Below are 288,358 nucleotides of genomic sequence, written 5' to 3' on the forward strand. Positions count from 1 at the left end.
GTGTCCCTGGTGTCCCTGCCTCCCTGGAGGTTACTGAGGTCTGGCTCCATGCCCTCAGTGTTCTCCTTACCATGTTCATCTTCAGACTCACCACTAGACTCATCATCCGTGGCCTGTGCAGCTGCATCAAGATCCACTTCCTCTAGTCGGTCCTCCCTAGCCAGTGTCAGATTGTGGAGAGCTCAGCATGCGACCACTATCAGTGACAGCCACTCTAGGGGGTACTGTAGTGCCTGCCTGAACGGTGCAGGCATCGGAAGTGCACCTTGAGAAGACCTATAGTCCTCTACCACCGGCCTTGTGGAGACATGGCTCTTGTCCTTGAGTGGCGGAGAGGCATCATGAACCACCTTTTCAACGGGTAACTCTTGTCACCCAGCCACCATCCATCCAGTTGGGCTGGAGCACTGAAGAGACTCAGCACCTGGGAGTGTCTCAGGATGTATGTGTCATGGGAGCTGCCAGGGTGCCTTGCACAGACTTGCTGAATCTGCATCCTGTGGTCACACACTATCTGCACGTTAATGGAGTGGCATCCCTTCCTATTGACAAAGGTGCCTGGCTGATCAGCTGGCACCCTGATGGCCACATGTGTGCAATCGATGGCATGGGGTGTCGACCCGCATAGTTGGAGCTGATCTCAGACCCAATCATCTGGCAAATGGAGGTCACTGTCTCCCTTGAGAAGTCGACCCTCCTTCAGCGTTGCACCTCGGACATATTAAGGTAGCTGCATCGCCATCCGTAGACCCTGGCAGTGGGATAGTGGTGTCTCCTGCGGCCCCTTCCGCCTTGGACTACCAGATGGCCCTGCACCCCTTCTGCCTAAACCTCTCCTCCCACAGGTCCCTCCCCTGGAAGCTGCATTGGGACACTTGGCCTCCTCTCGCTTCTGCCCCTCTCTTCCTCCTCAGAGGAGGTGCCTCCAGCGGAGACCACAGTTGGACACTCGCCCGACATCATCATGCACTACTTTGCTCTCGTTCAGATCGGGTGAGTGTTTGTCCAATGAAAAATTCTGCCCATGGAACATTTAATTCAAGGAAAAATTCTGCACAGGAGGAGAAATAAGGAGAGGGAAAGAAATATAGGATTAAGAGAGAAAAAGAAAGAAACAGAAAGAGGAAGTAAAAATAAAATTGCATGTTAATCTTTTAGATTTCCAACAATAATTAAAGTCTGAGGGAATGAGACTCTAAATCTGTAAACATTAATTTTCAGGACTAGAAAGGTTGTTTGGCAATAATGAAGACTTTGGGGGGGGATTTTCCCCTCGTCAGGCAGGCACGGCGGGTGGGCAGCCCGCGATTGGACCCTGACCGCGACTTCACGCTGGCTGGCCAATTTATCACGCACTGAAATGCTCAGCGCTGCCTGGGTGGGGAGGGAGGAGAAGGCTGAGCGCAGACATTTGCGCATGCGTTCAGGTGCGTTCACAGAGAGCTCCCTGAAGGCACAGAGCTGCCCCAGGGAGCTGTAGATTTTTCACATGAAAAAAAAGTTTAAAAAAAAGGAAGACCTGTCCCCTCATGTGACTCATGATCAGGGGCATGTTAGAAATGAGGTTTAAAAATTTCTATTTTATTTTTAATTAACATCCGAAACCTCATTTCCCGCCTGTGGATGAAGCTTCCTCAAAAATCCAAAGGCCGCTTGCCAAGCATAAGATTGGATGGGCATGGAAAAATTCAGTTCAATTAATTTATTAAAGGGCTTAACAGCCCTCTTAATTGTTGGCGGGCACGCAGCCGGCTTCCGTGCGCAGCCGCTGAACAAAATATCGCGGGAGAGGATGATGACATCAGGACGCTCGCCTGACATCATCATGCGTTATTTCACGCTCGTGGGCGTCGGGCGAGTGCAAGTGTCCACACACCAAGGTGAAAACTGGCCCTTTACCCATGCATCTAGTTCCTCTAAACTGCATGGACGCATGACTTTGCAGTATTTGAAGTGCAATACAATACCATGCAGTACAATAAACAGCCCATGCTTAACCAATGTCCCTTTCAGGATTGGTCCAAACATGGTCGAGCTGCAATCTTGAATGAACCATGCAGTGTAATAAATAGGCTAGCCAAGGAAAAGTAGTGGGTAAAATGCTTATCTTGGTGTTAAAAAATAACTTACACTTGAATGGACAAGCCCTAATTTTTTCCGATGTATTTAGTGGGTATCAGTCATATAAGTACAGTGACTCCATATCGTTCTACATATTTCAATGCGGAGTCTGTCAGTGAGATTTTGTTTTGGTGACACCTCTGGAGGAGCAGAGCAACTCAGACTACAACTTCCTGATTTTCACATTTAACTGCATCTGAGCACTTTGATTTAGTCCTTAATAACAATGAGTGCCAACAGCCTCATCATTATTTCTACAGTCAAATCCAAGCCATTAGTATCTTTTCATTCCGATGGCTGATAAGGATCCTGAATTAAATTAGTTTGGGCACTCTGAAAGCAGCGCCAAAAATTCAACTGCAACAGAAAATTCACCAGGCTTAATGCCAATAGGAAAACTCACTTATGATGAACAAAAAACTAGGCGGGGAATGGAATTTTCACAATAGAGAGGGTTCCTCTGAAGCGAGGGTTTGAAACATCTTGATTAATTTTCCCTGGGGGAGATTCAATGTCGATTGGGCAGGGTGGTCGTGACCTTAAAATGGGATCAGTAGATTTACTGCTCCACCCACAGCCATTTGAAAAAGGGTCTACCACTGGGAGTTGGCTTGAAACAGGCCTTGTTCCCATGCAAATCGAGACCCTACTGAGGTAATTAGGACCCCGATTGCCCACATTCACTGGTGTTCTGTTCATGAAATGGTCCAAATTTTTTAGGACAATTGTTCTTTATTGTGATGTCAGAAGGACATCCAACTGGCCCAACAAAAATGATGCAGGCTGTTGCTTCTGGGCCTTGATTCCCGCCCCAGCATCCCCCGCTACCACCACCACCCCACCCCACCGAGGACATGGCCTGGCAACATCTCTGAGGTAGCAGTTTGAATGAGGCCGAGCCTGGAAACCAAGGATGCATCTCTGCTGTCAGAACAGGCAACTGCTCAGCCACCCAAGAGAAAGGCGCTGCACATTGTACTGAATGAATGCCAAAGCAACAAGAAGCTTCAGGCCCAGCACAGATATCTGTCACCTTCTGAATAGATTTTCAAATTTAAATGAAGTGAAGGCAACAGTAAAAATTGAAATAAGCAGATTTCCAAATAATAACTTGGAATTCATTAAGATAACATTAAAAAACTTAGTGATAAAAACAAAAAAACTGCGGATGCTGGAAATCCAAAACAAAAACAGAATTACCTGGAAAAACTCAGCAGGTCTGGCAGCATCGGCGGAGAAGAAAAGAGTTGACGTTTCGAGTCCTCATGACCCTTCGACAGAACTTGAGTTCAAGTCCAAGAAAGAGTTGAAATATAAGCCGGTTTAAGGTGTGTGGAGGGGCGGAGAGAGAGAGAGAGAGAGAAGTGGAGGGGGTTGGTGTGGTTGTAGGGACAAACAAGCAGTGATAGAAGCAGCTCATCAAAAGATGTCACCAGAAATAGAACAAAAGAACACATAGGTGTTAAAGTTGGTGATATTATCTAAACGAATGTGCTAATTAAGAATGGATGGTATGGCACTCAAGGTATAGCTCTAGTGGGGGTGGGGAGAGCATAAAAGATTTTAAAATATTTAAAAATAATGGAAATAGGTGGGAAAAGAAAAATCTATATAATTTATTGGAAAAAAACAAAAGGAAGGGGGAAACAGAAAGGGGGTGGGGATGGGGGAGGGAGCTCAAGATCTAAAGTTGTTGAATTCAATATTCAGTCCGGAAGGCTGTAAAGTGCCTAGTCGGAAGATGAGGTGTTGTTCCTCCAGTTTGCGTTGGGCTTCACTGGAACAATGCAGCAAGCCAAGGACAGACATGTGGGCAAGAGAGCAGGGTGGAGTGTTAAAATGGCAAGCGACAGGGAGGTTTGGGTCATTCTTGCGGACAGACCGCAGGTGTTCTGCAAAGCGGTCGCCCAGTTTACGTTTGGTCTCTCCAATGTAGAGTAGACCACATTGGGAGCAACGAATGCAGTAGACTAAGTTGGGGGAAATGCAAGTGAAATGCTGCTTCACTTGAAAGGAGTGTTTGGGCCCTTGGACGGTGAGGAGAGAGGAAGTGAAGGGGCAGGTGTTGCATCTTTTGCGTGGGCATGGGGTGGTGCCATAGGAGGGGGTTGAGGAATAGGGGGTGATGGAGGAGTGGACCAGGGTGTCCCGGAGGGAGCGATCCCTACGGAATGCCGATGGGGGGGGTGAAGGGAAGATGTGTTTGGTGGTGGCATCATGCTGGAGTTGGCGGAAATGGCGGAGGATGATCCTTTGAATGCAGAGGCTGGTGGGGTGATAAGTGAGGACAAGGGGGACCCTATCATGTTTCTGGCAGGGAGGAGAAGGCGTGAGGGCGGATGCACGGGATGATGGGCTGGACACGGTTGAGGGCCCTGTCAACAACCGTGGGTGGAAAACCTCAGTTAAGGAAGAAGGAGGACATCAGAGGAACTGTTTTTATAGGTAGCATCATCGGAACAGATGCGACGGAGGCGAAGGAACTGAGAGAATGGGATGGAGTCCTTACAGGAAGCGGGATGTGAGGAGCTGTAGTCGGGGTAGCTGTGGGAGTCGGTGGGTTTGTAATGGATATTGGTGGACAGTCTATCACCAGAGATTGAGACAGAGAGGTCAAGGAAGGGAAGGGAAGTGACAGAGATGGACCACGTGAAAATGATGGAGGGGTGGAGATTGGAAGCAAAATTAATAAATTTTTCCATGTCCCGACGAGAGCATGAAGCAGCACCGAAGTAATCATCGATGTACCGGAGAAAGAGTTGTGGAAGGGGGCCGGAGTAGGACTGGAACAAAGAATGTTCCACATACCCCATAAAGAGACAGGCATAGCTGGGGCCCATGCGGGTACCCATAGCCACACCTTTTATTTGGAGGAAGTGAGAGGAGTTGAAGGAGAAATTGTTCAGCGTGAGAATAAGTTCTGCCAGACAGAGGAGAGTAGTGGTGGATGGGGATTATTCGGGCCTCTGTTCGAGGAAGAAGCTAAGGGCCCTCAGACCATCCTGGTGGGGGATGGAGGTGTAGAGGGATTGGACGTCCATGGTGAAGAGGAAGCGGTTGGGGCCAGGGAACTGGAAATTGTTGATGTGACGTAAGGTGTCAGAGGAATCACGGATGTAGGTGGGAAGGGACTGGACAAGGGGAGAGAGAAGGGAGTCAAGATAACGAGAAATGAGTTCTGTGGGGCAGGAGCAAGCTGAGACGAACGGTCTACCGGGGCAGTGCTGTTTGTGGATTTTGGGTAGGAGATAGAAGCGGGCCGTCCGAGGTTGGGCGACTATCAGGTTGGAAGCTGTGGGAGGAAGATCCCCAGAGGAGATGAGGTCAGTGACAGTCCTGGAAACAATGGCTAGATGTTCAGTGGTGGGGTCGTGGTCCAGGGAGAGGTAGGAGGAAGTGTCTGCAAGTTGACGCTCAGCCTCCGCGAGGTAGAGGTCAGTGCGCCAGACAACAACAGCACCACCCTTGTCAGCGGGTTTGATGACAATGTCAGGATTGGACCTGAGAGAATGGAGCGCAGTAAGTTCAGAGAGAGACAGGTTAGAATGGGTGAGAGGAGCAGAGAAATTGAGACAACTAATGTCGCGCCGACAGTTCTCAGTGAAAAGATCAAGAGAAGCTAAGAATCCAGAGGGAAGGGACCAGGTGGAGGGAGAATATTGGAGGTGGGTGAAAGGATCCGTTGAATGGGGAGAGGACTCCTGCCCAAAGAAGTGAGCCCGGAGACGAAGACGGCGGAAGAAGAGTTCAGCATCATGCCGAGCCCGAAATTCATTTAGGTGAGGGCGTAAGGGTATGAAACTAAGTCCTTTGCTGAGCACTGAATGTTCAGCATCAGAGAGGGGAAGGTCAGGGGGTATAGTGAATACACGGCTGGGGCTGGGATTGGAAGATGGGATGGGGACAGAGGGACAGGCAGGGGTGGAGGGTCCTAGATGGGTGTTGGTGTCGATGAGTTGTTGGAGCTTGCATTCCTTAGCACCTGAGAGAAAGAGAAAAAGTTTCTTGTTGAGGCGTTGGATGAGCCGAACAATAAACTCGAAACGTCAACTCTTTTCTTCTCCGCCGATGCTGTCAGACCTGCTGAGTTTTTCCAGGTAATTCTGTTATAAAACTTAGTTTTCAGTAAAACTATGTGACAGATTTCACTGTTGGGCGAGCTTTGATTGGAATTATCACTGCAAATGCCCTTCACTGGATTGCCTTAAGGGTTGGAGAGACATATCAGTCACAACACTGGAGGATGTTGTCATAACACTCCCATCAAAGTGGTTGTCAAAAAAACTCTATGAAGACCTGAATGTTGTCAACACCAGCAGGATTCACAGCTGGAATCTCAGGAGCATATCCATCATATTGACCGGAACTGGATGAGTGAGAAACAACGTGGGCCTATAACCAATCCTGGATATCCGCAGATCAGAAGTGCCAACTGCAAATATATGAGGGCTTGAGCTTGGTAACATACCCTGAAACACATGGAATAAATCATCATCATAAATAACCAGTGCTCACATGGTGAGTATATATCCGAGGGCAGTAGAGCCAGTGTAAACAAAAAATACTCTGACATGCATCAATGGGAATGTAAGAGGAAGATTTGCAAAACTCTTAGTCAGACGGAAAAATGTGGAGATTATGCCAAATATAAAATTATAGGGAAACAGGTCAAAAAAAGAGTTTGAGAATGACAGACTAGAAACAGGCAAAATTAGTTCTCCTGACCTCAATAATTGCAAAATTAATTGAATCCATTGTCAGAATTATCAATCCATCTTTCTGTAAAAAAAAAACAATAAATGGCAGCTGGCATATTCAGAAGAGATTGATCTTACATGATCAAACTTATCAAATTTTTCAGGACCGGATACCTGAATCTGATGGGGGCTGCCAGAGGAAGTATACTGAGAGCCTCAAAAGGCCCAAAATAAAGCACCACACAAGGCAATTCTTTACAAATTAAGTTTGCAGGTATAAAAACTATGACAAAGGCACAGATTAATAACGCACTAAAGGTAAGCAAGAAGCGAGTGGTTGTAGTGGTGGTCACGTTGAAATGGCTGGAGGTACAGCATGTTGGAAACAAAAATACCAGGGAGAGAATTTTCTCCCCGTCGGGCGGGCCGGTCGGGAGCTGGCGCAGTGCCAATCGCCTCCCACGATTGGCTGCATGCTGCCATTTTACATGGGCGGGCCAGTTAAGGCCTGCTCAATGTGACACGTACCCAGAAGCGCTTTGCACTACCTGTGCGGGTGGGGTGAGGAAGGAGAGTCAGGGCCTGCGCTCTTTCACGCATGCGCGTGAGAGAGCGCAGAAATCTCTCTGAGGCAGCTCCGTGCCTCAGGGAGATTTCTGTATTCTTTCACATGAGATTAATTTCATTATGTGTCACATGAGCTGGAACATGCTTATGAATTTTCATAGAAATTTATATTTAATTAATGAAACATTCATGAAACCTCATCCCGCCTGTAGATGAGGTTTCACAAAAAATGCGAAGGCCGCCTGGGCTCTTCGCCTACCCATCAACCTTAAGGTTGGGCGGACAGCTTTCTCAATAAACTTAATTATTTCATTAATGGCTTAAACAGGCTATTGACAGTTCGGCGGGTGCACAGCCGACTCCGCTGCGTGCCCACTGAACGGAAGATTGGAATGACACGTGGCATGCGGGGCTTGCCCTGGCCTGCCGAACAGAAGATTCTGGTCCAGGAGTATGGCTGACGTGGTTCTTGCTTTGGGAGGAATGTGAAATAGGCAAGAAGTTTTAGAAAGCTTGTTGCTTGTCTAAACAGCATATTGAATAAATAAAACAAGCTGTTAGGCCATATTCCCAAAAAACAGAGATCCAACTTGTTGTATATTTTAAACCATGGATCTATGCAGAGATGACATTAGTTTCTTTTCATGTAACAGGTTTTATCTACAGTGCTTTAAAATGTCTACTCCATGTTTCAGCTCTGGCTTCCCACTCTTCCTCCATTTTGGTTACTTTTCTCTGAGTCCACACCCAGGCTTAACCAATCAAACATGGCAAGCATCAATGGTAAATGCACATCAATAGTAGATTCATATAATCAAACACAGAACAATTGTACCACTACAAAGCTGAAGTTCTCATATATTTGGATCAGGCTAAACCTGGCGGACTGGATGCTATCACCATGTAAAGAGGTCATCCAAGTCCTTGAGATGGAATGAGAAGAGAAACGAGGCTGATCCTGGTATCAGAAGGGTGAGCTGTCAGGAATAACTTCATAAGATAAGGCTCTTCAACTTTGGAACTTTGCAGTTTTCCAGCTGGAATTCTGAAGAGATAGCAGGTAAGATTTTAACTCGCCTCAAAACCTACCCAGCTTGCATCAATTTAAAATCAGGCCCATGGTTTACTTGAGACCACAAAAATCAGGTCAAATTCCTGCACACGGAAGATGGTGAACAGCTGGAACAAATTGTCTGGAAGGATGGTTAAGACCAGGACACTGAACTCATTAAAGAAAGAGATAGTTAGATCCCATAATGGAAAGACAGGCGGGCTGATCTGAAAAGGTAAGAGTAAATAAGCTGCATGTCTGTCTGCATCTGGTCTTACCTTTTGAGCTGAGTGCCATGAAATTACAAAATACTTACCAATGTGCTCCTGTGCATATGTCACACAGCATCCACAAGTGCATTAGGCATCACATGTATGGGTCTAAATTTTACCTATTGCAATCACTGGGACAGTGTGCAGAGGTGAAAGGACCACAGCTAAATTGCAGCTGATGTACTCTTATTAACGTTGGCTGTGTGAAGCATTAAGAATGTCTCTCAGTGCATGATCAAATGTCCTAGGATCATTTCTACACCTGGATATCATTTGTACTGATCTAATTTATCCATATCCCACAATCTAACCAGGTTTCTCATATAAGATAGACACTCATCATCTCAGAATTTATTATGGTGGTCTGTTTTTCTGGCATTTGAAAAGTAAATGTGGAAGAATCATCTCTGGAAATAAAAAGCCAAGAGTTTGTCATTTAATACTGTGCTACCATTAGTTGAAGAGTTACACTACAATAAGCCTTGATTATCAGAGATAACCATGTTGAATTTAAACAAAAGTAAATGATTAGTCTAAAAATATATACAAATACTTCAGAAAGACTTGAATATATAATATAACACTGCACATTGTCCATTGTTTAATAATAATGGCTAAGATTGCAATCTATGAAGTAATAAAATATGTTTTGATATAATAATGTACTCCTCGACAAGATACTAGATTTAGAGGAGATATGGAGATTACCTAAGTTCAACAATGTTCCAGTCACATAAACAAGATTTCCCATTGTTACTTTGAATCTCTGGCACAGTTTTGATTAGAACTAGAACCAAAGGCCCTTCACTGATCTATATTTTTCTACAAAATGTAGACGTTGCAGACCTGTGAACTGTTATGCAAGTACTTTTAGAAGCACTGTACATTATTTTGGTCTCCATGCTAATTTTATGGATAGCATTTTCAGATCTTTAAAAACCAAAGTTGATAGAAATGTCGTTAAATAAGCCAAGTGGCCTTTTTACATGTCACAATTTGAAGAATAACAAAGGTTTTTCTGTCTCTTGGCCAACATTCTCCCCTTAATCAACATGACCAAAGAAAACAAACTTTCATCGCATTTGCTATTTGTTAGATATTGCAGTGTATGATATTGCTGTCAAGCTTACCTGTCTAATAACAGAGAATGTGCTTCAAAAATAAATCAATTGAATGTGAGACAATATGAGGCGTTCACTGAATTATTGTCTGTTTCATAGTTGAGGTGGCCACGAAAGATTCCACAATACCATTTGAAAAAGAGCAGGCCCACTCTCCTGGACAACATTTCTCCTTTAAACGATCTCACCAAAAACAGATTCATAGGAGAGGATTTTCTCCCCGTCGGGCAGGCTGAGGGCGCACAGCTGATTGCTGCCCGCAATCAGCTACATGCCGCCATTTTACGTGGGCGGGCCAATTAAGGCCCGTCCAGCGTGTGCACCCGGAAGCGCTCAGCGCTATCTGTGCGGGTGGGGGGAGGAGAGAGAGTCGGGGCCTGCGCTCTTTCGCACATATACACGAAAGAATGCAGAAATCTCCCTGAGGCACTTCTTAATCTGATTGTGAAAAATGGAAAAAAAGAGTAAAAATAATTATTCAGACATGACCCCTCATGTGGCAGTGTCACATGAGCAGGGACGTGTCTATGAATTTTAATAAAAAATTTTATTAAAGTTATAAACCCTTCATGAATCCTCATCCCGCCCATGAGGTTCCATGAAAAATGCAAAGGCCACCTGGGCTTTTTGCCTGCCCGCCAACCTTAAGGTACTTCAAGTAGTTGATTATTGGCCTTAATAGGCCTTTGACAGTTCGGTGGGTGCGCAGCCAACTCCGGTCCGTGCATGCCGAACTGAAGATGGAAAGACGGGTGGTGATGTTGGGACGCACACCCGACATCACCGTTTGTCATTTTACGCATCGGCGAGTGGGGCCTGCCCCCACACACTGACCAGAAGATTCTGCCCATTTATTTTTTGGTGTTTGTGGGATTTTGCTGTAATAAAATGGCTGCCACATTAGCCTAAGTGTCAGCAGTGCTGGACTACAAAATAAGCAACTATGTTGAAATAAAAACAGAAAATTGCTGGAAATACTCAGCAGGTATGGCAGCCTCTGTGCTGTACCTATTCATCGGAATTCAGGCCTTCGACCTGAAATGTTAACTCTGCTTCTCTCTCCTCCGATGCTGCCAGGCCTGCTGAGTATTTCAAGCATTTTTATGTTTTTATTTCAGGTTTTCCAGCATGCTTTTGGAATTGTAGGAAAAGCTATTTAAGGCATTTTCTAGAGACATGATAAGGTGTTGTCTAGATATAAGGTTTGCTTTGAAAAATTTGCATGACCACGCTATATAGGTTTACTGCAGAGGCCTAAATGGTACTGCCTAAAATTAAATGGCAATAACATTTTAAAATTTTTGGTTTTCTCATAGATTGAGATTCCCATGTCTCATCAAAGCAAAAGTATTTTGTGGTCATTTTCTCAAAAGTAAGAATGTAGTAGTTTAATTGCATTTTCAATAGATGTGTTTCATCAATTAATCAATAAAACCTAATCACTGACTGTTCCTGTCCCCTCTTTCCAGATGCCACAGATGCTGGTTAATGTAGACAAGGGTTCAGACTTTGGTTTTGTAAATGGACTAGAAAGCATGTTAAAATTCAACATTTATTTCTGAGTAAATGAAATTCAGAAAAACAAGAAGGAATTTTATCCCCAAGGACAGATAATTTGAATCCAGGTTATTTATCAATGTGAACATATGAAGGTGATCTTCAGGATAGTGTGTGTTTTTGTCAATGAGTTAAGATATCTATCAGTTCCTCTCTCCAAGTTATAATGGAGCTTCTGGAACAAGCAGGAGAACAAGAGACAGCTTTTACAGTGCTTAAAGCATCAGCAAAGAATGGCGAACATCTGCAAAATGCCCACATATGGAACGGAAGGGGGAGTTTAGATCTGAAGAAACAAATATTTGCCTGAAGGAAAAATATTAATTAGAATGCATCCCAACACAGGCAGACTGAAGGCTGCAAGACATGTGCAGCCGAAGGTCGAGAAACCAGTAAAGTGGAAATTATGTGTAAATTGACAGTGTTCAAAGCTGGCACAAGCCAAAGGATAAACAAGTCATTTGCCATGTAAAAACATATACAAAATAACAGCCTCTGTCAGAAGGCATCTGTGCATGTATCTATTTATTTTGACAAAAGTAAATGCTGCCTTGCATTGCTGTTCTCATTTAAGATCCCTTATAATTTTATAATTACTTGCTCATTAAAAATAAACGCAATGGAAAAACTGATTTGACCTGAAAATGCTCTGCTAATTTTATATTTTTTCTGGTTGGAAGTGAAAGAAACATAAAAAATGACACTATATTAAGTGCAGGCTTGAATGGCACAGTTGAAGAAGCGGGATACCCTTTGTTATTTTAAGGCATGAAGTGGGGCTCCAGATGGCATAAGGGGGAACCGAAGAAGATTATAGCAGGGTTATTGCCTGTGACCCTTTCTTTTAGTAAGAAAATAGAGCAGTTGTTCAAGCAAACGTCCCATCGTTAAATTCTTGGATATGCTGAAAAATGATCACCTCCTCTTCATAAATTTCTGACTGACTGTCTCTAATCAGTTTGAAAATTACAGCACTCTTCTTCTACATTCACTTCCTGTTGTAATTGAACACTCTTTTTGGCCTTAGTCATTTTACCATGTCATATCCAGAATAGAGCCCCCCTAACGTAATTTATAAATTTTTGACTGGCAAAATCTTGAAATGGTGTTAAAGGCTGGAAGTTACTTTTGGGGTGTTAACAGTCGACTGTGTGATTGTGGTGTTCAATTTTTCGGTGTTTGATTATGGGTGTCTGTTGACTGTTGACTGCTCACTATTTGATTCGTTAAGCCTGGGTGTGGTTACCTCGAGAAGGAAAGTAAACTGAGGCAAGCTGCTGTAAACATGAGAGAGGAGACATGTTAAAACATTGAATAAAACTCCTGTTACACACATAGGGCAGAATTTTGGGAAGTTGGTGGGCGGCAGCGCAGGCGCACTTCAGATTGGCGCCCCCGATCGGAGGAGCGGCGCCATTTTATGTGGGCAGGCCAATTAAGGCCCGCCCAGCTTGACGTCTGCAGGGAAGTGCTATGCACTCCCTGTGCAGGCGGGGGGGTTCCCAAAATCGAGAGTGCCTCTTTCACGCATGCACATGAAAGAGTGCACTCATCTCTCTGTGGCTAAGTGCAGCCTCAGGGAGATCGGCTTTACGTGCAAAAATATTAAAAATAGAAAAAAAAATTCCCCTACATCTCGTCTCATGTGTTAATGTTACATGAGTTGGGACATGTTCATAATTTCCAACAAAACTTTATTAAAATTTTTAGTACCCTACATGAAACCTCATCCCGCCTGTGGATGAGGTTTCAAGTTTTTTCCACTTCCCGCCAGGGCTCCTGGCCTGTCTGCCAACCTTAAGGTTGGACAGGCAGGTCCACTAATTACTTTAATTGATCTGTCAATGGCCTCAACTGGCCATTGACAGGTCAGCGGGTGCGCAGCTGATTTTGCTGCACCCCCGCCATCCTGAAAATTTAAATGGGGCCCCGCCCCCGCTCGCCAACGATAAAATCCTGCCCATAGAAGGTGGTGTGTCATCTCTGCATATCTCCAAAGCATAAAACACAACAATGATACGTTCATATAGTTCCTCATCCACTATCTTAAGTAAAGTATCAACACTTGTTCATTGTAATAGTGGGCAGGGGATTGCCATATACACATTCAATATTTTGTACACTAATTCCAACAGTAATTCCTTTAATTATGCCATTTTTTCACAAGTATATCCTTAAACCAAATTTGATGGTTATGTAGCTGCCTAATCAGTATAGCAGCACAATTTTAACTTTTAACTTAATAAAACATCCAAAGCTCTTAACACAATACCTTTTCAAGAAAGAACATATGGAAGACAATACAAAACTCTTACAAACTATTTAAAACTGCATTTTTTCCATTGTTAGAGAAAAATTGTATTCCTGTCAAGGAGGCTGTGAGAAGGTACATAGACAGGTTAAGTGAGTGGGAAAGAAAATGGCAGATAAAATAAACTGCGGAGAAATGTGAAGTTGTCCACTTTGGTAGGAAAAATAGAAAAGCAGAATATTTTTGAAATGGTGAGATACTAGCTAGTATTGGTATTCATAGGGATCGGTGTGTCTTTGTACACGAATAACAGAATTTTTCTGTGTGGGTATAGCAAACAATTAAGAAAACAAATGGTAGTTTAGTCTTCACAAAGGAATTGGAGAAGAGTAAATAAACCTTATTGCAATATATAGGGCCTCGATGAGACCACGCCTGGAGTACTGTGTACAATGTTGGTCTCCTTACTTGCTTTAGAGGGAGAACAGTGAAGGTTCACTAGATTAATTCCTAGGATCAAGGGTTTGGCCTATGAGAGATTGAGTAGATTAGGCCCATATTCCCTCAAATTTAGCAGAAGGAGAGTTCATATAATTGAAGAGTCTAAATTTTGTTACAGGCCTGACAGCATGGACACTGAGAAACTGCTTCCCCTGAGTGGGAAATCTAGAACATGGGCTCACAGTCTCAGAATAATTGGTGAGCTTTTAGGGCTGAGATGAGGAGAAATTTCTTCACTCAAAGGGTTGCGAATCTTTGGAATTCTCTACCCCAGAGCCATGTAGATGCTCAGTTATTGAGTATTTTCAAAACTACGATTGATAGATTTTTAGACACTAAGGGAATCAAGGGATGTGTGGATAGCGCATAATATGGAAGTTGAGGTAGCAGATTAGCCAAGATCTTGTTAAATGGCACGGCAGACTCTAAGGACCAAAGGGCCTACTCCAGTTCCTCTTCCTATGTTCTTGCACTCTAGCCCAGTGTTGGGCAACCTGCGGCCTATCAGGGTTCTGAGTGAGGCCCATGAGATATTTTGTTGACCGTTGCCCACACACAGGGTTGCCAAATTCCACTGGTTTCCATCTGTGTAGTTTTTTTTTTCCCACTGATATTACTTCAGTGATACTCATGCAAAGCAAGGGCCTGTGAAGTGAAGTGTGTGCTGATTGCACACAACATTGACTGTGAGAGCTGTGTGCTCCCTCTGCGTCCAATCAAAGCGCTGCTACGGTTCAATCGGCATGGCCCGCAAATTCTTATTCATGAGGTCACGGTTAGTGCACATGCCAAATTTCAATCTTGCGGCCCACTGAGATGAAGGAGGGCCAGTAATGCGGCCCACTCATTAGCCTAGGCTGCCCATTGCTGCTCCAGCCCTTCCTGTTCACATATTTTGGCTAAAGATGTGGAAATGCTAATCTTATCAATGTTCTAATGGTAAGGAAATTTTAACAAAAAGGACATTTTTGCTTCTCCGTGATCAAATTTCTTCTTTAAAAAAATGGCAAAAAAATTATTTGATTCTATTAAATGCAGTTTTCAAAGAAAAAGCTGATTGTTGTTTGTTTTTGCAAATTTTAGACAGATTATCGCCTTTTCTATAATGAACAAACAAATAGAAAAAAAAGTGGCTTCATTTTTATGCAAATATTGCCAGCTGTTTCTTTGAGTTTGCCTGGTATTGAGATGTGAGGATCTGCATGTAAATGGAAACAGGCAGGAGAAACTGGAGAAAGTGCTGACAATAAGATGCAAATAGAAATTGTTCACTGGCAAACACTATACATTTCCATCAAAAGAATAATCTGACAGAATTATACAAATAGCTAAAGCCACATTGTTCTCATTTAATAGTAAAGCTTCCTGTATCACAAGATAAAAAAAAAACTTGGAAAAAACCTGATTTAATTTTTTTTTAAAGCAAATCTACTTGAAATTTCAAAAGCGTTGGAGTTTATCACTGGAAGTCTGAGAACAGACCATTCAATCTGCTGATAAAATGATGTTTAAGCTGCACCTACATTTAAAGCTTTTAGGTTATAGTCCCGGAAATGGCTGTTGGTGATGTTAATGGACAAATGTGTTTCGTTGACAATCCACTGTGCATAGCTTCATCACAGGCTTTGAGCTGGTTACTTTAAGTGGGTTATTGCTTCGACTAATGTAACGACTAGAGGAATATCATCTGAACAATTGTCCACTAATACTCACAACATTGATTTCTAGGCTGCAAAGGTTCCTCTCTTTTGATGTCACTGGATGGCGGCTGCTAGTTTTTCAACATTTCGGTCTTATGGTGTTAATAAATAGCAGCAGGGTTTGCCAGAAGTACACTTTACAATTCAGGACTATGTTTTGATTGAAGTAAATAACACTGATATATAATGGCACACTGCTCTCATGTATTGTGTAACAGCTGCCAAGCCACCGAACACTTCTTATATTTATCTCTCATAATCGATAACTCTTTGTTTGTTAAATATCTAATGCATACATCATGCACAACACTTATATTTATGTATCTGATTTAAAATCTTGCATAGGGCACACATTTTACATCCACAAACATCACTTCCTGTTGTCACTTTTTTTAATTCAACAATAGCTATTCAATATTTGCTACGTCAACTGTCACAGTGTAATAGCAGGTTCTAGCCACTAGATGACTCTGTAGGGGAAGGTTTCAAAAATCGTCTCATAAAATGTCCTCTCCTCTAAATAAGGTATAATAATGGAAGCTAACCTGTATCTACTACATACAGCTGACATCACCTTGAATTGAATAATATGTCACTGCTGTCATACAATCATTGTGTGGGGGTGAACTAATGAATGAAACAGAACTAAAAGTGTGCCATATTTGTCACAATTCCATTAACAGATGATAGGATATTTTCAATCCCAAAAAGCAAAATGGGATGAAATTTTTATTTCATACCTAAAATAGATAGTAAGTTCGAGGGGCCAAATGGCCTACTCCTGCTCCTAATTTGTATGTTTGTAAATATGTTCTAAAACTCTATTGAAATTTTTATCATATTCAACACAACCATCAAAACACTCTTCATTGAGGATTGAAACTCACAGTTGCAATGATTTTCATCTTCTCTGTTCCAATATTTGTTAATCCAACACAACCGTGCATGACATCCAATAATTTCTCATGCCCCATTGCAGTCACTACTTTACAAATCATTTATTCTGATTAAATTATCACGGGTCTGGAATCAGAAAATATTAAGCACGAGTGGATGGGATAATTGCTGGCAAAGCCATGCATTTGCTGGAGATGGTGTTCCATGTAGCTCCATGTGCTTCTTCAAATGAAAGGCAATAAATTTAAATAGAAGCATATAAAATCCAGAAACTGGCCATTCAGCCCAACTGATCCAAACTAGTGTTTATGCTCCACATGAGCGTGTTGCCACCTTAGTTCATCTAACCTGATCAGCATAACTTTCTATTCCCTTCTCCCTCGCGTACTTATCTAGATTCCCCTGAATTGCACCAATGGTGTTCACCCCAACTAATCCTAGGGTAGTGAATTTAGGGACTTGCAGAATTTGACAAACATGGACAATCAAAATTGCAATGAGAGAAGAAAAGCTTTAAAGAATTTTTTAAAAAGAGACATTGGTAAAATAGAATTTGTTTGCAGTAAATCTGAATTAGGTTACTGTAAAGTCCAACATATCATGTAGAGCACAGCACTATCAAAATGACTGAACAGGACAATGTGTATGAAGAATTTTCTGTGCCTTTTACATTTGATATCTATTATCTATGAATCCAGAGCCTTTACTTATATCATCAGAACAGTGGGCAGCCATGCCCTTGACTGGAGGGCATGTCATTCCCTCCCTTTTCTACTCTGTGGAACGATCAGCCTGGCAGTGGTGACAGATGAACAGCTTACCATTAATTTCTCCACTTTTGTGCCTTCAGTCCAAATAGTGCGTGTTCTCCACAGGGAGGCATCAAGGTCTTCTCATTTTTTTTTCAAACTTGCAGCTTCAGAGTGACTTCTAAATCAAATGTCGGATTGGGAACGAGGGCAAATATCAATCTCATATTCTGCTCAAGTCTTGGTGCACTCTGCTGATTTTTAACTGGTAAAGCCACAGCCTTTTGATCCTGAATGATCCAAGGAACTCATGGTGGGAATAAAAGAGCCAGGGTGTTGGACAACTAACTAAGCCTATCTTACCTGTTTATTTTATATATACACATAGAAATACACATTTTAAAGAAATATAATGTGTGTATACATAAAGTAAACACACTTATACATATTTCTTATATAACTGCATACATATGTATAATACATATACATATCTGTACATTCACACAAACATTATATGTAAGTATATACTGATATATAAATCTGTCTGTTTATATATACACTTTTTATATATATATATATATATAAATCTTTATATGTATTAAAAATATATAAAATGTGTGTACTGTGCATAAAATGCATCTTTTTGGAAGGATTTCAATTACATTTCAAGTCACAAGTTTAGAGATTACTACTGATAATAGTGTCCCACAGACATTTACTGCACTCACATTAAGATCCTATGTTTGCTGCTCTAAATGACATAGTTAAGATTTTGGTTCATGCTTGTTAAATGTTCATTGCAGACAAAATGGGTGCAGGCTCTTCCCAAGGCATCTTTCTGATTGTCTTTGATAAAAAAAAACATAAATTGCATGGGTGGTGGAAACACAGACAAAAGTAACTTTCAAAAGAGAATTCCATTTACACTTGTAAAGGAAAATTTGTAAGGCTAAGGGGGAAGAAGAGGGAAGGGAACTGATTGGCTAGCTCTTCCAAAAAGTTAGCTAAGGTATGGGTCAAATGATCTCCTTCTGCACTTTAAGATTTTATGATTAATTTCAATGATCAATTCTATGGTTAGTGATTGGTGTGGTAGATTGAGTCATTGGGTATTAACCCCAAGGGTACAGGATCTTAGTTTAGGATTATTCACTGCTCAGAATGATTTCCTTGGCTGGATTGGGTTTCTTGCCCCTACGTTAGCTGGGCTGTCAGCTGCAAATCATCACAAAAATGAAATGTTTTAACTTATGGGGAAAAAAACAAGACATTACACACATCGCCTTATTTTGAATGCACCTCCTCCAAGATTGGAAGTCAGCCTTGCAGATGGCCTACAAGGTGGAGGATGGTGGAAGTATCCTTCAAGGAGGTTCCTTCCATTGAATGTCACATTGCTATCAATGCATGTGTGTTTGATGAAAATAATGGTATATACTAGATCCAGAGCAGTCTCACTTCCATTCGTTCACCCAGTTACCCACCAATATAACAGACTTCTAACCTGCTGGTGGTTATTAATCTCTGAAAGGCCTAGAGTCTTGGGGAGTTTTAGATTATTTATTTATAAACCTTAATTTCTCAACAATGAAAGTAACTTTGGGCGACAGCAATATTTCCATTCTCATACAACACAGAAATTGACTCATTGATGATTATTAAACACACATCATCTTGAAACAATGGGCAGAATTTTGTCGTTGGTGTGCGAGATTGGCAGGGGTGGACAGGGGCGATCGGGAAGCCGACTGCCACCCGCGATCAACAGCGCACCACGATTTCACACTGGCGGGCCAATTAAGGCCCATCCAGTGTGATACGTGAGCAGCAATGCTGAGCGCTGTCTGTGTGGACGGAAGGAGGGGGAGGAGGGCAAGCAGTCCTAGTGCACCTCGCGCATGTGAGCGAAAGAACGCTGAATAATCTACCTGAGGAACGGAGCTGCCTCAGGGAGGATGAAGAATATATTGAAAAAATTATTAAACAGCAGAAAAAATTAATAAAACATGTCCCCGCATGTGACTCTGTCACACGATGCAAGGACATGTTTTTAATTAAAAAATAAAGTTTTTATTTTATCTGTATTTGCTTTTGGAAACCTCATCCTGCCCATGGATGAGGTATCCAAAAAATGCCAAGACCGCTTGGCCTTTTCGCCTGCCTGACAACCGTTAGGTTGAACAAGCAGTGAAAAATTCAGGACAATTGATAACTTAATGGCCTTAATAGGCCTTTTAATTGTTGGTGGGCCACTGCTGGCTCCGGCACACACCCGCTGACCGACCTATCACGCAATTGCGCATTGACATTAGCACGCTCAGCTGGCCTCAACGCGCATCATTTCACATTCGGGTCAGGTGCGCGCTCGCCTGCCAAGCTAAAGATTCTACCCAATAAAATTCATTGAGGATTTGACAGAATTGATGCTGAAAGGCTGTTTCCCTGAATTGGAGCCTCTAAATCCAGGAATCACAGAGTGGGGTTTTCCAGGTTCATCTGGTCCCACCAGAAGTCAATGGACTTTTGGCTGGACCACCGAATCTCCCACGGCCGGAAACTCCTGGCCACAGTCTCAGGATAAGGGGCCAGCCATTTATGATTGAGGTGAAGAGAAATTTCTTCACTCAGGGGTTTGTGAATCTTTGGAATTCTCCAGCACAAAGGGCTGCAGATGCTCAGTCAATGGGTATAGCCAAGACTGAGATCAAAAGATTTTCAGACGCTAAAGGAATTAAGGGACATTTGGATGGGATAGCAGAGTTGATGTAGAAGTTCAGCCACCAATTTACTAAATGACAGAGCGGGTTTGAGTGGTTGTTTGACCCACTCCTGCTCCTGTCATTTATGTTCAGCTGATATATTATTGTCAATTATCCCTAGCATCCTTTGTTAAAATATTAGACAGAACCCTGTTGCTGGAATTGATAACATTTAGTAGTGGGAGTGTACATACACTTCATTTTGTTTGTTATACCCTGAACTAGACATTGTCCTTTGTTGCAAATTAAAGCTTTCTTCAAACAAGAAGAGAAAGAGTCCAGTGAGTTAATGCTGTGCGTTTTAAAATTAAAAGCATTTTTTGATCTGCACAGTTCCTTCACCAAATGTTGGCCCAATGCACTGTTTACTAAACAACAATTAGATATTATGGCCTCAAAAGGACATAGCTACATTTTAGTGGCAGAATAAACCTGCCCTGGTAAAACAATGGTTGAGAACTTGGATAGACACCCTAAAATGGGTGATAAATTAGTGGAGTGATTAAGAAATTCAACACCAGGCATTTAACCAGCAAGTTACAGCCTGAACCAACTGGGTGTCTAGAAGCAGCTCTCCAGTAACACTTTGAGATGGTTATAACACTGGCAGCAGTTCTGAAGTAGGTCTTGCAAGTGACATGGGAGCAAGCCCAGTTTAGCAGCCTTCTGCAATTGCTTTGTTCAGCCAGGAGGAGACCCCCTGCTTCATCTGAATCCAAACACTAACTTTGCTTTTGCACCTTCATTATAGTGGCCTCTGATGATTCCATTATGGGGTGTCGCTCAAGCCATTCCATATCCAGAAGAGCTAGTTACACCTTTTCTGTTGTCTAATTTTTCAGTGGCTGTCTACAATCAACAAAGGACCAGATTCACAAAACTAGATCAGCCTGATTCCAGTGCATGACTAAAAATTATCCAATCCAATTTCACATGAAGGGCACCTATGGGGACAATCTGGCATGCCAGGTCGAGATACAATTTTGCATCCGAGTTAGTCTATAACACTCCATAAAAATAGGTGAATCCAACTCCGATTTCTCCCCCCCCCCCACCCATTCCCCTCCAAAAATGTCATCTGAGTTGCTGTGAGTAAAGACATGGAGAGATCCTGCTGGTGTGTACAACTTAAGCAGGAAATTCAGCAGTTACCCATATGTGCTCTGAGATTTAATTAAAGTCTTACACATCTCAATCAATTATAATGTTACTTTGCCACATGAAAGGACCTTAGATAAATGGGATTTTGTAGTGCACAGTCCTCAACAGCAAAAAAGTCTGTGATTTATACGTTTTTCCATTTGATCTAAGAATCTCAATCTTGTAAGTGCCACCTTTATTTCAGCTGCCCCTGACAACAATCTGTATTTCAAACATAGAATATAAAAGGGGAAATGAACAGCCAGCTGTTCAATATGCCTACAAGACCCTTGCCATACTTTACATGCCATGAATGAAAACTGCCACACTTTATTATGGGATGTGCACTTGTATCCAATTTGCTCAAATTATAAAGATGCCACTTTAATGAGAAAGTTAACATTTCTATCCCCAGCACCAACATGTCATGAGATTGCAATGTTAGGTCACCCAGATATGCAGGCCTAGTTCAGGCCCACTTAATCATTTGAAATTTATCTTTCTGCTATTTTTTGGAGGAGCATTAAATTATTCCAAATAAACCAGTTAACGTCACAGCTTTCTTTCTTTCCTTTCCTATTATATTACAACAGTGACTACACTTCCAATGTACCTTATTGGTGGTTAATTGCTTTGGGATGTCCTGAGGTCAGGAAAGGTGCTATATAAATGCAAGCCTTCCTTTCTTTACTTTTTCGCTTCCTTTCCTTCTTTCTATCTCTCTTACAATGTAATAATGGATGTTATTTCCAAGACATGGGTTCTCTAGCAGCAAGAGACGTGAGTTTAAATCCCATAACAAGAGTTTGGATAGCTTTATCACTACTGTTCTGGCCAATTTTGACCAATCTATTTAACATTTCAGTTGAAAGGAACCGAAATGTAAAGTTCTATATGATATCTGGCTCTAACATAGATATTAAAGGTTAAATCATTTTGTACTGAAGTCACTTTGCATTATTCACAACGTAAATGCTTTTCATCCTTCCACAGTCTCGACTTATCCTAATTCCACCTCCAGCCCAGCATCCCAGCCCATATCATATGGTTCTCTGGCTCCTGACTAATCTACATTGTTCCTCCCATGTAACCGTCAGTGTTTTAAGCCTTCCTGGTCCCAGGAACTCTCTCCTTATCTTTAAAAACCATCACCTTCCATAAACTCTCTTCAATCCTCAATCCATCTCTGCCATAAATCCTCCATTTATCTCTCTCCTTAATCATCTCCTATTCAGCTTGCCTGAATCCTAAATTCTCCACTGCTCATTCTTGCACTCTGCTTAACATTCCACTCAGGCCTGTCTCCCTCTTAAATCCACTACTGTTCAGTCTATTTCCTTCCTAAATACTCACCTCTATCACCCTCCTAAATACATCCAATATCTCCCACTGCTCACTCTACTTCTTTCTTCCTCCTAAATGCTCCCACTAGTCACTCTAACTCCCATCTTAATCCTCCCTCATTCTGTCTGCCTCCTTTCTCAGTTCTTATTATGTGTTCTGTCTTTCCTAAATGCTCTGCTCAGACTATCTCTGATATAGGAACATGTTTTATTACATTAAAGGCGATGTACTGTAAAAATGAGGATTGCTATTGTTACCCAAAAAGGAGAGTTTAGTGGAATTCATGACAGATCAACAACATGGATGCAATATGATCGCTATATATTGGTGACACTCCAACCAATGGACAGGTTTCCACTGAGAAAAGAATGTTGAAAAGGTGCAAGTGAAAGAAAGCAACATAAAGAAAAGTCAGTGGGACAGAGTGATGGCGAGTGGTATTGTCAGTTGGACAAAGAAAGTTTGCAACATCTTAAGTACTTGAGTCCATGGACAACCCTCATTAACCAGAAATATAGGTCATTCCTGTCCATTACACAGTGCACTGAGGTAATATATAATGCCTCAGGACCAAACAGGCATTCGTACGGTTGAGAACTCAAGTTGGATCATCACATGACCTCCCACCTCCAACTGCTCCATCCAGTCAAACAACTTTCTTTCTCATTTCCAATGCTGCTATAATTATAAACAAAAGTGATCAAAGAAAATAGAAAATAAAACACAATTTTTGTTCAATGCTCCTGGGGAATTTCCTCCTGTGATGCCCAGGAGTTTAATCTTTAATTTCTGGAAAATCCCAGGTGATCCAAGCAGGTTGTCAGAGATTTAGAGTGAGAGTTTTTAACAAAGATTACCTTAAGTAAATTTCCATTAGTCACCATTATAAAGCCATCAGATACTCGTTCATTGTGTTCTACAGATGTTAACAAAACTGTGTTTTTATTTTTCCGCCAAGTTTTTAGTCTACATTTCAAATACTCGTGGCATTTCTATTGCATATTCTGTTAAGTCAATGTAGCTCCAAGTTAAGAAATAGGGAATGGATTCAAATTTATTTTGCTATTTTTTGATCCTGCACTATATTGTGCTACTTTCCATAGATTAAAAATACATTTATCCTAGTAAAATATGATGCATTCAATTGATATTCCATTCACTAAATTATAATTTCTATGAAAGTGCACTACATGGAACACGCCACTGCCATTTAATGTATATGTTTATTCCAGTGCCGAAAACAAAAGCGCATAGACTCCGTGACAGAACGCGCCCAAACTGCTTTAAGCTTTGTTGGTGTTTTGATTTACTGCAGGCTAGCCATTTCCAGGTGACACATCTAGGGGACATGGAGCTGCTTCCTAGCCATTTCCAAGCTTTTTCCCCCACCTCCCCCCTCCCACCTCCAGTAACCTCGGGCTCAATCTATAATACTTTAATGCTGAGAGCATACATTACTGCTGATGACAAACGTGCCAGCAGTGGTGGCACAAAATTAGGCTCGGGGCGGAATAATTATATATACAGCCTTTAGCACTGAGGGAGAGAGCCATCAATCAGTCTCCAATTATTCTCTGGTTAATCAGCTCTGCCCTTCCTTTATAGAAGGGTTACAGTGTAATTAAGTTGGCAGCATCCTTTTAATTCATCAAGCACTAAACACATGGTGGTGTTCGCTGCATCCGGCGGACAGCTTCTTGTGAACCTGACCCCCTCCTTTGGCGTGCCAAGTGGAGGGCTGGAATTTATGTGCTCTCAAAAACACAGCCTAAGAGAAGGAGAAAAAGTGTGAGAGAGATGGAGAGAGAAAAACTGCCAAGAACGGGTTAAAACGGCTAATAGGATCTCATCCATCACAAGAAAGCATTGAATTTTTTTTTCGCTCTCTCAGTTGTAGCTCAGGGTTTGAGCTGGCTTGATTGCGAGGAATGAATAGGACATGCAAATGGTTTCGCTTCACACCAAAGCACACACGGGAGCAACCTAATAATGCTCAAGGTCAAATACATGCAAGAGGTTGGGAGACTCGGGGCAATGAAAAAGCTGCTGTCAGTTACTAAAATCTCAGCGGAGTGCAAGGCTGCATTAAAAGTGAATATAAAATTATGCTCAGCCTTCCTGCCCAGAGTTGTGCATATTTTAACCAGCGATATGACTAATGTTTTTTCTCACTCTCCTGTTTTTGTGCACTTTGTTTTTTGCCTCTGGCTTGTAATGTAAATGTGAATATATAAAGTCCTTGCTTTTAGCCAATGCTTTTTTCTCCCCCTAAATGGTGCAAGGAACCATTTTATAGGCTCATTATAAATTCTCTCATCATATAATATGAAAACAAACACAGAACGCTGGTTAATACCAGCACAATGTAATAAATACAACATGTACAACATATTACCTATTGTATTAAAACACAGTAGCTGAATTTAATGTGTTATTCATTAAAAAATAAGAAATTGTAATGATACCTTTTGTTGACTATTATTCACAAAAGTGATAGAAATTTCAAGTGTAATTTGAATTATACACAATCTTTAACATGTGCAATGGCCTTCTTCAGCCGATAAGGTGTTTATAGTGGCTTTTCATATTATAAAGACTAACTACTACTGCAACCTGGAGTAATTAAACATTTTGTACAGATGATAATGTCATTCTGCTTTGACCTGAAGGGATGTTTACTGGAAATGGAGGTCTTGAATCATTTAGACCTTTGGTAAAGCTCCACTGAAATAGAATGCACTAACCTCCACTGCCACCCTTGCTGCTACTGGGAGAATTCGCAACTCAATAACAAGCAGGAAGCAACATTTTTAATGACAAAATAAATATGCACCAGTTGTGTGCATGTGCAGGTGTGTGGATGTGAAGATGTAGTTGTGTGGCTCTGTGGGTGTATGTGCATGGGTACATGGAGTTGCGTGAATGTGTGGGTTTGTGAGTTTGAGTCAGTGCGCATGTGTTGGGGGGGAGGTGTGAGCCTTTGGGCAGAATCTTGTGGAGACAATGGGGGTCTCAGACATTGACAGAGCTGGCAAAAGCCTGCAACACCTCATTCAGGAAGGCCGCCAAATCTTGTGCCACTCAGGTGCTTGACAGGCCTTCCCCTGGGATCAAGGACCCCAGGGGCGAAAGACCTGTCCACCAAGAACTGCAGGCCTATCAGAGGCTGACCAGTTTCAGTGCTCAGCAGCCCCACTGGGGAAGTGGTGGTTGCTGATGGTACTACATGCACCCAAAGCTTTGGATCAAGGAGGGACAGAGGCACAGATGAGTGATGGTGTGGGAAGGGGGCAGGAAGGGGTTGTGTGGTGCCAGTTGCAGGGGAGGGATGGAGAGAGGGGTTGGCAGCAAGGGAAGTAGAGTACTTTCAGTTGCCCCATACCTTCCTGATGTTGGGTCCTTTGATCTGGCACCAAGTGCCTTTGAATGGGGGACCTCCGTGCCCCCGGGAGCCCACAAGCAAACACACCAAGGTTTGCTTCTTGTGCTCGCTGCATGGTGAACCCTCACCCACTGCTGGGTTAATAGCAATGGCAGCAGGATGAGGCCCTTAAATGGGCATTAATTGCCCACTAATGGGCCTCAATTGGAGGTGGGGCGGGAAGGCTGTCAACTGGCCTTTCCTCTACGGGCTTAATCGAGGTGGAGGAGGGAAGGTGGTGGTCCCCACCCACCACCTTCCTGCCTGATTAAGTGCTCCGGCTGCCACCAAACTCGCCACATGTGTGAATGACCGTGAGGTTTGGTGGGGGGTGTGGGGTATTGATGCTTGTTTGTTTGTGTGTATGTTTGCGGGGGGGGCAGCTGTGAGTTTGTGGGAGGTGATGTGTGTGTATGTGTCTGTTGGGGGCTTGCTGTGAGTTTGTGGGGGGGTGGGTTCTGTGTGTATGTGTTTATGGTGGGGAGAGCTATGAGTTTGTGGGAGGTGGTGTGTTTGTATGTGTCTGTGGGGGTGCTGTGAGTTTGTGGGGAGTGGTGAGTGTGTGGTGTGTATGTGTGTATGTACACATGTGGGTGTGTGGATGTGGGTAAAGTCCTACAATTCTCTTGATGTCCAGATATCTCAAGACTTCGATAAACTGGGAAATTCTACAAAACTCTTCGATTTGTGTGGAAATATCAAATTGACACTGGTACAGAAAACAGATTTTCTCCAAGTAACATTGGCTATTTTAAAAATAATTGAACTGCTGCGGAAAAACTGAGATGTTGTTGCAAGACAAGATTAACATTATTTGCATTATATTAATTGGTTTCACATTTTAATTTCCTAGCTTATTAAACAGGCTCAAAATGTAACTAATATAACAAGAGATAAGCACTGACACCAAGTGGAAATTTTCATTGGTTGGAATTCAGGTTGCTCTGGCAAATTTAAATGATTCTCAATTCCTCTGTCTCCATTTCAGAATAAATTGATTTTCCACCACTTATTTTTGCTGAAATTTGAGACATTCGTAGCAAGTAATGAAACTAGTTACATGCAAGGTTAGAGATCTACTGATGCACCACTGTTAAAGTTCACTAATGCTGCATTCACAAACAGAGGGATTGCACCACACCTCACACCTGCCTTCCAACACCATCAAGTGGGGAACTGTTGCCTGCTGATGTGGGGTCCGGGGGGAGGTGGGGGGGGGGGGGTGGTGGTTTGGTGGCGGTGGGGGGTGCGGTGGGGCAGGGAGGTTTTGGAGAGGGTGATGGTGGTGGACAGGGGGAGACGTGATGGAATGTATGTTCATTGAAACTGGGGTAGGGTAAGTTTTCTTGTACCAAGGCTTTCAAGTGCTGCCCTCGTACACATACAGGAAATGCTGCTTGGGGCAATCTCAAAGGAGAGCGAGAGCATTTTTCAAAAACTGAAATTCTTTCCAGATTATGCTCTTGTTGATGAGATAAGCAAAAGTCGCTTATATGTTCCAGATTGGAAAGTAATGCTCGTTGGGGGAAAAAAAAATTAAATAATAATCAGCTAAATAATTTTGCATTCCTGAAGCCCCAAATGAAAACACAAATGGGTAAAGAGGGGCATGAAAATTAGCATTGTAAACTGTGTGTTTTCTGCCGAAACATTGAACCAAGGTCCCTTTCAGGTGGAGGCACTATTCAAAGAAGAGCAAGGGAGTTCAACCAATGTTCTGGCCAATATCTATCTCTCAACTAACATTACTGAAAACAGACCATCCAGCCAGTTATTTTATTGTATCTTGTGGGATCTTGCTCTGTGAGGATTGGCTGCAGATTTTGCCTACATCGTAACCTTGACGTTACGTCCAAAGTGCTTCATTCGGATAATGTGTGGTTATGAAAGATGTTCTATAAATTCAAACTCTTTCTTTTATTTTAGCATCACAATCATCATTACATTGAATTTAGTAACGTGCAGTCAACTTTGCATTTCTGCGACCAGCACAAAACACAAACATTTATGCCACGCAACAAGTGTTGCAGTCAATAAAGGAATTCTGGGCCTCAGGTAACCATCACTTATAATTTATATTTGCTGTATGGGAGCAGTTAGAATTCAAATCTCAATCTTTGTACAAATGCACTGAGCAGAAGAAACAAATTGCTGGTGAAAATTTAACATGGAGGAAATGACACAGTAGCTGTTCCTGAGACATGGCTGTAAGACATTCAAGACTGGGAACTAAACACACCAGGTTATAACGTCTACAAGAAAGGTGGGGAAAATGGTGAAGGGAGGAGTAATCAGGGTGAAACTACTTTGATGATGAGAGGAGGTGGTGAGGGTCCGCAGGCAATGGTTACATTATGGCCTGGATTTTTGATCCCAGGTCAGGAGTGCAGGCTCAGAACATTTCCCAGCTCCGTAAACCTCACCTGGGAGAAAGTGCACCAGAAACTAGGATTTTCATTCTGGGGTGGTAGGGCTCCCTGAGAATCTGGCCAGACAACCCCAGAACAAGTGCGAAGGATGCCAGCTGCAGAAGCAGGCTGGGCAGAAGGCTTGCATTGGTGCTCGGGCACAGTGTTGAAGTTTAAAAACAAACATAAAACAGTCCCTCACCCCCTTTATGTTACCCATGCCCCATCTATGCCAACCTATGCCCTCTTGGCCCCTTATACCCTCTCTCTGCCCACCAACCATGGCCCTTTATAGACCTTATTCCAACTCATGCCAATGCATTCCCCCCACACACCACACTTTGCTCTTACACCTAACATGCCAATTCACCCTGTCCTCCATGGGCAGACCTTAGGAGCCATGTTGAAATGAAATAATATAAAGTTCTAAGCCTCTATTGCACACTTTGGCTGGGATTTTCCGTGCCCGCTGGCATAGGGCGTGTTTGGTGGCATGAGCTGACAATATGGCAAGAACGCCAAAAATCAGTTTCACGATGTCGTGAAACCAGTTTGTGATCATCCGCTCTGCCTGCTGATGGCGGGCTATGTTTCCCACAATCGGATGTCAGGAACCTCACTGTAATACATCAGCATATCATTCTAAGCCCAACCAGCCAGACTCAACCCCCCAATCCCCCCGCCCGGCCTGCTCGATTGTCCGCCCCTGTCGGCGGTAAAACATGCTGACGTGTTTCACAACAGCATATAAGTGACATGCACCTGGCAGGCTGCACTTTGCTCGGGACTTCAAGGTTTGTTTGCCTAAATTGCTTCGGTCGGCACTCGCAGTCATCAGCACCATGCTTCACAGACAGCACCATATCACTTTTTGGGGGAGCTACCTACCAGGTCAGCCTTTCAATTGCTGCAGGGATAGGGCTTGCTTGGGGAAGGGGGAGAAGAGGCCTCAGGCAAGGGAAGAGGCTGCAAGATGTGGGCTGTACTGGGGGTGGGGGGTATCCAAGGGTGTGTCTGGGGACACATGTTGATCTGTGCAAGTGGTCTCAAGATGGTGAGGGCTGAGAAGGCAGTTTCCAGAGGAGATGAGGCCAGATGGAGATGCGAGAGTGTGTGTGAGAGAGTGAGTGGTGATGTCCCTTGAGCTGGCAGTGAGTGAGATGCAGTGAATGCGTGATGGGCTTGAGTGTGAGAGTTTAGAGTGATGAGGTGGTTACCATACTATGACTGCATGAATGAGATCATCCATCCTCTATCTACATTGGATGTCCAACCTCTTCTGTGCAGCATTGGCACTGACCACCACTGCCATTGACTGACATGCTGGATTGGTGATCCCGCTGCCCATCCTGTGACCAGAGCAGGGGTAGAGGACATCCTGAAGGGCCTCCATGGCTTTCAAAAGGCATTCCAGTGACTCTCATTAAACCTGGGTGCTGCAGTCTTTTTGCATCTCGTGGACATCTTCCCTGCAGTAGGCGTGGCTGGAAGCACTGAGATGTGTACGCACATGGCTGGATTTTAAATATGGTGCCCAGCATGATGAAGCAGTGAAGTGATGGCGGGCAGATGAAAGAAAGCCCACCCACCATAGAAATAGCATGATTCCAGAGATGACATAAATAATGAGACGCTTTTGGGATGATATGGTGTGAAAACTCACCATTGAGGCCGGCGGATAAAACATCAGGTTACCCGCCCACTATTGCATTTAGTGCAAATCTGGGACGATTCTGCCTTTTGCACTTTAAAAATATTCATTCATAAAAACCAGTTTATGATATATACATTCCTCCAACTACATAATCCCTTATAAGAGCAAACATTTAATTCAAGTACATAATCCCTTATAATAACAAGCATTGGAATTCATAGCCTCACTTCAAAGAGTCTGTAACCACTTGGAGTTGTCGACCAAACTATGAAAAGACAGGCACCTACTGTGATAATGGAAGGTTGTGAAATCAATCATGCAGTACTAATCCAGTAATGGAAGCCCTCGGGCATATATCAATAGAGAGAGTAAGATAGCAAGCAATAATTTTTTTAAAAAACACTCCAGACATATTTTTCATAGATTTAAAGAATAAGAGTTTTAAATGTCTTGACAGCTTTACAGTTGATTTTGACAGTTCAATTGGCCACTTTTGACAGTTATAATGAGCTTGACAGTTAGTGAATTTATGCACTATTTGTACACATTCATGCCTAATTTTAATAATCACAAGAGGCATCTGACCTCTCCCAAAGGGCACCTGACCTCCCCCAAAGGTATCCTGGGACCATATCCAAAGGGGTATCCTGCCTCTCCAAAGGACTCCATAAAGTTCAGGCATTCTCCTGTCAGGTGTAACCTGCTCATGTTTTGTACACCTGGGTCTTCAAAATTAGGTGAGTGGAGGCAACTGCTAATTTATATGAGCAGCTGCCTCCGCAAAACATGCATGCATGAAATGCTCCCATTCCCGCCCACGAAAAAAGATAGGTGATGAATTTGGGGATGAGACTTCTGATTTTTGGCCTCTACCACTATTTTTGAAATGACAGAGAGGCTCTCCTTCATTGCAAAAATCCAGGCTTATGGGTAGAACTAAGAAGTAGAAAACCATTTAAGACTGTCGTGGAAGTTGTGGTAAGCTCCCCTGGTAGCAGCTGCTAAGTGGTAGAATGTATAAATGCAGAGATTAGTCAAGCATGTAGCAAATGCAAAGTGGTTTTAAAATGGCATTATAATTTTCAAAAAGATTGGCATGAGCAAACTAGCCTATGTCAGAAAGGTAATTAATTTCTTGAGCTTGTCTGGAATAATTTTCAGGGACAATATTTCCTGGAACCAACAAAGGAGCAGGTCAAATTAAATTTAGTAATGAATAATAAGCCAACTTTAGTTAACAACCTATTGGCATATCAAAATTTATAAAATAGTAATCATAAAATTATTAGGTTTGACGTAGTGTTTGAAAGGGAGATGCATTAAATGGCAACTGAGATTTCAGATTTAAGTAAGGTTGACTTCAATGTGATGAGATTGAGACTGACTGCAGTAAACTGGCCAAATCTGTTAATTAGTCAAATGAAAGAAGTTCAGAGGGAGGTGATCAAAAAATACTTTAATGTTTATACCCTTAAGGGACAAGAGTTCTACTTGCCAAAAGAAAGCCACGAGCAACTAAAGAGGCCAGGAACACCATAAAACTAAAAGAAAATGTACAAAAAAAAAGAGCTTGACAACTGGAGAAAGTACAAAGAGCAGCAAAGGACAGATAGTAAGTTATGCAAGAAAAAGAGTATGACAAGAAATTTGCAAGGAATATCAAATGGCCATAATTTTATACAGCTACATTAAAAAAGAGAGCAATCAGGAGCAATGTGGGCCCTGACAAACTGATAATGATGATATTGTCAATGAAAATAAGGATGGTTGCTTTCTATCAGTGTTTACAGGAGTGGAGTGTGTCAGCATTCCAGGCATCCCAAGTATTATGTCACAGCCAATGGTAAAGGCTGAGTTGTTCAAAGCCTGAAGGGAAACTTGAAACAACTGTCATAACCTATTTTTGAAATTTGTATGACTCAAGATGCAGGCTTTGAATTCAGTAGGAATAAAACCACTAAGTCTCAAGAGGTTTTTATAAAACTATATTAAACATTTATTAATACAAGATTGTAAATACATACATAGGTCTACAAAATTACTACTATAATAACTACAAAAACCCCCTGCTTAATCTGACTCTCAGTTATATCACCGTTAAGGCAATAATAAATCTCATAGATTTAAACAGATGCCTAGCAAAGCACACATGGACAGTCACATTCAAAAGAGTTTCTTTCAGCTCTGGGTCCTTGCAGACTAAGCTTGAGGCTTAGAGGCTGGAGGCTTCTCACACTTGGATCTTAAAATGCCTCTACCTTACATACAATCTCCTTTCTCCTTTATACATATCTTTTTCTTTGAATGTGAATTTTCCATTGTAACACTGGACTTTTAACTTTAGCTTTTCTAACAATAACATCCTTTCATCCCACCTATTTTATTAGTAAGCTGAAAATAAACACATTGCTTGGTGTCTTCTAGCTAGGTGCAAGATTTCACCGCAGTCTTAAATGATTTATTTTAACAAATGCAAATTTACGCTTTACCTTCTACCCTCCTTATGTTTACCTAATTAACATCTCAAAACTACTACACATCAAAATATCCAGGCTAGCTGGCTTTAATCCAATTAAGACACACACAGACACATACAATGACACAGACCCCACTAGAGCTCTATTTGAAAAAAATAATTTCCAATAACATTATAGACCTTAATATCTCTTTATGACACTAAGGAAACTAATATTGAATCAGAATTAGGGACTCACCTAAATTAATGTAACCAGGAATACAATAATGAAGAAGACAATGTCAAAAAGAGTGACAGGTCCCCAGGACCAGAGAGTTGCTATGTCCAGTTTTAAAGGAAGTAGTTGACATCATTGAAGATGCCCTAATTATAACCTTCCAAAGTTCTCTCAATTTGCAAATTCTTCTTTTAGGTTTGGAAATTGCATGTCACTTTGCTATTTAAGAAAGATGAAAAAGGGAAACTAGGGAATTATAAACCAGTTAGCCTAACATTTATTATTGGGAAACACCAGAGTCTTATAATCAAAGACAATGTGACTGAACAGCTTGAAATCTTTCAGCTGATCAGGGACTGTCAGCAAGGATGTATAAAGGGTAGGTCATGTCTGACAGATATGGTTCAATGTTTTGAAGAGCTTTTGAAGAGTAAAGTAGTAGATAGAGGAATGTATATGTATATCATTTATATTGACTCCCAGAAGACATTTGATAACACCCCTTATAAGAGATTGTTAGCTAAAGTTGAAGCCCATGGAATTGAAGGCAAAGTATTGACCACTCAGCAAGTTGGCAGAACAGAAAGAGACAGAGTGTAGGATAATGGGCAGGTACTCTAATAGGCAGAACATTACTGGTGGTGTACCATAATGATCTGTGTTGGATTTCAACTATTCACCGTATTTATTAATCACTTAGATGATGGGAAAGAAAGTCACATATCCAAATTTGCCAATGGCATAAAGATAGGTGGCATTGTGAGCAGTGTGCTCACAATATTAATGCATAACATCACAGAGATATATATCTGATCAATCAAATGTATGGGCAAAACTGTGGCAATTGGATTTCAATGTAGGCAAATGATAGGTCATCCACTTTGAAGCTAAAAGTGAAAGAACAAGATACTTTCTAAATGGTGAAAAGCTAGAAACTGTGGCAGTCCAAGGAAACTTGGATTAAAATGATCTGAACAGGTACATAAAATAATCAAAAAGACTAATGGAATGCTGGCCTTTATATCTGAAGGAAGATAATACAAGGGAATAGAAATCATGCTTCATCTATCCAAAGCAACAGTTAGCCCACACATGGCGTATCATGAGCAGTGCTGGCACCATATCTTAGGAAGGGTACATTGGCATTGAAGGGAGTAGGGCTGCATCTTATGGCATGGGGGTGTGGGGGCTGGGATGACAGGTGTGTGGACGATTCACCTCACTGAAGTGAAGTCAGTTGCAGGCTGATGCACTTCATGCCGGAACTTCCCGCAGCGATAACATGCTGTGGAAGGGCAAAATTGCCTGCCAGTGGGACTCTTGCCCCGGGAACCACCCTCCAGCAGTCCCAACAGTGCCAAGAGCACATTCGTGGACACTGCCAAGGCTGCAAGCAGGCCCAAGAAGAAGGTGCAATGGAACCCAGAGCAATGTAAATTCAGGGTTTCGCGGTAGCTGGTTTGGTCAATTTAGGGAGGGGTGCAGGGGGCGCAGTGGGGGTGAAGGATTTTGGTGAGCAGGCGGGTAGGAAGAAAGCACGGATACTATCTTAGGGGGGCTGCCTCCCGATGCACAAAGGGCACCCCCTGAAGATAATAACTCCCCTTCCTTCTCAATCTTTTAAAAAGTTAAAATAAACGGCCTGCCCGCTCCCGCCTGATTGCCCACGCCAACCATATTATGCTGTAGGCAGCGTGTTATCACCGTCAAATGACTAATTAACAAGCTCAATTGAACCTTAATTAGTTATTTCAATATGGTTGGCGGGCGGCTGCTGATTTCAGCGCCAGCCCACCTATTGTGTTATGAAGGTCATGGTGTTGGCATCTGCCCTATTTTATGTGCCCATCACCCCAATGACCCCTCTCCCCTCCACACCCCCGTAGAAAACACAGCCAGTAGGGCATGAAAAATCCAACCCAACCAGAATGAAACCTGGACAAGAAAGGCTAAATGACAAGGAGAGATTGTACAAACTAGGGTTGTATTATCTGGAATTTAGATGGTTATGGGGTGATTTGATAGAGGTTTTCTAGAATTTAAGCAGTACAGATAGAATAGGTAGAGAAAAACTATTTCTGCAGGCTGGGGAGTTTAGAATTAGGGGCTATAGTCTAGAAATTAGAGCCAGACCTTCCAGAAGTGCTATTAGGAAGCACTTCTACACACAAGGGTGGCAAATGTTTATAGCTCTCTTCCGCAAATAGCAATTGACGTTAGGTATATTGTTAAATTTAAAACAAATTAATAGATTTTTGTGATCTAAAGGTATTTAGGGATATGGGCCAAAGGTTGGTATATGGAATTGGGTCACAGATCATCCATGATCTCACTGAATAGTGGAACAGACTCAAGGAGCTAAATGACCTTCCCTGTTTCTACTTTCCAAATGGGCTGGACTTCGGGGCTGCAGAAAAGCGACTGTTCTCATTCTGCTGGCCTCACAGGAAATGGCCTATAAACATTGAGTGATCTCTATAGCATGGTCTCCCTGTTCCTGATGGCAGTTTAAATCTGGCCAAGTCAAGGGAGTCACCAGGCATCCAGCAATAGTGATGTCACCAAACAGAGTTAACAGCCTGTCACAATGAAGTATTCTCACAGACAGCAAACCAGGAGGTAAAATACACTGACATCTTTCAGTTTTAATTTAAATTTTCAGTTAGCAAAATAAATGATTACAATTAGATGAAGATGAAAGCTAAAATAAAGATAAACTAATTTTGAAAAGGTATTGTTTTTAAAATATTAGAGTTATTTTATTATGGAGATATTTAATATTCCATGAATATAAAATTAACTTCTCAGTGCTGGAAATTATTGTGAAGTTAGTACACTGGTATAAACCCAATTACACCTCAATCAACAGGGTGCAATGTTTCAAAGGGTGTTTTTTTTTTTACAGATTAGAGTAGAAGTTCTTATCAATTCCATTGAATTTCCATTGACTGCAGTCTAAGGGTGCCTCAACATGTACCATCTGGAGAAAGAATATCATGTAGCAAATTCTGGATTTCCACATTATTCTGCACAGAGGCAGTCTCCAGAAGTTACTGTTAGTTTCAATGGGGTAATGACAGCAAATGCCATTCTGAATGCAAAGTTCTCATGGATAAATGTAAAGAATAGTGATGGTAATTAATAGTGATGGTAACTCATTTGTCGCACTTTCCATCTGGAGTTGACAGAATAGATTTAATGTTTAGTGCATTTCCAATCATCCTTTTAACACAGAGGAAGGAGTCCATTAGCTTGTGATCAGTAGTACACATGATAGACTGTATTACATCTACACAATAATATCAAGCTTCAAATTCTTTCTTCAGGGAGAAGTTCACTTGACTCTCTCTTGTCTGTTCCTCAATGCTGGACAAAATTAAGTTGTTGACCACAACAAATTCCTAGGGTAAATGGCAGGGACAAGCTTAAGGAGTGACCAAGAAAGCATGAAAAACAAAAATCTACCAACATTCTAATTCATCTACTTCCTGTCAGTGGCACATCTACTTCCTGTCATATTTTTCCCATCATGCTATTATCCAGTACACTTTTTTGAGCAACTCAAAGTACATGGCAGAAAATTAAATGGAAAAGGGAATGGGAAAATTGAAGCAAGATAGGTTAGAAACATCCAAGTGAGAAATAACTTAGGACTTATGATGGAACCTATTGCCGAAAGAATGATTAGGAGAATTTACCAACAAAAGGAGTAGGTGAACAATCAAATCAGTCACAACATCTGCTGGTAAGTAAGTTTTCTACTAATTCTTTCCTCAGTATCTGAAATGTTTAATGGCCAAAAAAAAAGGCTTCTAAAGTAAAGGGTATATGAGAGCATATTTTTAATTATTTGTTTGACTTTGTTTTCCCTTGAAGGATTCACATATTTTCAAAATGTAGGAATGAGATTTGATATTTGGTCCAGACCTGTGGTTCTATGAACTGATAGCAGAATCTTTAGTCTGGGCATATGTAGTGAGCACAGCTTCACCACATGCATGACTAGAGCTTAGCCTCTCTCAGCATTTCTTTGAATAAAAACGAGAAGTTAAATGACAAAAACTTTATTCTGCTGAAGTTTATTTTAGGCCTGAGTTTCAAAGAATCCCTGCTGATTCCAGCAGGGCCTGATGCCATTTCATGCTCTAATGAGCTTTGATTAGCATAAGGCGGGACTTCCGCCTGTCACTAGGAGGAAGTCCTGCCTTGGAGAGCTGTTGGCCAATCAGATTGGCCAGCAGCTCTCCAGTCCCTCCAGGAAAAAAGCTGCGGTTGCCAGAAGAGGCACTGCAGCGAGTTGCCTGGAATCAAGTGCCAGAAACCGGAGGACAGCAAGTGGCAGGGTGGGGAGGATAGGGAAGGCCGGGGGTGAGGGGGGGGGTCGTGAGAGGCTGGAGGGTGATCAGGGTCCCAGGGGATAGGCTGGTTGGGGTAGAGGGAGGTCCGGAGGTCACCAATCCTTAAGATGAGGGTGTCCACAGTCCGAGATTGAACTTTGTTTGCTTTCGGGTTTGCCCCCCAGATCTATCAACTGCCCACCAACTGAAAAATCGAGGCTGGGCAGGAAAAGGCCCTGAAGTGCCCATTAAGTCACCATTTAAGGACCTTAACTGAGGCAAGGATGAGCTTTGCGTCCACCTTTGCTGCCCACCCCAGCGTAAAATCGCGACCAACTCAGGGTGGGTGGGAACCTGGAGGGAATCCCATCCATGCAATTTCACACTCCCTGCCCATCTTAGAACCTGCTGGGAGAAGCGTAAAATTCTGACCTATGGGCAGAATCATCCCAGATTTGCACTAAATGTAGTTGTGAGCGAGAAAAAGGACATTTACCCTGCTAACGACTTTTCATGCTGTATCGTTGTAATCCTGCCTCATTAACAAGAGATAGGAACAGGAGTAGACCATTCGGCCCCTCGAGCCTGCTCCTCTGTTCAATAAGATCACGGCTGATCTTCTTGTGTTTCAAAATTCACATTACCACCTAACTCCAATAACCTTTGATTCCCTTGCCTAACAAGGATCTATCTACTTCTGCCTTAAAAATATTCAATGACCCCGCCTTCACCATCTTTTGAGGCAGAGAATTTCAAAGTCACACAGCCCTCTGAGAGAAAAAAATTCTCCTCACCTCTGTTCCAAAAGGGCAACCCTTAATTTTAAAACAATGCCTCCTTGTTCTGGACTCACCCACGAGAGGAAACATCCTTTCCACGTCCACCTTGTCAAGGCCGTTCAGGATCTTTTATACTTCAATCAAATCACCCCTCACTCTTCTAAACTCCAGTGGAAACAAGCCCAGCCTGTCCAACCTATCCTCATAAAACAGCCCACTCATTCCAGGTATCAATCTAGTAAACCTTCTTTGAACCGTCTCCAATGCATTTACATCCTTCCTTAAATAAGGACACCAAAACCGCACACAATATTCAAGGTGTGGTCTCACCAATGCCCTGTATAACTGAAGCATAACATCCTTACTTTTATGTTCAATCTCTCTTGTAATAAAATATAGCATTCCATTAGCCTTCTTAATTACTTGCTGTCCCTGCTTACTAATTTTTTGTGACTCGTACTAGAACACTTAGATCCCTCTGCACCTCAGAATTATGCAGCCATTCTTCATTTAAGTAACACTCTGCTTTTTTGTTCTTCCTGCCAAAGTGAACAACTTCACATTTCCCATGTTAAACTCCATTTGCCAGATCTTTGCCCCCTCACTCTGCCTATCTATATCCACCTGCAACCTCCTCATGTCCTCTTCACAACATACTTTCCTACCTATCTTTGTGTCATTTAGCTAGCATGTCTTCACTCCCCTCATCTAAGTCATTGATGTAAATCATAAAAAGTTGAGGCCCCAGCACATACCCCTATGGTACACCTCTCATCACATCCTGTCAATCAGAAAAATACCCATTTATGCATATTCTCTGCCTTCTGCCAGTCAGCCAATCTATCCATGCTAATATGTTACCCACTGCACCATACACTTTTACTTTCCATAATAATCTTTGATGTGGCATCTAATCAAATGCCTTCTGGAAATCCAAGTACAGTACGTCTACAAGCTCTGCTTTATCCACTGTGCGTGTTACTCCTTCAAAAAACTCCAAGAAATTGGTTAAACATGATTTTCCTTTCACAAAACCATGCTAACTCTTCCCTATTGCCTTGAGCTCTACTAAATGCCCAGCTATAACCTCCTTAATGATCGATTCTAATAACTTCCCCATGACAGACATCAAGCTAACTGGCCTATAGTTTCCTGTTTTCTGCCTCCCTCCCTTCTTGAATAGAGGGTTTATATTTGCTACTTTCCAATCTGATAGAAACTTTCCAGAATCTAGTGAATTTTGGAAAATTAACATCAGCACTTCGACTACGTCATCAGCTACTTCTTTTGAGACCATAGAATGTAGTCCATCGGGACTGGAGGCTTTCCAGCCCACAGCTCCATCAATTTGCTCAGTACCATTTTCCTAATGATTTCATGTGCCCCTCCTGATTTCCAGCTATTTCTGGAATGTTTTTTATATCCTCTATAGTGAACACAGAAGCAAAATATTTGTTCGTTTCTTCCGCCACTTCCTTATTATCTACTATTAACTCCCCATTGACACTCTCTAGAGGACCAACACTCACTTTACTTACTCTTTTCCTTTTTAAATACCTGTAGAAACTCTTGCTATCCATTCTTACATTTCTAGCTAGCTTCCTCATACTCTAATTTCTTTCATCTGATTAACCTCTTAGTCATTCTTTATATTCTGTCCAATCATCTGTCCTGCCACTCATCTTTGCAAAGTTGTACGCTTTTTCCTTAAGTTTGATGCTTCCCTTAACATCTCTAGTTAACCACGGATGGTGGGTCCTCCCCTTAGAATTTTTCTTTATAGTAGGAATGTCCTTATTCTGAATACTCTGAAATATCATTTGAAATATCTGCCATTGCTTCTCTATTGATCTAACTTCTAGCCTAGTTTCCCAGTTCACTTCATCTAGCTCAGCTTTCATCCCCACATAGCTGCCCTTATTTAAGTTTAAGATATTAGCCTTAGACCCACTCTTCTTCCTTTCAAATTGGATGTAAAATTCCATCACATGTGCTTGCTGCTACCTAGGGGTGCCTTTACTCTGAGGCCATTAATTAATCCTGTCACATTACACAATAACAAATCTAATATAAACTGCTCTCTGGTTGGTTTCAGAACATGCTGCTCTAAGAAACTATCTCGGAAGCATTCTAAAAACTCCTCATCCAGGCTTGTATTGCCAATCTGATTTTTCCAGTTTATGTGGAGATTAAAATTGCCCATGATTATCGCCGCCCCTTTATCACAAACACAATATTTCCTTTTGGATACTTTGTCCTAACTCTGGCTACTGTTAGGGAGCCTGTAGACCACTCCCACTAATGACTTTTTAGCCCTACTATTCCTCATCTGTGCTCTCGCCTGAATTCACGGTGCCTCAAACTTGAGGTCCAATAGGCGATCCTCGCGAGTGCTGCGCAATGTTACTGCGCACTCACCTCTGAGTTCCCCTCAAAGTGCAGCTCGCCAAGTGCATGCCTTATAAACATTGCAGGACAGCACTGCAGGAATTCTTCAGGGTAGTGTCCTCAGCCGAAACATCTTCTGCTGCTCCATCAATGGCCTCCCTTCCATCATAAGGTCAGAAGTGGGGATGCTTGCTGATGATTGCCCCATGTTCAGAACCATTTGTGACTCCTCAGATACTAAAGCAGTCCATGTCCAAACTTGGGCTGACAAGTGGCAACTAATATTTGCACCACACAAGTGTCAGGCAATGACCATCTCCAACAAGAGAGGATCCAATCATTGCCCCTTGATGTTCAATGGCATTACTATCACTGAATCCCCCACTATCAACATCCTGGGGGTTACCATTGACCAGGAACTGAACTGTACTAGCCAGATAAACACTGTGGCTTCAAGAGCTGGTCAGAGGCTAGGAATTGTGCGACAAGTAACTCATCTCTTGGCTCTCCAAAGCCTGTGCACCATCTACATGGCACAAGTCAGGAGTGTGATGGAATACTCCCCACATGCCTGGATGAGTGCAGCTCCTATAACACTCAAGAAGTTTGACACCATTCAAGGCAAAGCAGCTGCTTGATTGGCACCTCATCCACAAACATTCACTCCCTCCACCACCGACACACAATAGTAGCAGTGTGTACCATCTATAAGATGCACTGCAGGAATTCACCAAGGCTCCTTCAACAGCACCTTCCAAACCCACAACTACTACCATCTAGAATGACAAGGGCAGCAGGTAGTTGGGAAGATCACCACCTGAAATTTCCCCTCCAAGTCATTCATCATCTTGACTTGGAAATATATCTCTATTTCTTCACTATCGCTGGGTCAAAATCCTGGAACTCCCTCCCTAACAGCACTGCGGGTGTACCTACGCCACATGGACTGCAGCAGTTCAAGAAGGCGGCTCACCACCACCTTCCCCAGGGGATGGACAATAAATGCTGGCACAGCCATCAAAGCCCACATCCTATGAATGAATTAAAAAAAACTGGTTTCACGATGACTTGAAACCGATTTTCGGCCTTCCCACCACGTTGTCCACTCACGACGCCAATGGGCACAGAAAATTCAGCCCTTAATGTTTTTGCAAGTGAGGGAGACAGAGAAAAAAAATAAACACTGAGAACCATTTTAAACAAGATATGAATAAAAATTTAACATCTTCACCAGGAGTTATAAATACATTCTACAGCTGGATGATTTTCTTATGTTTGCATCATTTAAATTATTTTAGATTCTTCCTACCCCACGTCCAACCCCACCACCAGCCTTCACTGGCAATATGCAAGATTAGCTGCAACAATCTGTGATCTTTTACATTGTCTTTGGCTTCAGTCTTGCTAATAGAAAGAAAAAATACAATGTTTAAAACAGGAACACTTCAAGACTATGCAATCAATCAGATTGTATTGGCTCCTTAGCAACTGAAATTTTAAACAGCCACATCACTGTCCTTAAAAATGTGCTGTACCAGACACACTGGGTGGAATCATCCCAGATTTTGACAAAGTGCGGTAGCGTTTTACCCATCGGCCGCAACGGCAGGTTTTCGCGCCATATGGTCCCATTCCAGGCATGCCCCACCTCTTTAATAATGCATTCATGGGCAACAATGCAGATTGCTGGTGGGCAGACTCGGACTTGCTCGCCACGCCCTGGCCTCAGCACTTCCTCTCTTGAGTTACCATATTTAAAGCACACCAGAGCACAGCCTACTTCATGCCTTCAATCTAGGACTGCTTCAGGCGACATACGGCCCCAAAAGCAAAAAGGACGGCAGCCCCCAAATTTAGTGACACTTCTCTGGGGCCCCTGCTGGACACAGTGGAAGGCTGCCACAATATCCTCTACCCAGCTCTGGCCGCAGGAGGTCCACCAATCCAACCTGGGAGATGGTGGCAGGAGCAGTCAGTGCCACTGGAGCACAGAAGAGGTCAGCCATCCAATACCGGAATAGGATGAATGCTCTCACCCGTTCCACCTGGATAAGTCAACCAACTCATCATTCTCAGCTCACACGCTCACAAACCCATCACACATTCACAGAGATCTCACACCACAAGGGACAACACCACTAACTCTCACACACACCCTCACGTCTCCATCAGACTCAGTTTTTTTTATTCATCCATGGGATGTGGGCGCCTATGGCTAGACCAGCATTTATTGCCCATCCCTAATTGCCCTTGAGAAGGTGGTGGTGAGCTGCCTTCTTGAACTGTTGCAGTCCCTTTGGTGTAGCTACACCCACAGTGCTGTTAGGGAGGGAGTACCAGAGTTTTGACCCAGCGACAGGGAAGAAATAATGATATATTTCTAGGTTAGGGGAATTTCCAGCTAATGGTGTTCTCATGTTTCTTCTGCCTGTGACCTTCCTATCATCTGGGCCTTGTGTCCTCATTCCATCCATGGCTTTGCTCACCACACAAACATTCCATGCAATGTCATGTGTCTTGCTCACAGTCTCTCCATCTGTTTTCATGCAGGAGAAGCTGGCTCACACCAGCAGGGGTCCCAGACCACTGCATCCCCCCCCACTCGCCCCACTACTGGAGTGGCCCACATTAGGCCCATCACTCAATTTGAGGAGTGTGCCATTATACTAACTGGTAAGGACATGGGCTGTGCCTGCAGTGACAGTGAGGTCAGCAGTGAACACCTGCCTGAGGATCCTGCATCCCATCATCCCTCTCTCAATGCAAATGTGAGTGCTCTCTCTCTCCTGCTTTTGACTCTGCTGCCAAGCACTAATTATCTATACTTTGGTTCACAGGGAGCGCTGCCAAGCGACCGACACCCTCAGCCAATCAGTCCCTCACCTCCAGCCAAGAGGACACCTCCTCCATTGAAGAGCTGGAAATAAGCAGCTTAGAAGACCCGTTACAGCACTTACCCACAACCTGCACCAGTGCAGAGACACACACCTCGATGGGACCTAGATCTAGAGCAGGCTCAGGTTCACAATCTGATGGTCACCACATGGACACATCCGCAGCAGGAGGAGGCAGAGTGAACCAGGACAAGCTTCAGAGTAAATTGAGAGCAGGTGATGCCCATTGAAGTCTGTACTTAAGAGCTGGGTTTTTCCCCAATAAGGAGGTATTGCTTCTGGACAGGAAAAGGGTCCAGAAGGGAAGAGTGGAAACTGGTATTTGTACTGAACTATAGGTTAACAATAAAACAGTTGTGATTCACAGAATGTCTTGTGCTGCCTGATTCGGTAAATGGATATCCACCTATAGGAGAGAGGCAGGTTCAACCGAGCTCCCTCGCACTTGGAGGACTGCTGGGGAAGAGGCATCTGTAAGGTCTGAGTGAGATGACAAGCCTTTGGATTTGGCCTCCCAACTCATCATGGAGAGTCAGGAGAAGGCAGGGGAACAGCATGCAGAGCTGTTGCAAACCCTCAACAGAGTGGCATGTGAGTCAGAGGAGTACGACCCGCTGATGACGTAGTGCCCACATGTGTGCACATGGAGGTCTCCATGTGAAGGATGGTAGTTGCCATGGAAACTCTGATCTAGCAGAACGTGGAGATACATACAGACCAGCACTGCATTGTGGTAACCATGGGCGAGTTCCTGCAGTGGCAATGTGAGAGGGCAACAGGACACCTCGATGTCCCTCCAGTTGCTCCTTTCCCTTAAGGAGTCAGTGCGGGGCCCTCAGGCACCCAAAGGGAGGAGGAGCAGCAGCTGGACACCGCTGGGTCATTCACTCAGGAATCTCAGAGGCTGTCCTCTCCCTCCAAGTCTCCTATGCCTGTGACCCCCTCTCAATCCCAGACCCTGCAACCACAGAGGGAGCAGCTGGCTCACAGGAAGACAGCCAAAGCAAGCTGGGGCCCTCAAGGCCTCAGGTCTCCAGAGGTTGCACACCAAAGTCATTGGAGGCAACAGGGCCAACTGTTGCACAGGCTGTCTTCTCCACCCCTGCTGCGGATGTCAGGGCAGCGCCTAGAGGAAGAGGTAGGCCTAGAAAAGTTAAGAAATTCTGATTGCAAGTGGTTTCACATTTTGAACACATTTTGTCACTTTATAACCTGAAAACATATTCGCTTTCACTGAATAATGTGTAATGGTGTCTTTCAGCTTCATTTACAGGCTTAGCAAGTCCTCCCACTGCATCCCCCCACCCCCCTCCCCCCCCCCCCCCCCCCCCCCCCCCCCTCACCCCACTACTAGCAGTTCAGATGCATGCAGCTGGACCACGAGAGACTCTGGAGGGAGAAGTGTGTGTTTGTGTGGCAGGGCCTTTTGAGCCTTATGTGAGCGCTCTCCTACGCATGCAGAGCCTTCATCCATCACACTCCTCTTACTGTCCTGAGCATTTTCAGTGCTGCCTGTTGGGGTTCACTTTCAGTTGTCCATCTGAGCCGACCAGCATCTCCGCCCACACACTGATCGCATGTAGCACCTGTGCCCGTCCAACACGCGGCTCCGCTCACTTTCGATTTCAACAACAATCTTAGTCGTTAAATTTCTAATCTGCTTACCTGTCCTTTCCCCTCCCCCAATCACCCATGTCCTTTCCCCATCACTGTTGACCCTCCTGACATCACCTTCCACCTCCCCACTATCACTTACCAACCCAAAGCCTTGTCTTAGCAGGTTGTCCAGGAGAAGGTGCACATTTCCTACCTTCCTGAGAATCCCATCCCCATCCACACTGACCTCCCTGATCTCCTCCTTCCCACTCCCTGGATCCATGTCTGCCTCCGAGTCCCCACCAATCACTCTCGTTATCCCTTCTACCACTACCATTGTACCCTCATCCTTCCAGCTCACTCTACCACCTCTCATACTCACCATTTCCTCCTACCACACCCAGCCTCAGTTCGGTCCCTAGGAGGCAGTCATTGACTCCACAGACCCATCCCTTGCACGTTCACCCCCCTTACTGGCTCCACCCTTACACCCTCCTCCCCTCCAAAATCTTTCTTCCCCCTCCAAACTCCTTCCTCCCCCTCTAAAGTCTTTCCCTTACACCTATCTCCCCACCTGCCACATTCCACCTGTTGCACCCTTCGTCCAGCATACTCCCTCCTCCCCCTCCCAACCTCACCCCCTCTGACACCTTCATCTTTCAAGGGAAACCATAACTGCGTGCATAGCATTTGAGTATGTTTGTCCTTATTTGGTCAATGCATTTTACGACTGCTGTCACTTTCAGCAGAAAATCCTGGAATTGGACAAGTGTTGGGTGGGCAGATCCTGTGGAATTCTGTACTGCATTCCATTGGAGCTACACATGGTTCCTGGATGGTATTCCAGTGGAAGGTGTACATCTCATCTTTAGCTTCAATCAACTGCATCTTGTTGCGTATTTTCAGCTTTGAGGGAAAAAATGCAAGAGACAAAAATTAAGTTAATGTTTAAAGTAAATATATGAGTTAATGGATGTACAAATTATCATTGATTTAAACTGCTGAGAGAAAAATGGACAATTCCCAAAACACTTAAGCAAAATGCCAAAATATCATGTAATTAACAAAAACGCTTGGCATTCTTCAGTCAACTCAAATCAGTGGCATTGATTATACATTGTGTATTAGTGGCATAATATCCCATATATTATGACACTCAAGGCTTTGGGGTAGTTTCCTGTATAGTGTGTGAAACACAACATCAATAGTTACCGATGTCATATTGTATAGATGTACAGCAAGGTGAAAGGAAAAGCAAGAAAACAGTCACTTAATTCTGGAGCTAAACAGACAAACATTTTGCAGCTGAACAACAATTCAACTCTGAGTGAGTTTGGCCCAGATTTCCATCCTCAAAGTGAGCATCGTGAGTAAGGCCATTTCCTGTCTCCTGCCCAGCAGTTTCTGCCCATGCTATTTTAATGACAGATGGCAGACATAGGCTGGAGCTGGAGCCACTGCCTTCCGAAGCAAGCCCAAGGTGGGAACAGAGCCAGCTGGAAGCTGAGGCGGGCAGGTTAGAAGGCACACCTCTGTTCTCTGGGACATTGACCCAGTTATGTCCATGAGTGTTTGGCACCCTAACCCTCATCTGTTGCTTCACTTAACCCCCACCCACCATCCATTGCCCCTCATGACCACCTTTTATATTTTGAGTCTATGGGCAGGATTTTACCGTCAGCGAGTGTAAAATGATGCACGATGACATCGGGCGGAACTCCTCACATCACCGCGCCCCATTTAAATTTTCAGGAAGGCAGGTGCGCAGCAAAATCAGCTGCGCGCCCGCCGAACTGTCAATGGCTAATTAAGGCCATTTACAGATCAATTAAAGTAATTAGTGGACTTGCCTGTCCAACCTTAAGGTTGGCAGACAGGCCAGGAGCCCTGGTGGGAAGTGGAAAAAACATGAAACCTCATCCACAGGCGGGAGGAGGTTTCATGCAGTGTTTTAAAACTCTTAATAAAGTTTTTTTTGGAAATTATAAACTTGTCACATGAGGGGACAAGTAAGGGAATTTTTTTTTTCTATTTTTAATATTTCTGAAAGTAGAAGTGATCCCTAAGGCAGCACTTAGCCTTAGGGAGATGAGTGTGGTCTTTCATGCGCATGCGTGAAAGAGTGCACTCTCGATTTTGAGATTCCCCCTGCCCGCACAGGGTGCGCATAGCGCTTCCCTGTGGACATCATGCTGGGCAGGCCTTAATTGACACGCCCATGTAAAATGGCACCAAGCCCCCAAACAGGGGTGCCGATCGTAAGCACACCCACCCATCAACTCCCCCCCGCCCCCCTCCCCCCCCAGATGGGGTGAAAATTCTGCTCTATGCGTTGACTAGTCAGGTAAACTCGAATTGCACGCCTTCATGTACATCTGTTAGTTGATGCTCACTATAATGGAGAGAGACTGACATGAGAACAAACTCTGATTGTTCATTGTAACAGAAGGCAGAGCACTAAATCCTTGCATGTTCCCACAGCCACCCCCAGCTCTAGACTCACATTTAACCAGTAGCCCACGCTGTACATTGATTGGCCAATACTGTTGCATGGTTAGTCCACTTGCATAAAAAATACAGTTGACAAACTTAATAACATGTGAACTATTTACAGGTCAAGTCTCTCAGGGGACTTTCTCGGACGAGCTGAGCGTCACTGTTCAACAACCTCGGCTGGTTTTTCTGAGATCCCCTTTTCAGGGGACAGTTGTTCATTGGGTTCCTCAGTGGAAATTGGCAGGTTTGTCTCCCCGACCCACTTGGGTCTCACAGGCCCCAGTGGTACTTCCGAATCGTGTGACCTGTCCTCTACATGCAGCACAGATTCAAGCAAAGATGAAGACAGCATTTTTTCTTGGGGGATTGACGTTCTTTTGCGGAGATGATCCACGTGTCATCTAATTATTTGGCCGTTTATCAATACATCATAGGAGAGGGGTCCAGTTACTGCACTCACCTCACCTAGCAGCCAATTGGGCCCATCTCCAAAGTTCTTCACGAGGACCACATCTCCCACTGTGAAAGTAATTTCGCAACCATGATCATTATGCCAGGTCTTCTGTGCCTCTTGGCTTTTCTCCACCCTCCCCTCTACATTCAGCCAGATAAGGGTCAGGCATGTGCGGAGACATCTCTTCATTAATAGTTCTGCAGGGGCAATGCGGGCTGTTTTGTGTGGTGTGGCCCGGTACGCGAATAATAACCGGTACAATCTCGTGCCAATGGAATCCCCTTCCATCTTTTTCATCCCAGATCCCAGTCAGCCATGCCGTTCAATGTTGGGTGGTAGGGTGAGGTTTTGATATGGGTAATGCCGATAAGGGTCGTGGACCTATGGAACTCCCCACTAGTAAGTGGGGAGCTGTCCCGTTGCCGGGCAGGAGGACCTCCGGTAACCTATGCACTGAAAAATTCTGCCGCAAACAGTCTATGGTGGCAGCTGATGTGGGCGACCAGACTTCATTGACGTCCATCCATTTGGAGTGAGAGTCAATCAGTAAAAGAAATATTGTGCCCAAGAAGGGTCCCATATAATCGACATGGAGACACGCCCATAGCCGCCCTGGCCATTCGCATGGGTGCAATGGAGCTAAGGGGGGTGGGGGGGTAGATATTGCATCTACTGGCGTTGAGGACAGCTTTTAAGCAGGGTTTTAATATCCAAGTTCATGCCCGGCCATTGCAAATAGCTGTGTGCCAGGATCTTCGTTCTGCTAATGCCCTGGTGAGCGCTATGTAGCTCTGCTAATAACAGCCTTCACCCCTCGGGGGCACAATAACCCTTGCTCCCCAGAATAACACACTGTCCTGGCAGGAGAGTCCATAGTTGTGATCAAAACGGGGCTTCATCTCCTCGGATTTAGATCCACCTGACCAACCATTCAAGACTTGCTCCTGGACAATAGTAGGTCCTGGTTTGTCCACTCACGGATTTGTCTGGTCTGAACAGGGCAGGAATCCAGAAAATTTAGCACTAAGACCAGTTCCTGGGGAATCGGAGCCTCCCTGTGATTAGCTGGCAGGGGAAGGTGGCTTAGTGCGTCAGCATTTGTGATTTGACTACCAGAATGGTGAACAGAAGTGTATTCATAGGAGGCTAATATTAGTGCCCATCTTTGGATGCGAGCTGATGCAATAGGGGGTATCGCTTTATTTTCTCCAAGTAATCCCAATAGAGGCCTGTGGTCGGTTATAATATGGAAATGGTGACCATGGAGATACTGATGAAACTTCTGGATGCTGAACACAATAGATAAACCCTCTTTATCAATTTGGGAATATCGTCGCTCTGCAACACTGAGTGAGTGAGATGTATAACTAACTAATGGTCATTCGGAGCCATCCACCATCCGATGTGAAAGCTCAGCCCCTATTCCATAAGAGGACGCATCACATGTTAAAATTAATTGCTTCTTGGGGTCAAAGTGGACCAACAAGGCCAACGATCTTAACAATCGCTTCACTTTCAGGAAGGCATCCTGGTGTGGGGCTTGTCAACTCCATTTCTGGTTCTTCTTAAGCAGGCCGTACAACAGGGTCAGGATGGTTGAGAGGTTTTGGAGGAATCGGCTGTATAGTTTACCGTGCCTAAGAAGGCCTTAAGCGCTGTGGTATTTCTCGGGGCAGGTGCCTCGGGAATGGCCTGGACTTTTTCTTCCATAGGATGCAGGCCCTGCGCATCAACCTTGTGTCCCAAGTAAATTACCTCCTTAGCTTGGAACAGACACTTCTCTCATTTTAAATGTACACCCGCTTGAGCGGAGCATTTGAGCACCTCTTCAACATTTGCTAAGTGTTCATCATTGGTCAGTCCTGTGACCAAGTAAATGATTACATGGGACGATCCTTGGAGCAAATTTTCCATAATTCTTTGGAATTTAGCACACGCCGAGAAAACCCCAAAGGATAGACGTGTGTATTGATACAATCCTTGGTGTGTATTAATGGTGACCAATTCCCGAGAGTCCTTTTTCAATCCTACCTGCTAGTAGGCATGGCTCATGTCTAATTTAGAATATGTGGTGCCCCCTGCCAACTTCGAACAATTCCTCAATCTTGTGTATCGGGTGTTTATCATATTTGGTCACTTTATTGACTGTTAACTTACAGTCACTGCCCTACCAGATGGAGGCGCCATTTTGTGTATCTCTTATGGCTTCCGAATTTCTAATAGCACTCTCCATGGCTGTGGCTAATTTTAATGCCTTACTGAAGTCTAGATTAGCTTCGGCTAGCAAACGCCTTTGAACAATATCATCTCCAATCCTGCGTACCAGTCGCTCTCTCAACATATCACGAATGGATGCTCCGAATTCACAATGTTCAATTAATGCCTTTACAATGGCCACATAGTCAGTTATTGTCTCTTCTGGAAGCCTGTTCCTTGAATTGAACTTGAAGCACTGCAAAGTAACTGACGGCTTTGGTCTCAGGTGGCCCTGTACAATTTTTATTAACTCGTTGAAAGTCTTTGGGCTGAATTTTCCCCCCACTGGGGGGGATGTTGAATGGAGGGCATGCTGCCATTTTACATGGGTGGGCCAATTAAGACCCACCCAGCGTGACATCTGCACAGAAGCGCTATGTGCTCCCTGTGCAGGCAGGGTGGGGGGGAGTGTGGAATCCTAAAATCGAGAGTACGCTCTTTCGCGCATGCGCACAAAAGAGTGCACTTATCTCCCTGAGGCTAAATGCAGCCTCAGGGAGATCGGCTCGAAATGTAAAAAAGATAAAAATAGAAAAATAAAATTTCCCTAACATGTCCCCTCATGTGACATGAGTTGGGACATGTCCATAATTTTCAGAAAAACTTGATTAAAAATTTTTAAAAGTTACATGAAAACTCATCCCGCCTGTGAATGAGTTTTCATACTTTTTCCAATTCACGCCAGGACTCCTGGCCTGCCTGCCAACCTGAAGGTCCTTTAATTATTTAATAGCCTCTGTCAATGATCTCAATTGACCATTGACAGGTCTGCGGGCGCGCAGCTGATTTCACTGTACCCCCGCCTTCCTGAAAATTTAAATGGGGCACAGTGACGTCGGGAGCTCCCCCTGACATCACCGCGCATCATTTTACGCGCCGGCAAGCTGGCCCCACCCCTGCTCACTGATACATAAAATCCTGCCCTTTGAACCAGAGGTGTTAGGTGACATTTTGCTCCCCCACGTGGACAAAAGAATTGCCCTCTTCTTTTCTTCCCCCGTGATGTCGTTAGTGGTTAAAAAGAAATGCTAGGCCTTCGACATACTGAGACCAGTCATCTGAAATGGGGCCGAATAGATCAACACGCCTGAACTGCAGTATCGTGAATGTCTGCAAGGGGACTGCGCTTCTGATGGCTTCACAGTTAATGTTGAATTCAGGCGTATGGCTTACTGTGGTTTTCTTGACCGCTGTTGTTCGATTCATGTTTTGCCTTCCGCAGACTTGCCCTCTCTCTGGGGTCTCTTATAATTTTATGTCCATAGCCATTTTTCTTGCATATACCTCTTTAAATACATTGCCACTTTAAGAGCAGTCACCATTTCTTTTCAACTCCGTCTCTGTAGCTGTCGGCTTTTCTGTGCTGGGTTTCCTGCTTTTTGCACGTTTTGCTGTGATCCCCACGATCACGATTCTGCAGGGTTTTTTCTGGGTTTTTTTTCAAATTTAAAACTGCAGCCCTGTTTTCTGCTCTGATTGCCATCTATTTTATGACTAGGTGCAGATTCTCTTTCTAATGTTTTGCCCACCCGTTTTATGGATTCCCACTAAGGGGTCTTACAATTTGCTATATTCATCCTCGAGGCCAGTTTTATGACTTGAGTCTGATTTCACTAGGCAAGTAAACTCGAATTGCATGCCTTCATGTACATTTGTTAATTGATGCTTGTTATGAGTAACAGAGAGAAACCAAGATAAGAGCAAATTGTGACTGTTTATTGTAACAGAAGGCAGAGCACTAAATCCTTGCATGTTCCCACAACCACCTCCAGCTCTAGGCTTATAGTTAACCAGTAGCCCATGCTGTACAGTGATTGGTCAGTACTGTCACATGGTTAGTCCACTTACATTATTTTAAAGGTAATGGTACTCCACTTTACCACATCACCCATGCCCTCTCCATTCCCACTCATATTTAAATGCCCCCTCCATAACCCCCATGCAATTTCATATCCCCAAATGCCCCCTATCCTACATGTTGTCTCCATATGCCCCATGCCCACTCACCAAGCATGCAACATGGAGAGAACTCAGGAGCACTTTAAAGTGGGAAGCCTTTGAAGTGCTCATGAAACTTTCAAACAAGTAGCCATTCAAAAACCTCTTCAAAAAACCTAATCTTCTTAGGAGCTTATAAAACCAATCAAATACTATCATTCCAATTCCATTTGAAAAATAAACATAATCCTTTTGTGTTCGTAAAACTGTCACAATAAACAAATAGCCATTCAAAAACCTCTTCAAAAATGCAATACTATTAACTGCTCATAAAACTGTCAGTAAAAACCAAGCTCTCAGTCCCCTTTACAGCTTTGTCATTAACCCTGCTGAGCTAAATCCATTTGAGGACTTTGGAACTCAGCCAAACATTCAAAATGGGATTCCTTTGCACAGCTATGTCAACAATGCCTCCAGAGCTAGAAACATTAAAATGTTATTGCTTAAACAATAAAGATGTCAATCAAATAAAAGATAAATCTCATGGAAAAATTGACACATTAAAATCTGAATCTCAATACAACTGAATGCATAATAGCACTTAATTCACTGGATAAATTACTCAAATGCAGCTGAACACTTTCACAATGCTGGTCAATTTAATAGTCACTTCCCTTTCTTAAACAAAGCCCTATCTTCAATCACTGTATTAAAAAATATTTAACTTATCATACACAATTACACTATGGCATGTGAACTTAGCTGTCAAAAGGTTCCTAACTCCAGACTAGGTTCTCCTATGGTCTGCAACTCCTCTGCGATGCTGTGAGCCATGCCTCTTAACAAAATGGTCCTGATTCCATGAGAAAGACAAGGTATCTAAAATGCCCACCCAGCAATAGAGTAGGCAAAGATGTGATTTCTGTGTGTGGACTTGCAACCCGTACCCTTAAAAAAAAACCACATGACCAGAATGGAGGCAGGAATCCTGGAATCGAATTGCTATTAAAAATGGCACCCACCATTTTAAAAACCCTCTTTTCTCCTTTCCGACATTGGCAGAGGCATGACAAGCAATCCCTTTGTATTTATTAACAAGGAATTTTATTCTTGTTATAAAGGGGCAAAGATTCACCATAGTGTATTGTGCATCAATTGATATAACTCCAGCGCATCAAATTTACCATGAAGAAAAAGAGCTTAAGTTAGCAATACTTTCCATGATCTCTGGATATATCAAATGACCTCACAGTTAGTGAAATATTTTTGAAGTGTAGTCACTGTAACATGTAGGAAAGCAGCAGTTAATTTGTGCTCATCAAGGTCTCACAAACAGCAAGGCGAGAAATGACCAGGTAATCTAATTGGTGATAATGTTGGTTGAAGAATTAATGTTGGCCAAAACTCCCCTGCTCTTCTTCAAAATAGTCCCGTGTGATCTCACATGGTAGGTAGATGTGGCCTTGGCTTAATGGCTCATCTGAAAAATGGTTCCTCCAACAGTGCAACATTCCCTCAGTGCTGCATTAGTGTTAATGTTGATTGTGTGCTCCGATATGACCAGAACCCATGACTTCCCAAGTCAGAGATGCAATTGCTATCACTGAGCCAAAGCTGACACTTTCACCAATATCACAGGAGATCCACTAATTATGTATTTCTCATTAGAAGTCACACTAGTTTACAATCAAAAAACAGTTTTAGAATGCACAGTGCTTCAGATTAGCACATCTAATCTCCAGTCTGAAGCTTAAAATTACATTTGAAACTACAAAGATCCTTGACTAAAGTTAAACTTTGAATGCCCCAAGGCTTGTAATAACAATATGACTTTGTAGCATTAGAGGGACTCAGTTCCACATTTGCAGAACACTACCTTGTATTTTGCAGCATATAAGGCTCCTGACCTTATTCAGAGTTACTGTGTAACTTACCATAAGCGATGCTATGAGAGATCTGCTAGTAATAGATTAAGATTGGTACATCTAGAGTAGACAAATGTCACCCTCACAAAATGTCACTCTTTAATATGAAAGCAATAGAAAGGATATTGGGAAGTTCTATTTGGGCAGGCGATCTAATAGGTCAGTTTATTGTCCAGACAGCAAAGGTGAAAATTACCCTCAGGGTTTCTGAACTGCAGCCTAAAAGCAACATGGACATTGTATTCTTCAAACTTCCTTGGCTAACCATGAAATTGGCGTTAAAGTCAGCATGTGTCTATTTGTAGCAAATAGGCATTTTGGTCTTAAATCATGAGGCCTGACTAAACATGGTTCCCACTTAACAACAAAGCGACTGCACTGCAGAAACAAGAACTTGCATTTGTATAGAGCCTTTACCATGGTAGAATTTCCCAAGGCACTTCAAAGGAGCGTAATCAGGCACAATTTAAGTGCATAGTACAATAATCCTGTCATCATAAAACAGTGCATCATCCAAAAATACAATGAGGGATCTATTGGTATATATACTCAAGCCGTGCACTTCGTACACATCTGTTATACTCCAGACATCACACTTCATTAAACGTATGAAACAATCTTATGAAGAGAAGAAGTCAGTCACTCACACAAAGTCTAAAATGTGCAACTAGTTACAACTTTTGACTGATTAACCTTGGCAGTTTCTAAGTAGCCACATTTGTTTGAATTTCCCTATTTAGAGCAATGGCCTTAAGGCACAGGCCTGTTTAATAACTAAATATCACAACCGGCTTCAAATATCACCACCTGTGTGAGCAATGTTGTGGGACCTTGGCTGGAATCTTTGAGGTGAATTTAACAACCCCTCTGCGCCCCCCCCACCAACCCCACACCCCATCCATACCCCCACTAAAGGCTTGGATCAGCAGCAAGTTAAAACTTCAAACATTTTAAGCCCAAACTCAACCTATCCCCAACTTTTCTACTTCCAGTTTCAGCAGAGATGGAATGGGCAAGTTACTTAAATGAGATGGGTTGGTCAGTAAAAGCATTTAAAGAGGCTGCGTATGCCTCCATTTTAACAAGATTTCTATTTTCAACACACCTTGGCCAGATTTCCTGAGCCTTGTGAAACTCAGCAAGTAAAAGAAGGTGAGAAGGGCTGAATCTGTGAGGTAAGTGCAATTGCAGCACTGCTTGTGGGCCAGAGGACAGAAGCTTTTCCTCCAGGCCTAATAAACTAATCTGTAAATCCCATCATGATCTGTTCATTCACCACCCCAGCCCCCACTTCGATCCTGCCTCGCCTAACTACTATTTTACATGCCTCGAGACCACCATCTATCCTTCCATGACTGCTCCTTCCCAACCTCTCCACACTGCGCCCACCACACGTCGAACTCTCTCCCCATGACCTAAACACAGTTAAATTCTTGTATTTGCCAGCCTGGAATAGATACAGGTCAAACATCAAAAGACTAAATCCCAAGACATAAAATTCTGACAACGCACAGCAGGCCTGTCAGCTTGAATCCCTTCATCAGAACTGGGAAGGGAAGGTCAATAAGCTTGTGTTGGGTTTAAAAGCTGCTCTAATCACTCTGAATCCAACATGGTACTGTTATGCAACATATGCAGCTATGAACTCTGTCACATATACTCCATGCTATATTTGAGCACCCATTTTAGAAAAGAAAGACTTGTGTTTGTTTTGTGCATTTCGTGACCCCAGGACATCCCAAAGTGCTTTACAACCAAAGAAGAACCTTGGGAAATCTCAGGAATTGTCCAACCAGAAAGAACAATAGATGGGAGTGGATCACTCACCTCATGGTCCCAAAGACATGAAAACTGCGTGGCCAACAAACAAAGTCCCGTAAGACACCCATGACCTAAATATTAACTGGGATTGGTCACATAGGTGGGGTTGTTTTTGTTGGTGGGGGGGGATTTCTCAGGGAAAAAATACGGAAGTCTACATTTCCCCACAGGCCATTAACTCCACTGTCTGTGGATGGGATTTTCCTCTCTCAGTGGGATCATCTGGTCCTGCCGAAAGTCAATGGACTTCTGGCTGGGTCACCAAATCTCCTGCGGTGGGTCACACCCCGACAGGGCCAGAAAATCCCAGCCTTTGTCTTTTAGCCCTGGCAGGTTCCCCAGAAGTCAGCTTAATTGACAAACCTAGTTTCCATTCAGAGGGGGATAATTCTCTGGAGCAGAATACAGTGCTAGGTGGATCTGTGGACTTGATCCCCTACACTTGGGGAGGTGAGGATGGATGCCTGATTCATGATCTTGCGGGTCTTTGTATGCAGGGTCAAGGGGGAGGTGGTGTTTGATGGTGGGAGAGGTTTGTGGGGGGGGGGTGTGGGGGGTGCCAGGGAAAGCACTCCTGTTCCTTCTAGCATACATACTTTCTGCCTGAAACCTTCCTCGCCTCGCTTCAGCTGCTAGGTTTCTCATAGACCTTAGAAATGGGTCGTCTACTGTATAATCTGCAAAGCAGGTGAAATCAGAGGCTGCTTGCCTAATGAACATATTTAAAATACCATCCCGGCTTGTCTCACCTCTGTAAAACCTGGAAGTCGATAAACAGGAGCAGGCTTTCTAATGTGCTCAGAAGTTTTCCTGATTTATCTCCACCCCGATTTTCCCTAAATCTCACTGGTTCACCAATGTTAAAATTCCTCCGAGTGTGTCTCGGGGTGGGGAGAGTTGCGGCGGGTAGGACAGTTGGACTATCAGGCTTGTCCAGCCATTTATGGCTGATATGGAACTCAACTCTATTTTCCTGCCTTTGTTCCATGTCCTTTAGCCAACAACAACAACAACGTGCATTTATATAGCATCTTTAATATAGTAAAATATTCCAAGGTGCTTTTCAGGAGTGTTTTAAAGCAAAATTTTGACGGAGCCAGATAAGGAGATTTTAGAAGAGATGATCAAAAGCTTGGTCAGAGAGGGAAACCTTAAAAAGTATCTTAAAGGAAGAAACAGTGTTGGAAAAGTGGAGAGGTTTAGAGAGGGAATTTGAGATTTTAAGGCCTTGGCAGCGAAAGGCATGGCTGTATACAGTGGAGAGATTAAAATTAGGGATGCTCAAGAGGCCAGAATTGGAGGAGTGTAGGAATCTCAGAGGGGTGTGGGGCTCAGTCTTGAAATCTAAATGGTCCTAGCCTCCAGTGCCTTTTGAGAGACAGGTACCAGATTTTCACTACCGTTTGTGTGAAAAAGCACTTCTTGATTTGTCTCCTGAATGGCTTAGCTTTACTTTTCTCTTTAAGTCCCCGTGCTCCTTATTGACCAACCAGAGGAAATAATTTCTCTGTATCTACTCTAGAAAATCCTTTTAAACATTCTTAAATACTGTTCAGAATAACCTTCAACCTTATATATTCAAGGATATACAAGCCAATTTTATGCAATCTGACCTTATATATTCAGTAAGGGCTCTGCTAAGTAATACCTTCTCACTGGTACTAGTGGTGGGGGGGGAGTGGGGCCAGACTGGTTGTGTCTCTGCTGTCTTTCCACCAAAACCATCTAGGCTTGCAATTGTAATTAAATGCATTCCTGGAGGTTTTATCACATGACCTGCTCCCACTCCCCAGCCATTTGTCAGGCAACACATCCATCCTTGTGACACACTGCCTTCCTAGGCCAATTAGAAAGCAAAAAAACTCATTATCCAATTGGATGATACTTGACTGTCAGCCAAGCAGCCTTTCTTCCTCCATTTTCAATATTTTTATATCTGATAAAGAGAAACGTTCAAGGAAATATTTTTAAAAGCCAATCTTTTTGAATGTTCCTACGATTTTTCTCCTGATTGCACACAGCAGTGTCCTGGAGATTGATCTTCAATTACTGGAGGTTCTAGGTCAACCCTGGAGGGTTGGCAACCCTAAGGCCGTACCAGCTAAAACCTACATGTGGTGAGCCTGCTACACCTACTTGGGCAGATCTAGAGGGCAAACTTCTATTAAAACATTCTCTCCAAGTCCTCAATAGTGGAACATGGGAAGGTATAAGGCACATGAGCACATCCATGGCCATGAAGGCAGACGAAGGCTGCAGTGGGATTGACATTCTCCAGTCATCATAGCTTGCCATGCCATTGGGTAAAGATTGGCAGCAGCCTGCCAATATTGTGCGGCTGTCGACTGTGCACCCATTTCCTCATGTGGCCCCAACTTCACAGGCTGAGGAGGGTGCCACTGCCCCACAGCAGGACCCTGAAAGCGGGCCGGGGCCCTCCAGGTCTCGGCCCTGCAGAGGGCACCTGCCAAGGTCATCACAGACAGGGTGTCACAGTCAGCAGGCTGCCTCCACCTCCGCTGTGGATGTCAGGGGAGCACCAAGACATAGCGGCAGGGTTAGGAATGGTAAGAAGATGTAGTTGCATAACCTGGGCACGGGTATAAATCACTTGTACATAATATTCACGATTTTGAATAAACTCCCAAGAATGTCTCCCTGCCTATGGCTCCTTGAACCTGGTTCCCCTCGAAGTGCAGCCTGCCAAGTGCACACCTTATATATGCCGTTGTGATACATGTCGGCCTGATACTCAGATGATCCAGCGTGGGGGGATGATTCTGGCAAGCTGGTTTTAGAATGACATGCAGATGATTACAATGAGGCTTCTGAAGTCCGGAGGTAAGAGATGCAGCCCGCCATTAATGGGAAGAGCAGACGATTGATTGCAAACTGGTTTCACAACTTTGTGAAACCGATTTTTGACCTTCCCACCATATTGTCTGCTCACGCCACCAAACACGCCCAACACTGGTGGGCTGGAAAATTCTGGCCATTTTCCGAGCCCGGGATAGGAAGAATGTCCACATCACCCAAGCCATTCGTGGTGCAAACAACTTCTGGACAGAGCACAGACTTGTACATTCCAACATGAGCATACATCTGGCACCCAACACCGAAGATCCTCAAAGAAATACTTGACAAGATTTAACATCCACATTCTTGAGAGTATAAAAGGAATAATTCCAGGTGCAATTTTTTTCTTGTTTTGCTCTCATCGGCTCCAATGATGCCAGCGTGGAAATACTTTGGGAAATGACCGAGTCTGCAATTCACGAGACATGCACCAAAATCATTGGGTTTGAATCTCGCAGGCACCAAGACTGGTCTGACCAGAGTGATGAAGGAATATGGAAAATTCTCGCTGAGAAACACCAAGCTTTCGTTAAATGTCAAAACTGCCCTATATCACAACAGAAATGAGAAAAATATTTACTACTCAAATCCGAAGCACAGAAAATGAAATGCATCATCAAGAATAAGTGGAGGGTAGAGAAGGCCAATGAAATCCAGCCCTACACAGACGAACACACTATGTGCGACTTCTCCCAGGCCAAGGCCATCTGTGGACCAAAAACAAACAGTCCCTCCCCACCCCAGACTGAATATGACAATGCTCTTCTCAAAGGCAAAGCAGTCCTATGAGGCCATTGCAAGAGGTACTTTAGAAACCTTCTCAATCGGGGATCGGCAGTAGCAGGCTAAACCATCAACAGCTTGAGAGGTCATATTTGGGTATGCAGCCAACACTTGTTGAGATACAAAAGGCTATCAACTGATGAAGAATAACAAGACGTATGTTCCAGCAACATTCCTGCAGAGAACTATAAACTCTCACTCAAACTCTCAGACCTTTTTACAAAAATCTGGGATGAAGAAGTAGTACCTCCCAACTTCCACAACATCATCGTTTCACATTTCAAAAAGGGTGATATATCAAGCTGTGAGAACAATAGGCATATCCCTTCGGCAATCCCTTCCCTGTCGAAGTTTTTCATCTCGCACTCATCAGGACAGAATCGCAAGAATATTAAATCTCAAAGGGAACAACAATTTATACTGCATGAGAAGAGGGTGCTGATTGGTTGTCAAGTGGACTCTGATCGGTAGCGGTGTTGCCATGGAGAATGCACCAGGGAATAGCTTTCCCCCAAGCTTTTGTTTGGTTGCAAAAGGCACAATGCGTAGACAGGGTACAGCCATAGACCCAAGTTTATAGATGCTGCCTTTCATTCCTGCTGTTGACTGAGAACCAGTGTCGCTGAAGACTGCACATGTCCAGAGAACAGTTAACTGACAAGCTTTTATTTAAATTCAAGCCAGGCAAGTCGACTCTGATTGGTCAAGGCATTGCCATGGGGAATGAAGACTGCACATGTCCAGAGAACAGTTAACTGACAAGCTTTTATTAAAATTCAAGCCAGGCAAGTCAACTCTGATTGGTCAAGGCATTGCCATGGGGAATGAACTAGGGAATAGCTGTCCCCCAGCTTTTGTTCAGTTGAAAAATGCAAATGCATGGACATGTTCTTTTCTGTTTGCGAAGAACAGGGCCCTGTGTGTGAATACATGTAGCTTCTAGCACGTGTAAGTGAGCCACACTGCGAGCCTGACTGATAAAATTAAATTGGCAGTTAGTATAATTCTTAGCACGGTCGGGATTGTTTAGTAAATGTAGTTCAATCGCAGAATCACATTTAATGTGGGGTGCTATGCTCTGAGTTTTGCAAACACAGGCTTGTTCAGTACAGTCAGTACTTTGCCTGATGCAAACAGCATAAGGGATGTGCTATTTGATACAATCCACCAGTCATTGGGACATACAGCCAATATCCAGACAGAGATCAAGCAAGGCTGTGTGACTGCAGCAACTGTCTTCACCATCTACCTCAGCCTGGTCATGGAACTCATTTATGACCGACTTCCACAAGGGGTCATGATTGAGTTTTGACTCATCAGGAAGCTTTTTGACTTCAACAGGCTGTCAGCCAAGGCTAAGGCGACTCTTCAGCACATCTACCACTTATAATATGCTGACCACTGCACAGTTGCAGCCCACACTGGAAGTGACATTCAAATCACGCTCAACCTCCTCAACTCTGCATACAAAAGGATTAGTCTCTCACTAAACATTAGCAAGATCAAAATCCTCCACCAGCCCTCCCTCAGACAAACATCTACACTCCAGCCATTGTTCTTGAAGAGGAGATTTTAGAAATTGTTGAACACTACCCATATCTCAGCAGTTACCTTCCTCAAAAGGACACCATCGAAGTGGAGATCCACCACAGAACCAGTTGTGCCAGTGTAGCCTTCCAAAAATTGTGCAACAGAATATAAAGGCTTTAGTTTATAGCTCAGTTGTTTTCACCACCGTTCCATATGGCAGTGAGACTTGGGTCACTTAGCAAAAGCACCTTCAGGCACTGGAGGATTTCCACCAGTGGTGTCTCCATGGGATACTTAAAGTCAAGTGAAATAACAGATGAACAAACTCCGGTATCCTCATCAAAGCCAATTCCTTCAGCATTGCAACCTTGTTCATGTTATGGTCTGCACACTGCATCCGCATGCCAGATAATTGACTTCCAAAGCAGTTTCTCTTTTCCCAACTTCAGGATGGCACCTGATCTCAAAGAGGACAGAGAAAACATTTTGATGACACTCAAAAGGCCGATCTGAAAAGAGGATAAGTTGATGTTGGTGCATGGGAGGAACTTACTACCAACCAGTCATTTGGTGGCATCTCATCCAATAAACTGCAACTCAGTCAGAAACTGATCACATAAACTCTGCTGCGGAGAAGCAACAGAAGTGGTCAGAGAGAGAACAGAACCCAAGCTCGAGAATCCCCCTTCCTCAAGGCAACTCTTGCCCTCTCTGCCCTGTGAGACTTGTGGCTCCAGGATTGGCCCACTGAGTTACCTGAGGGCACACAATTCATGAAGCCTGACAGACGTCTTCCTTGTTTCCAGGGGCTGTCAGTGATGACTTTGTATTTTACTTCCAAACTGTGATTAGATTCATCATCATTCTGGTGAATTTAACCTGCACCCATTTCAAAAGTGTTAAAGTCCTGTGCTTGTTTTGTCACTTGCTCGAGATTTGCATACATTATAACAGTGACTACCATTCAAACATATTTCACTGGCTGTGTAACACTTTGGGATGTTAAGAGCTCATGAAAGGCTTTTCATAAATTCAAATCTTTCCTTCTGTCAGTGAACATTCTGCTTTAAGTATGATCAATCAATATTACTATACATTAGTGATTTATATAAAACGTCCTATCTTCTGTCCATGATATTTTAGTATAAAGATCAATGTTGGATCTACTATAAATGTTTTGAAGGGAAGTTACTAACATGCATTTGGCAAATCTTTTCATCGGATTAGAGTGGATAGGGCTTGATGGCCGGCATGGATACAATGGGCTGAAGGGCCTCTTTCCATGCTGTAAAACTCTATGACTCTATTAAGCTGAACACTAATATCACTGCTCAGCTATATCACTTCTCCTCAATTAAATGACAAGGTTTCGGTGACTATGAATGCTTCCATCATGTTGTGAGATTCACATGAAGTCTAATGTCTGATGGCCACTGTCACTGTGTTGCAATAAAGTTTGACCTTTAATCAACACTGTCTTTGCTAAAGGCTAATACAGCTTCAAGGGCAAGATTTTGTCTTTTGTATCGGAATCCTGACGTTGGGGTCAAGTAGGTGTCACGACTCCACGTTGAGTGGGAAACCATCACTTGGGAGTCATTTTCACTGAATTGGCCAATTAGGGATGGTGGGCACATGTTCAAAGCTGGAGGAACAACTACAGGCCCTCCAATTCAGAAGAAACAACAGCCTGCAGGTCAGGAAAGATAGAGAGAAAGGGAAAGGGTGCCACAAGATGGCGGTGCGTTCTCTGTATATTTTAAAACATTTAACTTAAAAAAACGCCTCATCAGCCCGATCACATTTATGGAGGGGGAACCTCAAAGCCTGTCCAGACTAGTGCCCCCTGACCAGTTTGCCAACAGGAGGCTGCCTCCAAGATCTGGCCTAATCCCCAGTGTCTCAGGAGCCTGCAGACTGACGGGTACCCTCCACAAACCAGCCTCCAGGAAAATGGTGCAGGGACAGGATGGTGCAGCCGCACCAGCCAGTGGCACAAATTCCTTTGGCTGCATGCCCGCCTCCCTACTCAACTCCATGTGGGGCTGAAAATCTTGTTCATGATTTTACCTGTGTCTATGACATGAAACTTGAATAATCTATTTGAGCAAACTAGCAGTTGACGTGCAACGCATACTAATTTAGTAGTCAAGGATCCATCCATATGCTGTAATGGCTGGTTCCATTATTTGTGTTTCCTACTGGAGTATTTGATTATCTTTTGATGTTGCTACATAGACTTCACCAGTATTCATAATCACCGCAATAGCTAAAATTAACGGGAGCCGTTGTAGGCCAAATCAATGTAACATGGTGCCTCATAGACAATGTAGGAAGTTGAAATCAATAACCCATTGCATACATCTCAAGGTGTAGATATAAACAGATCTGCTGTTGTATATGTAGAATATTTTGTTTCCACATATGAATTAGTGGCACTAAGAACAGGCCTTTTCAAACCTTACAGACCCGGGGAGATCTAATCAGGGTCTTAAAATTGATAAGGGAGTTCAATAATGTAGATATTGCTAAACTACTTGTTCTGATGGGGGAAGTCAGAACAAGAGAGCACAATCTTCAAATTAGAGCTGGGCCATTTTGAAGTGGAATTGGGAAGCACACAAATCAATGGGTGGCTGAAATCTGGAATACTCATCCCTAAAGGCTGTGGATGCTGAGACAAGTGGAGCTTTTAAGGCTGACAGTGATAGATTTTTATTAGAGATTTGAAGCAACAGCATGTAACTGGAGTCATGGTGCAGATGAGCTGTGATCTAATAAAATGGTGGTGCAGGTACAAGGGCTGAGTGGTCTCCCCCTGTTCCCTATGTTTCATGAAATTCAAACAGCACAAACCAGTGTGCATCAGTACATGAGTCAGTTAAGTCTTCTATTTCTCTCACAGGCCCTGATTTGGACAGCTCAGATTTAAATTCAGACTTGGCGTACCTGGGATACTGATTGTCAAGGAAAATTATTCGTGACAATAGGATTTGCTGCTGGATTGCAAAGGATTTGAAACTAATTGTTTTCATTAAACAGGTGTTCCAAGATGTTCCTCCAGTTGCAGATTGGGAATTTTCTAACAGGGATGAGGTCCAAATCAATTCAAAGACCGGCACTAGGCCAAAGCTGATACTAAAAAAAATATGAATTTTGATCTTATTCAGATTATTAAAAATTTAAATGGCCCATGTCTTTTCACAAGAATAATAGAACTCGTTTTTTGATTATTCCCCACATGTGCAATGGTTTATTGATGAGCTGTGTCTTTATTGAATATAATAGCCAGCATTGCCAACATTTGTTAATGTATTGTGCTGGCACTATCCCTTTAACGCACAGAGAGGGAGAAATTTTCCCTCTGTGTTTGGTTCCCTGATTCATTAAAACAATTGTGTACAAATCATTAAATCGTTAACAGGACCTCAAGTAATCATATTGTGCCACATTTGAGGGACAATGTGCCAAAGGTTATTGTGCTTTCAGATCTCACTGGCTGCTTCAAATGATAGCAATGTGCCAAAGGGTCATTTGCAAAACTCTCAATGATCACAATGTCATAGGTTCACAACTTTCTGTAGGGCTCCATTCATGATCCATCTAATCTAATTCGTCAGCATGAGAATCTGGAGACTACTTATCCAATTGATTTAAATGATAAATTCTAGGCATCTGATACATCAATTTTCCAGATGGTTTAAGGAAAGACCTCTCTGACCCATGTCTGGAGTGCATTGTGAATATTTTATTGTGTTTTGTAGTGTCAGGCATAAATTTGTAAAATCTCTAGTTAGGGATTTCAGAATTTAACTGAGTCCAAAATGTTCATTCCCTTTTTATTTCCATTCTTCATTTTTCTTTGACATTGTTTATGACTAATGTCAGATTTGACTTTACAAATTTTACTAAAGCATTACTTATTTTTAAATTGTCTTTGTTATCCTCAACAGAATGGCTCCCGTACCCCATATAAAATCACAAGCACCAGTCAGGACTAAAGGGGAAACAAACATTCAACTCATTCCAGTACAAATTTTAGGTTTACAAGTCATCAGCTTAATTCTTTTCTGTACTGTTCTCCCCCAAAGCTGTAAGGTTGATCCTCTTATTTCCGAAGTTCACCCTGAGCACTTAATAATGCTTGTGTTACATTCTGATGCCTGTTATTAGAGAAGGCAAAAGCTTCTTTTTAAAAAAAATACAGTCCCAACTGAATCAGGAGTCACGTCATTTCATTTCACTGTTTAAACCAAAAAAATGATACCACAGATGCTGGAACTCAGAAATAAAAAATGAAAGTGATGGAAAACACTCAGGATCGGGGGCATCTGCAGAGTGAAAAACAGTGTTAATATTTCAGTTTGATGACCCTTTATCAGAACTGGGAAATGTTAGAGATTTACAGTTTTGAAGCAAGTGGGGCTAGGGAAAATGGGAGAACAGGGCAGGCAGGCAAGCAAGAACAATTTTGTTTTTACTGAATATTACTTAGAATATATAACACAGAAACAGCCCAACTAATCCTTGGGAGTGTTTATGCTCCACTTGAGCCTCTTCCCATCCTTTGCCATATATTTCCATTAGCATAACTAGCTCTTCCTTTCTCCCTCATATGCTTATCTAGCTTTCTCTGACATGTATCTATACGATTCACCTCAGCTACTTCCAATATGAACATACGAACATGTGCATTAGGAGCAGCAGTAGGCCACTCGGCCTCTTGAGCCTGCTCCGCCATTCAATAAGATCATGGCTGATCTGATTGTAGCCTTCGAACTACCTCTGAAAACCTATCACTCCCTTGTTCATCAAGAATCTACCGAGCTCTGCCCTAAAAAAGAAAGAGTTGAAATATAAGCCAACTCCTTCTTGGACTCGAACTCAAGTTCTGTCGAAGGGTCATGAGGACTCGAAACGTCAACTCTTTTCTTCTCCGCCGATGCTGCCAGACCTGCTGAGTTTTTCCAGGTAATTCTGTTTTTGTTCCAGTGGATACAAGCCTAGTCTGTCCAACCTTTCCTCAAAAGACAAACCTGGCATTTGTCTAGTAAATCTTTTTTGAACTGCTTCTAACTCATTTACATCCTTCCTTAAATAAGGAGACCAATACTGTATACAGCACTCCAGATGTGGCACCACCAGTGTCCTGTACAACTGAAGCATACTCTCCATACTTTTGTATTCAATTCCCCTCACAATAAACAACAACATTCTATGAGCTTTCCTAATTAGTTGCTGTACCTGCACTCTAGTCTTTTGTGATTCTTGTGCTAGGAGACCCAGGTCCCTCTGAATCTCAGAGCTCTGCAATCTCTCAACCATTTAGATAATATGCTTTTTTATTCTTCCTGCCAAAATGGACAAATTCAAACCTTCTCACATTATACTCTATTTGTCACGTCTTTGCCCACTCACTTAACCTATCTATGTCAGTTTGTAGCCTCTTTATGTCCGCTTCACAACTTACTCTCCTACATATCTTTGTACCATCGGCAAATTTAACAACCATACCTTCAGTCCCATCATCCAAGTCATTTATATAAATTGTAAAAAGTTGAGATCTCAGCACTGATCCCAATGGCACACCACTCATTACATCCTGCCAACTAGAAAAAGACCAATTTATGCCTAGCTTCTGTTTCCTGTTAGCTAGCCAATCTTCTATCCATGTCAATGTGTTACCCCGTATACAATGAGCTTTTATTTTCTACAATAACCTTTGATGTGGCACCTTATCTAATGCCTCCTGGAAATCTAAGTATAGTACATCCACTGGTTCCCTTTATTCATATTTCATGTGACTCCTTCAAAGAACACCAACAAACTAACTAAACATGATTTGCCATTCACAAAACCATGTTGAATCTGTCTGAATCTGTCTGATTGCCTTGAATTTTCCTAAGTGCCCTACTACAGCATCTTTAATAATAGCTTCTAACATTTTCCCTACAACAGATGCTAAGCTAACTGGCCTTCCATTTCCTGATTTCTGTCTCCCTCACTTTTTGAACAAAGGAATTACATTTGCAATTTTCCAACCCAAACCTTCCCTGAATCAAAGGAATTTTGAAAATTTAATATCAACACATCAACAACCTCACTAACTACTTTTTAAGAGTCTCGGATCAAGTTCAACACAGCCTGGGGATTTGTTAGCCCACAGCTCCAACAATTTGATAAGTTGTATTCCCTGGTGATTGTAATTTTCCCGAGTTCCTCTCTCCCTTCGAATTCCTGATTTACAGCTATTTCTGAGATGTCACTTGTACCCTCTACAGTGAAGATCAATGCAAAATACCTGTTTAATTCATCTGCCATCTCCTTATTTTCCATTGATGTAGTTTATATGGATTTCAGCAAAGCCTTTGACAAGGTCGCACATGGGAGACTTATAAAGAAGGCAAATGCACATGGGATACAGGGTAATTTGATAAAGTGGATTCAAAATTGACTTAGTTGAAGGAGACAGAAGGATGCTTTAGTGACTGGAAGCCAGTGTCCAGTGACGTACCACAGGGATCGATGCTGGGTCCCCTATTATTTGCCATTTATATAAATGAATTAGATGACTATGAGGGGGGTAGGATTAGTAAGCTTGCAGATGACACAAAGATTGGCTGGGTGGTTAATTTTGAGGTTTAGTGGCTTGGGCTACAGGAAGATATAGACGGGATGGTCAAATGGACAGATAAGTGGCAGATGGAATTTAACGCTGAAAAGTGTGAGGTGATACTTTGGAAGGAATAATTTGATAAGGAAGTATTCAATGAGCGGCATGATACTAGGAAGTTCTGAGGAACAAAGGGACCTCGGCCTGTGTGTCCATTGATCTCTGAAGAAGGAGGGGCATGTTAGTGGGGTGGTGAAAAAGGCATATGCGATACTTGCCTTTATCAATCGAGGCATAGATTACAAAAGTAGGGATGTCATGTTGGAGATGTATAGAATCTTGTTGAGGCCACAGCTGGAGTACTGTGTGCAGTTCTGGTCGCCACATTATAGGAAGGATGTGATTGCACTGTAGGGGGTGCAAAGGAGATTCACCAGGATATTGCCTGGGATGAAACATTTAAGTTATGAAGAGAGGTTGGATAGACTTGGGTTGTTTTCACTGGGGCAGAGAAGACTGAGGGGCAACCTGATCAAGTGTACAAGATTATGAGGGGCATGGACAGGGTGGATAGGGAGCAGCTGTTCCCCTTAGTTGGAGGGTCAGTCACGAGGGGACATAAGTTCAAAGTGAGGGGCAGGAGGTTTAGTGGGGGGTGTGAGGAAAAACTTTTTTACCCAAAGGGTGGTGACGGTTTGGAATGCACTGCCTGGGAGGATGGTGGAGACAGGTTGCCTCACATCCTTAAAAAAGTACCAGGATGAGCACTTGGCACGTCATAACATTCAAGGCTATGGGCCAAGTGCTGGTAAATGGGATTAGGTAGGTAGATCAGGTGTTTCTCAAGTGTTGGTGCAGACTCGATGGAATGAAGGGCCTCTTCTGCATTCTGTGATTCTGTGATTTTTAAAAATTCATTCATGGAATGTGAGTGTCACTAGCTAGGCCAGCATTTATTGTCCATCCAGTATTTTTTTTTTAATTCACTCACGGGATGTGAGCTTCACTGGCTGGTCCAGCATTTATTGCCGATCCCTAGTTGCCATTGAGAAGGTGGTGGTGAGCTGCCTTCTTGAACCGCTGCAGTCCATGTGGTGCAGGTACACCCACAGTGTTGTTAGGGAGGGAGTTCCAGGATTTTGACCCAGCAACAATGAAGGAACAGCAATATAATTCGAAGTCAGGATAGCGAGTGACTTTGAGGGGAACTTCCAGGTGGTGGTATTCCCATCTATCTGCTGCCCTTATCCTTCTAGGTGGTAACTGTCGTGGGTTTGGAAGGTGCTGTTGAAGGAGCCTTGGTGAATTCCCACAGTGCATCTTGTAGATGGTAGACACTGCTGCTACTGTGCAACAGTGGTGGATAGAGTAAATGTTTGTGGATGGGGTGCCAATCAAGCGGGCTGCTTTGTCTTGTATGGTGTCAAGCTTCTTGAGTGTTGTTGGCAAGTGGGGAGTGTTCCATCACCCTCATGACTTGTGCCTTGTAAATGGTGGACAGGCTTTGGGGAGTCAGGGGGTGAGTTACTGATCACAGGAGCTGCTCTTGGAGCCACAGTATTTTTATGACTTGTCCAGTTCAGTGTCTGGTCATTGGTAACCCCCAGGATGTTGATACTGATTCAACAATTCCTGCCATTGAATGTCAAGAAGCGATGGTTACATTCTCTCTGGTTGGAGATGGTCATTGCCTGACACTTGTGTAGCGCGAATGTTACTTGCCACTTGTCAGCCCAAGCCTGGATATTGTCCAGTTCTTGCTGCATTTGGGCATCGACTACTTCAGTATTGAGGAATCACGAATATTCCTGAACATTGTGCAATCATCGGCGAACATCTCCACTTCTGACTATAAGATGGAAGGAAGGTCATTGATGAAGCAGCTGAAGATGGTTGGACCTAGCACAATACCCTGAGGAACTCCTGCACTGATGTCCTGGAACTGAGATGATTGACCTCCAACAACCACAACCATCTTCCTTTGTGATAGGTATGATTCCAACCAGTGGAGAGTTTTCCCTTCGATTCCCATTAACCCTGTTTTTGCTAAGGCTCCTTGATGCCACATTCAGTCAAATGCAGCCTTGATGCCACGGGCAGTCACTCACACCTCACCTCGGGAGTTCAGATCTTTTGTCCATGTGTGAACCAAGGCTGTAATGAGGTCAGGAGCTGAGTGGCTCTGGTGGAACCCAAACTGAGCATCAGTGAGCTGGTTATTGCTAAGCAAGTGCCACTTGATAACACTGTTGATGACCCCTTCTATCACTTGATCGCAAGTAGATTGAAGGGGCAGTAATTGTCCAGGATAGATTTGTCCTGCTTTTTTGTTTACAGGACACAGCTGGGCAACTTTCCACATAGCCGGTAGATGCCAGCATTGTAGCTGTATTGGAACAGCTTGGCGAAGGGCAAGGCAAGTTCTGGAGCACAAGTCTTTAGCGTTATTGCCAGAATATCGTCAGTGTCCATTGCAAGGTCCAGCCTTTGCAGTATCCAGTGCCTTCAGACATTTCTTGAACTCACCAGGAGTGAATTGAATTGGCTGAAGACGGACATCTGTGATGCTGGGAATCTCCAGAGGAGGCCCAGATGGATCAACCACTCAGCATTTCTAGTTGAAGATTGTAGCAAATGCCTTTTGTCTGTAGCCTTGTCTTTTGCACTGATGTGCTGGGCTCCATCGTCATTGACAAAAGGATATTTGTGGAGCTTCCTCCTTCTGTGAGTTGTTTAATTGTCCAAATTGTCCACCACCATTCACGACTGGATGTGGCAGGACTGCAAAGCTTGGTTGGATCTGATCCGTTGGTTGTGGAATTCCTTGGCTTTGTCAGTCACTTGCTGCTTATCACAAAACAAAAACAGAATTACCTGGAAAAACTCAGCAGGTCTGGCAGCATCGGCGGAGAAGAAAAGAGTTGACGTTTCGAGTCCTCATGACCCTTCGACAGAACTTGAGTTCGAGTCCAGGAAAGAGCTGAAATATAAGCTGGTTTACGGTGTGTGTGTGGGGGGCGGAGAGATAGAGAGACAGAGAGGTGGAGGGGGTTGGTGTGGTTGTAGGGACAAACAAGCAGTGATAGAAGCAGATCATCAAAAGATGTCAACGACAATAGTACAATAGAACACATAGGTGTTAAAGTTAAAGTTGGTGATATTATCTAAACGAATGTGCTAATTAAGAATGGATGGTAGGGCACTCAAGGTATAGCTCTAGTGGGTTTTTTTTTTAATAATGGAAATAGGTGGGAAAAGGAAAATCTTTATAATTTATTGGAAAAAAAAGAAGGGGGAAACAGAAAGGGGGTGGGGATGGGGGAGGGAGCTCACGACCTAAAGTTGTTGAATTCAATATTCAGTCCGGAAGGCTGTAAAGTCCCTAGTCGGAAGATGAGGTGTTGTTCTTCCAGTTTGCGTTGGGCTTCACTGGAACAATGCAGCAAGCCAAGGACAGACACGTGGGCAAGAGAGCAGGGTGGAGTGTTAAAATGGCAAGCGACAGGGAGGTTTGGGTCATTCTTGCGGACAGACCGCAGGTGTTCTGCAAAGCGGTCGCCCAGCTTATGTTTGGTCTCTCCAATGTAGAGGAGACCACATTGGGAGCAACGAATGCAGTAGACTAAGTTGGGGGAAATGCAAGTGAAATGCTGCTTCACTTGAAAGGAGTGTTTGGGTCCTTGGACGGTGAGGAGAGAGGAAGTGAAGGGGCAGGTGTTGCATCTTTTGCGTGGGCATGGGGTTGTGCCATAGGAGGGGGTTGAGGAGTAGGGGGTGATGGAGGAGTGGACCAGGGTGTCCCGGAGGGAGCGATCCCTACGGAATGCCGATAAGGGGGGTGAAGAGAAGATGTGTTTGGTGGTGGCATCATGCTGGAGTTGGCGGAAATGGCGGAGGATGATCCTTTGAATGCGGAGGCTGGTGGGGTGATAAGTGAGGACAAGGGGGACCCTATCATTTTTCGGGGAGGGAGGAGAAGGAGTGAGGGCGGATGCGCGGGAGATGGGCCGGACACGGTTGAGGGCCCTGTCAACGACCGTGGGTGGAAAACCTCAGTTAAGGAAGAAGGAGGACATGTCAGAGGAACTGTTTTTGAATGTAGCATCATTGGAACAGATGCGACGGAGGCGAAGGAACTGAGAGAATGGGATGGAGTCCTTACAGGAAGTGGGGTGTGAGAAGCTGTAGTCGAGATAGCTGTGGGAGTCGGTGGGTTTGTAATGGATATTGGTGGACAGTCTATCACCAGAGATTGAGACAGAGAGGTCAAGGAAGGGAAGGGAAGTGTCAGAGATGGACCACGTGAAAATGATGGAGGGGTGGAGATTGGAAGCAAAATTAATAAATTTTTCCAAGTCCTGACGAGAGCATGAAGCGGCACCGAAATAATCATCGATGTACCGGAGAAAGAGCCTACCATCCATTCTTAATTAGCACATTCGTTTAGATAATATCACCAACTTTAACTTTAACACCTATGTGTTCTATTGTACTATTGTCGTTGACATCTTTTGATGATCTGCTTCTATCACTGCTTGTTTGTCCCTACAACCACACCAACCCCCTCCACCTCTCTGTCTCTCTATCTCTCCGCCCCCCACACACACACCTTAAACCAGCTTATATTTCAGCTCTTTCCTGGACTCGAACTCAAGTTCTGTCGAAGGGTCATGAGGACTCGAAACGTCAACTCTTTTCTTCTCCGCCGATGCTGCCAGACCTGCTGAGTTTTTCCAGGTAATTCTGTTTTTGTTTTGGATTTCCAGCATCCGCAGTTTTTTTGTTTTTATACTTGCTGCTTATGCTGTTTGGCATGCAAGTAGTCCTGTGTTGTAACTTCACCAGGCTGACACCTCATTTTTAGGCATGCCCTCTTGCACTCTTCATTGAACCAGGGTTGATCCCCTGACTTGATGGTAATGGTAGAGTGGGGGATATGCCAGAGCATGAAGTTACAGATTGAGGTTGAGTACAATTCTGCTGTTGCTAATGGCCTCATCAATGCCACGTCTTGAGTTGCTAGATCTGTTCGAAATCTATCCCATTTGGCATGGTGGTGGTGCCACACATCACAATGGAGAATGTCCTCAATGTGAATCACAATGGAGAATGTCCTCAATGTGAATAGGAGACTTTGTCTCCAAAACGACTATGCAGTGGTCACTCCTACTGATACTGTCATGGACAGATGCATCTGTGGCAGGCAGCCTGGTGAGGATGAGGCCAAGTATATTTTTCTCTCTTGTTGGTTCTCTCATCACCTGTCATAGACCCAGTCTAGCAGCTATGTCCTTTAGGACTTGGCCAGCTCTGTCAGTAGTGGTGCTACCACTAGCGGGGGGTGGCACGTGGTAATCAGCAGAATGTTTGACCTCATGCCGTGAGACTTCATGTGCTCTGGCATCAATGTTGAGGACACCCAGGGAAACTCCCTCTCGACTATATACCACTGCGATGCCACCTCTGCTGGACCTCTCCTGCAGTGGGACAGGACATACCCAGGGATGATGGTGGTAGTGTCTAGCCATTGGCCGGAATTTTCCATCCCCATTGGCGTCAGGCGGAAGTGGACAATATGGCTAGAAGGCCAAAAATTGGTTTCATGCCGTTGTGAAACCAGTTTGCAAGGTTCACTCAAGGTCCACTCTACCTGTTAATGGCGGGTCGCGTTTCCCACCACTGCACATCAGGAAGGTCATTTTAATACAATTGCATCTAACTATAAGAGTTGCTCACTGGAACCATCCCCACATGTCAAATTTACCACCCATGTCAGCGGAAATACATGCCAGCCCAGAACAACGTTGTCATGGCACAGTTGATGGTAAATGCTGAGCTGCTCAAATCCCAAAGGGAAACTTGAAACAACTGTCACAACGGTTTTGCAATTTGTATATATTTCAAGATGCGTGCCTTGAATTCAGTGGTAATAAGACCACCAAGTTGTACAGGTATCTTTCAAAACTAAATTACACCTTTATTAATAGAAGAAATTATTCTAAGTACATACATGGATCTACAAATTGCTACTATGATAATTTCTAAATCCCCTAGTTAATCTAACTCTGAGTTGCAATTTCGTTAAGGCAACAGTAAGACACATAAATGTTAAAAGATCCAGGCAAAGTGACACACAATACCCTGACCAGTCGAATTGAAAGTGACTTTATCCTGGCTTTGATTCCTTATAGACAGCAGCTTGAGGCTTCCAAGCTGGAGGCTTTTCACACTTCTGTTAGATCTTAGTATACCTGCCCTTACACACAGCCTTCTCACCTTTATACATATTTTCCCCTTTGAATGCAAATTCCCATTGTTTCACTCTGTCTTTGGGCTTTACCTCTCTAATAATAAAATCTATCACCGTACACACATGTGCACACATGCACATGGCACATGCGCACACGTTCACACCCCACCATTACTCTACAATAAATTCCAATAACATAATGAGAATTATGATATCTTCCTGGCAATGCCTGGAGAAGTGTGATGTGCAGAAGTCGGGACTTACCGTTAGGGCTTTGGTCATATCGTGGATATGTAAGGAGAAGAAGAAGCTGGAACCTTGCAGCTCCCAGACCCTGGAGGAACACGTGCATTGCAAGCTGGTGGATTCTCATGGACACGGCTCTGCCACAAAGCAGCTCACGGAAGGTGAGAGGTCTCCATTGACTTCTGGGATCTGCTTCGGGACATCAGGGTCTTGGCCATGGGCTGCGACAGATGATCATTGAGAGGGGAGAGGAAGGTCAACCTGTGAGTGGGAGAGGAAGACATACCAGGGCTGGGGGGCAGTGGGAGGTGGGAGAGAATGGTCTGACTGGGAGTGGGAAGAGTATCAGGGGTGGGTGAGATTGGGAAGGGGGGGAAAGAAGGTGTCGGGGGTGAGGTTGGAAGGGGGGAGCAGAGGTGTTGGGGGGTAAGGCTGGAAGTGGGGGAGGGAGTATGGGGAGAAGGGTGTAATGAGGGAGAATGTGACATATGGGGAGGTAGGTGTAAGGAGAGAGCAAGGTGAAGTGAAGGAGTTCAGAGGGAGAAGGAGTCCAAGGGGGACAAAGGAATCTGGAGGGAGAAAGGAGTCCAGGAGGATGAAGGAGCCTGGGGGAAGGAAGGAGTAAGGGTGGAAGGGGAGGATGTTCAGGTGAACATGCAAGGGAGGGGTCTGTGGAGTTGAGGACTACTGCCTAGGGACAGAGCTGAGGGTGGGCATGGTAGGAGGGAATTGGTGAGTATGAGAGAGGGCAAAAAGAGCCGGTAGAGTGGGAGAATGAGGTTTCCATGGCAATGGTAGAAGGGATGGCGAGGGTGGTTAGTGGGGATTCAGATGCAGAGAGGGACCCTGGGGGTGGGAAGGACAAGGTTGGAGAGGTCAATGGGGATGGAATTCTCAAGAAGATAGGGAACATGGACACCCTGGAAAGAAAAGGGTTCTGGCTGGTAGGCGATGGTGGGGAGGTGGAAGGTGATACCAGGGAGGTCAGCAGTGATGGGAGAAAGGACATAGATGATTGGAGGAGGGGAAAGGATGGGGGAGTGATAACATATTTATAATAACCATCCCTCTGAAATGAGTGGAGCCTCCTGTTGGTTGAGCACAGGTACTGCATGTGTGTGCAAATCAGTGGGTGGGCGGAGATGCAGGTCAGCTCAGATGGACAACTGAAAAAGAACCCCAGCAGGCAGCATTGAAAATGCTCGGGAATTTGAGATCAGCGTCACTGAGAAAAGCTCTGCGTGCGTGGGACAATGCTCGCATGAGGTCCCGAAAGACCCTGCCACACACATACACACACACACACACACACACACACTCACACATTTCTCCCTGCAGAACAACTCATGGTCCAGCTGCGTGATGGGGGTGGGAGGGCGAGGTGCAGCAGGAAGACTCGTGAAGCCTGTCAATGAAGTTGAAAGACAATATTACACATTATTCAGTGAAAGCAAATATATTTTCAGATTATAAAATGACAAAATGTGTTCACCCGTGCAACCACTTATGATCAGAATTTCCTAACTTTTCTAGGCCTACCATTTCTTCTAGGTGCTGCCCTGACATCCACAGCTGGGGGTTGAGACAGCCAGTGCAATGTTGGCCCTGTGGCCTATGATGACATTGGCATGGGTCCTCTGGAAAGCCAAGATTTTGAGGGCCCTGGTTTGTTTTGGCTGTCCTCCTGTGGGCCAGCTGCTCCCTCTGCGGTAACAGAGGGCGAGGTTGAGGGGGTCACAGGCAAAGGGGACTTAGAGGAAGCAGACAGCCTCTGAGATCCCTGAATGGATGACCCAGGGGTGTCCAGCTGCTGCCCTTCCTCCCTTTGGGTGCCCCAGGACTCCAGCCAGACTCCTTGAGGGATATCGAAGCCTCCCATTTCCCTCTCGTATTGCCACTGCAGGAATTTACCCATGGTTACCACGATGGAGTGCAGTTTTGTATGCGTCTCCTTGTTCTGCTGCACCATGGTCTCCATGGCATCCACCATCCTTCCCATGGGACCTCCATATGCTTATATGTGGGCACCACTTCATCAGAGAGCAGGCGGACTCATGTGCCACTCAGCTGAGGGCTTCTAACAGCTCTGCATGATGTTCTCTTGCCGGAGGCTCGTCAGCTGACTCTGACTTCACAGATGCCTCTTCCCCAGCAGTCCTCCAAGTGCCAGGGAGCTCGACTGAATCTGCCTCCTCCTGCTGCTGACATGTGTCCGTGTGGTAACCACCAGATTGCGAACCCGAGCTTGCTCTAAATGTAGCTCCCACCAAGGTGTGTGTCTCTGCGCTGGTGGAGGGTGTGGGTAAGCGCTGAGATGGGTTTTCCAGGTTGTTAATTTCCAGCTCTTCAATGGAGGAGGTGTCCTCTTGGCTGGAGATGAGGACCTGGATGGAGCTGAGGGGCCGTTTGGCTGAGGATGTCGGTCGCTTGGCAGAGCTACCTGTGAACCAAAGTTGCGATGATTAGTTCATGGCACCAGAGAAATCATCCATATTTGCATTGAGAGAGGGATGATGTGATGCATGATCCTCACCGGCAGATGTTCACCGCTGACTTCACCATCACTGCAGGCACGGTCCATGCCCTCACCAGTCATTGTGATGGCACGTTCCTCAAAGTGAGTGAGTGGTCTAATGTGGGCCACTCAACCCCGGACTTGTGAACCAGCTTCTCCTGCATGGAGAGTGAATGCAAGACTTGTGCGGTGAGTGGAGCATAGACAGGATGAGGACTCGAGCTCCTCAATAGGCTGTGGTGGGATTCGAACCCAGAACACTGAGCAGAGGTGATGGCGAAGTGGTATTGTTGCTGGACTAGTAATCCAGAGTCCCAAGGTAATGCTCTGGGGACCTGGGTTTGAATCCCGTCATGGCAGTTGGTGAAATTTGAATTCAATAAAAAAATCTGGAATTAAAAGTCTAATGATGACCATGAAACCATTGTTGATTGTTGTAAAAACACATTTAGTTTCCTAATGTCCTTTAGGGAAGGAAACCTGGTCTGGCCTACATGTGACTCTAGACGCACAGCAATGTGGTTGACCCTTAACTGCCCTCTGAAATGGCCTAGCAAGCCACTCAGTTGTATCAAACCACTATGAAGCCTCAAAAAAGAACAGACCACCCGGCATTGACCTAGGCACCGGAAATGATAAAGGCAATCGCAGCCCTGTCAACCTAGCAAAGCCCTCCTTACGAACATCTGGGGGCTTTGCCAAAATTGGGAGAGCTACCTCACAGACTAGTCAAGCAACAGCCTGATATAATCATCCTTACAGAATCATACCTTACAGATAACGTCCCAGACACCACCATCACCATCCCTTGGTATGTCCTGTCGCTCTGACAGGACAGGCCCTGTAGAGGTGGGGGCACAGTGGTATACAGTGGGAGGGAGTTGCCCTGGAAGTCCTCAACATCGACTCTGGACCCCATGAAGTTTCATTGCATCACGTCAAGCATGGGCAAGGAAACCTCCTGCTGATTACCATGTACCACCCTCCCTCAGCTGGTGAATCAGTGCTCCTCCATGTTGAACACCACTTGGAGGAACCACTGAGGGTAGCAAGGGTGCAGTATGTGCTCTGGGTGGGAGACTTCAATGTCCATCACCAAGAGTGGCTCAGTAGCACCACTACTGACAGAGTTGGCCGAGTCCAAAGGACATAGATGCTAGACTGGATCTGCGGTGGTGGTGAGGGAACCAACAAGGAGGAAAAACATGCTTGTCCTCATCCTCACCAACCTGCCTGCCGCAGATGCATCTGTCCATGACAGTATCAGTAGGAGTGACCACCGCACAGTCGTTATGGAGATGAAGTCCCGCCTTCACTTTGAGGATACGCTCCACTGTGTGGTGTGGCACCAACGCCATGCTAAATGGGATAGATTTCGAACAGATCTAGCAACTCAAGACTGGGCATCCATGAGGCGCTGTTGGCCATCAGCAGCAGCAGAAATGCACTCAACCACAATCTGTAACCTCATGGCCCGGCATATCCCCCACTCTACCATTACCATCAAGCCAGGGGACCAACCCTGGTTCAATGAAGAGTGCAGGAGGGCATGCCAGGAGCAGCACCAGACATACCTAAAAATGAGGTGTCAACCTTATGAAACTAACTACTTGCATGCCAAACAGCATAAGCAACAAGTGATAGAGCTAAGTGATCACATAACCAATGGATCAGATATAAGCTCTGCAGTCCTGTCACATCCAGTCGTGAATGGTGGTGGGCAATTAAACAACTCACTGGAGGAGGAGGCTATTAAATGTCCCCATCCTCAATGACGGGGGAACCCAGTACCTCAGTGCAAAATATAAGGCTGAAGCATTTGCTACGATCGTCAGCCAGAAATGCTGAGTGGATGATCCATCTTGGCCTCCTCCAGAGGTACCCAGCATCACAGATAATAGTCTTCAGCCAGTTCGATTCACTCCACATGCTATCAAGAAATGGTTAAAGGTACTGGATACTGCAAAGGCTATGGACCTGGCAATAGTGCTGAAGACTTGTGCTCCAGAACTTGCCACGCCCCTAGCCAAGCTGTTCTAGTACAGCTTCAACACAAGCATCTATCCACCAAGTGGAAAATTGCCCAGGTATGTCCTGTACACAAAAAGCAGGACAAATCCATCCCAGATGATTACTGCCCCATCAGTTTAGTCTCAATCATCAGTAAAGTAATAGAAGGGGTCATCTATAGTGTTATCAATTGGCACTTGCTTAGCAATAACCTGCTTGCTGATGCACAGTTTGGGTTCCACCAGGGCTACTCAGTTTCTGACCTCATTATGGCCTTGATTCAAACCTGGACAAAAGAACTGAACTCCGGAGGTGAGGTGAAAGGGACTGCCCTTGACATCAAGACAACATTTGACTGAGTGTGGCATCAAGGAGCCCTAGCAAAACTGGAGTCAATGGGAATCAAGAGGAAAAACTCTCCACTGGCTGAAGTCATACCTAGCACAAAGGAAGATGGTTGTGGTTGTTGGAGGTCAATCATCTCAGCTCCAGGACATCACTGCAGGAGTTCCACAGGGCAGTGTCCTCGGCCCAACCATCTTCAGTTGCTTCATCAATGGCCTTCCCTCCATCATAAGGTCAGAAGTGGGGATGTTCGCTGTTGATTGCTCCATGTTCAGCACCATTTGCGATTCCTCAGATACTGAAATGGTCTATGTCCAAATGCAGCAAGACCTGGACAATAGCCAGGCTTGGCCTGAAAAGTGGCAAGTAACATTCACGCCACACAAGTGCCAGGCAATGACCATCTCCAACAAGAGAGAATCTAACCATCATCCTTTGACATTCAACGGCATTACCATCACTGAATCCCCCACTATCAACATCCTGAGGGTTACCATTGCCCAAAAACAACTGGACTAGCCATGTAAATATTGTGCCTACAAGAGTAGGTCAGAGGCTAGGAATCCTGCGACAAGTAACTCACCTCCTGACTCCCAAAGCTTGTTGACCATCTAAAAGGCACAAATCAGGAGTGTGATTGAATACTCCCCACTTGCCTGGATGAGTGCATCTCCCACAACATTCAAGAAACTTTACACCGTCCAGGAGAAAGCAGCCCACTTGATTGGCATCACATCCACAAACATTCACTTCCTCCACAGTAGCAGCAGTGTGTACCATCTACAAGAAGGAATTCACCAAAGCTCCTTAGACAGCACCTTCCAAAACCACAAACACTACCATTGAGAAGGAAAAGGGCAGTAGATGGATGGGAACACCACCACCTGGAAGTTTCTCTCCAAGTCACTCACCACCCTGACTTGGAAATATATCGCTGTTCCTTCACTGTCACTGGGTCAAAATCCTGGAACTCCCTTCCTAACAGCACTGTGGGTGTACCTATACCACATGGACAGCAGTGATTCAGGACAGCAGCTCACTACCACCTTGTGAAGGGCAACTTGGGCTAGGCAATAAATGCTGGCCCAGCCAGTGAAGCCCACATCCCGTGAATGAATTTTTAAAAAATGATCCTGGGTCTCTGGATTACTAGTCCAGTGACAATACCACTATGCCATCACCTCAACCTATCAATTCCCCAGACTCACTTTCAATAGGACCAACGCTCACTTTGTTAACTTTTTTTCTTATTCAAGTACCTATAGACACTCTTACTACCTGTGGACTAGCATCCTATCATACCCTATTTTTCCCTCCTTATTCATCTTTTAGCCTTTCTTTTCTGTTCATTATATCCTGTCCAGTCTTCTGACTTTGCGCAATTGTATGTTTTTTCTTTAAGTTTGATACCACCTTTGACTGTTTCATTTAACTACGGATGATGGATCTACCCCTTGGAATTTTTCTTTCTTGTTGGAATGTATCTATTCTGAGTACTCTGAAATATCCCTTTAAATGTCTGCCACTGCATCTCTGTTGATCTATCCCTTAGCTTCATTTGCCAGTTCACTTTAGCTAGATGTGCTTTCATGCCCTCATAATTGCCCTTATTTCAGTTTAAAATACTAATCTTGGACCAACTCTTCTCTCCCTCAAACTGAATATAAAATTCAAGCATGTTATGATCATTGCTACCTAGGGGCACCTTCACTATAAGATCATTAATTAATCCTGTCTCATTATATAATGCCAGGTCTAGTATAGGCTGCTGCCTGGTTGACTCCCCAAAGTGCAGCTCTAAGAAACTATCCCTAAAGCACTCTGTGAAATCTTCATCTAGGCTACCTTTTGCTATCTGATTTATCCAATCTAAATGTAGATTAAAATCCCCTACGATTATCACCGTATCTTTCTGACAAGCACTCATTATTTTTTCCTTTATATTCTGCCTTGCCAGGTGGTTACTGTTGGGGCCCTGTACACAACTCCCACAAGTGACTTCTTGCCTTTTTCATTTTTCATCTCTACTCAAACTGTCTCTGCATCCTGATTTCCTGAACTTAGGTCATCTCTCTCTTTGTGTTAATACCATCATTAATTAACAGAGCCACTCCTCCACTTTTTCCTAGCTTCCTGTCCTTCCTAAATGTCATGTTCCCCTTGTTAATCAGGTCCCAATTATGTAATCCTGCAGCCATGTCTCTGTAATGGCTATTAGATTGTACTTATTTATTTACATTTGTGCTCTCAGTTCATCTCTTTTGTTTTGAATGCCATGAGCATTCAGCTACAGAGCCTTTCGTTCAATGGTAGGGAACTGCGCTTTCTTACCACTCTCTGGGAAAGAAGTTCCTTCTCATATCCCTATTTGATTTCTTAGTCACTGTCTTATATTATCTTTATTTCATTTCAATGCTTGCACTGTACCAGGACCCATTGCACTGCTTAACATTCTGTGCTGTAAACTGATAATCCCTCTCTACATAGTCTCCATTTGTTCCAGCCTCTTAAGCTCTGCCAACAATAAATGAGCAGAATATTGGAGGGAAACAGAGTGTGCTCATGCATGAAAGAAGTAGATTAGCAAAAAAATTGACTTCCGCCAGGAAATGGGTGCAAAGCCGATGGTACAGCTGCTCTGCCCAGCTTGAGGACTGAACTAAATACGGTCTTGGTCCTGGTTACCTTGCTGCTGATGAGCTGCAAGCATAAGAACACAAGAAATAGGAGCAGGAGTAGACCATATGGCCTATTGAGCCTCTTCTGCCTTTTGATACAATCATGGCTTATCTTGGGCTTCAACCACTCCCAAAACCCCTTAATTCCCTGACAGACCAAATATCTATCCCAGTCTTAAATGTATTCAAAAATACAGCTTCCACAACCCTCTGGGTAGAGGATTCCAAAGATTCACAACCCTTTGGGCAAAGTAATTTCTCCTCATCTCAGTCCTACATGATCAGCCCTTATCCTAAGATTGTGCCTCTGTGTTTTAGATTCCCCGACCAGTGAAAACAATCTCTCAGCATCCATCCTATCAAGCCCCTTCAGAATTTTGTAAGTTGCAACTAGATCACCTCTCGCTCTACTAAACTCCAGGGAATATAAGCTTAATTTACTCAGCCTCTCATCATAGGACAACCCCCTCATTCCAGGGACCAATTTAGTGAATCTTTGCTGTACCACCTCCATTGCTTTCCTAAATGTGGAGACCAAAACTGCGCACAGTACTTCAGGTGTAGTCTCACCAAAACCCTGTACAACTGTAGCAAGACTTCTTTATTCTTGCATTCCGATCCCCTAGTGGTAAAGGCCAACTTGCCATTTGTCTTCCTAATGGCTTACTGCACCTACAGGCCAGCTTTCTGCATTCTTTGTAGGAGTGCACCTAAGTCTCTTTAAGCATCAACGTTTACAAGGACATCCTGCTGCATCTTGAAGCTTCAGTTCGTGCAACACTGACTGGCCTGGAAGTCGACCTAACCAGCTGGAATGTCAATGTTCATGCATATCACCTGCTAATAATGGTACAGTAATGGCTTTAAAATTGGGTCAGCAACTTTAGTGGCCCCCCTGAAAGGGAAATGTGCAAGTTGGGGTCCCAGGACACTGATTGCCATTTTAGGTTGGAACCAATGCTGGGCAGACTCCCAGCAGTTCCATGGGTGACAGAGTCAAAAAGGCCCAGTAAAGTTAAGTTTGGAATTATTTTTCTGGGGACTGGAGGGGCAGGAGTGGATTTCTTGGCATCAAAAACAATCAGGGCCCCTGCTGCCCTGGGACTCCCACCCTCCATGATTACAGCTCTCTTACCACCCTCTTCCCCCTGCCCACCATGCACTTACCATTCTGATGGCTGGAGTAATACAATATTGGGAGGCCTTAATCTGATTGTATGTCTCCAGTTGGTGTGATGCATCAAGTGTTTTAGCGTAGTGGGTGATGTGTACTGGCCAGTCTGCTTGCCACCTCTTGGTTTCAGCTCTTACTGCTGGCTAGTAGTATAACTACTGTGAAAAGAGAGCCAAGTGCATAAATCTCTCCCATCACTTCATTAGCAAGCCTCTCCATGGTGACATACATGAACCTTGCAGACCAAGGCTGAACTATAGGGGACTCAGAGGAGGCCTGCCCACCCATCCCCAAGCACCCCCCTCCCCCACTCCCCACACCACCCCCACCCCCCACCCCCCCACCCGATGCATGAGATACAGGCCCACCGACATGTGGTTATGCCCTGGTGTGCCCATGAGCCAGACCCCCAGTTATGGATAAATGGCCCCACTGCCTTATGGGTGTCTCAGGAGAGAAGAAGGCTAAGGGAGTAAACTCCGACAGAAAATCTGAAGTGGAGTCCTGTGGGGGGGTGTTATCTGTCATCTATCTGGCAGCTTTTCTGCAAATCCAGCAGCAGAGCTCGAACCAAACAGTACTGGTTTCATAATTTTCTTTGGGAAATGCGGAGAGGGGAGCTCTGGTGCTTGGGTCTCCATACTATTTGCCCAAGCCTGTGCCCTGGAGAGTACACTCCAGCTTCATGGTTTACATTGGCACAACACGGGAAGAAACAGTTACCGGTTATAAACTCACGCTCGATTGGAGAAGAGCACGGGCACCAGGGGTTACTTCTAACAGTGGAGGTGATTGTTGTGGCTCATTGGATAACTACTGCCAGTCTCAAGCCGGGCAGCCACTAGTTAGTTCAGTGCTGTCCGCTGAGATTTGCATGTTTCAGTGGGTTTTCCGAGCTTAGAGAGTCACTTCTTGATGGGCAGGCTGTTCCATATATATCAGGCTTCTATAAAGGACAGCATCCTCCTTTACAGTAGTGAGGCATGGACAACCTATGCAAACCAAGAAAAGTGGCTGCACACCTTCTAGCTCCGCTGCCTCAGATGAATATTGGACATCTCAGGCAAGACAGTGTGCCAAACATTGAAGTACATCAGCAGGCACCAGTCCCCAGAATGATGCTCTCGAGTCAGTGGTGACTCCTTTGGGTGTGTCATGTGAGTTTAATGGATGATGGCCACATCCCCAAAGACATGTTCTCTGGTGAGCTTGAGGTCAACAGGTCACCCACACCTCTGATATGGCGATGTGTGTAAGAAAGACTTCAAGTTGACTAGGATCGGAGTTGATGCATGTGCAGTCCTCACTGCTGACCGGAGTGCCTGGAGGCAAACAGTTAGGAAAAGCATGGAAAAAGCAGGGTACAAAAGAAATGACCAGATGGTAGAAAAGAGAGTCCACCAGATGGCAAAAACATCATTCAACCTCGGGCCAATGTTATTCATCTGTGCTAGCTGTGGAAGAGATTGCCATTCATGAATCAGCCTCTAAAGTCACAACAGACATCGTTCATACAGAAGTGGCATAAATATTGGGTTCAGTCCATTGTTTCCCGAGATGGACAGATGCAGTATCTGGCAAGCTGCATCAGGGTGCCCACTTGTAAATAAAACTGATACCTTAAACTTGTGCCCAACACTTCACCACATGTAGAGCCATCAGCTGGCATGCTCCCACCGGCTGGCCATCCAAAAGTTAACATCAACATCAACACAAATACTGAACACACACAGTCTTTGTTTGGTGTGAACCTTCATCACCTTCTCCTATTTTCACTGTATATTTTGAACTCAGTGTTCTGCATCTACCTTTTGATATGTGGCTATCATGCATATCTCTGTGGAGACCCACTCAACTGTATCCTTTCCAGGTCTAAGGCTCAAGGCTTTCCAGTCTTTTCTTAGAGCTTTGAAGCCAGGATTGGTCTCTTTTGAACCTCTATACATTTTGTATGCTCAAACCCCATGATTTTGCACCATTGCTTTGAATAATTAGATGTATGTATAAATCATACTTTATCTGCCTTGTGAAATAGAGCATGATTTTAAACGCTATCTTCTGATTTTTTTTTTGAGAACATAGGCCAGGATTTTTCGGCCCTGGTGCAGCGGCTTCCCCGTAGTGGATGTGGTGAGCCAGCTGAAGGTCCATTGCCTTGAGAAGGACTGGAAGACTTCGACAATAGAGTTTACCATGTCATTATATCTGATCCAATAATATCACACAAATCGCAATGAGCTGAATGATTGGCTAATTTTGGTATGTTTTGTTGAGGGAGGAATGTTGGCCAGGATTCCAATCGAGCTCCCCTCCTCTTTTTTGCCAGGGGATCATTAACATTTCCCTAGGACATCGCGAAAGGAGTGACAAGCAAGTTGTAAGGCTGTATTCCTTTTACCTATATTTCAAGTCAAATGTTAGTTCTGAAAGTAGTAGCTCTTAACTTTCAGTAATGGAGAAGAATTTTCCCCCATTGGGGGGGGGTGCAAAGTGCAGGAGCGGGCACAAGCAGCCATGCCTCCGATTGGAGGCGGGCCGCCATTTTATGTGGGTGGGCCAATTAAGGCCTGCCAAGTGTGACGTCTGCCAGGAGGTGCTATGCACTTCCTGCACGGGTGGGGGGATTCCCTCAGTCAAGAGCATGTGCACAAAAGAGTACACTCATCTCCCTGAGGCAACGTGCTGCCTCAGGAAGATTGGTGTCAAATTTAAAAACGGTAAAGGTGCACAAACAAAATTTCCCTGACATGTCCCCTCATGTGACACTGTCACATGAGTTGGGACATGTCCATCACTCTTAATCAAACATTTATTAAGTTTTTAAAAGCCCGCCCATGGATGAGGTTTCATGCTTTTTCTAATGCCTGCCAGGGCTCCTGGCCTGCCTGCTAACCTTAAGGTTGGACGGCCAGGTCCATTAATTAGTTTAATGACTCTGTCACTGGCCTCAATTGGCCATTGACAGGCCGGTGGGTGCACAGCTAATTCTGCTGAGCTCCCGCCTATCTGAAAATTTAAATGGGATTTCTGGAGTTCTGCTCAACATCATCTCTTGTCATTTTCTGCGTCAGCGAGTGGGTCCCGCCCCCCGCTCACCGACCAGAAAATCCTGGCCCATGGAGATGATGTATGGATTGCAGTCACTATTAATAAAATATTAAGGGAGGTAAAATCTGGTCTGAGATTAAACTTTGAACATCACTTAGTCTACCAATCAACCATTGACCTTAGACAAAACCAGTATTGTCTATGTAGGCTTCAACAGCAGCCAACCATTTGATTTCCATCATTGACTGGGACTTCAACCCAATCATTGCACAAAGATATCTTAGATGTAGCTTGCCTACGTCAATCAAAATGTTAACATTCTCTCAGAGTCAAGATTCAAGGGGTAGTAGGTATTGTAATGAACAGAAATGTTACATATCTGCATTTATTTGCAAATGTTGAAACAGATGTGATGCTCTAATATTTACTTCTGATATGATAACAATGATGTGATAACCTTAGGTAAGATTGTTAAAGGCAATCCAATCTTTTCATTAAAACTTATTCTCCAAAATGCAGACTCCCCTACTCCTCTCAAATATCTGATGAAATTTGATCAAATCTGAGTCATTCTACAATAAAACACTTGTTTTGACTGCATGTAAAAAAGTGAAGAAATGTAATGGCTATTTCTCTTCAAAAAGGCTCCAATATTAGCATTTTATCACTGACTCAAAAATGCTTTCCATCTAGTTTCTAAGCTTTCTGGAAGCACTGAAGAACATGATACCTCTTTTGGAATGAGGTGCTTTGGAGGGGCTCTGTTCCTTTGAAGAAATGGTGAGCAGACCCACTCTGAGGCGATGTTAGTCCGGCATCAAAATATGGCACTTCCTTGGCAAAACAAGCCATCCATTCTCAGGAAGTCCCATTGATAGAGCTCATGGTTAATTCTGCCACTCTCTAAACAAAAAAAACACTCTGACCAGAATGAAAGGTAACTTGTTGACTATACATTTGTAAAACAGATACCATACAGGAATTTAGTCAAGAGATCACTTTATAATCATAACATCCCATTGTATACACTTGGGATAATGAAATGGATCTGGAGAGGATATTTTTCTCTTCAAAAATATTCTTCTTGTAAACAAGAAAATACTGGAGTTATTTAAGAAGGAACGGATTCATGTCTTTTCTGCCAATAACATGAACAAAATATATCTGATTTTAGCTCAACAGTTGGGTGCACAAATGCTCTTTTGAACTCTGGGGTCTGAGGAAGTGCAAGGGAATAAATTATGAAAAGCATAATTGTTAGAGCTGCTTTTCTCTGTTCTTGGGCAAGGCTGCAGAGCAAGTTCCTGCCAATTACTAAAATTTCACTTTTATCAAAGGAACAAGTATCCATATCCGGGACATCGAACACAAAACTCAACGGGAGCCGGAGCAAGTATATATTGAGTATCACCGAGCTGTAGGCCCTTTCTGTCTAACATAGGAAAGCTTATATCTACCCATGAGTTTTCTACTTCCTGTACTAGCAGGCTGTGGGTAATAGAACTTCCCATGAGACTATTAATAAAAAGAACCTACTTGTAGAAACACTTTGTGCACACACTTTTATTTCAGAAAACACATGTTCGGCACATTTCTCTTTTGTGAAACATAATATGCTTTAACTTTTATTGGCACACAGGATGATTTTCTTATCAGAGGGAAGATTTGTGTATCAAAAGGGAATGTCTTGCAATGACATCCTTGAGAATTTTCTACTGTGAAAAATAGCTTGTAAATCTATGATAAACTTGTTGCAGTATGGCTTATTTCTGTCAGTTTGTGGGGCAAAGAGACTCCTCTTCATTCCAAGGAATTGTTAAGGAGAGTCTGATAACTTTCATAGTGTAATGTTAGACTTCAAACTAGAGAGCCTCAACCAGAAGTCATGAGACATTTCAAGTGGATCTGCCCTTATTTGCTGAACTAGGCCATCACTGTTGGACATCACACAAATGAAGGAAAATCTATCAACAATTACACAGAAGCACAGCCCAGATCATCTGATCAGGGTGGGCAAGGAGGTCAAGAAGGTCAAGCTTTAGGACTATCCCTCTACTGTCCTGGACTGTAGTGGATAGAATGTTGGAACAGTTGTAGAAAGCAGCATAGAGGTGAAAGAAAAATACAGCTTATATCAACTGATTCAGTCTTATCATGGAACAGATTTAAACTGAAGCCTAGAGAGAAGATTAGATATTATGATGATATAATTAAGAATTATTTAAATTTTGTTTGGGATCTAAATTAATATATTTTGCTTTTGCTGCAATCTGTTATTAAAATATAATTGACCAAGAATTCTTTCAATCATAAAGGTGGATTTCTAAACAAAAATTTGCTGGTTCCACTGTTGAGCTATATATTAACACCAGGTCGACATATGGTGTAGAGAGCTGAAAAAAGGAAAATCTGAAGCAGAAATCATTTCAAACCACACTAAAGGCACTCATTTATAACTGAATTGGCTTTGATCTTTCTTTTCCCAAATATATTCAGAAGTTCATACTACTCTGTAACAATTCTTATGGTGTTGCAAAGTATGAATCATAAGCATTTTACAGGAAAGTATTGATGAGCAGAGCATCTATTGTTTTATGAATATGGCCCTTCACAGCATATTTAAGATAAACTGTGATAAACAGTGTATGTGTTTCTGTACTTCTGTCTGTTAACATGGCATTGTAAGTATTGCTGACCAAAATACAACCCTGCAAAGCTAAGAACCTTAAGAGGGGGGTAAAGTGTGCAAAGGAATAAGTAACAAAAGCGCTACCAGCTACGTCTTAAAGATTAGCATTGCGAGCCATCACTTCTGACAGAGTTGTTTATACTGAGTCTAGAAGATCAGATCTATGATTTTGACTGTTGTGCAAATGGCCCTGCTGATGCAAATTGGCTGGATGATTCGCTATCTTGAGTCTGGCGACCTTCTCATAACATCAGGCAGATCAACATCAAAAATAACTTAATCGTCATTGGGCATAAAAGATTCAAATGATTATGCAAGATTGGTCTCTTGGGTGATATCCTACCTTAAACTTGTGCACATATACAGACATTTCAATAATGTTACAGTCTCATGTCTTTAAAATATTTCCTCCAACCATAGAATATGAATATATACATGATCCCATATTGTCCATCCATGTGGTGAATCATAAATAGTTCCTATTCTAGATATGTGGGTCAGGCTTGAATAGAGCTTAATTATTCAAATGAAATGTATTTGCCTGTGAGTTGGAGCTCAATCAGTCTTTTTTATATCTAAATTAGAAATATCATGAAAATTAATTGCAGCAACATTTTATTTGCTGTCATGTTGCAAGTACTTGAGTGACCCAGCAACATCTTTCCATTAAGATGGGTGATCGATTTCCTGCGTCAACAGATTAATTCTCTGAATGCTTAATTTTATATATGTACTGGACTAATTGAAATTAGAGAGTTCTTAAAATAAGAGTTATGTAGTAACAAGGACTAGGGAAAGACATTGAACCAACCAAGTTTTGCCAATACAGTAAATTTGCAGAAAAAAAGACACTGGCTGAGCTTCAGTCAATGGTGCTTTAACGGATGTGTTGGTGGTCTTTTCACCTTCACTATTTGGAAGTTAGACTAGCAGAACACGTGACTCACCCATTAAAGAACCCATCCAATTTAATTCCCACTGAAATCAATGAAAATCGTATGGAACCTATAAAATAAGTGTGATTCCATGTCTTTAGAAGGTTAATGGGTGATACATTTTGTAACAAAAGAACTCTAGTCCTAACTGAATTACCATAAAGATATATCAGGGTTCTGATAAACTCTGTGAAACTAAAAAGTACTCATTGTCAAATAGATCTTAGAAAAATTAATTGTTTGCAGCAAGGCTAAGATAATGGAGTCGGCCAAAGATGTGGAATATATTGAAAACATTCTTGGGAGAAAAAGAATTAAAGGCAATAATTTGAAAGAATTTGTGCGTTATTGAGCTCTTTGCTCACTGCTTCGATTTTACTATGGCTGAGTTTTCATTCTGTGTTAAAATCCACAATGAACATACAGCTAGGCCTGGATTTTTGCTCCCGGTGTGGATGCACAGGCCTGGGAAATTTCCAGGCTTGCTGCACCCACTAGGGATAAAAGGGCCCTGAATGGTGAGATCTTTGCTCCGGGCAGGGTGGGGGAGGGGTGCAGCAGGATGGAGTCAGACTGGTCGGTTTCAGAAGCAGATTGGAGGTAACCACATAGGCTGCCGAGTACCAAGACAGGCTGTTTAAAAGGCCCACTTCAGTTGGGTCTTGGTCCCAGTCGTTTCCTTAAACATTCAGCCCTCTAGGCCCACCCCTCATACTGCATCACTCTCCAATGTTCATACATGCCGACTCATGCCCCCACCCCCACTCAGCCCATGGTCACTTATAGCCCATATGCCAACTAATGCCAACTCATACCCCCTACACACAACCCTTTGCCCATACATCATCTATGCCAACTCACCACTGTCCTCCATGGGCAGACTTCAGGAGCAATGCTGAGGTGAAATAAAACAAGTTCTAAATATCTATTCCAGACTTCACTATATAAAAGCTCTCATTCATGAAAGCCAAATCAAACCCTTTAAATCCCCTCAAGCACTTAATCCATTATAAAAGTAAACATTTATATTTATAATCCTGCATCAAAGACAGCTAATACTTTAACAACCTCTTCGAGCTGTCCATCAAACTGAACCTACAGCAACCCCCACCCCCACTGTAATAATAACAGGCTATAGAAAGCAGTGAAGTATGAATAATGCTATAATGATAGCATTTAGGGTTATGTCAAAAAACAACTATTGAAACTGCTGGAACAGATTTTTTTTTCAACTCACAGATACGAGCAGTGTTTTTTTCAATTTTTAAAGAGCAAGCTATTCAAGGAATTTGACAACTTGATAGTTCCACAGACCTTATGCACATTTCACAAGAATTCATAGGCTCTAAAATTTTGTAACCCACACACTGTGGACAAAGGATAAGGACTTTTCTCCAATGAAAATGAGGCCCGTTTGAACACAGTACTGAGTTCAAATTGCCCTGCAGAGTTCGGGTTTCCCTCATGTATGAGTCACACACATCCCCTTTCCTCTACCAGTGAAAATAGGACCTGTCAGAAATGGGGATGGTACTTCCAGATCTCAGTCCAGCCCACCATTTCTAAAGGTGCCCAGACTCTCCATAATTCCATGAGGAATTTGGCCCTAGTGGTAAACACCAGCCCTTTTATTATGACATGGAGGAACTTGCACGTCACTATGCAAGAGTCAAATTGTAGTGCCATCAAAATGAATCATTGACAAATGTATACATAACTGAAGATATTTGAAAGGCTCACTTATTCCAAAAGCAATCTTGTAAGTAAATCCAACATCATTTCATTCAATGAAAGCAACCATGGCTCAATGGTAGACTCTTACCTTTGAATCACAAAGTTGTGGTTTCTAGTCCCAATCTGAGCAGTACAAAATCTCTGACATTCCAGTGCGCACTGAGGGACTTTTGCAGTAACAGAGGTGCCGACTTTCAGAGGGGATGTTGAATTGAAGCCCTGTGTGCACTCTCAGATGGATGTAAAGATCCAATGGCGCTATTTTGAAGAAGTACAGGGATTGGGGGGGGTGGGGTGGAGGGCTTGGGGGTGGGGGGGCAAGAGTTCCACCAGTGTCCTGGCCAACATTTATGCTGAAAACAACCAGATTATCTGGTCATTATCGCAATACAGTTTGTGGCATCTTGCTGTTCATAAATTGGCTGCTGAGTTTCCTTCATTACAACAGCGATTACACTTCAAAGCCAACGGGGGCATCCTGATTTTGTGAAAGTTAAACATAAATCCAAGCTTTTCTTTCTTTTCTCTCTTTAAATTTACAATTGATCAATCTATTTTTAATACATGGCCTTAGCCGTTGGTGCATTGTTATTAACCAGCTGATCAATATCCCCACGTATTTGGCCTTACCTAGCTCTGGCAACTGTCCTTTGCTTCCAACTAACAAAAATGTTAAATTGTCTGTTCCCAAGTAATATATTTTATTAAAGGGGATTCAACCCTCTTTTAAAAATAGCTTTTAATTGTGTAATGATAAAGCAGAATCCATCAAATACCTGAATCACGTGATGTGGAAGAGCCTTGCAATATGCAACTTAGCGAATGGCATACTTCCTGCTTCCTGTCCTTGGCTGTGCATCAGGAGATATGAGTGAACTAATTGTGATCTACAATTTTGCTCAAACTCTGTGGCAGCCTTAATACAAATCAATCGTCTTTTAGTGCAAAAAGTCATGCTAAAGATCCTTAACAGCTACTCGAAAAAATGGAATACAAGTACTGAAAATCATGGTTATAAAAGTGCAATAAAGTCTGTTGAACATATCTTTGAATAATGTCTTGAAGGCCCAGGATTATGTTACACTGCTCTGACCCTAATGAAGATAAAATGACTGAAGTTATTACTGAGCTGAATTCACCATTGCCATGTTAGCAAGCTTGTTCAGATTCAATAGGAAGTTACAATCATTGGTAATGAAACAGAAACTGCCTCAGTTTTGAGACTGATTATGCAAGCAAGCATACATAGTAAGCCCATTCATATAAAGGATATCCACACACTCAGACATGTGCAAGTACCCGCCTAATTTCTGAACTGATCCCCATTTTGCTATTACCATGTCATGGCTAGCAAGCTGAAATAGAAAAGGTTTGGCCACACTAATCAAATGAACATTGTTGGATTTATTTTTCCCAGTGCTTCTCCACTTTGTTGTGATGTGCAATTAGCATAGAACTGGGTGCAAAAACTTCTGATGCTTCTTCATGTTTGTTTTCTTTATAGTTTCATTCATCAGATGCAAAGCATTACAATTTATTGATGAAAGAGATTGATGATGATTGTGACATTTTTACTGGTGGCATTAAAAAGACATTAACTACACAGCTGTTTATAGTAGCGTTTCTGTTTAAAATTAACAGTCTAGTGAACTTAGAAGCGTTAGTCTACTAAAACTGCTCATCTTTTAGCATATGCCTTTTTTTAGTTCATGAACTATTATAGTTAGCACTAAAGGGAGCTTTGCATTGTAATGTCTTAACAGTAATGGATCATTGCCCAAAAAAGACTTAAGTTAATAAATCACGGCAGCTTTATAATTGTAGTCAATGAGCTGTTGCTGTTAAAACAGAAATGATGTTACATTCAAAACTGAACATAATGTCTTTCAGTTTTACAATTACCAGTTCACTAAGCAGAAATACATAACAGATCATAAACTATCCAAGCTTTATTAACTTGCAGCTTTCAAGTCAATGAATTCCTTAAAGTTTAAACTAGGATACTGTTAACACCTGCCAATTCAGGTGGTCTCCAAACGATTATTGTTGAATGAAGTTGCCAGACAATGAATTCTTAAATGAAGATCTTCTAACTAGAGGAACAACATAATGGTATATGTATTTGAAGTGAAACACAGTTGTAACAAACTAGTAGATCTATCCTTACAATAGATTTTTGCATCTCTATTGTTTGATGATAAACTTTCTAGTGTAGCCCCAGTCAAGATCTTGTAGAGAGCTGCCAGTTTCATTACATCTCTCAGATATTACTGAAGTTGAACTTTGGCAGTTAAGTTGGTTCTTCTCATCAGCTAAAACTGTGGTTTACAAGACATTGAACTCCACTGAGTCCAGGAACAAAACAATGGGATTAATGTTCATATTCACCACCCAGGTAGGAGTCTAGCACTGCAGATCACCAGTCTGTGGCAAAACAAAGAATCACAGAATGGTTACATAGCACAGAAAAAGGCCATTTGACCTATTGGGTCTGTGTTGGCTCTCTGAAGGAGAAATTCACCTAGTGCCACTTCTCCACCTTTTCCCCATAGCCCTGCATATTCTTCCATTTCACATAACAATTTCCTTTTGAATGCTTTGAGTGGACCTACCTCCGCTACAATCTCAGGCAGTGCATTGCAGATTACCACTCACTGCGCAAAAAGATTTTCCTCATGTTGCCATTGCTTCTTTTGCCAATTACTTTAAATCTGTGTCATTTGGTTCTCAGTCCTTCCATCAATGGGAATGGTTTCTCCCAATCTACTCTGTCCAGACCCTTTACGATTTTGAAAACCTCTATCAAATCTCCTGTCAACCTTCTCTTCTCCAAGGAGAAGAATCCCAACTTCTCCAATCCATCTAAGGAACTAACAGTCTCCCTGGAATCATTCTCGTGAATCTTTTCTGCACCCTCTCTAATGCCCTCACATCCTTCCTGAAGTGTGGTGCCCAGAAATGGATTCAATACTCCAGTTCAAACCAGTATTTTACATAACTCCCTTGCCTTTGTATTTTATGCCCTTATAGATAAACCAAAGATGCTGTATGCTTTTTTAACTGTGCTCTCAACCTATCCTGTGACCTTCAATGATTTACACGCATACATAAACAGTTCCCTCTGCTTTTAGCACCCCCTTTAGAATTGTATCTTTTATTTTATATTGTCTCTCCACATTCTTCCTACCAAAATGAATCACGTTATACTTCTCTGCATTAAATTTCATCTGCCACTTGCCTACCTATTCTGCCAACTCCTCTATGTCCTTTTTGAAATTCTACACTATCCTCCTTACAGTTCACAAGACATAAATTTTGTACCATCAGCAAATTTTGAAATTGTGCCCTGTACACCAAGGTCTAGGCCATTAACATATATAAAGAAAAGCAAGGTCCTAACACTGACCCCTGGGGAACTCCACTATAAACCTTCCTCAGTCTGGCAAACAACTGTTAACCACTACTCCCTGTTTCCTGTCACTCAGCCAATTTCATACCCACATTGCTACTGTCCCTTTTATTCTATGAGCTCTAACTTTGTTCACAAGCCTGTTGTGCAGCACCATATCGAATGACTTTTGGATATCAACAGCATTGCCCTCATCAACCCCCTCTGCCACCTCATCAACCAACACAAGCTGGTTAGTTAAACATGATTTTCCCTTAACAAATCCATGCTGGCTTTCCCTAATTAACCTGAATTTTCCTAAGTGACTATTAATTTTGTCCTGAATTATCATTCCTAACAGCTTCATTACCATCGAGGGTAAACTGACTGGTTTGTAGTTGCTGGGCTTATCTTTACACCCATTTTGGAAAAGCGTGCAACACTTGTAATTCTACAGTTCTCTAACACTGTCCTTGAGTCAAAGGAAAAATGGAAAATCATGGCCCGTGCCTCCACAATTTCCACCCTCACTTCCCTGCGCATACTTATATGGATCTTAATGCCTTTTCAACTTTAAGTACAGGCAGTCTATCCAATATTTCCTCCTTATCAATTTTAAGCCTTTCAAGGTCTGAACTGCCTCCTTTTTCACCATGACCTGTGCAGCATTCTCTTCCTTGGCAAAGGCAGATGCAAAGTATTCATTTAATACCTCAGCTATGCCCCCTCCCACCATGTGAAAATCTGCTTTTTGGTCCCTAATCACCCGATTCCTCCTTTTACTACTTTCTTACTATTCATATGTCCATAGAAGGCTTTGGATTACCCTTTATGTTAGCTTTCATTCTCTCCTCATTCTCTCTTTTTGTTTTTCTTATCTGCTTTTATCAATTCTCCTCTGAACCTTCTACATTCAGCCTGGTTGTATTCTCCACCTGACATCTGTAACTTCTATCTCTTTTGACACCCAGGGAACTCTGGTTTTTTTTTGCCCTCCCTTACTTCTTTATGGGAAGATGCATTTACTGTGCCCAAACTATATCTTCTTTAAAGGTAGTCCATTGCTCAGTTACAGCCTTGCCTGCCAACCTTTGATTGCAATTTATCTGGGTCAGATCCATTCCTATCCCATTGATGTTGCCTTTCGCTCAATTAATTATTCTTACTTTGGATTGTTCCTAATCCTTTTCCATAGCTGCCTAAATCTTATGATATAATGAGCACTGACCCCTAAATGTTCCTTTGAACCACTAGGCCCACCTCATTCCCAAAAACCGGATCTAGCAGTGCCCCCTCTGTTGTTGGACTGGAAATATGCTGTTGTAGAAAATATTCTTGAACACAATGCAGGAAACCTTGCTCCCCTCTACCCTTTACACTACTACTATCCCAGTCTATATTTATAAAGTTCCTCATTATAAATGTTCTACAATTTTTGCACCTCTCTGCGATTTCATTGCAAATTTGATCCTCTATATCTTTCCCACTAGTTGGTGACCTATAGAATACACCTTGGAATTGCACCTTTTTTGTTCCTTAGATCTAACTAAATAGATTCTGTCCTTGACCCCCTGGGACATCCCTCTCTATTACTGAAATCCAGGCATATTTAACTTTCAGTCCTGGCCTTCTTTGGACAAGATCTCTGTTACCGCAACAACATCATATTTCCAAGTGGCAACTCATCAATCTAATTGGCCACACTCCACGCAGTCACACATGCACAGTAATCCTAAATTAGACTTTGTTACTTTCCCCCAATGCTGAACCCATCTAATACTTTACTATTTCCTGTTCTTGTGCTATCTATCACTCCCATATTCTGTGCACCTTGGTTTTCCTCTGTAGTATTAATTCCTTTCCCACACCACTGCTAAGTTAAGGTAAATCCTCCTGTTGTGGGACAAATGCCACTCGGAGACCAGAGTTGCTTAAAATTAAGGAATCTTTATTACCAGCATGCAGGGGCAGGCTTCAGAAAAATGAAGCATCTCAAAATAGCAGTTACAATAACATACATTATCCACAGCACAGGTTCAGCTGGCCGCATGCCCGAGCATGTTCCGTCTGTTCAAGGCCTTCATGTGCTCCTCGTAAACATATCCTATCATATTCTTACAGGCAATCAGGCAGGGACAGAAAATAGCTTGGGCTTCATCTCTGTACATGTGTAGTAAAGTAATAGCACATGTGTAGGCCAAGTATTGTGGTGGAAAAATATAGTGAGAGAAACAGGTTTCATGAATATAACTCACTTTATAACCCATAATAATTGTGTTAACCCTTCACACCCCATACCACCACCCAATAGTGTTATAGCACAGCCAATGGTAAATGTTGAGTTGTCCAAATCCCAAAGGGAAATTTGAAACAACTGCCACAACTTGTTTTGCAATTTGTATAAATTGCGATGCATGCCTTGAATTCAGTAGTAATAAGATCACCTAGTCTTACAGCCATTTTATAAAACTAGATTTAACATTTATTAACAAGAAAAATTATTTTTAAGCACATGCATATGTCCACAAATTACTACTATAATAACTTCTAATCCCCTACTTAATCTGACTCCCAGTTACACTTTTGTTAAGGCAACAGTAAGACACATAGATTTTAAAAGACCCTAAAATGCCGACCCTTACACACAGCCTTTGCTCCTTTATACATATATTTCCTTTTGAATGCAAATTCTCATTGTTTCACTATCTCTTTGGACTTTATCTTTCTGATAATAAAAAATCTCTCATAGTACTAAGTTTTATCAATAAGCTTTGAGAAAAATAAACACTGGGCAGAATTTTACTAGTCGGCGAGTGGGGGCGGGGCTAGCTCACTGACATGTAAAATGACGCATGGTGACATTGGGGGGAACTCCTGATTTAAATTAAATGGCCCCACCCACATAAAATGGTGGCGCACCTCCGATCTGAGGCACCGATCGGAAGCACACCCTTATGCACCCAGCCAACAACATCCCCCCGACGGGGGGAAAATTCATACCACTGTTTCTAAACTTCACCCGGCTAGGTGACACATTTCACTCCTCCTTTGAAAATAATTTAGTCTGATTTATTTAAAAATGCAAATGTCCTTTTACACCTTACATTCTAAACTTCCCCCATGTTTACCATGTTTACATAAGAGCCTTCAGACCAGCTGCCTTTAATCCAATTAAATCTCACACACACAGACATATGTAGGCACAGATACCAACCACAATATTACAATAAATTCCAATAACATTATTATATCTTCCTGACAATAGCAAATAGCCCTGCAAGGAAATTGGTCCTGGCTCTATTTAGGTGCAATCTATCCAGCCTGTACATGGTCCAGAACTGGTCCCAGAAATCTAAAGCCCTCCCTCCTACGCCATATTTCCAGCCATGCATTCATCTGCCTTACCCTCCTATTTCTATTCTCACTTGCACGTGGTACTGGGGGTAATCTGAAGATTACTGCTTTTGAGATCCTGCTTGCAAACTTCCTACCTACGCCCTGAGTTCTGACTGCAGGACCACAACACTCTCTATAACTATGACATTGGTACGATGTGGACCACCACCACTAGCAGTTCACCTTCCCCCCTCAGGTTGCCCTGCAGCTGCTCAGTGATATCCTTGACTGCACCAGGGAGGCATCACACCATCCTTGATTCATGCCTGTGGCCTTAGAAGAGCCTGTCTGTTCCACAAATGATCAAATTTCCTATCGCTATTGCTTTTCTAGTCTTCTTTGTGCCCTCCTATATAGTGAGCCAGTCATGGTGCCATGGGCATGGCTCTGGCTGCACTCTCCAGATGAACCATCATTTTCATCAATATACAGAACTGAAGATTAGTTGGAGAGTGGGATGCACTCAAGGGACTCCTGCACTACCTTCTTGTTTCTTCTTGATTGTCTGGTAGTCACCCATTCCCTCTCTCTCTGCATACCCTTAAGGTGTGGAATACCCACATCTAAAAATGTATTATCTACTTAGATACCTGTGGTTTCAATAGATTGGAAAATTGGCAGGTTTCAAAATGGGTGAGAGATCCACTTTCCATTGTTTTGTTCCTGGATTCAATGGATCTTTAATCCTTGTAGACCAATGGACTACTAATAGACGGTGCAGCTTTAGGCTTTGCAGACATTGATGCAACAGTATTGGCCAAGTAGAGTCAGGCTTTCTGGATCTTCTACCACTTCTTACCAACCAACTTCACCACTTCATTCTCCAGGTTTTGCAGTAAATCTCCTTTGAATTGTAGGCACTGTTGTAATGTAGGAAACACGGAAGTCAATATGTGCAATCAAGGATCTACAAACAGAAACTGACAGTGATCAGATCATTAGTTTTAGTGATATTGGTTGTAGGATAAATATTAGCCAGGACAATGGGGAAGTTCCCCAGCCCTGCTTTGAACCAGTGCCACAGGGACTTTCAGTCTAACTGAGAGGGCAGACAGCTGCTCTGATTACGCCTCCTTTGAAACCATGAACTGAAGAGGTCTGGCTTAGCCCCATGACAGTTAAGTGTTTCTAATCTTATCCTTCATGTATTTTAAATTCTAGCTCCCAACTCATCACCTGCATCTTTTTTCCCTCCCCGACAACCTACACCCCCGGCACTCCTGTCTCTACTCAGCACCGCCCACGCCCTCACTCCCCCACCACCAGGACACCGACATGCCCAATTCTGCTCACCCTCCCTGGCATCTCTGCTCAGCACCGCTCCCCCCATCACTCCAGCACCCCTGGTTCTGCTCACACCCCCCACTGTCATCCCTGGCACCACCCTGGCACCATTAGCTCTGCTCTGGTCAGTGGGATGAAGCAACCTGGGACACTGGGATGCCAGCGGTTACAGGGGGCAATGAGCAGAGCAAGGGGAGCTGGGTGTGCAGGAGTGTTTGACATTCCTACTGATTTAAAGGGCTGCACTCCTAGTCTAAGAGCAGCCACAAATAAAGCAGTGTAAAAACTAGGGTAAATATAGGGCCATCAGTCCAAGCTAATGCACTGACAGGTCCCAGCAAGACCAGAAGGATGGGTCCCCCAGAGCCCTTTCAGGCAAACTACAACTTCTGGATTTGAGTGTGAGTGAGCACCCAAAACCTCTCAACGTTCATTGCCATTAGCATAGCAGGATCCATCCAATGTCTCACTAGAATGTCAGCTTAGATTATGTGCTCAAGCCTACCGAATGAAGCTTGAGCCCACAATCTACTGACTCAAAGGCAACAAGGCTACAGTTGAGCCACAATTGACTTACTGTAGAAGATTATGGAAAATGTGTGAAGAAAATCTTAAGGTGTTTTATCAGGCAGGTGAGAGAAAACAATAAACAAAACCACAAATATAAGTTTTAAGAAGGTTTTCAGGTTGGGAGAGAGAGGTTAGAGATAACGGGTGGGATTTTAACATTACAGAGCCACTCGCAGTGGGGAGGGAAGTCGATATTGGGTCGGGAATCTGTTTGTTTCAGTGCTGGGCTTTGCCATGGCTCCCTTATGTCAGTGATGGCACCTCCAGGTTTCCCGACCAGTCACAGAGTGCAGGCATGATGATCACCTACATCTGTCATTGGAAGGATATCTAGTTAAAGGGGCCCCAGTAAGGATCAGACTGGCTGAAATCTACATTGATTCTTGAGGCTACAGCAATCACAAGAATGGAAGTGAGGCATAAGATAGCTGCTCCTCCCACCCACCCATCCACCCCCATCTCCGGATCTCTGCCTCGTCCCTGGAGGCCCTGCTGCTGGAACTGAGGGACAGCAGTTTCCCACAGACAAGAGGAAGAGGTCAGTTTCTCAAACTAAGCAGGCATGGATTGAAGTGGCTGGGAAAGTGAGCAGCAGGGATGTGATCCCTTGAATCTGGATACAGTTCCCCAAGAGGTTCAAGGACATCGGGGGTTGGGAAAGATGAGTGACATGTTACTTGCAGATGCCAAGCCCACACTGTGACTTGCACAGCATTCTCCTCAAACCAACATGCCTTGCAGATCCACTCACTCGTCTCTCCAGGCACCTCCTCAAATATCCATCTGAAGTCAACACTCATACTCACTCTCCATCTGATTGGCAACTCACATCAATCCCCCACAGTCACTATCCACAAATGTTGTCATTCCTTCCTCTCCACATAATCCATTTCCCACACTCATAAGGATCTTGCAGGAGAAAGAAGAGTGGACACAATACAGATCCATTTGGAGCAAGGAGGGAAGCTGGTATTGGGTCAGAATCACTTTGTTTCAGGACCGGGCTTCCCGTGGTTCTTTATTTCAGCCACAGCAACAGAATACCACTTCCAGGTTTCCCAACCAGAGAAGCAGGGGACAGAGAATCAGGTGTGGGTCTCCAGTGATAGCACCTTGACAGCCACTGCAGGAGAAAGAAGAGCGGCCAGACTCAGAGAATCAAAGACAAAGGAAGAGATATAAAGCTGGAATGAATTCCAGAAGCACATGACAAGTTTGTGGAGCCAAAGACAAGGATTTTAAATTCACTGCACTGGGTACAGGGAGCTGAAGGACAAAAGTAATGGGATAGAATACATGGTATAGAGTTGATTTTCTAGGCAACTTTTCATGGTGGACAAATTTAACTTTATTTGCAAGACAGTAGCAGCATCTATATGTGTGCATCAAACTCTATAACTAAAGAAAAACTTTCTCTCAAGGTTCCTGATGCTGCTAGCTCATTGGTTTGCAGAGATCATGTGATCTTACAACACCGTATTATTGTTAAAGCTACAGTCCTACATTTAACAAAACTATAATTACTACATTCTTCCCCCTTTAACTTTTCTGTATATTTTGTATTTACAAAGATATTTATCTCAGGACATTACAATATTTACACAGGTCATGAAATTACAAGTTCAGTCTTTCAGGTCTTTTCCTAATCTATGTGGAACATTGTGGCTCCATGGCTTCTGATTCTTTTTGCAGGAAACACATTCCCTGGAACTGTATTAACATCAAGTACCTCATTAGGCACTGGCAATTCAGTGTCTTCCACTCTGACAGAGACATCGGGCACATCTATCCTTGGTTGATCAACTTCAACAGGAACTACAGTTTCAGTAATGGTTACAGGTAGAACATCATTTTGTTGGGGTATCGTCCTTCTTCTTAAAATCCATATGCTTACGGTGATCCCACCCTCCATTTCCATGCGGTATGACAGTGGTCTGGTCACAGAACTCACTTTACCAGGTAACCACTTCGGTCCCCTGCTGAAATTTTTTTACATATACTGCTTCTCCGACAGTAAATTGGCGCTCACGACTGTGCAAATCTTGAGTTGCTTTTGTAGTTCCCTTGACTTTTGTCCACCTTCACCTCCAAATTGGGAAGTACCAAGCTTAGTCTTGTTCAAAGACAGCACCACATCAGTAATTCTGCAGGTGTTGCTCCTATCATAGCATTTTCTTTTGTGCTTTCAGCAGCTCTTGGCTGAGTGCAGCAAAAGTTTTGCGCAGCTCCTTGGCAAATTCCAAATTATGAATTACTGCTTCATATTTGTTTACAGCATCCAGAATCCTTTCAAGATAAAGCCTTGGAAGTAACTCATACCTCTTTGATTTAATCTTTAGCATCATCATCATCCAGCAACCCATTGTGAAGGACTGGAATACTATCAAAGTAGGCACAGCTCAATAATTTGCTTGTTGCCTCCTTCAAGTGTTTATAGTGCTACCAGCCACCATTTTCTCAGCTCCTTCTAACAGGTCCTACATTTGATTTGACATCAATTCTATTTGACCTTCAAGGGGCATTCTTTCATCCCTTTCATGGTAAACAAATTTCCAAAAGTCCTTGAGGAAGCTGATTTCCTTCCACGAAATAATAAATGCACAATTAATGCCATCTCTGACATCATTCTGAACATGCTTCTGTTTGAAGTTCTCCAGTAAATATTTAATATGTAATACTGTATGAAGACATCATTTCTGCATTTCTGTCCTCATAAGTTGCTCACTTCAGAGTGTGGGGGGGGGGGGTTATTCTGTAGTGAAATAGGAAATGAGCAAGTTTAGTTTCCGACAATTCACCTGCTAACTTTTTCATTCCCACCTTTTATTCCCTTTTCGGAACCTTCTTCCTACCGCAGAGTTTAGTTTCAGCCTTCTTTTTGACTTCATTGTCGACCAGATTTCTCTCAGATATAATCTCAATTTGTCTTAGTTCAGTAGTTGAACTACCCATGACTTCATTATCTATTTGCATCTTGGAAAGTTCTACAATTTTTGCTTTCAAAGCCTCCTTAGCTTCATTCAGTTGATTCTTCAGTTCTTATGTCTCCTTCTTGTATCTGTTGGCTACATCCTGGAAACTTGGACATTGCTGCGTCTTCTCTGCCAATTGGTTCTTTAATTTGTTCAGAGTGACTTTAAATTCTTCCTGTTTCTCTTCGTAATTTTTCAGAGGTACAAACTTTGACCTGAGGGATCCTTGCGATGTATGAAGGTCTCTCAACAAGTTTTCCTTTTCTCTGTGAAGCTCACTCACTTCATCTTGAATTCTGTAATTCAGTAGAGTCTCCTTGAGTTTCTTCTGCTGTTCTTCAATATCGTTGTTTAAGACAGTCTTCATTTTTTTTCAGGTTGCTGAATGGCTACACACTCTTTTTCATCCTGTTGTGGTCTTTGGACTCTCCATGCTCTTTCTGAAGTACCTTGCTTTGTTCCGTTTTCAAGATAGAAACTCTTCCAGCTTCCTTTTGAAATCTCACTGGCCAATCAAGGTTAATTTCCCTCAACCAGTTTCGACCTTGGTCTTGGTCTTCTACCTTCTAATATTATCACTGGTAAATGTGCTATTTGAACTGTTACTCTGGTGATACCTTTTACCTGGATTTCTTTGCCTGTGTACATTTTTAACTTTGCAGATGTTCGTTCTAAATTAAATTGTTGAGCGCCTTTGTTTAAATATCTGAAAGTGTGTTCTCCTATTACAGCGGTAGAAGCATTTGTGTCTACTTCCATTTTTAAGGGTTTACCATTCACTTGTACTGTGACAATATTTGGCACTGTCTTAATAGCTTCATGTTGAATAATGAATAAATGTCATAATTGGTTGTTTCTGGCTCTTCTACACAATACACTTCACTGGACTTCGATTATTACCTGGAAGCCTGTTTAAATCTCACTTTGCAATGTTTCAATGTGTGCCCACTTCTGTGACAAATATAACACTCTAACTTTTTAAATTGCCAATCGCTAGGAGTATGATTGTTTCCACATCGATAAAAATTAGTTTTCAACTTTGCAGCCAAGCTGTTTCTTCTAAATTTTCAGTTAGTGGGGGCTGTTTCCCACTTTGCTGTGGAGCCCTGGCTTTTCACACCACTTTTGCCTGACTGTTCCCTCCCAGCTAGGATAATGGCACCATTTTGCGCCTCTTGAATTGCTTATGAATCCCTTACAGCGTTTTCCATTGCAAACGCTATTTCTAATGCTTTCTTAAAATCAAGATTCATTTCAGCCAGCAATATTTGTCGAATAGCATCCTCCTGTACACCACATACCAAACGATCCCTGAGCATGTCATTCAGGGTTTCACCAAAATCACAACACTCTTTTAATTGTTTTAATTTCACCGTGTAGTTAGCAATGGTCTCTCCCTGGCCTCTATTCCGTGAATTGAACCTGACCCTCGAATTGTGACTGAGGGCTTGGTTTGGAAATGCCCCTTAATGAAGTCTACTAATTCACTGAAAGTCTTCAAACCTGGGACACTGGGGCTGTCAAACTGTAAGTCTTACTCCCACAAATACTCAGGAGAATTGCTCTCCTCTTTTCCTCCCTTGTGATTTTGTTGGCTTGAAAATAGATCGCAAGAAGTTCCATGTATTGAGACTAGTTATCTGTGGCTGGTTCAAAGGGATCAATTCTGCAAAACAGTGGCATCTCAGGTGAGTATATCTTCATTTCTTTTTAATTATCTTTGATGTTCACAATCGCTTGATGAGGGACAGTGCTGGATCAGATTTATCCTCATCACCAGTTTGTTATAGAGTTAATTTTTCAGGCAACTTTTCTTGGTGAACATACTTAACTTTATTTACAAGGCAGCTGCAGCAACTACATGTGTGCATCAAACTCTACAACTAAAGAAAACTTCTCCTAGAGGCTCCCCACGCTGCTAACTCATTGGTTTACACAGATCATGTGATCTTACAAAACAGGATTATTCTTAAAGCTGCAGTCCTATGTTTATCAAAACTATAATTACTACAATATGTATGGCTGAGATTTGGGCTAGTTAAAGTATATGGAGGGAGGTATTTGGGAGGTCAGCAAAGATGACAATGTAGAAATTGGGCATAGAGTTGACATAGGTTGAGTTAAAGATTTCAGTAGTGGAGCGGCCCAGAATGGGTTGAAAATGGGATGTGTTGCAGAGATGGGCATAAATGGTCCTGCTGATAGATTAGAGGTTGCCCACCTCTGTGTTGACTAGGATGCAAAGGTTATGCATAGCTTGTTTATAGTTTGCCAACTGTGATTAAATGCACTCCTGGAGGTTTCATCACATTACTTGCCCCATGTCCCAGCCATTTGTTGGCCAACACATCCAGTCTTGTGATGTACTGCCTTCCTATGCTAATTGGAAAGCAAAAAGACTCATTATCCAATTGGATGATGCTTGACCATCAGCAAAACAGCCTTTTCTTCCTCCCATTTTCCAGAGAAAATATAGAGAAATGTTCAAATAATTTTTTTTAAAAATCTTTTTAAATTTCCCGATGAGTTTTCTCCTGGATTGCACACAGCAGTGCCCTGGAGATTGAGCTTCAATTCCTGGAGATTGCAGGCCAATCCTGGAGGGTTGGCAAATCTACCTGGTTAGCTTGAACGAGCAGTCAGAGAAAGGGCTGGAATCAATAGCAAGGGTTTGGAATTCATGACAGGGGTTGGAAATGATGGCTTCATCCCGCCCAATCTGACAACACAAAAATTATTTTAATCATTCCAGGTCCTCTCATCGGAAATTGACCTAAACATCAGTTTGATTTCTCTCTCCGTAGATGCTGCCTGGCTTATTGAGTAATTTCCAGCCCTTCCTGCTTTTGTTTCAGATTTCCAATACCCACTGTATTTTGCTTATGCAGAGAAATGATCATGTGTTTGAGGGAAGAAGGGAAACAGCAAACATAGAAAATGTACACTGTTGACTCTAGGCACAGAATAAATCTATCCCACCACATTCAGTAACTATTTTATCCACATAATTTGTATAATTTACTTCAACTGTTATATTGCTGCTCCCACTTCAATTATTAATACTGCTACTGATTACCTATATGCTTATGGGAGTGTGATGGAGCATGTTTCCAGTCTTCCCTGTCTTGTTCATTGTGCCATGCATTGGGGAATCCTAAATGGAACTTTTGTAGATCCTGCATGTCTGGCTTAGCTGCAAGTGGTTCTTGGTTGTCCTCAAGGTTTACACCAATCCAAAGGGAGCTGGGGCCGAAAAGTCAGCAAAGGTACTCTTGATGTCAACATTCTCACCCAACTGGCTGATGTGCCCCATGATTTGCAATCCTTTTCAAAAGGAAGAATGGTGAAGTTGGTTCCATTGTTGGAAATAGGTTTGATTATCTTTGGCTTACTCTTAAAGCCAATCTTATAAGATCCATCATCTTTGGAACTTACACCTATGTACAGCTTGTAGCCTTTTCATATCAAGATTAGGAATAGGGAGAGACCTGTTTGCCTTTTTAATTGTCAGCATTACCATCACCTATTCAAGCTTTTCTGTGTTATTTGGCTAACAAAACCACACATCTTGCACTCAGCTAGGGCTGTGAGACAACAACAGTTGTTTTGATGTTTGAGTTGGGTATTGCACTCTACACAGGGAAAAATTGCCAGTTTTTGGTAATTGACCTTGCTGTACCAATTAAGGATTTAAATCAGCTCAATGTTCATCAAAATAAATGCTGCCATTTTAGCATTTGAACATCACTTGCCTTCATCAACATTTAAAGTGAATCTCCGTTAATAATAAATAGCTCTAGAATTCCAAAGCTTTGAATCTATTAAAATTGAAAATTTTATCTCTGTGTATTATACTTAAAATATATTCGGACTGTGTTTGTGTTTGAGTTATGATTTACATACCAGCAAACTCCTTGAATTAATTAAAGCAATATATTAGTAATCTGCTTTGCAAAATAGAAGATTTCTGCCTCGTTATGCCAAATGTAGCGTTTGCAAACCATGAGTGCTTTAAAACAAAGCACCTCATGATAAACTGTAATTACGGACTCTACTCCTGCATTATATTGTCAACGCCACATCAGCAAGGATTTTCAACAGTGAACATTAGTTATCACAGTATTGAACTCAATTAATATGTGGGGAAACAAATTGCATTAATAAACTGCACATTTTAAGCACATAATTATGGCCTAAAACAATTAAAGAGGAAAACGTTGAATCTATAACCAGGAGCTACTCCTTGGTGTGTGTGGGTGAGTGTTAAATTATCACAGGTGATCCTGACCTTCAAAATATCTGAACAATTGTCCAAGAGATAAGATGGCAAATATAAAACCATCAGTTAACATGTAAATAGATCTGTAGCCCCACTGGAATTGCATATTTGCTACTTATTTGCATTCAGGCTGAAGGGACTATGATACTACAGAAACAATGTGTTCAGTCTGGTGTCAACCTACAGGAAGGTTGAGCGGCAGGGTAATGCAGACAACGGCTGCTTTTGCTGTTGCAAAGTAAAGGAACTCATACAAAAGGCAATAGCTTTCCACACTCATAAGAACATAGGAAATAGAAACTGGAGGAGGCTGTTTGGCCCTTTGCGCCTGCTCCGCCATTCAACAACATGCTGGCCGATGTTCTACCTCAGCTCCACTTTGCCACAATATCCGCATATCCTTAGTATCCAAAAATCTATCAACCTCTGTATTGAATATATTCAATGACAGTTTTTTAAAAATTCATTTCTTGCCCATCCCTAATTGCCCTTGAGAAGGTGGTGGGGAGCTGCCTTCTTGAACCACTGCAGTCCATGTGGAGTAGGTACACCCACAGTGCTGATGGGAAGGGAGTTGCAGGGTTTTGACCCAGCGACAGTGAAGAAACAGCGATATATTTCCAAGTCAGGATGGTGAGTTGCTTGGAGGGGACCTTCCAGGTGGTGGAGTTCCCATGTGTCTGCTTTCCTTATCCTTCTGGATGGTAGCATTCATGAGTTTAGAAGGTGCTGCCTAAGGGGTCTTGGTGAGTTTCTGCAGTGCAACTTATAGATGGTACACACTGTTGCTAGTGTGCATCGGTGGTGGAGGGAGTGAATGTTTGTGGGTCGGGTGGCAGTCAAGGAAGCTGCTTTGTCCTGGATGGTGTCCAGCTTCTTGAGTGTTGTTGGAGCTGCGCTCATCCAAGAAAGTGGGGAGTATTCTATCACACTCCTGAACAGACTTTGGGGAGTCAGGAGGTGAGTTACTCGTCACAGGATTCCTAGCCTCTGATCTGCTCTTGGAGCCACAGTATTTATATGGCTAGTACAGTTCAGTTTCTGGTCAAACATAACCCCACCCCCCCCACCCCAGCCCCAGTATGTTAACATTGGAGGATTCAGTGATGATAATGCTATTGAATGTCAAGGGGCGATGGCTAGATTCTCTCTTGTTGGTGATGGTCCTTGCTTGGCACTTGTGTGGCATGAATGTTACTTGCCACTTGTCAGCCCAAGCTTGGATATTGTCCAGGTCTTACTGCATTTGGACGTGGCCTGCTTCAGTATCTGAGGAGTCACAAATGATGCTGAACATTGTGCAATCATCAGTGGACACCCCAACTTCTGACCATATGATGGAAAGAAGGTCATTAATGAAGCAGATGAAGATGGTTGGGCTGAGGACACTACCCTGGGGAGCTCATGCAGTGATGACCTGGAACTGAGGCGACTGACTTTCAACAGCCACAACCATCTTCCTTTGTGCTAGGTATGACTCCAACCAGTGGAGAGCTTTCCCCAGTTCCTATTGTCTCCAGTTTTGTTAGGGCTCCTCGAGGCCACGCTTGGTCAAATGCTGTCTTGATGTCTAGGGTTGTCACTCTCACCTCACATTAGGAGTTCAGCTCTTTTGTTCATGTTTGAACCAAGGCTGTAATGAAGTCAGAAGCCAAGTGACCCTGGCAGAACCCAAACTGAGCCTCAGTGAGCAGGTTATTGCTAAGCAAGTGCTGCTTGATAGCACTGTTGATGCCCCCTTCCATCACTTTACTGATGATTGAGAGTAGACTGCTGGAGCATTAATTGGCCAGGTTGGATTCGTCCTGCTTTTTGTGTACAGGACATACCTGGGAAATTTTTCACATTGCCAGGTAGCTGTACTGGAACAGCTTGGCTAGGGGCAAGGCAAGTTCGGGAGCACAGGTCTTCAGTACTACTGTCAGAATGTTGTCAGGGTCCATAGCCTTTGCAGTGTCCAGTGCCTTCAGTCGTTTGTTGATATTATGTGGAATGAATTGAATTGGCTGAATACTAGTATCTGTGATGCTGGGGACCTCTGGAGGAGGTTGAGATGGATTATCCACTCAGCACTTCTGGCTGAAGATTGTTGGGAATGCTTCAGCCTTACCTTTTTCACTGATGTGCTGGGCTCCCCCAATATTGAGGATGGGAACATTTGTGGAGCCTCCGCCTACAGTGAGTTGTTTAATTTTCCATCACCATTCACGACTGAATGTGGCAGGACTGCAGAGCTTACATCTGATCCGTTGGCTGTGGAATCATTTAGCTCTGTCCATCACTTTGCTGCTTGTGCTGGTTGGCATGCAAGTAGTCCTGTGTTGTTGCTTTACCAGGTTGATACCTCATTGTTAGGTATGCCTGGTGCTGCTCCTAGCATGCCCTCCTGCACTCTTCATTGAACCAGGGTTGAGCCCCTGGCTTGATGGTAATGGTAGATTGGGGGAATATGTCGGGCCATGAGGTTACAGATTATGTTTGAATGCAATTCTGCTGCTGCGGATGGCCCACAACGCCTCAAGGATGCCCAGTTTTGAGTTGCGAGATCTGTTCAAAATCTATCCTATTTAGCATGGTGGTGGTGCCACACAAGATGATGGAGGGTATCCTCAATGTGAAGGCGGGACTTTATCTCCACAATGATTGTGAGGTGGTCACTCCTACAAATACACTCATGGTCAGATGCACTTGCGACAGGCAGGTTGGTAAGGATGAGGTCAAATATGTTTTTCCCACTTGTTGGTTCCCTTATCACCTGCCACAGACCCAGTCTAGCAGCTATGTCCTTTAGGACTGGCCAGTTTGGTCTGTGGTGGTGCTACCGAGCCACTCCTGGTGATGGACATTGAAGTCCCCCACCCAGAGTACATTCTGCACCCTTACCTTCCCTCGGTGCTTCCTCCAAGTAGTGTTCAACATGAAGGAAAATGGATTCATCAGCTGAGAGGGAGGGGTATGTAATAATCAGCAGGAGGTTTCCTTGCCCATATTTGACCTGATGCTATAAGACGTCATGGGGGATAGAGTTGAAGCTGAGGACTCCCAGGGCAACTCCTGTCCCACTGTATACCACTGTGCTGCCACCTCTGCTGGGTCTGTACTGTTGGTGGGACAGGACACACCCAGGGATGGTGATGGTGGTGTCTGGGACATTATCTGTAAGGTAAATTATGTGAAGCTGTTGCTTGACTAGTCTGTGAGACAGCTCTCCAAATTTTGGCACAAGCCCCCAGATATTAGTAAGGAGGACCTTGCCATTATCATTTCCGGTGCCTAGGTCGATGCCGGGTGGTCCGTCTGGTTTCATTCCTTTTAATTGAATTTGTAGCAGTTTCATACAACTGCGTGGCTTGCTCGGCCATTTCAGAGGGCATATAAGAGTCAACCACATTACTGTGTACCCACAGCTCTACGGACAGAGACTTCTAAAGATTCACACATACTTGAGTGAAGAAATTTCCATTTATCTCAATCTGAAATGACCGACCTCTTATTCTGATGCGGTGACACCATGTTCTAGGTATCCCAGTCAGGGAAAAAAATGTAAGCAACTACTTTGTCAAGCCCCCCTTACGAATTTTATGTCTCAACAACACCAGACTGCAGCGATTCAAGAAGACGGCTCAACACCTCCTTCTCAAGGGCAATTAGGGATGGGCAACAAATGATTGCCTAGCCAGAGATGCTCACATCCCATGAAAGAATTTTAAAAATCACCTTTCATTCATCTAAACTCCAAGGAATATAGGTCTTGTCTATTAGGTTTCTCCTCATGGGACAATCACCTCAACCCAGGAATCTGTCAAGCGAACGTTCATTGCACTCCCCTTGGGCAAGCTTGCAAACTCAAGATTTATTCCTACATTCTGTTTTCTGTCCATTAACTAATTCTCAATCCATGATAATATATCACCCTAATCCTATAGTTCTTATTTTGTGTAATAACCTCTCATGCGGTGCCTTATCAAATGTTTTTCAAAAATTTTAAAACACTACATTCATTGTTTCCCCCTTATTTACCCAGCTAGTTACAATCTCAAAAAAACAGATTTGTCAAACACCATTTCCCTATCATAAATCCTTCACAATAATGTTGTCATTGGTCTGAAACAGTAGCAGATGAGATGGAGTATATTTGGGTGTTAACAGGTAAACAGTGTTAATTTGATAAAAGGGCAAGATCATGACTTAAATACTTCACTGGAACTGTCTATGCTCAATTGTATCTTTTTGTCCAATTCCATGTTCAGAACAGTTAAACAATCCCACTCCCCTTCCTGATTTTGTTCATATTTTTCATAGACCTGCGAACCTTTTGCAATGAAATATTGTTGACCTTTAAACCCTCTCGAACTGTGATGAGGTCCACCTCTAAGAAACTTTGGATATCTTCAGTCAAACTCAACTGTCAACTAATATTGAAGGACACAAACCTACCAAATTGCGCCTGAAGTCCATAATGCAGCCAAAGCTGCATCAAGTGAAGTGACGGAAGAGTTTGGTAAAACAGCAGTGAAACTCGGTATTCAGGTAAAACCCATGGTTAATGCACATGCTTTACTTTTATCAAAACATCAATGCTGGCATTCTCTAACACAAGTTCTTTGGCTAAGATTCCTGTTGGAGAATCACGGTACAGATGGAGAAGAAGTGTAAGCTTTGTAGACCATATCTAGCACAGAGTGAGCATAATTTGGTTATTAAGTTTCTGCTGAGTGAATTCTAAGATGAGATTTTGCACTGCTTTAACACTGGGATAAGCATCTTTGGCAGGGTTTGAGGAAGAACATTTGAAAGCAATATCAGCTTCATCCTGAATGGAGTCTCCAGTGTAAAAGATTGTATTCTGAAAGAAAAACATTGGTGGCCATTAATATGTAAAGCACAATGTATCACACATACAGAGAGGTAAAAAAAACTTAGGATGTTCTGACTTCTGCCTCCCAAAATGAATCCTGCAGAAAAAAGATCAGCAACTTCATTCTATGGAACTCCAACAGCATCTCCAGCCCATGGAAGTTGCATTCAAGGAAACGACTCAGAAAATTGTCATTTGCACTGCACAATCTGACCTTGAATATGAATATTGAAATGCCAGTCACTTCATTGTGGTAGACTGCAACCTATTTTGCATTAGATCCAAGTATAAGCTTCAGAATAGATGCAAATTAACATTAAGTCACAGCCATTTCAGACAAAAGATCAACCCTTTAACCTCAGTCTGGTCAGGTACATTGCTACTTTTGATTGTTGTGCTACTCAACTTCAGTTCCTGTTCCAGACAATTCTGCTTCATGATATTGATGTGTGAGGTTCCAAAGTAGCTCAGGAGATACACTCAGAAACATATGTATAATTACTGATAACCTTCAGTAATTAAACTTCAAAATACATGTTTCCTAAACAATGAAAGAATGAGGTAGCGTAAATAGAAGCAAACTGTCTCCAAGAGGGGGGTAAAGAGCAAGGAGCCATGTTTATGAGGTTAAATATAAGAGGCTAGAGGGCAGGAGAAACTCCTTCAGAGTTGTGCAGCTGTGAAATTCATTTCCAGGGTTAGTGGTTGAGGTGCAAATACTATAAACATTCAAATTTGATTGGATAGGTGGATAAAAGGATACGGGTACAAGATGGATAAATGTGATTAGAATGATGGCAAGGATTTTCGGGCCCAGTTGATGTCAAGAGGCGGACAGGCTTCGAAAACACTGTCATCAGCTGAGCTGCCAGTTTTCTGACACCCTTCCTAGCCATTTTGGGGGAGACAGTTTTGGAACCCAGCAAAGCTGAGGTGGGCAGCCAATTAGGTTTATTAAGGGCCTTGTTAAAGGTAGGTAATAGAGATTGATTGTGATCTTCCATCGATCTCTAGTTTCACAATGCGATGGGGTGACAGCAGATCAACTGAGAGAAGGTGTGCACCCAGCAGCAAGCCCAGGGGGCCAGAGCGCAAGGGAGGTCTAAGGCCCTGCCTGCCTGCATGGGGATGCAGCCAAGGGTCACCTTGTAGTGGAATTCCCTTCCCTGCACACCAACTGTCGTGCCCTGGGTGCTTTTTCTATTTCCTATTTTTTTCTTTTAATAAATTACGAAGAGGTCACCTCCATGTTAAAGCGCCCTTTCTGTTATTTCCCCTTTACTGCTGCCAGCTGCTCCCCTCAAGCTGGAAGACCTCTGATTGGCCCTCCAGCTCCAAAAGTCCATCGGCCATCCGACAAGGAACATGTCTCCGTGACAATTAAGGGATCACCCTGCTCAAAGAGTCAGTTTGCCCTGCAGGAGTGGGTTCAGGGTGCAGAATCAGTCCTGAGTCCTCTTTCACGCCCCAAGCAAAAAATTCAGCCTTATATCTTTGCAGGGGAAGTAAATGTCAGCATGTATGTGGTTGTGCCAAATGACCCATTTCCACATTGTAACTTTGATACATTTCTTTGTAATTGTGAGAGCTTCTACTACATGGTGGAGCTGTATGATGATTAATGAAAATATTGACATGAAATCTTGTGCAAAAATAATCACAGCTTTATATGGGTTTATATGGCTTTCACACCCAGGGATGTGATTCTTGCAGTGATTTGATTGAACCTTTGCTGAGCAACAAACCAGCAAATGCAGGTATGATCTTTATACCAGTACAAGGTGCCACATCAGGTATTGCACAATTCCAATGTCTGCAAACCAGCAGGCTGAATTTCAAGTTTCGAGGAATATTCTGAGCCTCAGTAGGCCAGTAATCAAAACCAAAAGAAACATCGCCTTAAAACAAAATTGCTCAAGGAAAGTTGAAAAAGTGTGCTTTGGGAATGGTTTCAATGTTATGACAAGATCTTCAAAACCAGAGGTCATAACTTTAAATTTGCCACAAGTAAATCCATTATGGAATTCAGTAAAAGTTTAATGGGCCCAACAGTAGAACTTGCTATCACAAGGAGTATTTGAGGTAAGTGGCTAGACACATTTAAGGGGAAGCTAGATAAAGACATGAGGAAGGGGGTGGGGGGGTATAGAAGGATATACAGATAGGATTAGACAAAGAGGAGTCGGGAAGTGGGTTATGTGGTGCAGAAACACTGGCTTAGATTAGTTGGGCTGAATGGCTTGATTCTGTACTGTACCCTAGATGCAATTCAATCTCCTTTGGTACCTGTCGTTGAGCAGGTTCTTAGGTGTTTGGTAGCAGGAACTCAGGTGGGGAAGGTTGGCGTGAGTGAAGTGGGATTGGGAAGAGAAACAAGAGGTCCATGGACATACCATCAGCAGTGTGTTCATTATGCCGGTTAGTAGGATGCGGGTGAACTACAAGTTGAGAAGAGACATAAAGCAAGAACATGCATCATCCTCAATGTTCTCAGCAACACCAGACGCAATGGACTGTCACAGCCAGCCCCATGGTACAGAGTGTCATCTCTTCTTCAGGGCTCAGAAGGCTCTTTGTCCCCTGCCAGTTCCACTCTGCTCCCTTCTATTGTGTCACCTTGTCCTGCAAGAGAGAGGCTAGAGTGTCAGTGATTGTGTTCCACTGTGGTTGGGTGATGTGTCTGCCCTAGCTGAATAGATGAAGGTATGTGGGAGCAGCGAGAGGTGAGTGTGAGGCTGGCAGTATTGGTGGGTGCAGGAGGGTGAGATGGAATATCAATGTTCGGGGTGATTTCTGAGTGCCAGGGAGTGTTGCTGGGTGAGTGATGTGGGTATGGTGCACTGAGATGTGTGAGAGGTTAGTGGTGTGGTGGGTAGGAGATCTCATGTGAAAAGACATTCACTGACCTTGACCATCCAAGTGAGGTCATTAGACTTCTTGTGGCAGCTGCCAGATCCTAGGATCAAGACTCCAGGAATTGACATCCCCTCCCAGCTGCTCCCACTCCCTTCTGAGGGTCTCCTGGCCTCCTGCAGGACCATGGCACCTTTCCTCCTGTTCGCCTCCACCAACAATGCCTCCAGCACCATATCCGTCACCCTGGAACCCTCTCTCTCTGCCCTGCTGTTCTATTTTCCATTTTAAAACCTCAGTATTATTATTCAGCGCATCTTCCCTTAAAGAGAGATTCCTGACTTTTAGAAGAGCAGGCTAATTGCTCATCGAACAATGCTAATTGGCCCTTTGCTAATTGCAAAGGCAGCGCTGGGGAACACCAGGAGAGCGGAAGGTCCAGGCTACAATCTGGTCAGTGAGCTGGGAGCGCTAAACTTGGATGCTGCACTCAACATTCAGTGGAACTAGAGTGGGCAGATCACGCAACAATGACCCTAAAACAAAAGGGAAAATGCATTTTTAGCCCAAAATGCTTTGATTGATATTGCTTAGTCTGTTATTTCAACAAAGGCATGAGTCCATTTATTTAGATACGTATAAATGTGTAAAATGTTCATGTACGAAAATTTCAACCAGGAATTTACCATCATTATAAATAGGCCCAAAACTTCTGATCCGAGTCGGAACCCCTATGTCCGATGCTGATCAGGTGGAAAGCTACCCACTTACCTGCACAGGTTGTAAAGGTTCTGACTTCTGATGGAGGATCCTGCAGAACTCCCTCAGCACAGGAATCCTCGCAGAGAGCAGCAAAGAGAATCTGTGCAGAAGCCACTTCCCCTTTTTACAGCCGTATTCCGTGTTTAAAATTCCCCAAGCTTCTCAGTGGGCTGAATTTTGCAGTCGGCATGTGAAGGTGGGCCTGACATGCAGGAACGTAAAATGACATGCGATGATGATGGGCGTGCATCCCGACCTCATTGCGCTGTCTCGCGATATTTCATTCAGCAGGCACGCGCCGGAGTCAGCTGCGCACCCACCAATAATTGAAAGGCCTATTAAAGCCATTAATGAATTAACTAATTTCAAATTTACATTGCCCATCCAACCTTACGGTTGGTGGGCAGGCGAAAGGGTTTTTAGGAAACCTCTTCCACGAGCAGGAAGAGGTTTCCTAAAACTTTTACAACTTAAATAAAATGTTTCTTTGAAAAATTGAAAACATGTCCCATCACAAGTGACAGAGTTACATGAGGGGACATGTTTCATTTGATTTTTAATGTTTTCAGTTATTTTTTAACAATCACTTCAACCTCTCGTAGGCAGCTCCGTGCCTTCAGGAGATTGAAAGAACGCTGGACCCGATTCCCCTTCCTCCCCCCCGTCCACACAGGCAGCGCTCAGCGCTACCACTTGAGATCCACGCTGGGTGGGCCTTAATTGGCCTGTCCGCGTGAAATCTCGGGCAGCGGTCGGCTCCATGATCACTCCTGCCCGCTCCCGCCGAGCCTGCCCGTCCAATGAAAAGCCCTGGCCAGTGTGTTGGTGAATGAGTAAATGTGTGAGTGTGTAGGTGTGTAAGTGGGTTGGTGGGTAAGATAAGTGGGTAGGGTGATAGCTGGGTAGGATGGTAAGTGATTAGGGTGCAGTTGGGTAGGGTGGTACGTGGGTATGGTGGCAGCTAAGAAGGTGGTAAGTGGGTAAAGTGGTAGGTGCATAGGGCGGCAGGTGGTTAGATTGATAGGTGGGTGAGGTGGGTCAGGTCGGTGAATGAATAGATGGGTCGGAGGTAGTTGGGTCAGGATGGGACGAGTTGTCATGTGGAGGTTGGAGGGCAGAGTTGTGGGGGTCAGGGGGTAGTCGGCTGGTGGGGACTAGTCATGTTGGGTTGGGGGGAATCGGGGGGTTGCTGGGTGGGGGCTGGTCAGGTCAGTTGGGGGAGTCGGATGGGTTTGGTGCTTAGTTGGGTGGTAAGAGCTAGCCAGGTCAGGTCGGGCAGAGTTGGGGGTGGTCGAGGGGTTAGTCAGATGGTGGGGGCTATTAGGTTGCATCAGGGGGAATGAGAGGGTTAGGGGGAAGTTTGCAGATCAGGGGAGTAGTCGGGGGTTGAGAGGGGAGTTGGGGAGGGGTATAGTTGTAATTATATCGTTACACAGGAGTTAGATTAATATTCTTATGTCTAACATTTCCTGGGTAACTAACCAGCAAGTAATTCAGAACTGTCCGAAGTCTCTGGCTCTAACTCTAACACCTGTTCGGAGGGTCCTGGGGAGCAAGGGAACTGCCCATCAGAAGTCCAAACAAGGCTCACGGAGTCTTTACGCCAGGACATCCGCAGGGTCCCAAAGCATATCTTAAGGGATAAGTACAGCCTCCAACAATCCGGAGACAGGAAGATCCAGGCCAGTGTTGCTTCTGAAAGTGTAGGGACCCTGACAACATCTCAAACTCATTGGAGTTTGATAAAACTGAGCCCGTTTCCCTATAGTGCTCTCTATAAGTAATCTTTTAGAGTAATGTAACTTATACGACTTGACAGAATAGGGGTGAAAATGTTAGACTTTCGTTCACTAATTAGGCAAGGCTTTTGAAAATACAAAATCAAAAAGCTGTGGTAACAGATAAAAAAAAATAAGAATGACAGCAGAAAAATAAATTATTTGACATTTTTCACACGGATCATGACTGCAGTTTTCAGTTGCTGGGGTTGATAGTTTAATAGAGCATGACATCAGAAATGCCACATGCACAATCTCTGAATGTCTATTTTATTTTTCATTCTCAGGTGGAGGAGTCACTGGCAAGGTTGGCATTTATTTGCCCATCCATAGCTGCCCCAATTAGATGATGGCAGGACTCTGTCAACTGCTGATGGCGGTTCGACATAAATGGGCCGCTCAAGAATCAAGCATGTTGGAGTGGGATTGGAGTCACAGATAAAGCAGACCGGGGCAGGATTTTTCAGTCCCGCCCAAAGGCATCAGATCATAAGAAATAGGAGAAGGAACAGGCCATTTGGCCCCTCAAGTCTGCCCCACCACTCAATAAGATCATGGCTGATATGCCCCAGGCCTCTACTCCACTTTCGCGCCAGCTCCATATAGCCTTCAACTCCCTGATATTTCAAAAATCTATCTACCTCCTCTTTAAATACTTTCAGTGATCTAGCCTCCACAACTCTCTGGGGTAGAGAATTCCAGACATTCACTACCCTTGAAAGAAGAAATTGCTTCGCGTCTCAGTTTTAAATGAGTGTCCCCTTGCTCTGTAATTATGTCCACTAGATTGAGATTCCCCCACTAGTGGAAACATCTTCTTAACATCTACTCTGTCAAGCCCTCTCAAAATCTTGAGCATTTCAATAAGATCACCCCTCATTCTTTTAAATTCTAATGAGTAAAGGCCGAACCTGTTTAGCTGTTCTTGATAAGTCAACCCATTCATCTCAGGTATCAGCCTATATCTTTTGAACTGCATCCAATGCCAGTATATCATTTCTTAAATACGGGGACCAAAACTGTACACAGTACTCCAGGTGCGGCCTCACGAATACTCTCTACAGTTGTAACAAGACTTCCTTATTTTTAAAATCCAACTCCTTTGCAATACAGGCCAAAATTCCATTTGCCTTTTTAATTACTTGCTGCACCAGCATGCTAACCTTTTGTGTTTCTTGCACAAGAACATCCAGATGCCTCTGTGCTGCACTTTTTTGGAGTCTCTCTCCATTTAAAAAAGAGTCTGCTTTTTGATTCTTCCTACCACACACTTCCCTATATTAAACTCCATCTGCCAAGTTTTTGCCCACTCACTCAACTTATCCATATCCCCTTGCAGATTCCTTATGTCCTCATCACAACTTGCGTTCCCACCTATTTTTGTATCATTAGCAAATTTGAATACATTACACTCTGCCCCCTCCTCCAAGTCATTAATATAGATAGTAAATAATTGAGGCCCTAGGACTGATTCTTCTGGCACCCCATGAGTTACATCTTTTCAAACTGAAAAAGATCCATTAATCCCTGCTCTCTGCCTTTTGTGTGTTAACCAATCCTCAATCCATGCTAATATATTACCCCCCTTACCATGAGCTCCTTTCTTGTGCAATAACTTTTATGTGGCACCTTGACGAATGCCTTCTGGAAATCCAAATACACAACATCTACCAGTTCCCCTTTGTCAACTCTGCTTATTATATCTTCAAAGATCTCTGGCAAATTTGTCAAACATGATTTCCCTTTCACAAAACCATGCTGATTCTGTTTGATTGTGTTAAGCTTTTCTAAACATCCTGCAATTTCTTTCTTAATAATGGACTCTAGCATTTTCCCAATGAGAGATGTTAGACTGACTGGTCTATAGTTTCCTGCTTTTTGGCTTCCTCCTTCCTTGAACAGGGGCATCACATTAGTGGTTTTCCTACCCGCTGGGACGCTTCCGGTGAGTTCTGGAATATTTTGACCAATGCCTCCATTATCTCTGCAGCCACTCCCTTTAAAACCCTCGGATGCAGGCCATCAGTTCCTGGTGACTTGTCTGCCTTTAGTCCCATCAGTTTCTCAAATACATTGTTCCTCATGATAAAGACTGTTACATGATCTTTCCTCCCATTAGCTCCTAACTTATCTGATATCTATGGGATGTTTATAGTGTCCTCCATTGTGAAGAATGATGCAAAATATTGGTTTAAATTATCTGCCATTTCCCTGTTCCCCATTATCAATTCTCTAGTTGCATCCTCCAGTTGCGTCCTCCAATGCAACATGAGTCAATGGAATTTTGGCTGGGCCGCCGAATCTCCCATGGTGGGTCCTGCCACAATGGGGCCAGAAAATCCCAACACAAATAAAGACAGAAAGTTTCCTTCCTTAAAGAAAATTTGTGAACAAGTATCTATTTATGATAATTTAATATCTACGTGGTCACTTTGATTGACACTGGTCTTGTCTTTTCAGATTTTCTTGTTCAAAAACCAGCAGAGTGAGATTTGAACAGTGTCAGGGTTATTAGTCCAAGCTGATGAATTACTAATCCAGTAACACAATGACTATGTTACTGTGCCCTTACATGGAATCAAAGCCGAAAGCTGATACAAGCCTGACATTGTCACAGTAACAATAGAATTAAAACAAGCCAGTTACAAGGCAGCCACGTGTTTTCCAACAAAAAAAAGGCAATTATCATCCAATGCAACAAAAGACAACAGCTTTGAAAAATGGACCCTACTAAATCCAACTTCGAATTTGCAATAGTTGCTCAGTCAATCAAATAGTGAAGAATTATGAATCCAACTATTTGGAATAATGGATCCACACAGATCTCAACACAAAGTGAAATGCTCAAATTTGTTTCTGTTTTTGCTCAAATCTTTTGTCAGCTTTTCAATGACAAGTGAAGAATTAGAGGTTGAATGATATTCTTCAAACAAATGCAGTTTAAAATGTTTGGAAGAAAAATTTGAAAGATGCCAAGAAAATGTCAATGCTTGTTTGACATAAATATTGAGCTATATGAAAACATAATTCCAAAGTTTTCATTTTTAAGATGCCCCATCAAATCAATGGAGTAGACAAACAGACCTGGCAGAAAGACAAAAACCTCAAAAGCATTGAAACTCCTGTAAAGATCTCAGCATCAATAGAGTAACAATAGATATTCTCAAACAGGAAGAGTGCCGCACATTAACAATAATACTTAATCTGCTGGAGTAGAAACATTAGTTAATGGAGACTTGCATCATTTTAAACTTCTTTTAGGCAGGTGGGTAGATTAGGAAGATATCAGTTGTATTCAGTTGCAGTGGAGCTTCAGTAAAAAAATGGATGTCTCCAGAAAATGGCAGGTAGGAGTTTTTTGGCTTTGACCTATGGTACAGTAATGCCCTTTGCAAGGGATAAATACAATCAATTGACTTTAATCATATTTGGCCTTGCAGGTTAGCTTATCTCCAACAGGAGGAGACCAACATTAGTAGGCTATAAAGTAAGACAATGGGAGACATAATGATGAGCCCTGTCAAAAAGAGAGAAGGCAGTAGCACCTAAAAAATGCTTATGAATCACTATAGGGTGTTGCTGTAGTCCCTGATACTTAGCAGTTGGAGCACCTGCCTGAGATAAGCCATACACTTTAAGATTTGTATCAGAGCCCTACTACATGCATAGTTTGCCATTTTAGAGGGGGTCAGATGGTAAGTCACCCACCACAGAAAACCAACGTCTGACCTGCTCTCTTTGTGGTATTTATGTGACTCATCTGGTAAAGCAAGTGGACAATGGTAAGCCCTAGGCTCTTGATAATGGGGATCCAACAATAATAATTGTCAGGGAGAGATATTAATGCATATAATGTTAATGGAAATTATTTTTTTTAAAATAGAGGTTTAGTCTGAGTGTGTGTGTTAATTGTATTAAAGCAAGCTCATCTGGGTGTTTTGATGTATAGTAGTTTTGAGATGTAAACAGAGGCAGAGGGTCCATTTGCATTTTGTTGAATAGAGCATTCAAGAGTGGGAACAAAATCTTGCACCTAGCTAGGAGACACCAAGCAATATGTTTATATTACTAATAAAATTGGTACTATGAAAGGAATTCAAAGGTCTTGGTGATACAATGAATATTTACATTCAAAGGGGAGTGCTGAGTATAACAGAAAGGAGTTTTGTGTGTACAAATCAGAGGCATTTAATATCTAAGCCTAAAAGCCTACAACTGTCTGCAAAGGGACAAATTGAAAGGAACCGCATTTTGAATTTGTAAGGTGAAAATGCTTTGCCTTAAGTCTATTGGTTATTGTTGCCTTAGTGGAGATTAATTTGGGAATTTGTTAGAAGTTATGATAGTAGTAATTTGTAGCCATGTGTATGTGTTTAATTTGTTGTAAATTAATAAATGTCTCATTTAGTTTGATATAAAAACCTCTCGAGAACTGCTGGTCTTATTCCTAATTTAGAGCTGCAACTCAAAAAATACAAACTGAAAATAGGTTATGACAGTTGTTTAAATTTTCCTCTGGGATTTTAAATAACTCAGCCTTTCCAAACTGCTGTGTCATAACAATAATGTAATTGAGTCTCAAGGGGAGGTGATTAGATTCTCTCTTAATGGAGATTGGCACTGCCTGGCATTTGTGTGATGTGAATGTTGCTTGTTGCTTGTCAGTCCAAGCCTGAATGGTGCCCAGAGGGGGAATTTTCTCCCCATCAGGTGGGCCGGTCGGGAGTAGGTGTGATCATTACCTGCGGTTGGCTGTGCTGCGCCATTTTATGTGATGGGCCAATTAAGGTCCACCCAGCATGACGCGTGCGTGGAAATGCTCAGTGCTACCTGTGCGGGCAGGGGGAGGAGGGAGAGTTGGGGCCTGTGCTCTTTTGTGTGCATGCACACAAAAGAGCGCAACAATCTCCCTGAGGAACGGGGCTGCCTCAGGGAGATTAACTTCGGTTTTAAACTTGGAAAAAAATAGAAAAATAAAATTATTCAGGCATGTTCCCTCATGTGACAGTATCACGTGAGCTGGAACATGTTTATGAATTTTCATAAAAAATGTTATTTAATTAACGAAACTTTCATGAAATCTCATCCCGCCCGCAGTCAAAAACCATTGACATATAATAGAAGCAAATAGGAATCCTGAGTACTTCCCTTGTGCATAATCAGTTTTGTGAGTTCTCCTCTGTTATCTGGTAGCCCTGAAGACAGAAAGTCTGAGGCCTTATCGGCCTTGCTGTTTTGGTTAAGTCCTGACAAGGGCAGGTGCAACATTCTACAAGGATGTTGTCTAGGCATGCTCTTGGTAATCTACTTTTACAAGCTTGTAGAAGTTTGGCCAACTTGCAGTCCCAAACATCAGGTGACCTGTGGCAGCCACCTTAAGTCAGTGTGTTTGTTTTAACAGTTGAAATGCCTTCTTTAAAAAGTTCCACATGTGAGTCCAGCAGTTGAAATTGAAATTTAATATTGGACATCGACACACCTCCACAACTGAATACTATGCTAAGATCTGAACTAAATCTGTTGAAAGGGCAGGAGACCTGTGTGTTTTAGTACATGAGTCTTTAAAGATCTACTAGTTCTCAGAGGTTATAGCAATAATAAATAAGGCTAAAACAATACAAAACAAAGAGCACCATAGTGTCCTTTTCACAAGACTTTGAGGCTTTATCTGGAATAGTGTGCCCAGTCATGATCTTTCAAATAGTGGGAACTATAGAGGCCAAAGAGGGCTATTAAATTAATTTATAAAGCCTTAGGAAGCAGTATCATTTTACTACAGGAAAAATAGAAATTGAGAAGACATAGATACAGTATTTAAAAATAATTACAGGACTAGGCTGCATACACATGAACAGTTTATTTAAGTTAGGTAAACCAGGGACAAAAAAGGGTCATGTGTACAAGCTAGAACTAGGTTAGATGTCAGAAGATTTATCTTTCTCCGGAAAATCATTGGGTTGAATTTTCCCAGCCACATGGTAGCAGGCCTGAGGGCAGACGGCACCGGAAAAATAGGAAGGAGCTACCAGATAAATTTCCCAAGTGCCTGTGAAGCAGATTTGCTGCCTAATGCATAATTTACATACTTAAGGTCTGAATTCGGATTGATGTTGCAGCCTTGCTGGCATTTTGCTGCTGATGCAGAGGCCTCCTCACCATGTGTGGAGGCAGTCAGCTCCATTGAGGCTGCCTCCCTGTAGCAGTCAAGGTAGCCATTGGAGTCAGAGGCTCCATGCCGCAAAGAGGGCTGCCAGCAGGAAAGGCCAGGCCATACTAACCTACTGGCTTGGCTCCTCTCAATTTTCAGTTTAAATTCATGCCACTGAAGATTTCTCCATATTGAGGCACCCTCTCGGTCACCAGCCTGCCTGTCTAGTGCCCATCTCTCCTGGTAATTGGACTAGCAGGATTGGGCACCCACCAAACATCCTTAATAGGACAGCGAGTGCAGAGATGGCCAATTGGGAGGCTGTTTCCAGGAAGGTTACTCCACCGGTCTCATTCCCAGCAAGCGTGGGCTTGGGACCCCCATTTGGTCCGGACATCAGGTTCCTGAAGTCCTCAGCAAAATCCAGCCCTTAGTGCAATAAATCCAGGTTCTCACTGAAGTGGGAGCTGCACAAGTTCCTGGAGGAGACTGACACCATTGCATATAAATGCCAGGTGGGATGCTGGTAATTTACCTTGTGATCATGTTTATCTCCTGAATATTATCATGGAAATGAATTTTCCAGAATTCTTTTATCCCTGACTTGTCCTGAATTTTTTTAAAATTAGTTTTTCTTACCTCTCCCAGGGGATTACATAGCTGCTACTAGATGGGGGGTATTGAATATCATGATTTTTCAGATTTTTCTTCCTCAAACATTGAGAAGTTCACCGCTATTGTGGGATGCAACTGAGCTGCAAATTCTGACAAGCTCAAATCCAGACTCTGTGGTTCACCTTCATGCACTCTGGAGGACCTCTTGCTGATGGTCATCCCAGGCCCTTTATTATGGGAGTCTGGGCTCATTGCCCACAAGTTGCACAAATTTTAACATTGACTTTATTAAGGCTGATGCCAGCAGATACAGTATCATATTTGGTCTCCATATTTAAGGAAGGATATTCTTGAATTGGAGGCAGTGCAGCGAAGATCCATTAGCTTGGTCTTTGGAACAAGAGGGCTGTCCAATGATGAGAGGCTGATGGATTTATACTCTCTGGAGTTTAGAAGAATGAGATATGATCTCATTGAAACAAACAAAATTCTGTAGCGGTTTGACAATGTAGACCCTGAGTCACCTGGCTAGGGAATCTAGAATATGAGGGCCTAGCCTCAGACTGAGGGGTGGATCATTTAGTGCTGAGATGAAAATAAATTTCTTCCATTGGAGGGTTATGATTCTTTGGAATTTACTCATCTAGAGGGTTGTGCACACTCCTTCATTAAAAATTCAAGGCTCAAGCTGACAGATATTTTTTCTCTGAGGGAATGAAGGGCTATGGAGAGCGAGCAGGAAATTGGAGTTCAGGCAGAAAATCAGCCACGGTTCTATTGAATGGTGGAACAGGCTCAAGAGGCGTATAGTCTACTCCTGCCCTTATTTCTCATGTTCTCATATTCCTATGTTCTTAAACTCAGCATGACTCAGGACTAAACAGCCTAACTTAAATATTGCAACACCAGTGCAAAGTGTGTGCCCCCTATAAGATGCACTGTAGCAACTCATCAAGAATCCTTCAATAGCAACTCCAAAGCCTGCAACCTCTGCTGGTTAAAAGGACAAGAGCAGCAGACACAAGGGAAGACCATCACTTCCAAGTTTCCCTCCAATCAACACACCATGCTGACTTGTAAACGTATACTATTCCTTAATTATCACTGGGCCGAAATTTTGGAACTCCTTATAACAGTGCCGTGGGAATACTTTCACCACACAGATTGCAGTGGTTCAGGAAGGCCACCACCTGTTCAAATGCAATTAAAGAAGTGTAATAAATAGCAGTTATTCTCACTTCCCATGAGTGAATTAAAAATTTTAAAAATCTTCTGCAATTATTGAGGTACTATTGGGGACACCCTACAAATACTGATGTACTACTGAGGACCCTCTGCATATAGTGACACACTCCCCAAGGGCCCCCTGTAAATAACAATGCACTCAATGTCTGCCTGAAAAGTCCCTTTAAATACTGACACACTCCTGAGTACTCCCTGCAAATAGTGACACATTGGACTACTCCCTACAAATACTGAAGGGCTCCATAGGATTCCCCACAATTTCTGACATACCCTCGGGGCCTTAGCTTCTGAAAGATGTTAATATTATCAAAAGGAAAATGTTCTCATTACAGAAAGTATCATTTTGTTCACACCAAACATCTCTTCTTTCTTTCCCTTCAGATCTTCTTTGGCTCCTTCCAGATGTAAAGCCACAAAAAACTGACAACATGAATTGATTGCCTCTAAGTCAACCAACCTTCATAAGGCAAATGAGCTAACTTAATCTTTCCTCTTGCGTTAACTGACTTAAATGAGTTTAATAACCATGTGGCACAGTGCTGAGTCATTTCTACAGCTTAACTTCCAAGGGAATTAGTTAACCTATTGAATTTGGCCTGTCTTTTGCAAGTTCTTCACTGAGAGATAAATGTAAATTAAGTATTTATTACAAGTACACCAACAAAATAAATATTTGTTCTCCCACACAGAAGAGTGAAAATGTTCAGAGAAATAAATAATCTTCGCACTTAATATGGAAATTTGGATACAACATCTCAACCAGCATAAGATGTTTAAACTCTGACAGATCCATTATATCAGGAATGATATATGGTGATTGTGATACAGAATATTAAGAATGATTCATTGCTTTATTTGGTACTGGTGGCTCAGGAAACTCAAGCAGAAATAAGTGGACCAGATCATTCATTGGTTACTAGTCACCATTACAGATAAGGGTGTCTGATTAGCTCATGGTTATTTGAAATTCTCACAATGGCTACTTGAGATTGAAAGATAGAACTCAGTATATTGAGGCTGCATGAAGACACATCTCTTTGATTAATGCTTAAAGTTTTCAGCTACTGTAAGAGTAGCTTGAATTGATAACCCAGAGAGAGGCAGTTCCCATCTGTTATATGTTCACGACTCCCAAAGTTCAAGCTACTCGACTTGTTGTGAATTATTCATTTGGCAGAAAAGTTCTTTTGATGAACTGATCATTCAAAGGCAACTACATTTACTAGTTGAATGGTGCATGTAAGAGTGTGTGTGTGTATATATATATTATATATCTATAAAATATATATATATAATATATAAATACATATTTACACACATACACACATAAAAACATATGTATGTATATGTGTAATATATATAATTACTCAAAAACGACAATGTCAAAATCCAGCCAATTCCCGTTCCCATTAGAACAAACTGAGCAGTGGATCTTACTCCATTTCTTGATGTGAGAGAAAAGATTGCTCTGAATATAAAGTGGTTTTTTGCTAACATTGCATCTTATTCTATATAGAGAAACTGCGAGGAGTTCCACTGAATATGCATTACAGTGTAAATTTAGTAAGTAGACACATTCAAATGAAGCAGAGGTCAAAGGTAGGACTACAATAGCACCATGTCAATTCTCTGATTTATGCTCCCTTCAAGCACAGCTCATTGCTGGGAGTGCAACTGTCACGCTTTGGGACTTCTGACTGTTTCACCATGGAAGGATCTTGGCATAATTTATATCAAAGTGTTGCTATTAAGATAGCTTCAGCTCAAAAGTGGTTAAGTTCACAGGAAGGGGAGTGCATGCTGGGGGATCTCAGGGAAACTGTGCTTGTGACTATATTCAAGAAGGGAGACAAATCCAATTGCTGTAACTTCAGAGGAGTCTCCCTGCTGTCGGCCGCAGGGAAGATCATTGCAAGGATCCTCCTCAATTGCCTCTTCTCAGCGGCCGGAAAGCTTCTTCCACAATCGCGTGCAGTTTTCACCCATGAGAGGCATCACAGTCATCATCTACACTACGCAGGAAATCCAATCAAAGTGCAAGGAAGATTGCAAAGTGCTATGCATGGCCTTTCTCAACCACACAAAAGCCTTTGACTCCGGCAATCACAAAAGTTTATGGAGTAGCCTATTCAAATTTGGCTGCCCGCAGATATTTATCATCATCCTGTGTCTACTCCACAATGAGAAGGAAGTTATGATTTTTTTTGGAAAAATATACTTTATTCACAAAATATCTGAAAGAAAATTACAAAACATTTCTAAATGACCATCACAAAAGGTCCAATCAGATTGAACTTTTACACATGGATCATGATGTGCTGCAATACAATCAATGAATATTATAGTCCTTCCAATATGGTCATTACAAACAGTCAGACAGTGCAATGGGATTGGTGTTATCAACATATATCATGTTGCACTCTGCGGTGCTTCAATACAATAATGATACATTTAGTATTCACTACATACATCCATTGTGAGCCGTACAGCCCGAGGGGTCTATACCTTTCCCGGACCCACGGTGCCCTATGGCAGAAAGGTCTTAGACAGCGACCTTTCCCCATTGTGCCTTTGTGGTGGCCGCCCCAAGCTTTAGTGCGTCCCTCAGCACGTAGTCCTGGACCTTGGAATGTGCCAGTCTGCAACACTCGGTTGGGGACAACTCTTTGCACTGGAAAACCAACAAGTTTCGGGCAGACCAAAGAGCATCTTTCACCAAGTTGATGATCTTCCAGCTGCAGTTGATGTTTGTCTTTGTGTGTGTCCCTGGGAACAGCCTGTAGAGCACAGAGTGCTGTGTCACAGCACTGCTCAGGATGAACCTCGACAAAAGCCATGGCATCTTTCTCCAGGCATTTTTTGCAAAGGCACATTCCACAAGGAGGTGAACAATGGTCTCTTCCCCACCACAGCCAACTGGAGGGCAACATGCAGAGGGGTTGAGGCTCCTGGCATGTACGAAGGATCTGATGGGGAGGGCCTTTCTCACCACCAGCCAAGCTACATCATGGCGTTTGTTGGAAAGTTGTGGTGAAGAGGCATTCTGCCAAATGACTTTGGCAGTCTGCTTGGGGAACCAGCCGACAGGATCCACCATCTCCTTTTCCCACAGGGCCTCTAGGATGTTACGTGTTGACCACTGCCTGATGGACTTGTGGTCAAAGGTGTTTCTCTGCATAAATATATGCATGAGGGACAGGTGTACGGGACAGTCCAACTGCTTGGAGCGTTTTGTGGCAGCATGGCTAGACCCATCCTTCACAACACCGGGGAAAGGTAGAACATCAGCACATAGTGACACTTGGTGTTTGCTTACCGAGGCTCTACGCACAGCTTGATGCAGCTGCACACAAAGGTGGCCATCAGTATGAGGGCAATGTTGGGCATGTTTTTTTGCCCTTTATAAAGAGGCTTGTACATCGCATCCCCGCGAACATGATCCATTTTCGACCTCCAGATAAAGTGAAAAATGGCTCGGGTGATTGCCATCACACAAGAATGAGGAATGGGCCAGACCTGCGCCACGTACAGCAACACAGAGAGTGCCTCACACTTGATGACCAGGTTCTTATCTGCAATGAAGAGAGAGCGTCGCTCCCACGTGCCCAGTTTTCTTTCCACCATATACACTTGCTGCTTCCAGTTTCTAACGCATGCCCTGGTCCCTCTGAACCATATCCCCAGCACCTTCAGGCTGAGGTGCAAGCTATGGTGCCCACCAATGGAATCACCACAAACCTTAGCTCAGTGAAAACTGGGGTCAAACAAGACTGTTTCGTTGCACCACCTCTCTTCTTCATAATCCTCGCTGCAGTACTGTATCTCACCTTCAGCAAATTATCCACAGACATGGAGATAATCTACAGTACAGACAGGAAACTGTTCAACCTACACCACCTTCAAAACCAAAATCAATCCAACCTCAGTCATTGAGTTTCAGTGTGCAGACGATGCTTATGTGTGCGCTCACTCAGAAACTGAGTTCCAGGTCTTTGTCATCTCGTCCTCTGAAGCATAGGAGAAAACGGGCCTTTCACTAAACATCCGAGAAACTAAAGTCCTCTTCCAACCGGCTCCCACAGCAAAACACCACGCCCCCTACCCCCCACCATCGATTAAGATCAGCAAGATCCTGGAAAATGTGGACCTTTTTTTTGGGAGCTTCCCCTTGATGAAGACAGACTGAAATGATGAAATTCATCATTGACTTCAATGTGCCAACAGAGGAATTGAATATTTGAGGACCATGATTTCAAATCCAAAACTAAATTCCTTTATGCTTCAGAGGTTTGAGCAACCTACAGGAGGCGTGTCAAAACACTGGAGGAGTACCACCTGCAGTGCTTTGCAAGATCTTCCAAATGCAGTGGCAACAGCAGCATCTTCCTTCTAGCCAACAATTAAGGCCCTTATAAGTGGGCAATTAATGCCCACTTAAGGATCTCATCATGCCTACACTGGTATTAACCCAGTGGTAAATGGGGGAGGGGGTGTGCTCACCATGTGGGAAACATGAGAAGCAAACCATGGCATATTTGCTTACAGGCTTCCAGGAGGATCCCTTGTTCAAAGAAACCCAGTGCCTGATTAAGGGGCCTGGTATCTGGAAGGGGCAAGGCCATTGAAAGCCCTGCCATTGCTGCTGATGCCCTCCCCTCCTCCTCCCAAGTGACCCTCACTACACCACCCCCTTCCTGCCAACACTCAACTCTGCCTGGGTCCCTCCGCGACCCAAAGCCTTGGATAGGTATCATACCGGCAGCAGCCACAGGCTCCCCAGTGGGGCTGCTGAGTACAGAAGAGCTGCTGCTTCGGATTAGCCGACAGCTCTCAGTGGGTGGGACTTCCGCTCCCGCGTCCTTGATCTCAGGGGAAGGCCCATTGCTGGCCTGTTAAGTGCCTATGGGGCATAGGATGCAGCAGGCCTTCTCAAAATGAGGTAATCTAGGGGTATCACCAGTTCTGCACCCAGCGCCCAAGATCCCCATCGCCTCCACAAGGTTCCACCGGTTAACTCAATTCTCTCTCCACTGATGCTGCCGGACTAAGTGAATTTCCAGCATTTTCTGTTTTATCCCAAATACAGTGTTTTCTTGCCCAGTTTCTCTTTCCCTTTCTCTTCCTCTCCTGACTCCTTGCCCAGTAAAGTTACCATCCTATACCTTATCCGAGCGATCTTTGGACAAGTTGACCATGATGGGCCTGGAGATTATAGACAAACACAGCAGCCTTTTGCTCACCCAAGATCCAAGCACATGCAAATTTTAAGCAAGAAACAGCAGAATGAGAGCCCAATTATCAACTCTCTAGCCCTGTTATACTAAAGTCAATTATAGGAATTCAACTATTTCCCAAGGCAAGATCAGGTAACTCAGAATGAGTTACAGAAATATTCATTGGATACACTTGCTGAAAAATTGGCTAAACTTGTTTTAAGTGCATTTGATTACAAGTCAAGACAATAGAATATTTGTGGTTCTTTACTCTATTTCAGTAATATATTCATATGCTACAGAAATTTCAGAAAACAGAACTGATAGGCATATTACTGGGAGTTAGAGCTTCAAGTTATCAGAGAATCGCAAAATTTCACTTGCTTTCAAAGGAAAAAGAGAAGTTGCAAAGAAGACATGATGATCTAGATCTTTGAAGAGCTGAGAGAAATGGTTCTGATAGGTTGATTTGCTTACATCTATCAGCCCTTTTTAAAAGATTTGCCCAAGCATCGTATGATTAAAAATTACTCAATAAAAAAGTGATAGATAAATTGAACTTTCTACAGCATAGGGTGGTTCTGTTCTGCTATAACCATGGATGAGTCATTGACAGTGAGCTGGCTGAATAATGTGAGCCAGAATATTATAGAAACCTTTCTTGAGCATCCTGGACAGCCTGAGGTAATTTCTCAGTTTCCCATTCTTGCGGGCGAGTGAGTTGATTGGGTAGAATTCATGACAGAACAAGTTTGTACTTATTGTAGAATTTTACCAGGTCTTTTTATGGGTCTTATCTGACTTCAAGGGCTTCGGGTGATGTTTGTACTGATTGAAGTTAAAAATTCACACGCACAACAAACACACTTATTTGAAACTAGTAAGGGTAAATAACATTATTAGGGTATATGTGTTTGTTGACGAGGAGTTCTTGATTAAACTAACAACAATTGATTCTTTGGAATGAAATGTAGCAAGAGGAAGTATTCTATTTGCTAGGCATTCCAGTGATCGTAAATATATCCTTTTTGAATGTTAGTGACCAGAACAAATCCTCTCACCCAATTCTTTTTACAAAAGTGAACCCTTTATACACAGAACCCAACTTCACTCTTGGCCCTTGATCATGGCAGTAAAGTTGTGCTTGCACGTTGGTTCTGTGGAAAAAGATTGGCTTTCTCTCAATATGGCTGAGCTTTAATAATGGATAGCCTTCATCACAAGTCAAACATTTCTAAGCAGCTCATAGTTCAAAGCACGTATCAGAGAAACCAATTCTCCAAGGGATCCAGTCCATTTTATGTATGTTTCTTTTCTCATCAAAGGGATTATACATTTAAGGAAGATTAGAACTTTTTTTCCTCATTTTGCAGTTAATAATTACATGCCATTTAGCTGATTTAAAAAAACAATTAATTGTGTTCCTTTATTTACAAATGCTTATATATTCATACAATTCCCTACAAAGATTTTTTTTTGTTTAAAAGGGCTGGCATTATTTTTGCACTCTCATATTTTTGGCTCTCCTCTGAGACCATTAGAACCATTTTATTCTTTCACCCTTTGATATGTAAATCAGGAGATTCCTTTTATATAGAGGACACTGGAACTGAGCCAAACAATACAAAGTGGACATCCTGTCAGTGTAGGAGATCTGCTCTGTGAAGTGGTACAAAGGGAAGCTGGATTCAGAATTATTTTTTTCTTGGCTTACCTTCAAACAAAAGACATTTCACTCAGTGGTGGGCGTATCAATGCTTGCAAATAAAGACAAATATTTGACCGTTTATAAAGGGTTACAGCAAATTAGAATATTTTTTTACAGTGAAGGCGAAACATAAGACACTAAGGAAGCATGACAGAAATTGTATATTTTCCATAAAGACTAAATAAAAAGAATGATTCCTTCCAGCAACAGCTGGACAAACAAAGGTTATCAAGATCATTAATTCTAACAAAGGACAACAATAACTTCAAAACTGGAAGTTGTACAAGAAAATGAAAAAGAATGGTCAATAATTAGACAACTGGTAAATTATCCGATTATGCAACCAATAGAATTGTGTTTTAATGATTAGATTCACTTTACGTGGCACTGGCACATTCGAAGCAGAATCAGTCACTGAATGCAAGCATACACTAATGGGCATCAAAGTTGGAACAACAGTATGGAAGAATCAAAGAGCAGTTAAATTCTAACGTGCCAGAAAAGGTTTCCTCATCAACAATAAAAAAGTTATTTATTAAAATGAACCAGGCAACCATCTACCTCAATTAATAGCATTGGGTCAGCACAAGGAAAATCTGTCTTTAATAAATGTCGTAGCCAAAAGCCTAAATGAACATACCATATAACATTTTTAATTGGCAGTGCTTGAAAAACAATCAACTTCATTCACAGTTGATTTGTTATAGCATAAAAAAAGACTGATCAAAGCCATTTATATAAATGATATAAGTGCCTAATGTCTTCAACTTAACGGAGTTCACTACATCAGTGCCTTTTAAAGAAAAGTTTTGTTGTCTAATTCTACCCTACTTTTGTGTCAAAATTAGCAAGTAAATATTCCTCACTAAAAGTATCAAGGGAGAAGTTAGATCTTTGTAAACACAGAGCTTTGTTAGGATATGGAATGTCCCACCAGTGCTGGAAGCAGAATCCACAGTAGCTTTTTAAAAGGGAAATAATCAAACACTAAAAAATAATAATAAAAGGGATGTGAATTGGGTCAAAGTAAATGGACCTTTACAGAGCAAAGGTGTGATGGACTGCATAGACTCTATCTGTGATTCTAGACCACTCTTTTCCCACATAGAGTTCATTTTCTGTATCTGTAACAGTTGCACCTTAAACTATGGTCAATGGATAAAGTAAATTGCACCTAAGTATATTTTCTCAAAAATACGTACATAAATTAACATGTTGAAACATTTACTTACAAGAAGTCTTTATGTATTTGTTCTAGTTACGCAGCTCTCTGAATATTTTAAGCAGTGTTCTTTTCAATTCATTGAGAGCATAGAGTTATTAAATATGCAATATATTTTAAATGGTTAATGAATTTTTTAAGACACTTACAAATAAAACAAAAAATACTTGCAGCATCAATTTTTTGTGTATGTCTGTATATATTATAAATTTAATATATTTGTAAATATAACGATGAGTCATTTCCCTGAAATATTGAATTGAATCACTGAACCCCTGTAAAATGTGAAGTGATAAAAGGTTGTAAGGTAGCAGAATTTTTTTTAAGAGTATGACATTTAATAATGAATTTGATTCTTTCCAATTAATATTGAACTGTTCATCGTGGAATTAGGTTGATGTGAAATTATTCAGTTGGATCCCTTGTAGTGGGCCTATATTTGTGTCCAATTAGTATGCTAATAATCTGAATTATGTTCTATACTGCTCCGTCATATCACCTAGAGGGTTTTTAAAATTATAAAATAATGAGAATAAACAAGCCCATGCTGATGTTCAGTTTGCCCCCACACATTCTAATTACCTACTGATGGCACATTGGGGAATTACCACATCACCAGCAGAAAGCTTCTTACGTACTTTCTTAACAGAGGAATCTGTTCATTTTCTTTTAGACTGCCAATGATAGTAATGGCTTTAAGGCTGCAGACTGCCTTAAAAAGTAAACTTTTCCTATGCCAAGTGTTACCGAATTATAATGGCTAAAAGTAGACTAGTCTATTTAGTTATTCTCTAAGTTAACATGCCTATATGCTACCTCAGCAACTAGATTTCTTACGCTATATGCACTTCTTAACCATTTACCTTAAACTCCTTTAATGTTCAATGTTTCATTTATTTGTTGAAAATAAACTCCATTAATTTCCAGAACAGATCCCCATTAAGTATGCAAATACAGATATCTCATCCAATTCAATAATTTACACTATATACATACATGAACCCACAAGCAGCAAATTAATGGCTTTGCTTCCCACCTTTCCAAACACTAATCCATTCATTGCATGTCTAAATAGTACTTCATAGTTGATCAGATATTATAGCATAATTGTGTGACAGGCAAAATGCTTCACTTTTGGGATCCTTACGTTGTCTTGCTTTGTAATCTAAATGTTAATTTTTGAAACTAATTTTCAGGTTATTAATCTTGCAATATGTTATGAAAGTATGAAATAAAACCTAGAAAGTTTCTGAACCTGGAAAATGGCACTGGGTCCGAATATTTCATAGAAACTTAAGTGTGTAACCTAGATAAATCTGTTGAAACTTCTGGAACATTCCTCACTTCTATAATATCAAGATTTTGAAGCAGAGAATGACCAATTTAGAGTTTTACTGATGAGAAACATCATGCTAACTATTATACCAACCATACAAAAAGCAGCAAAATGCTGCTGTGTTTCTTCTGTACTCGGTTCTTTGGCTGTAGGATATGTGCGCTTTTATTTTAAAGCAAGTAGAACTTTGCTAACTCTCTGGGGATCTGCCCTAAACTGGATATATTTGAAACCTGGTGAAGAAAAAAACGCTAATGAACACCATAAAGAGAAACAACTATGTCAAGTTTAATTGCTATAATGATGCACAAAGAGGACAAAATTATAGAAAAATTAGTGTCAAATTTTTGAACTAATCTTTTGAGGCATTTTGTCAGAAATGCAGTTTGTTTTAATTAACAGCAATTATTTTACAATCTCTGTCTCTTTGTAACTAGTTGGAGAAAGCGACATTCCTATAAAGGTGGTAAATGCATTTCCTGTCATCACATGAGTTTAAGTTCTTTTGTCAAAGGTTAATTATCCAGGGTATGTCAATTCACTGCAATTATAGACAATAGAACAGAAATGATTTGAATGTGTTTTGATGAGTTTTCATGCCCATGTAGATCTGAAACGATTAGTGTCTACAGAAGCAAGTAAATATCGTTTTCTCTCGCAAAAGAATACTAACTGTTGTCGGTGATTTATTAGTCCACCCGAGTCCTAATGACCCTTCTAATGCGCTTCCACCGACTGAGTAAAGTATAGCCAGGTCTGATTCCCTGACTCTGCTCCATGCACATTTTAATTTAAACTCAGAAACAGAACACGCTCCAAGTCATTTATCTTTAGAGTTGATGCAAACACATTGAGCACATTGGTTACCTCCACTCACTTCAGGGTGATTGTGGATTCACTACAATGTATAGCAACATTAATCACTAGATGGTGCTTAAATATTTTTAAATGCATTGTTTTCCCACACGACAGCACCCTTTAAAAAATTTAAACCATCAATGAAAGTCACTTGTGATTTGAAACATAACTGGGTAAAACAAGAAAAAAAAATGAAATATTTTAATAAAAAATAAGAAAATATATATCTGAGGCAAATTATGCAATTTGCTAATAATATTTATCTGTATTCTTATAATTTAAAGCTCGGAAAGGCGATTTAACTCAAATAAAGTTAATTAAAAGTACAGGGAAAACTCATTCTTGTTCTCTGAAGCCATTGATTGGAAAATTCCTCTTTCATTGTCAATCTTTCCTATCTAGCAGCAATCCCCTTGGCACCTTTTCATGAATAAAGTGCTTTATAGAAAACAGCCAGAAGTGTAAGATTTTTGGCTTTACTCTTAATGAGTGTGATCCATAAAGCTAAGGTTTCATGACTAAAGATTACAGTTCCCAAATGTGCCTTGTGCACAGGATACACCACTGGAACAGTGGTTTACCACAAATTAGATACTGATTTCAGACTTCACAGCCAGTAACTCCAAGAGTCGATTGTATAGTTTGATGGCATAAGGTTGTTTTATGCTGAATATTGAGAAAATCTCTATGCAGGACTGTTAGATTTATATTCACCTTTTGTGTTTTCAGGAAGTGTGGAAATGGTTAGAGCTGAAGTGGCTATACAACACTGTATGGGATAACAGCTTCATCTTGACAGCGTAGGAGAAAGTTCTGAAAGATTCCCAGACCAAGACACAAAATTAGAATGAAAGTGTTGAGAAGAGCTCAAGGAAGTCAGTTTGGAAGGACTGAGAATCAAAAATTAACATGGATTACAGTCAAGTTACTTAATCCCATCACTAATTCAAACATTACAATCTGCATTATTCAACCTTTGCAACTTTGACATTACAACATGTACAATTCTCAACAACTGGATCATCACAATACATTGCTCAGGATGTTCAGTGTGTTGGCCTGTGAAGAGGTAATGGCACATCAGCACAGTTCACAATGGGGAGTCACATCAAAGATAAAAAGATTGCCTCAGAAAGAGCTCAGGTATAAAAGTGGCATTGCAGATCAGCCACCCATTATAGAAACCACCAACTTTCATTTCCAATAATTTCAATGGACATGTAAAACAGATAGCCTCTCAAATAGTCAGCTGCATCAGTTTTATCGCGAGACAGTGAGCTGAATGTCCCATTGGACAGGCTGTATTTACAAATTAGCCCCTCTTTCTACACTTTCAAAATCTAAACTGGAATAAAGAATTAAGATATTTTCTTCTACACATTGAATGAGGTATCGTTACTTGGCTTGTAGAGCTTTTACCAATTCCTTATGACATACCATTCAACTGTGGCCAAAATATTGATAACGTGATTATTATTCTATTTGAACTGGTTTTCTAATTACTGATTTGAGCAGAAATACACAGTGAAGTCTAAATCGTTCTCTTTCTCACTAATCTTTTTATGTATTTTCCTGCCATTTTATTTTACTTTGGTTCTTTCCTTATCCCATTTAATCTTTGTTTTCTTTTAAACACAAAGTACAGATGAGAGATGCAGTTCAGTCCATTCTTTAACAGAAATCTAAGTTTTCAAATCTAATTATATCCTTAATGTGTCTCAATTCTCTCTCTGATAACCTTCTTGCTGTTACAAAACTAGTAGAATGTCTTAGTACTTTTTTCTGACATCTATTGCGATGCACTTTCTAGTTCCTCTGCAGCCTGCCTAACCACTAAGTTTTTTGGAGACTCCCAATGGTTTCACTCAGCTTTTTCCCTATTGGTTTTGCAGAGTTTATTTTATTCATATAATTTTACTTTACATTGAATTGTCAATCTATTTAGGATCACATTTGATTTATTCATTCTATATTCATCTATTCTCGATGCATAATTACTGCACATGGTCAGTGGAATTGTCTTAAAAGTTATGTTTCATTTTTTCTTAATTGAGATTGTCCTCAGCACTATCTCCACCACATTTCTCCAAGGCTTCTCCCATTCCCTTGAAATTGGCCCTTTCAAAATTGTCTACTCAGGTATTACCTACTCCTAAACCATGTAGGTTCGCTATGGCACCCATAGTTTAACCTCTTCCTACATGTGGATCATAATACTTCCTTTACCAATGCTGTATTTTAGTCTAATGTTCAGAGTAACATGAGAATGGCCTACACAGGCTTAGTCACAGATTTTACTCTGACCTAAACTTAAGTGTCTCAGTTCTTCCTGTTGCATTAAGCTCTCAAAGCATGGTATAGATCATGCACTCAATTTGTGAGAAATTATGGATGGGAATATATACCCTTACTAGATCAATGCTTATACATAAGAACATAAGAAATAGCTGTAGGCCTCGAGAGTGCTCTGTAGCCAACGAGATCATGGCCAAATTTCTACATCAATTCCACTTTCCTGCCTTATCCACATATTCCGTAATTCCCTCAGTCTCCAAGGATCTTCCCTCACAGTTTGGTACAGTATGTAGCAAAAATAACAAATTCCAACCAACGGAAACTATAACAGGGTCGGATGCTTTAGGAATTTGACACTACTTGCTTGAGAGCACAGGGAAGACTTGGGAAAAACTGTGCTGTGGAGTGAATGAATAAGTTAAAGTTTCCCATAACCTAATGCCTGCATCAGCAATGGCTGTCAAACAAGTTATTGTTGGCACTGAGTTTCCTCTCCTACATCCAAGTGCAATGTTTCAGATGATAACATCTTCGAAATTGGCATTACTGTGCAAGCTTTCTGGATTGATACAGAACATGGAAGCAACAACAGGTTATGTGTTTCTTATTAAAAAAAACATAAAGATCTGAGAACCATCTACTCTTGTGGTACTCCTCCAGTCCAAACTTTGTACAGTATTGGCAACTTGCTCCCATCTCTCATGCTGTAGTGGATAAACTCTGTTGCTAATAGTCTATCCCTTAGCAAGTTCAGCTGGTTTACTGGTCCTTTGACCACCATTATATCCAGAAACTAGGAACCTTTTGCTCTCCAACAAGCTGCTACTAGAGAGAGTGATGATATTTCACCACTGGAAAGATACAAGCCTGGATTTCTATCATGTTGAATCTCCCTAAGGGTGAGAATAGGATATGTCCACTTGTAACCATTCCCATGTAAAATGGGTGCCTGGGGTTGCTAGGAAATGCTAGGTAAAGGTCATGGAGAAGACCCAGTATTGCTGATCTTAGTGCAATTGCCTATTTATTACCCTCTTTTCTTCTCCTGCTAACACTTGGGTTCTCATGTCGATCATTGTAACTGTTCTCACTCAGCAGTAATGCTCACAGTAAGGGACTTTCCAACTGGAACACCCCTAACTGAGATGCTTGAAGGACAAAAAAGGCAGGCCAATGATGAGAGTTCAGGCTGCAGGCAATGTGATCATCTGTCACTCCAATTATTTATTTAGGACCGTCCATGACCATCCCAAAGCACCTTACAACTAATTAAGTACTTTTGAAATGGAGTAAATACTGCAGCTAATTTGTGCACAGCATGGTCCCACAACAGCAATGTGATAATGATCAAATAATCCGCTTTTTAGTGATATTGGTTAAGGCATTAATATTGGCCAGGACACTAAGGAGAACGCCTCTGTTCTTGTTCAAATACTGCGATGGGATCTTTTATGTCTACCTGAGAGTTTAATATCTCACCTGAAAGATAGCACCATCAACAGTGCAGCAGTCCCTCAGTACGTTATGGGAATGTCAGCCTAGATTTTGTGCTCAGGTCTCGGGAGTAGGACTTGAACCCACAACTTTCTGACCCAGAAACAAGAGTGCCACCAGCTGAGCCACAGCTGGCACCTGTGCTCACACACCTGCATATGCAAATGGAGATAGACATACCTTTATTTGGTGGACAGTTACGAAAAGCAGAAGGTTCTATCCTCAATGCAAGGTGGGCAGAAGACTGAAATACAGACGGAAAATGCAGGAAAATCTCAGCAGGTCTGACAGCATCTGTGGAGAGAGAAAAAGAGTTAACGTTGCGAGTCTGCGTGACCTTTATATGAGTTATACTGGCTCAAACGTTAACTCTGTTTCTCTTTCCACATGCGCTGTCAGACCTGATGAGTTTTTCCAGCATTTTCTGTTTTTATTTCAAGTTTCCAGCATCCACGATATTTTGCTTTTATATTATGGGTCAGAAGACCTCAGATACCATTAGGAAATGTATATGCCTATCTACTCATGATAATGTATGATTCATTGGGAAACACCCCAGCTACAGTTTCATGTGTTCAATGGTACTGCACACCAGGAGGTGCGCCAACAGCTGGTGCACCCATATCGGCTGTAAAAATTTTCTGAATGCACTTGTTAATTGAAAGATTAAGGTTAAGTGTATACAGGTGATGGGCACCCATTGGATAATTACTTATGTACAAGTAAGAGACACATTAGTTTCTGTTAAAGTTTTGCTTTATGTACTGTGCCCCTTTAAGGTGCAGTTCTTTATTTCATTTTACTCAAGAGCATAAAGAGAGCCAGTTGCCCCTTTAAGGGTCTGTTAATTAGTTTTATCCCCTGAGACACTGATTGTCACCCCCCGCCCCCCACCCTTGTACCCCCCCAGGTCTTCCCTACCCTCCCCGCTCCGCCCTAGGACCCCTGTCACTTACCTGTCCTCAGGTTCCCAGACTTAGTGACAGGTAGCTCCCTGCAGTGCCTCCTCCAGCCAATTCAGCGCTGTGCCTGGAGGGACTGGAGAGATGCCAGTCAATCAGATTGGCCGGCAGCTCTCCAAGGTGGGACTTTCTCCAGAGTGAGGTGCTGAGCCCCCTGCCATCTTGAATATTCAGCCCCAAGTTGTATGAATGAATATTTGGACTGTTACGCAAAATAAAATGTGAATATTACAAATTAACAAACCAGTCTGTATTTGGTCGGATTTGGTCAGTCTGATTAGATTAAAAGTTTCCCTGAAACATGTATTAAAATTAAACCACAACTGATATTTCATGTGAAGAAGTCAATGAGAAACAGTTATTTTATTTTTTCCTAATACCATTTCTCTTATGGTACCTCTCCCAACATGCCTCCAACAGTTCCTTCCTGACTTTAGCCTCTCTTTATTTCCTTTTGGACTGCCAAGAGCAACACTGCATTTGCTAGGGACTGTTGTGATTTGATGGTAAATATGACTGATTTGGCTTGTGTGTATTGGGTTACCTGGTCTCAAAGGTCATCATTTGTTTGTGGTACCTGCTCAAGTTTAGCACAAAGTCTGATTTTCAACAAAGATGCCAGTTATCAACACTGCACCCGCTGAGTGAAGACTTAAGTCAGCCATTTAAAAATGCATTTCTGAAAAATTCAGCTCGCACCGAAAGACAGTGTGACAGGTTGGATCACTAGTCTATGCTGACCTGAAACAGCAGCCAAATTCAGCATCAGGCCTCCATTAAATACTGTCAGAGAGCTCTAGGCACCGAATGGGAGGAGGGGAAATTGGCCAGCCCCTAGTCTGAGCCCTAACTGACAGGTCAGGTCTATAGTGCAAGAATTGGAGATCCAATGCCTATGCCAGAAAATAGATGGCTGTGACTTGAACTTCTCCCTTACTATATTTTGGGAAATTATATTTAAGAAATGAGAGCTCCTTGTGCCTTGGGAACAATTGCAGTTAACTGAAGGGGGACAGTATCACAAGGTTAAAAGTCCTTTCTGATTGTGGAGCAAAACCCCTGAATGAATGTGAATTATACTGGTCTGCTAACTTTACAGTAAAGACCCTTTGCCCACCACACCGCACTCCCCCCCCCGACCCCCCCCATCCTCCCACCTCCTCAAAGCTAGTCTGAGATAAGAAATGATCAATCAATTGGCCATATTAGTTTCAAATCTATAGTTTAATTTGAATAAGCCAATCCTAAGTGTTGACATTGACTGTAGCTGCTGAATCACATATATCTAATTCCATTGCTGAGAATGGATTCAGCCCCATCAAGACTCGTAGAGTATGTTAATATTGGACTTGACCGATTCCTCTCTTGTGGATGTTATTTCACAAAAAACCTCCATGAGTTGAGCTTCAATGACTAGAGGCCTGTGCATCTTTCGAAGGCAGTCTTTATTAAATTCCAAGAACTTCAACTCATTTTGAATTTTGTTCCCGTTTTATCTGTATAAGTATGAGTAGCTAAGAAAAAAAACAACACAAGAAAGGTCTGCTTTTGTATTAGGCCTTTCATCACTTCAGGACCTCCTAAAGTGTTTTATAACCAATAAAACACTTATTGAAGTATAGTCCATAGTGCTTAGAGCATGGAGATTTACATATGTGATTGAGGAAGATTAAATCATGAGTTATGCTTATGGTCAGGATGTAATAGTGGATCACAGAGATGCCACCTATAAAGCGGTGTCTGAAGTATGTGTTGCATTAATGCCTGGTACTGAGGTTTGTATTTGTAATACTGCCTCTGAATCAAATTCAGCTATTTGTGCTAATGTGAGGTCAAGCCATAATCAGTGATGTACAGATTGGATCTAAACCAAATTACCAAACTATTGGCAATATAGCTAGATGCAAGCAGCAAAAGAAACCATAACATTAACAAATGCACTGCCTGTGATCCAAGTGGTCTGAAATGCAGTGTGTAATTTAAACAACAGACCAGACAAAATACCTGAATAGTTTAATGATGCACACATTTGTGTGTCATAACTGTGTTCCACATTCTGACCCAAAAGTAGTCACGACAATGCAATTATGTTAAACTCAGTCACGTGGTTGAAACCAACCATGGAAAAAAATCTTGGATTTATATAACATCTTGCATGATCTCAGAATGTCCCAAAAGACTTCGCAGCCAATAAGTACTGATGAAGTATAAGTCTTGTTGTAATGTGAACAGAGACAGTAAAGTTTTTCTCTATACATGGAGATAAAACATTGATGGTTAATATTGAGTGTGTTCCTTAGTCTTTAAATGATGATAAGTGAAAGGTGTGATTGCAGTTGATATTTGAAGTGGTCATGTTAAGGGAAGGTTCTTTTTACTTTCTATTGGTGAAAATAAGTAAGAGTAAAACTAACAAGAGCATTTTGTAATATTGGAGTTAGGGGCTAAAGGAATCTAAAACTTACTGGACAGGATTTTCCCATCAGTGAGTGGGGGGAGCAGGGGGAGCGGGGGGAGCGGGGCTCGCTCACCGACGCATAAAATGACACACGGTGAAGACGGGCAGAACTCCCGACGTCACAGCGCCCCACTTAAATTTCCAGGCAGGCGGGGGTGCAGCAAAATCAGTTGTGTGCCCGCCGACCTGTCGATGGCCAATTGAGGCCACTGACAGAGAGTCATTAAACTAATTAACGAACCTGCCCATCCAACATTAAGGTCAGTGGGCAGGTCAGAAGCCCCGGCAGGAATTAGAAAAAGCATGAAATCTCATCCACGGGCGGGATGAGGTTTCATGTAGGTTTTTAAAAATTTTAATAAAGTTTTTGTAAAAATTATGGACATGTCCCAACTCATGTGACAGTGTCATTTCACTGTTAACTAGTAACTCGTAAGTTTTGAGTTGTGACTTGGTATCCCTTCACTGTTTAATTGTGTTTTTGTGATACACCCAAAACAGAGTAATTCTTTCAACTTGTATTGAATAATTTAGGCTTGCCATTTGTGCTATTCACTCACGCAAGCCTCTGGTCACTATTATAACAGAAACATTAAAAATGAACAGATAAAAAAGCCCTCTGTTTACAGGGAAATAGAGGCATTTGAACTGAGTGTGTTATGTGTCCAACCACTGACAGTAAAACTCCACGTTCTAAGCACTATGATTTGCAAAGGCCACCGATCCTCTGCTTCTGACAGATCGGCTCAACTTTCTCCAACCCCATCCCCCACACCCCCAAAATACACAGAACAAAAATTAGGATAAACTCTGAGAAAGAATGTATAATCTTTCTCACGTTACTGCCATAAGTGATCAGATGGATGTTCCGACCAGATGATTTGTTGTTTCCTTTCCCTAGATTCGGTTCAAAATACTGACATTTTTGAATGAATTTGAATTGGTTGCAAACTCAAACTGATCCTGTGACCCAAGTGCATATTCACTTTCTCCCTTTGTGCCGGCATTTTGGCGGCAATGTTTAATCTCCGATGGGAACAGCAGAAATTTTGTGGCAAAAAGAAGAGCCAAACTTTGAGTCAGTTCTAGTAAAAGAAACAGAATTCAGATTAGCTTTTAATTTCTCTCACCAGTGGTTGTCTTACCCTAATAAGTAATATTTCAAATCACTTCAGCACAGCCCTTTGTGCCCAGGCTGTGTTTTTGCTGGCTTGCAGCTTTCAGTTTGCAGCCACTAGAGGGGAGGATTTTGCCAGCATAAAACCCCAAAGAACTTTCATTGTGTGTTTTTGAATTCCTAATTGGGCAGTTGCTGATCCCCATAATTAGACAAATTATCATAACCTAGCCATGTGTTACCATTAGGAAGCAACCACACTTTAAATCCACTTGAAAAAAAATGTAGAAAATGGCTGGCATTGAAAGAATGCATTTGAGGCAACATTGGGATAGCCCACAGAATGGTGGTCAACCTGTAGTAATTTCTAAGTGGCGATTGGCACAGAGCCAGGTCAAATGTTCCATACTCCCACTGCACCTCCTGTTTATTAATTTATCTCTTACATTATTACATTCTAATTCAGTTATGCTTTATAACTGATTTCTCGACATTCAATTGTGAAATAATGTGCCGCTCTCCATTACCAGTTTAACCTTCTTTACATTTTGTCTCCTGCAAGATTTATGCTCCCTAGGATAATATGCAAACAGCATCTGCTCGAAGATACACAAAGGGGACTATTAACTTTATTAAAATGTTTCATTTGCTGTGTACAAAAAATGTCTCTCTATTGCATACTAATTCCTAGCATTAAATAGCTGCTCCGATTTCTGCTTAATAATTTGACTTTAGCTTAGCAAATTAAATCATTCAACCTTCTGAAGATTGCAGCATTAAATCTCTGCCCATTCTGCACAGGAAGAAATTTAAAACAAGATTTCAGGTTAGTCCATAACCAGTGTTAGCAAATGAGAACTGTATGTATTGCTGTGATTCCAATATGTAATATTCATCACCCTAAATGAAACAGAACTAATTTACGTAGCGCAATATCTGTATGTTGAACACTCGTAAGCATGTGCAACTCTCATACAATTAATTAATCACAAAGGAGCTTTTGTGCAATAGAGTCCATCTATGAAGATATGATTATAAATATGCTGAGTTCCTTTTTCAATTTATGATTTTTGATGCTTATTGGAGACAAGAGATTTCAATGTTGGGGACTGGGAGGCCTTCTCACTTCAGAGATACAATAAGCATGCCTAATTCAAATTTCAACAAAGCGGAATAAAGCCTCTCCCTTCCCTGATAATGCCCCTCCAATAAACAGCTTTCTCAATCTCAGAATTGCACCTTGCCGCATCAGTATGTATTTTTATCACTTGCCATGCTAACAGCTCAAAAAGATATTGTTAATTAAGTGCCAGTTGTGCCAATTTATTTCAGCTTTTTGGATCTCATTTTGCTTTTTAATTGAACATTGGTCAGAATTTTTAGGTCAGTGGGCGGGCGTACGCAATCGGCGGGCCCAGGTTTGGCCACGTAACGGACCGCTGAACACAATCGGCCCCTGACCACGATTTCCCACTGACTGACCAATTAACGGCCAACCAGCGTTAAATGCGCGCTGAGGAGTTCAGCGCTGCTGGGGTGGGGGGCGGGAAGAGGGTGGGCGCTGAAGTCAGCGCAGGAGCGGGCGAGCACTGACAGAAAGCTCCCTGAAGGCAGAGAGCTGCCTCAGGGAACTGAAGTCTTGAAAAGCATTAAATAAAGTTTTTAAAATCAGGAAAAAAATGTCCAAGCATCACACTCAGGTGCCTGAACATATACATGATAAAAATACTGTCCATAGATTTTTATTTTTCTTTCATTTCATGACAGAAACGTTATCCCAACCTAAGACGAGATTTCATGAGAAATGCAAAGCCCGCCTGGCCGATTCACCCGTCCGCCAGCCTTAAGTTTGGACGGACCATGGAAAATCAGAGGCGATTGCACCTTTAATTACCTTAATTGACCTCTTAATTGTCAGCGGGTATACTTTTGACTTTTGCGCCCGCCCGCTGACCGAAATATCGCACAAGTGCAGGATGACGTCAGGCCGCTCGCCCAATGTCATCTCGTGCGATTTCGCATCTGATCAGGTTGGGCACACATCCAAGGGCTGAGCCCAAAATGCTGTCTGTTATTTTTTTTCAGGAGAAATCATGAATGCTTTAGCTCACCAATTGGGAAACTCATGAATTTGCATTGGAGCTTCACGATCTTTCCTTCTGTATACTGGAAGGTGTCTTCCCTAATAACTGGGTAAGGTAGTGTTGTGGTTATGTTACTGTACTAATAATCCAGCAATTTGTTTCCACTAATTCAGAGAATGTGTGTTCAAATCCCACCATGAACTTAAGTTCGGTTTAAGAAATATGAAATCAGGAAATAGACCACAAAGGAAACCTATAATCTTCAGCCAGTTTTATGTGTTCCCATGCTCGTAAAAGTTTGAAGATAGTTGCGTCATGCTGTCCAGTTCTAAAGATGAATCATCTTTTTTGGGGCGAAAGTCTGCCATCAGTTAGTTGTTGATCTCCTCCATTAGTATCCGGCCCAAAACTGCACCTTTACACTGATCTTATTTTTTATTCATTCATGGGATGTGCTAGACAACACTGGTCAGCATTTGTTTCCCATCACTAATTGCCCTTTAGAAGGTGTGGTGAGCTGCCTTCTTGAATGTCTGCAATCCTTATGCTGTAAGTATACCCACAATGCTGATAGGGAGGGAATTCCAGGATCTTAAGCGACAGTTAAATGCTTACTGACTGATCAAATTAAAATTGTTTGTTCATGTCAGAATTGACTGACCTATGGCTGAATTAATCTCATTCCCAACAGTATCACTCATAATTTCAAGTTGTTGATCGGTTTCATAATTTGGCCAAATGCCTTGGAATCACCCATTCTTAAGTGTATACTTCAATTCCAATCAGTATATTGGGATATAGTGTAACTCCTGCCACTGTCCTGACATGGGTATAGCAAGTGAGGGGCATAGCAGGACAGTCCTCATGTATTCATGTCTGATCAAGTATAATGGATCAAATAAATAGTGCATATTTTGTGTGTGACAATGGTTGGAAGCCCTCCAGGTTAGGCTCACCAAAAGTTAGTCTTTTTGTTCTCAGAAGTGTTAAAGAAGGAAAACCTATGCTTCGGTCCTTATTCTTTCAGCAAATTCTTCATAAGTCAACATCAGAGGAGATGGATCAACTCTGAAGTCTTTTTTTTAACCTCATGGTTGTCTTGCTAGGTAAAGTTATAAAGGAGGGAAAACACTGGAAGCATTGAGACTGTGTCATATGGACAAGGGTTCTCTGCACTTGTTAAAATACAAACTAAAAACAATTTCCACTAAATGTCAGTTATAGAAATATTTGGGTTAAGCATTTACACTTTACTTGGAATTTAACCAAAGCACTTTTGACCAAAGTGAGTGGAAGCAGATTATAGTAACATGGTTTTCTCCTGCAGTGGAACTGATACATAGCGAGAGGGGAGGTAATGTCATTAACTACCACAGGGCAATGTGTATCAATTCAGGAATGAGTGGACTTTACAAATGTCTTACAGGGATAAACATTCCCTTGATTGTCCTCCCTTGGCTTAGTAACTTACTATTGGAAAAATGGGGGTCAAAGGGTTAAGAAGGACCCAGATGGTGATGAGAGTCAAGATGCTCTTCATCCACAAAAAGTCTCATACTGTCAGTGAATCAAAAAGCCTCTTCTAATCAAAAGCCTACTTCATGTGCCAATCCCCATGAGCAGAGGTGTGAGGCTGGATTTTTGGCACCACTAAACCAGACATCTCCAGATTGTTAGGGCTAGTCAGCCTTAATTGGCAGTCTCCCCAGGAGAAGGCAACTCTGACTTCAAAGCCCCCAGCTATGGGTTAACTCATAAGGTATATGTTGGCTGACAGTACGAAAGACCACAAATAGTGCCAACGGACTGGACAGTGATGTCAAGAGTAAATGAGACTCTTCAGTCTGTTCAACAGCTCATCTAGGAGAAGGACAACTCCAAAATCAAACCTGTGTCCTTTCAGCTGCTACGTTTGTGGCACACAGACATTGCACCAGTGTAGTATTAGCTACCTTGGACAAAGGAATGGGACAGGCTCTGCACAAATCCCACACACTTAAGTATACTCAATGTGCAGGTTGTTCAGCTAGCTGTTAGGCATATCAAGCCCTGTGGCAATGGGGAAGTGACACTGGGGACAGTTAGAGGGTACTACTGGCAGTCTTCAGTTATAAGCTATTCACGGGTGGCCTCAGGGTAATGCCCACTCTCCACAGATCGGGGAAGATGTGAAGCTTGTCTCCTCCTGAGGTGACAGGGCAGACCTTTTCAGGTACAGCACTACTCTCTCCAATCTGGGGAAGGGGGAGAAAAGGAACCCTAAACACAGCCTGCTCTCCCTGCACCTGCCAGGTTACTGTTCCTGGCTGGTCATCCATTCACCATGGTCAAAATGTAAAGAACAAGACTACTAATCATCGTATGAAGCTCATTTTGAATGTAAGAACACTTCTAGACAACAATATGAGACCAGGGTGCAGAACAACCCTCATAGTCAGACGCAAGGTCAGAATTCTGGGCAGGAAGAACATCAGCATAGCCACCCTAAGTGAAACAAGACTCACTGAGGAGTGTCAGCTTGAGGAGGTTGATGCAGGGTATACATTCTATTGGATTGGCAAGTCCAAGGACAAGCCTTGACAGGCAGGCGTAGGCTTTTCCATTTGATCTGAACTGGCACGCAATCTTGACTCATTTTCTACAGGGATCAGCAATTGACTCATGGTTCTTTGCTTAAGTCCTGCCAGTAACCAGCATGTAACACTCATTAGTGCCTATGCTCCAACACACACTGATGGGGTCAAAGAAGCATTCTATGATTACCTCAGCAAGATAATTAGAGGAGTACCTCGCCAAGACAAACTCATTATTCTTGGTGATTTCAATGCCCTAGTGGACACAGATTGTAATACATTAATTGGAGTACTAGGACACCACAATATTGGCAGAGCAAACTCCAATGGCCAGCTCCTTCTCTCTGAGTGTAGCAAGTTTGATCTAACCATCATAAACACAGTCTCAGCAAACAGACAAACTGAAAACAACATGGATGTACCCCAGAGGAGGCGGCGGCATAGTGGTATTGTCACTGGACTGGTAATCCAGAGACCCAGGGTTTGAATCCTACCAAGGCAGATGGTGAAAATGTCTGGAAATAAAAGTCTAATGATGACCATGAAACCATTGTCAATTGTCTTAAAACCCATCAGATTCACTAATGCCCTTAAGGGAAGGAAATCTGCTGTCCTCATCTGGTCTGGCCTATATGTGACTCCAGACCCACAGCAATGTGGTTGACTCTTAAAAATGTCCTCTGAATGAGGGCAATTAGGGATGGGTGATAAATGCTGGCCGAGCCAGTGAAGCCCACATCCCATGAACAAATTAAAAAAAAACACTGGCAAAGAGAGACCTCAAGCATGTGTGCTCTATCCACTCCCTTCAAGGTGCAGACTGCTGGTCTGACTATTGGCTTATCAGGAGTATTGTATCTCTGGACTTGAAGATAAAATCTAAGATGCTTTGTCACAGAGTCAAGCCACAAAGGAAGCTTGGTGTGACTGTTCCTAAACACACCAAGGGATAAGACTTGAACACAAATGATTATTGGAGAAAATTAGGAATGTTACTTACATCTGAGGTCCTAGGGTTTGATAAATGGAAGCACCATGACTGGTTCGACAGTGATGACCAAGACATAGGCAGGCTTCTGGATGAAGTGCATGACATTCATATCGCTAATGTATCTGAAAAATCACCAGCAAGCAACACCAGATACCATCACACAAAACACATGCTGCAAACTAAACAAGATGCAGAACCGATGGTGGGAATACAAGGCTGATGGACTATAAGTAGCTGCTGGTAAAAACAATTTTGAGGCTCTACACATAGGTCTGCTTTCAGTCTATGGCCCCAAACCAACGGTGCCTCTCAACAGATGGCAATCAGCTCCTAACAAGTAGGCATGAGATTCTCTCTTATTGGGTGAACGCTTTAGCAACCACCTAAACAAAAATCCACAGCGTACCATGACGTAATTGAATCACTTCCACAGCACCACACCCTGGAAGAGTTCACTCTCGATCCTTCTCAAGCAGCAGCCTCAAAGGCCAGAAAGCAGCATTCTATGGGCAAGTCCCAGGGAGCTGATGGCATCCCACCTGAATTGTTCAAGTAGGGAGGGACTCAAAGTTTACAAAGCTCATTAGTCTCTTCTGCCTAATCTTGAACCAGGATACTGTGCCTCAAGACTACGAGGATGCCTCAATAATGCATCTTTACAAACAGAAAGGGAGCCAAATCTATCTGTGACAATCACTGTGGAGTATCACTTCTTTCAACAGCAGGAAAAATTCTTAAAGGGATTGTCACTCACCTCATTGACTCCGTGTACCCAGAATCAAAGTGCAGTTCCCCTGTAGGATGGGGAACAGTGGACATGAACTTTGCACATAAAATTAAGGGAAAGTGCTGTGAGAAGAATAAGGACCTCTATATGGTGAGGCTGACCTGGCCAAAGTTTTTGACACAGTAAAAATCAGGAAGGTCCGTGGAAGGTTCTGTACAAATGTGGCTGCCATAAAAAGATGATCAATGTTGTTTGCTTGTTTCACGATAGCATGCTATTCAGTGTGACATAAATGGTATGTCATTGGATGACTTTCCTATCACTTATGGCACCAAGAAAGGCTGTGCATTGGTTCCAGCTCTGTTTGCCATATACTCCTCAGCCATGCTCCAGTATGCACGCAAAGATTTTGACAGAGGTGTACACATTCAGTTCAGGGCAGTCAGCAACCTCTTCAACTTGCAGGGGTTCAAAGCATGCAGCGAGATTATTGCGTGAACTCTTGTTCATGGACGATTGTGCTCTCACGGCACATACTCCAGAGAACATTCAGCTGCTCATTGATCACTTTGCAGTAGCCTCAGAACATTTTGGCCTGACGATAAGTCCGAAGAAGATAGAGATCTTGTATCAACCCACCCATGGCCACGTACTCCAAGACTCCACAGTCACTATCAACAACACACTCCTCCATTCAGTACAGAAGTTTTGCTATCTTGATAATATCTTATCTAATAACACTACGCTGGATGGCAAAATCAGCCATCTCCTGGTAAAACCAAGCTCAGCATTTGGCAGGCTCGCTCACAAACTTTGGAAAGAGCATGGAGTTTGTCTCAGAACAAAGATCAAAGTCTGGCAGGCTTTGTGGGTGTGAGACTTGGACAACCTACTAGTATCACATAAAGCAACTAGAAGCATTCCACCCTCACTGTCTGAGATCCATTTGCAACATCAGGTGGCAGGACAAAATTCCCAACACTGAGGCTCTTGCAAAGTGCTGCATTGAAAGCATGTTCATCAGAGCTCAGCTTCACTGGGCTGGTCGTGTGGTTCCCATGGAGGATTCCCACACACCAAAGGCAGTGCTCTACAGCCAACTGAACATGGGAACCTGCACTGGAGGACATCCCAAACTCAGATATAAAGACAATCTGAAGGCCAGCCTTGGGGCTTGCAAGCTGGATCCCAATACATGGGGAAAAAAAAAACCTGGAAAAGACACAAATGGAGAAGTCTCTGTTATCAAGTGATTTCAAAATTTGAGGAGAACAGAGTCAAGAGCCTCAGGACAAGCGAGCGTGGCACAAAGCCAATGCCTCCATCCATCCCTCCAACACAGACCTCATCAGTTACGCAAATCAAGACTTGACCTAATGTCACACATGATATGACATCAACCTAGACTGTAAACCATTTTTTTCTCTAGCTGAACACCCATCTGTCAAAGCGATGGTAGAACCTATAATCGGAACAATAATGAACAAAGAACTCTAAACTCTGGACAAAAGAAAGCTGTTTCCTGCTCTTTCCTGATGATTATGCAGGTGGAATATGGGAATGCATCTCTAGACCAACATGCTTACTGAACAAGATAGATTAAACAGGACAGCTTGTCAAGAGCAGCCACTTTAAAGGCAGGCTCTCTGCCAAAGTAGCTAAATTTGAGTGAAAGGCAAGTGCCAAAGTGTTCTTAGTGCTTGAGAAAACCTAGGAATGCAATAAAGGAGATTTGCTCATCATGAGATCCAGGTCCAAGCTATGAGGTGGATTTGTGGTAAAACAGGTGGACTAGTTGCAGTGAGGGAGGGTTCCAATCTGCATCGAGCTGTCACTCTCCTATTCTGATAGGATAATCAACTGCATTGCAACCAAGCTGCTTTGTCAAGTAGCCCTCAATAAGAAAAGCAGAATGCTGAGGATGCTGGAAGTCTGAAATAAAAACAGAAAATACTGGAAATACTCAGCAGATCTGGCAGCATCTGTGGAGAGAGAAACAGAGTTAACATTTCAGTCATTGGCCTTTTATCAGAAAACATGCAATAGGTTTTGAGCAAGGGGAGGATATAACAAGGACAAAAAGAAGATCTGTGATTAGGTGGAAGACAGGAGAGATTGAATGACAAAAGTATTAGTCTTACAGGGCTATAGAGAATGGTAATGGGCAAAGAAAAGAAACAAAGAAACAAAATATGTGCCTAGAACAGGTGTGCTGTTTCCATCCTTGATAGCAAAAATAAGAAACATGCAGAGTTTACAGTCTGAAATTGTTGAACTTAATGTTGAGTCCAGAAGGCTGTAAAGTGCTGAATCAAAAGATGAGGTGCTGTTCCTTAAGCTTACATTGAGCTTCACGGAACAGTGCAGCAGGCCAAGGACAGAGATGTCAGCGTGACAGCAAAGTGAAGACAGCGCATTCCAAACCTACAACCACTACCATCTATAAGGACAAGGGCAGCAGATAGCTGGGAACACCATCACCTGGAAGCTCCCCTCCAAGTCACTCATCATCCGACTTAGAAGTATATTGCCATTCCTTCACTGTCACTGGGTCAAAATCCTGGAACTCCTTCCCTAACAGCACTGTGTGTGTACCTACACCAAATGGACTGCAGCAGTTCAAGAGGGCAGCTCACCACCATCTTCTCAAGGGCAACCAGGGATGGGCAATAAATGCTGGCCCAGCCAGCAAAGCCCACATTCTGTGAGTGAATTAAAAAAACCCTGCATGTTAGCTACCCGGAGGAACATACACAGGGAAATTTAGCCCTTGCCAATTTTCTTAATGCTCTAGAAGTCGAAGTTTACTGCCTTGTACCAGGCTGGATTGAAATTCTTATTGAGGTTTCCTCTACACTGGGGAAACCAAACATAGATTGGGTGATGGCTTTGTGATTCAGTTGTAAACATGACCTCAAACTTCCAGTGGCTTGACTTTTTTGATTCATTCATGGGATGTGGGCTTCGTTGGCTGGGCCAGCATTTATTGCCCATCCCTAGTTGCCCTTGAGAAGGTGGTGGTGAGCTGCCTTCTTTGGAGGGTACTGTCTAGTGAGCCTTGGTGAATTCCTGCAGTGCACCTTGTAGATGGTACACACTGCTGCTACTGTGCGTTGGTGGTGGAGGTTATCTTACAAGGAAAGGTCAGACAGGTTGGGCCTATATCCATTGGAGTTTAGAAGAATGAGAGGGGATCTTATTGAGACATAAAAGATCCTGAGGGGACTTGACAGGGTGGATGCTGAAAGGATGATCCTCCTTTTGTGACAGACTAGAACTAGGGGACACAGTTTAAAAATAAATTTAAGACCCCTTAAATGGAGAAGACATTTTTTTCTCCCAGAGGATCATGAATCTTTGGAATCCTGTTCCACGGAGAGTGGTCGAAGCAGGGTCATTGAGTAACTTTAAGGCAGAGTTAGATAGATTCTTGACTAACAAATGAGTCAAAGGACATTGGGGGTAGGCAGAATGTGGTTCTGAGGCCACAATCTTATTGAATGGTGGAGCAGGCTCAAGGGGCTGAATGGCCTACTTCTGTTCCGAATTCATATGTTCGTATTTAGTTGGAGAGGAAACTCAGAGACCTGAAACAGCAGCTGTTTAGGGATATGACCTGGACAGTGCTTATGAGATCATATGCTCATATATGTAGGGATACATGCCTATCATGATTCAATCAGAAAGCGGTAAGCATCTCCTGCTGACATCATTCACCTATATTTGCTGGAGTCATCTTTTGATGGAGTATGGTTTACTACCACACTGTGGTCAGGAGGATTATGACTGTTCACTTGCACATTTGATGGTGAACCCTACTACTCACCATGCCACCTGTGAAAAGGTCCGGGCACTTGATGCCCATCAATGAGGATTTAAACCCACTTGTGTCGGCTGTGTAATGACCAACCCGGGGCTGAACTGTTCAACTGCACTCAGTAAAGTGGTGGAGGATGTTTAACACTGTTTGCAGAGGAGAGAAAAGTAACCCAGGAAAGAAGTAACAATGACACTAACACAAAATTTTCAAAATTCTGTGGGAGGCAATATTGTGCAAAAGGAGTTGAGGGTGGTAAATGTGGCTCCCTTCTTCAAAATGAAGTCAGGGTAAGATATTTCAATTATAAGTCAGTTAGTCTCACTTCAGTTGTTAATGAAATGCTAGAGTCCATAATACTGGACAAAATTATTGAGCATTTTGAGCTAATCCAGACCAATTAGCTGTGATGTCTAAAGGGTAAGTTATGCTTGGCTAACTTTATAGAACTCTTTGAAGAAATAACAGAAAGGGCAATAAAATAAACGCAGAAACTGTGCTTTCTATGGATTTTTAAAGAAAACAGTTGATAAGGCACTGCTTTTGAGGCTGGGTTAAATTAAGAATTATGGAGAATGCGTACACATGAAGAGAGAGATGGTTTCAGGGCAAAAAGCAAAAATTAAGAGTAAAAGGTAATATCCTGGAAGGGTATTGTCTGTTGAGAGGTATTTCACAGGAATATGTAGAGGGAGAGGTAAGGCAAATTGTGGAAAAGAATGTGCAAGATCAAAGATGGACTTAAGCAAACTAGTTGGCTCGAGCGAGAAATGGCAAATATGGTTCAAAGTAGAAAAAGTATAAAGTAATACATTTTGGAAGTATTAAGGAATAAAAATGTACCTTAAATGGTAAATGGAGCAGAGGGAGCTTGATGTACAGTTGTGCAGGTTTTTAAGGATGACAACACAGATGGCCATCAAACAGAATGTTGGGCTTGAATCCAGAGGCAGAGAATGCTGAAGAAAAGATATAACATCAAATTTATACAAGGCCTTATGGTAGGCCACAACTGGAGCACCCTGCCCCATTTTGGGAACCCCATCACAGAAATAACATGAAAACAATGGAAAAGGTGCCAAGTAGGTTCACTAGGGTGTTACCAGTGATGATGGTTACAGAAATTGAGAGATTTAAGAAGTTAGGATTTTCTCACTGGAGCTGTAATAGTTAAAGGGTGACTTGTTGGAGACCTTCAAATTATGAAGTTAGTAACTGCTCAGTTACAGGGTAGTAAGAGATTACCAGTTTAAAATAATGTCCGAAATAATTAAAGGAATTGGCAAAAAGTATCTTTGCACAGAGGTTGGTTAAGATGTGGAGTTCTCTTCTGCAAACCATTGTTGAGAAAGAGCTCATAAATTTCTTTACACAGAAATTAGTTAGTTGCTTGTAAGCAGGAAAGGTGAAAGGCGGAAATGCGCAGAAGAATGGGATTGGAAACAGTGGGACATTGAAGGGTGTGGGAAGTGAGCAGGAGAGTGGGATTAGAATGGGCAATTTAAATGGAGAATAACACCAGCACAGACTTGATGGGCTGAATGGCTTGTTTCATTCTGTTTCTACAATGTTTGGAGGGTTACAAAGAAAAACAATGAGTAAGGTCTTGAATTGCATTCATAAGGCTTGTTGCTTATTGTAGGACCTGTGATGAATATCTAGTTCATGGCTCATGTTAATGTTTTGGAGGAAATGTTTAGTTCTGGGAAGATTATTGCTGTGATGGTAAGGTAGCTAAAAAGCTGGACTTTAGAGTTTGCCAGAACACTTAAAAGAAAATGGTAGGTCAGGAGGTTACCATGTTTGTTTAATAGAGTCAGGATAGAAAAGGTGGAGCCATGAAACAGCAGGTGGGCTTACTTAGCTAGAGTACTGGAGACATGATGGCTACACTGCTTGCAAAGAAGTACAGTCCAGAGAGATGTTTTGTTTTGGGAGTTTGAGCTAAACTAGTTTAAAAGCATTCAGTGAACCCTGAAAGATATGTCGTCATGGGGATGGTTGGAGCTTAAGAAGGTTCTCTGGGTTCAGTTTATCTAAGTGTTCTGTAGCAGGGCAGGAGGCTCTATAGAGAAACAGTGCTGCTGTTAGCAGTCTCCAGCCAGTTAGGTCTCAGAAATGTCCTCAGGATCAATTTACAGCTTGGTGCAGCAGGGAAACTGGAGTTCAAAGGAACTCGGGGGAGTGCTGCTTCGTGAAGTTAGTGGTTTGCAAAAGAGTTGGAATTGTGCAGTTAATTAGAGGTGACTAATTAGCTGGGTTAGGAGAATGCCTGTGCCTGAGCTAAGAACACAGTATGCAGTTCAATGGGGAAAGCTGCTGCCAATCGATCAGGTGGACTGGGGTGGAGGAAGGTGGGGTTTCGGGCAGCCATGCAGTGCACTAATCTCTGGCCATCCAAGTGGTGGCTAGCACTCTTCGGGAATCATTAAGAGGCCTTCACATTTAACCAGGATGGGTTCTTAGTGCACCCTTGTTAACCACGTGTCTCTCTCTTTCACCCAGCAGGAGTACATCAGGATCATGGAGCCTGGTGAACTAGCTGTGTGCCTGATGGCCTACAGAGCACGAAGATGATGGAGGAGAGAATGACTGAGGCTCCTGGCTGTGCTTTGTGAATCCCCGGGAACAAAGTCTCAGGAGAAGAGATTGAACTATTGGGAGGTGAGCATTCATTGAAGCAGTCCAACGCAGAGTGGCTCTTGAGGGAATTCAGAATTGAGATCTTGAAAATTAAAGAGTTGAAACCCCTCATGAGGGAGACAGAGTTTTACAGAGATATTGTGACTCACAGTGGTCATTGACATCTGGGTCGGTTTCTGAGAAATCCATGGGATCTGCCTTGGTCGCATTTTCTATTTAATGTGGAGTGTGTGTGTTTGACCACAGTTTGCCTGTTAATGCATATTTACCGCATGTTAATTGTGAATGTTAGCGTATTATAAATTGTTTTACTTTTCTGATTTTGTATGGTAAAGTTCATTTTGTTTGTTTAAAGCTGTGGAATCTTGTGGCTTTTATTCTCCTAGTGGTCCCTAACTGGATCATAATAGACCCGTTTGTGAAACTGGTCTGCCCCGATGCCTAGCTCGTCACCTAAGGATCTCCCTTGGTAACTCATATTGCTAACAGATGTTAGGGCCCTGTAGCTGAGCTATTTAAAGAGCACATCCTCTTGCTTTTCCTTTAAGGCAGCTGATTGACTTCTGGATGCTTTTTAACAACCTTTTTTAACTTCATAGCTTATTTCAGACCCCGGCTTTCTAAGAATTATGCTTGTTCGGTCTATTAGTGTCTCTTTCCAGTGTTCATTTACATATCTTACTTATCCTACAAAGTATATCCCAATGCTTGCCAGGTGGAACGTTGATGAGCTTCCATTGGGGACACTTCAGATGGCTATGGTGGGCAACCTTGAGCAACCCTAGGCGTTGAGAACCTGGCTGTTGACTGCTGCATCTTTGTGTGGACCGGTTGGTCTGGTCCAATTTGCTGGGTGTCATGAGAACTGACAGAATGGTTGCTGGGGGAACAGCCATACTGTCATCCTGAGAGAGGAGAGGACGACAGGTATTTCTGCCATGGAGCCAAGGCTACTCTGCTGGATCTGCACTTTTACAGCTCATTGTGAGGTCAGTGTCCAGGATTGATGTGCCTCACTGGAAACCCTGTCCACTGGGCAGGTAATCCAGAGAGCCATGGTAATGCCCTGGGGAACTGGATTCGAATCCCACCATGGCAGATGGTGGAAATTGAATTCAATAAAAGAAATCTGGAATTAAAAGTCTAATGATGACCATGAAAACAATGTTGATTGACATAAAAACCCATCTGGTTCGCTAATGTCCTTTAGAGAAGGAAACCTGCCGTCCTCACCTGGTCTGGCCTACATGTAACTCTAGATCCGCAATAATGTAGTTGACTCTTAAATGCCCTCTGAAATGACCTAGCAAGCCAATCAGTTGCATCGAACCGCAACAAAGTCAATAAAAAGGAATTAGACTGGATGGACCACCCGGCATCAACCTTGGCACCAGAAACAAAGTATATGGTCGTTTCTTCACTGTCGTTGGGTCAAAATCAGGGAACTCCATCCCAAACAGCACTGTGGGTGTCCCTACACCACATAGTTGAAGAAGGCAGTTCACCACCACCTTTTCAAGGTCAATTAGGGATGGGTAATAAATGCTGGCCTGGCCAGTGATGCTTACATCCTGTAAAATGAATTTTTTTTAAAACTGGCCTTCCAGAACCAAGAAGAGGGCCTTCCAAGATTCCTTGATTCCTGCACAGAATGCACCGCCCTTTGAAGAAGGACTAGTTACCTTTAAGTGGCATCTGTCAAGCCCAACTTACCATCCTCCGCCTCCCCAAATAGACTCACAACTGATGAAAAGTTCAGATAGCACTGGATGCACCCCTGAGCCATGATAATGATGCTGCATCATCATTCCCCGTGACCACATGGGCAGTTATGTGCTACCATGCCCCCTGGACACTGTGCACTCAGGCCAGGTTGAATTTCTAGGCCCATATCTCCAACCTGTCTTTGTATATTGCTCATGAAAGAGGTTATGCAAAATGAACAAAGAGCTCCTGCAAGTATTTAAAAAAAAACAATTAGGAGAATCTAATTAAGGAAGAATTTGTGGCTGGTGTTGAATTGAAGTGTTTGCAATGGAAGCCATGTGCCACAAATGTAAATACACACTGTGCTTTAAAACGTTCTACTCTAATTGCCTTTTAAACATTTATAGAAATAATGTTTGCAATTTTATACTATAGGAATACAAAATAAATCCAGTACTTAGCCGGCAAACCAGTTTGTCTGAAATAATTTCCCTTTGGAATGTATAGACTTGATTGCATGTAGATCAGCTCAGAACTGTACACTTAGAAATAATAAATAAATCATTTTAACATACAGCAGATATAGAAAGGGAACAAATGAAGCTGCATTCATTGTAGGCACATACATTTCATGGCTGAGCTAAGGTGCTACGTGTTTTATTAATAGATTCTTATCATAAGAACTTTGAGGGAAAAATGTAGGAATTGCCTCTGGCGTTTTGCACTCTTTTTGATTCCAGGACCTGCGAAACGTTTGTTTGACGTGCGTACATCATTTTGTGTGTACAGGTCCAGATCAGTGAAACTGGAAAATGAAGCCCAGAGTGTTGAACGCTGAGGGTAAAGTAAGGGAGCTTATTACTGCAGTTAGAAAGCTGTTGATATGTTTTACCAGTGGAAGGATTGAATGATGAGCTAATGAGATACAGCATTGCAAGTCTGTAAGTATGTACTGCAGATAATTAAAACATACACATTCATCATAAAATCCCACATCACTTCCAACTCTAAATAAATCCATTCTGTATCTTATGCCTAGCAAGGTTTTGTATTGTAAAAATAATTAGAGGCTTTTAAAAGATAGACTATCGGGAAAATAATTAAATTAATAAACCATTGCTCCATGTGGTACAGACTTCATTATTTTCACAATTTTCCTACTGCTGCATTACATCCACGGTTTCATCACCTCTGACTATTCTAATTCTCTCCTGGCCAGCTTCCTATCTTCCATCCTCCATAACGTTGAGCTCATCCAACATTCTGCTGCTCATATGATGATTCACATCAGGTACTGCTCACCTATCACCCACTGGCTGGTCTATATTGGTTCCCAGTCCACCACTGCCTCATTTTTAAATTTGTCATCATGATGTACAAATCCTTCCATGTTCTCGCTCTTCCCTATCTCCATAACCTCTTCCAGCCCCAGAACCCTACGATGACTCTGCATAACTCAGGCCTCTTGTGCATCCTCCATTCTATCTGCCCCACCATTCACATCCAGGCCTTTAGCCATCCAGATTCTAAGCTCTAGAATTCTCTCCCTAAACCGCTCAACTCTCTTTCCTTGTTTGATTCTCCATAAATCCAGGACCAAGTTTTTAGTCACCAATCCTAATATCTCCATCACGCTTCTCCATCTTGATCCTCCAAAGATTATCCTCCATATTTGGCTTGGTGGTAGTTTTTGTCTGCTATTGGTTTTGTGAAACACCCTTGGACATGTTCTGATGTTAAAGGTATTATGTAAATGCAACATTGTTGACAGAGGAATGACTGTTTCTACACTCTGCAAATGGTCTACCCCAAAATGTTAATCCTTCCAGTTGCTTGTGGCAAGCGAGGTATGGCTATGGTTGAGGAATTGCAATTCAGCTGATTGGGAGAAATAGAGAAATATTCAAGTGCCCACTGATTGCAGAAATTCTTCACCAGCCCGCTGGTAATGTGCTGAACAGTAGTGCATTGGTATGAGTGGTTTTGTTTCTTGGTGTGGATCTTGATATCAGCTCTGGCTGGGGCCAGCACTCAAAGATAAAGACGTCATGGCCTCATCAGCCCACATGGGTGACCTTTACATATATATATAGGTATATGAAAGATCACATTTGCTGCCTATAGCAATTGTATTGAAAGAGGAACACCAGGTTCAGACTGATAGCACCTTCAGTTTATTCTTACCTTGAGTCTGAAGGTTGTTCTCAAAGACAAGTACTTGAGGATAGGGCAAACTGGTGTCTTTTTTTCTCATGTGTCCATTGTAGCATAGTTGGGAACACTCTCACAACTGAGCCAAAAAGATGTGGGCTCAAGTCCCTCTCCAGGATTTGAGTACCAAGATCAAGCCTGACATTGCAGTGCAGTACTGAGGGAGTGCTGCACTTCTGGAGGTGCTGTCTTTCAAATGAGGCATTAAATGTCACTATTTGGGAAAAGAGCAGAGGAGTTATCCCCAAGGTCCTGGCCAATATTTATCCCTTGATTTACATCACAAAAACAGATAATTTGGTCATTATCACATTGCTTGTTTGTGGGAGTTTGCTTTGAGCAAATTGGTTGATGTGTTTGCTACATTACAACAGTAATTGCATTTCAAAAAGGACTTCATTGGCTGTAAAGTAATTGAAATGTCTATTGGTCATGAAAGGCACTATATAAATGCAATTCTTTCATTCTGCTTACATCCAGGTATAGAATACAGGAGCTACCACTGGGTGCAGCATTTTCAGTAGTGGCAGAGCAGTGGGGTGGTCAAGGTTGGGAGGTGAGGTCAGGGCAATGTGGTGGAGTGAGGTCAGGACCCTCTCCCAAACATTTTGAGTCAAACAATTCATCTTTGGAGGGTCGCCTCTATTTCAATCCCTGGAAACTCTGTCATCTGTCTTTGGCCTCTGGGTTTGGTCTGCATCGCTGGGCAATTCTTGGATCACCCTGTAGACTGGGTAAATTGGCAATGCCTAGCTTGCAGCTCAGACCCCTTCCTGCTAACTTGGCCATGGCATGAAGTTGACATCCAGAGTCAGTCAAACTGAGCTCTGCCGCTTTCGGTTACCTCTGCTCAGAAGATCCCATGAGACTTTAATGAGGTCTGATAGGGCTCATCCATATCATATCCTGGCCTATTTATTGATATCCGTAAAAGCTGCAAGCTTCTACGCAGATGAAGAAGTTAGGCACTGGGATTGTTAGTCAATGTGATATTGGAAAAGCAGTAGCACAAAAAATATTAGACGTGATGCCGTGAAGGAAGACAGACTTGGATTTACATAGTGACTTATCATGTTGCTCAAAAATATTCCAAAGCACTTTACAAAATGAATTGCTTTAAAGTGCAATGACTGCCATTATGTAAGCAATGAGATGAAAGACCCATTAAACCATTTGGTGGTCTTGTTATACTGGAAGTCCTAGCTCCCCTTTGTCTTGACCATCCACCCAAACAGGCAGATAGGGCTCCAGTACAATGGTAAATCTGAAGGATGACAGCTATGATAATAGAGCACTTTCTTCACACTGTACTCAATGTGCTGGCCGAAATCCATGGGCAGAATTTTACGGCAGTGGGATTTTATGTTCCCGCTGAAGTCAATGGGGTTTGTAATGGCTCGCCGCATTTTACAGCCCCGTCCCCACAGAAACAGGGCCGTAAAATTCTGCTCCATGTGTGCAAAACTCAAGCTGGGGCATGAACACAAAACCTTCAGACTCCAAAGTGAGAGTGGGACCAATAGAGTCACACATTGGACTGTGACTGTGTAATAATTCCTAAAATAAACGTAGGTAAAAGTGAATAATTTAATCAAGATTCTTTTTTCATCAATTTACTTCATAAATGTTATGAATGAGCTCTCTCATCACTGTGGTTCAGTAATCCCAACCAGCCGCAACTGAACTGCTAAGCTGCAGTTGATAAGACTGATCCACAATTAGTGTGAAACAGCTCCGATAGATTCACCCTGTCCTTGAAAGCAGTGACAAACTGCCCTTATAGCTAGTGACAAACTGCCCCATAGTTAGTTTCTGTCTTTAGTAACTTCTCGTGGAGTGAAACTATACCCATAATTCACATCAGACTACCCCCATTTGGTGTCCAACTGAACCATGAGTGGGCATCAAACTCTTCAAATTGTCTCCATATGTAGGGATTTTTAAAGTTTAATTCAATTTTTGAAAATGGACAACAACAGTTTTCTTTCACATGATCTATTCACATGGTAATGTCACCAGATCACCTCAATATATATTACCTGAGCCTTGTTAAATACTAAATCATTTTTTCACAAATGTTAACCTACCATCCCAGGAATCCAGCACTGTAGCTTAAACAAGCAAACTTTACATATGAACAACGGATGGTCTGTAACACCATCAGTCTATTTAAACTACAACAATCTCACCCTGACCCACCACTGTAACTGATTGGGGTGACAACCACTTAATTTTGGTTCAAGAATTCAGCCTCTTTCATTGTATGACATTCTTACAAATAAGAATATATGTTTATGTTTCTCATATGTCAGCTGTGGCTTAAGGATAGCAATATTGCCTTAAATTCAAAAGGCTCTGAGTTCAAACTCCACTCTAGGGATTTGAGCACATATTCCGGCACACTAAAGGATCCCAAGGCACTATTCACAGGAAGAGGAGCAGAGGAGTCCTCCTGCTGTACTAGTTAACATTGCATCACCACTGAATACAATCTAATTGATCATTTATTTCAGTGCTCTTTGTGGGACCTTACTGTGCACAAATTGGGTGACATGTTTCCTATATTGCACAGCGATTACACTTCCAAAGAAATTAGTTAACTGCAATGTATCTTGAGACATATTGAAGTCGTGAAAGGTGGATAAAAAAAACGTGAGCTCTTGCTTTCTTTACATCCTGAATGGTTCTGGCCAACCAAAAATGTCACGTTTAGTCTGTCTAATGGTGACCACAATTATCTCACTGTCTTCTGTCTTTCTGGCTTATTCAAAGCAGTTACCTGTACTAAGCAAAACCTAAAAACAGACTTATTGAGCTGAGAATTATATAACAAATTTAAACATCCCTATCCCTATCCAGGGATAGATTATAATGCATTAATCTCATTATGGAGGATCATCATTAATGTATCATCTTAAACAAACAATGTTGATTCATTAGTAGGATGCTTGCCAATTATTTCTTTTTAATATTTACAGTGTAGTCAATTCATATCTAAATACCACTCAAAGACTGGAGCACATGTTACTTCCTTACAATTCAAGGGTTTTCCTCTCTATTAAATACTTCCTGTTTAGAAAAGTGAAAGATAAAGGCACTTTCACACAATGATTTGCAAATTGGCAATTGATGTGATATAGAAATCCTGGTCTAAGGATAGATTTTATTCACAAGCAAGTTGGAATTCAGCTACAACAATGAATGGGTTAAATGCTAGGTGGAATGTTTAACATGAAATTCCCTTCATCTATTGAAAGACATATAAACCAACCTCAGAGCCTGTAATGTCAGCTACATCTATCCATTTACCCAAATAAACACCAATCACCTAAAACACTCAACCCAAACAATAGGTTTCATCAAACCCCAATTATGCTAAATCTGTGTATTTTTATGAGTTGGACATTTGATGTCTGTTTAATATCATACATGACTGAGTAACATTCACTTCAATTTTGTAATTTGTCTCTTTTTGAAATTCTAATCTTTAATTTTAATCTTTTTAAATCTATGGCACAGTGCAAAATAACTTTTCTGATCTCCAAATAAATGATTTCACTGTTTTCCTGTTATCTTTGGCCTTTGCTTATCTGGATAATATATAATTGACCACTTCTAATTATGATGCAAATATTGCAAAGCATGTTGATATTCAGTGTTGCATCATAGTCCATAACTGTTCGGTAATCCAGCAAGTACATTTTTCAGTTTGAACTTTTTCACTGATGATCTGAAAAGCAGATCTTAAAATAAGTCCTACTACATTAATGTATGGCATTATATGTTGGAGAAGACTAAAGCTACAGTTATATAGCTAATTGGAAACACATATATTAGCAGATCCATTTCAGTCAAAGAAAATAGTTACTTTTCAGTGAATTCTTGTCTTATCACCAACCAGAAGGTATTACACCACACATCAACCCCTGTTCCAATGTTAGCGATCATGCCAAACATACCATTTACGAAAGAGGTCCCATTGTGACAAGTGGTTGAATGGCACCCGGAGTCCCGAAAAATATCACTTCTGTAATTTTTGTTTGCATTTTATAATTCTGGTTATTATTTTTGATTTTGAGTTCTGTTTCAAATGGAAGAACATGAGTGTTCCACATTGGGTGAATAAATGCATAGCCTAGTGTGATACTGAGTTGAGGAAGGCTGGTTTTGCCTTCTGATTTGTGTTGAGTTCCCTGACCAGCCAGGGTGACAGGTTGAGTTACATTACAATTGGCCTTGGTGGAAAGATAGGCGGGAGGAGGAGTACAAGACAGACACCCAGGGATCAATCCCACTCCCAAGATTGTTCATTCTGATGGGAGAAACCAGCAAAGGTTGGGTATGAGGCTGAGGAGAGGAATAGCTTTGGTTGTATAACCTCAGGATCAGATGTCTGACTGCACTCTTACAACCTGCACTCATATATAAAATTGTTACTTAGGTTGGCTGAATGAATTCTGGGCACCTTCAGAATGTAAATTTAAATTATACATGTCTACCAGACCAACTAAAGCAATTTTGGTAGCAGTGCCTCCATCCAATATCTAATGAGCTCAATTTACAGCATGTTTTATTATGCCTTGTCCTCCAGTTGAGGATGGTAAGATGCCCCCTGTAGCAGGGTTTGCTGGGCAGCCTTCCTGAGGCATGGCGCAGCATGCAAGATCCATTAAATTCCAATGGGCTCAGGGATAATTGGCTCTCAAGTGGCTCATTAATGAGCCTAATTGACATCCCACCACCAGCAGACAGGATTCCTGTGTTGGGCCCTTCCCACCCCAACCTAATTGGGGACAGTTTTCCTGATGCTAGGAATGTGATGCAGGTACTCCTACCTGATGCTTGGCCTAAATAGCCAAGTGGTTATGGTACTGGGTTTGTAACCCCAAGATTAAGAGTTCAAATCTCACAATGGCAAACTATGAAACAATGTAACTTCATCTGAAACAGATGGAAACGGGTTTGTACTTGAAAGAGCTACTCCTACCTGATGCTTGGCCTAAATAGCCAAGTGGTTATGGTACTGGGTTTGTAACCCCAAGATTAAGAGTTCAAATCTCATAATGGCAAACTATGAAACAATGTAACTTCATCTGAAACAGATGTAAATGTGTTTGTACTCGAAAGAGATTCTCCCACCACTCCCTTACCCCATCCCCATCATAATGCCCACGCCGCTGGGCTCCATAAGACAATGCCCATTAACTCTGTTTCTCTCTCTGTAGATGCTACCTGATCTACAAAGTATTTCTAATCTTCTCTGTTTCATTTCAGATTTCCAACATCTGCAGTATCTGCTTTTGTAACATCTTTCCAAAGATGCTTTCAATTGGTGCTGTAAGCTGAAATAGCAGTGTGGTTTAAAAGATTAAAGGAAAGTGACATTTACATGAAGGCAACAAATGATTACACTTTTTCTAGATTTAAACATCCAAAATCAATTACAGGCTTTCCCCACAGTGAACATAATATTTTACCAATTACTCCAGTGCAACAGAGACTGCCCAATTCATTGTCAATGAGCTGTGAATACCTTTAAACAAGATTCCAGTTATTCCCAGCTAACTGTCAAGATCTTGATTTGATTTCTGACAGTTCAAAAAGATAATTCTGAAGTACAGATAATTTGAAGCTATGTCACTAAGAGGCCGGGCTAGAACATCATCAACAATTTCATAAATGACAATCCATTGCAGGAGTTAAGGCATTTCAGTGTCATGAAAACAATGATGTGTATGACTAAAGCATGAAAGACAGAATTCCACCATCAATGTTCAGGCAAGAGATGCTTTGGTCAGGAAAGTCATCATTTCACTCTGTTTGCAACAAAATGCTGCCAGATTTATTATCCTTCAAACACTATCACTCAAATAGATTATCTGGTCGAGGTGTCATTGTTGTGGGGTCTTACTGTGCACACATTCCCTTCATTACAACAGACACTACGTTTCAGAAGTAATTCACTGGCAGGATGTACTGTTCATGATAGGTTGGTGGGTTGGAGGATAAACATTTTACAAAGACAGGTGTTTGCTACTGAATAACACAGGGTGGGTTAGAGGTTCTGCCCATCAGAGCAGTTAACCAAGCCATGTAACAGGAGAAACCCTTGAGACCCCGGGGAGATATGGACACCCGGGAGTGTTGGAGGAAGGGGGGATGTGGTGGAGGAGAGATAGATTGCGAGAAATCCTGGGGGGGTGGGAGGTAGTCAACAGCACCTTTGATTGAGGAAAACATCCCAAAGAGACACCAAGAGATAAAAATGGTTCAAGGAGATTCCAATGTTTCCGGCCAAGACAACTGAAGGTACAACCACCAGTTGTGGTATGTAGGGAGTGGAGGACGCTCAAGAAATTCACAAGTCAGTTAGTCGGCTAGGTTTATTTTTATAAACTTTTTGAAGTATGATGCAGAAAATTGAGTTTGTGTGTATGTGAGTTATGAGACATGGGCATGGACCAATGTATATATTTTGTTTATGTTTATGTGCATGTAATTATTCCTTGTAAGAAAGAATGTTGCCCTTAAGCAACATTAGAATGTAACTCTTCTCCCTGCTTTTAACCGTATTGGTGACAGTAAGAAAGGCTGGTCCGGGCAGAGCATAATTTCCATTAGTAAATGTTAAGGATTTACAACAAATTCTGTGTTCCAGTCTCTTCCGTGCTTTATAGATCATTCCGAAAGTGTGTGAAAGAAGACTGGTGATAATTAAACTTCTTTACCAAATCAATGTGTTACCTTTAACACCTCAACTAATCCCAGCATTAGCAAACCAAACTAGCTGACAATGTTTATATAATGCTAATGTCACTTCAGCAAAGTGTCCAACTTGATTTAAAGCCAAGATTTTACTCACACAGTATCTGATTAAGAAATGAATATGATATATCAAGGGAGATAGGGGAACAACTCTTAAACAGCTATTTCTGATAACTTTGTTTTTAAAAAGTATGAATTGACCCTAAGGAATTGGTAAGAATTGCTCAAATAATTGTGGGGAGAATTTTCTGGAGGTCTCACCTCAGCTGAAGAGCATGTGAGAAACCCACATTCCCTCCTGTGGAGAAGAGTTGCTAAATTATCAGCCAGTCAGGCAATTAACAAGTCACTAGTGGGCTTTCCATGAGATCAGGACCCCGGCGGCTGCCCACTGAGAGTTGCCAGCTAATCAGATTCTGGCAACTGTTTTGCTCAGCAGTGCCACCAGGGAGATGGTGGCTGCTGTGGGGAATGCATCCACTGGAAGCCCAGAATCATGGAGCAATCCAGGCCACAGGTAAGTCATGTTGAGGAGTTTTGTGGGGAGGATCTGCAGCAAGGGGAGAGGGTTTGCTCCCAGTGGGCCTCACCCAGCCTCCCCTGTGGTAGACACTGAGTTGCCTTAGAATGAAGGACAGCCAGGAGACCATAAGGAATCTTGGCTGGGTTTGCTTGTCCTGCTCCCCACATGACAACAGGCCTGAACGCTGCTGGGTTAATATCAGCAGTCTGGATGAGGCCCTTAGTTGGGCATTAATTGCCCATGTTAAGGGCCTCAATTGGCAGCGGGGGAGAAAGTCTATCCATGGGCCATCTGCCATTGACTGAATCAGGATGGAGGCGGGAAAGTGATGGGGTTCCCACCCGCCACCACCCCACCTGATTAAATGCACCTCCCCATCACCAAACACCCCACAAGGAGAGATTTAAAAAACTGCCCAGTATTTCCGCATCAGAAGTGTTTGATTTCAATAGCTTTAAGCTGTGTGAAAGGCAGTTTTCCAGTGGCTTGAGATTATGAGTCAATTAATTTGTTGGAATTGCACTGAACTTTTTCATCATGTCTGGGATAAGTGGAGGGAAAATGATTTCTTCTGCAGGGTTATATTTGTATCAAAACTGTAAGGTCTTTAATTTGATTACATGTAGCGCACAGAGGAAATCTTTTGTCCTCATCAAATGATGCAGCATTACAATATGTAAAATCTACCAGTTCAAGTGTCACATTTCAAAGTGCGAGATTTTTTCTTTCTTGGCAATAGTTAAGGGCTAAAGAACAACATAGTGTCTTTCATGACCTCAGGACATTGGAAAGTGTTTCACAGCCAATGAAGTATGAAGAAGTGCAGGCACAATTGTACTGCAAGAAACACTGCAGCCAATTTACACACAGCAAAAACAAAATAGTGAGGTATCACCCAGATAACCTATTTTGAGTAACGATGGTTAAGGGATAAGTATTAACCAGGGAACAGGAAGGAACTCCCCCTCTCTCCTTCGAAATAGTTTATTGGCATTTTTATGTCAACCTGAGAGAGTAGTTTTTATTGATGTGTTGTATTTTTTTTATCATTAATTCCTTTCACAGGATATGGGCATTGCTGGCTTGGCCAACATTTATTGCCCACCTGTAATTGAAAAGGTGGTGGTGAACTGCCTTCTTGAGCTGCTGCGATCCACGTGATGTAGGTACACCCACAGCGCTGTTAGGGAGGGAATTGCAGGATTTTGACCCAGCAACAGTGAAGGAACAGCAATACATTTCCAAGTAAGGATGCTGTATGCCTCGGAGGGGAACATCCAAGTGGTGGTGTTCCCATGTGTCAGCAACCCTTGTCCTTCTAGGTGGTCGTGGTTGTGGGTTTGGAAGGTACTGTCTAAGGAGACTTGGTGGGTGCATCTTGTAGATGGTACACACCGCTGCCACAGTTGTCGGTGGTGGAGAGAGTGAATGTTTGTAAATGTGCTGCCAATCAAGTGGGCTGCTTTGTTCTGGATGGTGTCCAGCTTCTTGAGTGTTTTTGGAGCTGCACTCATCCAGGCAAGTGGAAAGTATTCCATCACACTCCTGACTTGTGCCTTGTAGATGGTGGACAGGCTTTTGGGAGTCAGGAGGTGAGTTACTTGCCACAGGATTCTTTGCCTCTGACCTGTTCTTGTATCCACAGTATTTATTTGGCTAGTTCCGTTCAGTTTCTGGTCAATGGTAACCCCCAGGATGTCGATAGCAGGGTATCAGCAATGGTAATGCCATTGAACGTCAAGGGGTGATGGTTAGATTCTCGCTTGTTGGAGATGGTCATTGCCTGGCATCTGTGTGGCGTGAATGTTACTTGCCACTTGTCAGCCCAAGCCTGGATATCGTCCAAGTCTTGCTGCATCAGTATCTGATGAGTCGGGAATGGTGCTGAACATTGTGCAATCATCAGCAAACATCCCCACTTCTGACCTTAGGATGGAGGGAAGGTCATTGATGAAGCAACTGAAGATGGTTGGGCCTAAGACACTACCTTGAGGAAGGTTTCACAAAAAGAAATGGGAATGAGAGACTTGGGGGCCAAGAGATGTAATGTATTATGTTATATTGGATAGGGTTGTTAATGGGTTAATTTTAAATGTTTAATATGCTAATCATATGCTGTGTACATCATCACAGGAAGTGATGCAACATCACATGATTTGGTGTCTCATACAGTCTTGTGGAAGTTGTGAGCCAGAGCAGTAAGATATGTTCCAATAAAGCTCCTGTTTCATATGCCTCTGTAGACCCACTAAGTATTTTGTATTCATCTAACAATACAAAAAATATTGTATCCAGTACCTTCAACCATTTCTTGATACCACAAGGAGTGAATCTAATCGACTAGAAATTGGCATGTGTGATGCTGGGCACCTCAGGAGTAGGCCAAGATGGATCATGCACTCAGCACTTCTGGCTGAAGATGGTTTCAAATGCTTCAGTCTTGTCATTTTGTACTGGACAATTCTATTTATTCTGTAGAGCTTGGACCCAATTCGTCAAGACCCTCCAAACATTAGACTGCAAGCACACATCAAAGACATATATGCCTAAAACATTCAATGCAGCTCCAATGTCAGTGCATTTATGAAGTTAAGAAAATGCATTAGAATAATCCACAAACTTTATATGTTATATACAAAAGTAACTTTTAAATGTTAATTTACGTTGGTCCGTATATAACACATTGTGTCATACTGGATAGGAGACTGTAAGAAAAAGCTGGAGCTTGTGTTTGTTTGCTTTTGCTAACATGAATATCATAATGAATTGTGTAATAAATTCAATTTGAAATATGTACTTAAAATAACATTAGTTTCATTGCAACATTTACAGATACTCGACGTATTTTGAGCAATTTCCAGTCATGACATAGCTTATTCCTCCATGGTTGGTACAAATTGTACCGCGTTAATTAATCAAATGTCCTTGTTCTTCCTTTCAGCATTAGCGGAGCAAGGCCAGGAGGAGGAGCAGCAGAGGCCCCCTCTCATACCAGAGGACTCCAAAGTCTCTGACTCACCAGCATCACACCATCTCTGCCAGGCAGGCACCAGTGCAGATTCTAGCACCTCGGTGGGAACTAGATTATCGGCTACTGTCCCCGGGGACAGAGGTGAGGGCACTTCACAGTCGCTAGAGAAGCTGGCAGAGACAGAGAGTGCCCATGGCTCCAGCAGTCGGAGGACTGCAGGGGACCAGGCACATGGTCAGTCAATGGCTGATGATGTGCCTCTGGAGTCATCCGCAATGCAGCAAAAACAGGAAATGCGGCCGGGTGTGCGAGAGCATCTGGGGGAGAAATATGAGGCTATGCTTGGCTTGGAGGAGTCTACGTCGCTGATGCAATGAGTCTCATGGCCGAGCGCCATGCCCCCTCCATGGAAAGAGTGGCAACTCTCGTGGAGAGGCTCCTCCAGGAGACCAACCAGGGCTTCTGACCAGCAAGCCCTCACATCAGCATTGACCTTAGCTGGTCAATGTCAGTGTGGGAGATGGTCTGGGCACAAAGTTTCCCAGCTCTGTGCACACCCATCTATGGTGAGCAGGGAAGTCCAAAGCGACATCATGTCAGTGCAGCAGCTGCCTGTCTTTTCTGCAGGCTCCTCTCAGGATGACGACGGCAGCTCCTCTGCCTCTCTGCCTGTGACCATTGCACCCGATGAGGTTGCGATGACTGGGGAGATGCCAAGGCCACCAAGGTCATCGATGCCAACAGGACAGCAGTGTCAGCAGGCTGTCTCAGGTGCCAGTCCCAGCAAGAGGGCAGCACCAAGATGTAGCGCCCAAAAACATAAACATACGGCATCTTAGGCACACCACGGGTTTATCACTGGTGCTTTTGTGTTGGCCCAGAATGAGGTCTTTATGAGTTGGTCTGATGTTGAACACCTTTGTAATTTTGTTTTCTTAAGTTCTTTTTGTTATAACATTAAATTCAATCATGTCACCATGGCTGAGGGTGCCTCTTTTCTTCTGCAGGTGGATGGTTACCAATAATGTTATGAGTGATTTGTGGGACATTCAGCTTTATTGACAAGGCCCTTAGTTAATGTTCCTATCCAGGCAGATTTTGCACTCAGGAATCAAGTCTAGAGCCTGCAGCCCAGGTTTCTGCTGGAAGTCCATATGTGGTTTGCTAGCTGAATGTTCATTGGATTAAAGCCTCTTGAGTGTCCCTGTCTCCCTGGAGTATGCCCGGGTCAGCGTCTACCCCCTCAGCATTACCCTGTGCATTCTCATCCTCAGACTCACTGCTGGACTCATCATGTGCAGCTGCAACCACTGCGTCTACATCTTCTTCATCCATAGTGTCACCCCTTTTCAGCGCCAGGTTGAGGAGAGCGCAGCATGCAACCACTATAAGTGACACACGATCTGGGGGGTACTGGAGAGCGCCCCCTGAACGGTCCAGGCATTGGAAGCGCATTTTGAGAAGATCAGTGGCTCTCTCCACTACAGCCCTTGTGGAGGCATGGCTCCTATTGTACCACTGCTCAGCTTCTGTTCTTGAGTGGTGGAGAGGCGTCATGAGCCATCTTCTGAGGGGATAGCCTTTGTTACCCAACAGCCATCCATCCAGCCAGGCTGAAGACCCCCAGCACCTGGGAGCATCGTGGGAACTACCTGGGTACTGGTACAGACTTGTAGAGTCAGCATCCTGTGATCACGCAATATCTGCACATTCATGGAGTGGAAGCCCTTCCTGTTGACAAAGGCAGCGGGCTCACCTGCTGGCACCTTGATGGTCACATGTGTGCAGTTTATAGCACCCTGGGCACGGGGGAAGCCAGCAATGGCCGCAAAGCCTCTGGCTATCTGTGTCTGGCTTGCCTGGTCCCAACGATAGTGGATGAAGGTCAATGCACGCCTGAACAGAGCATCTGTAACCTGCTTGACATAAGTGTGGACAGCTGATTGGGAGACACAGCAAAGATCACCCACCGAGCCCTGGAAGAAGCCAGAGGCATAGAGGTCAAGGGCAGCTGTGAACTTTAGAGCCACTGGCATGGGATGTCCACCCACACAGTTAGCAGAGATCTTAAACCCAATCATCTGACAGATACAGTTGACTGTCTCCCTTGAGAGACAGAGCCTCCTTCGGCACTGCACCTCAGACATATTGAGGTAGCTGCTTCGCCGCCTGTATACCCTGGCAACAGGATGGTGGCGTCCTCTGAGGCTCCTTCCACCTTAGGCTACCTCTTCGCCCTGCGGTCCTTGTGGCTGCGCCTGTCCTCCCAAAGGTGGCTCCCCTGGAGGCTGAATGTGCACTCCCAGCCTCCTCCCCCTTCTAGCCCTCCCTTCCTCCTCAGGGGAGGTGCCTCCAGTGGAGAGTTCAACTCCCATTCCCAGGCTAAGGGAAGGCTTCCTGAAGCCTGCAGGCCCAAAAACGATTCTTCGTTGCAGAGTGCTGACCTAAAGGTGATTCCAGTCCAAGCAGCTGGTATGCATTTTGGAGTGTTTTAGCTCACACAGGCAAGCATCAGTTACTTTGCAAATTAAATATTTGACAGAGCACACCTGCAACCCACTGAGCCCTCTTATCCCGCCCGTGGATGAGGATTATGTAAATGTCTCCTACCCACCTGCCCGTTTTGCCCATGCGACAACCCAAGGATCGCATGGGCCCCAAAAAATCACCGCCAATCAGTGCTTCAACGGTCTTAAGAGGTCCCTTAACTAATGGCAGGCGTGCATCAGAGATCATCGCGCGCCTGCCCATCGAAATATCGCGGTGACATCGAGGCGCTTGCCCAACTTCACAATGCGTTATTTTATACATCAACATGCAGGTCCCACCCTCGCACACCAACGGGAAAATTCTGCCCTTAGTTTCCTCAGTATCCTCAAATGCAATACATCTGGTCCTGGTGACTTGTTAGCTTTAAACATAGACAGCCTTTCTGACACTTCTTTATAATTTTTATCCCATCTTGTATTTCTGCCACAATAAATTAGCAGCATCTTCTTCCTTGGTAAAGACAGATGCAAAGTAGTGATTTAGTACCTCAGCCATGCCCTCTACCTCCATGTGTAGATCCTTTTTTTGGTCTCTTATTGGCCCCACCCCTCTTCTTACAAGCCCTCTATTATTTGTATGCCTATAGAAGATTTTTGCCTTCCCTTTTATATTAGCTGCCAACTTCTTCTCATTCTCTCTCCTTACCTCCGTTGTTTCCTTTTTAATTTCCCCTTTGAACGTTCTATGTTCAGCCAGGCTATCACTTGCATTATCAACCTGACATCGGTCATATATACCCTTCTGCTGCTTCACCTTACTCCCCATCACCTTCATCATCCAGGGTGCTCTGTCTTTGGTTGCTCTTCTAAAGTAACAGAGTCAGGAATATAGGTTGATGTATTAAGCATTGATATAACAGTATCTTGGCCATGGACACTGCATTCACAATGCAGCCAAAGTTAGGAAACAGAGATAGTTTAAGCAAGTTATATTTGTATTTGTGGGTTTTAGGAATAATGACTATCTTTAAGTTTAAGTTCAATTTATATTTTTTTCTATTTGGGGGTTAAGAGGTGAAACCTGAGATCTTGTTTCATTTTTGATTGGAGACAGCAGGCCTAAAGCTCTATTTGTATATCTGTATTTCTAATGAGATTTATGAACCTTGAAGTGGAGAGCTGTGTTATCGGTAGGTGAGAGGGATTAAAACGAGGTTAAAAACGGTGCTATTGCCTAGCAACAGGGGTCCAAACAGGGAGATACACACACATTCACACACACACACACACACACATACACACACACACAGGAAACTAAAGAAAAGCAGTTTCAGTTCACTTGAAAGCAGTTTGAGTTCAGTTGCCAGCTGAGGCAGCCTAGAAGGGACAGGTAGTCAGTCCCAAACCAAAGTTCAGTCAAAGCCAGGATTCCAGAGAGGCAGGACAGCAGAGGGACAGATAGCAAGTCCCAAACTGAAGTTGAAGCCACATGGCAATAGGGGCTAGACAGGCGAGGAAACTGCAAAAGCAGGTCCCAGGAACTAAAGAAGGTCCCCAAATGCAGGTGAATGGAACAGGGAAGATCCAAGAGGACATTCTAGTCAAAAGAAGGACAGAAATCTGGAAAAGGTCCTGCTCTGTGGAAGTGAAAATAAGGATCAGAGGGTAAGGCTCCAAGCTTCAAGCTTAAAGAGAAGAAAGCTGCAGAAAGTAGATTTAAAGCAAGAAGCCAGAAGATCCAGAGGACAGCAGAAAGTCTGTAACTCTTCGCTATGGGCTTGTGAAGCAGTGGTGTTCTGTTGACAGCTGAGTCAGTGAGAGAGAGTGTTAGGAAGAAAGCTTGAATGCATGTGACAATCCAGGGGAGAGGAACATTAGAAGGACAGTTTGAAACTCTGGAGGTGGATCCTTGAAGAAAGCGTCTGAGATTAAGCATCGATTGGCAGAAGTTCCAAAGTGAGTTCTTCAAGAGTGGAGATTGGAAACCCTCATGTGAAAGAGGTTTACATGGACTGTGTACTTACTGGGAACATTAGAGTATAAGATATCTATTGTAACTTGTGTTATTCTTATGAATCTATATATCTGTAAAGGTATAGTTGTATGTGAAGGAGTATTGTAATATAGTTAATCTTTTCTGGTTTAATAAATGTTTTATTATTTTGTTATAAGTTCATCAGCTAACCTCAGTGACTCTGTTCAGTAGCCACTCTAAACAAAAAAATAAAAGTTAGGATATGTCAAACTGGGTTCCACTCTGGGATTGGCTTGTCCAGTAGTAACATTAGCTGGGACCATAACACCAAACAAGTATCAACTTGTAAATCCCTCCAACACATACGAATGGCTAGCAGTAAGAGCGAGAGAGATTCCTAGTCAGCCAAGTGATGGAAAGAACTTGGAGCTTCTACCATCACTATCTATAGCTCCAGACTACAACATGCATGTGAAAGTGTATGTTGCCACAGCACCTCAGGTTCCTTGATGGGGATTGGTAGACTCAGTTGGCTGGATGGCCAGTGTGGATCAGATTGGTGCCAACAGCAGGCGATTCAATCCCTGTTCTGGCTGGGGTGGATTCAGTACCTGCCTCCTTGCCCTACCTGTGGTCAAGGCCATGGCACAGTGGGTGGGACCTGCCTTCAGGCAGAGAACTGGAGAAGAAGAAAACAGTATCTCGTGGCATAACCCTGATCTGTACACAAAGAGATTTCTAATAATGTTTTATTGGCTAAAAAGGTATACATTTATGAGGATAGGGTATTGTTAAAAATCTTGATTATTACATGTTAAAAGAATTTTAAAAATGAGCATTGTACATACAATAAGTAGAAAGCTTAGTATGGTATTAAATAGACATTTTTGTCATAAATGGACAACTGTGAATTTTATTAGGAAGTAAAGCAGATTTTCGTATTTATGGTTTTCTGAATTATATTTAATAGGCTGAGTTTTTAGATGGAAATGGTACTCCTGAAAAGCATGGGCTTGGTCACCTAAGTATTTATTTGTTGATGAGGACTTAAGTACAGATCTTGAATTGTTTTGTTTTGCGTTAAATGGCAACTGAATTAGAGAATATTATTAGAATTCAATCTAGAAAGAAACAGAAATGGAAAGAGTGAGGATAGAGAAAGAGGGAGGAGAGGGGAAAAAGAGAGTGAGGTGAAGGGAGCGAGAACTCTAGACCTTTCTGAAACAGCCCTTCAATTTGGCCAAGAGATTTCTTAGATGCGGAGGCCAGCATCCTGGAGGAGAGGGGGCTGGTACTTTGTTGCTGTTTCAACCTAGATCAGGCGAGATTAACTGCTGAGAGGCAACCCTACCACAGTGAGCCTTGTCAATCAAGCAGATACTACAATGGAAAGCCAGCCTTCTTTTATTCAATTCAAGTTAACCTAGGTCAGCATGTCTTTATTAACATTAATTGTTGTCAATGAAATGAGAGAACAAATAAAAGTGTCACTTTCTTGGTTATCACAAGAGTATCAGAAACAGGTTCACATTGTTGGAGAAAGAATACAGAGCTTTATTAACTAATACCTGTATGTGGCTGATTTATACTAAGTATAATTTCACCAGCCACTTACATTACTGCACAAACTGAAGATCATGCATCAATCTGGCCAAGCAGTGCAAAACAATCTGTACTGAGCATTCAAAAAGAAATTGTACCACTCTTCATTCAACAGGCACCTGCAGTTTATCATGCGTGGGCATCCTGTTGTATAGTGTGTGTTTTTTTAATATGTTACGTTCCTGGGGGCTGAGAAATAAAAGGTTTAAGCGCAATTGCTGTGTCGATCTGAGAGTTGTGATATTGCTTGAAACTCGTGGGTATTGTTGGAAAAGGTTCTGGCAGCTGCTGCAACCTCTGTACTTTGTTAACTTTATGTTATCTGTGTTGCTTTGCAACCCACCTACCATGTTCAATAGCTGGGCTGTTGCCTCTCAGGTAATGGCAAATTTCAGGTCAGGTTTCAGTGCAGCCGTACTTTATATTCTTACCACTTAATTCTCAGCTTACAAGAAAGAAAATTGTGTTACTTCCACTGAATTTCATGGGTCAAGTGTCACGAAAGGCACTTAACTGGACCATGGCAAGTGTTCCCTGGGGAGAACGCGAATGTACGTTAGCAGTGATCTTTATCTCAGCTGCACCTCAATGAAATGTTCAGTGGGAAGTGGTTTTTGCTTACAAGAATTATATAAACTTCTACAAGGGTCCTTTTATAACAGTGTGTGCAAAGTATCCCCCTTTGTTTTGCAGGCCTAACTGAATATGGTTCACATTTCACTTCTTTGATAAAATGTTACACGCACACAAATCTTAGTCTTGAACATTACATAAAAATCTTTCCATTTTTTAGATTTGTTTTTCCTGATTTAACTGCTGGTAATTCAGGAAAGAATGTTCCTACTGTTAGAAAAAATCTGATTTGATTTGAATTGTTTCCACTAAATAAATGAATGAAATTAGCATACAAATCGGTGATCTTAATTTGTGACATACAGTTCAAGGCCTAGATACTCCTTTTTTGCGTGCGGAAGAGCAGATTTCTCTCCCTTATGTCCAAATGATATCACAGTGATTATAATTATGATTGGACTGAAGCAAACAGAATTTGCTTAGTATAGCCAATTCACTGCAGATCCATACATTACTGTTCAAGGTGTGAGTTCAAGATTGTGTTGGTGTTAAAATTATTTTGAACTTTATCTGATTGCCAACTGCCTCTTATTCTTTCTGAGTTATAATACAATCCAGAATGATCATAAAAAAACTCAAACACCTGAACAATTGGTAAAATATAAAGGTGAAGTACTCATTGTAGAGCAGAGGTCTCTGCAGGTGTTTGTACTCCAGATGAGCATCCTCCCACTCTCTTCTCACCCTGTTCCCACATCTCACTATTCCCTTTTCTCTCACGTATGCATCAAACTTTTCCATAATTGTGTCAATGCTACCTGCATTAACCATTCTCTGTGGCAGGGAATTCCACATTCTCACCACACTGCGTCAAGAAATTGTTCATTCAAACTGTTAGATGGTATCTTATACTTATGCGCCCCTCCCCACTTTGATGTGGACTCACCCAGAAGTGGAAACATTTTCTATACTTCCATCTTAATGAACCCTTTTATAATTTTAAAGACCTCTATCAGGTCACCCATCAGTCTTTTCTTTCTCAGAGGAAAAAGCTCCAGCCTGTTCAGTTCTGAACAGTTGCATCCTCCCAATTCTGGCTACCTTCTTGTAAATATTTCCTACAATTTCTTTCTTTGCTTAAATGTCCTTGATGTAGTATGGAGACCAGAACTGCACAGCTATCTGAGTGTGGTATACCTAAGATTCTACATAAAAGTAACATTACTTCTCTCCTTTTGTATTCTATTCCTCTAGAAATGAATCCCAGTACTTTGTTTTATCACTTTTCATAGCCTTATTAACTTGTATTGCTACTTTTAATGACGTATTTATCAATATTCCTAAATCTATTTGCTCCTCTTCCCCAATTAATGTCTTACCTTCCAACGAATAAGTGGCCTCCGTATTCCTCCTTCCAAAATGAACTACCTCAGACTTCGCCATATTGAATTTCACTCCCATTTACCCACTCACTCTTCAAATTTGTTTATGTATTGCAATATTCTGGCACAGTCTTGCGCATTAGCTTTAGCCCCTGATTTAGTGTCATCTGCAATTCTGACACTATTCCTGAGTCCAAGTTATTGATTTATACGGTGAACAGCACTGGTCCCAGCACAGATTTCTGCAGAATCATTATTCAATGAAATAATTAAATCACTAAAAAACATTGATAGCAGAGAATAAGGTATGCAACTTTGTATTTTTGATGCAAATTATTAAAATTCACATGATTTTTCTGTCCTGATTCATCTTCTTGCAGATAAATATTGTTAATTTTTCTAGCTGTGGCTTTGGGCGTAGGAGGAGTTGTTCTCATAAACTAAAACAACTACAGCATGGGTCTGTATGGCAACTGTACCATAGAAAAATGTCTCAAGGCCCTTTACAGAGGTGTAATCAAAAAGAAATGAGTTTTATGCCAGAGAAAGAGATATAAGGACTAGTGATCAAAACCTCGATCAGAGATGGGTTTTAATGAGGATCTTAAAGAAGGAGAAAGAGGTGGAGTGATGGAGGGATTTTAGCTGCTCACTATCCTATGTGTAGACATTAGAATAGGGTGCAAGGCCCTCTGTAGTCAAACAGACTGGCTGGGAAGTCTCATACCTGAGTAATATCACTTGGTAGGGTACAAGAGGGCAACTGACCCAGCAAAGGGTCAACACTTTTCAGAGAGTAAAGAAGTGGTTAGCAAAAGTAAACCTCTAACCGTAAATAAATACTCTTTGGTCAAAAGGAAATCCAACCTCAGTGGCATACTGATACTAAGATATTACATTTTCTTAGTGCCTTCATACTTACGGCTGGCAGAAAAATTGGATTTGGACTTCAGGGAGTGAAATGCAAATTGGGCAGCAGTGGACAAATGGGCAACGGTGAATCAAATGCACTTGATATGGGTCGCGAGCTGTTTCTTTCCATTGAAGCCAATTGAAAAGAATGTCAGGAAGGGTGTTCCATGGTCAGCCAATCCTCAACTGCCTGTTTTTGCCCTCTCTCCTCCAGAGATCTACAGAAACTCACATCTGGCAATCAGGATTCAGAACTCATGTCTAATTCAAATTTCGGACTGAAGTCAAACCACAGGATTGCGTTCCTTAAGCACATCACCCTTATTTGGCTCGGGTTGCGCTCTAATTGGGCCTAGTGGTCAGTTATCATTGTGTTGAAAATTTTATGTAATTAACAAAATATCACAATCCAGAATTCTCTTCTTCCATGAAGATGAATTTGAAGTTTAATTGCCTCTACCTGGATGACTATGTGGAAACACACAGTGGCATTAACCTGTACTTGAGGGAATTCAGCTGCCTACTTTTGAAAATTGAAGACCTATCTAGATGTCAATGCATTCCAAATTCAATTTGCTAAGCTGTAATTAAAGCTATAATTAGTCACACCTCTTTTACAATTCTTTGAATGATGTTTTAATAAATGCGGTATTGTTTAAAGGAGAATTCCTCTTGCAAGCAATTCCAAAGGATTAGTCTAAGAATTTATTTCAAATGCTGATTTTGCTTTCACAGGTCTTTTGAGAGAGCTGGCAGTTTTTTTTCTCTCTATTTGTACCTCTCTATTTGTAACCAAAAGGGAATACAGAGAAGCAGGTCCCAGTCAGATTGCAGACTCCATCTGTAACTTCGGACAGCAATGCTATTCATTCCAGGAACAAGAGAAAGCACAAGTACACTTTCTGGTGAGTCACAGTCAGTGGCCCCGGGATGGACGATTTAGTCATTGGCAGGACAATTTCAAACTGATGAATCACAACTGGTTTAAAGAGAGCACTTGCGCTCAAATTCATAGTCTCATGAAGCAGACATTTTAACTACTGAGCTATGAAGGTAATTAAAGGATGATTTTTTTTGTTGCATTAATGTATTGTTTTTTTTCTTTACTTTATGCAGAATCATTGCGCTTCCCAAATTTTGTCAGTGCCGTCCCTTTCAGTGATGTCAGAGCATGGGAAAATGCCCGATCTTCTTTTCCAGCTCCCACCCTTGTCCATTGGAGTCAGTTAAAATGACACCAACACTGACCCAAACAGCACACCAGTCTCATGTTCCCAACCACTGTGAGAGGCTGTGTGTGGCTGGAAACTGTTGCCGAATCATTGTTCAGCTCAAATGATCTATAAACTGCATGGAATGAAAGCTGAACTATGCAGAACAAGAGAAAGGAACTATTTAGAGGTGACAGGGCATCAAAGGCCACCAATAGAACTCACTATTTGTGATGAATGGAAAAAAAATGGACGAACTTAGTTTCTGTGTGGTTAATTTTAACTTGTACAAAGTTTCCTACTTCATGTATTTTAAGATCAGGCTATTGTTTAGGATGGAGGATGAATATTTTAACTGGTTTAACAATATGGAATCAGCACAGCTATAAAATAGATTAAATAGATATTAGATATATATTGCATTTGCACTGTGGTTCAGTTTCTGTTTCTTATTGTTTACCTTGATAAGATTTTTTTAAAACCTTCCAGAGTAAAATTCATAACTTTTGTAGCCTGTTGCATTGAAATTCTTTGCACCTTCAATGAAAGTATTTTGTTGGGGGGTGGGTTGGGAAATAGCTAAAAAAAGCAACAGATATTTCTCACAGCTTAATCTTCCCCACTGTGCTAGAAAATTCAAGTTTGTATAGAAGGCTGATACCCTGAGGTCAAGGGTTCACAGATGACACCTTAAAAGTATGATTGGCCAGTGGAGTTCAAAAGGAAGTTTGAAAAACCCTCAACCTAAAACCTTTTGCTCATATGTAGCCATTTTGTGAAGTTGTGTTGAATTTTATCTCTGTATGTAGTTAATGATGATGTTGAATGGCTTGTGTGGGAGGGAAAAAAGATAAAGAGATGAGGCAATACCATGTCTGAATATATCAACTAAAAGGAATATTGATAATGGTTTTTTTTAAAGCGAATGTAAGAGGAAGATTGGGAACATTGGTGCAGATTTTACAAATAAGCAGGGCTTCATGTGACAGAGATTTGTATGTGAAATTCAAAAATGGACGTCAGCACACTAAGCCTGCTTTCTGTCAGCACCTTTAATCAACACCTTCCAAATCTGTGACCACTACCACCTGGAAGGACAAGGGCAGCAGACATATGGGAACACCACCACCTGCAAGTTCCCCTCCAAGCCACTCGCCATCCTGACCTGGAAATATATTGCCGTCTCTTCACCGTCACTTGATCAAAATCCTGGAACTCTCTTCCTAACAGCACTGTGGGTGTACCTATGCCACAGGGGCTGCAGCAATTTAAGGCAACGCCTCACTGCCACCTTCTCAAGGGCACTTAGGAGTGGGCAATAAATGCTCGTCCAGTCAGCGATGTCCACATCCCATGAAAGAATTTTAAAATGTGCACATAGTTTAGAAACAGAATTCAGAGGGTCGTACCGTGCAAAAGAAGCCCATTCAGTCCATCAGACTTATGTCAGCTCCTTGAAAAAGCAACTCAATTCATCCCATTTCCCAGTTTTTCTCTTTAGCTCTCCACTTCCCTTTTGAATGTTAGTATTGAATCTGCTGCCACCATCTTTTCAGACAATGTACTCTAGATCATAACAACTCACTTTGTTAAAAAAAACCCTCTTCTCAGGTCCTTTGTAAGTTACTTTGCCAATTCTCTTAAATCTTTGTCCTCTTGTTACCAACCCTAGCAAAAGCCAATTAAATTTCTATCACCTGTATTGAATCTTCCCTTTGCACAAAGGGAAACAACACCAGTTTCTGTAACTCTTTTTAGTTCAAACACGTTTCCATCTGTTCCTATTCAGATGAAGTTACATTGTTTGCCATTATGAGATTTGAACTCTTGATCTTGGGGTTACAAAGCCAGTACCATAACCACTTGGCTATTTAAGCCAAGCTACCAGTTTCTGTAGTCTCTCCACATAACTGAGGTGTCTCACAAATTCCCGATGTGTCCTTTGATTGCACAGAGATCTCTGGTGTAAATCCTAGCCTGAAATTTGTATAAGAAGGAACACTCAATTGGCGTTTAATGCATCAGGTTTGAGTTCAGAATTATACTTGGGACCTTCGATTGGTCTTATCTTTAAGGTGATAGCATTTAATGATTACAAATTGCTGGAAAGTTTGAACACAGGCACAATTCTGGAGACATGTTTATAAGAGCTGTGCTGGTTCATTAAATATGATACCACTGCTTGCAAATTATAATCGACAGAAAAATTAAACAATTGACTAATGAGCTTGTTAACAGTTTAGGGGATGCAATACTGCTTATACCTCATTTGGGCTTTAAGAAAACCAATTACATGATTTCAATAACACAACAGTGAAATGCACGGTTAGTAGCTGAACCTGACATGGGTATTAGCTGGGAAATGCATGCTGAATGAGAATGAGCCAGGGCCTTTTTAGTGCAATGTCAGCATTCTTTAATTGTAGAACAAGTAATAATTGGCATTGAAGTAATGTCAATTTTACCATGGTTAATGTATCTAAGTATCTAAACTTATTTACCAACTAGTCAAGTTTCTCCATAGAGTTCTTAAGGGAGCTGCTGTAGTCCCAGAGGCTGCTCTCTCAATAGAGAGAGAGATGACGAGTGGTGAGTTTAACCTGAGGGTAACCACACCTCAGGCGAGGGCTAAGGTTGAGAAGGAGGGCCTACATGGATGACATCAGTCAGTACGGGAATTAAACTCGCGCTGTTGACATTACCAACCAACTGTCCAGAAAACTGAGCTAACCAACCCCACTATGGTTCATAAAGGTGCACAATGGAGGAAGTTTTCATTTAAGCCTCTCAGTTTTGTGTCATTTATACTTTGATACTTTTTGCTTTGGAACTTAAACCACACAAGCTGCGCTCAGTTATTTTAGTAACAATTTAGCATCTTGGCAATCAAGTGGCCATCCATCCCTTTCTCTATAACCTCCTCCAGCCCTATAACCTCCTCCACCATTCCTTCCCCCAAAATCTTTGCACTCCTCCAATCCTGGCTTCTTACACATCTTCAATTTTAATTGCTCCACCTGTGGCGACTGTGTCTTCAGCTACCTTGGCCCTATGCTCTGAAATTACCCCCCTAAAATTCTGCATCTCTCAACCTTTTTCTCCTCTTCTAAAATACTCCTTAAAACCTACCACTTTGACCAAGCTTTTAGTTGCCTGACCTGATATTTCTTCATGTGATTCGGTTTCAACTTTTGCTGGTAAGGCTCCTGTGAAGTGCCTTGGGATGCTGTAACTATATACAAGTTGTTGCTGTTGAATAGTAGAATGTGCACTCTGATTGGACTTTTTAGCCTTGTCTTTTAAGTTGGCATTCAGGAGCCTAGTATTTATGAATAAACTCTGGTTGCTAACTTTGTCTTACATGGACTAGTAGCCCTATTCCAGATCCCGCTATACTTGGGTTTCAGAGTCTGCCACGCAATTCCACAACCACACATGATGGTATAAATGATGATGCCAGTTGAGACACCAGTCTCCCAGAATCAAACTTAAGACACCAGTGGAAAAAAATGTCTCAAGAAAGATTTGGTCTGATGATCCAGCAGCACTGGTCACAAGTGGGAGAACAATAGCTCAGAAAACAAAAGAATGTGCAAGAAATATCATGGTGTGTCTGACTGACTACAGGGTCCATCTTTGTGATTACTGGTTGGAAGGGCGGCTATTTTCATTGAACTGCTTCTCTCTCCTCCTCCTTCCAATCCATATACCAGAAAGCAAACCTGGAGCAAGAGATCTAACTGGCTGCATGGTGTGTATCTTGCCCTGAGAGTGGGGCAGTATTTCCACAATGTCTGGAATGCCATAAATTAAAAGGTTGCCATCAGTTCACTAAGATCATATATGATGTCTCATGATAGTGGAAAAATGTTACAAGTTCTGAAAAAGTTATGTCAGACCTTTTCAACATAGGAATGTATACTTGTTCATCTAGGAAGATAAGCTAGCTGCGAACATTACTGTGGTAATCTGCCGTGCAATACGCCTTTAAGAGAATGTGAGCAGATTGACCATGTAACTGTATTACCCAATTGCTGTGTAGCGCGGGCTATATTGTTAAACAGTAGTTTAGAATAGGGTCTGGTTGGAGAAGCGTATGTATTAGTGCTCTGTTACTTGTGTTAGTAAACAGTATGTGCTTCACCTTACATTGGTCTCTGTGTCTGCAGGATCTTGTTTACCAACTCACTCACCAGTAGATAGGCATGCAACCATGTTCGCTGAGCAAAGCAACCCGACAGAGAAGGAATATAACAAGTGCAATACTGCTGCATTTTAGGGTGTTTGTATCATTAGGCCACTCCTGACGAAGCAACAATGACTTCAGAAGTGTGAAATTTCCATGTCAAGCCACTGAGAAACATGCCACAATAGGCTTCTCAATAAAAACAAGGTTCAGCCTTAGAAAAAAAGTCAACTTATCAAATTTCTTCATCCACAGTTCATTGACAATCCATCCCAGCAGGGATAATCCTATATAGAATAAACTCTGATTCCCAAAGGTAATGAAGTAAAACTCCTCGACATGGATTTGTTTATCCTCACAGCTCAACTATTCAATCTTGTCTGGCTTCCATCCAAAAACAACTGCCGTTCTCCCCTCTCCCGGGCTCCGAGCACCATTGAGTGCCATTGAGTAGTTGATCTTATTGCACTAAGCTGAGCACATGCTCCGCAGCAAACAGCCATGTTTGAACAATTTTATTTACACCTTCCCAACAGAGAGGGCAGCAGAGGGAGCTGTACAGGACAATCGCTCCACACTTGAAAAAACACAACTTATACATTAAAAATGTAAAATGGTACATATACACAATTTCTCAAAGGACAATATGACTAAACCCACATCAACAATACCAGAAATTTAACAGGTTGGGTTTCCTTTTTGTTTTTACTGTAATCATTACGAATGACCAATATTACTAGACTAATTTACATGTAAAATAAATGTTTTTCCTTAACACCAGTATAAATTTAACGAAAATAATTTGACAAGAAATAATGACAATAACAACTTCTTCCTTCTTCCTTTCTACATACTTTCAATTAACACATCTGGCTTCTTTCTTTCTCTGTCTGGGTATCTTCTTCCATTTTCATTAGCTTGACTCTGCTCCTTCAACATCTCTGACTGTGTCAAACCTGAACTTTGACTTTGGCTACCAACTCCACTTAATGGTTGGGACTGTGACATTGATTTTTCTTAAACAAAGAACCTGGGTGGAATTAACCATTCTGGAGACTAAGGCTGATGGTGGGCGGGAAGGTCGACATGATTCCAGCTGCATGGTTGGTGGGTGAACACGTAGCGATCTTCCACTTTTGAGCTCATTAATTCTGTAAGAGCAAGGAACTTGGAAAAGCTGATAGTGGGGCGGGCAGGAAGTCCTCCACTCTGCCATTACCTCATGGAGACGAAGGACCTGGCGCCATTTTTAAAGGGAACCCAGAAAGACATTCACTCATTTCAGGCCAAGAGCTCTAAACTATTCCTCCAGAGTCCTTGTGGCTGCAGCCCATACTGGAGAATCTGGCAGGTGTGAGCAACCACATCCTGGGAAATATGAGCACACCTCTGACATTGTCATTTGCTCATCTTTAGATAAGAACACCGCCAGCGATATGCCCATGTTTGGGCCAATGCTCTCCATTGCAGTGGTCCATGTTTAGCAGCATCATGACCTTCTTGAGGTCCCACTGCTTCTTGCTGCTCAGTCCCTTGCTCCTCATGGCTCTGTGCCAATCTGCGATGGGCCCTCCTTCTCCTCCTCTGGATAAGAGCCATTACCAAGGCAGGGTTGCCTGCAGTCTGCAGCATCAACACCTCAGTGGCTAGGTGAACAAAGTGAAGTGCTAGGTTAAGTTAGCATGTCCTTTACTGGTTTCCTTCCATCTCTAAGCCAGTAGACCAGTGCTAAGCCCTTCGCCTGGCCTCCATCTAGATAAGGCATCCCTGCCTCACCCCTTCCAGGTGAAGTACATCTTGGAGGACCAGAGATGAGTGTACCTCCCATACATACATGACAGCATACGGAGGCATTGCTCTTTGACCAGGGTGATGGCAGTGATGTGCAAGACACTTCACATGGACACTTTTCCGCTTGTCTCCACCACCCTTGAGACTATAGAGAGAGACCATTGCCTTGGCAGCATAGAAAGACTTACCAAATGGTCCCTTGTCAGCCATGACCATTCACCCGGGAGGATGGGGGTTTGGAGTCACAAGTTGGCTGCCCTCCACCAGCTGTGCCACTTTGAGCATCCACCCTCCTCCCTCCCTTCATCCCTGCCTCTGATGGCAGCCAATGGCAAAGAATGAATGGGATCTCAATGTTATGAGATCTACAAATCAGGAACAACCTGCTGCAATGCAGGCTTCACCATAGAGAGGAGAATACAAGTGAGCATTTTTGTCATCTTGTTGCCTCATCATTTTTAGGGTGTCCGTTTAGTCAGCTACTTGTGCTGACCTTGAATTGCACCTATCTGAAAAGACCCTCCTCCCACCTCACTGACTGACTAATTGTGTGGTCAAGGTCAGTTTGGAAAAATGATGCGTGTCACCTTTCAAACTCACTATACCACCTTCTACCCTCCCCCTGTCACCCACCAACATCACCTCATCACCATAGACCCACCCAAAATAACCATTCTTCTCCCCTCTGTGACCCTTGAACTTCCCATTAGCATGGACCATATCAGTCCACCTCCACAGATCTTTTCTCCCCTCAGAGCCGACACCTGTCACTGTTCCCATGCCCACCCTGACCCTGCCCCCTCCTGAGCCAACTGTCCTGTCCTCTTCCGTGACCCATCCAATGAGACCTTCACCTACCAGACTCTCACACTGGGCTTGCCACCCTACTGCATCCCATCCCCCCTCTGACCGTGACTGTTCCATACCAGTACCCTGAGTTCTCAGCCCCAGAACCCCACCATCGACACCACCAACCCTGCCCTATAAGACATTCCTTCCCCCAATCCTCAAGACATTATCCCACCCCTTCCCCAGACATTCCCCCACATTCTCCAGACACCCTCCCCACATCTCCCTCAGGCACTCTAGTGTATGAATGGCAAGTAATTCCTTGTTCTTGTCAATTAATTCTAATTGCAAATATGCATTTGATAAATCTATCTTAATGAACAGTTTCCCATTGGCTAAATTAGGAAACAACCTGGGTAGTAGTGGGTAAGTATCATTCTCAACCACTTTATTTACTTTTTGTTATAATCTCCACAAAGCCGAAAAGATCCGTTTGCTTTTTGAACTATCACAATAGGTATGGCCCATTCACTGGTCTTCACCTTCTTAATTTTGCCTGCTCTTTCTAATCCATTCAGCAATTTACTTACTGCTTCTAACTTTGCTCAAGGCACTGGCCTAGCCTTGCAAAATTGTTGGCTGTAATTGTCCTTTATCTTGACATCAATCTTGTAATGCTTAATTTTATCATTTGGTCCTCCTCAGTCAAAGACCACTTTGTGCTCTCTTAGCACTTTCTAAATGATAAATGTATTCTTACTGATCCCTACTGTAAATAACTTGGTCCAGTTTAATCTCATCTTCCTAAACCAATTCATTCCCATTAGCGAGACTTTGTTCCCTCCTACTCCTACCAATGGCAAATAATAGAATGTAGTATCGTATTCCAGACAAACACTTACTTCACCTCACAGTGGCATACTGTCATTGGAACTAGCAGTCAGTTTCACACTGTTTTGTGTAAGGGAATGTGATTTAAAGACTTCTTGTACTCTCCTTTCTTCCAAAGATAACAGACACGGCTGCAGCTGTATGAACAATGAAAGTAAGTTGTGAATCTCCGACTTTCATTTTTACTGTGGGTACTAGGATTTTATCTTCAGCCCTATTTCTTGCTCTGTGACTGAAGATGACACTTGATCTTCCGGCTCGATGACATCAACTTCTGTTTCCACATCTATCATACACGCATTTGAGGATTTCCAGACTCCTGAACTAATTTTAGATCTACCATGACCTTGACCTGGAGCATGGCTATGACCTGGTGCTCTACCATGAGTTGGAGTATTACTGTTTCCTCTACTTTTACATGTCATCTGGATATGACCAACTTTCCCACAGCCATAGCACTTTGATTGGAAGTGGGGGCATATAAATGGTTGGTGGCTACCATAGCAACAGTAGCATCCAAATTTCTGACCCTCAGCCTGTGAATTCGGCTGCCCTAATCCGATGGACCTCCCCTGCTTTCTCAGGTAAAAAGCTTCCTCGCAATTTGTAGCTATCTCTTTCTGCCATTGCCATGGCTGTGGCCTCATTGCAGGCCTCCTTCCATGTCAGCTTATCATCATTGCTCAAAAACTTAGCATTGAGAATAGTCCATCGCACTGGGGTTTCACAGGCAACTGGTTAGACACCACCTCAAAAGCAGCTGGCCCCATTATGGCGAGGAAAATATTTACCTTGTCCTCATCTGCTATTTTATTTGCTTTCAGCCAAATGTATAACCTTTGTTTGTAATTACACCGGTCTTCTTTGTTAGGGTTAATTTTCCCCACTGTCCCCAAATATGCTTTAAATTGTATTTTTCAATTACGTACCATGCTGACTCAATCACTGTGTACCTCACTACAATATGCAAATGAAGCAATCTTTCAAATTGCTTAAACATCCTCATAATCAACTTTAGGAGTTCCAAAATAGTGTCATGATGTTCTTCAGTCCTAATTTCTCAAATGAAATGTAAAACAAATGTAAAATTCCATCCCATCCTTGGTGCAATACACAATAGAAAGGTGGCACCAAGACTAACACATGCTCAGCAGCCTTATTTACACCTTTCTAACAATGAGGACAGCAGAGAGGGCTCTACAGTACAGATCTACAGTGCTAGTCAATGAGGCTTCTTTTTATACAGCCTCTTTACGAATACTGTTCTCTGAACTCAGCACAGATTCAACTTTCACGGTAGCTTCTGATGTCAGTGCTTAAGTAGCACTGTGCTGTCCTTGACAAAGTGTAGCAGTAGAATTTTGGATATTGTTTCCTTTTTCCTGAGGCACTGCTCCGCTCGCTCCCAAAACAACCACCATCAGTTCATTTCTCAAAAAAAGCCTTGCTAATGATCGCCCCAACTCCAACCTCCTTTTCCTCTCAAATGAATGTGTCCAATTCTCCTGGAAATTCTTTTTGGAATTCACAGGGTCTGGTTTCCATTGCTCCAAAATTTGCTCTAAGAAAGACCATGATTGATATTCCCATGTCTCTAACCATGGTGCATTGGTCTTTTTCAATCTCTCTGCACTGATACTACCTATCACACAGTCCTCCTCCAATGTTCCTCTTCCATTGTCCAGCTTGGTAGGACCATACCATTTGATTTCACTTATATATATATCCTATCACCACCAGACATCTCCAACAATAGCTTCTCTTCCCACCCCTACCTCACTACCTCAAGAATCCCTGAATCATATATCCTTGACACATTTCCTCGTCTATGTGTTTCCTGTTAGTGACAACATCATGCAGATATGAAGTTAGCAGGAAGATGACCAATGTGCCTTATTTTACCGGACCATCCCATATCTGAATCAACTGTTCCATGTGCTAGGCTGTATGCTGCCAGGTCGCTGTTTGTCCCGTAATTCAGACCCACATGTTCAGCAAATGCACCGCACTGCTCTTGCAGGTCTGGAATTCACATCTTGCCCATGTTCACATCTGTGGCAGCAACCTATCCCTCCTTAAGGCTGAGCCTTAATTTTGCCTTTTGCCCGCAAAAGTTGGTCACCCTGGTTAGCAGCCACTTGTATGCTGATGATATCCAACTCCCTCACCACCTCTATAGACCTTTCTGCTGCCTCCTTGCTGTATTCCAGCCGAACATTGCAAAGACCAAGCGCATTGACTTCATCCTGCAGTATAAATTCCATACCCTTACCACTGACTCCGTTTCACTTCTTGGCCCACTTTCTCAGGTTAAATGAGACTGTTTGCAATCCTAGCATCCTGCTCAACTCCAGGACGAGTTTCCAATCTCATATCCTCTCAATAACAAAGACCTTCCACTTCCCTAACTTTTCCTGCCTCTGCTGGTACCTCAGCCCGAAAACCTCATTCATAGCTTTGATACCACCAAACCCAATTGTTCCAATGGTCTCCTAGCTGCCTTCTAATCCATCACAAGCTTCAGCTTACCCAAACCTCTATTGCCTATATTCCGTTCCACAGCAAGTAACATTTACATGCAAACATACAAATTAGGAGCAGGTGCAAGGCAGCTCAGCCCCACAAGCCTGCTCCACCATTCAATATGGCTGATCTGATTATAACTTCCTGCCAACCACTGGTAACCTTTCACTCCCTTGTTTATCAAGAATCTCTCTTTCTCTGCCTTAAAAATATTCAAAGACTCTGCTCCCACTGGCTTTTCAGAAAAGGTGTTCCAAAGACTCACTACCCTATGGGAGAAAAAAAAATTCTCCTCATCTCTTTTAAATGGGTAACGCCTTATTTTTAAGCAGTGCCCCCTAGTTATAGATTCTCCCAGAAGAGGGAACAGCCTCTCCACATCCTGTCAAGACCACTCAGGATCTTAAAGATTTCAATCATGTCGTCTCTTACACTTTTAAACTCCGATGGATACTGTACAACAGAAGCATAACCTCCCTATTTTTGAAATCAATTCCCCTCACAATAAATAAGAACATTCTATTGGCTTTCTTAATTACTTGCTGTACTTGCATATTAACCTTTTGTGATTCATGCAGTAGGATAGCCAGATTCTTCTGAGTCTCAGAGCTCCGCAATTTCTCACCATTTACATAATATGCTTCTTTTTTATTCTTCCTGTCAAAATGGGCAATTTCACATTTTCCCACATTATACTCCATTTGTCAGATCTTTGCCCACTCACAACATATCTATGTCCCTTTGTAGCCCAATATGCAATCTTCACAACTTACTTTCCTACTTACCTTTATGTCATCGGCAAATTTAGCATACCTTCAGTCCCTTCATCCAAATCATTGATATAAATTATGAAGAGTTGTGGCCCCAGCACTGATCCCTGTGACACACCACTCATCACATCCTGCCAACCTGAAAATGAGCCACTTATGCCTACTCTCTGTTTCCTGTTAGCAAGCCAATCTTCTATCCATGCCAATATGTTACCACCTACACCATGAGCTTCTATTTGTGGCACCTTATCAAATGCCTTCTGGAAATCAAAGTACAGTACATCCACAAATTCCCTTTTATCCACATGTGACTCCTTCAAAGAACCCCAATAAATTGATTAAACATTAGCCAGAATATTGCTGTCGACATGCGGGGGTGGGCCTGACACACCGATGTGCAAAACGATACTCGATGATATAGGGCACACGTCCCAATGTCATCGCGTGTCATTTAGGCATTTTGTTCGGTGGCCGCACACCAGAGGCGACTGCGAGCCCACTGAATTGTCAAAGGCCTATTCAGGCCATCAGGAAAGTAATTTAGCTAATTAACAGGGCTGCCTGTCCAATCTTAAGGTTGGCGGGCAGGCGAAGAGCCCAAGCGGCCTTCGCGTTTTTCAGAAAACCTCATCCATGGGTGGGATGAGGTTTCCTGAAGGTTCAATAAAATCAAAAAATAAAGTTGGCTAAATTGACAGTCTTGCCCCAGCTCATGTGACACTGTCACATGCGGGGACATGTCTAAATAAATTTTCTCTGTCTTCATTAAAAAATTTCAATATGTACTTAATCTCCCTGAGGCAGCTTCGTGCCCCAACTCTTCCTCCTCCCCTGACCACACAGGTATTGCTGCGTGCTACAAAACACATTTTACGCTTGGCAGGCCTTAATTGGCCCACCCACGTAAAATGGCAGTGCGTAGCCAATTGAGGGCGGCGATCATCTCCATGCCCTCCCCGCCCCGCCCATCCGACATAAGTAAGTTTCTGGCCATGACTTCCCTTTCACAAAACCATGCTGACTTTGCCTGATTACCTTGAATTTTTCTAAGTGCCCTGCCATAACATCTTTAATAATAGTTTCTAACATTTTCTCAATAAGAGATGTTAAGCTAACTGACTTGGGGTTTCCTCATTTTTGTCTCTCTCCCTTTTTGAATAAAGGAGTTACATTTCTCCGAATCCAAGGAATTTTGGAAAAATTTGGCCATCAAACCCAGCCTTGCTCACCTGGGTTGGTTCCCAGTTGTACAATAGTTCAAATTTAAAATTCCCATGCTTGTATTGAAATCCCTCTCAATTTTCACCCTTCCCTATCTCTGTTACTTCCTTCAGCTCTACAGCCTCCCCTCTGAACACACATTCCTTTTGCCTTGGCCTTTTATGCATGTCCCCAACAGCACTGGACTGAAATATCAACCTCGGTTTTATGCTGAAATTTCCGGGGTAGAACGTGAACCTTCTGATTCAGAGGCGGGAGCCCTACCAATGAACCAAGGCTGAAAACATAAGAGAATGCCTCAGTTTGGGCACTGCAAACAAATTGCATCTTTTTTTTCTGCTACGATGGTTATATATGCAGCATTAGGACAAAATTGCCACAGCACACTCTAGTGGACCCAACTAATTTTCATTAACATGTTGTTCATCAGGAACTGCCCAAATATTTCCAGGGAAAACAATGACTAATTCAAACGTCTTGACTTAAGACCCTGTATTCATTCTTCCAAAATCATGTACCTCTGTGACATTTATCCTCTCTTTCTAAAGACTCTAACAGTAAGATATAGATGATCTCACGCAATGTTCCAGGAATGGAACATCAACATTTACTGAGCTCTTAAACTGTAACAGTATGTGATAGTCAAGTAAAATTCATACATTTCAATTTCACCAGCAATTAAGTCATCCTGGTACAGTTCCTTTGAGTAATTTATTGTTATGGTTTTAACATTAAACTAACAGAGTGGAAGAGATTGTGTGAAAACTGTAGAACTTAGATAAACTTTTAATGGAAGGTCAAGTTGACAATAAACACATTTGAAAAAAGGCTTCCTGCTGACAAAAACGAAAGATGGCTGATAGGTCAATGATACCAGGCATTTCATTCTAATTTTGGGACCTGGGTGGAAATTGGCCATAACTTTACAGTCTTGAGAAAGTAAGACAGCTTGCAGCAGTAAGCGAGTGGAAGAATTCACCATCGCACATGCCCTTTCACATTTTCCAGTTTCTAAATATATGGTTGAGGCACAAGTCAGCAGTGCTCCTCTTTACTATGCTAAAATATTCCATGTTAATATCGATTGTTTCATCAGCTTTTTACTTCATAATTCATATTCTAAACTGCTGAAAATGGTAATAGAAAGAGAGTAATTGTGATAAAATTTACAAATCCCAGCCATTGTTTATACATGTCAAATAAATGTTGGCTAATATTGCCACTCCTGTCACGTATCTCTCTTTGTTTGCAAAAATACACAGGGATTGTATAGATACTTAATGGTCAAGCAGTTATAATGTTCTAGGATGCGCAAAGATAGCTTAACTCTTTCTAATCCTAGTAGCTCAAAGCTTGAATTTCAGCATAACAAGCAACAAAGCGTTGCTTTTTTTTTAAACAAAGATCTTTCATTAGTGGAATTCTTTTCTAACAACAACACTTCATTGTTTCAGATGATAATAGTTTAAGTATTACTGACATAAAACGGAAAAAACAAATTCAGTTACTGTAGAGCGTCAGCTCAGCATCACAAAGTTCCAGTAGTGTTGCCATGCTCGAGATCAATTGGACCCTGAGATGGTGCAGCTTTAATGTTTTGCTACTAGAATCCATGTGGGGAAAGTGGGGCTGAGACACTGAAAGTGTATGGATCAAGTATTTAAGGTTGTAAGTGTCACAAATTTTGACATGAAACAGTGCAAAATATCATCTTGAAAGGTTTCTGTCCTGATAGCAGTTATTTCCTATAGGACCATAGACTGCAGGTGTTTGCAGCAAAAAAGGGAGGCCATTTGGCCCCTTGGGGTAGATTTTCAGGTCTGGGAGTAAGACTGGTATTGTGGATGGATATACCACGCATTTTAGAAAGCTTTTGGACAATTTCTATAGGAGTGGCCAGTTCACAACTTCTTTGTGTCTGTGCCAGTTTTGTACTAGACCAATGTAAAACTAACCCCTCTCTTCCCTTACTTTGGCTTTAAAACATTTCTTGAATTTTCTCTTAAACAAATGCAGTGCTCACTTCAACCATTCCCCAACAGCAACACATTCTGTGTTCCTACAAGCTTTTGTACAGAAAGTTTCTCTCAACTGTCTTAGTAACAATTTTAAAATGATGATGCCACATCACTGACTCCTCAACCAAAGTAAATAGTCTTTGCCTAATTGCTCAGTCAAGATCTGAAGCTGAACTAGAATGAATGCTGAATGTTTATTGCCCTGAATTGATTTACAGACACCAAGCGTAAGTTATTGCAAGATCATTTATATTAGGCAAAAGTTGACAATTACGTTTCCTAATTCAAAAACATTTGCCAAACATTAGCTATAATGAGAGACATAAAAACAGTTTGTTTGTTGAAAGGGCTTTTTGAAAATTAACACCATGGTTCCACTAATCAAACAGGATCTGAGGATATTCTTCAGTGCAAAAGGTTCGCCAAATTATTTTCAGGCACTGTTTGCTCCAAATTCTAAACCTGCGGTGCAATGTCGGTATGGGTTTACCAAAGGGAAAATTGTTGATGCTAATCTTGGGAAATACAAAGCTTTGGCATCAAGGGATGTGCCTGCATGGTAAATGAAGGGAGAACCTTATTCAGTTACATTTTCCTAAAATTACATATTGTGGAAGGGTCATTTTCTGCCACAGCTGGCCCCTTGACGAATAATAGATAATCAAGAGGTCACAAATTCTGGTGCGACATATGTCCTGAAGCAACAAAGACAAAACAAAAAAAAAAATGTTATTCAGAAGTAAGATACTGCAGATGCTGAAAATCTGAAATAAAAACAAAAATTGCTAACAATAGCATGGCTGGCAGCAGCTGTGGAGAGTGAAACAGAGCAACCATTTCAAGTCATGGCCTTCTTTCAGAATAGGTAAATGTTATGTAGTTTTATTAATCAAGAAAATCCTATATTGTCTATTTGCTGTTTATACCATCCAAGTGGCTGTGTTCCCTTACTTATGGAAGAGAATATTCCCCCCTTTGGCGGGGGAGGTGTTGTGTGGGGGCAGGCGGGGGTGGTCGAGAACCCAATTGATGCCTCTGATCGGGTCCACACCGCCAGTTTACGTGGGCAGGCTAATTAAGGCCCGGCCAACGTGATGTGCGCCTGGAAGCACCTTGCGTTACCTGTGCAGGCGTGGGCATGATTCCCTGAGTCAAGTCGAAAGAGCGCATGGGTCTTCCTGTGGCACAGAGGTGCCTCAGGGAAATTAGTTTAACTTTCAAAAATGTAAATAAAAAAATAGAAAAATTTTAGGATATGTCCCTTCATGTGACAGTGTCACATGAGCTGGGACATGTCAATGAAAATTAATGAAAAAATGTATTTAATTTATAAAGCCTTCATGAAACCTCACCCTGCCCGTGGATGAGGTTCCATGGGAAAAATTTTCCTCCCGTTGGTGGGGGGGAAGTGTGGGAGTGGGCATGGGTGGGCGCGCCTCCAGTCTGTGCCCCCAATCGGGGTCACGCCGCCATTTTACATGGGAGGGCCTTAATTGGTGCCCCTGCCGACCTGAAAATGAAAATAATGCAGGGTGAAGTTGGGAGTTCCACCCATTGTCATCCCGCGTCATTTTATGTATCGGCAAGCGGGCCTCACCCCTACTCGCTGACCAGAAGATCCTGCCCCATGAAAAATGCGAAGGCCGCCTGGGCTCTTTGCCTGCTTGCCAACTTGATGATTGGACGGGCAGCTCACTTTATTACTTTAATTGATTTTTAAATGACCTTAACAGTTCGGTAGGTGTGCAGCCAACTCAGCTGCGCCCCACTGAACTGAAAATCTAAATGACGCGCGGTGACATCGGGACACCCACCCAACATCACCACGCTTCATTTTACACTTCGGTGAGTGGACCCCGTCCCTGCTCACTGAGCTGAAGATTAGGCCTTGATATCACCCATTACAAGCGCTGGCCCAATTAGTGGAGAAAGCAGACTTGTGAACACTGCCAAGAACTGAATGTCTCAAAGTGCTTTACAACCAATGAAACACTTTTTGAAGTGTTGTAATTTTATAACATAGGAAGTGACATGATATCAGGAAATGCTGAAGGCTGGATATAGCAAAGACTGTGGACCCTGACAACATTGTAGCTGTAGTACTGAAGACTTGTGCTCCAGAACCAGCTATGTCTCCTAGCCAAGCTGTTCCAGTACAGTAGCAACACTGGAATCTACCCAGTAATGTGGAAAATTGTCCAGGTATGTCCTGTACACAAAAAGGAAAAGCCAATCCTGCCCGATCAGTCTACTCTCAGTCATCAGCAAAGTGATGGAAGATGTTGTTGACAGAGCTATCAGGTGACACTTATTCAGCAATAACCTGCTCACTGATGCTCAGTTTGAGTCTAGTTAAGACCATTTTCCTGACCTCATTATAGCCTTGTTGCAAACATAAACAGAAGAGCTGAATTGCAAAGGTGAGGTGAACTTCACTTCAAGGCAGCATTTGGCCAAGTCTGGCATCTAGCAAAATTGAAGTAAATGGCAATCAGAGGAAAAACCCCTCAACTGGTTGGAGTCTCAAAGGATGATGATTGTGGTTGTTGGAGGTCAATCATCTCAGTCCCGGGACATCATCGCAGAAGTTCATCAGGGTGGTGTCCTAGGTCTAATCGCCTGCAACTGATTCTCTCCATCATAAGGTCAGAAGTGAGGATGTTCGCTGATGATTGTACAATGTTCAGCACCATTCGCAAATCCTCAAATACTGAAACAGTCCATGTTCAAATGCAGCCAACGTGAATCGTGTGCTGCAATGCTGATCGCTGCCAGGGTGTGGGTGGGAGAAAGGCGAGGTGGGAATTTGCGCATGCATGTGGGTGCATGCACTGAAAGCTCCCTGAAAGCTGCCTCAGGGAGTCGAAGAATTTTATAAACATAAATAAAGAATTTAAAAATGTTAAAAACATGTTCCCTCTTGTGATTCTGTCACATCATCAGGGACATGTTATAAATGAGATTTAAACATTTTTATTTCATTTTTAATTCCTGTTGGAAACCTTATCCTGCCCATGGATGGGGTTTCATAAAAAATCCAAGGGCTGCCTGGCCGATTTGCCTGCCACCAACCATAAAGTTGGACGGGCAGCGAAAAATTGTATTTAATTATCACTTTAATGGCCTTAATAGGCCTGTAAATTATCAGCGGGCATGCTGCTGACCCCCATACGTGCCCGCCGACCGAAATATCATGTGAGTGCATGATGACGTCAGAATGTTCGCCCGACCTCATCACTCGTCATTTTACATTGGAGCATGTCGAGCGCGCACCCACATGCCGAGCAAAAAATTCAACCCCTCGTTACCATTGACCAGAAACTGAACTGGACCAGCCAAATAAATACCGTGTTTACAAGAGTAGGTCAAATTCTGCAGCAAGTAACTCATCTCCTGACTCCCGAAGCCTGTCCACCACCTAGAAGGCACAAGAAGAATGAATCTAACTCAAAAGGTGGGAGTGCTACCTGAGTCATGACTATTAACTTTGTTTACAAAATAACAGTGACAACATTTCTGAAGTGTTTAATTGGCTTAAAGCAGAATGACCCGAGGACATGAAAGGTGGTGTGTGGTGCAATTTATTTTCTTCTCCTTTCTTTAGAAATTGGCTAGCCTGCAGTGTGGGTATGAGATTCACAACCAGCCACATCAGTTCAGATTGAGGTGGGCAGTATGCAAACTTGATGTACCCATCTGATCTGAATGATATTTAGAATTGACCCAATTGGCTCCCACACTGCCTACTCCTGAGTGCTGCCTGCTGCCTCTGTGCAGAGCAGGGGGCCAAAGCAGCTTTATTTGTAGACCAGATGTTACAGCCAGCCTGCTCTTCTTAAAGGCAGGCTGTTCTTCCAAAACGAACAACATTACTGGAATTCAACTTAGAACAAACTGAACACCAGGTGTTATGACACAGCAGTTAGTAAAGGTTGAGTTGTTTAGATTCCAGAGGGAAACTTGAACAACTGTCATAACCTATATTTTCAATTGGTATGTTTGAGATGCAGCTCTGAATTCAGCAACAAGATCACCGAGCCACAAGAGGTTTTTTATATAAAACTAAATTAAACATTTATTAATTTAACAACAAATTAAATGCATTCACATGTCTACAAATTACTACCAGAATAACTTTTAAACAAATTCCCAAATTAATCACTCCCAGGTAAATCTTCACCCAAGGCAACAATAACCCATAGACTTTAAAGAGACACCAGGCAAAGCACATTTGACCTTATGAATTCAAAATGAGGTCCCTTGCAATTTGGTTCCTTTGCAGACAGTTGTAGGCTTACAGGCTGGATGGATCTTAAACGCCTCTACCTTACACATAATCTCCTTTCCCTCTTTATCCCAAGCTTCCCCTCTGAATGTAAATGTTCCATGGTATCACTAAGTTTTCTTCACATCTTCTAACAGTAACATTTTCATCCCACTAATTTTATTATTGCTTGGCACATTGCTTGGCATTTCCCAGCTGGGTGCAAGGTTTTACTCTTGAATGCTTCATTCAACAAATGCAAATTTACACTTTACCTTCCATCCTCACTGTGCACCCAATTAACACTCAAAACTACTATACACCAAAACACCCAACAAGCTAGCTTTAATCTAATTAAGACACACACAGTCAAACACATAGGACAAGAATTTCCCCCTATCGGGGTGGGGGGGGGAGGTTGAAGTGTAGGCGCACAAAGGTGCACCTCCGATCGGTGCCCCCGACTGGGGGCAGGCCGCCATTTTACGTGGGTGGGCCAATTAAGGCCAGCCCAACGTGATGTCCACATGGAAGCGTTATGCTTCCCTAAAGGATTCCCTAAACCGAGAATGCGCTCTTTCGCGCATGCGCACAAAAGAACGCACTCATCTCCTGAGGCTCAGGGAGATCAGCTCTAATGTACAAATTATTAAAAATAGAAAAAAAAAATCCTTGACATGCCCCCTCATGTGACACTGTCACATGAGTTGGGACATGTCCATAACTTTTTTAAAAACTTTAATTAAATTTTTTAAAACCTACATGAAACGTCATCCCACCTGTGGATGAGGTTTCCTGCTTTTTCTAATGCCTGCCAGGGCTCCTGGCCTGCCCACAAACCTTAAGGTTGGACGGGCAGGTCCATTAATTACTTTAATAACTCTGTCAATGGCGTCAATTGGCCATTGACAAGTTGGCGGGCGCACAGCTGATTTTGCTGAGCCCCCACCTTCCTGAAAATTTAAATGGGCCGCAGTGACGTCAGGAGTTCTGCCCCACCTCATCCCACGTCATTTTACACGTCGGCGGGTGGGCCCTGCCCCCCACTCGCCGACAGGAAAATCCTGCCCATAGACACAGACCCCACTACAACTCCATTTTAATAATAATTTCCATAACGTTATAGACATTAATATCTCTTCATGACAGCAGGGCACAGAAAGGGTTGCAAAGTGATAGATGCAACATTGGTGACATTAGTGATGGAGGTGGACAGGAGTCTCTGAAGGATGACTCTTAGTGGGGATTGGGAGTAGGTGGCCAGGGATATCCAACCATGGATTCTGGACCTGAGAAATAGCAGTGCCAAAAAAAGCCTAATGACCTGACGTGAGAGATCAGGTCAATGAATTACCCAGCACACCAGCAGCCTCTCACACTGCTCAGTGCATCACACTTCCATCACTCAGCCAGCAGCAGTCCGTACTGCTCAGGATTCAGGCCTAAAAGAGACACAACCTCACATAACTACCAATGCTGTCAGCCTCACGCCCATCATCTCTTGCCTTCACATACCTCCAGCTATTCAAATGCGGCCAACACAAACATAGCGCTACACAATCACAGGCGTTCTGCCGTCTCATTTTCAGGAAAAAGTGGCACACAATAGAAGAACAGAACCATTGGGGGACATGTGTCTGCATCTCCTGAGCCTTGTGGAGGATATGGCTCTCTACATCACAGGGCCAGCTGTGACAGGGCTCCTAGTATCCAGCATTGCTGAGAACATTGAGGATGATGGCATCTTTTTGCCTCATGTTTCATTGTGTGGTCAGAGTCTAGACAGGGGTTTTAGGGATTGTCTATTCTTCTGAAGTATGCTGCTCGAGACTATAGTTTCTCAAAACCATTACTCTTTATTTGCAGCAAGTATTTACACATTTGGACTTCTGCATGAGGTTAGAGATTCACCTCCTTCCAGGTCTTTCTTGCTTCTCAATCATGTGATCTGACATCATTCTTACATCAGCATCATGTGTGCCTCTGTCGTTAACTCTTTACTTTACACCTCATGCCCCTTCTCAACTCCCAGCTCACCATGAACTGTCACCCGCTCAGTCAGAGAAGCCCAGGGAGGAGGAGAGAGAGTGATAGCACAACACTGATGTCGAGGTCCTATTGCCTGATCTGACACTCTTGGTCTCTGGCTCAGATACTGACACTGCACATATCATTGAAGTAAAGTATATATTTGGTATCAGAACATGGTCATCTGGGCATGGGTGGCCCACAACCAGAATGCTTCATTTACCAGCTCCCCGTAGGGTAAGACAGCAGACAAGCTCTGCTGCCAAGGATGAAGATGAGGACACTTAATGAACATGCAGATTATCAGAGCATAGACACCCCGCCTGCAACCCCCCCAGACAAACTCCTGGCACTGTCAATGAGCATGGAGAAGTCTAGATCTAACCTGAGAGAGGGTCTCTGCTCCATCTCCCTGTCATGTACAGACCCAAGGCACAGCCACTGCTGCCCTCATTCCTGTTACAGCTTTTGTGTGGACAGGTCACCTACTTCTCTGCAAGCCTCAGCCTCATCTTTGGTACTACAGCCAGAATGTTGTCAGAGTCCATAGCGTCTGCTGTATCCAGCCTTCAGCATTTCCTGATATCACATTATTCCCTACATTACAAAATTACAACACTTTGAAAAATATTTCATTGGTTGTAAAGCACTTTGAGACATTCAGTTGTTGGCAATGTTCACAAGTCAGCATTCCCTACCCCACCCCCACCATACAATCCTCCATGAGGATTCAGCAACACTCTCTGGCAAATCCAGTGATTCACTACAACACTTCCATAAGGAGTCCAGAGTACACCCAGGCACTGCAATCGTAAACAGTTAAAGGAATACAAGCCAAGTTTGTACAATCTGCAGTCATAATTTAACGGTCTAAGTCCCGGTATCATTCTGGAAAATCTGCGCTTTGCCCACTCCAAGGTTAGTATTTCCTCTTGGGGATGCAGTGCCCAGAACTGCCTGTGCCACAAAACTCAGTACCATTATGGACTCAGCCAAAGAATTTAGCTGCTGCATCACCAAAAGTAACTCCAACTCAACTGACAGGCTCATTCTTACTTGATTATTTTAGTTCACTTTCATGGAAAACTGCTACGTATTTTTCTGTAATGCAATCAAAATGCCTTCGCAAGCAAATGAAGGTCTTTCCAAACAAAATGTCACCAATCACATTTCCCCATTGTCAAAGTAGTCCAGACAACAGAGGAAAATGTTCTGCGAGTTTTGATGTCTGTCTTAAACGTTCCTTTTGTGATGTGAGTGGAGTACACCATGGGCTGAGTTTTGCTTTCACAATAGCGTTGAGGCGAATGGTGTGCTTGGTGTTATTTTTGTGTAAGTTTCAGATGAGGGCAGAAGCACGATTAAGCATGGGATTGTAAATGTTGCTGTCTGAGTTGCATTGTTCTGCTATTATCTTTTCGAAAACCGTGTTGTGTGGCTCACCATTGCAGTGCATGAAATGACAATGTTACTGTATTTGCACAGTAAATATGAAATAAACTCGCCATTGAAACTTAGGCAAATTGATATTGAATTCACCCACTCTAGCTTTCGCTTCCTTTGTCCTTGCGCTGTCAATTTCACAATCCTTCAATTTGCTTGGTTAAGGAGATACTCTGTTGCTTGCCCTGTTCACTCAGGTAACAGATGCCCTGTACATTTCCATCTCCCACTTCCAGGGCTGGAGATTAAACAGACAAGTGCAAATCTGACTGATGGCAGGCACCAGTCATTGACTAGTTATGGTCAAATCTAAGCCATTTATCACCATCTGGTTGGTCCCCAGCTTCATCCACAGACTCCATGGTAAACAGTTCAGCTGCATGCTCTGCATTTGGAGATTTCAACGCCTTCCCTCCACAACTGCCTTAAGGTTAAAGATAATTCTTTCCTTCACTTTGTTTTTTGAGTTATTCTTATTTAGCACTGTACAAACTGGCCACTCTACTAGTTGTTGTGTAATTTGTACCTAAAGCACCTCAAAACCTCCCCTATAGTGGACCAAACAATGAAGTATGGTTTCGTCGTGGTCTTGGCTGGTTTGTCACTATGTGCAAAACTGGACTGATGGTTACCAAAATGCATCATTTTCTAAAAGCTAAGTTGATTGTTTGTGACTAGTTTAACTGCTTAATATTTGGGAAAGTCAATTATTAAATGCTTTAACTTACTGCTAATTATGTGAATAAACAGTTTTTTTTATTCTTTAATGGGATGTGGGAGCCACTGGCTACACCGGCATTTATAGCCCATCCCTAATTTCCCCTGAGAGGGTGGTGGAGAGCTGCCTTCTTGAACCGCTGCAGTCTATATTGGGTAGGTACACACACAGTGCTGTTAGGGACGGAGTTCTAGGATTTTGACCCAGTGACAGTGAAGGAACGGCAATATATTTCCAAGTCAGGATGATGTGTGGCTTGGAGGGGAATTTGCAAGTGGCGGTGTTCCAATGCATCTGCTGCCCTTCTCCAACTAGATGGTAGTGGTCGTAGGGTTTGAAGGTGCTATTGACAGAGCCTTGGTGAGTTGTTGCAGTGTATCTTGTAGGTGGTACACACTGCTGCCACTGTGCATTAGGGCAGAGGGAGTGGATGTTGGAGGTGGTGCATGGAGTGCCAATTAAGTGGGCTGCTTTGTCCTGGATGGTATCGAGCTTCTTGATTGTTGTTGGAGCTGCACACATCCAGGAAAGTAGAGATTATTCCATCACACTCCTGACTTGTGCCTTTTTGATGGTGGGGAGGCTTTGGGGAGTCAGGAAGTGAGTTATTCTCTGCAGAATTCCCAGTATCTGACCTGCTCGTGTCATCACAGTATATATATGGCTAGTCCAGTTCAGTTTCTGGTCAATGGTAACCCCCAGGATGTTGACAGTGGGAATTCAGTGATGGTAATGCCATTGAATATCAAAGGGAGATGGTTGGATTCTGTGTTATCGGAGATGGTCATCTCCTGGCACTTGTGTGGCTTGAAAGTTACTTGCCGCTTGTCAGTCCAAGATTGAATGTTGTCCAGGTCTTGATGCATATGGGCATGGACTACTTCAGTATTTGGGGAGTCGGGAATGGTGCTGAACATTCTGCAATCATCAGCGAACATCCCCACTTCTGATCTTATGATGGAGGGAAGGTCATTGATAAAGCAGTATATGATGCTTGAGCCAAGGACACTACCCTGAGGAATTCCTGCACTGATGCCCTGGAACTCAGATGATTGACCTCCAATAATGACAACCATCTTCCTTTGTGCCAGACATGACTCCAACCGGTGGAGTGTTTTCCCCCAATTCTCATTAACTCCAATTTGGTTAGGGCTCCTTGATGCCACACTTGGTCAAATGCTGCCTTGATGTCAAGGGCAGTCACTCTCACCTCACTTCAGGAGTTCAGCTTTTTTGTTCATGTTCGGATTAAGGCTGTAATGAGGCCAGGAGCTAAGTGGCCTGGCAGAACCCAAACTGAGCATCAGTGAGCAGGTTATTGCTGAGTAAGTGCCGCTTGGTAGCACCGTCGACAACCTCTTCCATCACTTTTCTGATGATCAAAAGTAGACTGATGGGGTGGTAATTGGCCGGGTTGGATTTGTCCTCCTTTTTGTGTACAGGACATATGTGGGCAGTTTTCAACATTGTTGCTTTATTAGCAATTGTGGGCAATAAACCCATGTCTTTCATCCACATAACTAAAATAGTTATGGACAGGATGATTCCACTCAAAGTAATTGTGCTCACTTCGTTGATCCATGAGCAGCAATAAGCTCCTTCAAGGTCTTAGATCTAGATTATTGTATTCATTTATTGATTCATGCATCAAATATTTATTTACTGTACTACTTTCAGGCAGCATGAAGGCTCCATGCAAAATCAGACCCCATTCACTCCTTGAGTGAGATTCTAGAGAGAATGTCAAAAGCTAATTGCTCTCTGGTATCCAGCTCAAGAAGAATTTTGACATGCACTTGGGCTCACACACCCACTCAGTTACAGAAACTGTGATCCAGGAAAGTTAAAGGACACATCTCGGTTCTTCTCCCAGATAACTGTGCTAAGACATTTAAACTGGGTGAGTATCAATTTGTTTCAATAGAAGTGTACTTGAAAACTAAACTCAGACATAGAGAATTTCTTATTTTAGATATGGTTCTACCTTGCCTGTCGGAGTTGTGCCTGTTGTCCCAGACAATTCTGCAGTTGCTCTACCAGCATGAGATTGGGGTTTTTCCTATCTGCTTGTGGACTCCAGGCAGTCCTGCATGATTCAGCACCATTGGAATGAGGAATCCATGATGTATTGAGAAGGTCAATTAGAGTGACAATGAAACTTTGAAATTGAGCACAAGCCGCATGCAAAGAAGCCAATAATGAGTTATCTTCAAACAAAATAAGAATTGTTGATAAATATGAAGGTGTACAACCCAACATGAGGATATAAAGCCCAATATGTTGACTGTCTCCTCTCTCTATGAGAGTCAGCTATGTTTCTCCAGCTCTTTTTTCTTTTAGTTCCATGATACTCTCTGTTTGTGTCACTGGTTTCAAAATCATCCTCCACCATTGATGGCCATGCCTTCAGCTATTTGAGCTCCAACCTCTTGAATTCCCTCTCCAAACCTCACAGACTCTCTTTCCTCCATTAAGACGCTCATTAAAATCTACTTCTTTGCTCAAACTTTTTCTCACCTGTCCCAATATCTCTATTTGGCTCAATGTCAAATAACATTCCTGTGAAGCACTTTGGGATGACGGAACTATGTTAAAGGTGCTATATAAATGCAAGTTAATTTGTACTAGAATATGCCAAAACACATCAATTTTCAGCATGCTAGTACAGTTGGAATACTGCAGCCATGTGTAGCATTGTCAGAACACTCCTTGGTTGAACCAATATGAGCAGTATAGTAGTGTATAGTCAGAATGGATTCATTCAGGTAGTGGCTTTATCAGAGAGACTACAGACAGGTTTAACAGAATGCTTTGTCCCCTTTTTGTGGATGGGTGTTTTGAATTGAATGCTGAAAAAAAACAAGCTTTAGCCTTTCACTACCCAAAGACTAATCATCTGTCATTTTGGACTAAAAGCTCTCAGGTAAACAGCAATGACCCCAAGTGAATTTAAGTGCGGTAACTCATTTCGTTCCTATAAGCTTTAAGTGCAATTAATGCGCTCGCTGATACTTGTGAGTTAATCATAAGTATCATTGAATAAATAGCTTAACTTCTTATAACTGTAACCATTAGCAACTTTTTGTGTTTAATGGATCCCCTGTTGTAATCTTAATGATTTATTTAATTATATCAGCGTTTGATCTCTGTTGGTGTCCTTGAAAAAAGCATGTTAAGGAGACAACATTCTGCAAAAAGTCCTTTTATTCCTTTAACAGTGGCAGGTCACATTAACACTGTGAATGTATCACAGCAGACATTAGGACAGACTCTCAGATAATTGCTCATTTAAATCATTTAACTTGTCATATTACAAAAAGTCAAAGGTGCCAGTTTCCATTACTGGCTAGAAATAAAACCAAAATTACAGAGGATAAAACATATTTATGACAGAAATGACTTTCTGTACTTAATTAGTGTATGATGCAGTGTTCAATGATTGCCAATTAACCCAATCTGCGCTCAGTTTTTCTCTCCTTGTAGTCACCGATATTAACACCACAATTTTGGATATGTAAAACCATGTTCCCTTCGGACTTCTCTTACTTGGTAGAAACTCACTAAAGATTTATCCCTAGTAAAATACTAGAATGCAGTTACGTTAATCAGGGGAAGGTTTTAATCAGAGGTTCACTGATATGGTTAACATTTGTTGATATTTCACAGACTCCAGCAATAAAACTTGCATTCTAACTCATAAATTGCCACCGTTCCACCTCAGGACATGTGCAAAGCCTTGTGCATTGGGCTAGAAATAAACCAGTTTTACAGTTGAAAGCAAGCATGATTTACCTTCCTTATTAGCATTTGGTCTCACATCATTATAAATGTGTGCAAGGGAAACACCAGCTGACTTTGCTCAAGGTACATTGCGAACATATTTTACAAAGCTGCACAAAAGGCATTAGAGTTTGAAATAATGTAACACGTTCCTACGTATTGGATCTTTGTTATGTACAAACCAGGAGCATGGAACCTGTGTGATATGTGGACTAATACATAAGGAGACTGCCTCAGTTGGAACGGCACTGTTGGTGTTTAACTAATTATTTCTCTTCAATATTTTAGTACTAGTCTAACACTATAATTTGTGATTGTGTGTTCAATACCCACCCCAGAGACTTGAGCACAAGATCCAAGCTGGCACTCCAATGCAGAGCTGAGGGAATGCTGCACTGTCAAAGATGCCATCTTTCAGACAAGGCGTTAAACCAAGACCTTGCCTGCATCCTCAAAGGGATGTAATTCTGCACATCCCTTTAAAAGAAAAGGAATTGCCCTTCTTCCAAAGCAAAGGGAACAGGGATTTAATCTTTGCAAGAATGTTTGGCAATCATTGAGTACATGAGTATATCATCACTACATGTTTTTCCACCATGCAAGGATTTTTATAAGAGAAGAATTAAACGAGGTGGGCATCTCCACTCTTTAGAAAGTGGTCAACTGATCGGTGCTTATGATTTAGCTATGCTAAATATCAAATAACATCCAGTCCAACAATTTAAGTGTCATTTGTGGCCCCTGTGTTAGAATGCTGTATCTTCAATTACAATTTGAGACCTCAGCACAAAATCTAGGCTGACAGTCCAGTGCAATAGTGATGGACTGCTGCACTGTCAGGGGTGCTGTATATCGGATGAAATGTTAAAGACATAAAAGATCTCATGACATTTTTGGAAATAGAGCGGGGGAAGCTCTCCTGGTGTCCAAGTCAAACATTTAACGGATGATGTGTCCACAAAAAGCAGGACAGATCCAGACTGGTCAACTACTGCCACATCAGTTAGCTGTCCATCACTTTGCCGATGATTGTAGGACTCATTGACACTACTATCAAATGGTACTTACTCACCAATAACCCACTCACTGATGCTCACTTTGAGTTCTGCCAGGGCAAGTCAACTCCAGACCTCATTACAGGCCTGGTCCAAACATGGATAATAGAGGTCACAATGATTGCCCTTGACATCGAGACAGAAATTGAAGTAATTGGGAATTCAGACACCTCTCTACTGGCTGGAGTCATAACATGTACAAACAACAATGATTGTGGTCATTGGAAGCCAATCGTCTCAGCCCAGGACATTGCTGAAGGAGTTTCTCAGGGCTGTGTCCCAGGTACAATCTTCTTCAGCCACTTCATCAATGATTTTCCCTCCCTCAAAAGGTCAAAAGCGGGGATGTTCTCTGATGATTACACAATATTCAGTACAATTTGCAACTCCTCAGATAATGAAGCAGCCCATGCCTGCATACAGCAAGACCTGGACAGCATTCAGGCTTGATGTAATAAGTGGCAGCTAACATTCATGCCACACAAGTGCCAGGCAATAACCATTTCCAACAAGAGAGAAATTAACCACCTCCCCTTGACATTTAATGGCATTGATATTGTCGAATCCCCCGCCATCAACATTCTGGGGAATCACCATTGACCTGAAATTTAACTGAACCAGCAAGAACATGTCAGAGGTTCAAGATGGCAACTCACCATCACCTTCTCAAGGAAAGTTAGGGACAGACAATAAATGCTGATCTTGCCAGCAACACCAACATCCAATGAATGAATTTTTAAAAAATAACAGAGCTGTTCATAATTATCAGAGGTTTCGATAGGAGTAAACATTTCACTTACGGGAAGACTGGTGACCTGAGGATACAGACTGAAGGTAATTGGCAAAAGAACTGGGGGGAGAGGAGGAGATTTTTTTTAGACACTGAGTTATGGGGATCTGGAATGCACTGCCAGAAAGAGTGATAGAAGCAGATCCAACAGGGACTTTCAAAAAGGGAATTGGATAAATACATGAAGAGAAAAATTGATTGGGCTACACAAAAAGAACAGGGCAATAGGGCTAATTGTATATGCCTATGTGTGTTTTTGAAAAGCGGGTACAGGCATGATGGGATGGATGGCCTCCTTCTGTGATATGTGATTCTATAAGTCAGAAGGTGTGATGATCATACATTGTAGTGGTGTAATCAGGTCCTCTTTGAGTATTAAATCCAGCTCTTGTTTCCAAGAAATAAAAGAGGTATTTTGAAACAGTGCATTGAAGAATCACAATGCGGTGTTGTGATCTAGTTGGGGACCAGTAGACAAAGTTAGAAATCCCAGTTACGCACTAGGAGAATATAGCCACAAGATTCTGCAGTTTTAAACTGACAAAATAAACTTTACTATACAAAGTCAGAAAAGTAAACAATCTATAATATCTGTCATATACTCTAAAATTTAGAATTAACATGAAATAAATATGAATTAACAGGCAATTTATGGTCAAACAAACACACCACACTGCACATTAAATGGCAGATGCAACCAAGACTGATCCCACGGATTTGTCAGCAATCCACCCAAATGTCAATGATCACTATGAGTCACAAAATCTCATTAAGACTCTGTCTCCTTCACAAGGGATTTCAACTCCTCACTTTTGAAGATCTAAATTCCTCTGAATTCCTTCAAAAGCCACTCCACTTCATACTGCTTCAACAACTGCTCATCTCCCGATGGTTTGATCTCTTCTTCTGAGACCGAATTCCATGGAATTCACAAAGCTGCACTTTTGCCTCTAATTACCACTAAAATTCCAGCTCTTTTTCAGACTGCTAACTTCGCTGAGCTACCACTGCCCCCCAGGTTTCTCTGAACTCCAGTCTCCTGGTAGCACAAGGCTATTAATAGCTCACAGGACTGCTTTGAGCCCTAATGACATGGAGCCTGCTAACAGCAGCACCTTTCCTCCTGCTGCAGAACAATCATATCAATTGAAACCAGTGAAACTTCTTAGGCTCCATGAAAATTAGCCTTTCAGGATTCGCTGAATGCTTTTAAATTAATTTAGCTGTAACTCACAGAACAAAACATCTCTCTGGACTGCACTTCTTTACAAGCAGTGTAGACATCACATCTCCAGTTCTCCAGCTAAGTCCACCTGCTGTTTTATGGCTCTTACCTTTCTTGCTGTAAGTTCCTTAAGTCAACATGGCCCCACCTTTTAAATGTAATAGTCTCCAAGCTGCTTTAGTTGCATTGATCCTATTTTTCCACAGATAAACTTTAATCCTCCTAGAACTAAAAGTTACCTCTAAAGTTAACATGAACCATGAGCTAGACATTTATCACAGATAAACCCAGTGAACATGATCCATTAATGAGGAAAGACTGTGGCTTTCCAAGTTGGAAAGCATGTCCCTGAGAGGTGATCTACTGAAGTATGTAAGAAATGTTAATGCTTTTGAAAAGTTTAAACAGACTTAAATTAAATTATGGGACCAGAACTAAGACAGATTCAAGCTGATATTTTTAGACTGATATCAGGACATTCTTCTTCAGACAAAGAAAGCAATTAAACAACAGAAACAACAACAACCTGTATTTATATAACACTTCTTTTATAATAAAACATCCCAAGATGCTTCACAGGGGCATTATTAAATGAAGTTTGACAATGAGCCACATAAAGGCACATTAGGTGGCCTAAGGCTTGGTTTTAAGCTGTGTCTTAAAGGAAGAAAGTGAAGTAAAGAAACAGAGGTTTAGAGATGGAATTTCAGAGCCTAGGCCCTAGACAGCTGAAGGCACAGTTACCAATGGTGGTGATTAAAATTGGGATGCTCAAAGAGGCCAGAACTGGAGGAGCATGAAGACTGTAGAGCTGGACAATTCTACAGAGTTTGGGAAGGATAAGGCCTTGGAGAGATTCAAAAACCAGGATGAGATTTTTAAAATTGAGGCAATGCTCATCCAGGAGCCAAAATATGTCAACGAGCACATGGTAATGCATGAATGGTACTTGGTGTGAGTCTACTAATTGTCCAAATGGAGTATAGGAGAAAAAAAATCCAAAACCATTTATGAACCAATCAGATTGTACAATGGGAGAAGGTTAGTTCATTCATCCAAAGAGACCTTAAGGTGGGTTGAAGGCCTTCTGTATCCCTAATTAGTTTGTGATTTTGGAGGGAGATCCTGCTGACAATATTTCTCAAAGTCAAAACAACACTTGAGCAAATAAGTACAAAAGAGAAGACAAATAATTTAAATAAAACCAACTTATTCTGTTTAAAAAATGAAAATATAAGTCGATAAATAACTGCAATACATAGTGATGTTGAATACAATTAAATAATTCAACTATGATGCTGATGTGTACAATGTTCTTGAGAGTTTTGAGGTCAGTGAATTAGAAAGTTTCAACATCTCCCGGTATCTCACTGAAAATATGTTTTTTTTCTCTTATGTTGTGAGGTTAGGGGGTCAAGATAGTACAGTGAAATACTGCTCAAATTTAACAGAAATTTAGCTTCTGGTTCTGGGAGAACACAAAATGGACTGATGTAAGGCAGAGTAAGATCACACAGGAATCATAGAAGATTGGGGTTGAAGTGCCTGGACACTGTAATTAAGCAATGGGACAGCAGTGCATGTGTATTTAACAAGTTTGTCTGAAGCTTCTCTCTGCTATCTATTGTGTATTGAAAATTACGTTGTATATTTTGCCCACTTAAGGCTACCATACACACATGTACCGGCAGAGGAAGTCTAGAGAAATAAAGAAAAATCTGTTGTTTTAACAGCACATGCGGTTCTCTTTCTGAATGCTTCTTACTGAATATTTTACTCTTTCTCCTCAAGAGCTTCACAATGGTGATGAGGATGGCAGAATTAGGAAACATTGCTTTCAGGTATGAAACTTTTGGAAGGCATTTGTCTACTTTCTGGAGACAGCATTTTGAGTTGGAGATTTCAGGACATGTTAAGCACACACAGGAAGGGATTAGCAAGAGGAAAGCTTGCACATTGTGTACACACACATACTGATCTGGCCAAAATAGCCACACACACAAAAAAAAGTCTCAGATCATCACAAAGATGTTTTTCTTTAAAAGGAACCTGATCCCAGATCCTTGATAATGCACTAATCAATGCATTGCTGATCAATTGTCTATGTCATTGTCTATGGCTGTCCACCACGTTTTGATGTGCATTCAAAGCCATCATTTGTATTCCCAAGTTGGCAAAAGCGACTGCGACTTTTTGAAGGTGCGATGGCAAGTTTTTCAATCACAGCTGAGAGAAGAAAAAAGGCCTTACTTCTCCACTATGGAGGTGAAGAATTGGAAGATATTTTTGAGACAATTCCGCCTGAGCTAAATGACTATGACTCAGCAAAAAAATGCACTTACAACTATTTCACACCCAAGAAAAATACCATATATGAAACACTTGTCTTCCGATGCACTAAGCAAGGAGGAAACAAATGAATTGGCCAATATTACACGCGATTGAGGTGACTAGCAACTTGTGACTTTGGTGATGATGAACATGTCACGTGGGAAATCAAAACACAAATAATCAAAGGTTGTCTTCCCAGTCAACTATGCTCAAAAGAATTTGTGAAAGACAGAAAGGTGTCAGAGCTGTTGGATTAGCAAGATCACCATTGCTTTCAAAGTCCAGAGCTGCCAACAGTAATTACCACATTCCAAGTTCAATTCTTGCAACAACAGCTTGCTCAAAGAATGTTCCCACTTTGGCAGTACTTATCCACACTGACCAGAGTGTCCTGCTACTGACAAACAGTATAAAGCTTGTGGAAAACTCAACCACTTTGCTCATGTTTAACCCCTATCAGCAAACTCAACTACTGATACTATTACCAAAAGAAGTGTGCCATGTATTCATGCCGCAGCAGAAGTGAGAGAATGTAGCCAATGTAGAGGTGGATGACCCTGAGTATACTTTTATTCTCTCTATCGGTCAGATCAATCAGCCAAATGGTTGATACAGTGGCCATTGGCTGCTCTGACGTAAACACTCTTCTACATACAGGACCATCTGTCAACCTCATGGAAGACAAAACATTCAAACTTCAGGACTGCCCCATTCTCTGAAAAACAGGGAATACAAAAAATTTCTCTTACAACAGTGACAAACTGCTGAAAGTTTGTGAACTTTTGAAACACCAATCTCATTTAAGACACCAGAACAAACGTTGTATTCTATCATATCTGGAGGCTATGACACACTTATCAGTTCCCACACAGCAACAGATCTGCACGTTTGCAATCACATACACGATTCCTACATGTACCAACAACATTCTCGAATTCTACGCTGACCACTTCACTGATATCAGCAAACTGTAAGTGTTACATGCAAACTGCTTGTAGACCCCAATGTGCTCCCAGTACTGCATCAACAGTGACAAATGCCATTTAATGCCAGAAAGCAGTTAGAGAAGGAACTTCAGCATCTACTCAACATTATTGAGAAAGTTGGGGATTAGCCTACTCCTTGGGACTCACCCATACAAGGCGTCAAGAAACCCAAGAGTGAGGTGAGGTCACCAAACCAAGTCTTACAACAAGGAAGACACTTAAAACCAACAACTGATGACATCATAGAGAAAGTGAATGATGCTAAACACTTTACTAAACCTGAGCTCAATGCAGAATACCATCAAATCAAGCTTGCAGAAGAATCGAGGTATCTTACAGTATTTTCCATTCACATTGGACTTTTTTGATACAAGAGGCTCAATTTTGGAGTCAATTCAGCAGTTGAGAGATTTCAGCACATGACTCAGTCTGCACTTCAAGCACTTGAAGGCACGATGAACATCATAGATGACGTTCTCATCTACAGGCACACTGAAATTGAACTTGACGCAAGCTTAGATAATGTAACCTCACTGTGAAGTGCTTGCTCAATGGAAGCAGAATCAAATTCTTTAGTCAAGCGTTCAGCATTGAAGTATGACCCAAGGAAATTTGAAGCCATTGCAAACATTGTGGTTCCTACAAATGTGCAGGAAGTCCAGAGTCAGCTAGGGCTCATCACACACTGTAGTCATTTTATCCCTGACCTCACGTTATCTGCCCCCCTATGCAATATGTCAGAAGGGGCCACCAAGTGAGTGTGGACCTTATCACACAAACAGGCTGTACACCAGGGCAAACAACAGCTGTCAGCAAGTTACACAAATGCCATCTCCAACCCTGAGAAAACCACCCAGATAGTTTTGGATGTAAGCCTGGTTTGGCTTAGGTATGATTTTCGTGCAGAAAGACAAGGCAGAGAACCAATCAGTTGTGATGGTCAGCTGATCACTGATCCTATAGAGCTACATTATTCACAAACAGAGAGAGAAGCAGTCTCAATCACTTTGGGTACCTTACACTTTCATCTCTATACATATGCAAGCGAGTTGGAAGTAATAACCAATCATAAACCAACAGTAAGGTTGTTCAACAATCCACATAGCAAACCACTCACTCAAATAGAGCATTGAGTGCTCAAGCTACAACAGTACAAGTTCCCTGTTGAGTATCATCTAGTAAATTCAACCCAGCCAGCTATCTTTTGCAACATCCATTGCCAACAGTCAGACGATATCCTACTCATGAGAGAAAGCGTCCACCACACTTTAGTGATGTTAGAAAGTAAACTATTTTCAGTTGGTGGTCAAATCTTTCATCTCATTGTATATGACTGAGTACATTGTTGAATCAATACAAAAGTTGGCATATGTAATTGTGTTACTGGTGAATTTGAATGTTCATGTTATGCTTAAGTTTATTGTTTACATGTTTGGAAACAAACTATTGAAAAATGATATGCCTCTTATTTACTAACAGTGGAAGGGATGTAATGTAGTGAATATTGTAAAGTGCAATTTGTCCACTTAAAGCTACCATACACACATGTACCAGCAGAGGTAGTCTAGGTAAATAAAGCTGGATTTCACAGGAGCAGGTGTGTATTGCTCACCATCCACTGCCCCCCACCTCATCCCACACCCCCACCCTGCACCATTGCAAGATTTGGCCCGACGGACCTAGAGAAAACCTGCCCCGTAGCAATAAAGTGCTGCCAGCAGGGTAAACAGAGAGTGGGAATTCTGCCCCTCAGTGTGAGGAATTCCTGTCCCAGCAGCACCAGAACTTTGTAGTGGGTGCTGTTGGGACTTCAAGTAGGCCCACAATGAAGCGCAATGGCATCCAGAGTGAGGTAAGTCCTGGGCTTTTAGGGGAGAAAAGGTTCAGGCAAACTGGGGAAGGTGTTGAGGGGGGTGGGAGGGTGGGTTTTGAAGGCCAATCGGGGAGGGACAAAGGGACAGCATGCCTTGGGTAATGCCCCCAGTGCGCACAGGGCACCACCAAAGGATGTCCACCCACCTTTTAAATACTTGTAGCTAACTGCATTATGGCGTGAACAGCATAATATTCAGATCAGTTGGCTTGGTAACAAGTTCAATTTACAGTTAATTATTTCCTTAAAATGGCAGATGGGCTGCAGATTTTGGCACCCGTCCACCAAAATAGATAGGTTCTTGATTGGTAAGGGAATCAAAGGTTACGGGGAGAAAGCGGGAGAATGGGGTTGAGAAACTTATCAGCCATGATTGAATGGCGGAGCAGACTCGATGGGCTAAATGGCCTAATTTCTGCTCCTATGTCTTATGGTCTTCCAAAACAAGGGGCTGGGTAGGAAAGTGGGCTTGCAACCCTTCATATTTTAGGTGCCCCTGCCGAAAACACACCTGGTGGGAGCAGACGGGCTGGGGGGTGGGGGGTTGCGCGGGGGGCGTGGGGGGGCGGGGGGGGGGGTGTGTGGTGGAGGGGGGGGCGATATCCAATCCCTGGTTTTAACAGCACATGCAATTCTGATTCTGAATGCTTCTAAGTGAATATCTTACATTTTATTCTCAAGAACTTCACAATATCTTTGCTAAAATACCCAAGAAAGGCATTGTAAAGAAATGTAGTGTGCTTCCATCCCCTCGTATCCTACAGTGTGATTTCAAAGTCATATAGTTTGTGTAACCTGTGTTTAACCCTGCACCTGTATGCTTGCTTGACATGGATATGGTTCTGTGGACCAAGTTGTTTTATTTTCAAACTACAGAACAAATAATCCAACTAAAATAAAATTATCAACAACAGCAAATATAACTTAAAAATGATGTGCATTATCAGTCTTGCATTTCATTTGAGAACTGGTTCACATTTGACATCTATAAATGACCACAAGTAAGATGTGTTCTCATCGTCTGCATACAATACAAGCTGCACAAGCACCCATATTGTCAAACAAAGGTCATTTGACAGCAACAATTCTAGAAGACCTAGATAAAGATGTGGAAAATGTACAGTAATGCAGTCCAAGAACTTCATTTGCTGAATGAATTTTAACAGCTGCTGATGGTCATTGAAGTGTTAATAACTCTAACCAACTATTAAATCCCCCATTGCATTGCAGATATGCACACAGAGGGCAGATTCATCCCAGGTTTGCAGTAAGTGCGTTAGTAAGCAGGTCAAACAACATTTTACATGCTGGCCACAATGGTGGCATGTCACGCCGTCTCATCCCAAACCCACCGTATTAGTTATGCATTCCCAGGAAACACACCATTTCCATGATGGGCGGGCTATCATTTGCCCACCACACCATCACTCGTCGCTTCATCATGCCAGACGTCATATTTAAAGTCCAGCCACATGCACACCTCTCAGTGTTTCCAGCCCACAACTACTGCAAAGAAGACATGGCCCTGAAAGGCAAAAAGATAGTAGCCCCCAGGTTTAATAATGTGATCCTCAAGTGCCTTTTGGACGCTGTGGAGGCTCACCGTGATGTCCTCTAACCTCGCTCTGGCTGCAGGATGGGCAGCAACCTCACTAATCTGGCTTAGCAACCAGTGGCAGTGGTGGTCAGCACCAATGCCCTGCAAAAGAGGACAGCCACCCAGTGATGCTACAGGATGAATGGTCTCATCCGTTCCACTAAGGTAACTTACTCTTCTCATCACTCTCAACTCACACACTCACAAATCCGTCACACATCCACAGGGATCTCACACCTCAAGGGGCAACACCACTAACTCTCACACACACCCTCACATCTCCATCAGGCTCATATCCTCTGTAGCTCAATCCTCATCCCGTCCGTGACCCCGTTCAACACACAAACGTTCCACGCAGTGCCAAGTGTCCCGCTCGCGCTCTCTCCACCTGTTTCTTTGCAGGAGAAACCTGCTCACATCAGCAGGGAGAGGGCCCAGACCAGGGGGAGAGGGGAATGGAGTGGCCCACATTAGGCCCCTCATTCACTTTGAGGAGTGTGCCATCGCACTGACTGGTGAGGACATGGACCGTGCCTGTGGTGACAGTGAGGTCGGCAGCAAATACTCTTGTAAGGATCCTTCACCACATCATCCCTCTCTCAACACAAATTGAGTGCTCTGTCTCCTGCTTTTGACTCTGCTGCCATGCAGCAATTATCTCTACTTTGGTTCGCAGGGAGCTCTGCCAAGTGACCGACACCCTCAGCCAGGCAGTCCCTCAGCTCCATCCATGTCCTCACCACCAGGCAAGAGGGCACCTCCCAACCTCACCCCCTGACACCTATATTCCCCCCCTCCCAACCTCACCCCCTCAACACCTTCATTCCTCCCTTCCCAATCTCACATCCTCTGACACCTCTTCCACTCTCAGTTGATCCTAGACCTTCCTCTCTAACCCATAAGACCATAAGACGTAGGATCAGAAATTAAGCCATTCAGCCCATTGAGTCTGCTCCGCCATTCAATCATGCCTGATAAGTTTCTCAACCCCATTCTCCCATCTTCTCCCCGTAACCTTTGATCCCCTTACCAATCAAGAACCTATCTATCTCGGTCTTAAATACACTCAGTGACTTGGCCTCCACAGCCTTCTGTGGCAATGAATTTCATAGATTCACCACTCTCTGGCTAAAGAAGTTTATCCTCATCTCTGTTGTAAAAGGTTACTCTCGGGTCCTAGTCTCTCCTACTAATGGAAACATCTTCCCCACATCCACTCTATCCAGGCCTTTCAGTATTCTGTAAGTTTCAGTCAGATCTCCCCTCATCCTTCTAAACTCCATTGAGTATAGACCCAGAGTCCTCAAACATTCCTCATATGTTAAGCCTTTCATTCCTGAAAAAAAATAAAAATAACCCCCTCAACCATCATCCATTGTGAGCATCAACAGTGACTTTCCAACTTCCGTGAGCTGTTTCGCAGCAGAACCATGTCCATGAGAATCCACCCAGCATGCTATGGATGTTCCTCCAATGCGCTGTTGCTCTCGGGCTCCAGCATCTTCTACTCCTCGGATGTCCGCGATGTGATCAACACCCTGGCGGTAAGTCCCAACTTCTACACGTCACAATTGTCAAGATGTGTTCTGCACTGATGTGTTTTCCCACTGAGGTGGGTGGGGATGAGTCCGGCGGGCTGGCCTTATAATTATATGCAGATGTATTACAATGAGGTTCCCAACATCCAATGGTGGGGAACGCGGCCTGCCATCGACAGGCTGAATGGATGATCGCAAACTGGTTTCACAATGCCGTGAAGCTGATTTTTTTGCCTTCTCGCCATATTGTCTGCTCGCACCACTAAACATGCCTGACGCCAGGGGGCATGGAAAAGCCAGGCCTGAGAGTTGGACAGCACTCTCTGATATTTGCCACAATTCCACTGTGCCCTGACAGTAGTTACACAGGAACAAGTAGGCCATTCAGCCCTTCAAGCCTGCTCCACCATTCAAATAGATCATGGCTGATCTACTTCAATGCTATTTTCCCACACTATCCCCATAACCCTTGCCTCCTTTAATATCTAGAAACCTATCAGTCTCTGTCTTTAATATGCTCAATGACTGAGCCTCCACAGCCCTCTAGGGTAGGGAATTCCAAAGATTCACATCTCTGAGTGAAGAAATTCCTCCTCATCTCAGTCCTAAATGGCCTACCACTTATTCAGAGACCATGTCTCCTGATTCTAGCCCCCACCACCACCCCCCCCACCCCCACCCCCCCCACCCCCTCCACCCCCGATCCCCCCAGCCAGGGGAAATGTGCTTCCTGCATTTATCCTGTCAAGCCCTGTAAGAATTTTGTATATCACCTCTCATTCTTCTAAACTCTAGAGAATACCCAGATACTCAGTCTCCTCAATCTTCCTTCATACAACAATCCTGACATCCCAGGGATCAGTCTGATAAACATTCTTTTCACTCTCTCAATACCAAGTATATGCTTCCTTAGGTAAGGAGACCAAAGCTGCACATAATATTCCAGGTGCAGTTTTATACAGCTACAGCAAGATGTCTTTGCTTCTGTACTCAAATCCTTTTGCAATAAAGGCTGACATACCATTCACCTTCCTAATTGCTTGCTGCCCCTACATGACTTAAGAACAAGGACATCCAGGGCCCTTTGGACATCAATACTTCCCAATTTCTCACCAATTAAGAAATACTCTGCATTTCTGTTTTTCATACAAAAGCGGATAGGTTCACATTTTTCTACATTATATTCCATTTGCCATGTTCATGCCCATTCATTTAGCCTATCTAAATCCCTTGAAGCCTCCTTACACCCTCCTCACAATTCACATTTCTACCTACTTTGTCATCAGCAAGCTTGGAAATATTACATTTGGACCCCACATCCAAATCATTGACATAGATTGTGAATAGCTGGGGCCCAAACACTGATCCTTGCGGTACCCCACTAGTCACAGCTTGTGACCTGAGAATGACATGTTTATTCCTACTTTCAGTTTTCTGCCAATTTTCAATCCTCAGTCCATGCAAGTATATTACCCCCAAACCCATGGGCTCTAATTTTATTCACTAACCTCTTGCATGTGACCTTATTGAAAGCCTTCTGAAAATTCAAATACAGCACATCCACTGGTTCTCCCTTATCTATTCTGCTAGTTACATCCTCAAAAACCTCAAGGTTTGCCAAACATGATTTCCCTTTCATAAATCCATGTTGACTCTGCCCAATCCTACCATTATTTTCTAAGTGACCAGTTATCACATCCTTTATAGTAGATTCTAGCAACTTCCCTGCCATTGATGTCTAACAGGTCTGTAGTTTCCTCTTTTCTCTCTCCCTCCTTTCTTAAATAGTGGGATTACATTTGTTACCTTCCAGTTGGTGGGAACTGTTCAGGAATCTATAGAATTTTGAAAGATGAGCACCAATTCATCCACTATCTCCACAGCCACCTCTTCGACACTCATGATGTAGACTATCAAGGTCAGGGGATTTATCAACTTGCAGTCTTGTTAATTTGTCCAATACTACCTTTTCACTAATACTAACTTCTTTCAGTTTCTTATTCTCACTAGTTCCCTCATTCTCTAATATTTCAGGGAAGTTTATTGTATCTCCCTCTGTGAAAACAGAAGCAAAGTATTTGGACAGAATTTTCAGCGTCCGTTGGTTACTGGTGTGTTTGACAGCAAGAGTGGACAATATGGCGAGAAGGCCAAAAATCAGTTTTACGTCATTGTGAAACCAGATTGCTATCATCCACTCTGCCTGTCAGTGAGGGCCTGCTTTATGCCTGCATGCTAGAATCATCTCCCCACATCAAATTTATCTCCCACATCGGCGTGACTTCAGAACGGCGTGATTTGTGGCTGCCTCTAAAAGGCATGCACCTGGTGAACTAAACTATGAGGGGAGTTCACACCTCGTGGCGCTCATGAGGATCATCCATTAGACACCTTGGAAGAGGCACTGCGCATTTGGTCTGGGCACAGGCAAGTCGCTTTTCCTGGTTGGCTTCAGTGTGGTGCCGGGCAAGAAGTCCAATGCGGGCAGGGCTGAGGTGGCCAAGGCAGCACAGACTGATGGAAATACACAAGCACATGCCAGGGGTGGCATGGTGGTGGTGTGGACAGAGCAGGGAGGGGGAGCAAACCGGCCATGTAGTTGGAAAAACTTGTTAAAAGTGAGTATTCTTCTGCAGCCAGGCCATCCCTCTCTATTGTGCTAATACTGCCCTTAATTAAGAGAGCCATCCCTCCACCTTTTCCTGGCTTCCTATCCTTCCTAAATGTCATGTAACCTTCAATATTCAGGTCCCTTTCTGATCCTGCAGCCATGTTTCTGTAATGGCTTCAGGTTGTACTTATTTATTTCTATTAGTGCTATCAGTTCATCTATTTTGTTTTGAATGCTATGGGGATTCAGATACAGAGCCTTTAGTTTTGTCATTTCATTATTTTTGTAAGCTATAGCATTATCTGCTGTCTTACTCTTACATTTGTATTCTCTGTCCCTTCCTGTCACAGTCTGTTCATCATTTCCCACATTAATACTTTTCTCTCTTGCCTTGCCTCTATTCTTTGATTTAACACATCTTCTCAAATTTGATCCCTTGCCCCAGTATTTAGTTTAAAGCCCTATCTACCTCCCTAGTTATGCGGCTCACTAGAACACCGGTCCCAGCATGGTTCACATGTAGACCACCCTAACAGTACAGCTCTCACTTGCCCCACGAACCAGAGCCCACTTCTCCCAAACCAATCTTTGAGCCACACATTCAGCTCTCTAATTTTATGTACCCTATACCAATCTGCACCTGGCTCAGGGAATAATCCAGAGATTATTACCTTTGAGGTTCTGCTTCTTAATTTAGTGCCTAGCTCCTCATACTGACTATGCAGAATCTCTTTCTAGTTCTACCTACGTGGTTGGCACCTACATGGACCATGACGACTGGATCCTCTCCCTCCCACTGCAACTTCCTCTGAACGCTGATATTGGGAGGCAACACAGCTGTCTGGACTCTCACTCTTCGTTGCAGAGAACAGTGTCAAACCCCCTTACTATACTGTCCCCTACTGCCAGTACATTCCTTTTTGTTCCCCCCCACTTGGCTGGCTTCCTGTACCACGGTGCCATGGCCAGTCAGCGTATCCATACTGCAGCCCTCACTCTTGTCCAAACAAACTGAGAGAACCTCAAACCTATTTGCCAATTGCAAAGACTGAAGTTCCTGCAATCCTGTCCACTGGGTCCCCTTTCCTGTCTCACTCACAGTCACACCCTCCTGTTGCTGGCCGCGGAGCAAATCAGAAGGACCCTATCCCCAGGGGTGTGACTGCCTGTGTACCCAGTATCCAGGGCCTGAATTTTCAGCTCGGCGGGCAGGCGCGGTCGGCAGGTCTGGGAGAGGTTGGGAAATGGGCCGCTGACCACGATCAGCCCTTGACCACAATTTCACGCAGTCTGGCCAATTAACGGTCAGCCAGCATGAAATGCGCACTGAAAAGCTCAGTGCTGCTGGGGTGAGGGCGGGAAGAGGGCAGGCGATGACATTTCTGTGGGCGCGGGTGAACACTGACAGAAAGCCCCATGAAGGCAGAGAGCTGCCTCAAGGAACCACAGACCCGCAAACCATGAAATAAAGTTTTGAAAATCAAGAAAATAATGTCCAAGCGTCACAGTCAGGCACCTGAACATATGGATGATAATAATGCTGACCATAGATTTTTTATTTTTATTCTATTTAATAATGGAAACCTCATCCTGCCCTTGGATGAGTTTTCATGAAGAATGAAAAGTCTGCCTGGCCGATTCCCCCTTCTGCCAACCATGAGGTTGGATGGACCCTGAAAAATCGGAGTCCATTGTGCTGTTAATGGGGTTAATTGCCCTCTTAATTGTCAGTGGGTGCGCTTCCAACTTTTGCATGTGCCCACCAAGTGAAATGTTGCGTGAGTGCGTGTTGACATCAGGACGCTCTCCCATAATCTTCTCGCGTGATTTTACACCCAATTGGGTCAGGTGCATGCCTGTCCGTGGGATGTAAAATTCTGCCCAGGTAACTTTCCCCCTTCCTGATGTGTCACAGTGTCCGCTGCTCAGCCTGCAGCTCAATGACTCTGAGCCGAAGCTCCTAGGGCCAGAAGCATTTACTGCAGATGTGTTTGCCCTGGAACACAATGGAACCCCCATATGCTGCAGCTGTGACACATCACCTGTCCTACCATCCTAAATGTGTTTTTATCAACTACATAATTATATTATTCAATTATTTATTTTCCTTTTTTTTTATAGATTTTATTAAACTTACCACCAGTTCTTGTACCATTTTAAACCTGAGGATTAGAATGGATCTTAACCATTTACCAGAAACTCACAAAACAGTCATAAGCTTTCCCTGTAATAGAGTAAAAACCAATTCCTACAGACTGAAAAAATTAGAAAAAGCAAAAGGAAAGGAACACCTCTTTCCCTCTTCACTGAACACCACCACTCATCACACTTCCAGGTATACACTCAGTTCCAAACTGCAAAGGCAGAATTTTATGGGTGACGTGTGGGTGGCGGAGCTTAAAATGTCACGCGCTGATGTTGGGCGAGTGTCCCGACGACAGCACGCAGCATCGCAATCTTTAGGTGGTGCTGCATGGCGCGCCCACCATTAATTAAAGGCCTCGTTAAGGCCCTTAACTCAGCAATTGACGCCGATTTTGAGGAGCCCGTATGATCTTCGGCTTGGTGCATGGGCCCAACGGCAGGCGGGTAACTGATTTTTTAACAAGCCTGATCCACGGGCGGGATATGTGGGCTCAGAGGGGTTGCTAATGCTTTATCTGAAGTATTTAACGCATAAAGTGTTTTAAACTTGCCTGTGTGATTGGTAGCAGTTCAGATCGATTTCCAATAGCTTTCTCTGTACTTTGAAGCTTCAGCTCAGCACTCTGCACACAGTAATCTTTATCAGGCCTGCAGCTTTCTGGAGGCCTCCATTTACCCTGGGGGCATGGGTTCTGACCTCTCCGCTGAAGGCAGTTCCTCTGAGGAGGAAGGGAGGGGGATAGAATAAGGAGAAGGCCAGGAGTGGACAATCAGCCTCCAGGGGAGCCACCTTTGGGAGGACAGGTGCAGGCACAAGTGTCACAAAGCCAAGAAGTTGTCCAAGGCAGAAGGAGCCGCAGAAGACGCCACTATCCTGCTGCCAGGTTATACAGGCGGCGAAGCAGCTACCTCAATATGATTGAGGTGCAGTGCTGAAGGAGGCTCCAACTGTCAAGGGGGACAGTGAACTATATCTGTCAGACGATTGGTCCTGAGATCTCCCCTAACTGTGTGGGTGGACACACCATGCCAGCGGCTCTGAAGCTCACAGTTGCCCTCCACTTCTATGCCTCTGTCTCCTTCCAGGGCTTGATGGGTGATCTTTGCGGTGTCTCCCAATCAGCTGTACACACTTGTGTCAAGCAGGTTACAGATGCTGTGTTCAGACGCGCATTGACCTTCATCCACTTCCGCTGCGACCAGGCAAGTCAGGCACAGCGAGCCAGAGGCTTCGCGGCCATTGCTGGCTTCCCCTGCGTCCAGGGTACAATAGACTGTACACATGTGGCCATCAAGGTGCCAGCAGATGAGCCCGGTGCCTTCGTCAATAGGAAGGGCTTCCAATCCATGAACGTGCAGATAGTGTGTGATCACAGGATGCAGATTTTACAAGTCTGTGCAAGGTGCCCAGGCAGCTCCCACGACGCATACATCCTCAGACACTCCCAGGTGCCGGCGTTCTTCAGTGATCCAGCTCGGCTGGATAGATGGCTGCTGGGTGACAAGGGCTATCCCCTCAGAAGGTGGCTCATGACGCCTCTCCGCCACCCAAGAACAGAGCTGAGCAGTGCTACAATAGGAGCCACGCCTCCACAAGGGCTGTGGTGAAGAGAGCCATCAGTCTTCTGAAGATTCGATTCTGTTGCCTGGACTGCTCAGGGGGCGCACTCCAGCACCCCCCAGATCACATCTCTGTGATAGTGGTAGCATGCTGCGCCCTGCACAATCTTGCGCTGTAAAGGGGGGGATGCAGTTCACGATGAAGACCTTGACACAGTGGATGATGCTGCACATGATGAATTCAGCAGTGGCTCAGAGAATGAGGAAGCACAGGGCGATGATGAGGGCCAGCACACCAACCCGCTATTACACCAAGGGGGCAGGGACATCCAGGACACTTTAATCCAATGAACCTTCAGCTAGCTCCACACACATGGATCAGCAGGGCCAGCATTGCCTGGCGCTTCCACATGTGGCACTTATTTGTTACATCTTCCACTTCATCAGCTGCAACTAAAGGCTCAGTACAGAAACACCAATGTCCACTCAAACACTCATAATATGTCTGTGAAACATACAAATGCAACACAAAGGAAACAACCTCAGCCATGATTAGAAAAGTGGACTTTATTGCAACCAAAATAAACAACAAATGTCGCTTAGACGCACATAATGAAATATTCCGTAACCTAGGGCCAACACAAAATCATCAGTGACATACCCGTGGAGTGCCTAACTTGCCTTATGCTTATGTTTTAAGGTGCCAAGTCTAGGTGCCACCCCATCGCTCGGAGTAGCTTGTGAGACAGCCTGCTGACTCTGCTGTCCTGTTGGCATCGATGACTTGGCGGGCGTCCTCTGGCCCATGGAGCCTGTGTTGACCCCGCCTGGGAGGGAGTGGCCAGTTCCAGAACTGGCACCTCCCCAGTTGTTGCAGCCTCAACGGATGCAATGGTCACTGGCAGAGGGGTGGAGGAGCTGCTGCCCTCATCCAGAACGCCCTGAGAGGAGCCCGAAGTGACGACAGGCAGCTGCTGCGCCGACGTGAGGTCACATTGGACCTCCCTGCTAACCGCAGATGCATGGACACTGAGCGGCGACACTTGGTGCCCAGAACATCTCCCACATTGCGAATGATCACCTGTGGCCATTAGCGCTGTGAGGACTTGCAGGTCAGAGCGTAACCCAGTCAGAAGATTCACAATCTGCTGGAAGCCCCTCTCCATGAGAGTCGCCAATCTCTCAATGGAGGAAGCCTGAAGCTCTGTCCTGAGGTTCATGCCTTCACTGACACTCTGCCTGGACTCCTCCACTACAGAGACCAAGTGAAGCACACCCTCATGCAACCCTGCCAGGTGTTCCCACACATCCTGCCGCTTGTCCTGCAACTGCTGCATGGCTGACATCTCCAGAGGCACATCATCACTGCCAGACTCCCTGCAGTCCTCTAGCTGCTGGCGCTATCGGCACTCTCTGTCCGTGCCATCTCCTCCAGTGATTGTGAAGTGCTCTCTCCACTATGACCCAGGACACTGGCCGACGTCATAATCACCACCGATGTGGTAGTCGCTGTACTGATGCCTGGCTCGCTGAAATGATGTGATGCAAGTTGCAAGTGTTAAGACCATAAGACAGAGGAGCAGAAATTAGGCCATCGATCTGCTCCGCCATTCAATCATGACTGATAAGTTTCTCAACCCCATTCTCCCGCCTTCTCCCCATAACATTTGATCCCCTGACTAATCAAAAACCTTGGCCCTCAGGTGTGAGGGGGGCCTCTGGAATTGTTCCTGGCAGCCATGTGGTGGTGATGCTGAAATTAACAACAAGGACAGTGCATCAGTTAGCATTCAGTCAGTAACACCATTTATCCCTTTCCCCCCCAGCCTCATAAGTTGCTCACCATTCAAGAACCTAAGGAGACGAACATTGGTAGGGTGGTAAATAGTCAAGAGGAGGCCCAAACATTATACGCACATACAGACAGACTGGTCAGATGGCCTAAGGAATGCCACATGGAATGTTATGTGGATAAGTGTTCGGTTAAGCACTTGGCCAAGACAAGCAAGGAACAGGAATAGATGAGTAATGGTAGAATCGTGGGAAGTCACGATGATTACAGGGATCTTGTTGGGCAGACCCATTAAGGTAGCAGAACAGGAACATAAGGCGTTTAACAAGGTCAAAACCAAACTTGCCTTTATTAGCCAAGGAATAGAATGTAGCAAAAGGGAGATCACGTTGCAAGTGCAGAAAACGCTGTTGAGGCCACATCTACCGTTCTGTGTTCAGTTGTGACCTGCGCTTCATGGGAGGGATGGCATTGGAGTGGGGAGAATGCAGAGGTACCTGACCTGGATGCATGCTGGCCTGGAGAGTTGGAGTGATGAGGAAATATTGCACACAGTTGTGACATTTGCCATGGAGCACAGGAGATTGACAGGTCACATTATTGACCTTCATACTGTTATGAGAGTCATAGAACGGGTAGACACAAGGCAAAATTTCCCTTTGGCGCAGGGATGACTAACGCGGTAGCATTTATTTAAGTTGAGTGCCATGAGGCTGACAGGTGAGGTGCTGAGGACCTTTTGGACAGAGTAATGTGGGACGCACTGGCTGAAAGGGTGGTGGAGGTCCAAACCCTCCTAAGATGCAATAAGTCTTTGGATGTGCAGCAGCGATGCCATGGCATGTTAGACCATGGGGATAGTGGTCACAAATGGGATAAGGCAACTTTGGAAGGTGCTAGAGATGCGCATCCTCAAGGGGCCGAGGGACCTTTGTGTATGACCCACACGTCTGACTGTATCAGTCTGTGAATGAGCAGTGTTGCTGCATTAACGATTGCAGCAATCATCAGTGCTTTGGATGGTGGGGAGACAGAGTGGATGGGACTGTGGCCCTCAAATAACTGGCTGCTGCACCCTGACCTCACCGACACCTGCCGCCCTGGCCGCCTGCCTCCTCCCCAGCTCCATGGCTTGCTCCTCATAGGTGGTGAGGCGCTGCTGCACAGCGTGCCCACCACCAGTCCGCTGCCGTTCCCTCATATTGTTCTCTGTTTTTGCCTGCAGAGCAGAGAAGAGCATTTATTGGGGCTGATTGCTCGTGTACTCTGCACGCGCACACCGCACCCCAATCACAGTGGCCCATCTGAGGCCACCAGCGGCTCCAGTCCACACTACTGGTGATCAGTCCCCAGAAGATAGTATGGCTGGTCCAAACCTCCTCCCCCAACGGCCACCTTGGACACATTTGGCGTCCATCACTTTCAATAACACACGGGTCTTAGCGCCCATGACAAGGAGGTGGAACTAGGTGCGAAGCTGAGGCCAGCAGATGGCTCTTGGCCGCGACACCTTGAGGATCCCCTTCCACTGTCTCATCACCATCAATAAGACATGTGTTGGAGTTCTGAGTATGTGTCTAGCTGCCTCCCCTGCATGTTGCCCCCAGACTACTCAAATGTGACAAACACCAACATATGCTGCAGGGAGAACCCATCTTCTCCTCAACCACTAAGGCTGATGTAAGCATGGTCACTATCTGTTGCCCACCCAACGTGCGCCAAATGCCCAATGCAGTAACGACACTAAGACTTGGGGGGGAGTGGGGGCCTCAAAGGCTAAGGCTACCTGCTGGGTTAAATGGCCAAGGCCGACATGGTACTCACCCTTCCAGAGCGCAACAAATCACTGAAGCGCTTGCTGCACTGTGTTCCTGTGCGCCACACAACATCTTGAGATCTAACAGCCTCCGTCACCTCCTGCCATGCCTGCCTGGTCTCATGGGGGGCCCTCCTCCTCCCATCCTCTGGAAACAACACCTCCTAATGGTTGGACACCTCTTCCAGGAGGGCAGCAAGGCAGGCAGCGGAGAACCGACGGGCACATTGGCCCCCCCCGCTGGCCTACCCTGCAGCCTGCCCCCCTCCTCCTCCTCTGCCCTCACCTCTTCTGGAGCCCGGTCGCTGGTCATGGTGAACAGCCTAAAGGAGGCTGCCTGGCTATTCTTTATACAGACTGCCAGTTCCCCATTGGAACTGGTGGTCTGAACATGCCTGCCACCAATTTGAATTTCCCGCTGAACACGGGAGTCTGAACAGCGTGTGCAAAATGGCGGTGTGGCCCGTTCCGCTGGCAACGATCAGCTCTATGCCCGCTCCTGATTGGGTCGGGCCCACCCGCCTGACAAACACAAAATTCAGCCCCAAGTACCTAATTTAAGGTACCCCCTCACCAATGTACAGATCTCATCCTTTATTAAAATCACTACCCCACCTCCTTTTCCTTTCTGTCCATTCTTCCTAAATGTTGAATACCCTTGAACATTCAGTTCCCAGCCTTGGCCACCCTGCAGCCAAGTCTCTGTCATGGAAATTAGATCATATCTGTAAAGTTCTATTTGTGCTGTCAATTCAACTACATTGTTATGAATGCTGCATGCATTCAGAGAGTTCCTGTAACTTTTTTATTATTTTTGCAACCTCTAGCGTTATCTGCTGGTTCACTCTTACATTTGTATTATCTGTCCCGTTCTGCCACATTCTGATTACCATTTCCCTTATTGCCACCCTGCTCTCTTTGCCTTCTCCTCTCTCTTTAATTTATCACATCTTCCCTCACATGATCCCTTCTCCCCACTATTTAGTTAAAGCCCTCTCTACTGCCCAGTTATACAACTCGCCAGAACACCGGTCCCTGGGTAGTTCAGGTGAAGACCATCCCAAATGTATACCTCCAATTTTCCCCTGTATTGGTGCAGGTGGCCCAGAAATTAAAACCCATTTCTGCAATATCAACCTTTGAGCTACGCATGTAACTCTCTAATCTTATTTACCCTGCACTAATATGCTAATGGCTCAGGTAATAATCTCAATTATTACCTGAGCCTTATTACCTTTGAAGTTCTGTTTTTTCTTAATATAGCCCCTAACTGCTCATACTATCTAAGCAGAAAATCATTCATAGTCTTACCTATGCTGTTGCCACCTACACAGGCCACGACAACTGGACAACAAAATGTCCAGGTAACTTCCCTCCTCCTGGATCTGTCGCAGTGTCTGCAGCTCAGCCTCCAGCTCAATAACGCTGAACCAAAGTCCCTCCAGCAGCAGACACTTACTGCAAATGTGTTTGTCTAGGATCATAAAGGTCTCCATGAAGACCCACATTCTACAGCTGCCACACATCACCTGCCTTGCCAGCTTTGTAGCATTTAATTAATAATTATTACGAATTAAATTTTAATTAATGTTACTAATCCTGCCTGTGCTTATATTCCTATTATTTCAATAAATATTATCCTATTTAACCTCCCCAGTTAAGATAAATTGCAAATACTCTTCAGCCAATCTAATAAGCTTTAATACTATTAGTAAGCCTTCTACTACTAATAAAATCTTGCAGTTACGAAATTTAACTGAGTTTTGAAAGTTAAATTTAAAAAATACTCACCAACCAATCAACTACCTGTTTTCTATGATGACACACATTTTCCATTAATATTGCTGGCCCCCTCTGGAGCCGTGGACTGAGCTATCTCTTTTATGAAGGCTCTTGTCCCACCACTCTTGCACTCTTCTATATAGTCTCTGTATAAGGTAGCTAATTAAGTGAACAGCACCTCCTCATTCATTGCACCAAATCCCCTCACTTATAAAATCCCCAAGCTCAAACTCTGGTCTAGCTGCACGCATTGCTGAGCTGCTATCTTCAAGCTTGCTTGCTTTGTACACTTAGTACCATCGTCCCTTTTGATATCTGTGTTGGCTGCTTATTTATTGATATCATTTCCTCTTGATGTAGATTCCTGGTAATTTCATTCTTAAAAGCCTCAAAATGTTCTCCACCAGAGCAAAGTAGTTTTGTACTGTGGACTGTACAGGCAGAGACAGGGAGTGGAAAAAGAACCTCAATTATTGTAGAAATTGGAGGAAAGTTAAAAATTGCAGAAACAGATTCTGGTTTGCAAAACACAAGCCAAACATCCTTATACCACCAAAAATATCACTGAGGCAGAAGCTCCATGATCCCCAGCAATGAATTCCTCCCAATCTCAGCCTGTGGTTCATCACAGCAACACCTCCATGCATCCCTCGCACAACTGCAACATCCCCCTCCCACCCCCGGAACTATCCCAGGCAGCTGTCCCCCTTGCTCTGCACACCTGCCTCAAATCACAGTGAAAGCACTAAGTGAATCAACAATGAGCAAGTTGGATTCCCAGAGTTCCAGGATGTGGAGGATAAATAGAGCAGGTCAGAGCAAATTAAAAAATTAGATTCTAAATAGCGAAATTGCAGTCATTTGGTGATCTTCCATACACTAGCTGAAATTCTACAGAGATGAGTCAGCACTGATGGCTAGAGAAATCAGTTTAAGCTAGCTAACTAATGAACTAACTGAAGTGGCCTCTCCAGTAGAGTGCTTTTTCACCCCTGGTAAGACTGAAAGAAAAACTTAACTTTCACAGTAAATTGTAGTTAAATGCTAAATGCAAACTAAAGTAGATTTTAGAAAGAGATTAACCCTTAAAATTAACCCTTAAAATTCCCACAATTACTAAATTCCCAAGATTACACTCTGTGTCTAGCTGCACTCAGTGACGAACTGCTGTCTTTGTGTTTGCTTCAATGTGACAATGAGTGTTACAATGGTTCATCTATCACTGCAAAGCAGCAAACGCACAGCAAGGAAATTTCACATGGCTGACATGAGGTAAACATACATCGCTTGTTACTGACACTGAGAAATACAGGCCTTACATATAATTTCTTAATGTAACATACCTACCATTCCACAAGGTTTGTGTAAGAGGCACGTAACTTATTCTTCACTTGCCTTTTTGATGCTGACCTTGGATTTTATAGCTAGTGTTCAACTAAGGTCAATCCATGATAAATTAACTTACAGCTAAATAGGTGCAAATACATATGGCGGAATTTTATGTGTAGCCCCTGAGATGGATTCACATGTGGACAGGACTGACACTGCCCTATGGGTCCCTCAGTTTCTTACATTGACTGACTGTTCCCACTGCCACCTTCCCCCCCCATCTCCCACCACACCCCAGGACACCAGGCCCTTCCCTCTTCCACTCTTTCAGGTCCCTAATCCTGCTACACAAGCAGACCCCCACCACTGACTCACCATTGCCAGTCACGAGCCTCCATGCAAGCTGCCATTGTCCTGCTCCCGTCCCTTGTGCTGTGGAGTTAAACAAGTAAAGCTGCTGACCTTATAAACAACCAGACAAAACTAACTGGTACAAACCACCTTTTAAAAAACGTGAACTGGATGCCACGAGATTCTCATGCACCATTGACTTTAACGTGAAGGTGTAAATAAAGTTTTACATTAATGAATATTTGTGGAATGCAAATGTAATGCAAATATGAATCCACCACAGGATGGCGTGAGGCCCAACACGTCGCTAACTTTATTTTTGCATCTCAACCCGCCATCGGGAAATCAAAATTTTGGCCCCTGTTTAATTCAGTCATTCTGCCCACCATGTTTCCTGCTCTCACAGGCTGCATAAACCCCCCCTTTAGCCCTACCTTTTCCGGTGGATTTGTTTATCTTTCAAATACTTCATTAATTTTCTACCCCCTCTTCCTCCAACCCTGGAATGATAATTCTTGCTGAAGCAATGATTTCTTTTCCACCAGTGTCATGTATTCAATGGCCAGCTCTTAAAAAGATGGTCATTTGCTAGGGTCTGGGCCTAGCTGAATGATTAACAAGGGTTGCATCAAAGGCTCACACACTCACGCACATACATTCACCCACACACTGACACATATTCAAACACAGACGTGCACAGAAGCACACAAACAGGCACTCACCAACACAGATGTACACACTCCTACAACACACAGACTCAAACACACATACGAACACACTTTCATATAATCGTACTCTCACACAAGCACAGTCTCTCACTATCACACACATACAATGACCTTGTCTAACAGGAAATCCCCAGGGTCCAATGCCAGGGGAAATTTTCTACCCAGGTCCCAGGCTCAAAGCAGGAGAGAGGGAAGGGAGAGATATTTAGATTACAAGAGAAGAGGAGGATGAGAGGCAGAGAGAGAGAGAGAGATGATGATGATAAGAGAGAGAGGTTGTGGTAGACAGGGGTCTCTTGGAGAGAGCAAGATTGTCAGCAAGAGGGACGATGTGGGAGAAATGCAGGAGGTGGGAGACCGGGCGGGTGTGCGAGAGCAGGAGGCTGTGGGAAAGAGGGAGATGGAGCAAGAGAGGGAGATGATGTGAAAGAAAGTGAGTGGGTGAGAGAGAGGGGTAGAGTCCGGGGGAGAGGGTAAGGGATAGAGAGGGCAGATATGAGAGAGGGAATTGATGGGAGAGAGAGGGAGAAGATAAGAGAGAGCAGGAGGATGAGAGGAAATCTGAGAGAGAGATGATGAAAGATGGAGACAGAGAGAGAAGGATGTGGGAGATGAGACAGAGAGAGAGAGAGTGAGGATGTTGGACCGAAGGAAACTGAGAGAGGGAGGATGTGAAAGAGAGGAAGACAGAGAGAGAGGAACCCTGAGAGAGGGAGGGAGACAGAGAGACAGAGGGATGATCTTGGGGAGAGGAAGACTGAGAGCAGGGGGTAACAATGAGTGAGGGTGGATGTGGGAGAGACAGAGAGATTGAGAATGAGAGAGAGACTGAGAGATAAAGGCTTATAATGAGAGAGAGGGTGGATTAAAAAGATGAGGATATGTGAGAGGAAGAGGGAGGATGAGAGAGATAGCAGGGATGGAAGAGTGAGAGAGAGCAAGGATGAGAGAGATAAGGTTAAGAGACTGAGACAGAGGATAAGAGATTGAGAGTGAGGGTAACAAGGAGAGAGGAAGAGTGAAGGAGAAGAAGGAAGAGAGGGGAAGACAATGAAGAGGGACATTGAGGGATGAGCTCAACTGACTGTAATGTATGTTCTCATGCAGCAGCATCTTAAGGAATTTCAGTGTTGGACATGAGAATACCTGTTCATTTAACAGTAGTAAATTTCTGAATGCTTGACTCCATGCTTTGAATGTAGCCCTGACATAGAGACACAGGGAGTAGCATCTGTCTAAAAATCTCTAAAAATACATTCCCCACAATAGACGAACATAAGCATTAGAATTTACTGTAATAATAATAGAAAGTGCTACAATTGGACAATGAAATCAGATATGGAATTCATTCTATCTTGTGACTAACAGAACCCAGGCATGTGAGATTTTTAAAATCATTATTTCTTTAGGGCAATTTATATAATTGTAATTGCATCTACTTTAAAAGACAACAATCAAAGCTTCTATATTTTCAAGTAGGTAAAGTATGAAAAACTTATGATTCTTGACTCACAAATCATATTGTGACCTTTGATGATATCTTAAAAGTAGAACTTGCTAGCATTTAATAAGATAAACAGTGTGCATAAGCACAAACCTTAAAACCTTCAGCACAATTTCACCTTCATTTTAAGCAAAGCCTGTTGATATTGTCAAAGCACTAGTTTCTGAATAGCTGTTCTTTCAAAGCAAAATAATTCTTGGAATAGTAATTGCATGCATGTCAAGAGCTAATAATCACAATCTCCACATTTTCAAGTACAGCATTATGAAAATATTATAAATGTATTATTCTTTAACTGTTGAATTATGTTTCTGCCTGTGATGATGTTTTCAAGAAGATTGAAGTTGCTGTTTAATTATGTTAAAGAACCTTTATGTAGCATTCAAAGACTATGCCAGGAAGTAAAAAACCTTTAGCAGAATCTCACATTCTTATAATACAGCTTTCTGGTAGATTCAATAACACCATTTATTGTCATTTCTTCAATTTATTTTAATATTGCATTCCAACAGCAAGCTAATTACACATATTATGAAGGTTCTGTGATTTTTATTGAATATTTAAATGTCACTGAAACTTTGAACAAACTTTTCATTAGAACGTCTCCATGGCATGTAGTGATTACTTTGAAATTACAAGACCTTCCAAGATGGAATTGAAGGCCATTTGAATGTGATGTCAAGGCCATTCACTTTAGTTAGGCTTTGCAGGGATGATGTTTCCCCTGGCTGGGCGGGTCTGGAACAAAAGGTCACAGTCTCAGGGTACGGGGTAGAACATTTAGGACTCAGATGAAGAGAAATCTCTTCACTCAGAGGGTGGTGAACCTATGGACTTCTCTACCATAGAAGGCTGCAGAGGCCAAGTCAATGAATATATTTAAGAAGGAAATAGGCAGATTTCTAGACACTAAAGGAGTTAAGGAGTATGGGGAGAGAACGGGAGTATGGCATTGAGATGAAGGATCAGCCATGATCATATTGAATGGCAGAGCTAGCTTGAAGGGAAAAATGGCCTACTCCTGCTCCTATTTTCTATGTTCCTGTGTCTATGTTTCTATGTGGTAACTGTCCATTGTACAAAATACCACATTTTTTTAATTGTTCAAAGGATTCGTGCCAACATTGTTTCAGTAGTGTTCAGCTTTTATAAATTTAACTAAAATTAGCTTGATAATTTTTTAAAGCATCAGTAAGTTTAAAATAAAAAGTTCATGTACTGCAATCCTCATGATGGTAAGTATCGACAATTAACCATTAGCAATTATTTAAGTTTTGCAAAAAGATATACTGACAATATATACCAGCTAGGATTGAATTCAGGCTTTGAACCTAAGGGAAAACAAACTCTGAATATAAAACATAAAATCTGAATTGTGTGCAGATGTGTGCTGGCCTTAGACACGGTACCAGGTTGGCAGTCCTCTGTAACTCTTGGCCGTGCTGTTTTGGAAGCTAGCCGGCTGTTCGCTGTGTGAGTCAGGTTGCATGTCATAGGCATTCTATTCAATTACCAGAATACCCGCACTGTTTATAAGCCACCCTGTACCACTTCTGTGCTGCAGATGGCCTTTGCATCTGGCAAGGGCTGGATTTCTGCAGACAAGACGATAATTCAGTTGAACAGCTGTCTGTTTTGACAAGCTTGCAGTGTCACACACACTGAAAAGACAAGTGGTGACAGATTTTCTGTCTTGTAACACTGCACAGATTAATAATAAGATGGGGACTGACTGACACAGTTTTCAGAGAAAGAAAAAAAGAAGCCATATTGATCTGAGGCGTCCACTTAGATTTTTATGATTTGCATTGTTCCTGGCATATGCGTTTATCAAATCGTCATTTACCAAACACTTTAATCAATAGTAAAACACCGACAGAATAAATAACAGTCAGTGGAATTCTGACATTTGTAACTTTAAATGTTCACTTAAAGAAGCGCTGTTGTTACATTGTAATCATAGGCTGCATAAAATATCAACTATTCTGTTATCTGCATTACAACAGTGACTAGCCTTCGAAAGTACTTAATTGGCTATAAAGGGCTTTGGGACATCCTAAAGGTTGTGAAAATTGCTATATAAATGCAAGATCTTTTTTTTCTCTATCTCAATTTTTAGTCATTTTTTGGGAAAGATTCAATAACCCTTGAGTAATTGCCGGAGAGCTATTAAACAATGCAGCTCAATGCAATGGGAGACTGGTACGGCTTGGGATAGGAAGGAATGCCTTAGTTATAATTCTAATCAGGCATTCAGAAACAAGATCAACCTAATGATGCCACTGGCAGGTAATTTGCTAAAAGTAAACTTTAAAACCATGTGGGTCTACCGTGAAGCTAAAGCCTTGAATGCTTTACAAACATTATAATATGAACAGACAAACATTTTATCCAGTGGTATCTATTAAGCATCAGCTGTATAATGTATTGGGTCAAATTAGACCTAAGCAGATAGACCCTTTAATGCAATTATCATAGAATTGCTTAGTGTTTACAGTACACAAACAGACCATTCAGTCCAACTGTGATATGCCAGCATTCACACAGCCTCCTACCACCTTTCTTCATAACCCTTATCATCATCACATCTTTCTATTCCTTTCTCTGTCATGTACTTACTAGCTTCTCCTTAAATGTATCTTTGCTGTTCACCTCAAATACTCCATGTGGTAACAAATTCCACATTCAAACAACTCTGAGTAAAGTAGTCTTTCTTGCATTCCTTACTGGATTTAATAGTTTCTTACTTATATCCATGAACACTATTTTTTGATTCCCCATTTCAATGTCTACCTTACTGAATCCCTTGCTAATTTTAAAAACTTTAATCAGGTCACCTCCCAGCCATTCTTTTCTAAGGAAAAAAGGCCCAGCTTGTTCAGTGTTTCCTGATAGTTGTAATCTCATGGACCTGCTAACACCTGTAGAAGTCTTTTAGCACCTTCTTCAGGGTCACCAGATTGCCTTTGCAAAATGGAGACCAGAGCAATGCACGGTGATCTAAGTGCAATCTCACCAAGGGTTCATACAACTTTAACTTCTCTGCTTTTCAATTCTATCCCTCTGGAGATAAAACCCTGTGGTTTGTTTCATTTTTTATGGTTTGGTTCACCTGCATTTCTACTTAAAATGATTTGTGAATCCATAACCCGGATCCCTTTGCTCCTTTGCCCCACTTAGACTTCTGTTTTCCATGGTAGCTTCCTTACTCCTCCTAACAAAATACAGCACCCCACAATTCTTTATATTAAAATTAATTTACCATTTGCACACCCATTCCGCAAGCTTGTTGACATCTTTTTTGTACTTTGTCGCAATCTTCCTCGGAATTAAATTTATCCCCCACTTATACTCATAAAGGATCAAAAACTCTTGAATCTTGTTGGTATTGCAACAAGTAACAATGAAAGGCTTTGTTCTCAATATACCAATCATCTTCCGAAAGCTACATCCCTATATTTTGAATGTTGCTATCTGTGGTGCCATAGTGGTGGATCTTTGGCTGACTGAAACTTGGAGAGTTCACTGGTGCATATTATGATACAGCCGATGGTAAAGGCTGAGTTGTTCAAATCCCAGAGGAAAACTTGAAATGACTGTCATAACTCATTGTTTAGCAATTTGTATGTTTCGAGATGCAGGCTTTGAATTCAATAGTAATAAGACCACCAAGTGTCAAAAGATTTTATAAAACTAAATTAAACATTTATTAATGCAAGAAAGATTATAAACACATATAAACATCTACAAGATTAATACTATACTAACTACAAAAATCCCCTAATTAATCTGACTCTCAGTTACACCTCCATTAAGGCAACAATAAATCTCATAGATTTAAACAGACACATGGCAAAGAACACCTTGGACAGTCACATTCAAAATGAGTTTATTTCAGCTCTGAGTCCTTACAGACAACAGCTTGAGGCTTACATGCTGGAGGCTTCTCACACTTGTTGGATCTTAAAATGCCTCTCCCTTACACCAATCTCCTTTCTCCTTTATACATATCTTTCTCTTTGAATGTAAATTTTCCATTTTATCACAAGGCTTTTAGCTTTACTTCTTCTAACAATAACATCCTTTCATCACATCAATTTTATTAGTAAGCTGGAAAAAGATAATCACATTGCTTGGCGTCTTCTAGCCAGGTATAAGATTTCACCCACAGTCTTGAATGGTTTCTTTTAACAACTGCAAATTTACACATTACCTTCTACCCTCCTTACGTTTACCTAATTAACATCTCAAAACCACTATACATCAAAGCACCCAGGCTAGCTGGCTTTAATCCAATTAAGACACACACACACATAGACACAGACTCCACTAGAATTCTATTTGAAAAAAAAATTCCAATAACATTAAAGACATTAATATCTCTTCATGACAGTGCAGCAGCATTGTTAACCTAGCAAGCATATGGAAGGAACAGGAATAAAAACAAAAAATGCTGGAAATACTCACCAGGTTAGGCAGCATCTGTCAAAGGAAACAGAATATAGAGTCAACGGGCTACATTTTCTGTGCCCCCACCAGGCATGGTTCCAGCGGGCAAGGTACATAAAATAGGGTGGATGCCCTAGGGCGGGTCTGCTCCACACTGACTTGACTTCTGGGGAAAGGGGGTGGTGGGGTGGGCGTGCAAGCCATCTGCAGCTCCACCCCACCCCCTCCCCATTTTATTCAGCCTAATGTTGCAGGTTGAGATGACCTTTTATCATGAACAATCATTGACCTGAAACATTGGCCAGAATTTTCCAGCCCCTCACAACAGCAGGATTTTCTGGTCCCACCAATGTGAATGGAGATTTTAATGCTTCATTAGCCCCACCATGGGGAAACCTGCTGATGGTGGGGGGTGGGGGGTGTGGAGGGGGTGGGGATGCTGAAAGATTCCAGCCATTAAGTCTGTTTCTCTCCACATATGCTGCCAGGCCAGCTGAGTAGTTCCAGCATTTTTTTTGTTTTTATTTCAGATTTCCAGCATCTGCAGTATTTTACCCTTGTGCAAAAAGCAGTGTGTTGCTTCAGGTATGACACAATTTGCTGTTGATTCCTGGGTTTAGGGGGTCAGTACAGGATCTTACAGAAGTAATGTGGCCACACCTTGCGCACTTACGTCAACATTCTTTGTGAACCTTGGGCTGTAGCCTGCTCAACCCTTTCAGTGGCCGTTTCTTTCTCCCTCTTAAAGGGTTGGCCTGAGCATATGTGGAGGAGCTTGCATTGTATAAACTCTTAAGAAGATATTCCTGGCTGTGCAGCACTTTCAAAGGCCTGTTGGAGTCCATATATTAACTATTCTGATAGTTATAGAGTACTTCACTTCTCTACAGTGAGCAATATATCTTCTTGATGGTAACAGTGGGGGTGACACTAACCTGTGTGTTGCATTGGGGGGTTATATTTTCTGGTGGGAACTTAAAGTAAACATAGGATGAATACATATGCATTTAGGGTTTGTTGTGGCTTTCACGATTGATGGCAATTTGCTGGATTTGTGATCAAGACCAGAATATGGATTAATGTGAGATTTCCTAAACATGGCCCTAAATGTCATTCCCTAAGAAGTGCTTGATAATGACGGTGAGGGATATTAACAAAATCAGCCCTCATACACTTTGCTGCATGAGATAGTCTGTCTCCCCATGGCTCCCCAATTATCTTCTACTATTTGATGAGTCAGGTCTCATTCTCAGACCATCTTCAAATGTCATTGTTACCTTTAAACTTGGAAGAGGATAAGATATACAAAGTAAAGATGTTTTAACAGGAATAAACCAAGGGGTGGAAAGAAGGTAGTTTGAATATGACTGTTGTTTGTTGTTTCACTTGGTTGAGGTATGGATCACCCTGAGCTAGCCGGTACCCATATAGGGAATATGTTGTGATCTTTATGGTGAAAATGGCTCAATTTGCTGACATCTTTCTTAATGTGTTTGGGATCATCCTGTGCTCAACTTGCCTGCTCTATTTGCCTTTATTACAATGGTGAATTAACTTCAGAAGTACTTCAAACACATGAAGGGAAATAGAAGGCAATGAAGATGAAAAAGCTAAAAGAGACAAATGGACATCCCATCAAAGAAAAGAGCAGTTGTTCTTCAAGATAGGCATTCCTGGAAGAGAAGTGACAGTGGATTAAAGACAAATACAACTGCAAAATACTCTGGATGCTGGAAAATTGAATTAAAACAAAAAAATGATGGAAATGCTCAGCAGATCTGGCAGCATTTGTGGACAGAGAAACAAAGTGAATAGGTTACCATCAAGGCAGGAATCTCGAGTCAAGTTAATCCATTAGTGAGTGTTGGAACTCAGCCAAGCATTCATAATACGGCATCTGGAAAAACAGATATCTGGTCATCTGTTTCTGTTGATACAGTTATGATGGCATGGAAGAGGCATGGGGGCATGGAGGGCCATGGATAAGCTTTTTTGAACATACCTTACAAAAAGTTCCAAAATCTAGACAATGGGTCATGAGTCCTCAGCGGAGAAATGATACGTGTCCTTGAGCAGTTGGCCTGATTCCATAAAAATTGTGGGGGAGAGGGTGTGAGATGCTGACCACCACAACGGAACCAGTCAGGTCAGGAAGTGGGCTCACCACCCGCAGTCTTATCCCATGCCAACAAAAATTGCTGGTATTGGGAATCAAGGTGGAAATTCCAGAATCGGCATTCACCTCCACCATTATTAAAGCCTCTGTCGGCCCAACACTGGCCCATTCCAGCCCAATGTTTCAGGTCTGTGATAAAAGATTACAAACTTGAAATGTTTTCGCTTCAAAAGTAGTTCACTGGCTATGAAACACCTTAGGACGTTCTGAGGATGCGAAAGGTACCATATAAATGTGATTCTTTTTTTCTTTCATAAATAAGACACAAAAAGGGGGGAAGCATTGCTCTGGTTACCATTTGTAGTGACATCCCAAACACCTGTGGTGAATTGGGAGTTTTCTGTTCTGCCAGGTGAGGAAAAGCACTGCAAAGCCTATAGAGGAACTTTTGGGGGGACAAAAGTTTCATTCTACTTTGGCTTAGTTGGGATACATTTGTAACTCTTTTGCAATAAGACTTTTTCCGCTGAGGAGTGGACCATGTGTAAAATGATCATGCACAGCTCCGAAAGCAATCCACAAAAGCTCTCAACATGGATATGAACCATATTATGAGGGAGCAGCAGATATAGGGATTTGATCTTAAAACATGGTGAGGAAGCAAAAATTGTGGAAAAATTGTGATTGAGAATGTTAGGCTCCATGTCCACTGCTGCCAACAGGGAGCACAATAGAAGTTGCCTGAAGTTAAGCAAAGACTTACTGCCAAGTAGCAACATGGGACATACATGGAGATGAAGGGAAGTGGTTGCTGTTAGATATATGCCGATAGATATTAAAGGATTTCTTTGCAAGCAAGTTCTACAAATTAAGTTACAAATTAAATGAGTGCAAAAAGCAATATCCATGAGCAACATCACCCTCACTTAATTGGCACCAGTTGTGTTGAACCCTACTAATGCAGTGCTCCTCAGCCATATCTCTGTAGTCAACTCTGTTGCAACTGTAACTCTTCCCTCTGTCAGGTGTATCTTCAATGCACATGTCCTCCTCTGTTACTCTTCTCTTCCAGCTAAATGAAAAGATGCCAGCAGCAAATGACAGCTGCATCCAAAGTGTGAGGCCGAAATCTTCTCTGTGTTATTCATGACTTTCACTGCTGTGATCCTTTGAGATTTTGGTCTTTTACACCAGATTTGATGTGAAATTAAATCCTCCTTTTCAATTATCACCTTAGTCCCACCCTCCTATTAATGCTACATCAGTTTTGGTTTTACAAGACTGCTCTTTAAAAAGGTCTTTTCATTTTTATGGACTCATTTACAAAATAGGAACTGAGCAGGAATAAGCACAGGTGAATAATCCGTTAGTACTTTCACCAATGTTTTTCACATCCATTTTCTTCGGTACAATTGGCGAGCAGTGGAAAATATGGCTCTTTGACCTTGAAAGGGCACCAGGGGTTATTACCGTGTGAATGTTTAACACATTTCTTCTCTCTGTCATATCTCTGAAGGCATTAACCCAGTTAAAACTTTCTGTGGTTCTTCAGTTTGAGAACATATTTATATCTCACCAGTTCCTACAATTTTATTCCCCACAATGAATGTACACTGTGAAAGCACCAGTAAGAAATTAAATTGGAGATCAGCTTGGATCAGTTGGTAGCACTGTTACCTCTGGATCAGATAGTTATGTAATTAAACTCCCTTTACTAGGTCCTGTGCACATGAACCAAGCTGACATTGAGGTTGGATACTGATAGAGTGCTTCATTGTTACAGTTGCTGTCCTTTAGGTAAGATTTTAAACCAAGGTTCCATCTGCCTCTTCAGGTGAATGTTAAAGTCATAATAAGATGACAGTCAGTATTCCAAATGGATGAAACCAAAGACTTTAAATAGACTACTTCATCAAAAATTATTTTTAAAAAAGCTTTCTGGACTAGCAGCTAACTTTGTCTTCTGGCACCAATGCTGCCATCCGAATTACTATCCATAACTCAATCACAATCAGCAAACTATCCCTAAACTAAATAGTGGAGAAACAAATTGGAAAGCATTTCAAATTTGGTGGAGCACTAGCAAGAAGCTCACTTTTACTGGTTTCTTGGCCCAGCTACCAATGGAAGGCAGCAAGCAATTATGGAGGATTTGTCTCCATTGCAAAACTCAACAGGAGAACTATCAATGCATGCGAGGCTCTAACCAACTGCAAAATCATGCCTCAGCCTTCATGTATGAAGAGCTACTGGAGCATGGAATTCTTTGCCACAGGGAGTGGCTGAGATGGAGAGCACTGCTTCTCTTAAAGGAAGAGTAGATAAAATATCTGAAGACACAGGGCTATGAGGAGAGAGCAGAACTGTAGGATTGATTTTGAATTGTTCCAGCTAAGAACCAGCACAGACACAAATAAACATCAAAGAATCCACGATATGCAGTCATTTAATCAACGGCCAGATGTGATTGAAATAAGCTGAAGGCTGTCAGTGATCTACTAAAATATTGGGAAAGATTTTGCTGAATGCTAATAGCCCTCACCATTATAGTTGTGGCTAAATGACCGAGCAACTTCAGACACAAGGCAGATCCATGGCTAAATATCAATACCCAGAAGTTGCTGTTTGAGTTGTGCCAATCTGCCATTAGCTTCACAGAAACAGCATCCTGCTGTCTGCTTCACCATTGAAAGTGGCTGAAGAGTGTGAAGTTGTTAAATTTCAAGGTAGATATCAACTAAACTCACCACAGAAAGTTAAGCCTTGTCATTTCAATCTGTGTGTCCATTTTACAATTTGGTAAGTATTAATTACTGCCAAACAATGCCACTGACACTAAAAATGACCTATTGTAGGTGTGTAGTCTCATTCCATCAGATTTTAAATGCTGTGGAGATTTTGAAAATGAAGAATTCTAAATTTGTTTTACTTTTCCTTTCTCTCAATCGAATATTTTCTTTCTTTGTGGATCAGATTTTCATCTTCAAAGTGGGAATCGGGAGTTGGGAATTTTCTCAATTCCACTTGCATCCTGGCAATGCCTGCCTGCCGTATTTTCATCTTGAGGAGGCGGGCACAGGCTGGAGATGGGCCCGCCTCCTCCTGAAGCAGGCCTGAATGAGTAACAGAAGAGGGTGAATGCTGAGGCAGGCAAGTTAGAAGGCCCGCCTCCATCCACTGGGACATCAGCCCAGTTCTCAACATGGTTGTAAGGCCCCATAGCCCTCACTCCCTCACACCCACACACACAGCATGTTCCCCTCCATATTCCCACACCCCTCCTAAGCCTCCCATGGAAGCACCATACCTGCTCTTCCAGTATCCACTAGGTGCCAACCAATTAATTCTACAATAACTCTGATAAGCCTTTGAAATGCTCATAAAACTATCAAAATAAACAAACATCCATTTTAAGACATATTCAAAGAAATATAATTCTTTCAGCAGGTCATAAAAATATCAAAAATAAGCTCAAATTGAGAACAGCTTTTAATTCCCTTCACACCTCTTAATCTTATACAAATAAGCACACAGGCATTAAAAAACCACTTTAAAGAAAGATGAGGTCATTACAAGTTCATAAAGTTGTCAATTAAACAAAGCTAACAATCCCCTTGACAGCTGAGTAAACATTCCCCTACAGAGATGAATCTATTAGTACATTTAGAGCTTAGCCAAATATTTATAATGGGATTCCATTGCACAGTCAACAAAGGCTCAAAAGCTGATATATTGAAACCTTTGAAGGCGGCTAAACAGATTGCTGACCTGTCAATCAAAGAACACAGTCATCTGGTGAACTAGGTGGCCATCCATTCAGCCAGACTAGGCATCACCAATGATTCACAACTCCTCTGAGGAACATTGGACCACATCACTTACAAAAGCCTGCTGGACCCTATCAAGGGTGAGGGTTCTGAAATGCCCTCCCAAGCAATGGAATGTGGAAGAGTGGGATTGCTGAGTGCAGGCTTGCTGCCCTCACCCTTATCCTGGGGCCATGAAAATGCCACAAGACAACACTGGGGCAGAAATCCTGCAACCACTTACCATCCACCATTTCTAAGCTCTCTGCGAATTCCCCACCTCCCAACCACATCCCCCCAACACACACACACACACACCTCCCCCTGCCACCACCCCCCCACCCCCCCCCCCCCCCCCCCCCCACCCCCACCCCCCCAGAGCCACTTCTGTTCCAATACAAATGGAGACTTGAAAACCTGGCTCTTTGTCTTCCTGTGCCTGATTTGACATTGAATTCACTCACTCAAACTTACACTTCCTTCTCAGTCCTTGGGCTGTTTACTTCACAATCCTTCAATCTAATTGGTTAACAAGTTGAATAGCTGCTTGGCCTGTTCACTCAAGACCCAGATGCGTGCGTTCCATTTTGCTGAGGTATTATCATATCACTCTTTCAGCAAACTGTCATGCAAAATATTCAAGAACTTAAAAGTGCAAGGGCGAGTCCAACTACAGCAGGTGCCACAGGACAATATAGGCCATTGTGGTTGCCAAACTTTATATCAGCTATTGCTATCAGAAACAAATCAGTTACCAGTTACAATTAACTTCTAGCCCATTGTAGAATTCAGACACTGTGACAAGACAGGGGCCAGATAAATATGCCAAATGGGAGTAAATATGCCAAATGACACTTTAAGAAAATATCTACCACAACATTCTGTATAAAAAAAAGTGTGTAATAGCACCTCAGTCACACAATAGGAATGTCATAGCACAATTGTGCAATATTCACATAATAGTGTAAGTGCACAATATTCACATAAAATAATTGGTTCTATTAGATAGGTTAATAATTTTATAATCTTGATTATCAAATGATAATCTTGATTATTATTTGATAATTTGATTAGATAATAATCAAACTGCAACGTGCTCACTAAATAAAAACTGTGCTTTTTTATAAATCAGGGCAAAACACTGAATCACCACTGATGTATGACATATCTACCGAAACATTTTTCCCTTCAAAATTTCAATAGAGTTAACAGTTGAACATAAAAACAGAAAATTGCTGTAATGTATATTTTTGTAGTGATATGATGCAGCATACGGTTAAAATATTGGCCTAAGTAAATGCTGTTGAACTCTCAGGCATCCTTACAGATGCATAGGAACATAGGGCTTAGGAGCAGGAGTAGGTCATTTGGCTCTTCAAGCCTACTCTGCTATTCGATAAGATTATGGCTGATCTGTTTGTGGATTCAGTTCCACTTTCTTGTCTGACCCCCAGTCACTGCTCCCTCCCACCCCCAATGCTATAACCCTTAACTCTGTCTATCAAAAATCTATCTGAACAGTCTTGAATAAACCCGATGTCCCAACCTCCACTGCTCCCTAGGGAAGAGAATCCCACATACTGACAACCCTCAGAGAAAAAAAATCATAATCTCAGTGTTAAGATGGAGATTTCTTATACTCAAGCTGTGTCCCCTAGTTCTAGTCTTCCCCACAAGACTGGTAGCCACCCTATTAATTCCCCTCAGGATCTTATATGTTTCAATTAGGTTATATAATAATATATAGTTTATAGTAGCAAAAAACAAACACCTTCACAAACACTGTAAATTCCGTTGGCAATAAAAATGCCATTGTAAGGTCAAAAAACATATTGAATATCAGCCCTTATGCTAAAACCAGCTGAAATGTTAGTACCTTGGGGGAGATGGTGGCATAGTGGTAATGTCACTGGACTAATAATCACAAGCCTCAGGCTAGAGCCTTGGGGGTGTGGGTTCAAATCCTACCATGGCAGGTGGAATTTAAATTCAGTTGATAAATTTGAAACATAAACCTAATCTCAAGAATAGTGACCTTGAGAAGTATCATTGATTGTTGTAAAGACCTATCCTGTTCACTAATGCCCTTATGGGAAGGAAATCTGCTGTCCAGACCCACAGCAATGTGGTTGACTTCCCTCTGATTAGGCCACTAATTTCAAGGGCAATTAGGGGTTGCCAATGACACCCACAGCCTATGAAAGGCTAAAGGATGCAGGATTTAACAATCTGCTGGAAAATGATATAGACACTTTGTAATTTGGAGGTGATGCAGCTGTTATTCAGGCAAACTGTAGGACCCAATGTGACATGTGCCCACTCAGGCCTCACCAGAAGTCATGCCATGTTGGTTAGGGCCCACCTAGAACTTGCTTCAGGCTCATTGGGTATGCAAAATAGAGTCTAATATCTGTTTTAGCCCTCCCTAATGAATTAACATAATCAAAATGTTAATTAAAAACCTTTGCATGTTAAGAGAAACTTGCTCTGCAAGTCCAATATTTGGTAGAACCCCTTTCAGCAGGGTAGGCTAGGTGGACAATGCAGCCCACTGCACCAGAACCCCAGCACCGGGCTTCAGATTCAGAGCAGGCCTGGACAGTGAAACCTCTTAGAAATATTTCCAACAAACAACATCTCATTTTTTGAGAACATGTGACTGCTTGTTTTCCTTAAAAACTGAATAGTTTGTTGTATTATAAATGCCATTTATACAGCTATATATGTAACTTGATCAGTGACAAAAAATGGTGGCTAGAACCACTTTGAGGGGGAAAAAAGCAATAAAAACAATGATGTTGCAGCCTTTCAAGCAGCCATTTCTGTGGTAATTTTGCTGATCCGTGTTTCAGTCAGTCTAGTTAAATTGCTTATTTACGCCATCGAGAAAAATGTACCACTGGATTTTTCTTTCCTCCATGGCAAGTGTAATGAACCACTCACAACTTTAACGTATAATGTGCTATACTCAAGACTTATAAAATATGATATCTCGACGCTTATAACATTTCAAGTCATTGGATCCTAAGTAAATAACACTGGTTCAGAAACATACCAAGCATATGCAGCAATAATTTATTACTGACAACAGTTTCAAGTGGAAGGTGGTCTAAACACAATTAGTGGAAATTATGTAACCCTCAAATATTTCAATTCAATTACATAAATGCTACACATATCACTTCTTTAAATGAATTTTGCTCCAACAGTTAAGTTAGTCTACATTTTATTAGCAAACTTCACAAACATTCAATTTTTATTTTGCTAATTATAGATTTCAAACTTGATATAATGACAAATGGTTGGATGTGGAGAGGATGTTTCCTCTTGTGGGAGAATCTAGAACTAAGGGTCACTGTATAAAAATAAGGGGTCACACATTTAAGAAAGAGATGAGAAGACTTTTTTGCCTCTCATTGGCTGTTGAGTCTTTGGAACCCCCTTCCTCAAAAGGCAGTGGAAGCAGAGTCTTGGAATGTTTTCAAGGCAAGGGTAGATAGATTCTGGATTAACAAGGGGATGACAGGTTATCAGGGGGTAGGTGGGAGGTTACAGTCAGGTCAGCCATGATCTTATTGAATAGCAGAGCAAGTTCGAAGGGGCATGTGGCCTACCCCTGCTCCTAGTTCACATGTTCATACGTATGACTATATTTATGTATGATCTAAAAAAGAATCATTTGTATAGCACCTTTCACAACCACAGAACACCCCAAAGAATTTTTGTATCATAGTTACTGTTGCAATGTCAGAAACATGGCAGCCAATTTTTACATAGCAAGCTCCCACAAACAGTAATGACCAAATAATCTGTTTTTCTGGTGTCAAATGAGGGACAGATTTTGACCAGAAAACTTGCTGTTCTTCAAACTAGTGCTGCAGGTTCTTCTACATCCACTTGAAAGGGCAGATGGGAGTCTTGATTTATTCATTTAATCTAAGAAACTGCCTGCCAACAGTGCAGCATGCCTTCAGTGTTCCATTGGAGTGTCAACCTTGATTTTTTTTTTGATGCTCAAGTCTTTGAGTAGGATTTGAACCTATAACCTTCTGCTTTGAGAGGCAAGTGTGCTACCAGATCTAACATCATGTGGAAATGACATATGTGTGTGTGAGCATCTATTTTGTATATATACATAACACACACACACACAAATAAATGAGTATATATTTGTATACATGCTTATATAATATGTACATTATATATATATATAAATACACACATAAATATATAAGATGACACTTATATTTTAGATATTTGTATATTTGTGTGTCTGTAAAGTTCCTTTGTAACCTTCATGCAGTACTCAGTTTCTAAGGAAATGACAGAATTAAAGGACTATAAAGGCAGTTGCACAATAAATGTGTCAAAGAACAGAGAAACCAACAAAAATGGAAAAACATCTTCTAAAGAATTTAGTACTAGACTTGAAAAAAGGAGACACTTGATTCTTGTTGAATTATTTAAATAAACATGTAGTTTTATGAAAATTTTCTCTGCGGGTCAAATTACATATTAATGGCTTATCCTCCTTAAAACATTCAAACTGCGAAATGGATGCAGCGCTGCTGACAAAGACCCCATTATTTCACACTGAGACCTTGGGGACGTACAAAGGAATTAGTTCCTTTCATCGTCTAGAAGATGTGCAGTCCCCTATTTATTTTTTCATTTGTTGCAAACATTGCCGTGTTTTATTTGGCTGTCACGGGACATGTATCTGTTTGTGTAATGAAAGAATATTTCTGTTCCCTTTCACTCTGTTGATTTGCAATGCTCCAATAGCTATTCTGTGCCCAGTGTGCAGTACTTATTGGAAGGCGGGTGTTGTTAATACTGGCTTACAGAGTTACAGAGGCTCTCCAAGAGAAGGTTCAGAAAGTACATGAGTATGGAGACTGGGTAGGGACAAGCCTGCTGGTAAAACAGCCAGCCAATCCTCATTACTTGGACCACACAAGGTATTTAGACATTTTAATGGCTGAGAGAGAGTGAGAGGAGGTGAAATTAGCAGGAAGAATGAATTATCAGTTATAAGGATAAGAGTGTAGAACATTAACTACCAGATCTAACAACATGGGTCCTGATTTAGTCCCAAGTTCCCAACGTCAACTCTTTGAAGCAAAATATAAGTATAATGATATCCTGGATTTGTGTTTCATCAGCTTTGAGAGTTTCCATATGGTTCCTTGTGGTTATTCACTCTTATCAGAAACTGCAAAGCACCCGTGACAGTGTGGATTTAATGTGGTTGTTGCAAAAAGTCAGCTGAATGGCCATTTCTCATCCCAAATTTAATTGGATACCAGCAAATTTCTTGTGGCATTGCTGGCAGTAAGTCAGAGGATATGCAGTTTAATTGGTACTGAAGGATCATGCCAGGTAATGTAAATTATTTTGCTGCTTATGTGCAGCTGAGTGTAAGCTTAGCTGTCCTATTAAGGCATGATCGAACTGCTCTAAAATCCTGAGATTAATTAGAGGTTTATTGGTTTCAAAGTCATTATCCTCATCTAGAAATTTCTCAATGCCCCTCCCTGCAAATGGGTCAGCTTTTTGTTCCCATACATGGCCTCCACTCTACAGGCACCTTCTTTTCGTACCCCTTCTCTCCACGTTGTTTTTTTTGGTTTCAGAACCTTAAGCCACACTAAACCTACGTTCTGATAGTTCATCTTTCTATCTTCCTGCTCTCCTTCTAAACGCTTCAGGAAATCTCTCTCTGGAACCCAAGGCAGGTGGAAAAAACTGCCCACATTTTCACTTACAGTAATTTATTTCCACCACCACAAAATACTTTGGAACGTTTGTTATATTAAAAAGGCACTGTAGATATACAATGTGAGCTGTGGTTTAATGCAAGAAGCACTCTCAAATCTGAGTTTGAAGGTTATGGGTTGACTTCTAACTTCAGAGACTTGAACGTAAGATCTAGGTTGACACTTCAGTGAGAGAGTGCTGCATCATCAAAGTGCCATCTTTCCAACGAGATATTAAACCCGTCTGTCCCTCAAGCAGATCCCAGGACACTGTTTCGAAGAAGAGCAGGGGAAATCTCATGGATGTCCTCATCAATACTTATCCTTTAAGGGAATTAAGAAGCCTGATTGTCTTAGATTCCGTTTCCACATCAAGGTTCTGTTTTTCAAACTGTCGCAACCACGAGGGAAGCAAAACCATTTTGAGGCTGTGGTATGTTTCACAGCATAAGAAGTGTGTCTGAGATTTAAGTCTATATAGGGAGACAGTAAGTGGCATCTCTTTTATCTTATACATGAAGGAACTTAGTGAACTGTGAAATTCCCTGTTTTATGCAATGTGCTAATCATTTACCCGTTTCATTTCATTAAAATATTTATTGATTTAGAGCCTGTACATTGTTCCAATAGAGTTTCTATTTAGTTCACTTTTTGAACACATTCCAGCAACTGGTAAACAGAGTAAGAACATTCTGTTAAAGCTCTGGTTCTCATAGTATGATTTCCCTAGATAATGAGCAGTAAAAAGGTGTGATCTATCAGTTGACTAATGGGAATGGCCACTGATGCTGAACGCAGGAAGATATCTATTACAGAAACTCTAAAACATGACAGCTTGCCTCAAACATTTATACATGTATAGATAGCTAGTAATATCAACAAAAATGTTCTTTTACAGTGAACACAATAAATAAAAGCAGAACTTTACTGACTTTCATCTGGATAAGCAACATTTCTTAAATTTGAATCAGTTTGATACACATTCCTGTGAAGGTTTTGCATTGTTTTTCAGCTGGATAGTTGAATGAATAACAATAAGAGGTCTACAGCCACACTACTATGAGCATGTCTAATCTTATCTAACCTCAGAAAGTAAGCAGAGTCAGACCTGGTTAATTGGTGGATAGGAGGTCATCAGGAAATGCCAGGGGAAGAATATTGCGCTTATTGGGTGGGTGCACGCCAGACCTGGACGGGCATAAAATGATGTGCAAAGACATCGGGCGAGCGTACTGAAGTCATCACGCAATATTTTAGTCGGCGGGCGCGCGCTGGAGTCGGAGCACACCTTCCAACAACTAAATGGCTTATTAAGGCCTTTAGTGAACTAATTGATCAAAATTTTTTTGCTGTCCGTCAAACCATTTGGTTGGCAGGCAGGCAAAAAGGCCAAGCGGCCCTTGCATTTTTGGCGAAACCACATCCACAAGGCGGAATGAGGGACCAGTGTTTAAAAAAAAATTACTATTTGCACTCATCGCTAACATGTCCCTGCTCATGTGACAGAGTTTTACATAAGTGAATTCTAAGTGTGCCTTTGATTATATGCTCAATCCAGGCATGGGGCTTGAACCCACAACATTCTGGCACAGAGGTGAGCAGCTCCAACTGAGCCACGATTAGTACATCAAAGGTTACAGCACCCAGGCCAGGATGTTTCGGTTGTTGGGTGGGCTTGGCGGGGGCGAGAAGGAGTGGCCGACAGAGTCACATGAGGGGACATGTTTTTTAACATTTTTAAATTCTTTATTGTTTATTTGGAAAATCTTTGGCTCCCTGAAGCAGCTCTGTGCCTCAGGAAGCTTTTACTGCGTGCACCCACGTGCATGCGCAAAGTTACACACTTGCCCTCCTCTCCACACAGGCAGCGTTGCAGCACACATTTCACACTGACTGGCCATTGAATCTTAACTTAGTGTGTCATAGGATGTTAAAGGTTAGGTTTGGGACAGGATCGAGATAAAAATTGATGCCATATCCTGAAAGACAGAGAGGCCAGAGATGATTTGTTGCACCTTATTGATACAGGCTTATTAGGTTCCTATATATTTGCAACCTAAGATTTTTTAATTCATTTTAAAATTTCAAAAATGAAAAATTTGATTGACCAGATTTAAAGATCAACTGTGGTTAGGATCAGTCAGTTTGATTGACCAGATCGCTACATCGCATGTGGCTGCCCCAAATATGAACTTGGTTTAAATATTTCCAATGTAAAACCTTTAATTTACTCCCATTCTGATCTCAGCACAAAAATACAAATTGTTGATCAAAGTATGAAACATTTCATAATTATCTAGCCATTGATGGGAGCACAATAAATATAGTTAGTAGCCTGTTGAATATTCATAAGAGGCAACACATTTCAGAAGACCATAATTTCTGAATAAATTATGTGCCATGGTTAAAGAGGCTGCATGTTCATGTCTGCGAGGAAGAAATGGTCAAAGCTGTTTATCATTTTAATCACTATGTCATACAGAAAGGGGCATTTTTATGGTACATCATCACATTTTCAAGTTTTCCAAAGAAATAAGAGGGTTTGGCCAAATGTTTTTTTTGTCTGATTAAAGACTGTGAGTTTTGAGAGAACTTGCTGGTGTTATTGTTTGGATTGAATTTGCCAAATGAGCTACAGGCACAAAGATTTGCTAACTGGTTATTTAGATCTACAGTTTTGGAAATCCTGAAAGCACATTCCTGATTCAAGGATAACATCTCTTGGTGAAGGAGCTGCACATTTATCACAGGATTATCTCCACCATCTTTGGCAGTAACAGTCACTTGAGAATTGTTTTATTTCTCCCCCAACATCTTAAAACGTCGAATGAAAATCTGTCATGGTTTTCACAAGTTTTATTGACAAAAGATGTAATAAACTCTGAAATAAAATGAACACCAGGATGATAAAATCTCGCACAAATATCATGAGGTAGCTTGAATTAATCCATTATTTGTGGCAGGATAAGGACAAAGCTGCACAATATGTGTCGCTATAACCTATTTAAGCAGTCTAGTCTTATTCTCAATTCAAGATGGTAATAGTGTAGCACAGAATGTATATTATTTAAAATTTGACTGGCTAAGAAATGGCCACTTGATGATTAAATTGACAGACCCCAAGATGTTTCTGACAGATAGATAGTTATTGTAATACCTAATGCAGCAATTATTTTCTGATTTTATTACGTGGGAGGGGGAGGGGGGGGCGGGAGGATGCGGTGGGGTGGGCTGTGACACTCTCTTGATAGATACTCCAAATTGAATATTCCTGAATAGGATGCCTCATCCAAATATCTATACAATTATAAATGGCATTTGTATTAACCAAAGACTGAAATATAAATAAAATTGCAATATAAATAAGTATTGTATAAGGAGGAGGTGACTTCAATATGAGTATGACTGTGCTGAGAGCAGAATGCAAGGGATGTTAGGGGGAAAGGCAAATAGCTTTGCAAATTTATGTCACATGGCTAAATATGAACCTGATTGCAGTGCATAAGTAAGCTGTCTGAGTATGGTGTAGCCTGTGAAGCCATCGGCTTTTCAAGTAGCACTTGGGAACTCAGTGACTGATTGAATCCAGACTGTCTGGAACTGTGGAGAACTGTGCTTAGTTTCACCTTTTCCCCTCACAGGAAGAATAAGCTACATCAAAGTGGACTATGGCAGTGAGTGAAGGTGTTGGGCAAATTGGTTAGAAGTAAAACATCAACACCTTGATGGTTCTTTCTGAAGTACCTCGTATTTATCTGTTTCTATCCAAAGTTTATTAATGCCCAACACTGCTGTTTAATTGCATTCAAAGAATACTTAATTGTGGCAGCTGAACAGACTGGTTCATTCTATATTTTCTAGGGAAACAGGAAATGAGCATTAGTTCTGTTGTATTACAGGGCCAGACATAAAAGCACCACCTCCTTATTATAATCAAATACATAGATGTTCATCATCAACAATTGCAGAACCCAAGTTCACTGTACCTTTCAAAGACCTTTGATAATATGATGACCACCCCTCCCCCACCCTTGCAGATATGGTGGTAGTGGTATTGGCAAACTAGTAATTTAAGTGAATTTATGTTCTTATATGAAGATTGCTGTATTTAGAAAGAAACATTAGCTACCATTGTAAAAGTTATGATGAGGCACTATAATGTCCTTTTATTCCATAGGTTCACAAATTGGGCCATGGAACTGGGATAGGAGGTGGCAAAAAATGATGATCCCATGATGGTGTGACATTATTGGAATTATTTCTACGTAGGGTTGGATAAACCAAATTCCAGAGATAAAGAGGCGGGGTGGGGGGGTTCATTATAACATACCCACCCATTGGAAAGGGTATAATGCTGGTTTTGTTCTCCATCCAATTTTACTCTTCATCAAAGTCAATGGACAGTGATGTCAGGCAGGCTGTAAAACCAGCAATAACACCCAATTCCATGGGATTCCTGCCTGGTGAGGTAGGTTAAAATTATCCCCAGAGTCTCGAAAATTTTGTGCTCAAGCTTTTGTTGTTTTTGTTCTTCCTGTTGCGGTGAACTGATTTCTGTGATCAGTGTCACTTCTGAGTCACATGTTTGTGCATTCAAGCCCCACTCCAAAGACTTGGGCACAAACCAAAGCTGACACGCTAGCGCTGTACTCAGAGAGGGCTGCACTATCAGAGGTGCCGACTTTTAGATGAGATATTAAACTGAGCCCTGTCTGCCTGCTTTGGTCGAAATGAAAGATCCCATGGCATTACTTTGAAGCAGAGCAGAGAATTATACCTGATGCCCTGGTTAATCTTAATTCCTCAATCTATATTACTAATTCAGGTTATCTGGTCATTGTCACATTGCTGTTCGTGGGACCTTGCTGTGCATAATTTAGCTGCCGTGTTTCCTACTTTACAACATTGACGACACTTCAAGGAATATTTCATTGGCTGAAAAGCACTTTGTGATGTCCTGAGGTTGTGAAAGGTGCTATATAAATGCAAGTCTTTTTCTCTTTGCAATGACGTAGCTTATTTCCTTTGAGGAGCTGACAGTTTCATCTTAAATGTTGAGACCTGGAATCCTGGGAGGTTTGTCAACATTTGCACAGCACAAAGTTAGACAACTAAGGTAGGAACTCGTATAACATTCATAAAAAGGTCAGTAGGTACGATGACACGTGCAGAAGGATAAATGGATAAAGAACCGTCGATGTGTGCAACAGAAGATCAATGAGAAATGTTCAAAAAAGAATTTAAGGCGATACAAAACCAGTTTATGCTCCTAAGGAGCAAGAGATTTATTTGCCAAGACAAAAGCTGTCATGGACAACTAAAGAGATAAGGGACAACATAAAGCCAAAAATGCAAAAATTAGCACAATTTCTTATGAATGGGAAAGATACAGAGAACAGCAAAGGGTGATAAAACAGATAATAAGAGCTTTACAAAGGTAGCATGGCAATACGCTTACAACAGATTATTCAACACATTTTTTTTTTTACAATTACATTTGGAAAAAAGGTGGTTATGAGCAATATGGGCCCCTTAAAAATGAACAATAGTGGTATAATAAATTAAGATAATGGAATGCTAGGTAGACTGAATAATTACTTTGCATCACTATTTACAGCAGATGAAGACAATAGTATGCCAAAAGTCCTATGGAAACTAACACTAAATCTGGGTCAGGGACTCACCAAAATTAGCATAAGCAAAATAACAGCATTGAAGCAAATAATGACACTACAGAGTGACAAAGGCATTTGATGAAGTGCTGTATAAGAGATTGTTAGCTGAAGTTGAAGCTTTAAGAATTGAGGGCACCTTATTGATCTGGTTAGGAGATTAGACAAGCGAGAGGAGACAAAGAGGAGGGGTAATGAGCAGGTACTCTAATTGACAGGATGTGAGTGGCATTCCACAGTGATCTGTTTTAGAGCCTCAACTATTCATTGCATTTATTAATTATGTAGATAATGGATTTGGAAGCCACATATTCAAATTTGCTGATGACACAAAGGCAGTGTAGATGGAAGTTTAAAATTACAAAGCGATCTTAAAAGATTAACAAACAAAACTGTGGCAAACAGATTTCAATATAGGCAAATCTGAGGTCTACAAAGTTTTTGATCTACAAAGGATATACAGAATACTTTCTAAATGGTGAAAAGTTAGTAGTGGAGATTCAAAGAGACTTGGGTGTCCAGATACATTAATCATTAAAATATTATGAACAGGGACACAAAATAATCAAAAAGGCTCATGGAATACTGGCCTTTATATCTAGAGAACGAGAATACCAGGAGGCAGAAGTCATGCCTCAGCTACACTGTTATGTTCCTTCTCTGTCGGGTTGCTTTGCTCAGTGAACACGGTTGCACGCCTATCTCCTGGTGAGTGAGTTGGTAAACAAGGTACTGCAGATGCAGAGGCCAATGTAAGATGAAGCACATGCTGTTTATTTACACATGTAACAGCACTAACATGTGTGCTTCTCCAACAAGACCCTATTCTGAACTACTGATTAACATTGTAGCCTGCGTTACTCAGCAATTGGGTAATACAGTCACATGGTCAATCTACTCACATTCTCTTAAAAGGTGTATTGCACCTCAGATTACCACATCCCTCCCCCTTTACTCAAAAGTACAATTTACAATCTTTACAATATATCAATTAATTACATAGATAAACTATTTACAAATTCAGACTCTCTGGAGACTTCTTTAAATATGTTGAACATCGTAGTTCTACGACTTCGGATAGTTTTATCCGAGGCCTCCCTCTCAGGAGTCATCTGTCTACTAGGCTCCCCAGTAGGAACCTGTAAGTTTGTTTCTTTGACTTCTCAGGCTCAATGGATCCTACAGGCACTTCCAAACCAAGTGGAGTTCCTTGCATCTGTGGCATGGACTCTAACAGGAATTCTTGGCACATCCTTTCTTGTAGATCTGTTTCCCTTTCCTTGAGGCAATCTACGTGTCTCCTAATTATCTGACCTTTGACGATATGTGATAGGAAAGGGGTCTTGTCACAGCACCAACTTCCCTGACAGCCATTTGGGCCCACCTCCAAAGTTCTTTGCAAAAACTGCTTCCCCAACGGTGAAGTTTCTTTCATGACTGTGGTAATCGTGTCCATTGTCCTGACTTCTCTCTAACCTCCCCATTAAATTCAGCTTTATGAGACTCAAACATGTCCTGAGATGTCCTTCATCAATAACTCAGCGGGGGCAATACTGGTGCTCACGTGTGGCATCGTCCTATAGCTGAGTAGGAAAGAGATAATCTAGTTGCAATAGAGCCTCCATCCAGTTTTTTCATTCTGCACTTGAAGATCAGGACTGCTCTCTCGGTCAACCCATTGGATGTGGGGTGGTATGATGAGGTCTTAACATGTGCTAAGCCATTGAGGCTTGTAAATCTTTGGAATTCCCTGCTGGTGAGTGCCATTCCATTATCAAACACTATTATCTCTGGTAACCTGTGTATCGCAAAATTCTGACACAATCTGTTTATGGTGGCGGCAGATGTGGATGATCTCACCTCGTATACATCCATCCACTTCGAGTGAGCATCTACAATTAAGAGCAGCATTATGCCCAAAAAAGGCCCCACATAGCCAACGTGGAGGTGGACCCATGGCATTCCTGGTAATTCCCAGGGATGCAATGGCGCAGAAGTGGGCAATTTCTGTTCTTGTTGGCACTGTATGTAGCTCTTGACAAAGTTTCTGATTTCTGTATCCATCCCCGGCCACCATAAGTAGTTGCACACCAACATTTTTATTCTAGAGATGTTGGGGTGAGCACTATGCAATTCGGTCAATAATGGCTTCCTTCCTCTCGAAGGCACAATGATCTTGCTCCCCACAGCAAGATGCCATCCTGGCAGGTGAGCTTATATCTTCTACTAAAATTGGGCTTCATTTCGTCAGCCTTTGGCTCATTAGGCCATCCCTAAGACACTTGTTCTCTTGCATGAGAGAAAACTGGATCATGGGCTGTCCACTCTCTTATTTGTTTGGCATGTTCTGGTGACAAATCCAGAAAACGTGGTAACAAGACAAGTTCTTGAGGAATTGGGACATTCACATTGCTGTCTTTTAGAGGTAACCGGCTCAGTGAGTTGGCATTTGCAATCTGGCTTCCTGGCTGGTAAATAAAAGCATATTCATAAGCAGCTAGAATCAGTGCCCACCTTTGGATGCTTGCAGAGACAATTGGGGGTATTGCCTTATCTTCCTTGAACAAGCCTAGTAGTGGCTTGTGGTCAGATACAATGGTGAATTGACGACTAGGATGTATTGGTGGAACCTCTTAACACCAAATACGATGGATAAGCCTTCTTTCTCTATTTATGAGTATCTTCGTTCTGCAACACTGAGCGTTCTTGGGATGTAACCAATGGGGCATTCGGAGCCATCGCCCCCCGGTGGGAGAGTACTGCCCCTACTCTATAAGGGGATGCATCATAGGTCAAATCAATTCTTTCCTTTAGGTTGAAATGTAGCAACTGTTTTACTGTCATAAAAGTCTGTTGTTGTAGAGCTTGCCAAGTCCAACTGTGGTTTCTCTTGAGCAAACCATGTAATGGAGCCTGTACCGTTGACAAATTTGGGAGAAAATGGCCATAATGGTTAATCATTCCCAAGAAGGACTTGAGTTCTATGGTGTTTTTTGGTGCTGGCGCCTCACGAATAGCTCCCACCATGTCTTCTACTGGATGAAGGCCCTGTGAATCGACCCTATGGCCCAGATAAACCGCTTCTTTTGCTTGGAAGATACATTTTTCTCTTTCCAAATGTACTCCAGCTTGTGAGAAATCCTTCAATACCTCTTCCAGGTTAACCAGGCGTTCTTCATCAGTTAGTCCTGTTACTAGGACATCATCCAGATATACCACAACATGGGGCAAACCTTGACGTAAATTTTCCATTGTTCATTGGGAAATGGCACAAGCCGATGAGATTCCAAAGGGTAACCTGATATACTGATATAACCCTCTATGTGTGTTGATAGTCATAAAATCCCGAGAGGCCTTTTTTAGGCCGACTTGCTGGTAAGTGTGGCTCATGTCGAGCTTCATATGTGCAGTTCCCCAGCCAGCTTGGAGTACAATTCATTAATTTTCGGTATAGGATGTCTGTCTAGTCTGGCCGCTTTGTTAATGGCCAACTTGTCGTCCCTGCATATCTGCACACTCTGGGCAGGCTTTAATACTGGAACAATGGGCACTGCCCATTCAGAAAATTGTACAGGTTGTAAGACTCCCAACCTTTCCAGCCTGTCTAATTCAACATCAACACATCAACTTTTTCTCATAATGCATAGAGGACTGGCCTCACCTTCAAGAATCTGTGGGTTGCCTCTGGATCCACATGGATTTTAGCCTGCAGCTGTTGAATCTTCCCAAGCTCTTCCCTGAGCACAGAGGCATATTCTTTAATAATTCTTGTAGGAATTTCATTCTGGGTTGAAAACTCTTGGTCTGCTCCAACTTTATTTCCTTAAACCAGTTCTAACCAAGTGGACTTGGACTCTCCCCTGCTACCACTATCAGGGATAAATTAACAGACTGATTTCCATACTGTCCTGGAACCTTGCATGTACCTGTTGCTCATATGACTTCACCAGTATATGTCTTTAATTTAGAATCTGAATTTTTAAGATTTAATGAGTGGTCTCCTCCATTCAGATATTTAAATGTATGTTCCCCTACAACTGTCGTGGATGCCCCTGCATCCACCTCCATTCTGGTGGATTTCCCGTTAACTTCCACTGTCACGTAGTTTGGCTCTGTTTTACCCAATTTTTAAGTTATGTAGTGAGTAAATATCTGACTCTGTTTCTTCTGGTTCCTCTATTATGTGGATTTCACAATTTCTACCTTTCTGCTTAAAGTTTTGTCTTAATCTGCTTTACAATATCACATAATGTGCCCTTTATGATAACAGTGGAAACACTCGATTCTTTTAAATTGGCGTTTGTTTGCAGGCTGTCTGATTCCATTTCTGCTGTTATTATTGTGGCTTTTCTCTGTTAAACTATTGCTTTTTGCTGGTCTTTTAATGGTGGCTGTTCCCCACCTTTCCACTGAGCCCACCGCTTCCACGCCATTTCTAACTGGTGCCTCCCTCCCAACGCATAGGACAGCACCATTTTGTGCTCCCTTGATTGCTCCTGAGTCCCTCACTGCACTTTCCATTGTGAGCGCCAACTCCAGCACCTTGCTGAAGTTTAAATTTGTTCGGACAAAACCTTTTTTGAATGGCACCTTCATTAATCCCACATATTAATCTGACTCTTAAAATGCCGTTAATCGACATCCCAAACTCACAGTGCTCAGTCACTTGTTTTAAGGCTGCTGCATAGCAAGCGACTGTCTCTCCAGGGACGCGACAACTTGAAGTGAATTTAAAATGCTGCGTTGTTACCGAAGGTTTCAGCTGAAAATGGCTTTTCACAAGCTTTACCAACTCATCAAAGCTCTTGGAATCTGGGACATTGGATGCCAATAGACTACAAATTAGACCGTGTGTTTTACTGCCACATGTCAATACGAGGATCGCTCACCTCTTCTCCCTCGATATGTTGTTGGCCAAAAAGAAGAACGTGAGGCATTCAATATAATGTAACCAGTCATCAGGGGTCTGATCAAATGGTTCGCTATGGCCAAGCTGTGGCATACTAGAAGGAGATAACTTCGACGACTATGATGAAGGCTGTACTTACAATAGTCTTGCAAGGTACGACTGATTTGCATTTGCTTAATTTTTGAGGCTTTCTTTGGTGTTGTTGACTGGTCATGTTTTGCTTTGTCGCCAGTTGTTATGTTCCTTCTCTGTCAGGTTGCTTTGCTCAGTGAAAACAGTTGCACGCCTATCTACTGGTTAGTGAGCAAACACAGAGACCAGTGTGAGATGGAGTACATACTGTTTATTAACACAAGTAACAGAGCATCAAACATATGTGCTCCTCCAACCAGACCTTATTCTAAACTATTGATTAACATTGTAGCCTGCACTACACAGCAATTGGGTAATACAGTCACAGAGTCAATCTGCTCACATTCTCTTAAAGGTGTATTGCACCTCAAATTAGCACATATATAAAACCATGCTTACACCATGCCTGGAGTTTTGTGTTTATTTCTGAGCACCACACCTTAGGATGGAGATATGAAAAAAGCCTTGGAGGAAGTGCATCATTGGTTTACTAGAATGATACCAATGGATAAATTACGAGAAATTACTTACAAATTAAGGGTGTACTCACTGGAATTCAGAAGATTAAAGGTTGATTTGATCAAAGTTTTCAGGATTTTAAGGGGAACAGATAGGGTAGTTGGAGATGAACTATTTCTGCTGGCTGGGGAATCTGGGACTAGGGGACATACCCTAAAAATTAGAGACCTTTCAAGAGTGAAGTTAGGACAGACTTCTACACATAATGTTTGGAACTCTTTTGGCAGGCGGCATTTGATGCTCAATCAATTGCTAATTTTAAATCTGAGACTGGTAGATTTCGAGAGATGTGGCCAAAGGCAGGTATATAGAGTTAGGTTGCCAACCAACCATGATCTCACTGAATGATGGAACAGGCTCAGGGTTAAATGATCAAAACTGTTCCTATGAAAAGTTGCTGAAGATAGTAATTATACTGAGCAATTTGTAAAGATATATATGTACTTGTGAAACAAGAGCTGCACTGCTATTGTAAACTGAACTCAATCCATCCTGTGAACATAAAAAAACTCAAGCCAAAATATGTTGGGAAATAGCAGAGGAAATATATTTGTTTCACCCAAAAGAACCAACAATTAAAACAAATCCTGCTGCAAGTTCTGAGGGAATACTAGCAACAACCCTGCATTAGCCCTAATCACCAACCTCAAATGATTCCACAAAATAAAACGTTTCTGGATTGCTATATGTGAGAACCTTTAAAGACAAGGAAAGATTTTGCATTTATATTGCATCTTTCACGACCTCAAGGCATCCAAAAGCACTTAACGGCTAATAAAGCACTTAGGAAGTGCAGTCACTGTTGTAACATAAAAAACGCAGCAAAAAAATGTGCACACAACAAGCTCCCACAAACAGCAAACAAATTTGCAGATTAACTCAATGGACCTTTTCACCCATCTCCAGTGTTCTCCCTCCACATGGATCCCTCTCTCTGGCCTCTTACCCTCTCTTGATCATTTCATTGAGGACTGCCGCAGTGATACCACCTTAATTTCTTTGCTCCCCTCATTCCCTCTAACCTGCCTCCCCCTGACCTTGCTGCACTCTGTTCCCTCAGTTCTAGCCGTGACATTATCAAACCTGCTGACAAGGGGGGGTTGTGATTCGTCTGGCGAACTGACCTCTACCTTGCAGAGGCTGGATACCAACTCTCTGATAGTTCTGCCTACCTCTCTGGACCAGAACCCCAAACATCAAACCTTCATTTCCAGAATAATCATAGTCACTGAACAGTAATTTTCCCTTCATGGCTCCCCAACTTATCATTCCCCAACACAGTACAGTTCACTTCTATCTCCTCCCCTAGATTCATAAATGGAACTGCCCTGATGTTTCAACCCCCATTGAACTGATTTCTTTATACCTTGACCCCATTTCTTTTCCACTTGTCCAGTATCTCCCCAATTACATCCGTGACTCTTCTGGTGTCCTCCATCACTTTAAAAGTTTCCAATTTCTGTCCCTAATTGTCTCCTCTTCACCATGGATGTCCAATCTCTCCAAACCTATAACCCTACAAGTTCAGTTTGAGAGTTCGCCACTTCTTCCTTGAATGGAGTCCCTACCAGATTCCATCAACAACTGCCCTCCTCTGTCTAGCTGAACTTGTTCTCTCTTGAACAATTTCTCCTTTAATTCATTTTTTCCTCCAAATAAAAGGTGTTGCTACAGGAACCTGTATGGGTTCTCGCTATGCCTGTCTTTTTACGACATACGTGGAACATTCCTTGCTCTGGTCTTTCTTGGACCCCCTCCCTCAACTCTTTTTCTGGTACAGTGATGGCTATATCAGTGCTGTGTCCTGCTCTCACCCTGAATTGGAAAACTTCAACTTCCAATTTCCACCCTTCTCTCAGTTTCACATGTTCCGTCTCCAACTCTTCGCTTCCCTTCCTCCATTTCTGTTGATAGGCCATCAACTAATATACATTACAAGTCCATTAACTCCCACAACTACACTTCCACACACCCTACACCCTGTAAGGGCTGCATTCCATTCTCACAGTTCCTCCATCTCTGTCACATTTGTTCCGATGATACAACCTTCCACAACAGTGTTTCTGAAATGTTTTCTTTTTCCTCAGCTGAGAATTACAACCCCAGCAACCCCCCACCCCCCACCACCGACCCCCCCACAACGCCCCCCCCCCAACCCCCCACCCCAGCACCACCCTGATATTACAAGGTCCTTGACTGTGTCGACCACATTTTCCACACTTCTGCTCTCAACCCTTCCCTTCCTTCCCAGAACCATGATAGGGTTCCCCTTGGTCAACAGATACTTTTCTGCTATTTTTGCCATCCCAACATGTTGTAACCACCAAACACATCTTCTCCTCCCCTCCCCTTTCAGCATTCTGTGGGGGTCATACCCTCCATGATATCCTGGTCTACTCAATCGCCCAGAACTCTTCCCATGGCATTTTCCCAAGAAATGCAGGAAATGTAATATCTGCCCTTTTACTTCTTCTCCTCACCGTCCAAGGCCCAAACACTCCTTCAAGGTGAAGCAACGATTTACATGTACTTCTTTCAATTCAGTCCATTGTATTCACTGCTAACATTGGGGAAACCAAACGCAGATTGCGTGAACACTTTGAGGAACACCCCTGCTCAGTCTGCAAGTATGACTCCAAGCTTCTAGTGGCTTGTCATTTTAATTTTCCATGTTGATCTCACGCTGACATCTCTGTCCTTGGCCTGCTGCACTATGCTAGCGAAGCTCAATGTAAGCTTGAGGAACAGCATCTCATCTTTCAATGAGTACTTTACAGCCTCCTGCTCTCAACATTGAGTTCCGGAATTTCAGACTGTAAACATTTGCCCCCATATCCCCCCATTTTGTTTCCTTTTCTTTGCATGTTTTGGTTTTTCTCTTGTTTTCACTTTCACTCAGCAGTAGACCTGCTCTAGGCACATGTTTTGCTTCTTTGTTTTACTTCCTTCCCCATCACCATTCCCTTTGGTTCTGGTGGACTAACTCTACTATCACTCAATCTCTCCTGTCATCCATCCTTACATAGGCTTTCCTTTTGCTCTTGTCCCACTCACCCCTTTGATCAAAATTTATTCCATCTCTAACTTTTCCCAGTTCTGATGAAAGTTCATTGATCTGAAATGTTAACTCTGTTTCCACCTCCACAGATGCTGCTGGGCAAGTATTTCCAGCACCTTGTGTCAGTTTTACATTTCCAGATTATCATTTTTTAATTGATATTGATTAAGGGTAAATAGTGGCTAAGCTTTAAATAATATAATGGGAATTTTTACATCCACTTTACATCCATTGCTCAGTTTGGGTTCCACCAGGGCTACTTAGCTCCTGACCACATTACAGCCTTGGTTCAAAGATGGACAAAGGAGCTGAACTCCAGAGGTGAGGTGAGAGTGACTGCCCTTCACATCCAGGCAGCATTTGACCGAGTGTGGCATCAAGGAGCCCTGGCAAAACTGGAGTCAATGGGAATCAGGGGGAAAACTCTCCACTGGTTGCAGTCATACCTAACACAAAAGAAGATGGTTGTGAATGTTGGAGATCAATCATCTCAGCTTCAGGACATAATTGCAGGAGTTCCTCAGGGTGGAGTCCTCAGCCCCACCATCTTCAGCTGCTTCATCAATGACCTTCCTTTCATCATAAGGTCAGAAGTGGGGATGTTCACTGATTATTGCACAATGTTCAGCACCATTCATGACTCATCAGATACTGAAGCAGTCCATGTCCAAATGCAGCAAGACCTGTACAATATCCAGGCTTGGGCTGACAAGTGGCAAGTAACATTCGCACCACACAAGTGCCAGGCAATGACCATCTCTAACAAGAGAGAATCTAGCCATCACCCCTTGACATTCAATTGCATTACCATCACTAAATCCACCAAGATCAATGTCCTTGGGTTACCATTGACCAGAAACTAAACTGGACTAGCCACATAAATACTGCGACTACAAGAGCAGTTCAGAGGTTAGGATCCTTCAGCGAATAATTCACTTCCTGATTCCTCAAAACCTATCCACCATCTACAAGAAGGAGTGTGATGGAATATTCTCCACTTGCCTGGATAAGTGCAGCTCCAACAACACTCAAGAAGCTTCGCACCATCCAGGACAAAGCAGCCCACTTGATTGGCACCCCATCTACAAACATTCACTCCCTCCACCACTGATGCACAGTGCCAGCAGGATGTACAAGATGCAATGCAGAAACTCACCATGCCTTCTTAGACAGCACCTTCCAAACTCACGATCACTACCACCTAGAAGGACAAGGGCAGCAGACTCATGGGAACACCACCAGCTGCAAGTTCCTCTCCAAGCCACTCACCATCCTAACTAGGTACTATATTGCTGTTCCTTCACTGTCACTGGGTCAAAGTCCTGGAAGTCCCTCCCTTACAGCACTGTGGGTGTACCTACACCACACTGAGGCAGTTTAAGAAGGTGGCACATCACTACCTTCTCAAATGCAATTAGGGATGGGCAATAAATGCTGGCCTAGCCAGCAACGCCCACATCCCATGAATGAATAACAAAACTTAAGAGAGTAAATGGAGTCTTGGCTCAACACCACATCTGAAAGACGAAAACTCTGACAGTGCAGCATTATTTCAGTACTGCACTCGAGATATCAGCCTAGACTATGTGCCCAAGTCTCTGGAGAATCCACAATGTTCTGACTCTGAGGCAAGAGCGTTATCACGGAGCTATGGCTATATATATGCATAATATAGAGAAAACTTATATACACATATATAAAAATAATTAATAAAATTTCAGACTAAGGAGAATTCCTTATCCTTACTTAACAACTGTATTTTGTCACTAACAGATTTATTAGTCATGACCTTTATCAGCCTTCACAAGACTAAATTGAATTTAGGTCTTCAAATTTGAATATTAGCATGTCATTACTTGCCATGATAATTAAGAATAGTTTACCATCACCTGAAAGTCCCTTTCTTAATTAATATTTGCTTCATTTGGATGTCTTTGTCCATCATACAGATTTTCCCAGAAACTTTCAGAATAACAGTCCAAACACTGAGCAGACAACACAACCTTTGGATCCCCTGGTTGCGGCTGCAGATAGGGTATCTATCCACTGACAATACTGTCTCTTGTCACTACCACATTCCTTTTCACTCCCCTCATTTGACTGGCTTCTTCTTGCATCATGTTGCTATGGTCAGTTGGTAGATTATTCTTATCTACACAAGTAGCAATACCAGTTAAAAGAAAAAAATACTTGCATTTATATAGCACTTTTCATGACCACCAGACACCTCGACATGCTTTACAGCCAGTGAAGTATTTTTTGAAGTTGTAATGCAGGAAACGTGGTAGCTAATCTTATGCACAGCAAACTCCCACAAACAACAATGCGATGGAAACCAGATAATCTGTTTTTACAATGTTGATTGAGAGATGAATATTGGCCAGATCACCAGAAATAACTCTCCTGCTCTTCTTCAAAGTAGTGCCAAGGGATCTTTTAAATTTACCCCAGCAAGCAGATGGGGCCTCTGTTTTATGTCTCATCCAAAAGATGGCACCTCCAACAGTGCAGCACTCCTGCAGTACTACACTGGAGTGTCAGCCTTGATTTTGTGCTCAAGGCTTAAACCTGGAACCCTGTGATTCAGAAACAAGAGTCTGACCAACTGAGCCAGCAAGTCAAAATCAAGGGCTGAGGCCCCTCCATTACTAAAAGATCCTGGAAATCCATACCTCTATGACCTCCTGTCCCTGACTATTGGCCAATTCTAAAATTCTACAGAACCTACAAAGTGTGACTTACCTTGGAACAAAGTGTCCAGGTGACTGTCCCCCTCACTGAATCTCCACAATGCCTGCAGCTGCAACACCAGCTCAACAATTCTGAGCCCATGTTTCTCGAACTGCAGGTACTTACCGCAAATATGGTTGTCTGGGATCATAGTGCTCCCCACAAATCCTCACATGCTGAATTTACTGCTATCCTATTTGATCTATCTAACCTTATTTATTTAATTAATGAATTGATTGAAGTCACCACAGGCTGCACGCTCATTAGAGAATGACGACTGATGGTGAGTTTAATCTAAGGGTCACCACACCTCAGGCAATGTTGAGAACTGCATGGATGACCTCAGCCAGTGCAGGAATTGAATCCAGGCTGTTGAAATCACTCTGCATCACAAATCAGCCATCCAGCCAACTGAACTAACCAGCTCCCAATTAATTAGTTACTAATTTAGTGATGAAATAATAGCAAGTTATAATTTCCCAGCTTAAAGACAAAATAAAAACAGATACCAGCTACTGGAGGCAAAACAAACAGAATAAAAAATAACAGCATTTCCTTCCCCTCTACACCAAATTCACACCTGCACCAAATTCCTGACTTTGTCATTCTATTTATAAAGCACTCAGTTCTGTGATTGCACTATACTCTCTGTGCAGTGGTAATACTGTTCACTTATATTGAGTTTATGTCAAAGTTCCAACTGCTAATTCAGCTTTTTGCTCCAGTAATTAACACCTTTTCAAGCTAACACTTTCAATTAATTGACAGTTAGCTGTGACCAACAGGCAGGTTCTGTTAACTAGATCTCTTAACTAGCTTACAATTTCTTTTACAGTTTTAAAGTTCTAAGTCAAATTCTAAACTGTTGAACCAAATTTCACCTTGAGAAATACTTACCAGAGTAATCCTACTTGCACACAGTTTACGAAGCACTCAGTTCTCCAATCACTCTGTACTCCAAGGGTGTATTAAAGGAGGGAAGGTGGAGAGATGACAAGTTTAAGAAGGGAATGCAGAGCTTGTGGCTTAGGCAGCTGAAGGCTCATTCATCAATGATGAAGTGGAATAAACCTGGAATGCAAAAGAGCCCAGAACTGGTGGGGATGCAGAGGAATGTAGGGCTGGGTGTTATAGAGATAGGGAGTAGTGAGGTCATGTGGCAATTTCAACTCAATGGTGAGAATTTTACATTTCAGACATCGCTTGATGGAAGCTAAAGTAGGTCAGCAAGCATGGGGACTGTCAGAAAGCAGGACTTGGTGTGAGTTTTGGTCAACCGCAGCATGGCTGTGAAATATGGTTTTCAGGAGGAACTGCTCCAAATTTCCATTCAGTGAACATTGAGTTTAACCTTGATATCGAACAGCCTATTGTTACAAGTTAAAAGGCAACTGAAAAGAGAAACTTGCTTTAATGTTGTGCCTTTTGTGGCCTCAAAACACCCCAAAGCACTCTACAGGCAATAGCTATGGTCACTGTATAATGTCAGGAAACAGAGCAGTCAATTTGTGTGTAGTAAGAACCCTCAGCAATGAAGTAAGTTACCAGATCATTTGTTTTTTAAGTGTAGGTTGAAGGGTAAATATTGGCCAGAACATCAGGAAAACTACCTTGCCCCTCATTAAAATAGTGAGGTGGAATATTTTATGTCCATCTGAGACAGGTGGGACCTCTACAAGCTGGACGGGTTACACCTTAACAGGACTGGGACTAACATCATCGCAGGGAGATTTGCTAGTGCTGTTGGAGAGGGTTTAAACTAGCTTGTCAGTGGGGCGGGAATCTTAGGTGTAGCTCAAATTGGAAGGAAATAAAGCTGTTAACTGGAAGTCAAAAAGTTCCCAGCGAAATTGGAAGGTAGCTAAACAATGGCAAGCATCAACTAAATCAAGAATGCGGAATAATGTCAAAAAGACTAGGGTGGTATTGTCCCAGGTTTGTACTAAGTGTGGCAGCGAACAGGAAAAAGAACGTCAATGCACCGAAGTCAACACTGATAGGATGGCGGCCACCATAGAGACCTTGGTCCTACAGTGCTGCATGGACAGAGCTCCATCACTGATGCCATAGTTGGCCTCCAGCAGTGTCAACAGGAGAGGTGTGCAAGGCAGCTCGATCTCGTTCCAGCTTCCCCTTCTCCTCAAGGAGTAAGCATCAGGCACCCATAAGGAGGAGGATCAGCATGTTTACCCCCCACCCCCAGGGCCATCCATCCAGGTGACCCCGGGGGTGTCCAGCCCATCTGAATCCCCTCTTCCTGTGACCTGGAAGCTCCAGCTCCACAGGCAGAGGAGGGTGTCACTGCCACAAAGCAGGATCCCGAAAGCAGGCCAGGGCCCTCCAAGTCTTAGCCCTCCAGAGGCTGCCCATCAAGGTCATCACAGGCAGGGTGTAACAGTCAGCAGGCTGCCTCCACTTCCACTGTGGATGAACGGGAAGCACCAAGACGTAGCAGCAGGGTTAAGAAAGTTAAAGAGATATAGTTGCACAGCCTGGGACTGGGTGTTAATCACTTGTACATAATGTTCACTGTTGTCAATAAACTTCCCAGAATGTCTCCATGCCTATGGCTCCTTGTTGTGATGAGCAGTATTCATGTCACTCAGATGTGAAACCTTTCTGCACAAGATAAAGGCAGGTGTCTCAGTCCAGGGCCTCTTCCCTGTGCTTTGTGCAGCCTTCAGATCAAAGTGATGGTCCGGCCTCACACTCACTGGAAATGTTATTGATGCTTGCACCTCAGCGGTGCTTGTCATTGCTGCCAGACTATAGTGGGCAGGCATCACAGAGTTCATTCATTCTCTCTGTGTGCTCTCAGTACCTTTAAGTTGAGGCTGACGCCCAGCTCGTTAGCATCTGTGACCAGTGACACTGTGCTCCTGAAGGGCTCAGGTGCTGAAGGCAGACAAAGGATCAGATTGTAAAGTTTCATGGCTGCGTCTCTATGATATGATCCTGATCACAGAGCGCAAGCAAGCTGCCCTCAGCCAGACAGGAGTCAGAAATTCTCAGAGGCTATGTGAAGATCTAGGGAGTGTCCTCACTGCATGTTGTCATCATCCTCCTGGAATCGAGTGGCTATTAAGGCCTCCACCTTGTCTCCATGACAGAAGCCTTATCACAGAGGGTATGTGCACTGCCATCAGCCAGACTGGATTCAAACCTTCACAGGTGCAATGTGTCTCTATGGTGTCTCCTCACTGCATGTCGTCAACATCCTCCACAAATCCAGCAGCTATGAGGACCTCCCGAGAGCACCTCCCTCATCTGGCCAGTGTAATGGCCTCATCGCTGTCATCATCGTCATTGAGGACCTGCTCACCTGCACCCTGCCAACGTCCTCCTCATCGGAGGAGACTTCCAGCTCCTGCATCTCCTCCTCAGCGGGCTCATCTCTCCGTTGCAGCGCCAGGTTGTAAAGGGCGCAGCAGGTGATGATGATGTGTGACACCCTCTGTGGACTGTGTTGCAGGGCTCCACCAGACTGGTCCAAGCACCGGAACCTCATTTTCACCATCCCGATGGTCTGCTCCACCAAGTTGCAAGTTGCAGCATGAGCCTCATTATATCTTTGCTCTGCTGCAGTCTGAGGCTGCCGCACGGGTTTCATCAGCCACATCCTCTGTGGGTTGCCTTTGTGCCTGAGGAGCCAACCCTGCAGCTTCTGTAGACCCGGGTAGATGTCAGGGATCTGAGACCAACTGAGAATGTAGAAGTTGTGCACACTTCCTGGGAGCCATGCTCAGACCTGCAGGATGCATTAGTGATAGTCGCACAACAGCTGAACATTCAGCGATTGGAAGCCCTTGCGGTTGACATTGTTGACTGCCTGTTGCCATGGAGATCTGAGCCCCACGTGAGTGCAGTTAGTGGCATCCCACACCTGTGAGAAACCTGAGATCTGGCCATATCCCAGGGCTTTTACATCCTGGCTTTCCTCGTCCCGAGCAAAGTGCATAAAGTTATCTGCCTTCACGAAGGTGGTGTCAGTGATCTCATGAATGCATTTGTGGGTAGAGGCTTCTGATATCCCACAGAGGTCACTTGTGGTGCACTGAAAGTGGCCACTGGTGTAAGAATTGAGTGCTGCAGGCACTTATATGGCCACTGGCAGTGGATGCCCTCCTCGTCCCCGTGGCGACAAATCCTGCAGTAGTTGGCAGATGTGACTGACCAGTTCCCTAGACATGCGCAGTGTTTGATGACACTGGCTCTCGGCCATCTGCAGGGATGAAAGGCAGTGTCCATTGACCATGGGTCTAACTAGGTGCCGACCAACAACAGCTCACTGTGGTTGTTCTGCTGCACATGGAGCCCCAGCTGCCCTTTCTTCCTAAGGTTGCTGCTCCTCCCTCTGCACAGCCAGTTGTCCTCCGTCACTATCTTCTCCTTCGTCTCCGCTCTCTGTAAGCCATGAGGCATACAGCTAGGTCACCAGGCTCCTTGCTCCTTATGTACTCCTCCTGCAGAATGAAAGAGGGAGACGTGTGGGTTAGCATGAGTGTTCTAAGAAGCTCTTTCTTGGTTAAGTCTAAAGGCCCCTTAACGCATCCTGGAGAGTTTTACCACCACTTAGATGGCCAGAGTTTAGTGCGCTGGCAATCCAAGACCCCATCCAACTCTACCCCACTCCATCTGACTGATTGGCGGCAACTTTGCCCAGGGAATTGCATGCTGTGCTCTCGCTCAGGCGCAGGCATTCTCCTAACCTGCACTGCAAGGCTGCACTGTTAGCTTGAACCATGGGGGAGACTGGTCCAAACTGGGATGCTGACATTGCGAGAGGCTGTGAGCGCCTCCACCAGTGACTGCTCCATGGCCAGCTTTAGCAAGTAGATCGTACAACATGCCCAGTTGTCTAGCTATTCTGCAGTCTGTGCCCGAAGGGTGAAAAGCCCTGAAGCATTTTCAGGTGTCTGTGATGCTTCATTGGGCAGATAAGCTAGAGGCCTGACTCCAAGCATGTCAATATGGCTGCGCATGAACTATCTCAGCTGCAGTGGAATGGTGACTTTATATCAGGTTTCCCTCCACTAGCAACCCTCACCCACCCCCCCCACTCCACCATCATTTGTGCTTGTGCACTACCATCAACTTCAGGGCAGCCCTTGACCACCCCAACTCACCTCAACCACAGGGCAGCCCTTGCCCTGTCACTGCACTCTCTGCCAGCTGCAATAAAGCAAATTGCCTGTACTCCTGCCTGAATGCACGGCGCCTCAACCTTGAGGTCCAACAGTTAATCCTCACAAGGGCTGTGCAATGTTACTGTGCACTCACCTCCTGGTTCCCCTCAAGGTGCAGTCTGCCAGCTGCATACCTTATCTATGTTGTTGTGAAACACGTCAGCGTAATGCTGATGTGCTTGGACAATCCAGCATGGGGGAATGATTCCAGTGAGCCAGGTTTACAATGATTTGAAGATGGAATATAATGAAGTTCCCAACATCTGACAGCAGAAAATGCGGCCCGCCATTGACGGGCAGAGCGGCGATTGCAAACTGGTTTCACAACTGCATGAAACTGAGTTTGACCTTCTCACCATATTGTCCACTAATGCCGCCAAACACACCCGATGCCAGTGGGCACGGAAAATTCTGCCCTAAGTTAAGGGCATTCAACCTGAATGCACCCAACATTTGCAACAAGATAGATAATATAAAGGCACAAATAGAGGTAAATGGTAAGGTCTAATTGCAATTATGGAAACTTGGCTGCAGGGTGACCAAGAGTGGGAATTGAATATTCAAGGATATTCAACATTTAGGAAGGACAGACAAAAAGGAAAAGGAGGCAGTGTTGCATTGATAATATTGGATAGGATCAGTATATTAGATTGGAAGAACAAAATGTAGAATCCGCTTGGGCGGAGATAAAAAACAGCAAAGGGCCGCAAACTTTGGTAGGAGCTTTTTAAAGGCTACCAAACAGTGGTTGTAGTGTGGGACGTGGTATTAATCAGCAGATTAGAGAAACATGTAGCATGTGTTATGACCGGGATAAAAGCAATGCACAATTTATCAAGCCCCACTGCTCCGCAGGCAGTACTATTAATTTAAATGTTTAATTTTCTCACCAAAATGGCCAAGTGGACTGTGTCAGTTTAAAGTCATGCCATTTGGTATGAAGAATGCACCTGCGACATTTCAAAGACTGACAAAGTAATTGCAGGTCTAAGCAATTGTGCTGTTTATATTGATGATGCAATTGTTTTCAGTCAGACGTGGGAGGAGCATTTACAGCATCTGGAAGAATTATTTGCTCGACTACAAGAAGCTAATTTGGTGATGAACTTGGCTAAAAGTGAATTTGCAAAAGCCCAAGTTATGTATCTAGGCCACACTATTGGACATGATAAGGTGGCTCCGAGAGATGTGAAAGTCAAGGCTATCGTGGATTTCCCAGTGTATACAGGAAAACGAGAAGTTTTGAGATTTCGGAACATGAGTGGGTTTTACCGGAAATTTGTACCAAATTTTAGCCAAGTGGTTGCTGCACTGACTAAACTATTAAAAAAGAACTTGAAGTTTCAATGGACACTGGAGTGTCAGGAGTCATTCGATAGTTTGAAAACTGTACTAACTATGACACCAGTGTTGGCAGTACCCAATTATGCCAAGCAATTCAAGTTGGCCATTGACGCAAGCAACATAGGCATTGGGGCTGGTTTGTTACAAGAAGATGACACTGGAATTGAAAAACCAGTAGGGTATTTTTCATGGAAGCTGAATGTACAACAGAGAAGGTATTCAACAATCGGAAAAGAGACTTTGAGTTTGGTATTAGCATTGCAGCATTTTGAAATTTATGTTGCAAACAATTCATCAGAAACAATTGTTAATACAGACCATAATCCTTTGAAGTTTTGGACAAATTTCAAGACAAAGTGCAAAGCTTTTCATGTGAAGTCTATTATTAAAACCATTTAATTTACAGATTATACATAGTTCTGGAAGAGAAAATCTGTTTGCAGAAGCAATATCAAGAGTTTGAAGCTTAAAGGAAAATGGGACTTTAAAAAAAAACCTAGACACTGAACTAGAGCAATTTCTGTTGATATCAAGGACTTGTGTATATATATTGTTATGTTAATGCATGCACCTGTAATGTAATAGTGTAATAAGAAAAGGAGATAGTATTAGATGGGTTATTAAAATGGAGCCATCTTTTAGAATTATGATGGTTCATTTTTCGATAGGGAGGGGGATGTCATGAAGCTATTAATGTACATATTATTGGAAAATATTTTTCTTTTAAAATAGAGGTTTAGTCCATGGGTGTGTCTTAATTGGATTAAAACCAGCTAGTCTGGGTGCTTTGCTGTGTACTAGTTTTGAGATGTAAGAGGGGTAGAATGTATTTGCATTTTTTAAAATAGAGCATTCAGGCAGTGGTGTAAAATCTGGCACCTAGCCAGCAGAAACCAAGCAATATGTTTACATTACTATTAAAATTGGTACCATGAAAGGGGTTTTATTGTTAGAGGAGGTGAAGTTCAAAGAGGCTGGTGATACAATGAGAACTTACATTCAATGAGATGTGCTGTATATAACCGATAGCAGTTTTGTGTATAGAGGGCAGAGGCAATGTAAGATCAAAGCAGCTGTAAGCCTCCAACTGTCTCACAGGATCCAAAGTGAAAGGAACCTCATTTTGAATTCTTACGGTGAAAATGCTTTGCCTGGTGTCTGGTTAAGTCTATTGTGCTGTTGTCTTAATGGAGATTAGTTTGGGGATTTGTTAAAAGTTATGATAGTAGTAATTTGTAGCTATGTATATGTGTTTAATGTGCTGTAAGTTAATAAAATGTTTCATTTAGTTTAATATAAAATCCTCTCGAGAACTGATGGTTGTATTCCTGAATTTAGAGCTGCATCTCAAACATACAAATATAAAAATATAGGTTATGACAGTTGTTTAAATTTTCCCTCTGTATTTTTAAATAACTCAGCTTTACCAATAACTGGGTCATAACAAAAACAAAACTTCTTTTAACAAGTTGCAAGTACTGGTTAATACATAATTGTAGTCGGGAAGTAGAACTATCTATCTCTTCCTAAAGAATTCCTCCAGCACACACAAAGACACACACACAGTCAAAGGACAAACAGATAGAGTCTCTCTGAAGATATGGGTTTTGGAGGATGGGTGTTATAAAATAAAGGATAAAATCCACAGAGTCTGGATGCTGTCGACCTCAAGTGCAGATGGGCTGCTGGTTCAGATGGATGTCTGGAAGTCCTCACCAGCTAATCTCAGTTTTGCAGGCCCAAATGCAGACTAGTTACACTCAGATGAGGGTTCTCTGGCTACAGGTTAATTGTCACACACAATTTTAGGCAAGGTGGTGGGAGGCAGCCTTCTTTCCTCAGCTTGTTCTCCAACAAGACTGCCTCCAAAACAAGTAGGCTCACAACTTAAGATTTTTTCCGTCTCTCCCATGTGATTTCCAGCAAATTATCAACCTTCCTTTTCAGTTGTTTTTCTCCATCAATTAAAATGATTGCAGATTAAAACAAACAACCAAATCTTCCTCAAGTATGATATAGGTCAAGTGATTTCTTGGAAGAGGCCTGCTTGTTGACAGTTCCAAGGTGAATTTATGACCTTTTATAAAAAAATCCTAATTTAGGATCCAGTTGACCAGGTCATGCCAGGTCCTTCCATTTTGTAAAAGAAAACTTCAGCCTTGAGAGATATGATTCTAACACATGGGTAATATAGTAATCATGGATGACTTCTGCATATATACTGGGTAAACCTAATGAGTGCTAATGCTGTGGAGCATGAGTTTCTGGAGTGTGTTAGGGATGATTTTCTAGAGCATTATGTTGAGCAACTGACCAGAGAACAGGTAATTCTAGACCTTGTGTTGTGTTACCAAAAAGGGCTAATTAATAATCTTGTTGTAGAAGAATCTATAGAGATCAGTGACCATAATATGATAGAATTTTATATGATGTTTGTAAGTGAGATAGTTCAATCTGAAGCCAGGGTGTTAAATTTGAACAAAGAAAATTATGAAGGTATGAGGGGCCAATTAGCTGAGGTGGGTTGGAAAAATACATTGAAGGGTATAACCGTACATATGCAATGTATAGTCTTTAAAGGATCAGTACATAGTTTACAGCAACTGTACATTCCTTCAAGGCACAAACACCCAAAAGAAAAGTCAGTCAAAACAAAAATAGAATTACCTGGAAAAACTCAGCAGGTCTGGCAGCATCGGCGGAGAAGAAAAGAGTTGACGTTTCGAGTCCTCATGACCCTTCGACAGAACTTGAGTTCGAGTCCAAGAAAGAGTTGAAATATAAGTTGGTTTAAGGTGTGTGTGTGGGGGGCGGAGAGAGAAAAAGTCAGTCAACTCTGGCTAAGAAAGCAAGTTAAGGATTGTATAAGATTAACAGAAAAAGGTTATAAAGTTACCAGAAATGGTAGTAAACCTGAGGATTGGGATGATTTTAGAATACAGCAAAGGAGGGCCAAGAAACTGATAAAGAAAGGGAGAACAGAATGTGAATGTAAATTAGCAAAAAACATAAAAAGGGACTGTAAAAGCTCCTATAGATAAGTAAAAAGGAAATGTTTGGCTAAGGCAAATGTGGGTCCATTAAAGACAGAATCAGGAGAATTTATAATGGGGAATAGAGAAAGGGCAGAGAAGCTAAATTATTACTTTGTATCTGGCTTCACTAGGGAAGATATAAGAAATCTCCCAGCATTAGAGATCCAAGGGAATTTTGGAGAATAAGAAATTGAAGGAAATTTGTATTAGTAAGAAGGCTGTATTGGAGAAATAAATGGGACTGAATGTTGATAAGTCCCCGGGAGCTATTGATCTACACCCCAGAGCGCTGAAAAATATTACTATGGAGATAGTGGATGCGTTGGTGATCATCTTCCAAAAGTCTATAGATTCTGGAATGGATCCTGCAGATATAACTTCTGAGCTCCCTAGCGTCAGATCTGGGGGTACCCCAAAGATGTGTTGAGGAATTGCTCTGGGAAGTTCTCAGGGAAGGGATTGCATGGCAATTACCCAGAAGTGCACATTTCCTGTGGACAATTGCGTTGCGCTGGGAACCATCTGAAAATACAGTTTAAATCTTAAATTTCGGGTGGTTCTGTCAGGGTTACACCAATAGTTACTCAGAAAAATTTAGAAGAATTAAAACCTCTTCTAATTTCTGAGTAACGATTGTAAAGACCCAGACTGACCCCGCAGGACACCAACACCTCCAACCACCCCCCACAGCCCCCACCACAGGACCTCCCACCAACCCCCCGCCCCCACTCGTCCCCACCCTAGCCCCTTCCTGGCCCACCCGACTCCTCCACCTCCTGACCTCTTACAACCCCACCCCCAACCTCCAAAACACTCCACTCCAGACCTACAACTCCCCCAACTCCCCCGACTTCTGAATCCCCAAACCCCGTCCTCCGACAGCCCCCACCCCCCAATCCCCCAACCCTACCCCGCCCCCGGCCTTCAATTCCCCCACCCACCAATCTCTGACCCCCACTCCCCTGACCTCCAGCACCTTTCAACACCTGACCTCCGACAACCCCAACGGAACCCCCTTCCCACAGACATCCGACGTCCCCCCCTACCCAACATAGGATCCCCCGCCTCCGGACCTCCCGACACCCCCCCCCCACCCCCCCCAGACCTCAAATCCTACCCACCAAAAACCCAGACCTCAGACACACCCACACAACCCCCCTGGGACCTCAGACCCCCTTCCTCTCCATGGATTTCCGACCCCTTGTCACCCCCTCCCCTCCAAACCTGCGACTGACCTCCGCCCCTGATCTCAGACCTCTCCCCTACTCCCCAAAGACTTCTGACCTCCCCCCATCGACCTTAGCCCCCACCCCCCACAAACCGCCCCAGGCCTCCCAACACCACCCACCCCCCCACCCTCCCAGGACCTCTGATGCCACCCACCAACCACCGGACCTCAGACCTCCTCCCCATGAACCCCAGACCTCAGACCACCCCACTCCAGAGCCGCCCCTCCCCAGTCCTACTCCTGCCGACATCCTCCCCCCGACCTAAGAGCCCCCACCCCCAAATCCACCCCCCCCCAGACCTCCAACTGACCCCCCAGCCCACAAATCCTATCCACTTGCCTTAGACACTTACCTTCCCCTGGCCTGTCAACTTCCCTGGCCCTTTAAACTTACCAGCTTTACGGCAGCTAGTGCCATATAGAAGGGGTGTGGCCTCCTTGAATACGCTGGATCTAGACTTCGCTGGGGCCTGCAAGGAGTCTTTTGATGCAATTTTCAAGACCAGGTAAGTAGGTATTTACTTCTTCTAGCTTCTGTGGGCCAGCACTTGCCGGCCATAGTCTGAAATTACAGCCCAATATTAAAGAAGGGAGGGAGGGAGAAAACAGGAAACTACAGACCTGTTAGCCTTACATCATTAGTATCAAAAATGCTAGAATGTATTAGCAAGGATGTGATAAACGGTTACTTGTATAATAATGATCTGATTGGGCATAGTCAACATGGATTTATGAATGGGAAATCATGGTTGACAAGCGCGTTGGTGTTTTTTGAGGATGTTGCTAACAGAATTGATAAAGGTGAGTCAGTGTACATGCTATACTTGGGTTTTCAGATGGCTTTTGATAACCAATCTCCTGTGGAGGACTTTATCAAAATTAAAGCACATGGGATAGGAGGTAATATACTGGCATGGATCAAGGATTGGTTAACAGGCAGTAAACAACAAGAATAAATGGGTCATTCTCACATTGGCAGGCTACGACTAGTGGGGTACCATAAGAATCAGTACTCTGGCCCCAACTATTCACAATATATATCAATGATTTGCATTTGGGGGCCAAATGTAATGTTTCCAAGTTCGCAAGTGACACAAAGCTAGGTGGGAATGTGTTTTGTGAGGAAGATGCAAAGTGACTACAAGAGGATTTGGACAGACTTAGTGAGTGGGCAAAAGCATGGCAGATGGAATACAATATGTAAAACATTAAGTTATCCACTTTGGTAGGAGGAATCGATGTGCAGAGTATTTCCTAAATGGTAAGAGATTAGAAAGTGTAGATGTACAAAGGGACCCGGGTGTCCTTATCCATAAGACACTGAAAGTTAAAATGCAGGTGCAGCAGGCAATAGCAAGGCTAATGTGGTATGTTAGTCTTTATCACAAGAGGAATTGAGTACTAGAGTAGTAAAGTCTTGCTTTAATTGTATAGAACCTTGGTTAGACTGCACCTGGAGTACTGTCTGCAATTTTGGTCCCCTTACCTGAGGAAGGATATTACTGTCATAGAGGGAGTGCAACAAAAGTTCACCAGACTTGTTCCCGGATGGAAGGGCTGTCCTATGAAGAGAGACTGGGGAAACTAGACCTGTATTCTCCAGGGTTTTGAAGAATGAAAACTTGAAGGGGTAGACAGGGTAGATGCAGATAAAATGTTTTCCCTGGATGGGGAGTTTAGAAACAGGGGACACAATTTCAGGATAAGGGGGAAGCCACTCAGATGAGATGAGGAGGAATGTGTTTTACTCAGAGGGTTGTGAATCTTTGGAATTCTCTACCCCAGAGGGCTGTGGAAGCTCAGTCATTGAGTACTTTTAAAGAAAAGATTGACAGATTTCTAAATATCAATGATATAAAGGGATATGGGGATAGTGTGGGAAAAAGGCATTCAAGTGGATGTTCAGCCATGATCGCATTGAATAGCGGAGCAGGCTCGATGGGCTGAATGGCCTACTTATGCTGCTATTTTCCTATGGCCTATAGTTTCCTGCTTTCTGCTCCCTTTTTTCTTGAAAAGAGGTTAGAACGATTTTCCTTTCTGTTGGCATCTTTCCAGAATCTGGGGAATTTTACTACCAATGCTTCCACTTTCTATGCTGCAACTCCTCTTAAAATTCCAGGATACAGACCATCAGGACAGGGAACTTGTCCATCTTTAGTCCCATTAGTTTTCCCAATACTTTTTCTCCAGTGATAATGATTGTTTTAAATTCCTCCCTCCCTTCTGCCTGTTGATCTTCTACTGTTCTTGGGGTGTTTTTTGTGTTTTGTACTGTGAATGCAGTTTGCTCATCCTCCCTGCAGTCCCTGCTCTCGTCCACAGAGCTGCAAGAACATTGAACCTGTTGGACAAATGCAAAGGTGGAGGCTCATCCAATGCTACCTTCTGGTTCCCCATAACTGCACCCTTGCAGTCACAACCTCCTGTCCCTAACCACATACAAAATATAAAGTACCTAACCCAAGGGCTGTGGCTGCCTCCTGGAACAAAGGGCTGGGTTTTGGCTAACAAGACAGACAGCTTGATTCAGGAAATTTGTCAACTTGCCGGACCCACCTTGGGAAAAATGTCCAGATACACATAGGGCAGATTCGTCCAAGCCCGCTGGTGCCGAGTGTGTTCAATGGCATGATCAGACAATTTGGCGAGAAGGCCAAAAATCAGTTTCATGACATCGCGAAACCAGTTTGCACTCATCCGCTCAGCCCGTGATGGCGGGCCACGTTTCCCGCCATCAGACATCGGGAACCTCATTGTAATACTTCAGCATATCATTTTAGGGCTAGCCCGCTAGACTCATCCCGTCCGGGATCATCCGCCCACATGCTGACATGTTTCACAACAGCGTATAGAAGGCATGCATTTGGCGAGCTGCACTTTGAGGAGAACTCGGAGGTGAGTGCACAGTGACATTGTGCAGTGATCATGAGGGACGCCTGTTGGGCTTCAAGGAGATGCGTGGTGGGTGCGGGAAGGCTGCCATGCGGTTGAGGCGACTTTGTGTGGTGGGGGTCAAAGGCTGCCTTACATTGAGGAGACTTTGTGGGGGGTGTGGCAAAGGCTGCCTTGTGGTTGAGGCAACTTTGGTGGGGGTTGGGGGGGGAGGGGGTCAAAGGCTGCCCTGCAGTTGAAGGTAGCACACAAGCACATGCAGGTTAGTGGGTTGGTGAGTGAGAGAAGCAGCCACGCATTAGGGAAACCTTGTATAAAGTGACCATACCGCCACAGCTGAGACAGTTCAGGTGCAGCCACATTGATATGATTGGACTCGGGCCTCTATCTTATCTGCCCACTCAAGCAACGCAGAAGCATGAAAGTTCTACCAAGTGCTTCAGAGCTTTTTGCCCCTCAGTAACAGACAGCAAAGCAATGAACATTTTAGTGGACTGCAGAACAGTTGAACAACTGCACACATTGTACAATCTCCTCACTAAAGCTGGCCATGGAGCAGTCATTGCTGGAGGTGCTCACAACTTCTTGCAATGTTAGCATCCTGGTTTGGACCAGTTTCCCAGTGGTTCAAGCTAACAGTGTAGCCTTGCAGTGCGGGTTAGGAGCACCTAAGCTGAGAGCACAACATGCAGTCCAGTGGGTGAAGCTGCCGCCAATCGGTCAGGTGGAGCGGGGCGGAGGTGGGTGGGGTTTTGGACAGCCATGCAGTGCACTGACCTCTGGCCATCCAAGTGGTGCCAGCACTCACTGGGTAGCATTAACGGGCCTTCATACTTAACCATGACAGGCTTTGAGTACACCCATGCTAACCCTCGTGTCTCTCTCTTTGTCTTCTTTGCAGCAGCCATGTGCTGGAAGCACTGAGAGCTGTGCGTGTTGCTGTATTTTAAGTATGACACCCAGCATGAGGAAATAGTGAGATTTTGGTATGGCGGGTGAATGAGTGCCCGTCCGCCATGGAAATGGCGTTTTTCCCGGGAATATTATATGAAGGATGTGAACACATTGGAGAGAGTGCAGAAGAGGTTTACAAGAATGGCTCCAGGGATGAGAAATTTCAGCTGTGAGGATAGATTGGAGAGATTGGATCTGTTCTCCTTGGAGAGAAAAAGGCTGAGAGGAGATTTGATGGACGTATTCAAAATCATAAGGGGGCTGGACAGAGTAGATAGGGAGAAACTGTTCCTGCTCGTAAAAGGATCGATAACGAGAGGGCACAGATTTAAAGTGATTTGCAAAAGAAGCAAATGTGACGTGACAAAAAACATTTTCACACAGCGAGTGGTTTTGGTCTGGAAGGCACTGCCTGGAAGTGTGGTGAAGGCAGGTTCAATTGAGGCATTGAAGAGGACATTAGATGATTATTTGAATAGAAACAATGTGCAAGGGTATGGGGAAAAGGCAGGGCAATGGCACTAGGACATAATGCTCATTTGGAGAGCCAGTGCAAACAGGATGGGCCGATTGGCCTCCTCCTATGTCATTAAGATTCTGTGATCCTGTGAATGGACAATTAACGGGGCAGGAATAGGCAATATGGTTTGAAAATCCGCCCCTGCGGCTGTAGGCAAAATGTGGATTTATCCGCCCGCTTCCGCACTTAGTGCAAATCTGGGATGATTCCGCCCATAATTTTCTCTACAGGAGTGGGGTGGGGGTGGGCAGGGAGTTTGTGGGATGGAGTCCAGCCCACGGAGACCCGAAGCAGATCATCGGTAGCCATGTGGCTGGTTGAGCGCTGAGGCAGACTAGCTAGAAGGTCCGCCTCAGTTCTCTGAGACTTTGTCCCAGTTATGTTAAAAGATTTTAGGCACTCTAGCCCTCACCCCTCATAGCCCCTCACTCCTCCACCCAACCACCATGACTCACCCATACACTGATCCTGTGCCAGTGAAAATTAGGGGGAGGTTGGAGACTGAGAGGGGGGTGCAGAAATTCTGAAATCACCATTTTTAAATGGCTCCAGAATTGTTCTGATTCAGTGGAAACCTGGGCCAATGTATCTAGGTCTGAAGCTCGGATTCCAGCTCATCAATTCTGAGCTGAGGTTCCTCAAGCTATAGGTATTTACTGTTGATGTGGTTAGCATTGGCCAGACCTTACCCACATACTGTAGCTGCAACACATCACCCGCTCTACCATCCTTTTTGTGTGCAACTTAACTAATCGGGTTTCCAGTTTAGAAGTATTACTCAACTGTTGTTTGTAGTTATGCCAAGTAGTTTAACTAGTTAAGTTATAAATGTAATTCAATGTTTGTATGTCTCTTGTACCAGGTAAAATTACTGCCCCAGTAATTTAATGCCTCTAGTCCTGCTTTGTTCTTATATCCTTATTCATACACTTTCTGTTATAATCACCCAACTGAAACTTTTACTTTCTCAGCTTAGAGTTTAGAGAGAAAAGAGGAAAACTATCCACCAACCAATCACTTACCTATTCCTCGCTGACATTTCTTTTTGAATGCACACCTGCTATGTCTTTTATGCTAAACGCTGGTCTCGCTCTGTTCCGGCTCTCGCTACTGCTCCTGCTCTTTTAAGCTTCCACATACCTCTAGCTATTCAATTATGGCAAGTATACCAGCCAAACACAGTTCTACACAATTCTGTCCTCTCACTTGCAGGACAAGATGGCACACAATGTACGGGAGCAGTGCAGAAATAGAGGGCTCGAACATTTCCTGAGTTATCTTTCTGCATCATGGGCCAGCTATGACAGAGTCTGACGTTGCTGAGAACATTGAGGATGACTGTGTGCTCCTGTCTAATGCCCCTCCTCAACTCCCAGCTCACCCTCATCTCACTATCTGACAAGTTGAGCAAGTTGCTGATGGTGTACCTATGGACCTCTTGCATTATACCCCAGTCCCTTCCTGTTGTAAGGATGGCTGAGTTGCTCGTATTAATGATAGAGTTGATCTTCAGACACTTCTTCGGTGGAAACATTAAGTTTATTTAAAATATACTCAGCAGGAACTACATGCTTTCAACACCAACTCTATCTCTGCACTGACTCCTGAAGTAGCCCATGCTACTCTCCTATTGGTTACTAAAGATCATGTGATCTTCCTTAATAAATATCATTCTTAAAGGTACATTACACACTAAGTAAAACCATAATTACTACATTCCTGCTCCTTTAACTTGGCTATAAATATATTTACAAGCACATATTTTTCAAGATAACATAATATTTACACTGGGTAAGGAATTTGCAAGTTAAGTCTTTCAGGTGGTTTCCTGGTATGTATGGAACGTCGCAGCTCCACAACTTCAGATTCTTTTTCTGGAGTTGCCTGAGTATCAGGTACTTTGGTGGACACTTGCAGTTCTGTATCCTCAACTCTTACAGGAACATCAGACATGTCAGTCCTGGTTTGAGTATCCACAACAGGAAACACAGACCTGGTCATGATCACTGGTGGAGCCAAATCTTGTTGATTTGTCCCTCTCTTCCTTAAATGGTCCACATGGTTTATGGATGATCTGGCCTTCTACCTCCATGTGTTAAGATAGAGGTCCAGTCACCACACTTATTTTACTCAGTAACCACTTATGTCTTTCCCTGAAGTTCTTCACATATACCGTCTCCCACAGTAAATTTCCTCTCACGACTATGCCAGTCGTGTCTAGTTTTCTGGCTTCCCGGACTCTTTTCCACCTTCCCATCTAAATTCGGCAATATTAAGCTCAATCTCGTCTTGAGATGGCGTTTCAACAATAACTCCGCAGATGTGACACCTTTTGTTGTGTGAGGGATAGTCCTGTAAAAAGAAAGCGTGCTAGCTTGGTTGTCAAGGAATTTCCAGTTAGCTTTTTCATGCCTGCCTTGAGCGTTTAAACTGCCCTCTCAGATGCCAGTTCATCTTGTCTGAGCTCAGTGGCTGAGTCTCCCAAAATTTCATTATCTGCCTGCTTCTTGGGAAATTCTGTGACTTGTGCTTCCAAAGCCTCTTTGGCTTAATTTAGCTGACTCTTCAGCTCTTCCGCCTCATTTTTGTATTTGTTTTCTGCCTCCTGGCAAATTGAACATTGTTTTGTCTTCTCTGCCAACTCATTCTTCAGTTTGTTCAGAGAAGTGTTGAATTCTTTGTTTCTCTTCTCACTTTTCCAGAGGTGCAAACATGGACCTGAGGGATTCTTGTAGTGTATGAAAGTCTTTCAACAGGTTTTCATTTTCCTTTCGAAGATTGCTCACCTCGTCTCAAACTTTGTCATCAAGTTTGACTTTCTTCCGCTGTTCTCCCAGGTTTTGGCTTAAAACAGCTTGCATTTCTTCAGGTTGTTGAGTCCTTACTCCTTTTTCAAATAAGGAACACTTCCAGCTTCCTTTTGGAATCTATGACCAATCAAGGTTGATTTCCCTTAGCCAATTTCACCCTAGAAGGCTTAGTCCTCTGCCTCTCAATACCAACATTGGTGTTTTTGCCGATTGCCCTCCATAATTGACAGTTGCTCTGCTTATGCCTTTTACTTGAATGTCTTAACCTGTATAAGTTTTTAACTTGGCTGCTGTTCGTTCCAAACTTAATTGATGTTCACCATTATTCAAATATCTGAAAGTATGTTCCCCAATTACTGTAGTGGAAGCTCCCATGACTATTTCCATTTTAACAGGTTTGCCATTTGCTTTCACTGTGACAAATATTGGTTCTGTCTTTTCAACTTTCAAATTAAACAATGACTAAATGTCTGAATTTATTGTTTCAGTATCTTCTACTGTAGATTGTAGATTTCACTGGGCTTCTTCTTTTATTTACAAGCCTGCTAGAATCTTTCCTTGCATTGTCTCATCGTATGTCCATTTAATTGACAATGGTACCATTCAATTTTTTTAAACTGCCAATCGCTTTAAAGACTGACTGTTTCCACCTCTATTAAAATTATTCTTCAATTTTGCTGCTAAGTTATTTTTCTTTATTCTTCAGTTAGCAGGGGCTGTTTCCACTTCTCAGCAGAGTCTCACTTTTTCGCCTCACTTTCAGCTGAGATTTCCTGCCTGATGTGGAGGATGGCGCCATTTTTCACACCCTGTATTGCTTTTGAATCTCTTACTGTGCTTTCCATGGCCAGCGCTATCTCTTGTGCCTTCCCAAAATCCAGATTCACTTCGGACAATAATCTTTTCTGAAAAGCGTCCTCATTAACACCACACACTAAATGATCTCTGAGCATGTTATTTAGAGACATACTGAACTCACAGTATTCCATTAGCTGCTTCAAATTTGCCACATAGCATCAAATTATCTCACCAGGGGCTCTATTTCATGAATTAAACCTGAACCTTTGCAACATGACTGAGGGCTTTGGTGCTGAGGACTGAGGTCCACCAATTCATCAAAATTCTTCAAAACTGGGGCAAAGGGTGCCATCAAACTTCAAATCAAACTGTAGGTTTTGCTCCCACAAGTACTCAAGAGGATCGCTCACCTCTTCTCTTTTCAAATGAACAAGGTTATGGGGGAAAAGAACATGAGGTGTTCTACGTATTGAGACCAATTGTCTGTGGCTGAATCAAAAGGATCAATTCTCCCAAACTGTGGCATTTTGAGAGGGGATATGCTCTTAAAGGTACATTACGCACTAAATTAAACCATAATTATTATACATCCCTCATACCAAGCTTCCCTTTTCTGATTTCCTGTTTTAAGGCACCCAAGAACTTATGACTGCTCAGCCCCAGGAAAAAGAGAGCAACAACAACAGCACATATGAAGAGACTGCACCACTTGATCTGACAGTTGTAGGGGTTTAGATGGAAAAAGCAACCCGGCATTGCACATAAGAATTAGAACGGTTCGACGAAACAGCAGATGTATTTCCCAGCCAGGGTAAGGGGTTGTGCTGCAAGCACAGACAGGTCACATAACAACATGCTTACAGTGATTAATGTAGTAATAAGAAATAAGAACCTACAATTAAAGACATCAGTTGACTACTGATACATATAGAGTGATTAGAGGAGCTAACTGTCACTGTGTAACCTTCTTACTAGTGTAGATAAGGAACCAGGGGCAGAATTTTACTGCCCCAACGTGGCAGGGGCTGGGCCATAAAATGAGGTGAGCCATTCAAAAGTCCATTGACTTAAGCGGGACTGTACAATCCATCCAGCGTAAAATTCTGCCCCAGGCATTATTATGAGAGCCACAGTGGGTGTTGATCTTGGTACACATGCTGAACAAAAAAATAAGATGTAGGAAAGAGGTGATTGTTGAAATTGTATCTTGAGCATCAGAAGTTTGAACTAAAATCGTGTGATGGGTAACCACAAAGCTACGTGACTGCAAGTATATTTAAGCAGGCAAATTTGTTTACAGCAGTAGAGTTCACTTTGGACTGCCCAAGGTGATTCTCCCTGCATTGCTTGTACAATAAACAATTGTAAACCATTCCTGAATCTCCAGGGTGTTTGGATTTACAATATCAACTACAAAATAGTCACAGCCAGCAGTTCACATGCTCAGTACATGCCATTTAGATGCAAGTACAGAATTAGGATCTGCATGTGGTGTGTCACCGGGTATGAGTGGGCTGCAGCTAGGCCAGTGGAAAAGGATCATGTGGGTGCCAGCTCACCAGAGAGTAAGGTTGTAGACAAGTTCTGCTATAGGGGTCTCAGATGAGGACCTTGATGAGGCAGAACACAGGACAGCACTGATGGACATGCACATAGAGTTGCTCAGCACAGTGGATGGCCTGTAAGACAATCCTCTATCTAAGGCTTGTCCAACCTTTTCGTATAAGAGGCGACATTTTCATTTTTTCTCACTCAAGGGGCCAAGGAGCAAGTTTTGGAAAGATAAAGTTTGGCACAAAATTAAACAAGAATTTCAAAAATAAAAGCTGATGTATGAAAAGAA

Source organism: Carcharodon carcharias, chromosome 9, assembly GCF_017639515.1.
Source record: "Carcharodon carcharias isolate sCarCar2 chromosome 9, sCarCar2.pri, whole genome shotgun sequence".
Taxonomy (NCBI): Eukaryota; Metazoa; Chordata; class Chondrichthyes; order Lamniformes; family Lamnidae; genus Carcharodon; species Carcharodon carcharias.